The sequence below is a fragment of the Phalacrocorax aristotelis genome, chromosome 10 (genome assembly GCF_949628215.1).
Source record: "Phalacrocorax aristotelis chromosome 10, bGulAri2.1, whole genome shotgun sequence".
In the NCBI taxonomy this organism is placed as follows: domain Eukaryota; kingdom Metazoa; phylum Chordata; class Aves; order Suliformes; family Phalacrocoracidae; genus Phalacrocorax; species Phalacrocorax aristotelis.
Genome location: NC_134285.1, coordinates 25,291,840 through 25,543,481, shown reverse-complemented (window position 1 = coordinate 25,543,481; position 251,642 = coordinate 25,291,840). Strand labels below are relative to the sequence as shown.

The 251,642-nt window shown below is 51.7% G+C and overlaps 11 protein-coding genes across 36 annotated transcripts in view; 9 read left to right on the top strand and 2 right to left on the bottom strand.

Moving 5' to 3' along the window:
- Positions 1-8,254: 8,254 nt before the first annotated feature.
- On the bottom strand, positions 8,255-25,280 carry SBK1 (SH3 domain binding kinase 1). Of its 3 annotated transcripts, XM_075106001.1 has the most exons (5): positions 25,193-25,280; positions 15,810-15,815; positions 11,895-12,121; positions 11,581-11,783; positions 8,255-10,964 (listed from the first exon to the last, which is right to left on the bottom strand). In XM_075106001.1, exons 1-5 carry the CDS (start codon positions 25,252-25,254, stop codon positions 10,182-10,184), a joined length of 1,281 nt encoding a protein of 426 aa, XP_074962102.1. In that variant the 5' UTR covers positions 25,255-25,280; the 3' UTR covers positions 8,255-10,181. The 3 variants fall into 3 exon arrangements, with proteins under 3 accessions (XP_074962102.1, XP_074962101.1, XP_074962100.1); XM_075106000.1 differs by lacking the exons at positions 15,810-15,815; positions 25,193-25,280 and adding an exon at positions 19,160-19,296 and having other exon boundaries at positions 8,257-10,964; positions 11,895-12,097; XM_075105999.1 differs by lacking the exons at positions 15,810-15,815; positions 25,193-25,280 and having other exon boundaries at positions 8,257-10,964; positions 11,895-12,219.
- A 7,104-nt stretch (positions 25,281-32,384) lies between these two features.
- XPO6 (exportin 6) lies at positions 32,385-89,217 on the top strand. Of its 5 annotated transcripts, none has more exons than XM_075105979.1 (25): positions 32,385-32,836; positions 49,591-49,681; positions 51,015-51,127; positions 53,839-54,036; positions 56,715-56,874; positions 57,273-57,350; positions 62,539-62,992; positions 63,103-63,132; positions 66,494-66,620; positions 67,393-67,502; positions 69,798-69,906; positions 70,681-70,770; positions 73,019-73,088; positions 74,808-74,967; positions 76,152-76,244; positions 78,377-78,521; positions 78,972-79,118; positions 79,896-80,085; positions 81,248-81,403; positions 82,740-82,854; positions 83,346-83,517; positions 83,956-84,117; positions 86,139-86,237; positions 87,281-87,511; positions 88,492-89,217. In XM_075105979.1, the coding sequence occupies exons 1-25, from the start codon at positions 32,834-32,836 to the stop codon at positions 88,591-88,593; spliced, it is 3,405 nt and encodes a 1,134-aa protein (XP_074962080.1). In that variant the 5' UTR covers positions 32,385-32,833; the 3' UTR covers positions 88,594-89,217. The 5 variants fall into 5 exon arrangements, with proteins under 5 accessions (XP_074962080.1, XP_074962078.1, XP_074962082.1 ...); XM_075105977.1 differs by having other exon boundaries at positions 70,678-70,770; XM_075105982.1 differs by lacking the exon at positions 32,385-32,836 and adding an exon at positions 47,267-47,382 and having other exon boundaries at positions 70,678-70,770.
- Positions 89,218-92,623: 3,406 nt separating this feature from the next.
- Positions 92,624-94,938, top strand: NME4 (NME/NM23 nucleoside diphosphate kinase 4). 2 transcript variants are annotated; one of them, XM_075105997.1, is made up of 5 exons: positions 92,624-92,775; positions 94,127-94,257; positions 94,402-94,503; positions 94,576-94,688; positions 94,741-94,938. In XM_075105997.1, exons 1-5 carry the CDS (start codon positions 92,685-92,687, stop codon positions 94,778-94,780), a joined length of 477 nt encoding a protein of 158 aa, XP_074962098.1. In that variant the 5' UTR covers positions 92,624-92,684; the 3' UTR covers positions 94,781-94,938. The 2 variants fall into 2 exon arrangements, with proteins under 2 accessions (XP_074962098.1, XP_074962097.1); XM_075105996.1 differs by having other exon boundaries at positions 92,626-92,775; positions 94,763-94,938.
- Positions 94,939-95,479: 541 nt separating this feature from the next.
- Positions 95,480-103,629, top strand: DECR2 (2,4-dienoyl-CoA reductase 2). Of its 4 annotated transcripts, none has more exons than XM_075105983.1 (10): positions 95,480-96,317; positions 96,476-96,544; positions 97,589-97,640; positions 97,919-97,939; positions 99,158-99,293; positions 99,712-99,836; positions 100,422-100,515; positions 100,797-100,901; positions 101,506-101,694; positions 102,534-103,629. In XM_075105983.1, the coding sequence occupies exons 1-10, from the start codon at positions 95,734-95,736 to the stop codon at positions 102,566-102,568; spliced, it is 1,410 nt and encodes a 469-aa protein (XP_074962084.1). In that variant the 5' UTR covers positions 95,480-95,733; the 3' UTR covers positions 102,569-103,629. The 4 variants fall into 4 exon arrangements, with proteins under 4 accessions (XP_074962084.1, XP_074962085.1, XP_074962086.1 ...); XM_075105984.1 differs by having other exon boundaries at positions 101,506-101,723; XM_075105985.1 differs by lacking the exon at positions 97,919-97,939.
- Positions 103,630-105,907: 2,278 nt separating this feature from the next.
- RAB11FIP3 (RAB11 family interacting protein 3) lies at positions 105,908-187,222 on the top strand. Of its 4 annotated transcripts, XM_075105963.1 has the most exons (15): positions 105,908-106,619; positions 129,315-129,408; positions 147,399-147,490; positions 160,877-161,064; positions 164,212-164,385; positions 168,484-168,618; positions 171,847-171,882; positions 174,600-174,693; positions 176,413-176,516; positions 178,557-178,697; positions 179,697-179,778; positions 181,791-181,928; positions 182,795-182,950; positions 183,373-183,513; positions 184,573-187,222. In XM_075105963.1, exons 1-15 carry the CDS (start codon positions 106,296-106,298, stop codon positions 184,684-184,686), a joined length of 2,013 nt encoding a protein of 670 aa, XP_074962064.1. In that variant the 5' UTR covers positions 105,908-106,295; the 3' UTR covers positions 184,687-187,222. The 4 variants fall into 4 exon arrangements, with proteins under 4 accessions (XP_074962064.1, XP_074962065.1, XP_074962067.1 ...); XM_075105964.1 differs by lacking the exon at positions 168,484-168,618 and having other exon boundaries at positions 105,910-106,619; XM_075105966.1 differs by lacking the exons at positions 105,908-106,619; positions 129,315-129,408; positions 147,399-147,490 and adding an exon at positions 153,958-154,083.
- Positions 187,223-190,753: 3,531 nt separating this feature from the next.
- SEPTIN12 (septin 12) lies at positions 190,754-202,366 on the top strand. 5 transcript variants are annotated; one of them, XM_075105951.1, is made up of 11 exons: positions 190,754-190,966; positions 193,516-194,589; positions 199,778-199,966; positions 200,399-200,527; positions 200,675-200,756; positions 200,853-200,990; positions 201,075-201,192; positions 201,271-201,366; positions 201,484-201,580; positions 201,832-201,883; positions 201,985-202,366. In XM_075105951.1, the coding sequence occupies exons 1-11, from the start codon at positions 190,912-190,914 to the stop codon at positions 202,127-202,129; spliced, it is 2,175 nt and encodes a 724-aa protein (XP_074962052.1). In that variant the 5' UTR covers positions 190,754-190,911; the 3' UTR covers positions 202,130-202,366. The 5 variants fall into 5 exon arrangements, with proteins under 5 accessions (XP_074962052.1, XP_074962051.1, XP_074962055.1 ...); XM_075105950.1 differs by having other exon boundaries at positions 201,481-201,580; XM_075105954.1 differs by lacking the exons at positions 190,754-190,966; positions 193,516-194,589 and adding an exon at positions 196,326-196,762 and having other exon boundaries at positions 201,481-201,580.
- Positions 202,367-202,568: 202 nt separating this feature from the next.
- Positions 202,569-204,446, top strand: MYADM (myeloid associated differentiation marker). Its single transcript, XM_075105956.1, has one exon. It carries the CDS (start codon positions 203,284-203,286, stop codon positions 204,163-204,165), a length of 882 nt encoding a protein of 293 aa, XP_074962057.1. The 5' UTR covers positions 202,569-203,283; the 3' UTR covers positions 204,166-204,446.
- A 1,825-nt stretch (positions 204,447-206,271) lies between these two features.
- Positions 206,272-213,988, top strand: LOC142062857 (cytoplasmic phosphatidylinositol transfer protein 1-like). Of its 2 annotated transcripts, none has more exons than XM_075105976.1 (10): positions 206,272-206,406; positions 207,804-207,922; positions 209,206-209,354; positions 210,893-210,981; positions 211,183-211,190; positions 211,472-211,543; positions 211,636-211,731; positions 211,827-211,982; positions 212,061-212,124; positions 213,072-213,988. In XM_075105976.1, the coding sequence occupies exons 2-10, from the start codon at positions 207,875-207,877 to the stop codon at positions 213,335-213,337; spliced, it is 948 nt and encodes a 315-aa protein (XP_074962077.1). In that variant the 5' UTR covers positions 206,272-206,406; positions 207,804-207,874; the 3' UTR covers positions 213,338-213,988. The 2 variants fall into 2 exon arrangements, with proteins under 2 accessions (XP_074962077.1, XP_074962076.1); XM_075105975.1 differs by having other exon boundaries at positions 206,296-206,406; positions 207,825-207,922.
- A 7-nt stretch (positions 213,989-213,995) lies between these two features.
- On the bottom strand, positions 213,996-217,848 carry MSS51 (MSS51 mitochondrial translational activator). Of its 4 annotated transcripts, XM_075105973.1 has the most exons (7): positions 217,734-217,848; positions 216,883-217,078; positions 216,462-216,617; positions 216,106-216,230; positions 215,327-215,890; positions 214,736-214,829; positions 213,996-214,658 (listed from the first exon to the last, which is right to left on the bottom strand). In XM_075105973.1, the coding sequence occupies exons 1-7, from the start codon at positions 217,750-217,752 to the stop codon at positions 214,382-214,384; spliced, it is 1,431 nt and encodes a 476-aa protein (XP_074962074.1). In that variant the 5' UTR covers positions 217,753-217,848; the 3' UTR covers positions 213,996-214,381. The 4 variants fall into 4 exon arrangements, with proteins under 4 accessions (XP_074962074.1, XP_074962073.1, XP_074962072.1 ...); XM_075105972.1 differs by having other exon boundaries at positions 216,883-217,823; XM_075105971.1 differs by having other exon boundaries at positions 213,996-214,630; positions 216,883-217,823.
- CFAP70 (cilia and flagella associated protein 70) lies at positions 217,804-242,910 on the top strand. 2 transcript variants are annotated; one of them, XM_075105961.1, is made up of 28 exons: positions 217,804-217,968; positions 218,672-218,805; positions 220,849-221,035; positions 221,363-221,458; positions 221,696-221,775; positions 222,814-222,990; positions 223,361-223,543; positions 223,984-224,075; positions 225,159-225,258; positions 226,218-226,352; positions 227,873-228,040; positions 228,278-228,358; positions 228,852-228,943; positions 231,270-231,330; positions 232,907-233,098; positions 233,596-233,727; positions 234,381-234,506; positions 235,066-235,199; positions 235,298-235,413; positions 235,573-235,764; positions 236,731-236,838; positions 237,556-237,644; positions 239,332-239,484; positions 240,192-240,353; positions 240,788-240,877; positions 241,903-242,004; positions 242,304-242,351; positions 242,728-242,910. In XM_075105961.1, exons 1-28 carry the CDS (start codon positions 217,845-217,847, stop codon positions 242,806-242,808), a joined length of 3,435 nt encoding a protein of 1,144 aa, XP_074962062.1. In that variant the 5' UTR covers positions 217,804-217,844; the 3' UTR covers positions 242,809-242,910. The 2 variants fall into 2 exon arrangements, with proteins under 2 accessions (XP_074962062.1, XP_074962063.1); XM_075105962.1 differs by lacking the exon at positions 236,731-236,838 and having other exon boundaries at positions 217,806-217,968; positions 242,728-242,909.
- A 105-nt stretch (positions 242,911-243,015) lies between these two features.
- The window catches only part of WDR90 (WD repeat domain 90), a 30,443-nt gene continuing 21,816 nt past the window's right edge, over positions 243,016-251,642 (top strand). For 2 of the 4 annotated variants that reach the window (XM_075105957.1, XM_075105960.1), the window contains exons 1-14: positions 243,039-243,114; positions 243,460-243,551; positions 243,667-243,843; positions 244,134-244,272; positions 244,741-244,911; positions 245,842-245,965; positions 246,728-246,795; positions 246,890-246,999; positions 247,925-248,155; positions 248,619-248,687; positions 249,350-249,460; positions 249,556-249,701; positions 250,007-250,064; positions 251,614-251,642. The exon at positions 251,614-251,642 is cut by the window's right edge and continues 90 nt beyond it. In XM_075105957.1, the coding sequence (XP_074962058.1) occupies positions 243,105-243,114; positions 243,460-243,551; positions 243,667-243,843; positions 244,134-244,272; positions 244,741-244,911; positions 245,842-245,965; positions 246,728-246,795; positions 246,890-246,999; positions 247,925-248,155; positions 248,619-248,687; positions 249,350-249,460; positions 249,556-249,701; positions 250,007-250,064; positions 251,614-251,642 (1,535 nt within the window). In that variant the 5' untranslated portion in view covers positions 243,039-243,104. Of the gene's footprint in view, positions 243,115-243,459; positions 243,552-243,666; positions 243,844-244,133; positions 244,273-244,307; positions 244,621-244,740; positions 244,912-245,841; positions 245,966-246,727; positions 246,796-246,889; positions 247,000-247,924; positions 248,156-248,618; positions 248,688-249,349; positions 249,461-249,555; positions 249,702-250,006; positions 250,065-251,613 lie in introns of those variants that run through there. The other 2 variants (XM_075105958.1, XM_075105959.1) reach the window with 2 other exon arrangements.

Genomic DNA, 251,642 nt, shown 5'->3' with positions numbered 1-251,642 from the left:
CCCCACTCCTCTCCAGAGAGCTGACAAACAGGAGCACCACGGACCCTGCAGAAATCAATCCCGTCACCCCACTGCCAGCTCCAGCTCTGTCAAAAGGAGCTGCAGCTCACATACTGTTCTGCCCTGCAAACTGCCACAAGGCAGCCAGGATTAGCTAATCAAAGCTGAGGAGCAAATTAATGATTGCCAGAACTAGGAGAAAGGCAGATTTGATCAGAGATTGCCAGCTTTGCAGCTGGCTCCTACTTGCAAACAATTCATTTAGATTATGAAAGCAAGAAATTGAGTACAAAACCCCCTAGATTGTTTGCTTCCTAGAGAAAAAAAAGAAAAGAAATGGAATTTAGATTTAAAATTATGCAGAATAGTATTAATTCCCCACCCTCTTGTGCCTCCCCTCTTGCTGGAAAACCAGAGCTAATCAGAGTTTAGCATTGTTCTGCTGCCAGTGTCAGAGCTGCCTCAATGGAGGAGAGATAAAATACAGTAGGTGGCATTTTGTGTTAACTCGTTAGGCTCCTGTGATAAGAAAGATGGGAGCGCAGCGCCTGGTGCCAATCTCCCATTTTCCTGGTGTGCTCTGGCCTGATCATCACCTCCCTTCAACAGGCAAGCGCCCCGGGGTGCAGAGCAGCTCCTCACCCCATGCAGAGCTCATTGCTGAACCCAGCACCATCGGGTGTGGGCACCTTGCATTTATTTGCTGCACGGTGGGCTTGGTAGCTCTCACATGAGCCCTTCACTCCGCCTTACAGCAAATCAGTGTCCCAAAGGATGCAGAGGTGCTGGGTGCTCTTCCCTCTCACAAGCACAGGCAGTGGAGAGCTGCTTTCATGCCGTAGCTTTCTAGCTCACTGCGTTCCCCTTTGTGCCAAGGACAGATTTAACTAATTATCAGTTAGGCCTAGAAATCGCTACCTGGCTGCCAGCAGCAGCCCTGGGACACAGATGCCAAGTCAGGTGAGCGGAGGAGGGCCATAACGGTTCCCTTATCAGCTCTATCTAAGCAAGGTGCATGCATGTGACCATGCAATTCAGTGGTGGAGGAGCAAAACTGGCAGCCGCTCCGCTCTGCCGGGGAGCAGAGCTCAACCCCGGTGAGTGTGCACCAGCTGTGCCCTTCTCCAGGCACCCCTGGGCCAGGGTCGTCATCCAGCCGCTGCCAGGAGAGGTGGGTGGCATGTCTCTGCTAAGCCTCTTTCAGCCACCAGTGCAGACTCAGCAGCTGCTCAGAGGTTTTGCAATCTGGCCAAACAGACTCTTCCACTCCCCCCCTTCCCCAAATTAAGGAAAACCCCAAAATAAAATTAATCATCAAGCAAAACTTGTGGGTATTTCACTTTTATGTCCCACAGCAACCTTAGTTCTGCTGTATTAAGCAAGTTTGAAAACAAGCAACACCTGGAATTGAAACAACCCCCTAACACTAACATGTGGATTTGATTTGGGCCAGAATAATTCTTATTCTTTTTTTTTTTTTCTTAACACTTACATTCACTCAGAAAAATTGTTTCTGCTCTAGCTCTATGCACATAAGCCCTGCTTGAGCACCAGGGATGTCTCACCTCACCGCTCAGACCTGTCAGCCTGAAAATCACTGCATGGCAAACAGGATTTACTGCCCTCCCTATGAACTGCATAGACACGGCCTAGAAATTGGGCGTGGAGGCCCATGGCTGGCTCGGGAAGCAGAAGGAGCTGATGGACCTGCTGGAGCTGTTGCTGGATTGGCCATCCTCGCCGGGCTGGATGACCTTGGTCCGCACAGATCCCATGCCCACAGATATTTGCCTGGCTTTAGCTGGCATAGCCGTGAGCACCTCCCTCTTGGCCGAGAGCTGCTACTGTTGGATTTCCAGGTGTCTCTGGATCTAGAGGGCTTGGTGGACCACTGCACCACTGGCCATGTCAGAGAGCTGAAATGTTTTTGGGAATTAGTGAGGCCAGTGACCGGGATGTGGGTATGGCAGGGGTGGTGGCTGGTCCTTGCCAGGTGAAGCGTGTGCCTCCCCATCACCTTCCTGGGGCTGGATCAGGACCCAGGCTCTAGTCCCAGCCCTGTCCCATCAGGCAGGCAGTGGCCCCTCTCTGTTCCTTGATTTCTATCTTCCTGGGGCACCATCTCCCAGGCCCCTCACAGCAGGAGCTGCTGATTAATTGGTGCTTGGCAATTCCCCATCAACAAGGGCTGGAGGAGGACAAAGGGCAGTTTGTCTGCAAGGCTGCAAGCTTTGATAAAGCAGGGCTGGGGATGACTCAGATGTGGGTAATTAAACTGGTTGGAACAGGGGATGGCTCAGGCAGAAACACCAGCCTGGTGCACTGGGAGCTCTTTGAACTGCTCTAAGTGGGTCATGCAGGAGACCGGCGCTGGCAATGCCTTCTGAGGCTTCACCTGGCCCGGGTGTGGCCATGACCCAACAGCAACACAGCTCCCTGTCCCAAAAAGTGGATGGGTTTGCTCTGTTACAGCAGGGCAGAGGCTCTGTCTGGATGGTTTCATGTGGCCCAGGGTTAAGCTGGGGGCTGCTGGTGCTGCAAGAGTTCCTGGGGAGCTCAGCAGAGGGGCTGCAGGGTTGGTCGGTGTGTCTATCTTCATCCATCTTCACTCCAGCATGTAAAGCCATCACACCCCCAGGTCCCACAGGAGAGGTCCCCACATCTGTTTGGGCTGGGCCTGGCTGCTTTGCCAGGTGAATATATGAGATTAACTCTTGAACTGACCCCCTGGAGTCCTCCTCCTTGAAGACCTGTGTGATGTTTGCCATTTTCCAGACATCAGGAGCCTCCTGAGGTCTTTGTGAGCTTTCAGAGATGATTTTGAAGATGAAAGATCTTGTCTCCAGCTAGATCACCAATTTGCCACAGCTGATCGGGACCCTCAGGTGGCTCCAGTGGACCTGCTTGTGACCAGTTTACCCAAGACCTCCCTCCGCTGTGGGTGATGCTCCACGTATGCTGACTCTGGACTGAAGCAACCTGTGCAGTCTGCATACCCTCTTATGCTGCTAGTGCTGATCCAACAGAGATCTCTGTGCTGCAGTGTCCTGGCTGACCTGTCTGGGGCTGAATTATGGGAGACTTCTTAAACTGACTTAGAGAGGGAAGGATGGAGCAGGGCAGGGCAGAATGGATGTCCCTGCCCCTCTGCCTCAGCTGCATGTTAGCCCTCAGCTGGCAGCCATTGCCTGGAGCATGAAGAATGCATTTAGCTCATGCCACACAGCTGCAGGCACTCACACGGCTGTGAAGCTCTTACTGCAAGATAGATTTGTTTCTATGCTCTGAGTAGTGACTTTGCATGTGGGACTCATCCTTTCCAGAGCTCTGGTAGAAGATCCTGAGCTGTTTGTGGCTGTGCACTGAGATGCTGATGCTCTCCCAAAGCAGGCTGGTGAGTGAATGTCAACATGAGAGCTGTGGAGCGGCTGTTTGGACCTGCAGATCTGGTCTGCAGTGGACTGGGCTTACTCCATGGTAGAGCAGAGAACACTTTGGCATGAACAAGTGGCTCCCAAAAATGGCTGTGGGTTGTCTCCAGTTGAAAGCTGGGTAATGACTAAGAGCTGGATACTTCATGCTGCAAGGAGTTCGCTGGAAGGCTAATGTGACTGTTCTGCTGGTTCCAGTCTCTGACTCCATGCCTGTCCTTCCACAAGATCCAGCATCCCTTGGGAAGCCTGGAAGCCGGCCAAGATGTTCAGTTCCTGACCCTGCAAGCAGAGAATCCTGGTCTGCTTCAAGCAGCTAGAGCCAATGCCAATCAAAGTGTCCCTGAGTACTGCAGAGCTGCTCCTCTCCACCAAGGGGAGATATCCAAACACATGGACCTGAGCATACTGAACAGTAGCTCTAGGAAGCAAATTAAAGACCACTAGACTACCACTGTCTTCTGGATATCTGTTACTGAACTTCTCAGACAAGCACAGACCATATCCTGATGCCCAGCCTCCAAAGCCTCAGCTTTGGCAGCCTCAGCACGTCTGGCAGCCTCCAAATATTGAAGGCCACTTGGATTTGAAGCCAAGCGAGTGTCCCAGGCATCTTTGTGGGTCAGCCAGTCAGTCCTGCTATGTACAAGTTATCCTGGCCAGCCTTGGCAAGCAATGCCCATGAGGGCAGATGTGGCCGAGGAGCTCTGCAGAGCAGTACACCGTGGTGCCCTGTCTGGAGGAAACAAGGCTTTGAAAGTAGGCCTTGGTCCTTGGGACAGGGTCCTTGCAGTGCTCCTCAACCAGGCTGGGGAAGGGTCAGTCCCTTGAGTGACTGCACACATATCACAAGCTGGAGTGAGTCCAGCAGAGACTGAGGGAGCTGGACCTTCTTCAGTCTGGAGAAGAGGAGGTTGAGGGACTGTAAATTAAACCCTCTCTCAAGAAGCTGGAGGGATGAGGCAGTCTTCCTGTCTCACTTGCAATCTTTTATGCTAAAGTTTCTTTCCAATGCGGTGTCTTCAGAGCTACAAGGTGTTTAACGTCCATTTTAAGCATGTTCCAGACATGTTCTGGATGGCTTTAAGCCCCTGAGGTGTTACAGATGGCTTACAAGTTGGGCTCCATTAGCAGTTGATTCACTGTTTGTTAAAGCCTCTATTAATCTTGTATTAATGCTTTTCAAATGAGACCTTTCTGGAGGTGTAGCAGCCTCTGGGGTGAGGAGCTTAATTTCTCCCCAGCCCAGTGCTACCGATGTCAGTGAGGGTTTAGCTCAGGATCTCATCAGTCTGAGAGCTGAGGTCTTGCGAGGCTGCCAAGAGCAAGAGCCACCCATGATGATGCTCTAATTAGCATGGGGTAACGCTGGTCCCAAAGATTCTGGTGGCTTCTCTGCCTCAAAAGCTGGAGTGACTGGGGGAGAAGGGATCCAGGAGCTCACGACCCACCCTGTTCCCCCCAGGGAGGACAGGAGGGGTTTGGGGGAAGCCTGGGGACGTTGTGTCTAGCAGAAGGATGCTCTGTGGGCTGGGACCCGGCAAGCCAGAGCAGGCAGGAGCTTTGCAGCCAGGCGGCTGGGGAGAAACCTGCCTGCAGCGGTGCAAGTTGTGTGTCAGCTCGGGTATAGCACACGCTGCTTGGCTGCAGAGGGTGTTTGAGTGGGCAGATCCTCACGTGAGAAACAAAAGCTTCTCGTGGCGCCACCAGCCCTGTGGCTTTCAGAGGAATGTGAAGGAAGGCCTAAATCAGGAGGTCCGTGGACTAGCACCTAGGAGCCACTGTAAATAGAACCTTATGCTCAGCCGTGGGCTTGGGGTGCTGCCCGTGGCACCCTGAGCTGGCAGCTGGGCCTGAGGGCAGAGGTGCTTCCTCTGCCTGTGCTGGCATCCTGAGCCATGTCTGGGCAAAGCAGTGGTGGGGACGGCAGAGATCTCCCATCCTTGCTGAGGCTGGGATGCTGCGGTTGTCATGGCAACGTGGGAGGCCTGCGGAGCCAGAGCCTTAATTCCCAACCATTCGGGTGGCGGGGGGGTGTGCAGGGCTGGGTGTGCTCCTTGTCACCTCCCCGGGCCCTGGCACCTCGCTGTACCCAAGAATTGCAATCAGAAAGCTGACAAACCCACCCATTTTTCAGCAAAAACACCCTGGTGAAAAACACTGGGTTTTCCACAGGAAGAAACACCTTTGGGTGAAAAAATGTGTCCAAACCTGCTGCAGGGAGCACACAGCCAAGTTGGAGATGCTGGCAGCTTCCTGCCTTCCTCTACCCTGTGCCAGAATCTTCCCAGCCAGCTAAGGCTGGAGTAAAGGCAGTTGACACCTGGCAGAGTTTGGCCCAGATCCGTTCCCTGGGGGATGCTCATGGGGCTGTTTCCACCAAGAAGGGACCTGCCCAGGAGAGGGGATGGGATGGGAGGTGCAGCCAGCTCTGCTCTTCCTTTGTCCAAAGGGGGCTGGATCTGCCACACAAGGTCACCTCTCCCTTCTGCCACTAGCCATGGCCCTGCTGAACCATCCCACGTGGCATGGGGCTGCATTCTTCCCCACCTCAGGACAGCTTTTGCTGCCTGGCTCTGGCAGCTTGTACCCGCAGGGGCCCTCTCAAGCCATCAGGCTTTGACTGACATCTGTCCGTCATCTCTCTGGCAGCTGTAAACGCAGGCAGTGGAGGGGCCCTGTGGAGAGGACAGGCAGGGGACAAGCACAAGCTGCACCCCCTCTGTAGGCAGCTCTGCAGCTGCCGGAAAGGGCATCAGGATGCCCTCGTGTGTCCTAAAGCAGACGCCATTGTCGGCAGCATCCCTGAGCAGCGGCTCAAGCTCTCACTCAGGTGGCTCGTTTTGTGCAGCGGCCTCCAGCTCGTCCGATTTTGCTCAGGCGCTGGGTAGCACATGAGTCACATTTCCTTCCAACGCCCAGCTCAGCTCGGTGTTGTTGCTATTTTTGGAAACTCTTGAAAGCGGATCAGCCCTAAGAAGCACATTTAATGAATACTCTTGCCACATCGGGCTCGCGTCCCCCTGATGTCTCCGTGCAGCAGATGGGGAAGCCGCCGGCAGCCCAGACCCTGCGCTCCTCTCCTGGCTCAGGATGCATGGGAATACCTGCAGTGGGCCTCATCCTGCAGCCCCTCCTGAATCATCAGGGTGCTAAGGCAGCATCTTGGTGGCAAAATGCTTCCTTTTAAAGGGCTTGTTTGGGGTTGGGGTTTTTTTTGGCAGTGCTGGCTTGTCATTGATTGCTTGTGATCCAAACAAGCAGATCATTCACAGTTATTTTTACTCTCAACCTCCAGTATTTTAGCTGGGGCTGCAGTGGTTCACTCAGCATCTCTAAGCAAAAGTGGGCAAAATTCAGGTCCAGGAATTAAGAGCCGGATGAAATTGGAGGTGGGCAGGTTTTGCTGAGTATTACGGCCAGGGCCTCCTGGCCTTCCCAGCTTGGGAAGGATCTGGTTTTATGGGGCCCTGGTGGGGATGGACCTGCCGCACCCATCCCGCATCCAGCACTGACACTGCTTTCCCACCTGGCACCCTGTGCCTCTTCCCTCGGGCCTTGTGGCTGGCTCAAAGATCTGCACAAATCTATTAGTTCTTTTCTTTCAGAACAGTGCCTGTGCTGCTTGTCCATCTCTCGGGGACTGCGCAAGGTCAGCAGCCGCAGCACTGGTGTGGCCGCCTTCCCGGCCAAAGCCGGTACCAAACTCAGAGGGGACGTGAGCAGGTGATGGCTTTGCTGAGCCACTGCTTTTGCCGTGATTTTTTGGGTCTGAAGGTTTCACCTGGAGACAAGCAGCCCCCACCCTCCCGGCACTGACGGGCTCTCAGCATCCCCAACCTTGCTGGGATAAAATTAGCCATTTCACTTTGAATTAAAGACAGTTCAGCTGAAAGCAACCCAAGCGGTTCATTTCAAAGATGTCAAATGGCAGTGTTTCCTTTTTTGTCTGCGATCAGGGAGGGGAGGGTCCTTCCAGCCAGTGCCTGGTGACAATGACATTGATTTCCTAGACCTTTTCACATGGCCAAATCTGTATTTTTAGCTGGAGGAAGAAAAAAAAAAATCATGCGATAAAGAAATGCTTTCCCTGCCCTGATGAGAAGGGAAAGGAGATGAAAGCCTTCGCTGCTGAAGTCAGCAGCTGAACAAGGCTTGCTGCCTGCTGCCCTCATCCCTGGAGTGAGGACAGAGATGCACTGGAGGAGCTGCTGCTGCATCTTCCTGGGGTCCATCCCAGGTCCTGCCCCCAGCCACACCGCACGCCAGTCCCACGCAGCCCCCTGCCTCTGGGCTGGGCACCCTGTGCCCTCCTACCATGGGGGACGACGGCAGGGAGCAGGCAGGACCCCGCTCCCAAGGAATGGGTTGCCAGCCCATTGGCATCCCCTGCAGCCATTTATCTTCCAGGGCAGGTGCTGCCTTCATCTCTCCTTCCCTGCCTCTTCCTCCTCGTTCCTCTCCCCCACCCTGTTCTCATTTCCCCAAGAATACTTTAATGAAATCCGCCCTTAATTAAATCCACATTCATTTGCATAATTACCAGGAAATTGAAATTAGCCTGCGGATGTGGCTGGAATACATTTGGCATCAGGCAGCCCTGCCTGTTTAGAGGGGGCTGCACGGACTGGGGTTTTGTTCCCCCCACCCATGGGTGCTGCTCCACGCTCCCCTTCCCTCCTACCCTGGGGTGCCACAGCAGCCAGGCATCGAGGGATGGTGTGAAAGTGGGGGGAGAGGGAGCCCCAAGGCCATGGCGCAGCAAAGGCAGTGCCCCCCACCCACCCGTGGCTGCACAAGCAGCATCACATTTATTTTATTAAAAAAAAAGTCTTTGCCATTGAGATTTTTTTTGTTGCTTTTATAACTATGTATTTTGTAATTTTTTTACGGTTTTAGGGTTTGGGATTTTTTTATGATTTTCAACAGTGACAAACTGAGGTAACATCTGTGACACTACAGCTTCTCCTACGGGAAGAAGGTCCGAAACCCAACAGCCAAGGGAACTGGAAATAAAAACCCAACAACCTACCGACACAGCAACCTTGACGGGAACAGAAATCACACCCAGGCACCCCGCTGCGTGACAGACTGCCTGGAGAGGTACAACCAAGCCCTCCTGGGGGCAGTCGGGATCCCTTATCTACATTATTGCACGAAAGATTGAGGACATTGAGGGACCTAAGGCAAAAAGGAGAAAAAACCACGCCTAGCATCTCTACATCGGGGCAATGCTACTTCTAAAACCAGCCCTCGGCCCTGGCATGGCGGGCGGGCAGCGGGCAGGGGTGGGTGCCACGGGGACGGGGGGGCAGCGGCGGTGGCGGGGGGTCCAGCCGGGTGCCCGCCTCCTGTGTAAACTGCTGCTGCTGCTGCTGAAATAGCGTTATAGCCCTTTGTGGAGGAATTGTGGGGACAAGGGGGGTCCCCACGGTGCCCACCCAATGGGAGGGAAGCCCAAACCGTGCCAGGGCTTGGGTGCTGCTGCCTTGGGGTGTCCCCCAGCCTCCCCAACCCAGCAGTGGGGTGAACCCCTGCTGCCCTGGGTGCCAAAACCAGGAGGGGGGGTTGTGACCCCCCCCAGCCCATGACCTTGTCACTAAGGGGCCACCAGCGGCTCCTGCCACCACCACCACCCCCCCTCGCTGCAGCCAGCCCCGGGGCGATTTACCCCACTGCCTCCTCCCCGCCACCCCCAGGCAAGAGGAACCAGGGTTTGGGGAAGGAGTGACAGCAAGGAGGGTGATGGGGCCAGCACAGAGAGCCATGGGGACCTTCAGGAGGCCACTTGAAGACCCCTCACCTGCTCCTCAGGTCCTGCCCTGGAGATGTGCCACCACCAACTTTTCCAGTCCCTGGGTAAAAAAGTCGGCAGAGGGGACATGGGGACGCCACAATGGCAAAGCCAGCCCGTCCCCGAGCTTCCAACCCATTCGATAGCTGGCACTGCGACCACCAGCCCGAGCCTGGAGCACAGCTCCCGGCTGGGAGGAGACCAGTCCCTCCAGCCAGGGGTCTGGGGCTGGTACACAGCTGCCCAGCAGAGCAGGGCAGGGGGACGGGGGCTGCCAGTGGCAGGGACGCACAATGACACACAGACAGGGACACTTGCTACATCGATGGCTGCCAGCACCTCCCGCAGCAGGGAGGCAGGGGTCCTGGGCTGCTGGCGACCCCCTGGCTCTCCATCACTGGCCCAGCACCCGTCTCCCCATCCCCTCCCAGTCCCCACCAGCAGGGCAGGGACCTGTGGAAGGGGGCAAATCACCTCCCATGCAAATCTCTTCAAAGGCCTCCTCCACGGTGCGGGGTCATCGGCCTTCCCTCGCCCCGGTGGCCCCTACCCACACAGCTCCCCCAGGCTCTTCCTCCCTGTATTGTGAGACTCCTCTTCATGCCACCATGGTGGGAGCCTTGGAGGGAGCAGCATGGCCGTGGCAGGGGCCGGGGGCACCATGGCCGTGGCAGGGGCCGGGGGCACCAACATCCTCCCTGGCAGCAAGTGGTGCCCTTGGCCGGGCTCCTGCCTCGGGCCTCGCCCAGCCGGGTTGGGGGGATCAGCATCCTTGGTGCTACAGAGCGCAACCAGTTTTGTCCTTTTCCTCTTCGTTTTTGTTTCTTCTCTATTTTTTGCTTTGGGAGACCTGGAGCCTGGTCCTGGCTCGCAGCACCACCAGGAGCAACCCCTCCCCCGCCCAAGTCCTGTCTCCGAGGCAGGGGGACAGGCCACCACGTGCCACCCTGACGCCGTCAGACGCAGATCTCTATTGCTGTGGCCAGGACCATCTGCCCTTTGCCTTTGTCCTGCCGTCCATCTGTCCTGCTCGCCGTCCCCGGGGGGGCCACGCTTGGCTCAGAGCCGTGGGATCCGCTCCCTTCAGTCAGAACAGTCCTCTTGAGCGGGGCAGGGGTGCAGGAGCCGGCTGCCTCGTGGCGATGGGGACCGGCCGGGAGCTTGTCCCCGGCGTGCTTGCGGGAGCGGTAGGAGGGTCGGCGTCGCACCTCGGCCATCAGGTCACACTTGATGAAGTAGAAGACCTCCTTGACAGGACAGCGCTTCTCGGGGTCGAGGGCCAGCAAGCGCTGGAACATGCGCAGGGCGCTGTCCGTGAAGCGCCGCCACTGCGAGGGCAGCCCCCCCAGCCGCCCCTTCTGCCACCGTACAAACTCCTCAAAGAAGGCGTCGGAAGCTGCCGCGGCCTCCCAGGGGAAGTTACCGGTGAGGACACAGAAGATGAGCACCCCAAAAGCCCAGACATCGATGCTGGTGTCCACAGTGAAGCCCTCTGCCCGGCCGGCTTGGCAGACCTCGGGCGCCGTGTAGGGGATGGTACCGCTGATGCGCTTGACCCGGCAGCCCACCTTGCGGGTCATGCCAAAGTCAGCCAGTTTGACGCGGCGGCAGTCACGGTCGAAGAGCAGGACGTTCTCCGGTTTGATGTCCCGGTGCACCAGGCTCTTGCTGTGCATGTAGTCAAGGGCCAGGCCCAGCTGCTGCACACAGCGCTTCACCAGATCCTCGGGGAGCCCCACCTGTGGGCGTGGGGACACAGCATCAGCCACCCGCCACCAAACCCTGTGGTAATCCCACCCAGCTTGGGAACCACCATATCTGTAGGTCATTACACATCCGACACAGTTGCGGCTGCTTTCATCTAGGGTGCTCTCTGTGGCAGGGAGATAGGTGGTGGGTGATGGGTCTTAGGACCTCCAGGGGATAGATGATGGGTCCAAGGCCACCCAAGGGATAGGCGATGGGTCTCAGGCCATCCAAGGGACAGGTGATATGTCCCAGGTCATCCTAGGGATGGATGATGACTCTCGGGCCATCCAAGGGACAGGTGATGTGTCCCAGGTCATCCTAGGGATGGATAATGACTCTCAGGCCACCCAGGGGATGGCTGATGGGTCCCAGGTCATCCTAGGGATGGCTGATGACTCTTAGGCCACCCAGGGGATGGCTGATGGGTCCCATACTTGCTTGTAGGTTCTTTTGGTGGGGGATTAGTCATACAGGGATACCCTGTCCCAGCACATGGGGCCTCTTCCCACATGGCCACCTTAGCACAGCGGCAGTGCCCTGGGAATAATGAGTCCCCAGACCCCCACAGCCCAAAAAGGCTCCCATGAGAGGTGTGGGGGCTCCCACCTGTGGCGGAATGATGTCAAAGAGGTCCCCGCCAGGGGCATACTCCTGAGCGAAGACATAGCAGTCCTCAGTCTCGAAGACCACGTCAAAGACCTTGATGATGAAGGGGCTGGAGGAAAGTGTGTTGGTGATGCTGAACTCCCGCAGGAAGTTCTTCAGCTTTGTCTTGCTCTTGTTGACGAACTTCAGGGCCATCTTGGTGCCTGCGGGGGGCAGGGGATAGGCGTGAGCCTGGGGCACAGCTGGGATGTGCCAGGCACCCTGCTCCCAGCACAGCTGCGTCCCCTGCCCCCCCCCCCCCCAGCTCCCCTCACCTGTGCTTTTGTGGGACACCAGGTCCACCTTGCCATAGGTGCCCTTGCCAAGCTCACGGATGAGGTCGTAGTGCTTGCTGATGTCGGTGCCTGAGAGGGTGCGGATGGCCAGGGACTGCATGTCCTCAGTGATGAGGGGCACCCCGCAGCAGGCCAGCTTGCGCGATGGCTCTTGCTCAATCGAACCCGCGCTCATGGCTGCACTGCAAGGCAGAGGCATGTCACCGCTTTCGGTGGCTGCTGCAAAGCCACCGCACCCTGTCCCATCCCATCCCATCCCTGGGGCTGGGAGCCACGGGGCCTTGCAAAGGTGCACTGGGCTGCTCAGGGCGGTGCTGAGCAACACCTGCTGCATGCCACCCCTCTGTCCCCAGGGGCCACCGACCCTGACTCTGGAGAGGGTGCTCCAGCCTCCAGAGGGGCTGCAGCCATGTGGGGCAGGGCCAGAGGTTCAGTGGCCCCTGCACCTCCGGCATTGGGGGGTGTCTGGGGGCAAAGTGAGGGCTTGGGGCATGGCAGAACCAGGAGAGCAGGGATGTGGAGACACAAACACACACACAAACACACATTTCCTCAGTCCTGGTGTGTTCACAGCCACCACACAGGACAGGATCCGAGGCACTTTGGGGCTCCCCATGGCTGCTGCAGTTCCCTGTGGGGACCCCAGGACCTAGCCCTGTCTCCTCCACCCTCCCACCTTTGCAGAACACTGGAGCCTCCTCCAGAACCAAGTCTGCCTGCAATCCAGCGATGGTCTGGAGCAGGGCTAGGGCCATGCCGCTAGCACTGAGTGGCACACAATGGCTCTGCAACAAATCACTCCGCCATATGCCTCTGATCATCCATCGGCACCAACTCTCGGCTTTCCCCTACCAGGGCACAGGACTATCCGGTGGAGAGCCTGGCCAGTGGTGCACAGATGACAGCACTGATGTTCCTCATTCCCAACAAACCGGCGGCAGTTTTTCCTCACCCCTGCCATCCCCGCAATGAGAGCCGAGCTTGGACTCACCCGCCACACCACCACGGCAGCAAAACCACCCCAGGATCTCTTCTGATGTCTTCACGGCACTGCATCACCCTCCATCATCCCCCAAGAGGACAAACCTGGTGCCTTGCTGAGCCACCCCATGCTGCAAGCACAGCACGACCGCCCTGTGCAAAGCAAGCCCCAGCTGGGGACATGGGCCCCCCAGGGCTGGTGGGACCTCAGTAGATAAATCTGGCTGCTTTTGATTTTGTAGCAGATTGACAAAAATCATGGGACAGCAGCCGAGCGAGCGCTGGTTTATATTTAGATTTCTAATGCAGCGTCTCACCGGGGGAGGGGGGGAACTCCTGCTCAAAATGAATCCCACTTGCCTCCAGGACCAATGGCACCCGGGGGTCTGATCAGTGCCGGGACAGAGCCGGGAGCACAGACGGCTTGGGAAATGGTGCAGGAGCTCAGTGGCTGCAGCCGTGGGCTCGCCACCTGCGAAACACACTGTACGGGTGTTTTGCAGGCGGTGAGCCCACGGCTGCGAAAGATGGAGGCTGAGAGCGGCTGTGCCGGAGGACGTGCACCAGGCGACACCCATGGGCTGAGCCCCATGCCACGGCTATGGAAGGGCTATAACAGCCACCACAAATGGTGCTGGACACCCCACAGGGACCCACCAAGCACCCACACCACCCTAGAGTCAGAATCCTGCCCAACGCACGAGGATCCTTCCAGTCCATTCCCAACAAGGCTGAGCCTGATCTCCAACCTCTCCCTCCTTTCTTCCCACCGCCATGCTGCCTCTCATCCCAAAGCAGAGCTCAGCTTCTTCATTTTTTTCCCCCCCTTGGAAGTTGGGCAAAAAATAGAAAAGGAACTTCACCATCATGATGTTCCAAAAATGTAACGGCTTGACTCATACGATCTCCAAAGCAGCTCATCTCCATAGTGTTTTATTGGCCTCCTGGAAGAGGAGCACCATTTCAGCGTCTGGGTGCTGGAGGTGGAGGTGGATCAGTGCAGCAGCTCGATGGATGCATGACTAAAAACAGCTCCCAGCATCCTGCAAGAATTCTGTCTACACTTGAATTTACAATCATGCTCATCAATGTCTCTTAATTAACCAGTGTTGAAATGCAATTATTCAAGTCAGCAAAGTTGGGGTTTGAAGAAAAAAAACTGCTGGTGGGATGGGATAGAGGAGACAAAGAACTGACAGCTGCTTAAAAGGGCTCTCCAAGTCAAAGGCTATTTGCTTTTCCTCTTGGCTAAACCTGTTGGGTTTTCCAGGCAGCTCCTTTCCGACCAGCAACTGAGAAACGCCCATCAGAAATGGGTGTCGCAGCACATGACATCCCCTGCCTGCTGCATGCCTGTCTGCCTGCTGCATGCCAGGCTTCTGCAGTCACCCCAGGGCTGTGGCTGCTGCATTTGCGGTGCTTTATGGAGCAGGCAAACCTGCTGTGGTGTGGGTTGGCAGGGCAGGTGCGGGGCCGTGTTGCCAGGGATGCTGCCAGGGACGCACTGCCGGGATCCTGCTGCAGTGCCGCCATTCCTGCCGGCTCAGTGTGACGCATCCCATGAAGGCTAACAGGAGCACAGAGCCAATGCCAATGCCAGGGAAAACCAAACAGCGAGATGGCCAAAATACCAGCGCACTGAGGCCAAAAACAGCATAAATGCAGAAGTATTCCTTAAAAATTGAAATGCTTTTAAAAACAGGTTCGTTTTGATGTAAGCAGCGAAGCAGGGTGGCAGTGGGGAGAGGGAGCAAGGGCTTGTTTCCAGCTGGTTCTGGACGCTCATGGGGATGGGGGGGACAGTGGGACATAGTGGGGGACAGTGCCAACACAGTAAGAGACGCTGCCAGCCTGGCATGGCCGGGGTCGAGGTCCTGTGTCCTTGGCTGCCTTCTGTGCCTATGCCAGTCATGCTGACGCAACTGCCTGTGCAGCCATGTGCCAGATCAGGTCAAACCAGAGCAGAAATGGGGCCTTTTCCTGGCACACCAGCTCCTCTCCCGCCTTCCTGGCACAGCCCCAGAGCACCCAGGGAGAGGAGCCAGCGCTGCGCCCAAAGGAAGCCCAAACTGCCCTCCCAGTGCACGGTCCCCCAGCTCAGTTGTTTCAGGTGTTCTTGAAGAAGGAGCTTTTAGAGGCATGGAGGAACAACACACATCCTGGCTGAGTCCCGGCGAAGGCCCCCACAGCACGAGACCCCAGGCAACGGCAAAGGGGCAGGAAAGATGCTGCCAAGCAGCACCAGGACCCCGCCGCTCACCACAGGCAGTTTGTGCCATCATCTCCGCATCCTGAACCATTTCTCCTACTATTCAGACTAAAATTGTTCTGTGTTTAAGCTTCAGAACCATTTATCTCATTGAGTGAGGAGGATAATCCACCCACCTCTTCCTTGCTCCCTGGCAGGTATTTATAGGCAGCCACTCGTCTCCCATCAGCAATTGCCGCTCCTCTCCCCAAACCTCCCTGGCTCCATCCCTAACACCGCAGAGCAGCTCCTGGGAGGACGGCATCCCATATCCAGAGCCCAGCATCTCACCGGGTACCACCAACCTGCTCCCACCCCAACACTGCTCCCTGCAAGGGGATGCTTTCTCCTGTTCCACATGCTGCTCCACTACACAGCCAGCCCTGGGCACATCGGCTCTGCCAACAAGTAATTGCAAACTCATCAAGAGCTCATCAAGAGGAGCAGAGGCTGCCCAGGAGAGCTGCCCCAGGCACCCAGCAGAGGAGGCTGCTTGAAAATTAAGAGGGAAAAGGGGAAAAAAAACCCTCTGGCCACATCAGAGACAGGTCAGGAAAACAACCAGGTTATTGAGCAGTGTCAAAGGAAAAGGGTTTCAGCCCAACACAGGGGTCTCTGCGGCGAGGCAGCATGCTGGAAGCCTGGCAAGGGACCAGGACTTGCACTGTGGGCTGCTCTGAGGCAAGGAATTGGGAAGATGAAGGGAAAAACCATGTGGGGCAGGGTTAGGGTCTCTACAAGACTCATATTTCTCTTTAGAGAGGGGAGAAATGAGAAATACCTGGCAGCAGGGCAGGCACAGGGACATGCTGCTCTGCCGCTGTGGATGCCCTGGCTGCACCATGTGTATTTTGCAGAGCTTTGATTTCCCCCCATCCCCAAACTCTCCCGCCGCGGCAACGTTCTCTAAGACAGCAGCATGCTCGTTAATTATGATGTAATTGGCTTTAGTTATTAGCGGGTAACACTGACTCAGCCCCAGCCCAGCAGGCTGGAGACCAGGGCACCCAGAGCTCACTCCCTCTGCACTCCAGCCGGCTCCCACACCTCCTCTATTTTCTCCAAACCACCTGCTGAGCCAGCAAAGTAATTTCCAAGCAAGTGCTTGGCCCTGCTGGGACCACCCCTGCTCCCAGTCCCCCACCTCCCGCACCACCCTGGTGCTGCCTGCGTGGCGGTCAGTGAGGGGGGCAAGCGGTGCCTCAGCCGTGCCCTGCACCAAGCCACTGCCTCCTAGAGCCCCGCTCATTTCCAGGCTCCGCCACCCCTGTTCCTGCATGACCCCATTCCAGGGACATCCTCTCATCTCCTCTGTGCCGCTGGGACCAGAGCACTGGTGCAAGGCATTATTAGCTGCACTTCCCAGGGGCAGCAGCATGCCAGCATCCAGGGATGGCTCGCAAAGGCACCTTCGCCTAATGAGGCCAACGTCTCTATGGGCACGGGATGGAAACAGGCGTCTCATGGGGGCTCAGAGCCATCGGTACCCGCCGCATCCCGACATCCTCAGGCTGGGCATGGGGGCTGCCTGCAGGCAGCACCGCCCTCCACTGGGGCCAGCAGCCACCTCCCACCCACCCAAGAGCAGTAAAATATGGATGGGGAGAGGGTCCCTTCACCCATGCGCTGCCCCAGGGGCATCCAAAGCTGCTCAAGACAAGCTGAGCCCATCCATGAGGTGGCTGGTCATGCCATCTGCACATGCACAGCACAGGAAAACCAGCCAGCAGCTGCAGGCAGGGAGCATTTTGGGAATGGTCCCTCTGCCAGCATCCCACAGCCCAGGAGAAGCGGCCATCCTCCACAGAGGCAATGGATGGGTCACATCTCCACATCCTCTCGCCCCTTGCTGGCTCTGTGGCGGTGCGAATGCACTGGGAAGTGCTTGTGTGCCGCTTGCTCATCGAACCTGAACCAGCACCAAATCCCCACGGAAGCACCCGCAGCAACAGTGGCTTCCCAGTGCTCCCAGTTTGGGACACTTCTCCGCACGATGGCACTGAATTCCCAGTTATCCAGAGTTTCTCATATCACCTCCTTGCCTGGACCAGCGCAGAATGCCCAGCACCAGGATCAGCTTTGGCAAAGCCGGCAAACACCCAGAAGGACATGGTGTCCCAGCAGGCAGGAGCTGCTCTCCTGGTGGGGACGTCTCAGCCGCGGGGCAGGGTCAGGCCCCGTCACACCCATCTGTATCTGGAACCATCTCCCATCCCAGCCACAGGCCCATGACAAGCTTCTTCAGCCTTTGGTCCCAGGATTCAGGTTTGACAGACAGCCTCCGCAAGAAAAATTTGGGAAGAGCAGATAAAGCAGCACCTAGGTTCTCTCCTCCAACAGCCCTTGCTGTCCTCCCAAGGGACGGGCGGTGCCACTCCACAGGGAGCTGCTGCTCTCCCCTCCCGCCACCATCCTCCATGCCCTCTGCACTGCTCTCCCGGAGCTGCCAGCAGGATTTTCCCTGCTCTCGTCTGCACCGCACTGCCTCTGTCCATTGGCCCCCGATGGCAGGACCTTGGCTGAATTTCAGCACTTCAGCCTCCCGGGGTTTTTCTTGACAAGCGGGATGGCTTCGTTAGGACCTCAGCTGCTCCAGCCTCCAGCTCCTCCCGCCTTCGCCGCTGGCACCGGGGTTTTATGATTACTTCATTGTTTGATTGGTTTCATCAACCTGTCATCATCTCCCTCCCAAAACTCTTCCACCAGCGCCGGCAGCATCGCACGTTTGGGATCTGCAAAGACAAACGCCCCGAGCGGCACCTGCCCATCGCCCGCCCATTCCCCGCAGGCAGGGCCAGCCAGACCCTCGGCCCCTCTCGATTGCTCTTGGGGGGCAGCGGGGCACGTCACCCCGCTGCAAAAACCAGCCCCATCTCTGCACCAAGGGCTTCGCGGCCTTTACATGCGGTGGGGTTGCTGTAAACCCGCAGCACGGGCATCGCCCCGGTGGCCCCCGGCTCCCACCGCGGGGCATGCTCCCGCCTCTCCCCTGCGCGCCTTTGCCCCCTAGCCCCCCGGGCAGCCTCCTCCCGCGGCATCCTGGGCAGGGTACAGAAACACGCCGCGGTCACGCCGAGCGCCAGGCGGGTCAGGGGCTCGGCACCCGGGCACGCAGCTCCGAGGCTTCGCCTCCCAGCAGACGACACCCCAGCGCCAGACCCAGCTCCGAGGGGCGCCGAGACCAAACGGCCCCGGCCCCCCACGCCGCTCACCCGTCCCCAAGCTGCGGCAGGACTCCCGGCTGGCGTCGCCTGCCCGCGGCCACGGCGCCAGCGAGGCCGGACCTGGAGGAAAGTGGGTCACGCTCCCCCTTCCCGAGCTGCAGCCGGCGAGAGGCTGGTGCGGGCTGGAGGCCGGCTCCCGCTCCCGCACCGCGCCGGCGGCGAGGGGAGACGGTATGGGGAGATGGCCTGAGCTGCCCCCGAGGCCACCTCTGGCCCGCTCTCCCTTCCCTGCTCCCCTTCCCCGGCATCCAGCCGCCCTCCATCTCAGCGCATCCTTCCAGATCCCCCACCCAAAATTCACCGGGACCCCTTTCTCCTTCTGAAACCGGCCCCGCCTGCGGCTCCGGAGCAAGTGGAAGGCAGAGGGCCCCCCAGGCGCCTCCCCAGCCCCCGGCTCCAGCCCCGCTCCGGCACAAAACTCCTTTCAACTGTGACTCACGCCGCTTCCCTCCGCGGCCCCGAGTTTGTCCCCGCAGCCGCAGGGCCGGGGCGCAGGTGACAGTGGCCGGGGGAGGGACCCCGCGCTCCTCCCGGGAAGGGGGCCGAGCCCCCCGGGGGGGTAGCACCCCCATCCCCCGCTGATCCCCCCCCCGGCTCTGCGGGGGGCGGCGGGAGGCGAACCCCCCCGCCCTCAAATCACCCGGTTGTACCGTACTGGCTATTGTGGCGGGCGGGGACCCACCGCCACCGCCCCGCTCCCTGCGGGCAGACAAAGGGCGGCCCCGCCACAAAGGAGCAGGTTGGTACCGGCGCCCCCCCCCGCCCCCTCCCCGCCGCCCCCCGCCCCTTACCGGTAGGACGAGCGGCCGCGCCCCGTCCTCGGGGAGACAGAGGAGCCGCCGCCCGCCCCCTGTGCGGGGCCGCGCCGCGCAGCTCGCCTCCCGCACCGCCGGGCTCATGCCGCGGCCCCACCGCCGCCGCTACCGGAGGAGCGGAGCGGAGGGCGGCCCCCCTGCATCCCCCTCCTCTCCCCGGAACCCCCCGTGCAGGCGGCACCGCCCCCCCGCCCCGCCCCGCGCCCCGCCCCGCAGCCCCCGGGGAGCGGGATGCGGTGGGGGCTCCGTCCGCCGCCGTTCCCCCCGGCGCTGCGGGGGTGCGGAGCGCTCCCCATCCGCGCCGCTCCCACGCTCCCCACCCTACAACCGCACCCCTCCAGCCCAGGAGCTCAGGCCCACGCGGGGGTTGCGGGGGGTGGGGTTTGTGTCGGGTGGAACCGGGGATGCTCGGTGCGGGAAGCAGCGGGCTGTCCCGGGGCAGGAGGCAGGGGCCCCCCGGAGCTCCGAACCCTACAGGGTTCAGCCCGGCAGAACCACCCCACGGGCAGGGCATGCAGGTGAGCAGAGGCTGGGACAGGTACCTCTTCGGTTACCCATGCATGGACCATGTCAGCCACCCCACTTGTCCTTGTGTGCAGCAAGAAAGATGCCCGGAGCACCCAGGGTCCACCGGCACCACGCCTTGGAAGCATCCTTATGCAGGGCCACATCCCGCTGTTGGCACTTTCCCTGGCTCCTGCCCTCCCTGAGCCTTCCAAGACTTTGTATTTCTTCGCCTCTGGCATGGGTGATGCCCACCCGCCCCTCTGAAGCGCCACTCCTAAACACGTGCAAGACGTGTGGCTTCCCCACACACACTCACGAATGGTGGGACCATTTGGGCCGAGCCAGGGAAAGCTGGCAGAGGCAGACATGCCACGTGGGCTTCCTTTCAGCCTCGTTAAAGTTTGGCAACACGTTCAGCAAGCAATGCCAGAGCCCGGCACCAGGAGGGCCCCGGCACCTGCAGCCCAGGGGACAGTGGCAGCTCTCCTGGAGGAAGGCGAAGGGGAGGCACCATGCTCCTCCTCGGAGCATCCCTGTGCATATCTAGTCTTTCTGGATTTCCTTTTGCGCTCACCGGGGCTGAGGAGGGACATTTTAGCACAGGTCATGGTCTGCTTTGGGGCTCCCTTGCCTCTTAGCTGGGCGCCAGGTCCCTTTGTTCCTGCGATGCTGCTTTGAGCTGACCCACAGCCGTGGGGTTGCCCCGCGCTCCAAGGGGTGATGGCGGGTTGTTCCCACTCACTGCGTGGGCTGTGCAAGCCAGCTGTGCCTGCTCCAGCGGGACTGGGGCCGTCCTGCTGCTACCAGAGCCCCCGCCACCAGGGAGCTGTCACCACTGACTCACTGGCGGCTCTAATCCGCTTCCAGTTTAGAGCGCAGAGCAATTAGTCTTTTTATGAATGACTTTAAAGCAAAAGGCTGAATCACATTCCAACACTTCTCTTTTATTCGGTGCCAGGCGCTGCTGTGACTTTGCCACCCTTCTCACAGCTGGCAGCCATGCGGGGCACGACCGGCCTCAGGTCTGGGCAGCAGGAGAGGCAGCTGTGGCTCACAAGCGCTTGCCAGTCCCCTCAATCCCCTCTCCACTCACCTGTCCCTGCCACAGCTCATGGCTCGGATGCTCTAAGTATGGATGATCCCCAGTGGGATGGGTGCATCTGCATGCCACAAGAGGAGAAATGCTGTCCCCTGCATCACCAGAGCCCAGGGACCCAGCAAGCTGGGGCATGCTGGATGGGTGCTGGATGGGTGCTGGTTGGGTGCTCAGACCAGCTGCTGTGGGGCTGGGAAAGGGGAGGCAGAGGGCAGGAGACTATCTTAGGGGTAATGGTGCTGGGAATGGGCACAGTATGGGAGACAGGGCGGAGCTGGGGTGCTTCCTGTGCTGCCACGCAAGCAGGACATGGGCTGGTAAAAGCCACCGCAGCCTTCCTTGCATGCACTTCTCCATTGGCCCCTGGGGGTGGAGCAGGCCCAGCCTTGTCCCTCCCCATAGCACCCACAAAAGGCACCTGTCCCTCCCTTTCCCCTGCCTGCCCTTGCCGTGCCACCTCCGGCTGCAGCTCCCTGGCTCCTGCAGCCTCCTGCTTGTGGCATTTTGAGCTGCGCCTCTGAGCTCTCCTTTGGTTCACCCTATTTATAGCTCTGGGCTGTTTCTAGGTCAGGCGTGAAGCGCCAGTGCCCAGGGAGCCTGCACGGGGGCCGTAGGGGGCTGCAGGGACGATGTCCACACCCCACACATGGCTTGGCTCCTGGTGTCACCACCCCAGTGCTGGAGGATGGGGCTATGCTGTGCCCCAGGTACACAGAGGCTGAGCTCTCGGTGAGGGACAAGCTGGGCTGCAGCAGGGCTCCATGGGGCTTGGTGGGGCTCAGCAGGGCTCCATGGGGCTCCGTGGCGCTTGGTGGGGCTCCATGGGGTTTCATGGGGCTCAGCATGGCTCCATGGGGCTCTGCGGGGCTCAGCGGGGCTCCATGGAGCTCAGAAGGACTCCGTGGGCCTCCATGGGGCTCAGTAGGGCTCTGTGGGGTTCCATGGGTCTTGGCAGGGCTCCATGGGGCTCAGTGGCTCATCTGTGACCACCAGGCTGAAGACCAGCACATCACCAGCACGTGGGTCACACACAGATTGAATGATAGTAACACCAATAGCACCAAATAGTGTTTGCATTGTGCTCATGGTCTTCAAAGCACTTAAAGAATATTAATAGCTATTTAAGATTAGCAAGATGAAAAGAGCCGGATCAAACATGTTTATCACCTAGCTTGATACCAAACTATGTGATGAGCCCACGGCTCCGCAAGGGACCATGAATGCCCCCAGGATTTCTGCTCAGAAAGGGAATATCCCAGCTCGTGCCATGGGGGATGTGCTTGGACAGGGAGGGAGGCAGGGAAATGACCTGAAAAGCCCAAAATATTTCTAGCAAGCCTGATCCCCTCCAAATTCACTGAGAAGGTCACTCGTCCCTTCGCCGTTGCTTGATCCCCACTGGCAGGATGGGAGCAAAGGGGCCGTGCTCTGCATAGCACATGGGCCGGGGTGCCATGGCCATCCACAGCCCATCACGCTCTGGTGACATGAGCTAAAACCTGCCTTAAGATGCTGGCAGGGATGCTGGGAAGGAGCAGGCGGGGAGAGAAGGAGGGAGTGTGACGCGGGAGCAGAGCACGCTGGGAGCCGCAGCGCTAGCGGAGGGGACGCGCTCTGCCTGGGGAGCTGCCAGTGGCGTCCCCCAGCTGCATTTGGATGTTACCCCACCACGACCCCATAGCATCCACCAAGCTCCAAAACCTCCTGCTCTACTACTACACTCGGGCTGGCCCTTCACTCTGCCTCACCACTCGGTGCAGGCACTGGCATGACCTTCGCTGCCCGTTGTCCGTCTCCTGAAGCCAGGGCTGCTTGCCCAGCACCCCTCTGCACAACCAGCCTGGGGTGCACGACCCATGCTGGGGCACTGGGTGTCCCCTCGGTCCCTGGGGACCGCGCCCGGCCTGGGATTTCACAGGGAAAGGGGGCTGGTGGGAGCTGATTCCTGGAGCACTGGGGTGGGAGGTTAAGCGTCCCCCACCTTGGTGGTCCCCCCACGCAGTGTGCTGCCATCCCCTGCTGTGGCTGCAGGGACAAGATTCCCGCAGCTGCTCTCAAGGTCAGGGAGGAGACACAGCCCAGGCACCGTGGGGCACAACCTGCAGCTCAGCTGTGTGGTGGGGATGCGCCGAGCTGCTGCCAGCAGCTGTTAGGGTGCTGTCTCCCCTCCCGCAGCCCCCCTAGGCCCCGTCCCTTGCTCCTGGGGGGCATAGGATGGACCCGATCCAGCCAGGTGGGGGGCACAGCGTCCTCCGTGCTGGCCCCCCCAGCACAGGGGGTCAGGACCTACAGCACCATCTGCCTGCAGCCACTTGCAGGGGACTTGCCAAGTGGTGTTGATTCTGGAGCATAATGATGACTATCCAGCTACTGGGTTGAAAGGAAAAAGAAAGGTTTTCTTTGAATGGATTTCTTCTGAAAAGAAGCTCAACTGCTTTATTCATGGGGGAGGTGAGATTTGGGGGTGTAATGGAGTCATGGCACTGGCCCACTCCCATCCCCCATCCAGGTCTGCAGCCGCAGACGGTGGCTGAATCAGTGCCTGGGGCCATGGCACAGCTGTGCCCGCAGCTCCTGCTTGCAGCATTTCCCATCCTGTCACCAACCGAGCCGAAGCAGCAAGCTGGACTGAACTGGGAGCACGGGGAGAGCCATGGGCCCTGCCCCGGCACCCTGGCTGGCTTGGCACCGCACACCCGCTGTCTGCCTCCGCTCGCAGCTCGTTCTCCTGGCACCATCTAGCGAGGCTGCGGGGATAGGCACGCTGCCTCCAGCACCCACATGCGTGGGCCCACGCAACCCCCCTGGCTCAGGGTGACGGGCCCAGGGCTGGATGGTGGGTCAGTGGCAGAGGGGGAGCACCCGGTGGGTCCCTCTGCCGGCACCCCAAGGCAAAAGCCCGGGGCAGCCCACCCCAGTAGGTGCTGTGCCAACGGTGGCAGGCAGTGACAGCCCTGTCCCCATGGGCTGGAGGCAGGCCCAGGGAAAGGCTGGTGGGGACAGGCTTGTTGACAAATAGGGGAGTGTTTGGGGATGGGGAGCCCCACCCACCACAGCCCCCTTTGAAGCAGGTCAGGACTGGGAGAGGTCCCTGGTGACAAGGTATCTGTCCCCCCACGCAGGGAGGGGTCGTCCCCATGGCCACCACACAGGACCTCGGGCCACCACACTGCTACTCTGGGAGCTCCCCTCTCTGGCTGAGAACGCCAAACTCGTGCCACCTGTGGTGCAGCACAGGCTGGGTGCCTCTGGTCGGGCTGTAAGATGGGAGCCCGAGGGATGCTCCGCACCCCTCTCCAACCAGCAGCACCCGCACCCAAGGCCCGTCTTCCATCCCTGGGATCCTGGTCCCCCCCTCCATCTCCCAGCACCTTCCCAACCAGCACTAAGTTCGTGGGCAACAACTCACGGGAACTGAGGCCCCAAAAAATATGATTTACACCAAAACAAATCCTATGGCTTCTTGCACATTCATGAGGAAGGACAGACTGCCTGGACTGGCACATGCCCACAGCCCAGCTGATAGCCCTGCCTAGCTGCCAGCCCAGCACCACCACTGACATGGCACCGCCGCCCCCCAGGTCCTCACCATGGTCAGCCAGTGCTTGTGGGGGGCTCCCAGCCATGGCGGGGCAGCTGCTTTGCTCCAAGGATGGTGGTGTGGGACAGAAGACGGCAGTGGCTCGGTGCCACAGAGGAGCAGTTGGGCATGACATGTGCTGGCGTTCACACCTTGCATCCCTGCCGGCTGCCTGGCTAATTCCGGCACCGACACATTTGCCTTGGCTGCCACTCAGCAGTGTGGATGGGAGACGAGCTTTCGGGGAAGGGGGAGGCAAGTGGTGGTGCCACTGCTGAGAGGGGTTGGCCTTGGGGAGCCATGGGTCCTCCTTGGGGACCCCCCAACAGCCCTGGCCCCTGTCTTTCCAGCCAGCCCCTGGCCCAGGGGCAGCAGCAAGGCCCTGGAGCAGCATTCGTCCAGGGACCCCGCTCAGGTGAGCAGGAGTGGGCAGGATGGCTCCAGGATGCCAACAGCCCTATTCCCATGGGCACACTGGCACCACTCGGCATGGCACGGCACAGCATGGCATGGGATGCCCAGCCCCGTGCCCTGGAGAGCTGCTGCTGGGGAAGCACATGCTGTCTGTGCCCATGTGCTGTGCACACAGCCCCTCACCAGCGTGGCCTGGCATGGCATGGCATGGCACAGTGCTGGGTCCTGCTCTCCTCCAGCCAGGAGAGGATGCACCTGCTCCAAGGCAAACTTTGGCACAGCCAAGTCAGGCGGCTTTCATGCCAGGCATTGTTCCCCAGCTCAGCTCAGTGCCATGCTCCCATGCCCTTCATGGGTTTGCAGCGTGTCCCCACCAGTGGCGTGCCACCCAGCCGGGCATTGCAGCACTGACCTGTGCAGGTGCAGGGGTTGCAGCTCCTCTTTCTGGAAGCAGACGAAGCAGAAGGAATCCATCGCTCAGCTCTGGCAGCAACTGTGCCCAGGCGAAGGGGACCGCAGGCCAAGCAGCACCAGAGTGGTGTTGTCATCTTCCTTCCCCTCGCCAGTGCTGTCGGCAGCTGGAGGCTCACGCTTGCCCACACAGGGCCATGGCATTGGGGAGCCCTCCACGCAGCCAGTGCCAGAGCTGGCTGCTCACCACGCGTGGAGGCAGCCAGCGCAGGGCTGTGCAGCATCCTGTGTCACCCTTGCTCCAGGGCAAGCAATGCCCAATGCCACCCCAGCACCCATCACGCAGCCCGGCTGGAGGCAGTACCATTCCTCAGGGGACGTGGGCAGGGGACTGGGGTGGCATTGCCTGGGCCGAGGGGTCCAGCAGGGCAGGATGAGGCCCCAGCCAAGCCCTGCAGTGCTTCAGATGCTGGGGGAAGCGGCTGCCCCTCTCTGGTGCCCAGTGCCCATGTAGCACTGGACTGGCAGGCGCAGAGGACGGTGCCCGCGGTGCTGCCACGGGAAGTGTCCCCAGCTCAGGTGCTTGCAGCAGGTGGGTTCTGGCAGGGTCTGGCAGGATCCAGCAGGGTCTGGCAGGGTCCAGCAAGCAGGCGGCCAGGCCGGGAGCCCTGCACGCTCATGGAGAAAAGTTGTGTCGTCGGCGAGCTGTGGCTCCGCGGGGCTGTCTCACTGGCAGAGCAGCCGCTCGCTCTGACAGCTAAACCAGCATGCGAGTATTAATAGCTCCAGATTCATGCGGCGAGGCTGGGAAGTTAACTCCTCAGCTGCCGCCTCCAGCCCTGCCCAGGCTCCAGCCACCCTCTCCTGGCTCCGGGCTGCTGCCTCGAGGCTCACCAGCACTGCAGCTGAGACCTGGCAAACTCAGCCCACCCGCCTGGCATACAAGGTGTCACCGAGAGACTCGTGCTCTGTCCCCTGGTGCCCCATCCTTCCCCTTCGCTGGGCTGTACCCTGGCCAGCCCTTGGCACAGGGCATATGGCACAACCAGGGAAAGGATTTGTCTTAGCCTGCATGTCCATGAGTGCCTGTGGGTGCCCAGCGCCCTGCTGATGGTGGAGAAGGTGGCCTGGGAGACATTCCGGGGGGGCTGCTCCCCGCTGCATGGCCAGGTATGGTGGGGCATGGCAGGGCTCAGCATGCCAGTCATGGCTGGGCACAGCTGGAGCATCATGGTGCCTTGTGAGGGGTGTCCCTGCCCCATAACATGTGTCCCTGCCCCACAAGCAGCATCTTTGCCCCATGATGGGTGTCCCTGCGCCACAAGGGGTGGATCTGCATCATCGCTGCAAGCCAGGGCAGCTGTGCCAGTGATGCCTGGCTACTCCTGGGGGGCAAGCTGGGCCACCTTGGGGGCAGCATGCAGTGTCAGGAGCCCCCTTGCCCATGTGGCCACATGCCCTCACTGAGCAACTCTGGAGTCTTGCTGTTCCCCATCTGTTGGGACCAGCTCAGGGACCAGTGCAGGCTCCTGAGGTCCCTGAGACAGAGCGTTGCACAGGTCCCTCACCCCAGCCCACATCCAACACCCTGGGGCAGAAGCAAAGGCCACATCCTTGGGAGTCAGCAGCAGGAGGACGTGGAGAGGCTTCCCCAGCCTGGCCATGGGCTTTGTCATCTCTCGCCGTGAATTATTCAGTGTGTGGCTCTGCTTGCAACGCATCTACTCCAGCCACACCCCTTCTAATGGCAAAAATCAATGGCTTTTTCATTTCTCATGGCCAGAAAGCTCCCAGCCATGCTGCTTGAGCGTCCCAGCCTTGCTGCAGAGCTGCCCCAGGAGAGAGGGGACTGAACCTGTAAGGTGGTTTATCCCAAACTCATTTCCATCACCACCTTCTGTGCATCCAGAAGAGTGCTGGGCTAGATGGTCCCACACACGAGGCTGCAAGGTGCCTGCACTTCACAGCTCTGATGGGATTCAGCATCCCCGTGATCGTTCTGATTGGGGATGGGGGCCGGGGCTCAGCAGAGACCCCAGCCCCACAGCCAAGTCTTTGGACCTGCCTCCAGTGCCTGTGGCTGCCTGGGATGGGGCAGACATGTCCCCTGGGGGTGCACGGGAAGGAAGCCCAGCGCCTGTGCTCTCTTGCCATGATGTGGGTGTGCTTACACGCGGGGCTGGCTGGAGTTGGGGTACACCTGCACATGTGCGTGGCTGTGCTCAGTGCATGCCCAGCTCCGCTCAGTGTGTTGGCACATGAATAGCTGAGCTCCATGTACACGCGTGTGCAAAGCCAGGAGCAGCAGGAGCTTCGTGACTCAGAGCAGGACTTGTCCTCCAGCCATCCAATTCCATCAGCTATTTCAAGCCTGAGGATTTCTCTTGCCATTAAGTGGAGTCTGTTATCCCAAGGCACTTCAAGGACGCATGTTATCCTTGGACCTGCCCATGGCGACTGGAGCTCACCCTGCGAGACGCTTGCTGGAGACCTATGGCAAAGAGGGGCTGGGGGACAGCTTGTGCTGCAGGGTGGGGAAAGCGAGTGCCCTTTGCATGCTCCTTGGGGTGGTTTGCACCAAGGGCAGCAAAAATCCCCTCGGTAGCAGTGAAAACCACCTCAGGAGCAGCAGCCATGGGCTGTGCCTGCGACCAATGCTTGCCGTTTACAGGTTTCCTACCTACACAGAGCGTTTTGCAAGGGCTGGGGGCATCAGCAGGGGCAGGGGGTGAAGCTGGTGGGAAGCTGGGGTCAGGGACTGCTACTGCAGGTCACAGGGAATTGCAGGGCTGGAAAATAGGATGGTTGCCCATCCCAGAGGTGATGTCGAGCAGGCAGGGTTGCAGGCAGCATCACCTGAGGCTGGCCGTGCTGTGGGTGCTTGCCTGGCTGGCCTGGCTCGTTGGGCTGATGTGGGGGTGGTGCTGTCTTGTCACCCCCTTCCAAGGTGGGAAGCTTGCAGGGATGTCTGTCCAGGACGATGGGGCTGTGCAGTGTGTTTGCAGGGGTGCTGCTGCCCTGCTGGTCCTTAGGAGCTGGGAGAAGCATCAGCATCCCACAGGTGTCCAGCACAGAGGAAGACCCTCTCCAGCCCGCGGGGTGCAGGCGGGTACCCCCCACCACAGCCAGGCTCCCATAGTCCCACAGGCCCCCTGGGTGTGGCGCCAGGGCCTTGGCACCTACCCAGGCACCCACTCATCAGGAACACACTGCAAGGAGCAACAAAAAATGTTAAAATTTAATGCCTCGGCTAATGGGCCAAGCGGAGAGGAGCAGAAACCCAGAGAAAAGGGATGGTCTGACATGTAAGGGAAGAGACGAGTGTGCCCAGCCCCAGGGAGCCCCTAATGGCTTCTGGCTTCGCAGCCCACTCCACCCCACGCTTCCTGGAAGAAGGGGAGACCATGCCGGTCCACGGCGGCGCCTGGCTGATGGGACCCCGCTCCCCCCTCACCTATAAAAAAACATTAGCTGCCTTCCAGTGCCCACAAAAGTGTGGGACCGAGCATCTGGTCACCAATCCATGCAACTCCTGGCAGATGCCCCACAGGAGCTTGTGGTGATGGACCCCTCAAGGTGGGACCTTGCCCATGGGAGCCCAAACTCCAGCACCCTCCTCCACCTGCACCTCTGCCGGTCCTCTTCCAAAACTGTGGGAGGCTGAGAACAGGGAGAGATGCATTGCCTGTGTGATTTTCTCAGGTCTGGGAAGATGGCAGGGACAAACTCTGAGCTTTGTGTAGGTTTAAAAAAAGCCACAGCCCGAAACTAGTCCTTCCTCCTTCACCTGTGAAGAAGAGAGAGTGAGCTGCCTTGGCTGCCCACTGCCCCTCTCCCACCCTGCTCCTCCGGGTCTGAGGCTGTTGGAAGGGGTGGTTTGGACACTGGGAAGCCATTCCCAGTGACAGCCGGTGGAGGAGGAAGGACACTCATCATGGGAAGAGGTGTCTCAGGAGAATCCCCTCCCCGGAGCAGTGGGCTGCAGTGAGATTTTTTAATTAATTATGCATATCTGTACTTTCCACAGGTATTTGTACTCAGAGCCTTTACATGCTGTATTTTTTATAGCTTGCTAAACAAGCAAACTTACTGCCAAGCCACTTGCAAGACACAGGGAGTGGTTGGGGTTTGCTGCAGAAAACTTGCCCTTGCATTTCGAAGTTGCTTTACTGTACTTATAAAATATGGTTTAACCCTTTTCATCAAATTACTTTATATTAGGTGGCAGGGCAGCAAGATTTTAATTTATACATCGCATTCAGAATGAGTCACAGCTCAGTTTGTTGCAGAAACAATAAAAGGAGATGGAAACAGACACGCGGCTGGATGCAAAGTGAAGCGTTGCCAGCTGCTGGGTTGGGGTTAGGCTCAGACTAACCCTGGAGGCAAAACCCAAACTCTGCAAAACTGGAATAAAGCAATTAAATGTGGTGAATATTTGAATGTGTGATTGAACGGGCTGGAATCAAGGCTGGAGCTGTGCAAGAAGCTTTGATAAAAGGGCTTCAAATCATGTTCTAGTGCATTTCTGTGTGTGTTTACACGAAAAGCTGAGGGATAAAGCATGCAGTAACAAATGATTTTCACAGATTCTGTTCCCTTGGTCTCCCAGTGGTGCTGTTCAACTCTATGGTATCTCCCTTCCTTCTGTTTTTTTCAAACATAAAGTTAGGGGGAGAAAAAAGGTTGATGGCTTCTCCCATGTTGGGGCTGATAGTCTGAGCCTTGCTGCCTCCTTCGTTAGGAAACAGATGGAAGAGCCCCAAATTAAAACAAAAGGGCTGCAGACAGTGAGTGGTTAGGGTGGCTATTTGTTGTCTTTAACAAACAGCCCTGCCAGCAATAAGCAGAGCCCCAGAAAGGGGATAAAGGAGTCAGGGGGTCTGGCACAGCAGCATTCCCAGGCATGCTCCCCCTTATGCTCCAGTGGTGCTGGTGGCAGCTGCGGTCCTCGCACCCAGTTTTTTCCCAGATCAGCAACAACTCGAGGTCGCAGCCAGGACTGTGTGAGACCCATTGTTTCCACAGCAATACGAGGCATAAGGACGTCTTCCTTTGCCTTGGGGAAGATGTTTCTAAAGCAGGGCTGAAGCCTTGCAAAGCACAGAGCTCGCTCTCAGCCCCAAATGCTGTGCTAAAAGGTGTTGCATCCCCTTGGGTTTTGCAGGAGAACTAGGAATAGAGGCGAAAAGCTCCCTGTAAAGATCCAGCACTTTGGTGGAAGGTTCCTCTTCTGTATTTTGGTCCCCACCAGCTTGCCCTGTGTCCACAGCATGCCAGATCCCTCCCACCCCAGCCCAGGGAGCTGGAGTTGCTTCAGTTTTGGAGAGCAAAGAGAAAAATAAACCCCAAAAATGCAGAAGCAGCCGAAGCATCTCTCCATGGCTTTGGAGGCAAGGTGTGCATGGCTCAACCGGTCCATGTCTGGCAGCTGGTTCTCCCTGTCCGGCAATTTGCACCTCAGAGCACGTGTCAACAAACAATCCCGTTGGAATAACAAATGGCAATAATAAGATTATCTTTTTAATAGTCACCATGGTAACCTGCCCTCTGCCAGCGCAGCTGCAGTTTCTTGATGTAACCATCGCTGAGGTGGCGTCTCAAGGCAGTTCCAGCCTCTGTTGAACACACTGGCAGGCATGGCACATAGCTCAGCTCAGCCTGGCATTTTGGAGGTGCCAGAGGGGTTTGGGAGGTGCTGGGCAGGGTTTGGAGTTGTTGGGGAGATTTTGGAGGTGTTGGAAGGGTTTTGGAGGTGTAGAGGGGTTTTGGAAAGGCTGAAGAGGTTTTGGAAAGGTTGGAGAGGTTTTGGAGATGTTGGGGAGATTTTAGAGGTGGTAGAGGGGTTTTGGAGGTGTTGGAGAGGTTTTGGAGATGCTGGAGAGGTAAGTTTGGAGATAGTGCTCTGCCTGAGGATGCATACAGTAATTCACCACATGTAACAGACGTATCCCCTATACACCCAGGCAGCATCTGCTCAGCTGCAAGCTGCACATCTCCCTCTTGGTGAGTTTTTATCAGCCTGCATGGCTCAGGAACAGCATTTCCATCCACATGGAAAGCCTGATCGGGGTGAACTGCTCTGCAGAAAGTGTGGAAGAAAATCTGCCATGGAAAAGACAAGGGACTGCTCAATCATCATCTTCTTGTTGAGCCTCATGGTTAGTTACACCCCCATGGAGGGTTTATTTTCCTCCCTCTCTTGTTCAATCCTCTAATGTAACTGCAAGCATTTGCAATATCCCCATACGTATATTGTCCCCTCTAAAGCCTATTAAGCTACTGGTTTCAGCAATCTCTTGTAACAGCAAATGCCATGGGAGAGTTTGGGAACCATAAGAAGTGTTTTGATCTGTATTAACTTCATCGGTTTGGGGCTCCAGTTGGTTCCAGCTTCTTAATTTTGTCAGGCAGCAATTAGGGGCTGGATTTCCTGTGTTTAAATTCACACGCTGTTCTGGATCTCTCCATTAACATCATCTCTCCTGGCCGCACCAGGCGTCAGAAAACTGAGGGCCACAAAGAGCCCCAGGTTTGGTTAAAACTGGGTATGGAAATGGGTGTTTAGGGACCGTTTTCTACGTGATGTAGCTTTGCTATTGTTACTGACGAGGACTTGCAGCGTTGGGGGTTCCCCCTTCCCAGTTCATTTTAATTGTTTAGTTAGTTACACGGGCACAAAGCCAGTAACCACAGGTAGTGTCCTTGTAACTCTCTTGGGAGGTTGAGAGGAGCCGAGAGGCAGCACAGTCCTCCCTGAGGGTCGAGGTGAGGGCCAAGGCGTGGGCCTAGGTCCAGGCCTACGCCTAGGCTGCCCCATCGCGTTGCTAGACAACGCGTGCCCCTCTCCCGTGGGCGGAGGCTGGCAACGGGGAGCGCCCAAGCCCCGCCTTTCGGGAGGCGGGGACAAGAGGAGCCCCGCCTCCAGAGGGCGTTTCCCCCCACCGACACGCGCGGGCACGTACCCTACCCCGGCCGCCGCTCCCTGCCGGGCGGGAAGAGCCTCTCGCGCATGCGCAGACGCGCTGGGGTGGGGCGACGCGCACCTCCGGGCCTGCACCTGCCCTCCCCCCTCCCCGCACCGTGAGGCACCGCGCCCTTCTCCAAGATGGCGTCTGGGGGCTTATCCGCGGCGCGCTGCGCATGAGCATGCACCACCGCCTCGCCTCTGGTTGGCAGCGGGTGCCCGGCGACAGCTTCCGGCGGGAGGGCGGGGCGGGACCGGCGGAGCCGCCTCCCCGGTGCGCGGCAGGATGCGCCTGGCGTAGGCACCGCTGCACCGATAGCCGCCGCGCCGGGCCGGACCGAACCCCGCTGGGCCGCGCTCCGCTCCCTCTTCTTCACTCCCGTCCCGGCCCTTCCGCCGGCCAACGCCGCGCCCTCCCGCCCCGCGAGGGCCTGCCCTCCGTCGGTCCTTCTCATCGCCCCGGGGCTCCCCGTCCCCGCCGGCCGGGGGAGGCCCGGGGGCTGGGAGGCGGCGGCTCTCCTGGCGTGGGGCCGCCAGCGGTGCTCGGGGGCTCTGCGGCCGGCGGGGGCTCGCCGGTGCATGGGCGGGGAGGCCCCACCGCCGGCAGCCGCCGGCCGTGAGATGAGCGGAGCGCGGGGCCCTGCCTAGAGCTGCTCCCGGGAGCCGCCGGCAGCCATGGTGAGTGCGGGCGGGGAGTGGGGCCGCCACCGGGCCCGGGGGCGAGGGGTGGGCTGCGGCCTGCCCCGGGCCCGCCAACTCTCGGGGCCTGCCCTCGACAGCGGGCGGCCGGGGCCTGCTGCGGGGAGCCGCCGGGGCAGCGGCCCGGCCTCTGGGGCCCCGAGGGGCCTGCGGGTGCTAAGGGCGGCCCTCGCCCTCTTGAGCCGCCGTGGTGACAAATTTTAACAAGATGTGGAGGCAGAAATTCAGCCTGGGAGCATTAGTGCCAGGGGGTGCTGAGAGTCCCGGTTTATTTCCAATTCCAGCCGTGAGCATGCCTGCTTTGCCTCCGGTTTAGCCTTGGAGAAGCTGCAGAGATGACCCGGGTTCCTTTCCATGCAGAGTATTATTTAATTTTGCCATAGATACTGGTCTTCAGCTGCCTTCCAGCAGTGGCAGTCGCAGCTATGTACAATCCTACCGAGAGATGGGGAGCTGAGATATAGCATGCTTTGATTTGCACAATCTTTTTTTCTTTTGATAACAAGCAAGAGGAGACATCTTCAGTCCATTGGGTGCACGCAGTCAGGCTTGCAGGGCTGGTAGGTGGAAACCTGTCTTCAGGGGATCGTGATGTTGCTCACTGTCACCATACTGAGCACCGGCAGCAGTATGCTAAGTAACAGCTGCTGTTCCTATTTTTGCCTTGTTTTACCTGCAGGGAAACATTACATCCCAAATTTGCTGGATTGATAAAGGAAAGCCACAAGCATGTACTTTGTAGTTGATCAGTAAGGAGATGTGTTCAGCAGCCCTGGATCTGCTCACGGAAAACTGTCTCCTGCCCCGTCTCACCCAGAGAGTCCCACTGGGCAAAAGCAGTAGTTACTGATCTAGTTTTCAACCACGTTCTAGCTTAAGCTGTCTTAGATAAATTAGGCTAAGGCCTTGCACCCCTTCAGGAAATTGGGACTTTGGTTTGCAGTTGTGAATTTCTTCACCCAAGAGCCAAAATAGTCACATCTGCATGTTGTTTGCTGTGTTCCTGGTACCATCTATTGCTAGTTTATTGAAACCTTGCTCTCTGGAGCCTATTTAAGTTGAATTTCATTAGTCCCTTTGAGAAGCTTTGCTACTCCATACAGCGTCTGCGGGGGTGGAATATGATCATCTCCCCAATAAATACAAGTACAGCCTGGTACCGCTGGGTCTGCATGCACCTTGATCAGTCAGACATGTACTTGCCTGCTCAGGATGGACTGCTGACTCGTCTGCCAAATGTCACCGGCCTTTCTGAATTTAGCTTCAGCTGAAGCTGGAACAAAGGGTGATATTTTTGAGGTGGATTCTTTTTAGTGAATACCCCTGGTTCACAGACATGAATAAATACTGTGGTTAAGTTCAGATAATTCAGTAGGTCAGTTGTATCTAACAAACTGTAGCTTTGCGTGTGGAAAGAGGTTAGTGCGCACTCTGAAGCACAACACTCTAATAATTGCATGTGGCTGAAGGGCTTCTTGGTTTTTCCCTTGCTTTCATGCAGAAATGAACATTTAGCCTCCTGAATTATGCCTTGTTTTCTTTTTTTCCTTGAACATCCAATATTTAGTTCAGCTACAAACAGAGTACTGGCTTTGGAAGTTGAGAAGCCATCTTTGGGCTATACCGCAGAATTTACTGTTGTAATTCAGCATATGATTACTGTGCAAGATTTTCCTTATGTTCCCATTACCTTGGAGCTTACAGATGGGCATGTTCTGCGGCTAGTGTACCCTCCTTCCTGGAAACGGTGGGAAAGTGTGAAGATGAGATGCTGTAAGGCATACTGGGGGCAAATAGAACATAATTAAACTCTGCTGTCAGAAATACAGACTCATGGAAGCAGATTTTTAGTTGAAGTTGAATTGGGTTGATATGGAAGAGTAAGCAATGGGAGCTATAATGAGTTAGAGCTTGATTAACTGGGAAGGAATATTGGAAACAGCAAGTTGTAAAGTCAGAGCACCCAGCAAGGCAGGAGGGGAAACCAGTGATTTGAACAGTTTCTGAGCACATTATGCGTCATAGAACAGGTGCCAGTTATGTGTGCTGAGATGGTGCTAATGGCTCAGAGATCTTAAGCCATCATTAAAAAGCTATTTAGTTACACAGGAAGCTTGAATCACTCTTCTGCTTGCTGAGGCATTCGTAAGGAGCAGCCCTACTCTGTCAAAGTTTCTGGTTGTCGTATCATGTGTGGTAGTACATGCTTGTGGCATGTCAGACTATCGGTGCATGCTGCATGTCTGCAAAATACTTCTCATACAGCACCCAGTTTGTGGTTTTCGGTGAAAAAGATGTGTCAATGTTGATGATGTCGTGATATCTTTGTAAAGAAAACAGAGTATTGTAAAATGCTCTTGCAAAATCTGCTGCTCAAGCGGACTTCTGTGGAGTCAAGTTAACCTCTAAACACTCTTCAAGCTTTTCTCTACTAAAGTAGAGCAGAAAGTATTAATATTGTTTCCTAGCCAACTTTAGGGATCCTTCTAGATGATTTTAGTGAACAGCTTCAAAATAAATACTGTTTGTAGAGCTAGTCCTTGAATGCATTTGCATTTTGCATCCAAATAAGCTATGCATTTGTCTCATCACTCATTCTTTCACCTTATTTCTGCTTCCACTAGCAAGCATGAGCCACCTTTGAAGCCATCAGAGCTCATTTATGATCTCCTGAGCCATATCAGTCACCTGGCAAGTGCATTGGTAACTCCCATGTGATGTTGGAAGACAGGTGATTACCTCCTAGCAAATGGATTCTTTGATCATCTGGGATTTGTATCCTGCCAGCAACTAGAAGAACAGCTTAGGAAAAGGGACTACTTCTAGGAAATGCTGTTGTGTTAGGTAGCAGATTTAAAGGCGAAGTCAACCCTTCAGTCAGAATGGCAAACAGGCTTCTCAAACATGTTGGCTTGAGTTACAAAACAAGTCACTCTTCTTTCATATTATCAGTAGGCCTCAAAACATGTAGCAAAGTGGGAAGCAGACAATAGAAGTAGCAGCAGCAGATCCAAAGAAGCTTCTGTCCCTGTTCTGCATGAAGCAAATATAGCTTGCAAAAATGGAAGTAGGCAGCGGGTGTGTGTAGCTTGGATCTTTCTAAGTTTTCCACAGCAGCTTCCTAGATTTTCTTTTATAACCCATATTATCACCCTCCAATTTTTTAAACTTTTTTTAGCAGTAAGTGCTGTCATTTTCTTGTGCTTAAAGCTTCCTTTGGAGACCTGACAATGGTTTAAGCCTTCTGTTTGCTAAGGAATAAAGTATGTCTCTGGACTGCAACATATCTAGCCAGGTACTTAGTGACCTGTGTGGTTGACATGGGGCGGGCAGTGGACACTGTCTACCGGGACTTCTCCAAGGCCTTTGATACAGTCCCCCACAGCTTCCTCCTGGAGAAATTAATGTGTTATGGCCTAGGCAAGTGCTCTGTGCAGTGGGTGGGGAACTGGCTGGCAGGCCGCACCCAGAGGGTGGTGGTAAATAGCTCTTTTTCAAAGTGGCAGCCTGTCACAAGTGGGGTCCCCCAGGGATTGATATTGGGCCCGATATTATTAAACATCTTTAAGTGGTCTGGATATTGGGATCAAGTGTAGCCTGATGAAGTTTGCTGATGACACCAAGCTGAGTGGGGAAGTAGACACTCCCAGAAGGGAGAGCTGGTCAGCAGCAAGATCTGGATAGGCTGGAAGAGGGGGCCAGCAAGAACCTTATGAAGTTCAACAAGGGGAAGTCTGATGTCTTGCACCTGGGAAAACATAATCCAGGAGTGCAGCACAGACTGGGATCCACCTGGCTGGAGAGCAGCTCTGTCAAAATGGACCTGGAGGTCCTGGTGGACAGGAAGCTCAACATGAGCAAACAGTGTGCTGCTGCGGCCAAAAAGCCCAATAGGATGCTGGGTTGCATCAAAAAGGGCATCACCAGCAGAGATAAAGAAGTCATTACCCCGTTCTACTCAGCGCTTGTCAGGCCACACCTGGAGTACTGTGTACAGTTCTGGTCCCCACTATAAAAAAAAAATGTAGACAGGCTGGAAGGGGTCCAGAGAAGGGCCACCAAGGTGAACAAAGGACTGGGAAGCTGCCATATGAGGATAGGCTGGGAGAACTGGGGTTGTTCAGCCTTGAGAAAAGGAGGCTCAGAGGGGATCTCATCACCATGTACCAGTACTTAAGGGGTAGCTACAAAGAAGACGGAGACTCCCTTTTTACACAGAGTCACTTGGATAGGACAAGGGGGAATGGACACAAGTTGCTTTTCCGATTGGACAGGAAAGGGAAATTTTTCACAGTGAGGACAGTCACCATTGGAATAACCTCCCCAGGGAAGTGGTTGACTCTGCCATGTTGGAAACTCAAGATTCTGCTGCACAGGGTGCTGGGCCATCTTGTCTAGACTGTGCTCTTCCTAGAAAGGTTGGACTAGAGGATCCCTGAGGTCCCTTCCAACCTGTGATTCTATATTGCTGGTGAGCCATAGGTTATTCTGGCACCCTTGGTTACCAAGGAGCTTGCTGCTGAATTACTGAAATAGCTCACGTTTAATATGTATGTCAGTGTAGCTGAGCTGGTGACCCTAAAGCTGGATTGAATCTGTGGGCTGTGAACTAGCCTGTGTTTGTGGCCCACTCCTGATGTCCACTGTGCAGGTGGCTGAGGACATCGTTGTGGCAGGAGGCAGAAGCAGCTTCTTGCTTTTGCAAAAACCCTCTGCCTGGCTGTCCCGTTGCACCAGAGACGCTTAAATCCTGTTTGGGCTGCTGCTGCCTGGTCCTGAAGCAGGAGAGTTGTGGGGATGTCTTCCTACAACAAGAGACGGAAAAGATTGTAAAGCTTGCTGTCACTGAGCATACTGCCTGTGCTGTGGCAGGCAGGAAGCGCTTGCGCATGGTGAAGTGGCCTCTGCTTGACTGGAGGTTTTTGAGACCAAGAGGGAGCTGGAGCGTATCATACCCGCCCCCAGGCAGCGCCTGCTCTGATGCTGCTGGCTGATGTGCAGCATCAAAACTAGACTGCTCTGTTGTAGTAGTGTGAAGTTCTGTCAGCTTTCTGTATTTCTTCTTAAAGTACATAGTTTAAAAATAAAAGTAAACCCTTTTAAAAACCATTCTGACTTGCTCTTCTGAGTAGAGAAACAAGAGAATAGGAACTTTGAAGTTCTAGCCTCGGCTCCAACATCTGGCTTCCGTTTTTGGCCTTCAAATAATGTCGTAACTTTCTGTGCCCCGGTATTATCCCGGCTTTATTAAATCAAGAAAAGGGGCCTGACACTTCATGCTGGTGAACTGTGTCATATATTTACTAGTTCTGCTCAAAGCCTGCGTAGCTGCAGAGCACAGCATGGTGCAGCGCCTGGCTGGGTGGGCAGCTCTGCCTGGTGTGACTGCCCCAGCAGTAGCGTCTGTCTGTGCTGGCCCTGTCTGAAGGCTGAACCTGTGCGTCGCTTTTGGTGAAGTTAGAAGAAAGGGGAATTAGAACCGAGTTTGTAGCAGGAAAGCTGATCTCAGGTGTGGCTGTTAAGGATGCTTCTCCCAGAATGAAAGCTTTTTCTCTGAAGAAAATAAATAATTTAGCGGAATGTTTATACATACTACATTTCAGGATCTATAACTAAAGTCTGTGTGCCATATTTCAAAGACCCAAACAGCTAAATGTAGGCTGCACTGTCTCCTGACAGACAGCTATTAAGACAAAATCGTTGAGCTTCAAGGTTTATGAAACTAGCTCTAAAGGCCTCTTTCTGCTAGACGGTGATCATGGCAATCAGCTGATATTGGTTGTTGGGATTATTTTAGTAGAAAAGCATTAAAATCTGGTATGTATTGCTAAGTTCATGCAGTGGGGTTTGGTGCTGCAAAAAGATTGCTCAGAGTGCAGGTGCCTAAAAGCACAGAGGAGTCTGGTTATTTTAATGCACATTATTAGGTGTTGCCATTTAGATCAGGGAGAAGGAGCTGCTATTATTACATTTCTTAAAGGATGCTGATATATGCAAAATAATAATAATAAAAAAACTTTAAAGTGTGTAGACTGATACCTGCTTGGTAGAATAATGTGTCCTAAGATCCTTACAAATCATTATCCTTTATCGGTCAGCAGATATTTCCTGTTAGTAACTATATTTGTATTTGGGTCACTGCTGCATCCCAGGTGTTAACATGGCAATATTCTGCTTCTGGATAAAAAAAAATGTTTTCAAAATAAAATGCCCAGAATACCATTTATTAGAGGTAAAGTGCATAGCAATTGGCTTTTCCCCCTGCTGATTGTGACATTTCAAGATGTTGCTGACTCATCCAGGCAGCCTCTGAGGTTTCTTGAGGAACCTGGGTCCTCTGGAAGGTGTGGCTTGTCTGAGCCTGGGCTCAGCAGCACCTCACGTTTGTAGAAGGTGTTTCTGCAGTGAAATAACCTTTCTCCACCCGTACCCCCTACACACACATCCTTATGTCCTTTTACTGCTTTCTTTATCTAGTGTCTTGTTTTCTATTTAAATCAGGATAGGAAACTGTCACTCTACCTGAAGTGTTTCAGGCTCTTTTAGCAACTTCACAAATGCCCTGATTTCTGCCCCCCAATCTTCCCTGATCCCTCTCCTATGGGGATCATGCCCAGAATTACATTTGTTTTACCTTTTCCCAGCTCCTTGCATTCATGTCCCAAATTATCTTTTATTTGTTTCAGCATCTCCTAGTTTGTGGCTGAGTCTGCAAGTGTGTGTGTATTTTTAGCAGTTTGACTTAATATTGTATTACGGCTTTAATTGCACCGTGAATTTCTTCCCAAGAGGGATTGTCATGATTTCTTTTTGTTCCTGCTTTTGAGACAGGAGCGTACTCATCTGTTTTGTATACTGGCTTGTCAGGATGCCAAAGTCAGCAATAAAGGCAGGGGATGCAGCCTTCTAGAGGAAAGAGTGGCATGTTTATCTTGCTGAAAAATCTGTGTTCTGCTTGGTTGATTCTCTCCTACTTCAATGCGTAAAAACAGAACAGATTTCTTCTGCATTGCAATACCGCTAGTTCTTTTCTTTGGGATTGAGGGCAGTTTCTTCCACTGAAGTTTGTCTCAGTGGTTGTTTTCCTGGAGTAGTAGCTGGTGTCAAAGAACAGTGTTTAAAGTCAAGGTCTGGAAGGGATACAGTAGAGAGCTGCTCTGTAGTGGTTAGATTTTTGTCGTCTCCCCCCTCTCCCCACCCCATACCATTGCCCATTTCCTTTGCTTCTGGAGAGAGGCCTAAATTTTCTACAGTTCCTTGGCTTGCTTTTTGCAAACATAGAGGGGAAAAAAAAAGGAGGAGGATGATGCGATCCATAGTTGTAATCTCTGTGCAAGTGTGAGGTGGGTGCTCAGCAGCAAGGCTGTTCCTGCTTCCATCCGTGTCCAAGGGCTGCACCAGCTGCTCTTCTGCTCCTGCCAGCAACCCTGGAGACCAGGAGAAATAGGTTGTGGTGGGGAAAGGCGGAGGAGGAAAAGTCTGCTTTGCAGCAGCTTGCAGCAGAGTTTCAGCTGCTTTTTCTTGTTTCCTGCTGGTGCGTGATGAAGTGGGTCAGGTCGTGTTGACCAAAGTCTAATTGTGTGTCAGGCCATCAGAGCCCCCCGGTCCCGGGGAGGGATAGCCCTGTGTCAGCCTGTCAGAGCCCCCTGGTCCCAGGGAGGATAGCCTTTCCCAGACGGTTGCCCCAGAGCTGCAGGAGATGCAAGGGTGAGAAGCAGGCTGCTGTTGTGAAATATTCCAAAGTGCAGAAGCATTGCAGATACCAACATCTTGTTTTTTCTTTAAGTGGACTCGATGTTCTTCCTGCATGTGCTGTCCTTTGGAAACATTTACAATTAAAAAAGAAATGGTCTTGCAGAGTTATTCCCATGGTGTTGTCCCTGATAGCTTCATTATACACTTTTAAATGCCCAAAACAAGTTTTAATGGTCTTGCCAGTAAGTAAAATTGCAACATCAGTCTTCTTTTCTCCTCTTTGATGGGGATGAGGGTCTTATATTGTATTTTTGTATATTGTAATCATACCTCCCTGGAAATCAGGTCTGGCCAGTGTAATATGTTGGGTAAGGTATAAGTCTTCTCCCGAGTTTACTATAAACCTTGCACTGATGTCACTTTGCGTGGTCTGGTGTTGGGAGTTTTTCCCCAAGCTAATGGGCTTAATCCTGCCAGGCAGAAGTGGATGTTGGAGAACCACCTGGAAAATGAGCAGTTGGGATGTGTCAGTGCAGTTGAAAACTCGGCGGGGATTTGCCTTTCTGTAGATGGAGCTGCATCTGAATAGAAGTGCTGCTTTAAGAAATATGCTGAATAATTGTTTTCTTCTTATATTCACTTTCTTTTTTGCTTGTCCTAGTGTTTTCCATTTCCAGCTCTGCATATGTGCATACTTTCAGAGACTCCTTGAGTTAGGACTGCAAACAACTGCAATTCAGAGTGTTTGTCTGGGTATTATTGTGAGTTACCTGTAGGTTGAGATAAATAAGTGCTTATTTGTGGCTTTGCAGACAGTAAGGTGTTTGAGAAGCGTTTTTAAGAATCTGTTAATGCATCTTGGACAGCTTAGTGCTGATATGCAAGCATGCCAGGTTTACGACTTCTATCACGCATTTTTTTTCTAGTTTCCTCTGGTCAAAGGTGTGCCACATCCAAACAAGTGGTGAGAAGCAAGGTTTTTAGCATTTTTAAATGTCAAATATCCATCTGTAAAAGCAGTAACAGTGTTCTTTGTAGGAAGACTGGGTTAAAACTTGAGGATAGGTGTGGGTTTTTTTAAAACTGACTTCAACTAAAAAGGCCATACTTTGTACCTTTCTTACATACGTTTTACATTTTCTCATCTGTTGATTCTTCTGGACCACTTGAGTAAGAAGATGCAAGCGTTTTTCTTAAGGCTTTTTATTTTTACAGATTTTATAAGGAGTTTTTTATTTCTTCCACAAATACATACACACCCCCGACATACTTGCGTCCAAAATAGTATGGTCTTGGGATCCTTTTCCCATCTGCCTTTTTAAAACTCGTGTTACTTCATCTAAAATGGCAGGGGAAGTGTTACCTCAAAGTGAGTTAAGCTGCGTGCATTTGTGTGGGCCAGTCCTGGGGTCCTGTTTGTGCAAGCCTAGATTTGCTTATGCAGAGAAAAGGGAAGTGATTTGTACCCTGTGACTGAGGTCCCAGAGCTCCTGCATAAGCATCACCTTACAAGAAGGGACGGGACATCCCTCCAAGGTGTCACAGGCTCCTTTGAAGCGTGGCACATCCTGGGGAACCTGGCAAAGGGAGGGGGTGAGGTGAAATGCTGAGATTGCAAAACTGTTCCCTTTAGAGATGAGTTTCTAGACTTCATTGGATGAGAGTTCAAGTTGCTTCTGTACTCTGGGAGAGTACCAGAGTCACAGCCAGCAAGAGTGTGGCTTGTAATGGCGCCATGTCTAAACCTTACTTTGTGTATGCCAGCTTGCTATGACTATTTTATTCCTTCAGTGGGTTTCTTAGAGAATTTCTAGGTGTTGAATTTTAATGCCCTATGCTTGCAGTGTTTCAGTGTAATGACTGTCATTTGTAAACAGCAGAGCAAATGTGAAATGCTTGAGGGAGAACAGGCTGGGTACTGGACTTGATTATGTCAATTAAGAGTTACTGGTTTAGAAAGAATCACACTCAGACACTTGAGCCTATTAGTCAAAGTTCAACCTTAAAACCTGAAGTCTGGTTAGCTGAACCTGCCTGTACAAGAAGATTTAAGAAATAAGATACTTAAGGGATTCAAAAAGGTGCCTGACTACTTGTGTAGCAGGCACTGTTTACAGGTAAGATGATCTCTTTATCCCGTTCGAGAAATCAGATTATCATTGCTGGCTCTCCATAGCCTGTTCCATGCAGTAGTGTTCAGCCTGTGGTCATTTTTAGTCCTTAGCTGATGCTTAAATAAAATGTTTCCTGAAGGGTAGCCTGGAGTGATGAGTTGTACAGGTGGAAGAGCCTTGAGCAGCTCTGGTGCTGCACAGCAGGGAGATGGAGAGTAGCGTAGTGCCTTTATTCCTCCATCAATTGCCTTGAGGTAAACTTTTATAGTAGATTTTTTGCTTAAGTTGTGGTATAACAGAAGTGAGTTTGCAAAATTTGCACCTCATTAGTGAACTGCTGAAGTTGGGGCTCTTGAAACAAATGAACCATGTAAGCAGGCTGTATTCTGTAGCCAGGCGATCTCTTGAAATGGCACCAGGAGCCTGAACTGTTCTCAAAGCACAGAGTGAAGCAGAGTCTAGTTTCGGTTCATTAAACCACAAAAACATCTCTGAAATGCAACAAGGAAACTCAGAATAAAGGCTGAGGTGTGTCTTGATACCATCAGCAGTATACTGCCGGGGAGCACGTATGTTGCAGGGTCTGTGTGCTGTCTCCTAATTTAAGACCTCTGTGTGAGATACTGGGAATAAGTGTGAAACCCCAGACTTCTAAAATCATTAGCTGGAAGTGGTTAAATGTAGTAAGTAATGCTGTCTTTAAGCCACACAGTTCTGCTTCTTGGTAGGGTGCATTCATCCTTTCTAGAGGATGTGTTCGGTATCATACAACTCTTTAAAACACTTCATAATTCTGCTTTTGTTGCTAAAAATAATACCGTGCTTCAGTTCTTTCATGAACTTCATTGCATTGAGTGACCCATGGCTGTTCCAGGGGTTCACTGAAGTGGTGAAAATATCTGTGCTTTGACAGCTACAAAAGGAGGGTTTTTGTGACCCACGCAAGGAAGATCGAAATGACCCAACATCTTTCTGAGAGCATAATTACTAATTTACGTGTTCATTATCATGTTATGTTAGGGCTTCGGCAGGGAGGGGCTCTGAAAGACACCCTAGTAGGTAGTAAATTGCTACCTTAGTACATGGCATGTTAGGTATATGTATTATTAAATTAGCCATGGCTGACTTTCCTTAAAAATCATCTATATCACTAAAAAAAATATAATCGAAGGAAGAAAATTCAGCAGCTAAAGTGTGGTGGTTTGTGTCTAACTGTACTGTTAACGAACTGCACAAAGCTGGAAGCAGACGGCTTTGAGGTGGAAGAGGATGGAGCAGTGTAATTTAGCGAAGGCAGGGCGATGATGAGTTATTTTATGCTAGCAGCTACCATTGTGCTGTCTGCATGATTTTTCTTTTCTCTTCTTAACACTATACACAAGCTTTGTGGTGGCATTATAGCAATTCCTACTGGGAATCCTTCAAACAAGGGCATTTCACATTGTGTGGTCTCCTGCAGTCCCGCTCCTGGAGGAGTTGCTGGTTAAGAGCACAAGCTGGTAGATGTAGTGGCTACTCATTTTAGCAGAGCTGAGTAAAATGTGATAAGATCCAAATCTTGATAACCAGGAGGACACTGAATTGTGCTGGGCTGTGTGTCTTGCACTGGCGATGGCAGGAGACGTGGTGGGTAGGAAGGGGATGTAGAAGCAGGCTCAAAAAAATTAAAGTCAGGGCTGCGCTGGAAAAATACATTTGCTATTAATATGTGGTGTAGGGAGGCTTTATGGGCTGGTAGGTGTTGATACAGTGTGAAAAGTGCTTCAACAGTGCAAGTGTTGAAGGGAGGGATGGAACAAGAATGGGCGTCTGAATTAAAAACACGATGGTGTGCAGAGGGGTGGTGACTAACAGCTTCCTAATGGAGGGAGATCCCATCTTCTGTATATAAGAGTAGAGATGTTGAAGGGGGTTTAGATCTGCACTGAAGACTTCTGGGGTTCAGCAGACCAAGTGTTTTCCCTACCTGCTGCTGAAAGAGGTGTTTTTAAGGTTCAGCTTTTGTGGTGTAAAATCCATTCTTCCATGTCTGAGGAGGGTGTTCCAGTGCTGCCTGAAGGATGGTTGGAGTCACTTCTGTAACACTGCAACTGCAATTAACATCTTACTAAAAAAAGCTTTGTAAAGGGATTACCTTAATTTTGTCTTGGAGTATATCCATTTCCAAACACATTAGAAAAAAATCAACAGACATAACCTTGCTCTTACAGTTGTCCTCCGCCTGAGTTGCCATATTTAGAGCATCGTTTGTATGATCGATACTCTACTGAGCTGTTAATAGCAAACATTAAAAGGTTAACGGTATATTTTTATGGCAAAGCATTAGAGAAGAGCTTTCCTCTAAAATAAACAATTGCTTTAGAGAATGTAAAATGAAGTAAAAAGATACGAAGTGAACTCTGAAAGCACTTCTGGAGAAAATTGAGAGTGTTTTATAAAGAACTTATCTTCCAGAATGATCAGGTAGGTACTTTTTTAAGGGGAGGATGTTGTTTGGTTATATGCAAACTAAAATTAGTGTTGTATCTTCTATTAAAGTAAATGTGCAATGTCTAATTTGCAATCCAGAAATCATTCTTTTGTTTCTCACCAGAGGTGGATGAGTAACTCATCGTACCTGAATGCCTTAGTCATAGGCTACAGGCTAAACCGAACTTGTTATGGAATCCTGTTTTAAGCAGCAAGGTACAAAGATTTTGCTTTTCTAGAGCCTTATTGAGGTGTGGTGAACTAGAGCTTGAACAGCCTAAAATGCAGGTTAGCAGCTATTAATATTTTTCATTAATCAACAGAAATCAGTTAATGGCTTATACATCTTAATATGTAATTGAACCTGAAAATGAACCTGTAATTGAACCAGCCCTGAAATCAACTGGTACATCCAGGTTTTGTAGATCTTTCTTTTGGTACTTTGGTGGATGGAGAATGTCTTTGTGTAAGTTCTTGGTAGCTAATCTCATAATATCTGTCAAGAGAGGAAGCTGTAGTCTCAGCAAAGAATCTGTAATTTTTCTGGTTCTATGACACTGCTATTAAAGGTTGGAGCTCATAGATAAAGGGTATGAGTAAGCAGCTAAACACCTCTGGTTTGATGACTGTTAATGAAACACCTCTAGCAAACTTAATAAGGCAAAAATGGGGATGATAAGGATGTAGATTGACAGTGGTTTTCTCCCTGGCATGCTCAGATCAGGCAGGGCAATTCCAGGAACACCAGACTTGGACTCGGGGCAGACCTGATGCCTGCCCAGTCCATGCAGCATGGACCCAATGTAGCACAGCAGCAGTTAATGGCACCTATTTTGGGGAGAATCAGCTATGACATATGTCTCCAAGATAGTATCTTGGAGAGAAGTTCTAGGCCAAAGGATGGATGCCCTACTGCAACACAGGAATCTGTAGCTGTCAGTGCACTAGCATTTAGACCCCCTTGCTTACTTTCTTGTATTGCTAACTTGTTCACCTAACCAAGCTGTGACTGAGGACATCACCTTTGGCTGGACGATCTCCTGAATCTGGCATCTGAGATCCTCCCTGTAGCAGCCTGGAGGTTGGAGCTCAACCGTAGCATTTGGGCACTCAGAAGCAGTGGAGCTAGTGTGGATGGTGGCGTGTGAAATCTTACCTTGACTGTTTTTAGTGAATTGCAAAGGTTTTCATGGTAAAAAGCTCACATTAGCTGCTCTGCAAATGGGATTCATAGAATTGAGTATTTATTTTTTTTTCTTAAATGGTTGACAGAAGAGAGCAAACAGCATTTCCTAGTAGTTTGATCCAGCCCTGAGTAGCCTGAGACATCACGGGTGGAAGGGTCAGATTTTACAGCTCATGAAAATGACTCAGAAGTATTTCTGGTTTAATAGTTGAATATTTTGTAATGCCTCATGAAGGTGAGGCAAATGGCCAAGCCCTTACCCAGAAAGTCTGTACAAATTCTGCTAATGATGATCAAGACTTCATGACTTTCCTTGAAAACCTCTAAAAATGAAATTTGCAGATTGAAATTAAATCAGCCAAGTGGCTGAATTTCATAGCGAAGTGAGTGCTGCTGGTTCTGACTGCTCATGGGGTTTGATCTTGCCTTGACTGTGCAGTACTGAGGCAGTGATTGAAGTCCACGCACTGCTGCTCGGTGTCAGGATTAATAGGCATTTCTTTTGGCAGACCCTGGTGATACTTTCCTGTTCTTTTCTTTGGTGCAGAATAATCACTGAGCCCTAGAATAAAGCAAACTGCATATTAACATGAACAGTGCTACTGGGGTGCAGCTGGAAATGTTAGACAGGTACAGCCACAGGTCCTACCAACAGCTCTACTTTTATTATAGCCTCACAAGATCATCTGCTTTCTGAGTGTCTGGATATAGGTACAGTAAATTTCCTCTGCAGCACTCCAACAGCATGTGTCCTCTTTATCTCGTTGACCTGGTTATCAGAGCCTTTGAAAGGTGAGCGATTGCCTCATGCTCCAGGAATGGTTAACTTGAGGAATACCCAAAGGCATGAGCAAATGCAGAATGCTGCTCTCTAACTTTTTAAGTCCTGCCAGTAGCTAGAAGGGGGTGTGCTTGGTGTGGCCAACAGATAGCGCCTGGGGGGAAGACCTTGGGAGGCTCTCCTGATTGCAGAGCCCGTCCTGGGCTGAGTTTTGATTAATTCAGTTTGTGCAACTCCACCTTCCTTTGGCCAAACCTCCATAACACCTGGGAGAAGTCAGGTAGGAGAAGAAAACCATCTCGGAGGTCATGCTGTTTCTTTCTGCCCAAGTTGGCCTTGGATTTTGGCCAGCCTGGGCTTTTAACACAAAATGCTTGCATTGTGCTCTTTGCCTTTTTTGTTTTTGACACGTTGAACATCATGAACACCACGATGGTGGTGTTTTTATAGAAAAGATTAAGTGTTCATAAGAGTAGGTTCTGTCAGCTTCAAAATCTCAGTGCCAAGGCAGTTTGAAATCAGTGGAGGACACATCAGGTGTTCAAGATTTCTGAGAACTCTGCAATTTATTTCTAAAAGTAGGAAATAAATCTTGACTCTTGGAAAAAATTTACTTACCTCTACTACTCTTCCTAAAGGAGGATTGAATTAACTATCTGAAAACGATTGAGCCCTGCTGTTCCTGTGTGATGAGCTAACACTTCTTTGAATTGAGGTGATCTTGATCTTGGTCGGTGGAAGGGTGGAGTGGGGAGAACCGGTGCTTCAGAATGTCTGGATCTAGTGGGGAGGAACTTGCAACAATGTCCAATGACCCAGAAAGAAATGCATAGAAATGGCAGTGTGGCTGTATCCTAATGTCATTAAGGACTCCACTTAATTTTTTTTGTAAAGTGAGGCTTTTATCAACAGTGTTGCTGTTATCTGGAAAATGGTGTCTGGCAGGAGGGAGACTGGTGGGTGGCTGAAGGGCTGGCTTCAAGGGGAAGTTTACAGTGCAAGACACTTCGCAGAGACTGTGTATAAATGGATTAAAGAGGTGATAATAGATGCTTGATCTTGCTTAAGCTGGCAAAATGGCTTTCATTTGATTGTGGCTTTGATTTGATTTTAAGCCAATTTCCCCCAACAATGTTTCTTGCTAAAATAGTCCTTGCTTCCTAGAGCAGGTCTTTAAAAAGAATTAAAAAAAGGAAAAGGGGGAAGGAATAGGGAAGGTAGAATGAAATTCGGTGTTCCTTTGCTAAGTAATTGAGAATGCATGGTGTTCATTTGCAGTTGTTTGGAGAATAGAGCTGAATTTGTGTTCTCATGCTGTTGTGTTGAGTTGTGGGATCCCCTGCAGGGTTAATCCAACCCTGGGCTGTTTGAGGAGGGTGGTCTGCTGCATGGCCCTGGGGAGGGTTGAGTAGGGTGGTCCTTGGGGAAACTGCTGTACATGGAAATGGGAACCAGCAGAAGCCCATAGTGTATCTGCAAGTTCTCTCGCTTGTTTCTTTGCAGAAGACTGCCAGTCATGGTTTTTATTTTTTTTGAGGCAGAAATTTCAGTTTAGTTTAATGGTTTACTTTGTTTCTGTGCAGAGGAAGGTCGGGCTTGAATCCTGATGCATTTGTTATTGATAGCATGCGTTGAAGACATTAGAGGAATGACTAATAGCATGGGCTGTACCGCTATCCATTATCAGGCTTTCAGACCATAAGGGAAGTGCGGCGCAGCTACAGAGGCGAAGCTCAGTGGTGAGCTGTTACTAGAATAAAATCATCCCAAGTCCAGAAAGTTGCAAAACTATAGTGACCTTGCAGGGGCTGTACACTAATTCTGGTAATTTTTTTTTTTTAGGACTTACAAACACTGAACTGTAACTGATGAATTCCAATAATAAAGGCTAAATTTGGGGCTGGGGTGGGGGGGATGTTCTTCATGAATCAAATTGCTGAATACTTGTATATTGCTCTTCAAAGTACTGGAAGTTCTTTAATCTTTCAAACTGCTGCTTCCTGAGCACCATCAGTGTTGTTGCAGGTGGCAGCGTGGCACAGTGTGGTGCCAAGGCAAAGACAGGAATAGGTGTCAGGAGTCCTCTCAAAGTCCATGTTCCCCATGCTATCACTGTATTTGTTACCTCTAAACATCTGAAATAATCTTTGCTTGACCTTGCTGCTTTGTAAGAATTATTTGACAAGGGCAAGATAACTTAAAATTACTAAATGCCACCAAGAAAAGAGAGATACTTCTTGCATTGTTTTCGTTAGTTAATGCCTCTAAGGAAATAGTTCTTCATGTCTAAAGCTTTCACTTGCAGTGGATAAATCTTGTTGCTACTTGACACCAATGAGCGGTTTAAATTCCAGATTACTTTGCCTTCCACCTGGACTTCGCGCTCTTGGTGGTTTTTAGGTGAATCTGATATGAATGACACCAACCTCCTGAGTGTAAGTCAGAGTGCAAGTTAGTTTTAACTCTTTCATTTAAATGTCATTCCCAGGCATCTGAAGAGGCCTCGCTACGGGCTTTGGAGAGTCTAATGACAGAGTTCTTCCACAATTGCACAACAAATGAGCGGAAACGTGAGATAGGTGAGTACGTGCCACTTCTAAAGGATGGTCCCCTTTGCTTTCTGCTGTCTACAGACCTCAGCAGGGATGCCTTGGTCTGAGCTCAACCTGGTCTATCTGATACCAAACTGGCATCTAGCCTCTCCTGCTTATTTATGAACTTGAAGTAAAGGCTTACATAGTGTGGGTTTCGGAGGTCTCAGGGCAGGACAGTTGGTAACTGTCCTGTGACATGCTATGAGCATGGAGATGTAGTTTTTGTCAAGGGTAGGAAGTCGGTTAGGGTAGGGAAAGGGTGTTATGTTTTTCTCTGCCTATACATTGTTGAATTGGTGTCCTGGAAAACCTCTATGTTCTGCCTATACATGGAACATGGACTTCAGATTTGTTTGGCATTAAGAAGGGAAAGCAGAAGGCTGTCCTAGTTAATGTGAAATGACAAGTGGGAATAAACAGTGAGGTCTCATTTTTGGCTGGTATTATTAAATATGTCCTTCTGAAAACCAGAAGAGACCTTACAGGTGCTCTAGATTAGCTTCTTGCATCCATAGTTAATGGGCATAAATGGGCCGTTAGTTTTTATTCTCAAAATTCTGTCATCTCTGTAACTGCAGTGCCAAAAGTATGATAAGCAGGAAAGACATCTCCCAGAAATCTGGTAAAATACAGAATAAGCAACTAGGCAAGTTGTGTGTGGTATGTTTTTTCCTGTTGTGATCTGCTGGGTAAAAGCCTTCAGCATCCCCCATTTTCTTGCTTAAGTTGCAGGAAAGAAACCAATTAAGGCTTAATTTCGATTAGCCTATAAAACAGCTCTTGCAGCTCTTCTCTTTGCCACGTTTGCCATGTTGTCATTTGATGTGAGATGACCAAATCCTGCACCTGAGTGTTTGGAGAGGTGTTTGATATGTTGACCTACAACAAAGTCTGTGGCTGCTGGAGCAATTGCATTAAAACAAGGGTGTATTATAACGCTGTGTGCTATCTGAAGTGCTCCTGGTCTTTCACAGTGACCTGGTATCGCAATATTTAGCTTTTATAGATAAAATGGTAATGCTGGTAATTTAATTTTTGTGTGATTTGTTTTAATATTCAGCTATTAGTTTGGTGTAGTATTTATGTCAAAACTGTATTGTAAAATGACATACCTATTTTGTTTTCATTAAAGCCTATTATTAGATTGCTTTAAATATTTTGGAGTGTGACTTTATTTTTTCCCCTCCTCCAGGGTGTTTGAGGCATTCCCTGAACATGGGTTTCTTCCATGCTCAGTGTGTTATTGAGCTATCAGTATACATTGTTATGGATTTGTTTAAGAATTTTAATGTAATTTTTGAATACTTTATTTTTTCAGAGGAGCTTTTAAATAACTTTGCCCAGCAGATAGGAGCCTGGAGATTCTGCCTCTATTTCCTGTCAAGTACAAGAAATGACTATGTAATGATGTACAGTTTGACTGTGTTTGAGGTAAGATGTGCACTGTTGCCTGCTTAGTGCATTTTCTGTCTAGTGCAGTTTTTTATGGCAATCGATTTTATTTGAAAATGTTTGTCTAAAATGGCAGTCCTAGTAAGTATGGTGATAAAAGATGCTTTTATTGCTTTCTCCTAGAGAGACTGCTTAATGGCAGGCTAAGAGTAGGAGAACATGAATCTTTGTACAGAAACTGAAGAATTAAGTTCCTGGCATCTCTAAGTACAAATTGCCTACAAGTTCAGAGGCTGCTTGAGTTTTCTGCACAATGCTTCTAAGAGTTGTTATTGCTTTTATATTCTCTTTGTGGTCAGAAATATGTGCATGATTACCTGCTACTAGCTACTGTAAACTTTAATGCTAATAAAAAGTTGCTTTTATTTTTCTGACATCTTTGTAGTTGTGGTTGATGCTCTTGCATCATCCTGCAAGCTTATGTGCCAGTTGTAGAAGTGTAAGGTCTCTTTTAGAAGACCACTTCCCACTCTTTACCTATTTATAAAAGAACAAAGTTATGGTTAAAAGCCTAAATATTGATATATACTGGAAGAAACAAAAGTATTCTGTGAACAGCTTTGTTTTATCAACTGGTTTCTCAGTGAGCAGTGCAGTGGCTTTCCCTAATGGTAATTCTGGGACTTGGTCAATGTCACGCCTCACCCTGGTCCATTTGTGGCCTCTGCATTTTGTTCTTGGCTGGGTTGGCAGTCTGAGCTGTGCTCCTCAGAGGGGTTTTCTACCCTTTGCAGTGGGCCACTTTTTAGGTAGAGCAAACAGCTCTGTTCTTAAGAGTTGTTTTGTTAGGACAAATCATCAATGTTATTGTTGTTGGCTTCTTCACTTAAAATGTTCACTTTATTTATCTGGGGTTGCATAGGGAGTCTGGACTTGGTCTGCAAACTGAACCTGGTTTGCCTTCCTCTCAAAAAGGGGTAGTCATGACAAATGGTAAGGGAGTTGTTCCCTGCTTTGGGGATGGATGTCACACAGCAGCAGCCTGCAATGGATCTCTCCATTGAGGAGCTTGAATTTCCAAAGTTAACTACTGTAGAGCTGTGCATTCAACTAGTCCTCATAACCATAGTCTGTCATACTCTGCAACTCATTAGTCTTCAACTGTCTTGTACTGAATGTCTGTATAAGCATGTGTATAAACACAAGGATCATTCCCGAAACTTCCTGAGAATGTTGTGTTTTCTAGAATGTCTAGGAAGTTAGAAGTATATCTGGAATACAAATCCTCATGGCCCCTTTCCAGATGAACCATTTTCACTTCTTGGTTTTGGAAAAGATAACACCTTCCCAAAAACATTTCACAGGTGGAGAAAGCTGCCACTTTCAGGTCAAATGAGTAGGACAAAACTTAGCAGGCACTAAAGCATGAATATTAAAGCTAAAGCAACTTCCAGTTTTATTGGGGCCTCTGAAACTTGTTCTGGATTTGCATCGAGGAACTCTCGGTTGGGTCACCATTGTTTTTAAGCAACACTTATGGATCTTCTCTGTGAAAAACCCAAAAAGCAACCTCTTTGAGGCACTTCATGCATAAATATACCTCTGTACCTCTACACTGTGAACTGGTACCTCTGTACAGTACATGTGTACTGTGAATCAGATCTGCTTTAACCACAAATAATCTTCCATTTTCTGCAACAAGCCACTTCACTTTTGGGTGCCCTGTCACTGCAAGGCAATCACTCAGGTGACCTTCCAGCTTAGCCTCGGGAGACCCAGGTGGCATCAGTGTCATCTAAAACTAAACTTTGTTACCATCTTTTTTTTGTTTCTGCTTCGTACAAGCCTATGCTTCCCCTTTAAAGGGGAAAATCTAGATGTCCAGGGTTAAAAGGTAGTGGAAATATTTTGTATGCGCACCAACTAGTTCTGCCTGACCCAAAACCAGTTGAGATGATAACATGCTGGTCACTTGTCAGTTAACAGAAATGCTGGTGTGTTCAAAGAGTTATTGGTAGCAATTTCTGGGGCATTGAAACTCCATCTTTTGTGAAACTAATGTTGGAGGGCTTCTACAAATCTGATGTGGTGGGAGTGGGTTTTGGGTTTTTGTTAGAGCTCATCCCTATACACTGTGTGGCTTGTAAGAGACAAGCTTGCAGAATTTTGTTCAACAGCTTGAGCCATCACTGTCTTCAGTTGCCTGAGTACCCCATTAGGTAGTAAAGCTTATTCCAAGTTAGTTACTGGTGCATGGTTTGCCCTCTAAGCTGCTCTTGTTCTGCCTAGTCTAGTTTGCACACACTCACCTCTACATGTTGTTAAAGGTGTTGGGGTTGGTGCTGGACTGCTGAGCAGGTAAAGCATCTTAAATTTCAGCTCTTCACCCAGTGAGCCTATATCAGAGCTCTAAAAAGAGAAACATCATATATTTAGCCTGCTAATAACTGCTTGTTTCCTTATCTACAGGTCTGCCCATGGTAGCAGAAAAGGTTGAACTACATCAAATGTAGATGCCTAAGTTTTTAACTGATTATGTTAAAACCCACCATGTCAGTGGGAGGCCTGGACAGATTTGGAAACTACAGGATTTTCCCTGCCTGTGCGTTGTTGCGTCAGACAGGGCAACCCTGGGGCTTAAGATGCAACAGTTTTGCCTGGTGCTCTGTCATGTGTCTGTTCTCTCGCTGTTTAACTTCAGTGAAGCATGACTAAGATGAGCTCATTTGGGAGGTCTGTTTCTTTTCCAGAATCTAATCAATAAGATGTGGCTTGGGGTCCCATCTCAAGACAAAATGGAGATCCGCAGCTGCCTGCCCAAGCTCCTTCTAGCTCACCATAAAACTCTGCCTTACTTCATCAGAAACAAACTCTGCAAAGTCATTGTGGATATTGGCCGGCAAGACTGGCCAATGTTCTACCATGATTTTTTCACTAACATCTTGCAGGTAAGAAGTTTCTAAAGGGAAAACTTGGTTTCATTCACACGGAGAGATGTTATTTTGTTTACTTGAGTAGTGACTTCCCTTGACGAAGGTTAACGTGAAAAACAAAGTTCCTTTTTAAATTCCTTTTCCTTTAACTTTGCAAATAACTCCTAGCTTCCTACATGTTACATTTCTTTCTAATGTTATAAGGTTTTTTTGACAAAGGAACAATACTGTGCAACAAGTATAACTGCACTTTGAATTTTAAATATTTAGGAGTAGTTGTTGAAAATGTGGGTTGTGGGTTGTTCTTTAAGGAAAAAAGACAGTTTGGATGCACCACTGGATGATTCTTAAAAGCAAAGTTTCAGAATGTAGCTGTTGGAGACTTTTCAGTTAATGTACCAAAGATTTTAGGGTATCTTTGCCTCTCATCATGTAAAGTCACTAATGGAATGTTGTTGGGGTGTTGAAGGGGGCTCTTGCAGGAAGCAGGAAGACTAGAGCATGCATTTGAGGATCCTGGCTGAGACAGAGCCATTAGTTTGAATGTTGGTTGTAATTCAGTATCTTCACAGTGAAGCCTGAGCCAGGCTAACAGCCCGCTGCTGCTGGTGCCAGAATAGGCTAGTACAAACCTCCTTTTCTGGTTTGAGTACTTTGCTTCTGGTTGTCCTAAAAATGTTCATAATTGGCTTAGAGGCTGAGTGTAAACTCAAGTGCTACATAGTCTCTTTCTGCTGACATAATTACATGATTTGAATGCAGCTGTGCCCACAGACAAGCCACGAGGCAGTTATTTAAATAAATCAAAGTTCTGGAGAGTCAGGAGTTTATTTGTTAAGACAAAGAGATTTAGTATTAATCGCAAAATTAAAAAAAAACTAACTTGGCCTACAGAGCTTGTTCCTAACTGGTGTAATGTCTTTTCAAATAGCTTTCTGTAGTCATGTAGTGTGATATGCTGCAGTTTTTTCCTGAATTATCAGTTTGACAGTAAGTACTCTGAGAACTGTCCACACTTACAGTTTTGGCTTTCACTTCACCTGGATCTGAACTGAAGTGCTTTCTGAGCTTCTACTTGCTTTTCTAGCACTTGGGAGGTTATCTTAAGTGACTGCAGAGCCTACTTTGGGTATCTGTTTTTGCTTAAGCCTCTCCTTGTGCACTCAGCTGTGGAGGGAAATACTCCCATAAATTAATTTCTATAGCGGACACCTTCCAAAAATGTTAAGAGAAGGTGGAAGAAAAATGCTGATCCTGAACTCCAAGACCTCAAAATAATGAAGAGTAGCGTAGGAGCACAATGACTTGTTTTTAGAGTTGCAGATTACTTTCTTCTGAGATAATTTGAAGCAACTGTTTGATTCTTTGTCACTAAATTGTATCCCAGTACTTTAAGTTGTCTCTAAAACTTTTACTGAACCATTGGAGGGGTGGAGAAGAAGAGTAATTTGGACTGTTCTAGTGTCATTATGCAAAACCAGTAATTCTACATAGAAAGTGCTACTTACTTAGAGGTATAAAATTTGTTTAACACAATTGAAGTGCCAGTGCATGGTATTGCTAAACTTCCTGGTACTGTCAGAAAATATTCTGAGAAAAGTTGTCCAGTCTCTTCGCAACTTACTAAAAAATTGTGTATTTCACTTAATTCTTTAGCTGTCTGCTTCTGTGTCATCGTGCTTCCTTTCCGAAAGCCAAGCTCACATACTTCTAGACTAAAAGCTTTTAGATGGGCTTCCCCGCCCCCCCCACCCCACCACCCCCCACCCCCCCCCCGCCCCAGTATTTCACCAAACTGTGTAGCCTTAGCGGCGTTAAGTCAGCCTGTCTCTGGTTTGGAGGGTCAGGGAGATTAGGGCTGAAGTCAGCGTGTATTACAGAATTTATGACTTCAAGGTTTAGTTGTAGTAATTGTGATTGGCCTTAGACTTTTTTCCTTCCAGAGGGAGTAGTGCATAAATCATGTTGATGTTCCAGATCAACAGAGAAGAACAGTGTTGTCTTTCAGCTGAGAATAAAACTTTGTCCCACTTAAATGTGTCTTTAATATCCCAGTGACTAATGAAGGCAAAAATCATTGCTTTCTCCAGTCCTATTCCTGCATGAGGTGGAAGTTACTCTTCTAGGGCAAATGTGATTCGCAGTTTGAGATGCAATGCAGCTGCAAGGAGAGATCGGATCCCTTAGCTGTGTTCTGGTGTCATCTGATATTGGCTGCAGCTTTTTGTCTGTGTGGGGAGGGATGGGCTTTTTAATTGGAAACTGCGTGGCTCATGATGCAGGCTTCTGACCTGAGCGTGGCTGCAGCAGCAGCCCTGTTACGTGGTGACACTGCTGGTGCTGAGGCAATTTTGAGAAGTGATGATGTCAGCAGAAAGCAGTAAACAGAAGGAACAAACTGTTACTGGTAAACATGCTGGAACAGAGAACGTGTGCAATGACATTATGAAAGCTCTCTTGAAACTCTGAGGATTCCCATGGTACTTGAACTGTTGCAACACCATAGATTAATGTCTCAAGAAATCGAATATTTGCAGTTCTCTCGATGTCCAGCACTGCAAACTGTGGGAACTGATACTCCCTCAGTCTTGAAGCACTTGTAAACCACTAATAGTGTTGGTAATCCCATTTGTCAGCTGATAGTTTTGCAGAATGTTACCATCACATGTTGCATTCATGTGTTTTCTTCTCAGTTAATTCAGTCTCCTGTGACCACTCCTCTGGGACTGATCATGTTGAAAACTACTTCGGAAGAACTGGCATGTCCGCGGGAAGATCTTAGCGTAGCCCGGAAAGAAGAGCTACGCAAGCTGCTCCTAGACCAGGTGCAAACAGTGCTTGGGCTCCTCACAGGTATGAGTTACGGCACTTCCAGCATTAAAGCAAATGTCCTCCTTCACCATCCCTAAGACACTAGCAAGCTTGCATGTTCTGCCTTCAGTGAAGCAATGTGTGGGCGACGTAGTGGCTGCTTCTGCAGTTTGAACATTCCACTCTGCCCTTAGGCCCTTGAGGCAGCTTACTATAAAACAAGCTTGTGTAGCAGAGCAGCTGGATAGCTACATATGTCCCCTCTTTGTGAAGAGGAATTGAGATTGTGCATATGAGCACTTGGGCTCACTAAGAGAAGGCAAAGTTCTTTCTCAGCACTAAAAAGTTGTCCTACCAGGTATCTCCTGCAGTCTCCAGTATGTTTGTTAGATCAATCTGTCTTTTTAGCAGGCTGTTCTGAAAAATATCTCTCTGGCCAGGTATTTTGGAGAGCATCTGGGACAAACACAGTGTTACTGCTGCCACTCCACCACCATCCCCAACTTCAGGAGAAAGTGGTAAGGATGGGTAAAGCTGCAAGATACTATTTCCATGCACTTAAACTTGCAATATCAGGCATAGATTCCTTCCTTTACTGCCTAACCTCTTGTAATAACCCTTTCCTAGAGCTTTTCATAGGCCAACAAATTTCTGGTTAGAAAGACAAATCTTACATGAAGAAGCAATTTCCACTGCAGGGGATGCCCCACTGAAAAAGCCACCTCATTGAAAAGTGCACACATGGCTTCTTGTCCTCAGACAGCAAAAAGCTTTCTGAAGTGTCAATGCAAAATGCTCTAACATCAGTAAGTTGGTATTGTTATCTATGAATTTCAGCTGTAAGCACATCAAAAGCCAGAATGGGGCAAAGCTGAAGCCCTAACTAAAACAAAAAAGCAAAGTCGACTTGCATATATATTGCGAAAGTTTTCTACCTATTCCTGTTAGTCTTTTCTGTGGGTGTTTATCTGATCTAAACTCATTTACGTATATATTTCTTAGTTACCTTCAAAATAGAGAGTATATTTCTGTGTCCTTTTTCCTCCTTAGCCTGTTAAGGCTGAATAGGGATACATGCATCACCCTAGGCATAAAGCTGATCTTGATGGCTACCAGTTTATCATGTGCCTTTGATGTACCATGGGTCATTGTTATGTTCAGCTCACACAAGCGTGGCCCAGCAGATTGTGGTGCCTTTGTTCTTGCTTCTTGGAAAACAAAGCAAGAAGAAATACCATGAGGCAGTGAAATCAATATGTTGTCTGAGCTTGGCTCTGCTTTTAACAAGGAAAAAGAAAGGCTTAGGCTCTGGAAACCTATAACAGTCGGTTGTGCATAGGGAGAAGGTGAAACACTTGTGGATCCAATATTTCTTTTTCCAGCATCGTACTGTACTGAGTTGTGCTTGGTTCAGTGAGTTAACACAGTTGTATCGTGTACTTTTGTCTCACTTGTCTTTTGGGACCTTAAACAGTTAATTGAGAGTTGCAAATCACTTCCTTGTGGCCAGATTGCACTAGTCAGCTTAAGACAGCTGGTTGTGATAAGCTTTTGCTAATGTTTCGGTTAGTGCTAAAACTTTCATGTTTAAGTTTTGAGTTGGAGCAGAATTTCAAATGCTGATCTCCTGTAGGAGAGCTTAAGACACTCTTATATTTATATACAAAACAAACTTAAATGGGAAGAAATATTTTGTTGGGTTTTGGGTGGGGAGTGGGTTTTGCTGTAGCTAGCAAAACTTTGAAAAATGAAGATTATGTTAACAGAAAAGAACTAAACTTATAGTATCAGTTGGCAGGAGTGAATATGCTACTTGGAGAGGGCAGGAGTGCCAGCTTCACCCACCCTGGCAGCAAGAGCCTCAGTTCTCTGGTGTGATGTTGGGTAAGATTGGGGTCTTCCATAGTAAAAAGCTGACTTATGTTAGTATCAACACCCTTGGTAGCAAGTGCCTCAGTGGCCAAGAATGACATTGTGTTTGTACAAAACAGCTTGAACTTCTCAGTGAGCTAGCAAGTGTTGGTTAATGCGGGCACATCTAAGGCTGTGCTTGCAGGAGCAGGTACCGCACTATGAACAGCAGGTTCCAGAATTATCTTGGAAAAAAATTAACACTGGTTTGTTCTGAGGTGATAATAACTTAAACTGATACAACCCAGAAAATCTCTGTTTTGTTGTCTAGGGTTGTAATACAAAAAAAAAAAAAAGCAGTGAAACAAATTCTGGGCTGGTTGTCAGTAGAAGCCTGAGATGTCCTCAGTTCCTTGGTGAGTCCAAGGCAGCTTTTCATCTGCCTGCATATTCACTTTGTGACTTAAGATCATATTTCTCAAAGAGAAAATATGCTGCATTTCTGTTCTGGGTCCTTTCTTTCTTTTTCAGGGAAAACAAACAAACCTCTTAACATATTTTCAGGATAATTGCTAATAACTGAGACTATGGTGACAGTTCCTTTAGAAGTTCAGGCTTAATTTCATTGGGTCCTGCCTGTGCAAACTTGTTCTTTTTTTTTTTTTTCCGTGCTCTGCCTTTACTCTATGTTAAAACTGGTTGTGGTTCAAGTTCTTGAAGTCCAATAGGAAGAGCACAGAGTGCTTTGCGCTTGACCACTGCTTGCTCACTTTCTGTATTTTGTGAAGGTCTCTTTTCTTTAACCAAATGTCCCTTGGGTCATTATTCGATGATACAATCAGTCAGAAGATTGAGTGGAGTAAGAGCACCAATGGAGTTGCTAACATGGAGAACCTACTTAAAGCTGGACACACAAGTCAGTAGCAGTGAGTGGCAGTCTACTGGTATTTATTTGCAGACTGATGTGAATGCATGATTGGAAGGTGAACTGTGGGGCAAAAATGGGTTTAGTGAAACTCTGCCATTAAGTACTGCACTGGAGATGTTAATTGCTTCTCTGTTCTTAAAATCTGAAATCTGTAAGCTGACCATTGTTATATTTGTCTCATTCGTGCAGCAAAGTATTCCTGTTTACTGGTGACACTTAAACTTTTTTTTATTGCTTAGATGAGGCCACCACCTTTTTCTCTTTAGGTGAAATTGAAAGTGTTCCAAAAGGCAAAATAAGCTTCAGAGTCCCTATAAATGTTTCATGTCTTTTGTAAGAACCAAAATCTCTTTAGGAACTTGGAAAACCTATGCTTCCTTTTTTTTGCACAGGGAAGCAGAGTGAAATGGTTACTTGCAAGTCTTGCATAGTTTTTAAATAGCACTTGAAGACAATGTTAAACTCATTTCTCGTGCCACTTAAGCAAAGGAACTCTAATGTCCTATGTTGGAAAACATTTGAGTTATTGTATCAGTATAGAACTTACTCAGCAATAATCTCTCGGCCTCCAAATGTCGTCTTTGCATGATTTATATAGCTCTTTACTTGATGAATCCCCTCCTTTAGCATATTCACCCATGTATGGTAAACAAACGAGTAACTGAAATATTTGCTGATGCTTACTTCTGCAGAACTAGCCTGATCCCAGCCCCTCCCCAAGAGTTTTCTCCTTGTGCGTGAATGTAGTTGATCCTGTAAATTTATCACCTGTTTGCAAAGACACAAAATATAACTTAGAATCCCTTAAACTCTGAGCTTCAGTAGCTTAGTTGGGTGCAAAGCTCTCAGACCAACTGCTGGGAGTTACAGGGACCTAATCCAGAGTTTCTGGTGTTGATGGACTAAGAGATGAGAATCAAAGATTCTAATTGATTTGTTTGTGGAGTTTGCTGGACTGGACACTTGAAAGAAGCGTGTCTCTTTTGTAACAGCACAATGCAAGCAGCTCTTGCACTGTAGCACATGTATAGTTGTGAATGTTACCATGGGACCTGCTTTAATATTAAGACTAAGTGCTGGGTTATCTAATTCAGCTGAAGTAACATGATGCCTTAAATGGAGTGGAGGAGAAAGAAACAATGATAAGGTATGACAGGGAGTTATGAGTTTAGTGATGTAAGACATTGATCTTGATGAAAAATGGGGATTTAAGAGGAATCTGTTAATCATGCATGCTTTTAAGTACTTTGGAAATAGCTCAGTAAATCACATCTATTATTTTTGTATTCCTAGTATGTTAGGTTGTTTCACTTCCGGAAAAAAAAAAAATCACTCAGACTTTCTGGGGACATCTTTAAATTCTGTAACTTAGCAAGTGCCTGTGAATTTCTAAAGGTGAAAAGATTATTTGTACTCAAGAAAGAGAAGGGTATTGAATAACCTGGGGAAGTTGAATAGGTTTTCAGCATGTGGTCTGTGGAAGCCTGCGAGTTAGTGGGTAGCTTCCGTGGGGAAGGGCAGCCTCCCTGGATTTCCATAAAGCTTTCAAGAAGGCTTCTAGCTAAAAGCTTTTGAGAAAGCGAAGACCCTAAGGGGATTCTTTGCATTCTTGAAAAAATGGTTAGAAGGTAGGAGTTAAACAGTAAGTGGAAACGGTCCCTTCTTGCCATGAGGCGGGTGGTCACCTGTGGAGTACTGCTTGGGACTGTGCTCATGGACATGCTTGTTAAGAGACATCAGAAAAGGGCGCAGTAAAGAGACAAGGACGCTCGCTGATGGAGCCAAGATAGTCAGAATAGTGAAAAGGAGGTATGACTGAAGACTTGCAGGAAGATCTTGCATGTCTCTTGGCAAATGGGAGAAGAAATGCAATGCAGATGAGTATAACCTGTGTTTGGGCAGGGAGAGCAATACTCACCTCATGCCAAACTCACCTTCAGCATGCAGGATTAACTTCTGAGTCTTAGGCCAGTTCATTCTATAAGATCTTTGATAGGTATTGGTCAAAACCAGGTAATTGCTATGGTGCTGGATGGAATTAAGGTTCATCTACACCTGAGTAGTGGCTGCGGTCCTGGTCTTCCTGTATCGACAGGTGTAGAGTAGAAACAAAAGCTTTGTTGAAAAGCAGTAAAGGTGGTTGAGGGTATTGGATGGTCATTGTCTCAAAGAAATTGAGAGCAAGGAGCTGCAATAGAAAGCTATTGAGTGACATGTAGAAGGTGAATGGAAAGATTTGTTTTCCCTGTTTGGGTACAGGAGGTAGGAAATGAAACTAGCAGCTGCCGGTCCCCAAACAAAAACCGTCTTTACACAATGTATAGTTAAGCTGTGGAACTCTGTCACAGGATGTTGCAAATATTAAGTTTATGTGGCTTTAGTTGGAGACCGGATAAATTCACAGAAGAGAAATCCTGAGGCTGTGCAGAATTCTTCAATCCCCACCTGGCTCAGGAATCCTTTGTAATTCGAGTGGTTAGTGGCTGAGGAATGTGATCTGTACCTGCTTTTGGTCACTGAGAAAAGGTACTGTACTAAGTAGGCTTTTTGGTCTGACTCAGAAAATCTGCTCTTACCTCATCCACAAGCTGTCACATGCAAGTAGAAGCAACTCTGCTGAAGTTCAGTGTAACATGGATATGCCAGAGAATTTGTGCAGGCTACATCAAGGATGCTCGACCTTGTGAGGAGAGTGAATTTTATAATAAATTCCAAAAATACACCCCATGGCATATCTATTTTCATTTGAACAGAAGTTCAAAAAATTCCAGAATACAACAATCGCTAGTTCATCTTGGAGAAATCTTTAGGCTAACTTGCTGAGTGCCAGAGGCTCTAATGGCTTTTGCTTTATAGCTAGGCTGGCAGTTGCAGCATTTGAAGGTAATTGCCCTGATTTATAATGCAGGTATGTGCTTTTTTCCTAGGTGACCTGTTAAGCAGCCTGTTGCAGAGTCCCAGTGCAGCCAAATTATTGAACCAGCCAATCCCCATCCTTGATACGGAAAGTGAATATATATGTTCCCTGGCACTGGAGTGCCTGGCACACCTCTTCAGCTGGATCCCTTTGTCTACCAGTATAACCCCATCACTCCTCACCACCATTTTCCACTTTGCTCGCTTTGGCTGTGACACCCGCGTTCGGAAGATGTCTTCTGTCAATGGCAGCAGCCAGAACTCGGTGTTGGGACAGGAGCGTGGCCGACTTGGCGTCTTGGCTATGTCTTGCATCAATGAACTGATGTCTAAGAACTGCGTGCCTATGGAGTTCGAAGAGTATTTGCTACGGATGTTCCAGCAAACTTTCTACCTCCTGCAGAAGATTACCAAGGAGAACAATGCCCATACAGTGAAGAGCCGGCTAGAGGAACTAGATGAAAGGTAAGAGCAACTAAACAGCTAAGTAGCTGTGCTAGGCCTTTTTGCTTTCTAAAGGACTGTCTTTATTATTTTGTGGTCATGCATGGTGTGTCTAATCACCTTTTTTTCAGAGTACTGTGCTGGAGGAGACAGGCAGAAAGGTAGGTGCCTACAGGTAAGGTTCTGGTAAGGGGCTGAGTTTGCTAAGGGACCGTGGTGGCACAGGTTTGTATTCTTTCCTGTCCTCTTCCTCCCCTTTCCCCCGTTCGTTACTGTTTGACTGCAGGTCTGAGGTGGCACAAGAGCTGAACCTGCCCTTCATTCAGTTGTAACAGAAAACAGAAGAGGCTCAGTGAGGTAAAGGCATTGCAGTATTCCCTTTCCTGGTCGGTATCTGCCTTCTCTGCTTAAACTCAAACATACAAAGAGTGGGTAGATATTCTGTGAGTCATGACTTGAAAGAAAATAGAAGTAGTTTCCTACCTTTCGTTGAGATGTGATGATTTCTGATTGCTTTTTTTATTTTTACTTTTTTATTTTTAAACTCCACCAAAAACTGAAAGACAGCTTGGGGAACTGCATTCACAGCAGTGGTGAATGCCTCCACTGCAGATGCTGTCTGGCATGCTTGACTGGAGGCAGCAGGAAAGTGGCAGCATCTTGGGAGGCTGTGTATTGTCATTTTCCAGAAAGTTACTATCATCCTTGTTGCCTAAAACAGCTCGACTCTTTCATGTTGGATATTCCTACCTGTAGGGGCGAAAGTGAGACTTGTCTTGCTGTTGTGTTGAGTGGTTGCACCATGTGCTGGCAGGGTGGTGGAAGAGGTGACAACTTGATGCTGCCTCTCGTTGCAGGCCCGCTGTGCGAGTGTGTGCCATGGGAAGGTGGGCGGACTCATGCTAACATTGGCAAATAGGTTGCAACTGGGCAAACATGCTCAGTATCTTGCTACGGGTACTTGATGATGGAAATAATTTTCTGGTGCTGCTGTATAAAATGTTTCTACTCCCAGATGCAGCAGCAAGACTTTTGAGCTTTTTTGGGTTGTTGTTTTTCTTTCTTTGATATAAACTTGGGAGAAAAAAGAAATTTAGGAGAAAAGTGTGGGTCCATTTGTAGAGATGACTTGCATGTTTCTTCTGGAAATTTCCCTTTTTCCATATCTTTAGATACATGTTTAACTTTAGGATAGTAAATCTAGATTAATTATGACTTCTGTTTAACAGTGAATTCTACTTGCTCGTTTTTTGACTAACTCACTCTGACTTCAGTATTGCTCATTTCCTAGAAATAAGACATGTTCTAGGGCAGTAGACATCTGCCACCTTTGCATAGAAGATACATGCACAGAGACCCAGGGGTAACGCTCTGGATTTCAGAAAAAACTCTCTTGGAAGCTCACATCCCTTTTTAAAAACTTTGTTCTTTCTTTTACGGAAGACGTCAGCAAGCAGCCTTCACTGGCAAGGCTGTGGAAGGTCTGTAGTTGCGCTGGCCTTCACAGAGATGGTATTTGCCATATCATGTTCTGCTCCTTAGATGTGTTATCCACAGAGATTGTTGGTGTCTGTAACTGTGAGACCCCTCTTTGTTCACTGCTAAGGTCTGAAATAAGGATGTAAACAAGATGTTCTGGAGACTGGAAAAATCTAGCTGGCTTCTGGAGGAGTAGAGCTTTCTGAGCTGACTCTGTCCTCTCCATGGAAAAGGATGCAAGGATTTTCCTGTTGTCACTTAAGGGCATAAGTAGACTTTTATGTCCAAAACTAAAGAACTTACCTCATGAAAACGTTGTCCTGGCTTGGACTAACAAAATCCTGAACAAAACTGGCACTGAAGAAACTACCTTCAATAGATTGCCATCTTCAGAACCTGTTTGCCCTGGGTCTGTCCCCTCCCTCCTCTCGTGGTGCTGGTTATTTTTTTGTTTTGTTACAAAACCAGTGTGGTTTTGAATGGTTGGTACTGCCAAACTAGTCCGGAAAGAGTTAAGCTTAAACTATCTTTTGCTTCATTTGTTTGGCTTTAACTTGAAGATAGCAAAATATGGGAAATGGCTAGTAAGGGCACAAGCAACGGTGCAGTGGTTGCAGAAGGGGCTTGGAGGCTGGCAGAGCAGGGGCCAAGTAAGAATTTCACAGGTCTCGAGTCAGAGCCTCTTTAGAAAATAAAAATTTAAAAAATTGAAGGCAGTGTTTGGGCCTGGGCTCTCTTTTTTGCTAGCTTTACTTTTGAAGCGTTTGGTCAGTGATCAGGTGTGTTTAGTGATGTCTTGTCAAGTAGGCAGTGCCAAATAAAAAGGAAATGTAATCCTTTTTTGCATATTCAAAGTATTGTGTGGTTTTTGTAGGTTTGTGTTAACCAACAGTGCTGCAGCTCTTTGTTAGCTGGAAATGCTTCTGGTCTTGAGTGAGTTTTCGTTAGAAAGTGGGGGGCTTCCCCACCCCCCCCAAAAAAAAAAAAATCAAGAGTTTGCAGAGGGGGAGAGCAAGGCAGCATGGTAAAAACAGACTATTCAAGTGTGTCTCAAACTTTGCTAAGCCTAACTTTTTATTTAAAAGAAAAACTTGAAGTTCTCTTGCACTTTAGAGCTGTTGCCATATGGGAAGGATGGAGTTCTCTGCACGCGCACCCCCTTGTCACGGGATCTCCAGAGCTCTTGCTGTCTGTGTATGATGTTGGAATGTATGGGTCCTGTATACTGATGGAGTATTTAACACTTTTCTGTGTAGAGATGAAAATGATTTCTAACCTTGATGAAGCTCATGTTGTGCAGGGAGTGATCTTATGCCATAAAAAAAGCTTACTCCACTGCAGTCTTCGTAATTTTTCCCCACTCGCATACTCAGGGACCCACCAGTGCTTACACCAAGGTCGTGCTCTTGCTGGACTCCCTGAAATTTTGGTAGTAGGCTCCTTTTTGGATCTTCACTTCATACAGTCCCAAGTGTTGAGTAGTCCCATGCTTCAGAGGAAGATTTGTCTTTATAGTCTAATTCAGTCACAAATGCCTGGGCTCTGTTCAGAAACTTTTAGATAGTTGATCTGCACTGCAGAAGAAACAGTCCTTTCCAGCTCTCAACCCCTTGGCTCTCCCACCACCTCATGTAAACTTTTAACATGTGTATTGCTAACTCCTGCATTAACTTCTTGCTTCCAGCTGAATTCCTCAGTGGTACTGTTTATTTCACTAATCCTGTCTACATCAGTAAGATGACCCTTGCTGTCAAATACTTATTTCTCTAGGGTGGAGGGGATTGTGCTTATTGGCAGGCCTGATTGAATGAATATTAAAGTTGCTTTTGACTAGACTGTCTTTTCTGCTGTTTCAGGTATTAATGGAATGAAGGGTTGCCCGTCCTGTAGGTAATTGTTGTAGGGCTTTATTTTAATTGTTCTACTAGCTGTTAATTTTAACTTTCTTCTTAATGAAAGGATTTTTAGTGAATTTTATCACTATTTCAATGAAATAGCTTTCCTCCATGTTTTCTTAGTTGTGTTTTCTTCTTTCCCTTGTAGCTACATTGAGAAGTTTACGGACTTTCTCCGCCTCTTCGTGAGTGTCCACCTACGAAGAATTGAATCCTACTCCCAGTTCCCCGTGGTTGAATTTCTGGCACTGTTGTTCAAATACACTTTTCATCAGGTACAGCCCTGTGACATCATTTTTTCCTTGGCCTGTTCTCTGTTCTGTTGTCTTGTACAAAAGGGGTAGCTTCTTTTCCCCAGTGAGGTTGATATCTAAAGTTAGCCCAGAAAAAACCAATTAACTCATCTTACTGGCACTTCCCTGGTAGTGCTAGGGACTTGGAAATAGCTTAATGTGCTCTTGGATTTAGTTGGAGACAGTGGTCATATGTAGTTACTTTGCAAGAACAACTTGTCTGGTGTTTAACTTTGCTTCTACTTTTTTTTTGCACTAGACTTTGAAAGGGACAACATTATCTGGAAAAATGTCACTAGCTTGTTTTGTGTTTGGAGATGTTTTTTTTTCTCCTGATTCTGCTTTTACTGTATCGGAGGCTTTCCTTGTAACTTGCAGTTTTAGTGTTAAAAAAACAACCCTGTAGCTTTTGGTAGTGTTACCTTGCTGTAGAAGCTGCAATGTAACTCAGCCCTATTTGCCACCATATGTGAATGATGACAAGGAAGCAGATATACAAGATGCTAGAAGCAGCAAGCCATGAGACAGGTTAATGCTGAGACCAGCCTTGTAATCCCTGGGTTCCCACACTTGTGCTAAAGCTCTTGTTCATCTTTTAACAGCTACAAATCTCTTCAGTGACCTCCTAGAAATTTTCCATAAAGCAAGAAATGCTTCTCGTGGATTGAAGTGCATGCTGACTCATATTTTCATTGTTTTGAAAACAATCTTACTGTAGCTCACAATATTCATTATGAATTTTGGTGTATTTCAGCCTACCCATGAAGGTTACTTTTCTTGCTTAGACATCTGGACTCTCTTCTTGGACTATCTGACTAGCAAAATTAAAAGTCGTCTGGCAGACAAAGAAGCAGTACTCAACAGGTAAGCAGTCAGGAAGCTGTCAGGATATGACAGCTGCAAAGAGACTTCATGTTCACCACAGAAAGACTGTGAGAAATAAGCTATTGCTTACTGCAACTTCACATGTGGTTGAGTCCTTTCTTTTTCTAAAATTGTAAACGATAAAAAGCGTGAACTTTAGTGTTTCACACTCATTCAAAAATTCAAAGCAATTATGAGCAAGTTAGCTGTAGAATAACTGTCACTTACAGATATTGTGGGTGAACCTTGCAGCCAGAGGAGGAAAGCTTTGCAGTCTAAAATAGAACTGTAACACATTTTAGCGACTTTTAGATCACATATTAGAGGAGGACACCACAGAGTAAGTTGCATAGTGTTTCATACAGCTTATACTACTAATTAATGAATTAGGAAAAAATTATTAGGATTTTTAAAATCCTGTTTAAATGGAGGATGTGTTTCTGAGAAATATTGATGAGTCTGTTTAGAAGTTAAAAGTTCCACTTGCTTACCTCTGGTGCTAGTTTTTTGTATTGGTTGCAAGAGTGGTTGGCAGCTCTTCCTTTGTAGGTGCTGTACCCTGAAATGGGCGGCTCTCTTTTGGTAAAAGACCTTTTGCTGCCATTTTAAAAATCTGGTGAATATACTGGTATCTTGTTCAGGTATTGGAGGCTTAAAAGTGCCATGGTTTGTGCCATATTATGTTCTGCTAAGTGCAGAAGGAAGCTTCTTTCCCTTGAGCACACTAAATATAAGTGGTTGGTTTTTGAAAGACAGCCTTGTATCATAACCGCAAAGAACAAATGTGGAACTAGCTTACCAGACAGCCATCTTCCTTTCAGCATGGGAACTGTGTTGTTTTTTTCATTTCTCAAGTTGTAGATATTTGCATTTGAACTTTCATTATAATTTGTTCCTAATTGCTGCTCTCTGCCTAATGCTGTTGAACTCTGCCTTGGTGTTGTGCTCTTCCTCTTCATCTGGCAAATGTGTGTGTAATGTGTGTTTGTGTCAAATAGTTTGTTACGGGGAAAATTGAAAGAAACAATAGCTGTCTTTCTAGGAGATATGTCAGACTATAAACAAACAAAAGAATTAGGTAAGTGGTTGAAGCTTGTACTGTTTTCAGAACTACCTATCCTTAGTGACAACTTCTATAGCTACAACTTCCTGCATGCTCTCAGATGTGTAAATGCTGCAGTTTGACAGTCTGGGAGTGGTTACACCACAGGAGCACAGATGAAGTTTCCTGTTCTGTGGTTTGTAAACTTTGCATTTCATACATGTTTTACTACTGGATAAATTGCTAAATCCAGAGTTATGTCATGTGGTTACAGAAAAGATGGTAATTCAGCCACCTTGCACAGACAGCTTTCAGCTGTTCCACTAGTGACACAGCTTACTAGTCTGACACTTGGATTGCATCATGCTCTGAATCTCTGTTAGTGTATTCTAATGCCTAATTTTCCAACCCGATCTCACCTAGAAAAGAGCATGACTCTTAGCATTGGTCCCCAGCTGTTTTGAAAAAGGAGGTTTTAAAAACAAGAAATCAAACCAAACCCCCTCAAAATCCCCAAACTTTGGTGTTGTGTCACCAGGAATGACAGGATGCACAGGTGGCTCTGATTTTGCAGCTTGGCTTTATTCTTAGGTGATGAATAAGAAGTAGGATCTGCGCTCTAATAGCTGCGTAGCTCCTGAGGGGTGAAAAGATATCGTTCAGTGACATGCTTTTAGTGTCACAGTGTAAGTGGGAAAAGTACTGGCTTTGTTTCAGAGGACAAGGGCCTGAATTCATTCACCAGCAGCATAGGGAAAGAGGGTAGCAAAACAAATAGCCTTAGGGGAGGTCCTCTTTTGAGGTAGGCAGCAATAACTTTGCCCTGTTTCATCTGTTCCTCATTTGCTGCCCAAAAAGCAGAGCACTGGACAGGCTGCTGAGGAGCAGTTTAGCAGCCAAGAGGCTGTTGATACCTCCTGTTAGCATACATCTGCTATTATTCCTGGCAAGCCACTCCTCCCTTTCCTGCTTTGAACTCTCAGGCTGCTTCTATTGTGGTAGAGCGATATCAGATATTACCAAGGCTCGCTCCTTGCAGGTAGCTTGTGACCTGAAATGACATGATACTCTTAATCCCAGGATCATCTTGGTGTTTCCTCAACAAACCTGTAAAGCTGTGCTGCAGGCTGCTTGCAGTGGCTTGCTTTAAACTGTCATCTGTTTCACATATCTTTGCCAGAAGGGCTGTGGGCACAGCAATCTCTGCAGAATTGTTTTATCAAACTCTTGCTCTGTTTTCTCCTTGGTCATAGGTACGAGGATGCCTTGGTTCTGTTGCTGACAGAGGTGTTGAATCGAATCCAGTTCAGGTATAACCAGGCGCAGCTGGAGGAGCTGGATGACGAGACACTGGATGATGATGTAAGGAGCAGAGTTGAACAAGAACTGCAGGTCCAGATAGTAACTGTTGCACTGGTAACATCTAGAATGTCTTTCTCAGAGCTTGTATGTTGGAGTACAAGCTAGACAGCTGCTTCTCCATTCTATGCTGGGTTTGAGGTTTAAAGCAGCATGAAATGCTTTTAACTTAGTCACACTGAAAGGATATGACCTTTGTTTTTAACTTGGGTCTTCTGGGGAAAAAATATAGATACTTATGTTCTGATAATCAGAGGCATTAGGTGTCCATGTCTGGTTGCTTTGGAATTTAAATGCTGAAGTACCTCTGAGACAAAAGCTTTAAGCTGTTTGTATTGTTGGTGCTGTCATTTAAGCTTATTTCTCTTGATCAGTACTGGTAAACATCATCTCAGTACCGATAAATGTAAAATGGAGTAGGTGGCCAAAATGGATGGGGCCAGAGCACTGGCAGAGCAGGTTGTTCTGTGTAATGGATGCTTGTCATCTGAGCAGTAACTGTGCTTTAGGAGTGAATGCTTATGGTTTATCACTCCAGGGAAACATGCGTGCATGCTCAAAACAGGCGTTGGTAAAATTATCCTCCATCAGGTGTCTGGCAGCATATGAGAATCATAAGAGCAGTATCTCTTCAGTCTCCATCTGTCTGCAAAAGCCAAGCTCTGGAAAGGAGCTGGCTAGCCCCAAGCATCAATTTAAGACCCTACTAGTCTACAAAAAGCCATCTGTTTCCCTCTGGAAGTGCTGTACTTACCTTGGTGTTTCTTCCTGCAGCAGCAGACCGAGTGGCAGCGGTACTTGCGCCAGAGCTTGGAAGTGGTTGCAAAAGTCATGGAGCTCTTGCCAACTCATGCGTTCTCCACATTAGTAAGTAGTTATCCAGACCAAAAGTGCAATGTGAAATGAGCACCGACTGCTGGAGTTTGTTACCAGCTGTTTGATAGATGCCACAGTGCAAAACAAATAGGGAGATTTGGTTTTGGATGCAAAAACTTGGCAAGGAGGGGACCAGAAATTGAAGGAAAAACCTTGGGTTTTTTGGTTTTGTCGCATTTCTTGGTGTGTTTTAAAGAGAGTACTTCAGTGAGCATCTGAGTCCTACTTGCTGGACACTAAGCTCTTTAGAAATTCCCATCTTGCAAAGTGTAAATATTTGGCAGCAATCCTTCACTGCTGTTGATCTTGGCCTTTATATTAGTGCTGTGAATTGGGCGGATGAGTGTGTCATTATTAGGGTTTTAAGGAGAGTGAAGACTTGTTTAAATGAAAGGGTAGATACAGAGGCTGTGAAGAGTGCCTCGGACAATTGGGAGTTATATCTGATAAACACAGATAAGTGCTTCTCTCCAGCTAGTGCCATTGCTGTTGCTGGAATCAGTGTTGTAAAAGTTGCCTGGATTTGTAGCACTGTCATGGATTTTGAAGAGGAGATCTTGAGGCTGTAAGCCAGTGGAGCCCAAAATTGAGCAGTTGGTGCCTTTTCTCTGGGTGAGAAGAAAGCAAAAGTGTAGCAGTGGGATCTCAAAGCATGTCTTGTTGTTCTGCTGGAGATACTGCATTCCTCTGAACCATATTCCCAAGAAGCAGAGAAAATTGAGCTGCTGCAGAGGCAGAAGATGCCTGACCTGAACAGCTTTTCAAAATTGGTATTTTTATTTAAGAAACATTGTGGCTGAGCTAAATACTAGAAACTCTGTAGTGAGTAAAATAGTCCTTGTACGAAAGTAGTAGTTCCTCTGCAGCATGGTGGCATGGCATGAGTCAGCAAGAGGCAAACAAATGGAGCAGCTGTTTCAGTGAGCATATGGGTCATATGGTGAAGAGCATGTGGCTTCCTTGAAGTAACACATTAACATGAGGAAGACTATTTGGGTTTGGGTTTTTTTGTTAATTAGTTCTCCTGCAGTTATACAAAGGTGCTCAACTGTCAGTTGGGCGCAGCCTGTTAGAAGCTTGATAGTGAGTGCTTTTGTTGAGCCCTGTGTTCATTTTCTTACACTGGATAATCTGGGAGATGGTCAAGCAGTTTCATTTGCTTTTCACAGCAGTCTGCAGTGTTGTTGAATGCAGTGGCTAGTCTGTCAGTAGCAAATAATGAAAACAGTGTACAGCAGCTGCCATCACTCTGTCCCATGTGGGAAAATGAAAGGCTGCAGTTCCCTGTGCTGGTGGATGAACAAACTCTCATAAAACCAACGGCTTCAAATGTGGTGACTTTGCCAATAGAAATCAAGTAGAACTATGCCAGGGTTGGAAATATTCTTTCAGGTGGGATAGCTGCAAAGAAAAGGTCAGTGTGCAGTTTTATCCTGTATGGATACAAAAGCATTCAGGCAGAAGGTAAATAACCCCCTAACAGATACCACTGAGGTACCTTGGCTGGCTGAATGCTGCTTAGAAGGCTTTCTGGTCTCAGCTTATAACATACTCCCTGATGGTAGTGTAACCTGTTGCTCAGGTGAAAGATCACCAGGATCAGGTATGTTTGCTCTAAGTCCTGAATGATGGATTTAGGCTGGCAGTCTGTTCCCAGACCGGGATGCATGATGAGTGTGGTGTTTGTTCCCTTGGCTTCAGCTGTTCCTGATGCAGCCTGCAGCTTGCCAGCAGAGTGCTACAGCACTTCCCTCTGTGCTGTGTTACAAGGGCACTGAACTCAACGTCTTTGGTTGAATGATGTTTTCATAGCTGCATTTTGAGGAGCTGATACTTAGGGTGAGGTAGATGCAGCACAGGCTTCCTGTGCTCCAGGCTCTGCCTTTCCCCTGCTCTGTTTGGTCTGGGTTTTGCATCCATCTTCACATTCATACTGGTGGCATGCTGTGCTTACATTTGTAAGACTGCTGTCTTGTTAGGCTGATTGCTGGTATTTGGGGGGAAAAAGAGAGCTACCACAGAGAAGTGCCTTCAGGGTGGTGATCTTTGTTTTCGTGACGGCTATCAAGACATAAGAAGCTGTGGCATGCAAGATCAACCCAGAGCCCAGCAACTTGTCTTTTCTCCAAATGTCTTCTTGAAGACGCCAGGGAGAAATAAGAAAACTAACAGAGGAATTAGTAGTTGGCTGTTAAGTCTGCCAAGCCCCAAAATCATGCTCATTTCTTGTCTCTTCTAGTTCCCAGTTCTGCAGGATAACTTGGAAGTATATCTGGGACTCCAGCAGTTTGTGGTCACTTCAGGGACAGGTAATAACCACTGCCCAGCACTGCAGTCTCACTCTTTGAATAGCTGACTGCAAAAACACTCTAGACCTGCTTTGGTGTGGCAGCTTCTGTGTTCCATTGAGTCTCTGAGCACGTGTATGGTGTCTAATGGCTCAATAGTGAAACTCCAATAGCAGGCAAAAATTTAATAATGTGATTTTTTTTTATTAGTATGGTTCTTCCCTTGTTCTGGTACTTGAAGATATATGTTTTAACAACAAGTATGCAGCATCAAAGTCTACAGCAACGTGGAGGGGTAACGGTTACTTTTTTCCCTCCCAGTAAAACTTCTTTCAAGAAAGATTGTGCTCCTGTTTGCTTTGGGCTCAAATCTGGTGTGAAGTTGTCCATCATAGGAGCATTTTTATTCAGGCTTGAGTTAAAACCATTGTGAGTCAATGAGAAGATGAGGTATTTAAGATGTAGTAATAGTTTCTGAAGACTTATCTAGCTGGCATTTTGGGAGCTTTCATGTGTAAAGTAGTTTACAAAGATACTATTGCTCTTAACTGAATAAAAGCATGAGCATAGCTGCTTTGCTCCTTCCTGAGAAATAAGGAAAGTAGTAGTAGTGAGATCTGTATGAGGGAAGTTTTCATATTTAAGTTTTCTGGTATGACCAGTAGAGGAATCTGTTACCTCTTCAATACTACTCTATCACGGCAGAACGGCCATTGTTCTATAGACAGTTCGGGGAAAAATAATTCCAACTTTAGGATCATTTCAGACCTAGGATAAGCAATGTGTAGGTTTTTAATGCTGTAGCTACAGCTTGTGTTACAAGCTGTCATGTGGACTGGCTGTTTAGGCAATGTGTCAGAAGTAGCAGCTCAGGTGCAACTGGAGATTCAGAACTGGATGAAAGTATGGTGGTGCCAGTGGTACAAAATGGCAAGCTTGTTGATGAAAACTTAATCTGAGATTAAATACAGGCAGTGAAAAGAAAAGCAGAGTTTGCGGAACACTTTTGCTTTTTTTAGTAAAAGGTCTGGAATGTTTGGAGACCAGGTATACACAGCCAAGTGGTAGGACAATTGCACAGGTAATAAGACTGGCAAATCTAGGTCTTGGTATGTTTCTTGTATCTGAGAAATACGAAAGTAAATAACCACACTTCATATCAAAAGCAAATATGCTCTTGTTCCAAACATGCTTCTGCTGCTGGAACACCTACTGCACTGTAGCCAGCAGAGGGAGTCTGGATAATGACCACCTCTGCAGAGCTGGGGTTGCTTTTTGATGTCAACAGATAACCAGAAAGGCTCCTGTTTATGTAGCTGTTAGTACCAAACAGAAGAAAATAAATGTGTAAAAGGCTGAAATAGTTGGTAACATCCGTTTCAGCCTTTAAAGAGGAATTTGAAGAGTGGCAGTTGGAACAGTTGAACATGTCTTGCTCAGTTTGAGTATTTCAGCCACTTGGACAGTGCTCTGATTTGAACTGTGACCCACTGCCAAGCTTATTTAAGAAGAATGCTTGTAATGTAATTGGAATAAACTTTGCGTTTCCGGTAGCTTTATAATTAGGCTTCCCATCCCAAAGAGCTGTATTTATTAGTCACAAGGTTACGTGTTTTTTTCTTGCACAATGTTTTTAAAGCATGAGTTTTCAGAGTGCTAGGGTCTTAGTGGCTGTTAGCATAAGTGATTTTTTACAATTAAGTCTTTTGGCTTCATTGCTAATGAACCATGTCATTTCAGGTCACAGGCTGAACATCACTGCAGAGAATGATTGTCGCCGTTTGCACTGCTCCTTGAGGGACCTGAGCTCCTTGCTGCAGGCTGTTGGTCGTTTAGCAGAATACTTCATTGGTGACGTGTTTGCTGCCAGGTTCAATGATGCTCTTACAGTGGTGGAGAGGTAGGTGGGGGGGGGGGGCGAGTTTGCTGTCCCTTCACCAGTACGAGGAGCAGTTGTCACCACTACAGTGAGTGTGAAAACCGAGGTTTCTTTCTGCCTCCCCATGTTATGATTAAATTGAGATATAAAGAACTTACTGGGTAGTACCTTAAGTGTACTTTCATCAGTGTTGAGTTTCTGAGGTGGCTTTCTAAATCCTTAACCAAAGAAAAAACTAACAGGAGGGATTAAATAAAATCAGTCACTTGAAAAGATTGAGGTACTTGTTTTCCAGTGTCTGTGTGTGATGCAAGAAAATGGGGTGTAGAGTTTGATTACTTCAGAATTGTATCTCTCAAAGCTAAATCACCAAAATATCCTTTCTTAAATTAAAAGCTCTGAAAACTGAAAGGCAGAAGTCATTTTTCTTCTTCACCTCCAAGAAACTTAGTTACCACGTAGCACAGAATTTCAGGGCTTTACATAGCTGCATTGGTTATGTGGTTTTTTTATTTCCGTGCAGGATCATTGTACCTGTTCCATTTTATCACAATGAAATAGATTCTAAATTATTTTCAGCCTGGAGTACTGTGTACAGTTCTGGTCCCCGCTATACAAAAAGGATGTAGACAGGCTGGAAGGGGTCCAGAGAAGGGCCACCAAGATGATCAGAGGATTGGGAAGCTGCCATACGAGGGTAGGCTGGGAGAGCTGGGGTTGTTCAGCCTTGAGAAAAGGAGGCTCAGAGGGGATCTCATCACCATGTACCAGTACTTAAGGGGTAGCTACAAAGAAGATGGAGATTCCCTTTTTACACGGAGTCACATGGAGAGGACAAGGGGGAATGGACGCAAGTTGCTTTTCCGATTAAATAGGAAAGGGAAAATTTTCACAGTGAGGACAGTCACCATTGGAATAATCTCCCCAGGGAAGTGGTTGACTCTGCCATGTTGGACACTCAAGATTCTGCTGCACAGGGTGCTGGGCCATCTTGTCTAGACTGTGCTCTTCATAGAAAGGTTGGACTAGATGATCCCTGAGGTCCCTTCCAACCTGTGATTCTGTGAAATTTTGTCTGCATATTAGCTAAATATTGACACAGACTTGCCAAGAGCTGCATTCAGATAAGATGTTCAAGTGGATTTGTACATGTGTATATCCACCATACAGTCCCTTTATACTACCATGTATGTATTCACTTCCAGGTTGGTAAAAGTAACGCTATATGGATCACAGATTAAACTGTACAACATCGAAACTGCAGTACCATCTGTATTGAAACCTGACCTTATTGATGTGTGAGTATGAGATAGATATAGATATAGATATACACTGCAAATGACTGTATCCAGATTCGGTACCTACACGGGGTGGCAGAAGCATTAGAACTAGATCTGGTCCTCTAACCACTTGCTTGGCAAATGTTCTGAAAAGCACGTCTCTCTGGTGATTGCTGGCTAACCAGGAGGACTCTTAACTGTTGAAGGTCAAGGCTGCTGCCAGCATTTTGGACCACTGTTTCATCAGACTGATTTACTGAGGTTATTTAAAGAAAAAAAAACCTCTGCTGACAAGTCAAAATGCTAATAAAAGCAAACTGTTATTTTGTTATTTTGCCCTGTACTAATGGCTGGAAAAGCTTAGTTCTTCTGCAGTGTTATTAAGTGGTAAAATAAGTGTTACAATAGCAGTATTTTAAGAAATGGATCCACTGTCAGTATGTAGTTCCAGTTTATGGATTTTTTGCTACCAAAGTCAGATCTATGGCGCAGGTAAAAGATATTTTTCCTAGTCTTGATGCTGCTAGTAATAGAACACAGCTCTGTGACAGCCTTTTAGACATCTTCCATTCTTAATGGTTGTGTAGTACAAACCTGTTTGCTGCCAGCTGGCATTCTGTGAGCAGAATTTAAGGCTATCCTTTTGAAAGCATCAAGTTCTTCTAGTTTGTGATTGCATGTGTAGCAGCTCCTTGAAAACCCACACTAGATTTCATCGTATAGGTCCCTTGACCCTCCTAATATAGGGTCCCTGGTCCCTCCTAATAATCCCAAGTTACAAGCCCTGAGTTTTGTGTAGATGATGTTCTTTTAATGGTCTCTTTCCTTCTCTGGTTTAAAATAACTTTAGAGGCTTTTTCCATGAACTGTTACTGAGGGGTTTTTATCCTTTTCTCTGTCCCATGTCCCTGAAGAAACTCATGATCTATTTCCTAATGCTAGCATAACAAAGGTACAGTGTCAAACATTTGGAGGACACCCATCTGTGTGATCCCAAAGAAATATCCTGGCTCAAAAATCTTGATACAGTGCTGTGCCAAAAGTATAAATATAAAGCATGATATAATCAACTGGTAGGTTGACTAAAAATTTGACCTTATGAGTTTATACCTTTGAATGAATACTGTTGCTTAATAAATGAGTCCGGCTGCAGCACACCTTTAAATGTGCCTCAAATGTAGAGGATCCAGGAAAAAGAAAAAAAAACTGTAGGCCATGTAGCTCATATAATCACAAGGAATGCGCTTGTTCTCATTTAATAGAAGAGTGGGAAAGAGTTTAGGCAGTAAATATACTAAGATAATATACTAAGAATATACAAGATATGAAGGCAAAGGGTTGATTCAAAAAAAAACACCAAACTTCAACCTGCTGTTCAAGGTAAGATTTTTTTTTTTAAATAGACTTCCTTATTTTCCCCCACTGTGCATAAACCCCCTGGACTTGCTGACAGAAACAGAGGTGTTCAGGAAGTGGTTGATACAGAGCTGGGAGTTGCCTGCTATAGTCACGGAGATCTTAAATGCAGTCTCTATGGTGGGGTCATGTGTATGTGGCAGAACCTTTATTTTTGGAGGGAATATCAGTGTTCACAGACTACTCTTTTCAATAAAATCTGCAGGATAGGGATTGGTTAGATAGAGTCCTTGTGATTGGGCAATGTGTTTTGTAGACTGACAAATCTGTGTGACTAGATGCCAAAAGATTTCTATAAGGCAATTAACTGCTGTCCCCCATCAGAATACTGCTATGTGTTCCTTTGAGCTTTAATAATGGCACAAGACTTTAAGTCTAAACAGAGATCCCAGACATCTTCAGGTGCTTAAATACAATGTCAGAGAGTTCTGAAAAGAACTAGCGATGCTGTTTTGCAGGCTTTACCTAATGCTTACTGGCATAACAGTCCTCTCAAGCTAGTGTAGTATGACTTTAAAACTATCATCACTGCCAGTGAAACTTGGGTTATGATAAAGTTAAACTACAAAATCATTTTTAAAATAAAAACTGCCAGCTTTATCTGAGAACAACAGCATACTGGGAAAAAACCACTGGTAAAACTACTCACCATGCTCAGGACCCTTCTGCAGCTGTCCTGCTTGTTTATCTTTTGTCCTGTGTATGCATCTTACCCTTGCTCTGCTCCTCTGCAGCCACGCTCAGTCCCTGGCAGCGCTGCAAGCCTACGCGCACTGGCTCGCACAGTTCTACAGCGAAGTTCACCGGCAGAACCCGGACCAGTTCATCTCTCTTGTCTCCACAGCTCTGGAGGCTATCACACCACTCATCAGCTCTAAGGTACCTTTGTCAGTGCTGGGCTTCCACCTAGAGCAGGAGACTGCTGTTGTGTTCAGGTGTTTAATCGTCTGCTCTAGACCACACTGTGGCTCCTGATGTGAACCAGTCTGTGAGAGCTGGATGTCTGTCTTCCAGAGCCACAGCACATGTCTCATGTAAGGTGAGACCAAGAGCAATTCTAAATAATATCACTGTAGGGCAAGCTAATATGAAAGTAAGCAATTATAGGCACATAAATGCAGTCTAATGGCTTGAAAGTGGGGAAACTTCTCTGTTCCACAGTATTAAGAGAACTGACCTGTGTTCTGACTGACAAGCGAATACTACAAACTGTCTTGCTTGCAAAAACCTGGTAGTGGCAGCTTGCTGTGCTGACACCAGTGTTGCTCCGTATGGTTCTGTGTGGTGGTGTTACTGGGCAGCCTGACCGCGTGCCCCCTCCCATTCCAGGTGCAGGAGAAGCTGCTGCTGTCTGCATGCCACCTGCTAGTCTCTCTAGCCACGACAGTGCGACCAGTGTTCTTGATCAGCATCCCAGCAGTACAGAAGGTATTCAACAGGATCACGGACACTTCTGCTCAGCGGCTTCCTGATAAGGTGATTTGTCTCCAACATGAAAAATGTAGATTAGATGGCTGGGAAGCTGTGCCTCAGTTCTTACTGTAGTGAGGTATAACCGCAAAAAAAAAGGGGGGGAGGGGGGTGTCAAGTGGGGGGCAGCAGTTATCTCTGTACTATGGATACCCAGGAATCCTAGTGATACAGTTTGTCATAATGATCTATTTGAAGCAAGAGCATAAGGGGAAAAAAAACAAGACTACAACTTTTAGGTTTTATTCTTTTCTCATTTGCTGACATGGCCCGTGACTGTGTGTTGTCTTTACTGGCATGTTGATTCTGACATACAGAAAGAGTTTTCAGTTAAACTGATGTTAGCATTCCACATACCTCAATCCAAGCTAGTGTTTATATTGCAGAAGTACTGAAAAGCCACAGTGGAGGTTTGTGATACAGTTCTGTTGTGTGCTGGCACGGAGGCATAAAGTGCTGTACAAGTATAGAAGCTTAGTGTGTAAACCAGGCAAGGAGTACTGAAAGCAGCATCATCTTTGTTTTACAAAGAACAGACTTACCGCTGCAGGGAAGGGCCAACAGAGCTAGGAGCTGGTTCCAGCCCTTAAGCTATGGAGCTTTGCTTCTCTCTTACCTTGCAGAGCTGCTAGTCTTTGCTTGGGCTCAAGTTCTGCTCTTGAAACAGCAAACACTGCTGGATGTCTTGCACAGCTGTAAAAAGTCACTCCAGGGTTGTGCTGTAAAGTGAACAACAAACATGGTAAAACTTTGTCTCTTTGCTTAATGTCTTGTTGCTCCTAGGCCCAGGTGTTGGTGTGCAGAGCACTGTCAAATGTATTGTTGCTCCCCTGGCCAAATCTTCCAGAGAGTGAACAGCAGTGGGCAGTTCGCTCCACCAACCATGCCAGCCTAATCTCTGCCCTCACGAGAGAATACCGTCAATTAAAATCCAGTGCCATCTTGCCACAAAGGAAAGTGCAGCTGGAGGACAGTAAGTACCAAGTTTCTTGGTGTCTGCTATCTTCTGACAGCTGCAGTGATAACTGCTGATAGGTAGCATTAAGCTGATTTTTCCAATAATTATTTTGGCTGAGAAACTGTATTTAGTGTATGGGAGGACAGGAAAGGAGCAATTTTATTTTCTTTCTTTTTTTAGAGACCCTTCAGTGTAAAGGTGTATAAAGGGCACTCTCACCCCAGGTTGCCTGTGAACTCTTCCATCAAAGTACTGTATTCCTCAGCTCTGTGGGGAAGATGGAATCAAGCTTGTGATAAAACTTTGAACAGCAGTGATTGCATTAGGAATACTTAACAGCCTATTGCTGGAACACTATAGTATTAGAAACATTGACTGGAAGCAGTGTTAATGAAGATTATGGTTATAAAAACTTAAGGGGAAAATAAGAATTTTTTCTGGACTTGGGAAATACTGTAGAGGGTTTATGTATGTCGGAGAGCCCTGAACTGATGGGGTCCAGGTACCTTTGGAAGTTTCTCTGTGTGTTTTGTATGTTTTGGGACTGCTTTTGGGTGTGTCTTTTTTTTTTTTTGTCTTTTGGAGAATCACTTTAAAAATTGTTTAGAAGTATGCAGTGTCACAGCTTCTGACAAACCTGCCATGCTAGTCAGCTGTGTGCAGGCAGGCAGCATGGGAGAGGGTGGTTTGCTCCTCATGAGAATATCATCAGACTGCTCACATGGGTTGAACTGAGCTAGCTAGGTTCCCCCAGCATTTGGGTTAGCTTATATACTGATTGTGTATCACTCCACTTTCATAAATAGAAAACTGCAGTACATTTTTCTGTCATAATGTGCTGCTTTTTTCTTGGCTAGTCTTTAGCATTACCGTATTGTGAATAATATTGTTTAAAGCTCACCTCAGCCTCTGCACCTGAATAGTTGAGCAGTGGATGCATCTGTAAGGCAGTAAACCTGTATAATTTAAGTCTGTAGCAATAGTGACCTAATTGAACCTGTTTGTGTTTAAAATGTGAACACACACTTGGGAACATTTCTAACTCTAGGTTTGGAGTTAGATGCCACCTTGTACATTGTTTTAGTTACTCTGTGTATGAACTTGACTTCTCTTCATTTCTTGCCTCTGATTAGTAGTTTTGACACATGCAGGAAGTATCACCTCTCTTATTTTGCAGCCAAGGTGATCATCCATCAGACACTCAGCGTTTTAGAAGATATTGTAGAAAGTATCTCTGGAGAATCCACCAAGTCTCGACAGATCTGTTATCAGTCACTGCAAGAATCCGTGCAGGTCTCACTAGCCCTCTTCCCAGCTTTCATTCATCAGTCAGGTATAACCATAGGACAGGCTTTAATGCTGTGAGTAGCTTTATGACCTACTGATAACATCCAAAGTCCATCAGCATAGAATCATGGTGGTGTTCATGTGAAGTGTGGGGGTTTGCTGTGCCTAAGTATAATGTGCATCTGCGCTTCTGGGTGGGCTGGGCTGAATCAGAACAGGAAAGGGAGATCTCTGCCATCTAGATACAGGCACAAAGGTTTGTCACACTTCCAGAAGAGATGCCTTGTATTGTGTTCAGCAGTGAAACAAGAATGGAGCTGATCCTGAGCACAGGAAAAAAAAAAAAAAAGCTTTAAAATACCCTGTCTCACTGGTTGCCATTTACATTCTTTCCAGAAGCTTGAAGACAAAGAGAAGTAGGTCTCATCAGATTAGGTGAAACTATGTGGCTGGGGGTTCCCCTGTAAAGGAAAGGCTCCTGAGGTATAACCAGGACTGTTGCTTGGCAATCTTGTGGCCAGCGACTTATATTTTGTATCGTGTCAGGGTAGGTCGAATGCCCAGGGCTACAGCAGCTTCTGTCGAGAAGAGCAAAGTGTTCCAGGAAAACTTTGGGACCTAGGTGGGATTTTGTCATTGAAACAGGCATGGGGGAAAACAAAACAAAGTTGAAATGCAAAAAGGATCCAAGCTGATGCTGTGACTCAGTGAACTGTTGTCTTCAGAACTGGCTAGCAGCCTTGTGCAATTGTCGTGCAATTGCTATTTTTTGGTTATAAAAGCCTGTATGAAAGAGGAGTTGAGCAGCTTCACCTTCCCATGATTATTCAATAAGGCATGTTAGGACTGATGAAGAATTAGCTGTAGTGCTGATCAGCTAACTGCACAGCCACGTGCTGAAAATGACTTCTGAAGTCAGAAAGGTCTCTTCCGTTCCTGTCCAAAAAAAAAAAAAAGCTGGATTCTGTCTCCTAGTCACCCCATGCTATGTAGCTGTTCTGGATTTCCTTGTATTTCCTGTTAACCCTCTACGAGCAGTGAACAACTGGAGATCAGCCAGACCATTGCCAGAGCCTTCTCTAAGCACTCTGTGTAGGCAAACCATACTAAGGGCCTTGCTGACAGAACTGTATTTGTTCTGAGTTATTTGGTGCTGCCTGTACTTGTCATCCCTGGCGGCATTCAGAAATGGATGAATATTTTTTTTTTAAGCCCTGTAGTACCAGCTGTTGGTTTCCGATTCTAATGGCAACCCTGCTGCTAAATTTCTGAGAGTAAATAGGGTTACCTGTACAGAAGGAGCAAATATCACATCAAAGGCTTCCTGATGCATTTGAACGTTACCTTAACATGTTCTGTTGGCTTTTCTGTTCTTGTCTTAGATGTGACAGATGAGATGCTGAGCTTCTTCCTCACTCTGTTTCAAGGACTGAGGGTGCAGATGGGAGTGCCTTTCACAGAGCAGATCATACAGACCTTCCTAAACATGTTCACCAGGTATTGTCCCCTGTTGGTCACTTCTTTCTTATCCCTCAGGATGATTTATCTTGGTGAGCTGCTCACACATCGGGTCCCTGCCCCTAAAGAGTGTAATGTTTTCCACCCCTTTGAGTCTAGACTTTTGTCACATCCCAGAGCTAAATCTAAGGAAAATGCTTCCAGGTCTGAAGTCACCCAGCCCATGCTCATCAATCATACAGGCTATTGTGCTGTTTCAGCTCTCCCATGGGCTTTCTGGAAGTATGTGATACTGAATTGGAGTCTCACGTTGACTGTTAGCTCCTACCCAAGATCTTAGGGTACCCCAACAATCGCTGAAGCTTTTGACAGACCCCCTTCCCCAACAAAACCTAGCTCCTTCTTTGGCTTAATGTACTTGGTCTGTATTAGGTGAGCAAGTTTAGAGGCACTCCCTGCTTTCCTTTAAATTAGGTTAGCATGCAGATCCCTGGGAAGGTTCCTATGCAATGACTTTGTTTTTGTTGTAGGGAGCAGTTGGCAGAGAGCATCCTCCATGAGGGCAGCACTGGCTGTCGGGTGGTGGAGAAGTTCCTGAAAATACTGCAAGTGGTGGTACAAGAGCCAGGCCAAGTATTCAAGCCTTTTCTGCCCAGCGTCATCTCTCTGTGCATGGAGCAGGTCTACCCAATCATTGCAGAGGTAGGGCTGCTGTCACACGAGGTGAAGGAAGGAGATGGGAAGGGAAGGTATTGCTGGGTGTGTGGGAGCAATGAAGCTTTTTGCTTTCCAAGAGCTGTAAATGTCAGTCCCTGGTCAGGGAAAGCTGGGTAACTAGGCAGTGGGAATTAGAAGCAATGTGGGTGGAGGATTTTGTCAGGAATTATCAGAGGCTAAAATTACAGATGTGCCCAAAGCAGGAGGTAGAACACAAAACTTGATGTGTTCTTAGCGCCATCCAACAGATGCTGAGTTTGATGCCTTCCTTAGGAGGAAATACTTGGATGCTCTTGTACCTTGGCTGCAAGGTGCTGCCCTGGGTGGCCACCTGGCAGGGTGCTGCTAGATTGGTATCCAGGGGATGAGTGGGATTCCAGCACAGGAGCCTGCTTTGAGATGTTCGTTCCACTCTCTTCCCAGCGCTCATCTCCTGATGTGAAAGCAGAGTTATTCGAGCTGCTATTCCGGATCCTCCACCATAATTGGCGGTACTTCTTCAAATCTAGTGTGTTGGCTAGTGTTCAAAGAGGAGTAGCAGAAGAGCAGATGGAGAACGAAGCACAGTTCAGTGCCATTATGCAGGTAACTCAGCTACTCCGGTGGTTGTCCAGAACCTTTTCAGCAAAGGAGCATTCGCTCCTTGTGGCAGTGCATCAAACGTGTGGCTGATGGGGATTAGACCATGTCTTGAGTGAGGTGTTGCCTTCAGGAACTGCTGAAAGTCACAGTGCTTGTGGAGTGGTCTTGCCGATGTGCTTGCAAGGCACACCACCTCACTGCGTGGGGAGGCGAGCAGTGAGGAAGGAATGTTAATTTCTTTCCATGCCTTATTCTGTATCGGGGCCTAAAAATATATTACTGATGCTGACCTGTTTACTTCTGTTACAAGTCTTGTGGTTAGCACTAGGACAGATTGTTCATGCCGGAAGGTTTTCCTGAGACCAAGATGCCTTTTGGTTTATGTGGACTTGTTCTATGCTGCACTATTGGACAGAGAAGGGTCAGTGGGGTAACATCCTATAGGCTTTGGCCATGGGCATAGAGAAGACAGAGGCAGCGTGCCAGCATGTACACAGAGCCAGCACCAATCTTCTCAGAGTGGGGAATTTGAATTTTTTAAGAATAACAGACTATTCCACATGTTACTTAGGTCAGAGCTGGCCAAGTGAGTTTCTAGATGTAAGAACTGTCCCCCAAAACAAGTAGTGCAACTTAAAGTAAAAGCAGAAAAAAAAAAAAACCCTCTCCTAATCTGTTAGAGTACCTGGTGTGGGGCCCTTCACCTCCAGCCCACATCAGTGTAAACAGAAGTACGCTTGCACCATGTTCTGCAACCTCAGAGCAGGGCTTGCTCCTGCGAGGGCAGTGAACGCTGGAGCAGAGGGCCATGTGCTTAGGCTTCAGGTGGGAGTCCTTTTTGCAGAGCTGCCCCATCATGGAATGCTTCTGGAGGCTGGGTCCCTTCTGATGCATGAGTGAAGAGGGAGCTGTTACACTAGCATGAACTCTATTGATATTTCTCTCTGGGCATTCCTTATCTTGGCATCTTTTGATGTGGATGAGGCCTAAGCTGGTCCCTATGCAGGGCTGTCCAAGCCTCCCTCTTTCACCTGCAGTGGTGTAACACTTCCAAACTCACCCAAGTGCCTTGTTTTGGAAGATATTTACATGGTAATCTCAGTATTAACTTCAGGGTGATTGACAATACTGAGCTACTTGTTTTAGTACCTGTCTCCTGCTGATTCGGTACAAAACTCTTAAATTTTCTGTAAATGTTCTCCACACAGCCAGTGGTTTGTGTTGAAATATTAATTGTTTGTGTGCTGGTTTCCACTAAGATCAGAGTCCAGAACCGCCTCAGTCTTAGAGGGACTTGGGCCATTTTTGTCTCTTTAACAATAAATAGCTGGTATGGTGGAACAAACTCTTCTGTTTGTGATGCATTGAAGCAGCAGCTGCCTATATCATCTGTACAGTATTTCAGAGGAGCAAAAGGTGTAAAAGATGTTTTATCACAGAGCCTGTGCAGACCTACCAGGCTAGTTCATCAGGGTCCAGCAAATTTTGTTCCTAGGCTCTTTACTGCTTCTGTAATGCCCAGGTCGGCCTCCCAGCTCCCATCACTAACTTATTTCTAATATAGTACAGTAGCATGTTAAACACATCTGCCAGTCACCTTGGTCTTTTGACTTGCAATGAGAATAAAACCTCTCTGTGTGTGTTCTGTTTTTCTTCATGCTTACCATGCTACCTTAGGTAGCGTCCCTGAGAAACAGTCAAATCCTTCATGAGCAAACTGCCTGCCAAGGGAGCTCTGTGTTCCTCTTCAAGCTTGGCCCACATGTTCCCAACAGACCCAGCTTAGCAACTCTTCTGCAAGGATATGACCATGTTTCCACTAAAATTTCTTCATTCCCATTGGTCTGGCAGCAGCACGGTTGACTTAAACAACTGTCTGTCTTATTGGTTTGCTGCACTGAGAAGTAACAGAGGCTCCCAGTGGTTTGTTCTGGTGTCAGGGCGAAGAAAATGTTGTTCTGCCTGGCAGGTCTAATATTTATTGTAATGTCAGTCCCCTTCCTTCAATTCTGCTTCGTTCGTAGGCATTTGGCCAGTCCTTCCTGCAACCTGACATTCACCTGTTCAAGCAGAATCTCTTCTACTTGGAGACGCTGAACACCAAGCAGAAGCTGTACCACAAGGTAGGTCCTAGATGACTGTTGTGTGCACTGTGTGTAGTAATAGGTGGGTGCTGTTTGAAGACTTGTTTGAAATGGCTCAGAAACTGAAGGTCAGGATTTAGGGGCTTGTATCCTGCAGCCTTTGGTTCGTTGCCATGATCCTGATGGATACAGTGCTGGTCAGAGTGGCCTTACTGCCTCCCTGATACTGCTGCAGTGGGCACAGGAGGGATCCGAACTCCAGTCAGTCAAAGCAAAGCCTCGATGCGTTCCCTCCTGTGACAATGGGGGAAAGCAAAGCGCACACACAGTGACGGTGCAGTTTGTCTGAGGAAGTAGAAACTGGGATCATGAGTGGGACAGTGGCAGAGTTCCTCTATCAATTCTCATCTGGGTCAGCCACAGGATATCTAGTATTTACAGTCAGTCTCTGCCTGGTGGTTGCCTCCATTGCTGTCATGCAGGACCCATCCTTCAGACCCTCTAATTTAGACCTGTTAGCTGCCGTCATGAAGGATTAAAGTTGGAATGCAGGGTCCTGCCCTTCCAGTTAGCCTGTGAAAGCAGAGCTTTCAGGTTCACATCTGTGGTCACAACTCAAGGACAGCCCGTCATGTTAACAGCTGCCTGTTGCAGACTTTCAGGCAGCTAGCCAGATTCCCTGGCTTTCAGGAGCACTGTGCAGGGCTAAAAGTGGCTGGGGTTTGAATGGGACTTGATGCTGTTTGCTTAAATGCCAGTGCTTAAAACTTGGGTCAGATGTACAAGGTAAGCATTAACAAAATTCACTGTTAAGCTAGATTAGTATCAGCTTTAAACTTATTGTAACCGTTTGTGATCTTGGCTTGGCTTGGAAACTTCTCTGTGCTCACAAGAGTTAGCAGACCCTGCTGATAGCTCAGAAGCTGCTGATGTTGAAGCAGCCCTGTGCAGCCATGCTCACTTGCCTGATGTGACCTCGATGACTTTGTACTTCCAAAGCGATGTGCTGGATGCTGTGGTCACTGTCATGTGAGGATTTCTGGTGTGAAGACACCTAACTGTGCGCTTCTCTCACTGTGCAGAAGATCTTCCGGACAACCATGCTGTTCCAGTTCGTGAACGTGCTACTTCAGGTGCTTGTCCACAAGTCGCATGACCTGTTGCAGGAGGAGATTGGCATTGCCACCTACAATATGGCCTCAGTGGACTTTGATGGCTTCTACTCAGCCTTTCTCCCTGAGTTCCTGGCTAATTGTGATGGTGTGGACTCCAACCAGAAAAACGTGCTGGGAAGGAATTTCAAAATGGACAGGGTAAGAAGGGCAAACGCTGCAGCAGAGCCCCAGTATTCCTAGGATGCACAAAGTTTTTCTCCTAAAACACACTGGCAGGCAGCCGTGAGCTTCTCAGGGCAGTGTTCTGAAGCAGTACCTTTTGTTCCAAACGCTTCCATACTCAGCAACGCCTAGCGAAGGATTTCTCACTGTAGGTAGCAGAACTGCCATTTCATCTCTTGGACTACTGAATGCTGTGGGAGTTAAGGAATATGTTTCCTGGAGGAAGTTTTCATAGGGGTAGACTGACATTATCTAGAGTGGGACACTCAGATCCTTGCCAAAATCTCACTCCAGCTGCTGGCCAGATGTTCGAGGGTTACAGTGAAGACAATAGCAGAGTAGCTGCAAGGGCTTACAATTCTTTCAAACCCCTCGTATGCATGTGAAGCAAATGGGGTTCTAAACCTCCCTGTGGGATATCATGGAAGTGCAGCAGGTTGCGGCATCCATCTGCTGAAGCTTGCTTGTCTGTTGAGTGCTTCCTCTCTGTGGGAGATGATGGGGATTTGAGACTAAGTGTGAGGGTAGAAAAGGAGCCTTGACAGAATCACTGGTCTCTAGAAGGCAATTGTTCTTCAGGAAAATCAGCCCTTGTTAAGGGGTACGTGGCACCCAGGAGCCTTGGCAGGAATGCAGTGAGCAGTTGCCGCTGCAGGTAGCCACATCGTGACCGTTTCTGTAGTGCCTGTCTGCACACTGAGAAGCTGGTGCTGTGAATGGAGCCCAGATCTTGGTAGTCAGCTCTCTGCATGGAGCAGCTCTGGAGCTGTCTCTGCTCCCTGTACGTGGGCTGCAGAAACTCAGCTCTCCTGGGCTCAGACTCTGGAGTTCTCACATATGAAAATACACAAGGGTGTTTGTCCCTCTTGGTTCCTTTCTTTCTGTTCTCTGCTGTAAGACGCTACTTGTACGTATTATTCTGTTTGCAGTACAATGTGTTGTTTGATCTTTTCCAGGATCTGCCATCATTTACCCAGAATGTGCACAGACTGGTGAATGACCTGCGTTACTACAGACTCTGCAATGACAGTTTGCCCCCTGGAACTGTGAAACTATAGTTACTGCACTGGACTCGTGTTTTGATCACTGTAGAGAACGGATCCATGTTTCATTTTGCCACCACCTTCTCTCCTCCCTGGTTTTGTCAGTACTGCAGGACGCAGTGTCTTGCACATGGGCACATCTTCTTGGATTCATGCACCACGCTTCCTTTTTTTCCTCTCCCAACCCAAAGGCCCCCAGCTGGAGTCAGCACTGTCCGCAGGATGTGTCTTAACACCCAACCGCAGGGCATATCAACTGTACGGAACATCCTCTCAATGGGGTGTTGTTCTACTAACGTAGCACTTTGTTGCATCCTGAGGTTTCTGTGGAGTTGTCTTGAGAGATCGTGTACGTATCAAACGTGAGGCAGAAGCGCCAAAGACTACTTCGGACATTCATACCTTCGTGTCATTCCACCTTCCTGCCCCTGCCCAGCTCTCAGAGGAGGAGTCTCGTGATGTTGGGACTGTTTTGGCACTTCTGTCACTCCCTTTGTTTTTAAATTGCCTTGAAAACCTCCCTGCTGTTTGTGGGGAATAGAGACTTCTTGAGTTTTTTTAAACGTTTTCTCATCATTCCATTGTGATACTAAAACAACATGCTTAATGGAAATAAAGTGCTTACTTCTGTTGTTTTAAGTAACTTGTTTTAGTTTCCTTGTAGGCCTGTCCGTCACCAAGCTGTCCTGCTAGATGAAAATGCATTTTGTGCTGCATGCAGCTGTCCGCAACCTTTCCCAATGATCAGAGAAGACGACAGGCAGCAGGTGTCTGCACTGCCTGACCTGCGCCCTGGGTGCAGAAACGCCTCGTCCGGGTTTCCTGCATGCCAGGTGGTGCTCTGGAGCACTCCAGCAGCTCTTGAAAGGTGCTGTACTGAACAAGTGCAGATCGGTGGTGACTTTTTTCTCCACTCTACACTCATTGTGTTTACCACCTGTGTTCCCTAATGTTTTCTGTTAGCTGTTGTACTGATCTGTTTATTCTGTGCAGCAGACTGTTGCCTGAATTTATTGAGAGCTGCCTAGCACTGATGGTGTTGCATCATATAAGATGAGAGCTGAAGGCCAGCCACTGGCTGGAATGACCCAATAGTGGCATGTTGAGCATAAGGTTAAAATCCTAGTCAGACAGGACCAGATTTTGTGGGTCTTGTGAATCTCTCTGATCGTGCAGCTGGGAAGGACTTCTTTTTTCCCCTGAAGTCTCTAGTGAGGTTGCTGGTGTACAGCATTAAATCAGTGGACAGAATCTGTGCATTTACGACGGTAGCTGCAGAAAGGGCTGCGTGGTGGGAACAGGACCTGTTGCTGTGACGGGAGCAAGCTTGGAGGAGGTGTTAAACATTTGTAGACCTGGACTTATAGAATAATGGAATCATTAAGGTTGGAAAAGACCTCTAGGATCATCAGGTCCAACCATCGCCCCAACACCCCCATGCCTCCTAAACCATGCCCTGAAGTGCTACATGTTTTTTCAACACGTCCAGGGATGGCGACTACACCATCTCTCTGGGCAGCCTGTTCCAATGCCTGACCACTCTTTCAGGAAAGACTTTTTTTTCTACTCTCCAATCTAAACCTCCCCTGATGCAGCTTGAGGGTGTTTCCTCTTGACCTATTGCTTGTTACTTGGGAGAAGAGACCAACACCCACCTCGCTACAACCTCCTTTCTGGTTGCTGTAGAGAGTGGTAAGGTCTCCCCTCAGCCTCCTCTTCTCCAGGCTAAACACCCCCAGCTCCCTCAGCCACTCCTCACTTGAAATGAGATGGCTGTGTGTGGACAGCTGGGAGGTATCAGGGGTGAGGTAGAGTGTAAGGAGCACTTGCTCCACAGTTCCTTTAGCTACAGTTTTATTAAACAACATCCTGCTGTTTGGAGATAATGTATGCTGTTTGGATAACCTATGTACAGAGCCTGCCTTGCATCTAGGCTGTCTGAACTGGGACCAGTTTGATGTTTAGGCTTCATACCCTGCCATGAGCATCTTGAGTTGAAAGTTGCACATGAACCAGAGCCCAGCCTGCAGAGGACGTGCCTTGCCAGGTACAGCCCTTGCAGCTGAGGGCTGTGAACCACTGTCTGCAGAGGTCATAGCTGTGTGAAGACCAGGATGAAGGTGGGTGATGATCTGGCACCAGACTGCAGAGCTCCAGCCTCCCTTGAGAGTGAAAGCGACAGAGCTCCCTGTAAGCCAGAACCTGCGCTGGGAGCACGTGGTTCAGAGCAGCTAGCTCTGCAGTAACTTGGTGTCACTGTGCACTCGAAACCTTGAGTCCTTGGTTTTCCTGGTGGTTATTAGGTGTATGACAGTGTGGTGCAGGGCCCAACCTCTCCACAGAGCCTCTCCCTGCCACCCTAGTACCTCACAGCAGTTACTCAAGCCACAGTGGGGGATAATGGTAGCTGTCTGCTGCCGCCTCCACCATGCACCCTGGCTGCAGCTTCCTTCGGTGATGGGCTAAGGCAACTTAATCCAAGCTTAATCCATGCACACTCCCCTCCTGGCATGGCGCTCTGGGTTGGTGGTGCTTCTGCTTCTTGCAAAACCTTTGGTTGACAGAGGGTTGAAAGGGTATGTTTTTCCCTTGATCAAGGGTAGCAGCTGGAAGGTGGCCAAAGCACAGGCTGGAAAAGCTCTTGTGTAAAGTGCTTTCTCCTTTGCCAGCCATCACCTGAAGCAGGGCTGGCCCTAGTACCCTGGCTCACTGAAGAAATATCAAAGGGCACCTCATTTCTGTGTGTGTGACTGCCTTAATCTTCCCTAAAGAAACCCCCTTCCTCTGTACCATCACCCCTGGCACAGTAGACAGGGGCGAGTGGCCTTTTACCCCCTTGAGCCCCTGTTTGGGTGAGTGGCACCAGCTGCTGGCCAGCAAAAAGTCTGTTTTGCAAGAGCTGGTGATCTCTGCCCCTGGGGAAGCCATGTCAGATGTTTTTGCAGCCATGCTGAGCACAGCAGGCCCTAGAATCCCCCACATGCCCCCCTGGCTATTGAGAGCCCTGGTACCCCACTCCCTGCACTTTGGGGAGTCAGGAAGGAAATGGGAAAGGAGATGGGGATCTAGAAGCTCAAGTCCATCCTCCCCTGGGGCCCTATTAATCGCGTTGAGCTGCTGTGTGTTGGGTGTGCTCCTCAATGTTGTTCGCGTTATCGCAGGTTTAGAAAATAGGTTTGAAGCAACCAAGATTTTCCATTAACTTGCAGATATTTTAATAGTGATATTTGTGTCAAGCTGCCCTCCTGAGAGGTGTTTTAGGAGTTTGGGATGTATGGGAAGCTCAATAAAGAGTGAGTTCCCAGCATGGGGTCTGGGAGGAGGCTGTCTGTATAAACCAGACCCCAAAGAACTGTGGCCCCACAGGGTGCCCTGTGGGATTTGGAGCAATGCTGTGAAAGAGGAGCATCCCACTGTTGCTGCTTTGTATTTTGTGCCTCCTTTGGCACAGGCTGGGGCAAAGGAAGGGGCCCTGGTGCCTCTATCACCTCTGCGTGTTGTAGGCCTCATCCCCCTCCCTTTTTCCCCCACAGCCTTCAGTGATGCTTTAAAGCAAAGGGGCTCCCACCAGGGTAGGGCTGCAGGGCGGGGTCACCCCTGGGCCTTGCACCCCTTTCCCAGCACCCGCTATGTGCCCAGGGCAGCCCTGTGTCCCGTGGGGAGAGCAGCAGCCTGAGTGCTCCCTGCTGTGACACTTCAACGGGGCTGGGGGGCTCCCTTACACCCCAACTCGGGCTAGCATGGCTAAACTGGGGTCTCTCCTCGCCTGGACCATTGGGGCAAAGCATGAAGTAGGTCTGGTTTTTGGCAGGGGCTGGGTCCCTCCCCATTCCCCCGGGTCACCCACAGGTTGGGTGCGGGTTCTGCTCCCCCCGCGGCAGGGCTTGGGCCTCAGCCCCGCCAAGGAAAAGGCTCGCTCCGTACCAGGGGCGTCCCGTACCGGGAAGATGCCCCGTACGGGGATGCTTGGTGCGGGCGCGGCGGCCACCCGGTCCCGGCGGTTTCTTTAAGGGGAGGGACGGAAACCTGACCCGTCCCCGGGCCCTTAAAGCCTCCGCGGGACGGCCGAGCCCCGCCGCGGCCAGGTCCGACCCGCCGGCCCCGTCATGGGCTCCCTGGGGCGCTGCCTGGCCCGGGGCCTGCTGCGGGGACAGCCGGGCTTGAGCCGCCCCCCCAGGCCCCGCTGCTACGGCTCCGGTGAGACACGGTCCCGTCCTGCTCCCCCTGCCCCGACCCGTCCCTGGGGACCCTGTACCCGTCACTGCCCTGTCCCTGGGAACACTGTCCCCATCCCCAAGCTGCCTTCAGCCCCTTCCCTGTCCTGCCCCCGGGGACCCAGTCCCCATCCCTGTTCCGCTCCCGGGCACCCTGTCCCCATCCTCCAAGCTGCCCCTGGGTCCTGTCCCCAGACCCGTTCCCAGTCCTCTCCCCATCCTGCCCCTCAGGGCTCCTGTCCCCATCCTACCCCATCCCCTCCCAGTCCCCCAGCGCCACAGGGGAAGCCCCCCGGGCAGAGGGTCCGGCTCATGGGGTCCTTTGCTTCTCTGTGGTGTGGGTCAGTGCCGGGGTCTCATTGCATGTGTCAGGATGGGGCAAAGGCTGGAGCTGGTATCTTCCTGGGCATCATCCTGTGAGTCTCGAGAGGTTTCATGTCTCCAGGGCCGGGATGGGGCAAGCCCTAATCTGTCCCGGGGTGGGAGCCACGCAAAGCCAGGCCACATCCAACAACACCCAGAAAAGTGGGTGAAACCATGGGGTCTCCCTTGCAGCCCCGGGCAGCACCCTGAAGCCTGGGGCTGGCAGTGAAGTGCCCTGGCTTGGCATCCTCTCTCTCTCTGCCTTCCTCTCTTTCCTGTCCCCTTTCTCCAGTGGATGGGATGCACTGTCCCTTGGGGGGCTTCTGTCCCCTCCTGCCGGTGTGGCTCCAGCAGGGCCAGCAGTAGGGTGAGGGGGATGGTGGCAATGTCAGACCCTGCCATCCCACGGTGCCATGGATGACAGTGACGCCGGACCCTGCCATCCCACGGTGCTCGACTTTGCTCTCCACCAGTGGAAAGCTGTGACCAGGGACGTGCTTTGTGCCAGGGCTGGTGCCCAGCTTCCTCTGGGCAGGGGGAAGCACCCGAGGCCAGGCAGAAGCGGTGGCACACAGGCTGACACCCACAGCCATGGCACTGGCATGCGGCAGTGTGGCGCATTCGGCCGAAACCAGAGCCAGCCTGTCCCACACTGGGTTAAAGGGTGTTCCCTGGCCACGGACATGTTCCCAACACCCATCAGGGCTTTGCAGTGCATCCCTTGGGTCCCTGCTGGGACCCTGCCAGCCTGCAAGGCACAGCTTGGCCAGGGGGTCATGGCCCTGGGATGGGGACAGGGGTGGGGAGGGGTTCACCCAGCAGCAGCCACTGCCCACCTGGACCAAACAGCAACACATGGTGCCCTAGTTGCAGCTTGGGGTCCTGCTGCCGCTACCTGTGCCCATGTCCCACGTCTGGTGGTGACCTGTGTCACATGTGGGGGTGACGCTGGCCCCTCCGTCCCTGTACAGCCCCCCCGGAGCTGCAGGAGAAGACGCTGGTGCTGGTGAAGCCAGACGCGGTGCAGCGGCGGCTGGTGGGGGACGTCATCCAGCGCTTTGAGCGACGTGGCTTCAAGCTGGTGGCCATGAAACTGCTCCAGGTACCCAACCCCACCAAGCTGCCACCCATCTCCCAGGGGACCCTGCTCCCCATGCCCCACAGCCAGCTCAGGGGCCTGCTGGGAGGGGGTGCCAGCAGGGGGCACTGGCTGGGTGTCCCTGCCATCACCCTGTGCTGCCATCAGGCGGACCGGGGTCTCCTGGACAAGCATTACCAGCAGCTGCAGCAGAAGCCCTTCTACCCCGCACTCCTCGCCTACATGACCTCAGGGCCGCTGGTGGCCATGGTGAGAGGCCAGGATGGGGGTTTTGGGGGTCCCAGGGGTGTCCAGAGGGCTCAGGTGTCCCCTGTCCCACAGGTGTGGGAGGGCTACAATGTGGTCAGGTCCACGCGGGCGATGGTGGGGGACACTGACTCAGCAACAGCAGCGGCGGGCACCATCCGGGGAGACTTCAGCATGCATGTCAGCAGGTAGGGGTGCAGGGTGGGCGGCGGAGCTGGTGGCAGGACCCCATGGCCACAGCACCGTCCCCATCCCCACACAGGAACGTGGTCCACGCTAGTGACTCAGTGGAGACAGCTCAGCAGGAGATTGGCTTCTGGTTCCAGCGGGACGAGCTGGTGGCCTGGGAGAGCGGAGACCGGGACTACACCTACGGGCCATAGGGTGGCCTCTGGCTAGAGCAGCTCCCCAGCCCTCCAATAAACCCCAGTGCCTCCAGCTGTGGTGCCAGTCTCCATCAGATGTCACCAGCAAGTGCTGGAGGCCCTGGGGGGCACTGGGATGTCCCCAGGGCCACTGGAGTGGTACTGGGAAACTCGTGAAGGCATTGGGATGTCACCGTGAAGTGCTGGGATGTCCTCAGGGGATACTGAAGCAGTACTGGGAAACACTGGGAGGCACTAGGGTTTCCCAAGAAGGCACTGGGCAATACTGGGAAGCTCTGTGAAGCACTGGGATGTCCCTGGGGGACACTGAGGCCATTCTGGGAAGCGCTGGGAAAGACTGGGATGCCCCTGGGGGCACTGGGGCAATACTGGAAAGATCTAAGAGGCATGAGATGTCTCTAGGATGTCCCTGGGGGGCACTGGTGTGGTACTGGGAAGTTCTGGGAGGCACTGGGATGTCCCTGGGCGGGACTGGTGTGGTACTGGGAAGTTCTGGGAGGCACTGGGATGTCCCTGGGGGGCACTGGTGTGGTACTGGGAAGTTCTGGGAGGCACTCGGATGTATCCAGGGGTACACCAAGGTTGTACTGGGAGGCACTAGGGTAGCCCTGGGGAGCACTGGTGTGGTACTGGGAAGTTCTGGGAGGCACTGGGATGTCCCCAGAAGCACTGGTGTGTACTGGGAAACTGGGAGACACTGAGATGTCCCCAGGGACACTGGTGCAGTAGTGGGAAGCTCTGGGAGGCACTGGGATGACCCTGGGAGACACCAAGGTGGTACTGGGAGGCACTGGGCTGACCCCGGGGGGCACTGGAGCAGTACTGGGAAATTCTTGGAGGCACTGGAATGTCCCCAGGAGCGCTGGTGTGGTACTGGGAAGCTCTGGGAGGCACTGGGATGACCCTGGGGGACACCGAGGTGGTACTAGGAAGCCATGGGATGCACTGGAATGTCCCCAGAAGCACTGGGGTGGTACTGGGAAATTCTGGGAGGCACTGGGATGTCCCCAGGGGACACTGGAGCGGAAGTGGGAAGATCTGGGAGGCACTGGGCTGTTCCTGCGGGCAGCAAGAGGCTCTGCAGGTCACAGGAAGAGACCGAGGAGGGGTCTGGGCCGGCAAGCGGTGCTCCGGGGGACACTGGGATCTCTCTGGGAAGCCATCACCGTCACACCAGCATGCCACTGGGGACACCGGGCGGCACTGCGGGCCGCTCCTCCGGCCCGGCGCCGTTGCCAGGCAACGCCCGCGACGCCAGCGCAGGCGCAGTGCGGGGGCGCGGTGGCCCCGCCCGCAGCTCCCGGCAGGCCGCGCGCGTCCCGCCGCACCGGCCATGGCGGAGGCGACCGCCGCCTCCCGACTGCCGCCGGACGTGGGCACCGACGACTGCCTCCGCGAGTACCGCCACCTCTTCAGCCCCGACATCCTGGCGTGAGTGCGGGGCGCTGGGGGCTCCGGCCCCCGACCCGGGCGCCAGGTGGAGGGCGGCGGCCTGCGGGCACGGCCTCCCCCTCGCCCGGGGCTCGGGGCCGCCGGGGCTGGGCGCTGCGCCTGGCGCTCGACTCTGACCGTCCCTTTGCTCCCCCCAGGGGACAGGTGGCGTTCATCACCGGCGGCGGCTCGGGCATCGGCTTCCGCATCGCCGAGATCTTCATGAGGTGGGGGAGCGCGGCGGGGCCGGGGAGGCTTGTCCGGCCTCCCGGGGTGCTGGGGGCGGAGGAGTAGGAGCCTCCTTTCCCTTAAGGCAGTAGTGGTAACAAGGGCCTGGAAGGGGTGGGGTGCGAGGCCGAGGGCAGCACAGCCCTCGTGAGAGCTGCGGGCAGGGGATTATAGAATCATGGAATCTTAAGGTCGGAAAAGACCTCTAGGATCATCAAGTCCAACCATCGCCCCAACACCCCCATGGCCTCCTAAACCATGTCCCCAAGTGCCACGTCTGCACATTTTTTGAACATGTCCAGGGATGGTGACTCCAATACTTCTCTGGGCAGCCTGTTCCAGTGCCTGACCGCTCTTTCAGAAAAGACATTTTTCCTGATCTCCAATCTAAACCTCCCCTGGCACAGCTTGAGGGTGTTTCCTCTTGACCTATTGCTTGTTACCTGGGAGAAGAGACCGACACCCACCTCACTACAACCTCCTGTCAGGTAGCTGTAGAGAGCGATACGGTCTCCCCTCAGCCTCCTCTTCTCCAGGCTAAACACCCCCAGCTCCCTCAGCTGTTCCTCATCAGACTTGTTCTCCAGACCCTTCCCCAGCTTCAGGCCCTTCTCTGGACACGCTCCAGCACCTCAATGTCCCTCTTGTAGTGAGGGACCCAAAACTGAACACAGGATTTGAGGTGCGGCCTCACCAGTGCCGAGTACAGGGCCATGATCACTGCCCTATTCCTGATACAAACCAGGATGCTGTTGGCCTTCTTGGTCACCTGGGCACACTGCTGGTGTGCTGATGTGGGCAGCCCTGCCTGCTGGAGGCTCTGATCATTCATAGGGGTGTGGGAGGCAGCCCTGACACAGGGCACTGTGACTCTCCCCTTCTTTGAGTCCCGCAAGGCTGGAGGAGCAGCAATTCCTTCTCTCCAGGGGTGTTGTGCCACCTTCCACCACTCACCAAACAAACTTCTCGAAATCCCCAGAGGTCTGAGATGACTGTGAGGAGCTGGTGCTTTGTGGGCCTTCTCACCAGCTCCTTCTTTGCAGGCACGGCTGCCGGACGGTCATCGCAAGCCGGAACCTGCAGCGAGTGTTGGAGGTGAGTCCGTGGGCTCCAGCAGCACAGGCAGCAGTAGGGAGAGCTGTGAACACCTGGAAATCCATCTGCCCTCTCCTCTGGATGGAGCTGGGAGCCTTGGGAGTAGTGCCACAGGAGAAACAGCTCACCCGGGTTACCCTGTCTTCTCCCAGCTCTCAGTGCTCCAGCACCAGCAGGAAGCAGGGATGGGTAGGATGGGTGTGGGTTTAGGGTGGGCTGCACCTACCACACCTCACAGCAAGGCTCAGTTAATTGTGGAAATACCTTCCCCCCCCCGGCTTTGGAAGCATCTGTTCCAGGTACCACATTCCCTTTTTGTTGATGAGACAAAGAAAGACAAACTGTGGCCTCAAGCAAGGCAAGTCCCCCCTTGTCAAGGGTTACATGGGTTGAGGTGGGTATGCTGAACCCCAAAATCTCAGCTATATTGCATCTTGAGAGATGCAGGTCTGGAGAGCAGTGACTGAAGAAGCTGTATTAAACTGTAGCTACCCTGTGGATGGCTGGGTAGAGCAAACACCCACCCCTTCGTGTCTGACCCTGGGCTGGAGTTTGGCTGATCACAGGTTCCGTTCCTCACCATGGCTTGTGCCACAGTCTGAGGCTGAAAGCGGCAGAGAGGGAGCTTTGAGGAGGCTGTGTGTGTTCACTGAAATACAGTAAAGATCAAAATCGACACTTCGGAGTGAGCTGGCATGACCCAGCTGCGTCTGGAGGGGGTTATAGCTGTCATTTCACATTCCCTTGTGCTCATGTGCCAGAAAACAAGCTGCAAAGCTCAGCAGCTTTTTAATCCTCAGGGGCTGGGGTCTTCTGAGTGTACAGGGACTGATTTCCCAGGCTCTTGATGCTCAATGTATGTGCGTGCTGGTCGGGGCTCAAAGCTTCTCACAGAAGGGCCCAATGAGCCTGAGCAGGAACATGGAGTGTCACTGGGTGTTGTGAAGGGTTGCTGCTGAGTTTTCAGGTCCCCTGTGCTTAATTTGCTGAGGGGAGTCCTGTTCTTAACAAGTGCCTCAGGGGTGATTTGTGGCAGATGCTGAGCTGCAAAGCTGGCCCACTCTGCCTCACAGGCAGAGACAGCTGTTCTGCATTTACCCTTTTGTGTGCTGATGTTTTTTTGGATCTAAAGGTTAATTATGTCTGTGCTTATGCCAAAAATGCCTTGTTGGGGTCCAACCTTTGTGCTTGCCCTGCAGAGATGTTGCTTGGGATGTGCTGTGTCGATGACAGGTCACGGAGGTAACTGGGCTTAGCTAGTTGTGGCTAGTTGGGATACGACTCGCAGGAGCTTTCTCTGGCTACCCCAGGGCCTTAGCTCTGCATGGCGCAGCTGGACTGAAGCCGGCCGTGGTTAGGTAGGTCCCTCCCCTGCCCACAGTGTTTGCTGTGTGCCGATGGGGATGTGGTTCCTGCATGACTTCTTGCTCGCCTGTTACAAGGTCTGGGACTAACCCTTTCTGAAGGAGGGAGCCCCAGAAAGAATCTCGCCTCTCTTTTTTTTTTTTTTTTTGCAGGCCTCTAAAAAGCTGGTGGCAGCCACTGGCCAGCAGTGCCTGCCTCTGTCCATAGATGTCAGGCAGCCCCAAACAATTGTGGCAGCAGTGGATGAAGCATTGAAAGAGTTCAAGCGGATTGACATCCTTGTTAATGGTGAGCTGCCAGAGTGGGCAGAGAGATTTGGCACAGACTCGCTGCTAGGAAGGGCATTTTTCTTCATGGGGGTTGTGTTTGCCTAGTGTCTTGTTTATGCTTCCCTGGTCTGGGAGTATCTTGGCAGCCCATGAGAGCACAGAGGGGACGGGCTCAGAGGAAGCAATGTCCCATTCTTAATGCATGGCCATCCAATCATCCCTGTTCTCACTGCACCAGCACCCTCCCACCCTCAGGCTGGCCATGCTGCTGGGCACCAAGAGCCACAGGGTATTTATGCCTTTATCAGGACTGTTTCCATGTGCTCTCCTGTCTACCCAAACCATATTGCTCACCATCCCTCTCGCAGAAGTGCCCTGACCCTGCCTAATCTCTCCTGGCCCAGTCCTGACTGTGCTCCTGGCTGCTTGTTCTTCAGGTGCTGCGGGAAACTTTCTGTGCCCAGCCAGTGCCCTGTCCTTCAATGCCTTCAAGACAGTGATAGATATCGACACCATTGGCACCTTCAACACCTCCAAAGTCCTCTTTGAGAAGTATTTCCGGGTAAGTGGAACCAGGGCCAGAGGACTTGGTGGAGAGGCTCCCAGTAGGCAGGGGTTAGTGTGAAACAAACCACACTTTGCTCCTGAGAAATTCTGGGAAGAGTGGAGGACAGAAGAGAGCACAGCACCTGTGTGCCCAGGGCTGTGCTGCTGGGCCTCTGCCACTCACTCTGCTCAGATCCAGTCTGTTCCCTCCCAGGGCTGGCAGCCCCTGTGCAGGAATTGGGAGTCCTGTCTGTCCCTAACCCTGGGGCTTTTAACTGTTGTGGCACCTTTCCATGCTCTGCTACCTGCCAGGGAAGAAGCTGTGATCTGCTGCTCCTTTTCCAGCTCCTCTGCTTTCCCTTGGCCTTTGCTTGTCTCATGCACCTCCCACCTCTCTGGATGGGCCCCGCTGGCTGCTCTGGCTCAGTGAGGCTGGGTGGGCAGCGCTGCCACAGTGATGGGTTAGCAACACAGAGGTGGGTGGCCGTGTGGTGCCCGTGGGTGACCGTCCCTCCTAGCCCAGCTCTCTTGTCCCTCCATTCCCCTGCATGACCCCTTGCACTGCTCTCTGCCTAATGCCTTGTCTCCTTTCCTTCCCCAGGACCACGGTGGGGTCATTGTTAACATTACAGCAACCCTGAGCTACCGAGGCCAGGCCCTCCAGGTGCATGCTGGTGCTGCCAAGGCTGCCATAGGTACCTAAAGGCTCCTTGCTGGGGCTCTGAGCTGTGTGGGGCCAGTAAGGAAGCTGGTTCTTCCTGAATATTGGGATGGGAATATGTCCTTGGGAGAGGTGAATATGAATGGGTGTGATTACTACATGCCTGGGTTTGGGACGAGGCTCTTCTCTCCCCCAGGGCTCTTCTAGGGCCCTTTGGTCTTGGCCAGAGTCTCCTATAGCTTTTTGCCCCCCCCTTAAAAGTTACTGGAATAGCTCTGCTCTCCATTTCTCATTCCTGTTGTGATCCCTTCCCAGATGCCATGACCCGTCACCTCGCTGTGGAATGGGGACCCAACAACATCCGGGTGAACAGCTTGGCGCCAGGCCCCATTACAGGCACCGAGGGCTACCGGCGGCTGGGTAAGGCAACCTGGGGTGCCAGTCTGCCTTGGTGGTGGCTTGCTCTTGTCTTGTCTGGGAGGGGACTGTGGGGTCCACCATGCAGCTCATAGGGTATGTGATGTGGCCAGGGCTGTTGCTGCTGGTCACGGCTGTCCTGTGACTCAGGTGGCAAGTCTTTCAGTGAGCAGCCCTTCCCCGTCCTCGGTACCTCGCAGGGCGCTGATTTTTTCTGTTGAGTGGCAGCTTTTTGTGCTCTCTCATGCCATGATGTAACATGCTCCCACAAAGCTCAACCTGGCCAGCTGCCTTGCCTATGGTGTAGCTCTTGCTGTCCGTCAGCAGAGTGCTGGTTCAGCCCTGGAGGATGGGAAAGCTCTCTGAGGTCCTGTCTTGAACTCACTGTTGCAGTACAAATCCCACTGCTGGGCTTGAGCTCCCCTTCTTCAACTCTCTTCTCAGGCCTTTGTCCCTGGACTGTCCTTGGGACTGGGCCAGGACCTCATCCAGGCTCCCTGGGGCTCTCGGCAAGCCCCGTGCAAGCAGCACTGCAGTGTCTGGCAGGCAGTGGTGGTGGGCAGGTGGTCCCATGGGCCCAGCTGACTCTTTCTTCTACCACTCTTAGGTGGGAAATTTGCCAAGGAAGCAAGCCTGTTCGATGTGATCCCCCTCCAGCGTGCAGGGAACAAGACGGAGATCGCCCACAGCACACTGTACCTGGCGAGCCCCCTCTCATCCTACGTGACAGGCACCACTCTGGTTGTGGATGGTGGGAGCTGGCTGACCTCTGCCAACAACTTCCCTGCCTTGCTGGGTATTGCTTCATCCTCTGCTAAACTCTAGGTGATGTGCATTTCCCCCTCAGTGGGATCAGAGCAGGGCTCATGTCAGAAACCCTGTTCCCCCATGGTATAGAGGCATGGCTGCCATAGCAGTGGGTATGGCATTACCTTCTTCAAGTGCCTTGGTCGGTTTGTAACCAGTACCAGGCGCTGTCCCTCCTGAGGCAGCTCTGTGGCACATACTGTGTCAGGGAATCATGCTGGGTGTCAGGGTCTCTGGGTGAGTGTGAGCCCACATCTCGACTTGGCAGCACTTGTTCTCAAACCTTCCTCTGCTTTTGGGAGGGTGGAGCAGGGTCACCCCCCATGCCATAGTCAGAGCAGGCACAGAGCAAGATGGGCAATGTCACTGGGTCCTTGTGGACAGTCTGACTTGAGAAGGGCAGGAGAACTTGCTGGGTTTTTCTTCTGTGCCTGTGGTTGGCATGGTATCTCTTGTCATGGCTGTTGGAGGATGCTTGTGTGGGGACACCTCTGAGTGTCCCCTGAAGCAACATGATGCCCCTTTTCTGTGCCCCACTAGCAGGACTGGGCACAGAGAGTCCCGACAGCCTCTGCCTCCCCATTCTTCCTTACATGAGTTACTGCAGCGTGTCTTGTCTTGTGATTGAGTTGCACACAGGTCTCGTGTTGGCTGCATATGTCTGCAGAGGTGGGAAGGGAGCTGGCGCCTGGTTACTGGGGCTTGGCGTTTTCTGGGAGAGGGGTCTCCTTTCTCCCCCTCACCCACTGCTCGGGTCCTGCCTGGTAGCCTCTGTGAGCAGGGCAGGCCCAGGCAGGACTGTGTACCCACCTCCATGCTGTCTTGCAGATTTCTGGGCTGCAGGGGCAAACAAAAATCAGTGACAGCCTGGGATTGACTGATGGACAGAAATGTGACCGAACACTGCTGCTCTGGGACATCTTGGGGTGACGTCCCCCAGAGTTGGAGCCAATAGCTGTTTCCTCTGATCAGCGACTGGTGGCGGTGGTGACACTGCCAATCCTGCATCCACCGGGGCTGCTGGGTGAGGAGCAAGCCCACCCCCCATTCCATGCTGTTACTTTCTTCTGAGCTGACATGGCTGAGGGTGCAGGGACAGTGGCGGGGGTGCAGGCTCTGATGTTCGCTATCTGTTTTTGTCTCCCTCTGAGTTGCTTTCCTGGCCTTTCGCAAGTCCCAGGCAGTGCTGCCCATGGATATCTGTCCTCCTCCTCCCCTCTCCCCCCCCACCTCAGCCCGATACCCCCAGCAGCAGCTCCTTTTTGGGAGAGGGGAGTAGTTTAACCTGTCTAGGGTTGAGATCAGCCCTTGTCATGGGGGCAGGTCTGGCTTGGCAGCTCTTGGAGGGGAAACAAGGACCGAGCTGGGCCCTGGCAGGGGGAATTGGCCCCGTCCCCTCTGGGGGGGGCCTGGATGGGGCAGTGGTCCCTGGAGGCTGATGCAGCTGCAGCTGGGCTGTCCCTCTCCCAGGAGCAGAGGTGGTGTGAGGTCACATCCCACCAGAGCTGGCTCTGTACTGCTGTGGATCATAGCACTGTATCCATCGGGAGCCTGAGATGTCCAGTTGTCTGCCTGGCACCCATCTGCCTGTCATTCCAGTCTCATGCTGTCTCCTTTCTTCATACAGACACTAGAGCTGAGAGTAAATCAAGGGCTAGCTGAAATTGTCATTTCCGAGCAGGGTGCTGAGCTGATGAGCTGCAGCATCTGCATGGGGCTGCTGGAGCCAAACATGCCCCTGGTGCCAGTGCCTCAGGGGACACACACTGCTTACGTCCAGCGGCCTACTGCTGGCAGCAATTTTTAAGCTTATCCTGAATTCCATGAAGCTTGTTTTCCTACTTGATTGTGTTTCCTACTTGATGGTAGGCTTGCCAGGTGTTGCTGTTTCCTCTAGGCCACAAATAAAGAACTTCCACCCTGACCTGTGGCGCTTTTCATCTGTTTGCCTGCACAGGGGGTTGATCCTGCAACCTTTGACTGCTGGGAGCTCAGGGAGGTTTGCTTGTGCTCCTTGTCCTCTTGTGAGCCGGTAGTGGCAGGGGCTGGAGGAGGCTAACGCACATCTTTGGTCAGAGCACCACTGCAGTAGCTCACTGCTGCATGAGCAAAGCCAAAGACTGTGCCCTGCCGTGCTGACTGATCCTGGTGGTCCAAATTGGGCCCTGAGGGAGGATGGAAAACCACTGTTCCCGTTAGCAGAGCTTTGTGTGGCCCCAGTGCTTGGTGGCTCTTGTGTCTCAGCGCTCCAGGCCAGCGGTGCTTGGGGTCCCGGCACCTCCTCAGCCTCAGCGGGCTCTGTGGAGGTGGTTCCAGCAGCCGTTGGGTCCATCAGCAGTGGAATTGGGGAGGTCTGAGGGACTCAGTGAGACACACACCGACCCCTCCAGAGGGGATGGGGGTGTGGTGCTTGGACTGAGGTTATCCTTTGCCCGGGTCTCTCCTGGGGTTTGCCTCCAGCTACAACATCCCACTTCCCAGACATCAAGACAAGTATTTTCTCCTGGAGAAGGTACTTGTGTGATGTCTGTGGGTGACCTCTGTGGTGGCTACAGCCCCAGGGGAGGCTGGTGGTGTCAGAAGCAGGGAGAGCTCCTGCTCAGGGGCTCGGGGCTGTCCTGGCTTGGTGGCCACCCAGGGAATGGGGAACGCTGCAGGGTGGCAGCCTGGCTGTGTGCCACTGGTGCCAGGGGAAGGAAAGAGCTCTGAGCATGGCCTTGGTTGTGTCCAGCCTTGATCATGGCCTGGAGCTGCAGAAAACTATGGAGGGGTGCAGAGCCACAGCATCAGGCTTGCCACTCCAGTCCTGCGGGCACTTTTTCCCCCTGCCCAGCCTGGGTGGCAGCAAGTGCAGGCAGGAAACCTGGTCACCTGAGCTGGAAACCAGGAGAATTATAGTGCCAAGGGGATTTTGCAGGGGATGGTTTAGGCAGTTGTCACCTGGGGATGGCAGCCAGTGCAGCCGTGAGCTTTGCTCCTGTGGGACTGCCAAACCAGCCCCCTTCCGCCCCAGTGAGCTTTAGGGGTGGCTACAATGAGTAAAAGGATTTGGAGCAGAGGTTTCAATCCTTCCCAGATCCACTATGATCACATGGGTTTTCTTTTTTCCTCCTTCCAAGGCAGGGATGCTGCTGAACCCCAGCTTTTTTGGCTGAATATGCCAGAGCTCCCTGGGTTTGGGAAAGCTATGCTGGGGAACACATTGTTACCCAGCCAGGCTTGTCCTGAGACAGATGCAGGCGTGAGCACAGGAGAACACTGTGGCTGCTGGGCACAGGCAGCCCAGGAACCTGCTGTCACCCCTGCACAGGAGATGGAAGTGCAAACGCCAACAGGGCCCCACTGGCACATGCACACGTGTGTGGAACTTGTTGGTGCACCAAGCCTGCAGGCTGTAAGCCCCTAAACTTGTTAATTAATTAATAGGACAACAAGCAGGTGGTGGTTTGTGCAGGCAGAGCAAGGGGTGTGCATGCACCGCGGACCCTCACCGGCAGCCTGAACCCTTGGCCTGCTCCTCCCCCATGTTGTGCTGCGGCTGTTTCTACAGTGCTGGTGATGGCCGGGTGTGCCGCAGCGGCTGAGGCTGGGCACAACTGCTGTTCTGTGATGCCAAAACCCCGTAATGGGCTGGAAACTTCAACAGCCACGTTGATAAAATGTGCAGGTTTGTGCCCTTTACTGGCAGCCAAGGGGGAGCAGGGGTGGTAGCTCCCCCAGGGCAGGGGTCCAAGGGGCAGCTCAGCAGGGTGGCTGGTGCTGGGATGGTGTGGGGCTGAGGGGTGCGAGAGGCCTGGGGAGGCCAGCAGGGCGCATGGGGTAGGGTGGTGGTGATGGACTGTGCAGGGCCTGGCATACGGTGACACCCCGGTGGGGTGCATGGGCCCGGGTCATGGGGGTCCTCCACTGCATGGTTACCCCTTGGTGGGGTGCACGGTCCTGGTGCATGGTTACCCCCCTCCAGAGGGGTGTGCAGTCCCGGTGCACGGTGCCCCTCTGCCCCGGAGAGGTGCGTGGCTCCCGGTGCACAGCGACCCCCGGTGCACGGTGCCTCCCCGGAGGGGGTCGCGGGCGGCACGTGGTCGCGCGCCGCGTGACCCTCCCCCGTCCCGCCCCGCGCACGAGCCGGGGCGGGGAAAGGGGCGGGACCTCCGCATGGGCCTCGCGCCGCGTCGGGGCGGGGCCCGCCCTGGCAGACGACTGACGTCACCGCCCCGGCTACTGCGGCGGCTACCGGGTTGGATCTGGCGGTTCGGGGCCGGCTGCCCCGGAGCGCCGGCGGCGCGGGCGGGCGGGCGGGGTTGTTTCTCGTCGCCGCCGCCGCCTTCTCCTCTCCCCCCCGCCAAAACCGCGTCGCCCGGCGCTCGGAGCCGCCGGTCGCGGGCGGGCGGGGCTGGTGCCGCCTCGCACAAAGCCGTGTTGCCCGGGCGTGGGGGTGGAGCTATCGCTGGTATCGCACCGGTCTCGCCGCGCTGGTACTGGCACCGCCCTGCCGGGCGGGCGCGATGTGAGGGGGGCGATGGCCGCGGGGCATGGCTGCCGGGCCGCGGTGGGGCGGGCGGCGGCGGGCGCTGAGCGCCGCCGGTGAAAATGGAGCCGCATCCGCCGGCGGCCGTGCCCGAGCCCCCGCTACCCCGGGGGCCGCGGCGGGACGGGCCGGGACCAGAGCCGGCACTGGGGCTGGAGCCGGGCCCTTGGGCACCTGAGGCCGTCGAACTCGCCCCGGGGCCACCGCCGTGGTCCCTGCTGGAGGGGGGGGGCTGCCCGGCCCTGGAGGGTCCCGCTGAGCCCCTGGTCCAACCGGAGGAGGAGCCGCGCCTTCGCTCTGTCTTCGACGCCTTGGACCGAGATGGCGACGGCTTCGTGCGTGTGGAGGAGTTTGTCCAGTTCGCCACGGCCTACGGGGCCGAGCAGGTGAGGCCGGGGCCTGCCGCAGCCCCCTGGGGCCTGCCACAGCTCCCTGGGCCCTGTCAGGCCAGGGCCTCCCCTCACACTCTCCTGCCGTTCCAGCGGGACTCCGAGCTCCCCTGGGAAGGAGCCTTGGGCCCTGGGTGCAAGGCGAGGTGGTGGTTCCCGTGGTTGGCATCACTGGGCTGGGAGCCACCATGCGGGGCTGTCTGTGATCCCCTGTGTGATGAGGATGAATGAAGGTGGCTGGTGTCGGCAGTGGCATCCCTGGGAAGGGCCCTTGATGTGAGCGAGGGCAGCATCTGCATTGCCAGTCTCTGGGTCATCCGTTGTGAAGGGCACACGTGGGTTTAAATGGATGCAGGAGGTTTGGAGGGAGCCAGGTGATGCTGGAGCTGATGTTTTCCAGGTCCTGATCCACTGGAAACAGAGCATTTCTGGAGCGCTGCTGGGAGCCCGCATCCTTTCTTTGTTCTCCATCAGTAACATGTTTTGGTTTGTCTGAGCAGCTCCCGTGCTTAAGGGACCAGCAGTGAGATCCCAGGAGCTTGGGCTGCTCCTTGCTCCTGTCGCTGCCCAGGGGCCCTGCTCAGTGGGCACAGTGGCACCGCACTGAGTGTGAAGTAGCTCGCTTATCACAGGCTTGACAATCCTGAAGATGTTGGTTTTTTTTTTTTCTTCTCCTTTCTGCTGCTTTGTGCTACGGTGAGATTGTGTTTCCTTGCAGCAGATCAGATGCAATGTAATTTGAAGCTGCCCACTATGACCCAAAATGGAGAGAGCTCTAGCAGCATATCTGGGATGGAAATGAATTTGTTGACACTTTGTACATTGGCCTGTGCTGGTGTTGCTACAAGCAAAAAGATTTATTTTTTAAGGCCTGCAGGTATTGTTACAGAGTGTCTATGTGCTCACCCTGGAGATCTGCTTTAATGCTGCAGCTGCTGTGTGTGTATTAAAGTGGCATGACAAAGCAAATCACCATGTGTGAAGGAGTGTTTTGGTGGAGGAGGGTTTTTCATCTCTGTCTTCGTGGTAGAAGCACCTCTTACAGATAAAATAGAGGCATTTCTTTTAGAAAATACCTCTATAAAGTGGAGATACGTAACTTCTTTGTCAGATCATTGCTGGTAAGGGACACTGTGCAGATGGTATTGCTTATTGCCTCATTGTGTGATTAACCAGGTAGTGCCATGGCACCGGGGGGAGTTACTAGATCATCTTACCCGCCGAGTGAGAAGCTTTATTCAATGTAAAGCATCTGACTTGCATCTTCTAGCTGTGGTCCGGGCACTCCGTGTGCCACTGTGCATCTTCCTGCCACTGCTGTTGCCTGCAGGGAAAACAGAAACAGCCAGTCCGTTCACATTGGTATTCAAGTTGCTCCTTGGAGGCTCACAGCCCCTAAGCATGAAGGCCATCATTTCGGGGCATAGTGGGAGCTTACTGGGTGACCGTTTGCCTTAGCCCTGCACGTTTAGTATGAAGCAGCTCAAGTTCATAGGAAATAAGGGCAGACAGACCATGTGCATGTGGTGGGGACATGGCAGGTGGGTCTGGCATTTGTTAGCGCTGGCAGTGTGTGCAGCTCGGCCCCAACCTGCTGCTCCAGCGCCGTGCAGTGCCTGTGCCTTGATTCTGACATGGGGTTTGTGCCAGAGCTTCAAGGGTGCGACAATAAGCCTGTAAAGTCCTTTGAGATCTTGGCCTGAGGAGTGGTTGTGAACAGTTGGGGTCTCTCCTAAACTGAAGCAGGATGTCCAGGGAGGTTTTGTGCCACTAAAAGCTGTCTGTTCGTATGGACCCAGCTTCTAAGTGGCTGTCTGCAGGCTTCTTGCCTTGGCTGTTCCTTTAAAGTAGCTTGTTCCTTCCCACTGACCACAGCTACAAGTAATGCTGTCCATGCTGAAATACATTATGCTTTTTAGCTATGTTTATCGTCAGCACAAGACACGTATAGCTAGCTCTTGGTGTGCAGAGCAACTGTCTCTCGGTTCAGCAATTGCTGAACACCCTGGTGAGGTTGATGGGGCAATGCCGGAGCCAACAGGTTACAGTTGCCCCAGGGGATGCAGCCTGGTATCTTCTGCAGAGGTGTGCCAGAAGAGGAAAAGTCATGTTCATGATGCCCCTGTGTGCATTATTACTAGCCTACAGCTTGGAAAAGCAAGAAAGTGCACTGAGTGTCAAGGAGGGGTTGGTGACGGGGTCTGTAAGCTCCTAGCAGGTGTGCAGAGTACTAAAGGGAGGAGTTCTGGGGAAGTTTCTTGACCTACTTTTGTTTTAAGCAGGTGTAACTTTAGGGTCTTTTGAAAAATGGAAATCCAGCTCAGGTGGAAGTTAAAGGACAGGAACATCACCAGGTGGATAAAATGTGTTAAGATGACTAAAAGGATGTAAACAGAGGTGGTACTACGACTGGGACTGGGAAGCTTGCAAGGGAGGTGCAGGGGTTTGATGGCTCATAAAGGTGGCAATCAGCAGGGAGTTAAGGAGGAGCAAATTCCAGTCCTCTTACTATCCCTCTTGCCCAGTGAGAGCCAGAGGTACCTGCTTCCTTTTCTTCCCTCCTTCCTCCTGGTTTCTGCCCACACAGTGGGTGTGTGGAAGCTATGCATGGGGTGGTGGTGGAACAAACTGCTAAATTTAAGCACAGCAAGTCACTGCAGCCAGCTGATTCATCTGAGGGCTGAAGGGTTAAGGAAAGCATGTGTGTGTGTAACCACATGTACCGGGGAGCAGCAAGTGTTGTCTTTAGCATTCAGTAAAACACCAGAGTCGTTTACGATCTACTGAGCTCAGTGCTGTCAGATTATTTGGCTGAAACAGTTATTAGCTAAATGTCAAAGGAAAGAGACCAACTGGCATTTAGTCCATAAAAATGGCATGACTGTGGATCTCTGTTTTTCTCTACACAATGAAAACCTGCATGGGTAGGAAAACTGGGGAGTCAGGGGGTCGGGTTGGTTTTTGCTTAAGTAGTTTGGGTTCTTGAAAGACTGCCTTAAAGAGCCTCATGGTTGTGGTATTGGCAGTAAAGTGCTGGTATGGACTTGAAGAGACCAAATCATGGAAATATAAAGACAGTTTGTTCTCTGAAATGATAGAAGTTGGTAGGGATTGAGGCTATTACCAGTACCTTCCTGGTAAAAGGTGCATGGAAAGGATGGCGCTGAGGTCCCAGCAGCTAGGGATGACAACCCTAGATAGGGGTAGCCTGGAGCAGAGAAGATGCAGCCATATGACAGTCCCCCAGCAATCTGTAACAGGTGGCTGTTTTCAAGTGCCACAATAGCCCATGTTTGACAAAACTCGCTAGGACCTGTTATATCCTCTGTGGAGTTGTAAGCAAGATGCAGGGGAGAACGGTCTTGAGGATGCCTTGGCTTTCCATGCAAAACCTCTGGTCCACTCACCGGTAGCATGTGAGGCAGTTTATACCAGCATTGTATTACTGTCCCCTTTCCCTCCCCTTTATCACTGGATGGGTGGATGCTCCCTTGGAGTTGCTGTGCACGCCATGGCAGCAAAAGGGCTCCCTGCTGGCTTGTACCAAAGACCGCAGTAAGGTTGGTTTAGATGGTGAATCAGGAGGTAGAGGCACATTTTATCTAACTTATGTCACCTTGTAAAGTGAGGGGGGGTTGTATCTTGCAGTTCTGTGGGTTATATGGAATCTAAGGCCATTGTGCAATATTTTTAGAACAGCAAAAACATAACTTTCTTGCCTCTTTTGCAGCTGCATTCTGTCTGTCTGATTGCAGTGACAGAGGCCAAGATGGATTTGTTACTAGCTAGAAAGGCATGATTGCGCTAGGGCAGAGGAGAACTGAGTGTTTGTAAGGCATGAGGAGAAGCCATCCTGCTGGCATTTTGGTTTCTTTTTTTTTCCTTTCTTGTTTTGATCTAGAAGACAACTGGAGGTGGAAAAGCCTCTTGCACCACATGATCTTGCTGCCTCTGCTCAATTAAGAGAAGTCCCAGAGTTTGTCTAACCTATTTTCAAACGTTCCAAGCTTTATGGCATCTCTGCCCTCCATGCTGACAGATTTTATGCCTTTTTGATTCTCTTGATGATCAGTTTAAGCTTCATTTCAATGTGCTTTGTTTTGCTTTCTTTAACGTTTGCATCCTTCAAGTGTCTGTCCCTGGGTACCAGCCTGCCTTTGCCCCCAAGTCAGCGATCCTCAGCTGAGCTCCCCATATTCAGCTTTTAACTTCTCCTTGCGTGATTATTTCTGAAGCTTTTTATCAGGTTTGTTGTGCTTTTCTGACCTCCCACCACCTTTTCAGCCTCTTGTAATGAGGTGCCCAGCCTGAGCTGAGTGCTGCAGAAGAAATCACATTTTGGGGGTAGCAGGTGTTACTCCAGATGGTGGCTGTGGAGAATTGTGGGGTTTATTCTTAAGCAGAACAATCCACAAGATTTGGCAATTACTTTCTGGAATGAAGTCTGGATAGTGTCAAACTATAGCTTCTCAGTGGCTCCCCCCGGTGAATCCAGGCTTGCTTTTCCCGCTCACCTCTGATGGATCCCTTGGGAACTGTGCACAGACCTGGATCAAATGCTTCCTCCCTCTGGCGTAGTCCTCTCTTGGAGTTGCGACATTGCATCTGATCTTGGATGCCTTCCCTATTCCCCTTAGTGTTCTCCCACTTCCCTGTGAAATCTAATAGTTTGGATCACTGTCATGTGGAAACCTCAGTTGTGTGTGGTATTTTTTTGTGGGTGTTTTTGTGTGTTTTTTTTTTTAATTTTCTGAGGGTTCTTACACCCTTTGAGCAGTGGGAATGCTAGCTTTGCTTGTAAAGAGATTTCTAAAATTATCTTGCATGGATTTGCAGGCCACGTAACTGTAAGTGAAGCTTAAATTGCTTCCAACGGCCTTGCCACTGCTGTACCTTTTGGAGGTTTTAATTGCTATTTAACTTCGGTGTCAGCTATTGAGAGCGGAGCTGGGGCTGCAGCAAGGGTGATGCTGTGTCTAATAGGTTTGAGCATGCCTGTGGAGACGCTCACGTGGATGTGTGTTTTGGAAGAGGAGCAGATCTGAAATATTTTGCTTGCTTTGACCAAGGGCCCAGTTTTCACCATAGAAATTCATGGCAAAGCTCCTGTTTGTTTTGCTGGTTCAGGCGTGAGCCCTTCCTCACCTCAAATACCAGGCTGGCTTGGCTGGGAGCAGACCACAGCACTCAGTCTGCCTCTCCCTTCAAAGGATGTTTTATCTGCAGAAGCTCAAAGATGGGAGGGTTTTTTTCCTTCCTCTGAGAGGAAAATGCTTCCAAGCCAACATATTTCATGAATGTATTTTGGGTGAGGTGGTTGCTGCTTAGCTGAAAATGGAATTTACAAAGAAGTTTATTCATTCGTAAATGTCCCAAAGACTCCAATAAAAAGATTATTTCTGTGCCTCTTTTTTTTTTTCTTCTCATAAGTTTTGGCTTTAAGCTTCTTGAAGGCATCCCTTCTTGGAGCGGCTGGGCAGGGTTAGGAGTGTATCATACCACAAACAGATCTTTTTGGTGATATATTTCATACTTATATTTGTGACCGTAATCGGATTGATGGCTTATCTGGGCTGGATCAAGTCTGGTAGGACTGTGAATACTCAAAGGCATGGTTTGTCTGCGTGGGCTGGGAGGAAGGCAGCAATGGTAATTTTATCCCAGCTACCAGTTTATTTAAGAAACCTTTTTATTCTTCCTTTCTCCTTCAGATTGAGAATACAGCTATTGCTGAGCAGGGTGTTGATTTATTTTAATTACAAAGTTTGATAAAAGTTTGACATGTTCCTCTGGAATTTGAGATCGTTTCTGCAAAGAAAGAAATGTTCTGTCCTCCACTTCTCAGCAGAACGAAGAACATCAGTGCCACCTTTGTAGAGCTGGAAAATGCTGTGGGCAAAGGAGGCAAAGGCGGGATTTCCAGGGAAGGGGGGTGTGGATGCAGTACCCAGGAATCCCCAGCTGTGAGGCCAGTTTGTACTAGGTGAGTGCTGCTGAAGGCTGGGTCAGGAGCCTAAGCAGGTAAATAGGACCCCACCTAAAGGTTTTGAGTGTGGGGTTTTTTTAATTATTCATTAAAAATGCTTGCAAGGGCTTTTTCCTGGGTGGTTTCTTTTAAAAACTTCCAAAGTTTTGCTTTATGTTTTCCACACAGCGTGGGGCATCTCTCTATAAGATAAGATTCACCAGAGGCTTTCTCCCTTCTCGGGGGCAGGATATTTTCTAAGGCTGTGACTAATAAAAACTGGATTGGGTCATCTCATAATTAACTGACTGGAATATGATACTTCACCACAACATGGTGGTTCGGCGCGTTCAGAGTCATTTTTGGCCTGGTACTACTTATAACTGAACACTCTCAAAGCATTTCGGAGTTGCCTATAGCATTATGTAATTCAATACAGCCAGTAATTGACAGTCATTACAACAATTGCCTACATAATTTCTCTCAATTTTATTCTTGTTTTGAATTTTTTTGCTGCTTGTTGTCAGATGAGATCCACTTTGAACCCAGTAGCTTTCCTTTTTTTTTTTTCTGACATTTGATTTTTTTGCAGAACTTCCCATTAGCTGCAGCCTGTGGCCCTGCTTGGGCAGGGTGATCTGCTTCGGCTGCGCTACCCTCAGCTTCCTCACTCCCCTGGGACCATCAGGTTCCCAGCACTAGAAAGCTGCTTGTAAGGTCCCCATGGGAGCAGGCAATGGGATGGGAGTGGACAATGGCTTGCTTTTCCTTATTTCTCCTGCCTGGCTCCATCCTTCCAAAATACTGCTTGGGCTTCTGGTGTAAGACACAGGACTGGTTCCTCCATGTGAGCCTGGAGTGAGCAACACCAGCCTTTCCTTCTGCTTGTTTGCTTAAATTCAAACACCTGTGGAAGATGTGGATACAACACTGCCAGGCTGGTTCTGGTGAGCTTCTCCTTGGAAGCAGCGGTGCTTCTCTGGAAGCATGTTTTATCTGGCATGCTGTGGTCAGGGGCGTGAGGTGCTAGTTAGGGACGCAGCAGAAAGAGCTCCAGCAACTTGAAGCTTAAAATGCCATCTGACTCATCAGGTCCGAGCTGATGGTTTGGCAGGAAGGCATGCTCATGGGGATGAATAGGATTAGGTAGTGATATGAGATCTTGCTACTGTGTTCGCATTGTGAAATGTGCCTGCTGACACAGATAGTGAATTTGTCCTTGGGGAATTGTGCATTTTGTACTTTCAGTGACTATTGCGCTCCCACATGCCAAAAGCATTTCCACCTCCTCTTGGACTACAATGCGTGTTCTTGGTGCTGTTTTAAGCTGCCCAGAGCTGCTCTTCTGATGGTGCTTTTTGTGAGATCTGCCGTACAGCTGTTTGCTTAACTAGCCAAACCAAGTCTGCAAGATAGTCATGCTTCTCTAGTTGTTCAAGTCTGGCAGACCCTCCAAAGCTTCTCTCAGCCTTCATTGAAAGCTTTGCACTTTGCACTTTCCACTTTGAAAGCATTGCATCTTTCATCCCCCTTTCAAATTTCCCCATAATCCAAGGGGAAACGGTTAGCAACCTGCTATACCAAGACACACACAAGTCTTCTCAGGCCAGATGGGGTACACTCAAGGGTACTGAAGGAGCTGGCAGAAGTGCTCACCAAGCCACTTTCAATCCTTTACCAGCAGTCGTGGCTATCTGGGGAGATCTCGGCTGACTGGAGGTTAGCAAATGTGATGCCTATCTACAAGAAGGGCAGGAAGGAGGATCTGGGAACTACAGGCCTGTCAGCCTGACCTTGGTGCTGTGGAAGGTCATGGAGCAGATGATCTTGAGTGCCATCATGTAGCATGTACAGGACAACCAGCCCACTCAGCATGGGTTTATGAAAGTCAGGTCCTGCTTGACTAACCTGATCTCCTTCTGTGACAATGTTGCCCACTTAGTAGGTAAGGGAAAGGCCGTGGATATTGTCTACCTGGACTTCAGTAAAGCTTTTGACACAATTTTCCACAGCATTCTCCTGGAGAAAATGGCTGCTTATGGCTTGGACAGGTCTGCTTTTCTCTGGGTAAAAAACTGCCTGGATGGCCAGGCCCAAAGAGTTGTGGTGAATGGAGTTTTAAATCCAGTTGGCGGCTGGTCATGAGTGGTGTCCCCAGGGCTCAGTGTTGGGGCCAGATGCATTTAATATCTTTATCAATTATCTGGATGAGGGGATCAAGTGCACCCTCAGTAAGTTTGCAGATGACACCAAGCTGGGTGGGAGTGTTGATCTGCAGGAGGGAAGGAAGGCTCTGCAGAGGAATCTGGAGAGGCTGGATCAATGGGCCGAGGCCAAATGTATTCGGGTTCAACAAGGCTCAGGGCCGGGTCCTGCATTTGGTCACAACAACCCCATGCAACGCTACAGGCTTGGGGAAGAGTGGCTGGGAAGCTGCCCAGTGGAGAAGAACCCTGTGGGTGCTGGCTGACAGCCGGCTGAACATGAGCCAGCAGTGTGCCCAGGTGGCCAAGGAGGCCACAGCATCCTGGATTTTATCAGAAATAGTGTGGCCAGCAGGAGCAGGGCAGTGATTGTGCCCCTGTACTTGGCACTGGTGAGGCCGCACCTTGAATCCCGTGTTCAGTTTTGGGCCCCTCGGTACAAAGGACGTTGAGTTGCTGGAACGTGACCAGAGAAGGGCAACGAAGCTGGGGAAGGGTCTGGAGAGCAGGTCTGATGAGGAGCAGCTGAGGGAGCTGGGGGTGTTTAGCCTGGAGAAGAGGAGGCTGAGGGGAGACCTTACTGCTCTCTACAGCTACCTGAAAGGAGGTTGTAGCGAGGTGGGTGTTGGTCTCTTCTCCCTAGTAACAAGTGATGGGATGAGAGGAAATGGCCTCAAGTTGCATCAGGGGAGGTTTAGATTGGAGATCGGGAAATACTACTTCACTGAAAGAGTTGTCAGGGATTGGAACAGGCTACCCAGGGAAGTGGCTGAGTCATCCTTCTTGGGGATGTTTAAAAGACAAATAGATGTGGTGCTTAAGGACATGGTTTATTGGTGGACTCGGCAGTGTTAGGTTTATGGTTGGACTCAATGATCTTAAGGGTCTTTTCCAACCTAAACAATTCTATGATTCTATAAATTGATCTTTAACAGGATGCCTCTACCTAGTGGAGCTCTGAGCTGAGCCATACTGTAGCATTGCTGGTGGCAGCAGGGCTGCAATGGCCCGTGCATCGCTGGTGATGCAGGTAGAGACAGGTCCACACGTGGCTGGGTTGTGTGATGATGGTGAAGCATGCATGAGATGCTACTAAAGGTTAATGCTTGCCACTGGAGCTGCTGAGCTGTAGGTCTGGGTCTGAGAATTCCCAGTGTAGACAGAACTTTAACTGAACACAGTGGGAGAGTTGTCATGGATTTCATAAGGCATAAAAATCACTGTTTCTTAATATCTTTGTGCGTTTCTGTTTGATAGTAGGAAGACATTGGGATACGTACAGGCTCAAAGGGAGTTCATCATCCATACACATGAACCTTGTTTTGGGAACCCAAAACATCCAAGCACAAAGAATAGCCCTGAAGATGTAATGGAGTAGTGGAAATGCCGGCTTGGGCTTTCGGCATTACTCTGAGTTGGACAGAAATTGTCTCCTTTTCCCAAAATTGGGTTTGTGATGAGGCTTCCCCTTCTCCATAGAATCTCTGCTGGTGTTGGTATAGGACAGAGTACATTTAGTAATGGCCTTGCAGGTTGTGGGAGTGGAGAGAAGAGGAGGAAATATGATGAAGGGCAGCCTTGGGGACAGTGTCTTTGCAGACTGCTGGTATCACCAAGCTCCAGTGGATGGCGTTTGCTCTGCAAGGGGAAAGCAGGCTGATGGTGAGTTTAAGCAGAACTCAAATCAATGTAAGTGGTCGTAGGTACTTCAGCAGTATGCTGCTGTTGTGGTTTTGGGGCTGGGCTGGGTTTTTTCCTTAACGGAGGTGAGGAAGTGAGAGCCCTGGCGAGCTGCAGGTCTGGGGCAGGGCTCCACTGCTGCAGGCGTGAGGTTTCCTTATGGTTGTGAATGTCCTGGGGACGATGCCTGTTTTAGCCCTGGTTTTGGTCAGGGTCTTTCCCCTTCTCTAGGGACAAAACTGCTCTTAAAGCAGAGAGATGCATGGAGGCTGCCTGGGAGAAGGGGTCTGGGCTGCCTGGTGCTCAGTGTGCTCCGAGCACTGCTTCATCCTGGCCAACTCCTTACGCTGTAACAGCAAAAAAACCCTTGTAATAGGAAGAAATAGTGGCAATGCCAAACTGCTGAAGTTGCTTGCTGAATGTTATCGTATTTGAGGCAACTAATCTAGCTGAAACAAGCAATTGGGTGGCAGTGGTATTTGATGCAAATTTGAGTTCTTGCTTAAATGACACCAATTCTGGTGTTCCCTGCATGGGTCCTGGCTCTGGAGTGTCCCCAGCACTGCAGAGGCCACCAGGATCCTGGCATGAGACAGTGACAGCTCTCAGGATGTCCCATGGTACTGTATGGGGAGAGCAGCGCTGCTGACTGTTACAAGGGCTGGTTGCAGCCAGGGTTTGTTTGCAGGCTGAATGTGCCCCTTTTAGGTAACGTTGTGCACAGCCTAGCAGTCTTCTGATTTTTTTTTTTTAATAATGCATTGTAGTTCTTCAGTAAAAAGAGCTACTGTTCCCTCTGCTACAATATCCCCTGGTGAAATACCAGTAGCATTACACTGAGTTTGTCATCGCTATTTCTGAGGAGTAAAACCGAAGGGAGAGGACTTGGTGCCGGGAACCGCATCCCCTGGCAAGACTCATCAGAACTAAGTGCCAATATCCCTGTGGAAAATCCGTTTGCCAGAGTCCAGTGGGAAACTGGGCTTGAGCAAAATGTGCAGGAGGTAAAAGGAGCCCAAACTAACAGTTTTTTAGAGGACAGAGGCTGTCAAGGGCAGGAAACGGGGAGTGTGTGCTGCAGTGGGGCACAGGGCACGGTGCCAGACCGGGATCCACATGGCTCCTCTCTGGTCCTGAGCAAATGCAGCATGAAATGGAGGGCTGCTTGAGGGGCCCTTCTGCTAGGGGAAAGTATAACAATGTTGTAAGTGAAACTCTTTTAATGGAAAAATAATGTTCAGTTCCACTTTGGCTTTAAAAGCTGATCAGGACCTCATGGCTTTTGCTGCTGCCTTTGGCTGCAGAGGATTAAAAGGCATTTGTTGCCTCCCTTTTGCATGGCCACATGCCTTGTTTTTCCAGGGGGGTGGCAGTTCTTCATCCTACTCACTGTGTTGCATGAGGAGATTACTGCTGGGGGGAAATAAAATGTGGATAGCCTTGCTGATTTCCCCCCCCGCCCCATGCCTCCTAAATGGTTGCAGCAGCTAGCTAATCCTCTCCTGGCTACTTGGAGCTCTAGGACTACTGTGCTGGCAGGAGCACAGCAAAAGGATGCAGAAAGCAGGAACAAGCCTTGTGGGAAGCTATTTACCCTGAAAGTTCCAAGGGAGATGCTGGAGACCTTGGTGTGCAACAGGGAACTTACTCTTGGACTTCTGTTGCATGTCTCCAGGCTCTGTGGAGCATCCATCCACTGGTGGTGTTGTGGGGGCAGGCTGGCAGTGCCAGTGGTGTGGCAGAGGTGTAGCGGATGAAGGAGGGATTCCAGCAGGAGAGGTAGGACTGAAAGCGCAGAGCACAGAGGCAGGTCCCTCGTGAAGGGCAGGTGACTTGGTTGCCAGCATGGCAGAGACCTGCAAAGCTTGGTGGAGCGCGAGAAGCAAATTCCAGACCTCTTTCTGCTCCTTTGCTTGGAGGGCCTGATGTGTGCTGGGCATAGTGAGATAGCTGAGCATGCAGTGGCCGCTGGAGAAGCATTAATGTTGTCCTGGGTGTTTTTGTGGTGTTGTGGTGAGACTTGTAAGCCCAGTGCTTACAATCACACCCTGAAGTCCTGGCCTTCCCAAGCTATGCATGGCATCTCAGTCTCTTCTCCCATCTTCTGAGAATCTACATCTCAGCCAATAAACCATTCCAGGCTTTTTTTTCTGCCCCCTCTGAAACATCTGCTTTGTGTACTTGCGTCTGCACAAACAGCCCTTTCTGAAGGCCGCGTGAAGGGTACCAGAAGGAGGGAAATAATTTGAAGCAGTTCTAAAAAAGAAATTAGTCTTTATGCTTTGTTGCTCTCTGGATCACCCTTGCTTGTATTACAGTAAACTTAGTTTTGATAGTGTGGTAGGTTCAGTCTGGCTAGAAAGGTGAGTTAGTTGTCTCATGCTTCATTCTCTAGTATTTAGTTGCCTGGTCAGGGACGGGCTTGTGTCTTATGCTCACCTGGACTTCACCTCTGCAGCCTGAGAGGCTTCTTGTGTTCACCAAATTCCCAGGGTTTGCAAGTTGAGAGATGCAACTGTCTGTCCCCTGCTTTTGTAGTTTGCTTGTTTGTGCATTGGCAGTAATAGGCTTCTTCTGTTTCTGGTTATTATAATCTTGTTTTAGAGATTATAGCATGTACATTGTATTTGGAGAGGTTGGGTTAGTAAAAGCAAGTCCTGAGCTAGTGAGAGGATTTATTCTGGGATGTGCCATGGGGTTTTTGTGCTGCTTTCTAACCCAGTTGGGAAGAAAGGGAAGCAGAATCTGCAGCCCTGGATTTATAAGCCCAGATGGTCTGTTTGGTAACTAAACAGCCCCCATCACAGAAGTACCTGGACTTGTTGCAGAGGACTCCACGTGAAACTGCACCAGGCACTGCAAAATGTTCAGTATCTTAAAATGCCTAGCCCTTAGTATGTGACCTTCTGCCATGTTTTATGGAGTTACTTGTTGTCAGTTCAGATCGGCTCTGAAATCCTGCATAGGCTTTCTGCCCCAGTTCCGCACCTGGCCAGGATGCAGCCATCCCACCTCGAGCCCGGGGTAACTTCGGTTGTGGCGCTTGGACCTTCCCCCAAGGGCGGCTCCAGCCTACGTTAAAGTGTTCTATGTAAGAAGTAACCTAGCAACCTAGCACTAAACTTTTTTTTGGCTCCAATAGTCTCCTGCTTCTGGGCTGCGTGTTTGGAAGGGTGAGAACAGGTTTCCCATGTCATTAGAGGAACAAAAGCTAGAAACAAAGCCTTCGATGTTTTGGAGGGTGGAGGAGGAACACTCAGTCAAGTATCATTAAACAAATGAGTATGTTTGTAGTAGAGAGTCACTGCTGAAGCCTTTGAGCTCTTAGGTGCGACAGGAAATCTGGAACACTTGAGACAAATGCAATTAAATTTGAATAAAACCATTTCAGTGTGACTTATGTTCATGTTACTGTTTCCAAGCCAACCTTGAAGTTGTTGCTTTCAATATGTTTTTACGCTTTAGTGACAACAATTAATGGACCATTTGGAAATAGGCATACCTGATATTTTGAGAATACATGTAGAAATACCGCAAAGCAAGGCTCCTGAAGCCATGGTGAGCATAGAGTTATTACAGCTGTGTGTAGATAAGCCTTGGAGCTGGTAGGGTTAGTCCAAAAGGGTCCTGTACTCACACCTGTTATGTGGTACAGACCAGAGGAATTTCTACCACTGGTAAAAAACCTAAAACTGCTGAATATGAGTGATCTGAGCTGGCAAAGACATCCTGCAGTTTGGCTCCACACTATGCACCAAGGGTCTGGCTGGATGGACTGATTTGTTCTGGTTTCTTGTGAGGGTGGGTAGGGAAGGTCAGGGTCCTCAGGCTTTTCTGGCTGCCAGCTCTTTAAAACAAATTCTGGCTTCTTTCTTCTTCCTGTTGAATTTTGAGTGTTGGAAGGAAAGTTTTTTTTTTTTTTTTTCCTTTGCACGCTCCCTATGCCTGTGGCCCTCAGTGGCTTTTGGAATGAAACACAGGAGACTTGCTCCTCTACATCAACTTTGGGTTTCTTCTCGGTTCACAGTTGATTTGGAGACTTCCTCCTTCTCCTTCCAAAAAGGGAAAGTAATGGTTTGCTGGGGAGGGAATTCTCTCCTGCTTGTTATATATTCACATCTCTCACCTGTGGTGTTTCCTGCACCTGCAGAAAGATCCTGCTGACCCTGGGAGAGGGCGTCCAAAGTTGGCTGGGTGCAAGATTGGTGTAGACACCACCCAAAATAGGTGACATGCATCAAAAGTCAATGCCATGCAGAGCAGCTTTTCTTTTGGTTAAATAGCGGTAGGAGGATTTGTTAGGTAAGTGGATTTGTTAAATGGGGAGGATATTGTCATCTTAGGAACATAGGAGAAGAGGGGAGCTTGTGCCCATTGGGGAACTTGCTGGGTTCGTTTCAAGGAAACAATTGAACTGCTGGGGCTTCTCTTGCTTGGTTTGTGGGTGATCCCTCTCCTGTTCCAGTTCTTCAAATATGTGCAGGCTGATGGAGAACCATGGGAGGCTTATTCCCCTTTTGCCTTACATAGTAGGTTTGACTGTTTCTGCTGTACCAGGAAGAGATGAGAAAAAATCATGCTGAATCTTTTTCTTCATCTCCTTCTCAGAAAGATGTCTTGATTCTTGCTGTCATACTAAACTGATAGCAGCAGACCCTGCAGTGTTTGAAGACTCTGGGACTGAAAGGACAAGTGAACTAATATAAGTCAATCATTGGAATAATCTCCCCAGGGAAGTGGTTGACTCGGCCATGTTGGACACCTTCAAGAGTTGTCTGGACAGGGTGCCGGGCCATCTTGTTTAGACTGCGCTCTTCCTAGAAAGGTTGGACTAGATGATCCCTGAGGTCCCTTCCAACCTGCGGTTCTGTGATTCTGTGAAGTGCAAGATCAGGGATGCATGTTGCCGAAAGCATCTGCACAGAGTGTTTGGTGGACCTTTAAACAGAGACTTGACCGGCCACAGACTGCCTGCTGATCTCCTCCTGGAGCTTCTGAAAAGGCTCAGAGGGCAACATGCTCACAGCAGCCCTGGATAAGTGCTGCCACTTGAGAAATAAATAATGCAGTTCTTGTGCTGCTTACTCACAATTGACCATTGCTTCTCCCTGTAATGAGATCTGCCCCCCTGAGGGTATTTTAAAGGTTAGTTAATTAGGTGTAATTGCAGCAGAATAAAAACCTGCTCTGGGGTTCTGCCTGCTTTCTGTAGTGCCAGCTCCCTTAACAAAGTAGGGTTGGTTCCTATAAACATTGCTGGAGCCAGTGTAATCTCAAGTTATCAGCCTTCCGCTCAGACTGCTTGCTTACACTGTTGGAGCTGCAGGAGCAAAGTGCTGGAGAGGGTGTTCCTGGCTTTGGGATCGGTATGACTGTGGTTTGGATCACAGCAGCATTCTGGGAAATACGTTGCATGAAGCAACATTAAGTTATGTTCACATTGTCAGCATGTTGACTTTCTCTCAGCCCCCAGCACAGGGGGGATAGATGTGGTCTTAGCCCAGACAAATGCTGCATTAACAGGGATCAATTCATTTCAGCTGATCACGTTGCAACCCATTGATTTGGTGACAGTCTGATCTAAAGAGAACGGCTGTATAGCGGCAGCTAGGTCTTTGGCAGGTTGTACAGCTGCTCTTGTATTTGGCTGCAGGAGGCTCAGCAGTTCCAGCATGTCTGCACGTATTCCCAAAGATTAAAAAGTACAACTACTCTAACTTCTGTAATTAGCATTTAAATAGATAATTCTTTTTTTTCTTGAAAGGATCCGTTTAGCCTTAGAGACAAAGTGTGTTTTTTACAAACAAATGAGTACATTGGCTCATACCCCATGATTAACTGGGGAGGGTAGAGGTGCTGCATCTACCTTTGCATAACCATGAGGGATTTTTATGTTGCTTGTGCTTGCTCTGTTAAATTCCCATGTACCGCTTCAGGCCAAAGATCTGGCTAAATCTAAAGAGGAGGGCATCTGGCATGAGACATCTCCTGCACTTCAGAGTATTGCTAGCTAAAAATCCCCTCTATCTGGCAGTTACGCCAGTGTGGCACTTGGCTTCCTCTCTGCCTGAGTTCAAGGATTGTGTGACTTAGAATACTGTTTTCCCCCCTGAAGATAAAAGATGTTCAGAGCAGATTTGGGCTTCTTGCAAACCAAAGAGACTAGTTGGAGCTACGTGAGAGATGCCTGGATTTTCGTGTCCTGTCTCAGTCAAGCAGGCTTTGTGGGCCCGTGCATACCCAGAATTGGTCTGGACCTGGTTATTTGATGTAAACAAGTTTCCTGTGTTTAAAACTCCAAGATCCACTGGATTTTAGGACATTTTTTGGTCCTCTGTTTTGCTTGAAACTCCCCAAGTTGTAAATGGGTAGAGAAAGTGTGCTGGCACATGCAGTGGCTGCTGGCTGGCAGGGGTCTGCTCCTGCCATCCCGTGTGTTGTCGCTTCTTGAGACCCTTCTTACTGGCAGTGCAAAGTAGGCAAACCAATACTGCTGGACATGGCAAGGTGTCTGCAAACAGGTCCTTGTAAACCAGACCCTGCTACAGTCTGGGAGACTTTGAATGAGGAGAGGTGGTTTAAGCTTAAAGGCCAAACAGAAGATAAAGGCTGGCTTTGGGCATGTCTAATATAGTGTGGAGCCTTGCACCAAGCCCAGCAGAGATCCAAGCAGCAGAGTGTGCGGGCAGCAAAGGGGAGCGCGGTCCGGCTGGAGAAAATTAGAAGTATAGAGGCTGATAGAAAAACCTCAGCGTTGGATTAAAAGTGAAGTTTTATTTTCTGTTTGTAATACTTCAGCATCCATGTCCAAGCTGAAGATTCAGATGCGTGGGAAACAATGTCTGCATACACTGTGCTTAATCATGCAAAGCTGCTTAACAAATTACATAAATGTTTTGGAAACCTTTCTGGCCTGTTACCAGAGATGGTGAAAGGCTGCCTTCCCCTTCTGCGTACCTGGGGTCCTTGCATATTGAAGGGGTGGCTGCTTTCCTTCCTTATGCTTTCCTCAAAGGCACCGGGTAGAAAAACTGACCCTTGGAAGCTGATGCTGAAGCTGCAGCTTACCTAGCGTGGACCCTGCTTCCTTGCCTAGTCCTGCCTCTCTGTGTAGTTAAATTTGACCTCAAAGACTCCCATTTCTTCTGGAGGGGAAGAGACAAGGATAGGGTCCTTAAACCTATTAGTTTCCTGTAATATTCCATTCAGGAGAGAGAAATTTCCTATTGATAAGTCGTTTGGGAAGAGGTGGTGGTAAGTAGTACCTGGGACTGGTGTGCGTTTGTAGGACAGGGCTGTGTAGGTGTCAGGAGCCCAAGGAGTCTCTGCTCTTGTTTCATCCCTCCACAGAAGAGCTCTACTCCTTTTGAGCCATGCAGTGGGATGTTCTTTCCCTGCCTTTCAGCCTGTGACAGCTCCACATTCATGTGAAGGGAGCTTTGTGTGCACAGCCCGGCTTGCTGAGCCCAGCAGTCAGTGACAGAGGGGCTGGGAACTGGAGCTGGCCAGGATGTACTTTTGAAACCACGTATTTTCTCTGCCCACCACAACCTTGTAGCTGGAATGCCTGTCTGAGGTGGGGGTACCCAACCCACCCTTGGGCTCAGCAGTTGCTTTCAAAGCTCTGGCTTGAGTGCCTCAGTGCTCACTTTTTAGACTAAACCTTCGCCATTCTGCAGAAATACTTCTTAATAAATGAAATGTGAATGTGTTTTGAACCGCTCACAGGTGGCGGCTGCTTTTTGCAACAGTCCCTAGCCAGCGCTGGCTGCTGCCATCAGGGCAAAGCATGCAGCAAGTTCCCTGGTGAAAGTCTTCCTCTGGTGGTTGTGTTTAAGTTTCATCTGCTGTTTTGGGCTAAAATCAAGGCCCAGCCAGCAATAAGCATGCTGTGTCACCCAGTCAAAATCTGGACTGGGCTTACTGATTTTGTCGACTCTTTCCTGGATGGGCTGGTCTGTCCCTGTTGATGGCTCAAGTGGCCAAAGCATGCCAAGCCAGACACCCAGTTCAACCAGACTCTTGGTAAGTCTCCAGCATGTTGTTCCTTATCTGGACAGGTCTCCTGGTGTCTTTCTAACAGCTCTCTGGGTTCTCTAGGTTCTTTTTGCACGTAGTCCATGTGATTGGTCACTTAGGGGGCCTGAGAGTAGAAGTCATCTGTTAAGCCGAGCAGATCTTCACCCTCGCTCAGTTTCCCGAGACTTATCTTGGCGCTTGTCGTATTACTCAGAAGACTGAGACCACACATCAAAACCTTTCTGAGGAAAGGTGGGAGTAACTTCAAGGCAAAATCATCTGTCTTTGCTTATCGCAGCATGGATGAGACTGCAGGTGCACAACTTCTTGGTGGGAACTGCAGCCTACTTGCTGGCCTGCCTCAAGTATTTGGGGGTGTTTATCAGGAATATGTCAGTATTGATTTTTGTGTCTTTGGCTCCTTTGGATTTGCTTCCAGAGTCTGTGTAGAGTCAAGCAGTACTGAAATATTGACTTATTTGATGATACCATAGTGAGAGTAATAAGTAACTAGCTTATGCGGCATGGAGGACAAGATGTGGCCCTGATTTTGGCTAGGCTGGGAGCATGTGAGATACCATAGGACTGTAGGAGCTGAGCTCTGCCAGCTCTTCCTTGTGGGGTGCCTGACTGCTGTGGCCACTAGAAACCTCCCACATTCATTTCACCCCTCAAAAGAATTTATTTTTGGAAGCTGATTCAGCCCCAGTCTCTGCCAGAATATGAAGGAAAACTTCTGGCAGGCTCAGGGTGGTTGGGTGGCCAGTGCAGTCCTTGCTGCGTTCGGAGATAAACACTTGAAACAAGGGCAGTGGATATCTTGTTCTGCTGAATCCATCTGCTATGTGGTGGTGACATGGAGCATCCATAAGGTAAACAGAAAAGGCCTGGAGCTTTCCTTTCCTTTTCCTCCAGCCTGCTTCACAGGGCCACTCACAGCTGGGGAATCCCTCACCTCCCTGGAAAACTTTCATTGTGTGGCTGCCAAGCCTTTGTGTTTATTTGAATTTGGAGTTGTCAGTGTTGGCTTAGTTGAGGCTTGAAATCACTGATTTCACTGCATCGAAGCAAGGAGCTATTTTTGTGCCCTGCATGGGGCACTGTAACAGCCAGTACAGCAGTATGGCATGGTGCTGGCATACAAGCTTGGAGGTGGCTTGGTCAGAGCGGCTGTTGGATATGGGTGTTGGTTGGCAGCAAATCTTGTTGGTTTTGGAAGATGAAACACCCTGCCAGTGTGCAGAGCTCTTTAGTACAGAAGAAAACGTAGTAGTGTGGTTGGTACAATGAGCAGTTCTTGTTCTGTTGTTGAGATGCCAGATGACCTCCCTCTTCCTCCCCAATCTGCTTCCCCCTCTGTGTCCCTAAACATGAGAAATCCCTTACAGACTTGTGCCAGGAGCTCGTTCCAGCTTCAGTCCAGGCTGTGCCTTGTCCCCTGCACAGGGGCCAGCAGGGCCCCACAGGCAGTTCTCACCACCAGTTCTGCTTCTGCAGGCTCTTGTCTGTACTCAGCTTAAGGTAGATTGACTTAAAGTAGGTTAAATCTCTCACTTTCCACCAGGGTTTAAATCAGCTATTTAAACCACATCATCCTCTTTGACTTTCTAATGCTCTGTATTTCTAGCTGCTCTTTCTTTTGAGATGAGTTTGTAACCAGCTACAAACACACACGCTAAGCAAAACCTTTATTTTGAACATTTCTTGCTGGCCAAAAGAAGGTACCTGTCTGTGACTGTGGCTTGTATCTGCCTGTTTTTAGGTTAACGTTGCAGTTTGGCAGAGTGTTAAGTTTTGTTTTCATGCTAATAGGAGTGTGGTTTTAACCACTGCACTCTTGCAGATTAGTTTTCGGCTAAAAAACCAAACAGATCTGTGACTTTAGAACTGCTAAAACGGTTTGAGGACCTCTGTTTGGCACCGTTCAAGATGTTAATGTGTATTGTCTTGAACAGTGTGTGTGGTTCTGGCCCTTATCTTCAAAAAGGATGGGGGGGCTGGAAAGGATGCAGGATACATGATTAAAATGGCCAAGGGGCTGGAGTAGGTGCCTTGCAAGGGGTGGGTGGACAGGCTGGGACACATCAGGGAGGAGAGTATGGACGTGAGCAGTCACACTTACACCTTACCACATGCTGCAGAGGTGCAGAGAGTTAAAAAAAGTCACTCCTGTGCAGAGCAAGTAGTGAGCTTCTGGAGCTTGCAGCACCAGAGGTGATTGAGGCAGGTTCAAGCTCTCATGGGCTCTAAAGGGCTAGGGCAGAGATATCCTTACCAGCATCTGTGGCTCTGTCAACTGTGGAGATGCTGGGTGCTGGCCTGCAAGACACAGCCTCTGCTCTCCCTGGGTAGCTTCTCGCAGGGGCTGGAGGGACCAGGCAGGTACTGATGTTTTGGTCCTCTATGTGTTGTCAACTCCTCTGAGTGTCAGCAGCCGCACACACTCAGTCTGGTGACAGGAGCATTGTCTTAATCAGTTATTTATTGATCAGAGTTCCTTTTAGGCCTGGACAGCAAATACAGGTGGATTTGGATCAGCACAGATATACTTCCATGGGCTTGAGCTTCATCAGCTGCATGGCTTTTGTTTGTTTGCCTCGGTAATGTCCGGGTTGTGAAGCTTTAAGAAACATTCCACTGATGAACATGAGCAGCAGTGCCCAGGTAGCCAAGGAGACCAACAGCATCCTGGCTTGTATCAGAAATAGTGTGGCCAGCAGGAGCAGGGCAGTCATCGTGCCCCTGTACTCAGCACTGGTGAGGCCGCACCTTGAATCCTGTGTTCAGTTTTGGGCCCCTCGGTACAAGAAGGACATTGAGTTGCTGGAGCGTGTCCAGAGAAGGGCAACGAAGCTAGTGAAGGGTCTGGAGAACAAGTCTGAGGAGGAGAGAGTGGCTGAGGGAGCTGGGGGCAGCCTTGCCTGGCATGTTCCATGTGCCTGGATCTATGGATCCTGGATCCATGGCTGGATCTTTACAGAAACTGTACTTCAGAGTGTGACATAATAATCACTTACAAGCTTATCAATTCTGATTAAATGTCACTTGCATTTCTGTTATCTATATATACAGATAACAAATTAAGCTACAGCTTTTGAACTGAAAGAAGCTGCCGGATGCATTAACTAGAACAGACACATTCCTGAGAGTTGCGTTTGTTAGTCTAAAATACCTTTGTTTAACATACAAGAAGCCTGACTCATCCAAGTCAGCGTGCCATGTGAGTTCAGCAGTTTTGATATCTGTCTACCAAAAAAGTTCCCCAGACAACTAGAAAAGATGCTTGTGTTTAGTCCCTGTTCATGGTGAAGTAAGCTGGCCTGTGGGCAAGCCTGTGCCATGCTGGGGCTTGGGGGTTTGTCCTGTGGCAGCCCTGGAGAGGCACAGACTAATGGATTTTTTTAATGGTCTCAGTCTTGTAGTTTCCTCTGTGCCGGCAGCGTGCTCACCACTTCTGTGGGGAGGTGGGGTGTCAAAAGCAGATACTTCTCCTGCCTCCCCAAAATGTGTTAGAAACCACACAGACACATGGGTAAACAGCTCTGAGTGTGTCGCAGATGTGATTTTTCCTGTATAAACACAAACCTGCATTTAAGAAAAACAAAGAAAGCAAACACCACCACCACTCCTGCTGACGCATAATGAGTCAGGCAGCTCTGAGCACCAGGGGTGGGTCTTCCACACCATCAGCTGTTAAGTATCCTTTTAGATGCAAGATTTCTCTCCCTGGAAGGGAGTTTTGCCATCTTCTTCCTCAAGAACAAACCAAATCTAAGAGATTGCTCGAGTAAGTCAAAAGACAACTGGTTGTGGTCATGAGAGCTGAACAAATCTAGCACTGCAGACTGCCTGAAGAATTCCTCCTCTGTGTCCGTTCTAAAGAAGGAGGAGAGGTTGATGTGCTTGGCAGGGCAAGGGCAGCGGTGCCAGCAGCTTTTGAGTACGGAGCTGACTGTGCAATTCCTTCTTTCACTTCTTAAATGCTGCTTGCTCCTGGGCTGGTTTCTTAGCTGAAGGTTGTAGCTCTAAAATATACAAAGGTGCCGTGCCTCTATGTCTTAAAATGAGGGTTTGCTTTTTTATTAAAGCAGAAAAAATGTCTGATTGTCTCAGCTTGAGAATCATTAGTGGTATAAAGGGGTTTCAGAAGGGCAGGCTTGTGGCAGCCTGGAAGGAAGGAACCAAATGCACCTTTTCAAAGGCTTTCACTGGACCGTGAGGAATGACTGCAGTTTTGCCCTCAAACTGTAGCCTGTTCTGTCTGAAGTGCCCAGATCATCCTCACCAGGTCTCACAAGTGTCCCTCGCTCCATGCGCGTGCCTGCTCCGGCACCTGCATCCTAATCCTCACTAGGTGATGTGATTCCTTCCCCCTTGGGCATTGTCTAATTGCGAAAATGTTTCAATTATGTGGCCTAAATTTGTAACATGGAGCAGTTCATTATCACTGAATCCTCTTAATTGGGCCCTCCTACTGGGCAGCCTATTACTAAGTTTTCCCAGTTAAGACAGGACCTCTTTAAAAAACATAAACAAATCCCTGGCCGAGAAGGACCATGTTGCAAGAAATACTGCCCTAACCTATGTTTCAAAACTAAGCAATAGTTTCAGTACCAGCCAAGTACTAGTTAACCCTTCTGTACTGATTACTTATGTTCCCTTCAAGGAGAACAGCCACAGTTTGGTGTCAGTTTAAGAAATTCACTGCTGTTAGCTCAAATCCTTTTCTTGTGAGGAGTTAAAATTTGTCACAAGGTGCTCCTCTGATGGAAGATACTATCTCCCCAAAGGGCTCTATGGGTAATACTGCTTTTGTGTTTGCAGGTAAAGGACCTGACAAAGTACCTCGATCCAAGTGGACTTGGAGTCATCAGCTTCGAAGATTTCCATCGGGGGATCAGAGCTATCAAAAATGGAGGTGAGATTGCTGCTGTGCTGTGAGGGAGACACCAAATTTAATGCCATGGGTTAACTGGGCTGAGAAGTTGCTTGGTGAAAACAAACTGGGTTTGGTTTTCTTGAAAGTCACTATTCTGTTGGTTGGAGACGGATGGGGAGAGATTGGGTGCATGTAATAATAGAGGTGAAAAAGGGCGTACAGCAGTTGTGGTGGTGGCTGCATGTTTTCCTATTTATCAGGAAAGTTCCCTCCTGAATATACATTGGAAACAGAAAAGCCACCGAGGGAGAAATCCCTTCTTGTTTGGTGTATGCTCTCACCTATGGTTTTGTGGGGGTTTGCTGCTCTGGCAGAGTGTCTCTTGGCTGACATGCTGCTGGAGATGTCTGTCTGTCTGCTGCAGAGTGTAACATCTTCCAAACACTGGGCAGTAATGCATTTGCCTTCACTCTATTTGGAGGATCAATGTGCTCAGCTAATTTCTAGCAAGAAGCATACTGAACAAGAGCTTTGGATTCTCAGACGGGTAGGTATTCTTTAAACAGGCCTGTGACAATCCCCACATTGCTCTTGATGGGCTCGTTGTGAGTACTCCCAGAGCAGTAGCTTGGCAAAATTAGAGTATCCTTCTGGCTGGTTGGCATTTGACCTTCTTTGCTGAAGAGAAGATGTTGTGTTTTCAATTTGGGATTCATCTCTAATGTAAGTGTTAGAGGGTCATTTTGGAGCGAGTGTGTTGTGAAGGCAGGGTGTGAAAAATATTGAAAGCCTCCTGCTGAGCAGATGTAATTTTAAATGTGTAAATCTGAATTATCATACTTGCACGTCAATCAATTCCGTGCACAGCAATGCTTATCTTAAACTTCAGCGTTGCTTTCACACAGTGATGAACATGCACCATGTTGTTAGCCCTGCACAGTGAGCATGCTTTTGAGCGCTGATACAAGCAAAGACGTGAAAAGTCCGATGATTCCTATTCAAATCATGTTTCATGAGTAGAAAACCCTCAAAGTAGAAGTAACTTCTGTTTTTCTGTCAGTTGTCCATCCCTCCTGCTCCCCCCTCCCAACCCCAGCTTATTTGCGCTCAGGATTGTAGTGTTTCCCAAGTTTTTGCATCTGGTGTGGCTTGATAGTGCAGCTGATTCCCAGTTCTCATGATGCAGGAGGAAATGTGGCACGCTATTAATTTGTAATAAATTGTTATTGCAGTAGGCTGTGAAAGTTGTCTTGTATTTCTCTTCAATAATTTGTTGCTCTGCTATTGTGTTATATTTAATTGAATGGAAAAAGCAGATCCAGACAAAGCTTTTAGGATCCCTATTTACTAAACTTGAAAGAGATTGGTTTGTGTTTATTACAGTCGCTAAGAAAGGCAGAGCTCTCTAACGTTGCACAGCATTAAACAGCTATAAAGGAAACTTAGGGGTGTAGGGTACAGAGAGAGTTCTTTGAGTCTCACCAGCTGAGCAGTTGCTGATGTTGAAGGGATCTTGAGGATTTGCTGTTACTGCTGAGACAGTCAATATTGATCATCCCTTTGTAAAGAAAGCTTATGCTTGCTGCTGGGTGTCCCTTTCAACAAGGTTTTGTTAATTAGCTCGGCCTATTTTTAGCCAGAGATGGTTCTGTTGCATTTCCTGGTACTCTGTAGTTCTTTTGGTCAGTTGCTGAAGTGAGACCTGATGTAAGCGTGTATCTTGCAATGTCTGCCTTAATGTAGGTAAGGGTTTATTTCTGAAGATGCTCCTCTTTTCTCTCCCTCCCCGCCCCGAGACCTTCTGTGGAGAATAGCTGTGATTTTTACGCAAGCTCCTGTGGTCTAGCTTGGCAAACTGAAGGTGCAGTTACAGAACTAGAAACGCTTGCATACTCAGCTGCTTTCTTTACAACTGCTTTCGCGTTCAACTGGCCTTTGTGTCCAGGGAGATTACTAAACTCCTTGGTCCTATTCCTGTGCCAGCTGTTTGAAGTATGTTCCTACTGGCCAAGGAACACGCTGATCTAGGACTACTCAAACTTGCCTCAACTTTCAGCGCAGAGCAAAGCACTGTTTAACCACTCAGACAGCAGTGAAAGACATAATGCCACCTCTCTGCTGCCATGAAACAACTCTGTCGCTGCCACTGTAACCTTCTGTCTGGACAGGTAATGTTGACTGGGGGGGGGGAAAGAGCAAAGTGACTTTCATGCTGCAGAAGCTGGATTTGAGACTGTAATGAGTCTTCAGCCTGTTGTAGCTGCCTTACCCTCTACCCTTCCCAAAGAGGAGACTTAAGATGAAAACGTGGTCATTGTGTATATATATCTATGCCTGCTGCATGTATATATGATTGCCATTAGAATGCTATGTTGGTGGAGTCTGGAGGGCCCTGGGGTCTCTCCTCTGCAGGAGATGGTGAGCCCATGGCTCTTGGGCTCCATTCTCGGGCCCAGCTCCAAGTGCTCATCAGGACCAGGCTAGCATGGGGATCGCAGGGGACTGCCCGGGCTTGGGCATGGGGAGGCAGGCTCGGAGGCACCACTGGGGCAGCTTCAGCTCCTCGCAGCCTGCTGTGTTCCAGCCCTTCTTGCTCATGGGGTGGTGTGGCTGCTGGGACACCCTTGTCCTCCCCCGGCTCCCTAAAGCATGTGGTTTGCCTGCTTTTAAAGTTTTTGTGAATGTTGCCTGGGCAACTGGCCTGTCCTGCAACATGTAAATAGAAAAGCAGAAGGGGAAACTGGAACAAACATTGGCAGTGAGTCAGGGATGATAAATAACTCTGAAAAGTAGAATTTTAGGGCCTTGTGTTGTAAAACTTGGAGCTGGTAATGTAGTGGAGGTGGTAATGGTACTGATTTGAAGGAGGAGGATATGTTATAGAGCATGCTTAAAGAAGCCAGAGATGGTGTGTACTGCCTGAGGAATCCACAGCCAGAGGGAGAAGCTGGTGCACCTGGCTACCATCAGTGGGATCCAATGGGACATCTTTCAAGTCTGCAGGGGAAAAGAACTTGGGAGCTAGTGTGACTGCTGCATTCATCGTGCTTAGAAGCTACAGCTCATGGGGCGTCTTCTCTCTAAGAAACAGGTATGAGGGATTGTATGCAAGCCACGTAGAAAACACAGACCAGGAGTAAGGTCTCTGTCTACCTGTATGGTGAGGAGCCGACCATGGGACAGGGGGTAGTGAGATGGTGTCTATAATTTGAAGCCAAGGTGCCTGGAACAAAGAGCAACTCTAGTCTGCTGCATGTTGGATGCAGGAACTGCTGGAGGGGGTGTTAGCTGGCAAACATGAAATCTGGGTAGTATCAGACACAGCTGGATGCAAACAAACAACAAGGGTTGTGCTCACAGGCAGACTCCTTTCTTTGTGAGGGTATTTAAGAACCTTTTAAGCTTCAGACACCTGTTTTTTCTAGAGGCCTCTCTGTATCCTGAGCACATATTTAATGTCTCCTCTTCGTAGCAGACCAATGCTCTTACTCAAATTCAAAACCAGTAATGAAGTCACGTAATGCATGCCCATTCTCTGAACTGAAACATCTGTAAGATTTGTCTTCCAAAATAAAGCCTGCTGGGAATGGGCTCTGTGCAGGTACCCTCCTGCATGCAGGGGGATTGCTGTTGGTGTCAGTTCAAGTAAGTGCTGTGTCAGGCAGGGGAAGGTGCGTCCCTGGAGCTCAAAGCCTTGTCTGTCCCTTCTGCCTTGGCTTCTGATCCCTGAACAAAGGGGCCCCTGTGCATCAAGAGCAGACAGTGCATCCACTGAGAAATAGATGTGTTCTTGAGCTCAGGGTGGGGCCTGAGGACGGAAATAGTCAAATCTTTTTCAAATGCTTCAACTAAAAGCTCTTTGGATTTGGGAAGATGGAAAATCCAGCTCCAGAGCCAACACCCAAACCTGGAAGCTATAACTGAGTTCCTGTTTGCAGGGATGGTGGGCTTGCTGGCAGGCATGAGCCGGGGACCTTGACTGGGGGAGACCCTTCGCAGTGCCTGCTTCAGGGGGTAGCTGGTTCAGGAGTCAGCCGCTGTGCCAAGCGAACGAGCTGCAGCTCAGTAGAGAAACCCCTGTGGGGTTGAATAAGAGGCATTCAGCTGGATGACTGCGTTCAGCTTACCAAAGGCATTTGAGAGGTTTCCAAATGACAGGCTGGAAGGGAAAAGTGTGGAGCTGCAGAGAGAGGCAGGGCAGGGTGTTGAACAGCAAATAAAGGGCTGCCCAGTGGTCAGGCTTTGGCTGGGCTGGCTGGCTTGCTTTGGCAGTGCACAGGCAGGCTGCTGCAAAGAGCCTGTGTGAAAGTGCTGCGTTGCTGCTAATTGGAACTGGCAGCAGCATGAACTCGAGTCAGTTGGAGTCTTTGTGGGGCTGCATCACTCAGTTCCCAAGAGCAGCCCTGGGAAGGTTTCAGTGGGTGTATCCTCAGAGCAGAGGTGGCTGTTTCTGCAGCTGGCATTTCATGTCCTAAAATAGTTGCTGTGCTCCGGGTAGCTGAATGCCAGTTGGGAATTTCCTGAAAGAAAAGCACATATCCAGCCCTCCCCTGGGATGAAGGCTGTGAGCATCAAGAGAGGGCACTGCACATCAGCTCTCAAAAACAGATCTGAGTAATGATCCCAATGTTGCTCATCCCACATGCAGGTTGTGCTCCGCAGCCTTGCTGCCAACAGAGCAGCAATGTTCCCCACTTCCACGGCTGCACTGCTTACTTGCTGATCCGGCATCTTGGTGATGCCTCTGGATCTGATAGTGCTTAGAAGACATCTCTGAGATCATGGCTCTGGGTGCACACGAACCACTTAGTGCTTGTAGAGTCTGCTAGGTAGCAGGCGGTGGCTCTGAATTAACTTCCAGAATGGATGCTGGCTGCTGCCCTGGTGACACAGACCTGCTCTGACTCCACAGAGTGTTTGAAGGTGCAGAACATGTTGGATATCTGGCTCTGTCTGGTAACGTAAACTACTGTTTGGTTTGTGTGTAGGTTTCTTCCCCCCCCCCCCCCCCCCGTAGGATCTGCATTGCAGATGGCTTTTGCTACGCAAAGTGAAACCTTTCCTTGCATGGGGATAGTTCCAGAAGCCAAAGCTTATGTTCCCTTACACACTCCCAATCCAGTGATTATTCCTGAGGCTGTTTGTGTGCATCTTCAGTGGTCTCTCCTCTTCCAGACTGATGCTGGAAATCTGGTAGTATTTGCAGCAGGCTGCTGCTGACATCTAAGCATGCTTTCTCTGTGGGGGTACCCAGGCCCAATTTAATATTCAAGGTGTTTGATTTCTAAAAGGAAAGGCTTCACTGAAGCTTAGCAGATGGAAGGGAGAGCTTGTGTGTGCGTTTTGACTAAACTCGGTGAGTATCTGGCACTGGTATGAGCACTTCCTACGTTCTCATCAGATCTGCTGATCTCTTTATTCATGCAGCATTGGTGCAGTGAAGACGTTCCCACTGATGTTGCCTGTTCCTAACCCTGGTTAAACTATCATCGATTAGGGAGGCAGTTGATTTGATGGCTGAAGGTAGGAAAGATGCCTTTTTGTGTACAGCTGTCATTCAGGGAACGGGCTGCGATGAATGGGAAATCAAGATTGATTCATGAGCAAGAATAAAATCAAAATTGCTCTGATTATGTTTTTTGCTTTTTTTTTGCATTGCATCTTGCTCTTCTCTGGCATGCATATATATATATGTATGTACTATGTGTACTGCTTGTTGGGATAAGGAATTTGTGAAGATGAGTGTTAATTCTGGACCTGAAAGGACTGAAGAATTAAATTTGATTTTGAAGTTTATATGTATACTAGAAAGAAAAAAACCCCCCATTGTTCTTTGTAGATCAGAGTTCTCCTCATCCATGTAGTACAGAGGGATGCTCGTAGCACTGTTCCTGTGCTAGTTAAGTTTGGAGTCCATGTGCTTATCGTCTGTGACCCCTTCTGCTAGGGGCAGAAGCAGCCAAGCCCTTCTGGGAAGTACTGAACTTGCATGGTTGTTATTTTTGCTGTTGGTTTTTTTTCTTTTTACCTTGAAATAGTGGCACTTAAGTACTTGTCTTGGAAACCACTGAGCCTGCCCATGAAAATGTGTGAGGGTTGTCCATTGAGTCTATGTAACTCTCCCTGCTCTCAGGGGATGGGGAATTAGGAGTGTACACGCTAGTCTGTGATGGAGATGAGCTGCTTTGGTGGTATCCTGTGGTCAAAATGGCCTGAGGTCAGTCTCTATCCCTCTCCTGCAAAGGCATCTCTAACAGGAGAGGGTCAGGGGTATCTGGGGGCACAGAGGCACTCGCCTTGGAAAGGCTGGGGCTCAGAGCATGTGGGCAATGGGGTGGGACAGAGGTCCTCTTTGTGAAGGCACAAACAGATGAAGAACTGAGCAGGTGTGAGTCCAGCCCAACTTTCATCCCTAGAGGCTGTTCCGAAGTGAGGGGCGGATACAGGAGAAAGCCTCAGGGCAGGTGGCACTGAGGTGTTTGCTCTCTTCCTCCAGCCCACATCATACGGTTGTCCTTGGAGATGAAAAGTCAATCTTCCACTCCCAGGATCTCCAAAAGTCAGTTTTCTGTTCCCAGGAGCCCCAAAAGTTGTGCAGTGTAGGCAGCTGCTAGCCCTGCCTCAAAGGGCTTCATGCTTTCTGGGATTTCTGTTCCCAGATCCTCTTGAAACAAGGGGACAGCTGTACCACTGAGATACATACCTTTGCAAATGTAGCTTTTTTCTCCATGCATGTCCTTAATAGCTGCTTGTACCCCCACCATAGCTCCTGTATTGCTTCTGCTGAGTGAACTGCAGGCTGTGTGGCTGGAGGGCAAGGATGCTCTCGGCTTGCCCGCAGCCGGTGTGGGGCAGGGAGCAGCTCTGCTTCCTCTGTGATAGCAGCAGAGATGTGGGAGGTGAGCGCATGGCACTCCTGATGCACACACTTGTCCTCTGTTTTGGAATACTTTCACACTGAAAAGGATAACTCCAAGCCATCTCAACTGGGAGGAAGGATATTTTCTTCTTAAAAGCAAACCAGGAACAAAAACACCACCTGGAAAACTATTTATCTCCAGCTGTGCAGCTGCCAGGATTCAGCAAGGTTAAGTCTGACTACAAACTTAACCCGTGCTAGCCTAAGCAGGGAGATTTGGTTGAGCGTGGCTAACTGCTTGTTCCCCTTCAAAGCAGGAGCAGTGCCTGGGAAGGCAGGGAGTGAGGGAGATGCTCCTCGGCTGTGAAACCTGTCCTGCTGCTGAGCTTGGGAGCAGTGGTGAGCCAAACCGTACAGCCTATGACACCCTCAAGCTCTTTTAAATCACTATTTATTTCTGCCATAATATGCTAGGGAAAGGACTCAGATGCTGATGAAGGTGACAACATTTCTGGCTCACCATGGCTTTTAGTGATTTGCATTTTTCTTTTAATTTACGTAAACAATTGGGCTTACTATTTTTTTTTTTAACTTGGCAGCTGAGTGAAGGGTTACATCAGGGATGAGGCTGGCCTGCTTGATGTGCTCCCTGCTCAGGCATGGTGCACGTCTTCCCAAAAACAGCCTGGCAGATGACATACTGCATTGACCTACTTTCGGGAAAAGCACAGAAGTGTTGTAGAAATTGTGTCCGTAGGCCTCCTTGCAGCTCAGGGATGAGAACGGCAGGGAGTTACTCAAACATGCTGCCGTAAAACTGCCGCCTCAGCTCAGCAGCCCTCGGGGTCCCAGGGAATGGAAGATTGGCACAAGCAGCTCTCCCATTTTGAGAATTCTTTCTTTATGAATGTTTTGAGGCATGTGCCAGAGAAATTTTGCTGCATCCCATCACTGTCATGGAGTGTAACAGGCTGCAGGTCCAAAATACACAGAGTCAGAGAAAAACCTAGTTCATTACAAAGCTGCCCCTCGCTTACTGTGGCAAGCAGCTGACCTGGGATTAAATGCCCACAACATCACCACTTGCACACAGCTCCTTGTGAGGGGAAAGTGATACTGTCTAGCCAGATTTCTTGCATATTGCAGTAAATTAGAGCGAAGGGGCTGACCGGGGGCTTCCCTGTGCCCTCATGAAGTACCAGTAAAGGAAACTGGTGGTGGCTGCTTAGACCCTCAGATCATGACCCAAGCCTGAAAAAGGCAAGCTGGGGTGAGTTTAAACTGCAAATGAAAGGCCTAAGTTTGGTGCCCAAAAGAAAATTAATTTCGCTGGCAAATAAGAAGAAAAAGCACTGTAGGGACTACCTGTTTTCTTGGTGAGATGGTTAATACAAAAATAGGGAGCAGTGTTTCATTAGAGCCTCGGAGTGATTCTTAGCGTCCCCTCTTCTATGGAGGTAATGACTAAAAAGGAAACAAAGGCAAGTTCTCTTAGAAAATAGCCATTTCTCATCATCCCTCTGCTGTCTCAGTATTTCTCCATCATATGTTTCATTTTCTGACCGGAGTATGCTGTTCCATTCCACATCTATTGCTACTAATTCTGGGAGACTGGGCTAGCCCACGGTTTGGGGAGTGCGTGGGAGGAGGCTGGGCTGGGCTGGTGGCTCCAGATGGGTGGTGGTGGTTTCGGTCCTGCCTGTTTTGATTTCTCAGGTTTGGATGTTAGCTCCAGAATGAGGGATTGTTAATGCTTGACCCAACCCAGGAGGCTGGGGCATGTCTCCTCTGTCCTCACCAGAAATGTCTGGCCAGGGATCAGGTAGGGTTGGCTTCCCAAGCTTAGGTAAAGGAAAGTAAGTAGCCCATCATCCTGCCTCTGCACCAAACAGCAAGCCAGAGCTGTCAGACCATTTCTCTTCAGGAATCCAGTCAATCTGGTGTTATTCACAAAGGGATAATTACTCACCTACGACTTTGCTCCTCTGAGAGCTCTGCTCAGCTCTGTCACAGCCTGGAGGCTTGTGACTATGTGGTGAGCGTACCCTTGTGACATCTTTACAGACTGATGTGGCAGAAGCTTGTTTCTTCTGAGTGTTTCCTGGTCTTGCTCAACAGGAGAGGCTGTGTGTGATGTGGCTTTGCTGGGAAATTGGTCCTAATTGTGGAGCCACTGGGTTGGGCTGTGACGGGTGAGCAGCAGGTGGGCTGGCTCTGGTGGGCAGCATATCCCCCGCACTGAGAGACACTTTTCCCTGGTGCTCTAACCACGGTTTGCTGCTGCATCGCCATTCTGTCCTACCTGTATCAAGCCATGCCTCCTCCTGGGTTGGGGTGTGTGTGTGTGTCCGTCCCTCAAATGCCTCTCTCCTTGATGATCATCTTTTCCATGTGCATACATTCTGATTGCTCCTGTAAACCTGTTTAGCCAGTGGGCAGCTTATTTCTCCTTCAGATAGAAAAGACTCCTGCTAATGAGGTGACCAGTGCTGAATTTGCTGATCAGAGATTCACAGGACAACTGTCACCCATTGCAGCCCAACACGTGCATGGCAGAGCAGCTTTGCTCCCATGCTGCTCTTGTGACTTTGACAGTGGAGCTATACCAAGTCAGCGACTCATGTTCTCCCATTGCTTCTCCACTTGCTTGGTTTTGAAGCCTGTTTTGGTTTGCACGTAGTTTTATTAATGCAGTCAATACTTATAGAGAGGTCAGTAGAGAAAATGCAACGACTTCTAATAAAAATGCTCCTGCTGAGGCGGTAGGAACTAGGCAACATCATGTTTGTAACCTCTTGGCCCCTTGGTTCCCTTCTCAAAGATCTCGTACTCTGGACTGAAAAGGTCTAACGCTTCTGATAGTAGTGTTCCTCAACTGTCCTCCTTCTACTTGCAAGAGTGGTCATGCACAAATAATGTTGTTGGATTCTCTTCCAGCCAACAAAATGTTACCAAAACCTTTGAAAACTGTCCAAATGAGGTTTATTAAAAGTTTATTTCCCTAGTAATTAAACTAGCTTTGATTGAAGCACTGATGATCCCTGCTGGTGTCTGCATTGTGTAGTTTGTGGTTTCTGAGTGCTGCATTAAGTCCCTTGTTTATGTGTGTTGTCTTGGTAACAGCAGGAAGGAAGGGCTGTCAACCTGTGCGATGCCTCTTAACACCATCCTCCTTGCTTTGGGGAACCTTATGATGGAAAAAGGATTAAAACCCAAGTTTATAGGACCCTCCTCTCTTACTTTTTCCTGGGCAGTGTTTTATTTTACAGAAGCCAGTTTGAGCAAAAGTACTTTAAAAAGTACAGCTACCCTCTTCTTCAGTGATGTGTGGGACACAGTTTGGCTCGTTTTAGAAGGGAATTTTTGGCAATGTTGAGAGTTGTGAGGAGAAAAAGGGCAGGGTATTCAAGCATGTGAGCCTTAAGGAGCATTTTCCTTTTAATCTGCATAACTTTCAAGGGACTTTGGAGGACACTCACTGTACTTGACACTCACTGTAACAGACAGGACATCTTTAAGCAACACAACCATCACTTCTAAGAGATGGTTCAGAACTGTGAAATGCCACATTGGGAAGAATTTTCCCTGCAAGTATAGTTTAATGCCTCTTCTTCTCTTATGTATTGTATTTCCCCCCAAACTTAGGCTGAGTTCTGGTCAGGACCTAGCCTCTGATCTCAGACTCTCCGACTTTATAAATAACTTACTAATGGTTTTGCAACTTACCTTTTGAAGTCAGGTCCTTGGCTGAAGTAGAAGGTGTCTGTACAGTTGTTGGACAGTCTTGCAGATGGCACATAGATCCATGTGTTGCCTAAAGGCAGATGAGTGGTTCTGATACAAATCACTTGCCAGCACTCGGGTATTGCTTTGAAAGGGCTTTTAGCATCAGCTTTGCATTAGCTGTCCTTAGCTTGTGGTATGGCAGAAATGGAAGGTAGGACCTGCGAGTGCTGAATGCCAAATACCAATGCCTGCATGTTATGATTTTCAAGTGCTGTAGGTGTTGAAGGGACTTCTTTTAATGCTTGCATCCAGGCCATGGGTTCTTCTGCAGGCAAGCTGTGCCTAGATTCATACAGGCATTGCATTCATAATTATATTTAGCTGTGCTTGAAGGTAAGTACATTGCGGACATTTCTCAGGCAGAGGATTGGAAGCTCTGAGCTGCGGAGGACTGAACACCAGTTATGTGTTATCTTGATCTCTCTGTGTGGGAGCTTTGAGCTGGAGCCAGTGTGGAAGGCTGAAGTGCTTCATGGTGGGACAGTGCTGTCTAGCCTCTGCCCCAGCTAACGCAAGGGGCCTCCGAGTGGGTCAAGAAACAGCTTTGTTTCTGCCGGTGTTATCTGGTATGTCAAAAGCTTTGGTGCATCTGGGCTCCTGAGCCAGGGTTCTCTATTTTGCTGGCAGGGCCATCTTATTTAAGCAGTGCCACTTGTCTTCTGTGTACTTCTGCCCGAATCAGGTTGGATGTGGAGCATCTAGAAGAGTTTCTACTTCAGTGTACTCAAAAGCTTGACAAGAGATGAACTGCTGGGTGTCCCAAAGGTTGCATCTACATTGAGTGTGCTCTGGGAAGATAAGTTAGGATATTCTGTTGTTTGCATAGTTGCATGCACTCTTTCAAGAGGTCTTGCCTCATTCTCTTCACAGAACAGGAAATAAAGCTGTTGGCTGCAAAATCTATCTTTGTTTCCTGAAATGTAGAGTTCTTGAAAGTAGAAGCTAGAGTGAAGGAGACAGAGGACATCAGGAGGTCTCCTCACCAGGGCAGCCTGTGCTATTTTGGAGACTCAGTCTCTTGGCCTTTTCTGCTGGTACGTCACAAAGTGGCTCTGAACCACTTGGCGGTGGCCACAAACCTGCTCCTTATTTTCCACACCTCCAGCAGTGAGCCTTTGTTCCAGGCTGACACAAATCTGGAGGCATTTGTCATCAAGCCAGCTCAAGCACACCCTGAAAACACAGTTCAAATTGCTGAGAATTAAAAACGAGGACCCATATGTTAAACTCAATACCAAATCCTATATGTGTTAGCGGTGACTTCCAGTCTCTGGTCCATCACTGCAAGAGGCATCAATGCTCACCTGGTCTCTGAAATGAAGTGAAGGCAGCTAGATTTACGCTTCCAAAGCACTTGGATACCATGAAGTTAACTCTTTTTATTATGCCATAGGTGGTATGTCTAAACAAAGCTTGAGGGTCTGCACTGTATGAAGAGGATCAAAAGGAATGTGATAAGTACCAATCCATAAGCAATGATATTCAGGAAATGGAGGACTGCTAAAGTGTGTTAGTTGAGAGGGGCTCGGATGAGGGTTGTGTAAGCAGCCTTAATTCTGATACCGTCTCCTTGGGAGCCTGAGTTTGCCACTTGGTTATTCTGTTGTGTAATTTTTGGTTGTAAAATAATATTCTTCAGTAAGTGCTCCTGTCCCATTGTCTCATCTCTGGAGGAGTCAGCACGTTGAGCTACAGAAAAAGCAGGTAGCAGAAAGCAGCTCTTTCCAGCTCTGATCAGTGCTACCGCTTTGTATTTAAGCATCAAATTATAAATGTACTCCTGGATCAGTTATGGAAAGCAAAAGGGTGGATGGTTGGTCTGATGTTAGCTTTAGCCTGCAGGGACTAACAACACATGGGTGCTTGAGCTTCGGTGAAAGCACAAGACCCTGAGCTGTCTCTGGAAATACTGGACAGTGGCTTTCCCTCTGTCTCTTTGCTCTGTGTGCAAGATCCTCCTAAATGCCTGTAACTTTTTAATGCTTGGCTCTGTCTCTCTCGCCACCTTGTTTTCAAGCAGCATGCCCAGTAAGGGAGTTTGATTTAGATCAGTTGTCTTCTCTTAAGCCAACCGTAACTTCATCTTGCCTTTTCTGGGGTCTGTTTTTGTTTTGTGCCATTCATGCAGGTTCCTAGCCTTACTCCTATGTTGAATAATTCAGGTTTGTTAGCTGTGCATAATCCATACTGTTTAAATCACTTTGAGTTTGTAGTTCTGTGGCTTGCAGCAGTGTGTGTTGGCAGATGACTTGAATACTTCTGAAAGGCTCTGTTTTTCTAGGTCATTCCTATATGAAGCCAATAAAACTGGCTCTGTTTCTGACCTGCGTGTCACTATTGTACCCACAGCTCTTCACTCAAGGTGCCTTTTCACTGAAATCCTGTCTTCTGAAAGCAGTTTTTAGAATCTATTTCAGGAGTCTCCTGTTCCCTGGGACTTCTGTTTCTGTAACTCTATGTTCTGCTGTGTTTCTTGAAAAGCCTGGGTCACTATTGCACATCCGAGCCCTTTTGAAGCACAATGATTCTCCTGTCAGCACAACGAGATGGCGAAGGGTGCACCTCTGGCCACTGCACTCATTCACCCCCACGAAGAGCCCAGGACCTTGTTCTCCAGCTGCGTGTATGCCATACATCCAGGAGAGATCTCTGTGCAGCTGGCTGTGTCTCTGCTGTTGGCAGTGCTGCTCCTCGGAGTTGGACAGTTGCTCTAGAGACTTGACGGATACTAGGCAGAGGTTGCCCTTGGCTTGCAGCTGGCATAAAAGATGAGAGCGAATACTTCATCAGTGGAAGGCCATGCGGATGTGTTCGGACAGAGATGGTCCTTGTCAGAAGCTTTACATAGCAGTGTTTGGACAATTTTTTTTTTAACCAGTGGGAGGAACAAGGGCATCTTAAGAGGGAGATGCAGGATTTAGTGCAGAGGCATAACCCAGCAAGAAACAGGGCAGCACTGGGGAACACAGAAAATGAAGGGGCGGGGGGGGGGGGGGGGGGGGAAGAAAGTGCTGTGGCTGACTGGTCAGAGCTGGACTCATGGCAAAAATTATATGGCGGCAAATCTCCATCTCCCAAGTGGGTGGTGTAGTCAATGTGGTGGGCTTGGGAGGTGGTGATCTCAGTGGGGTTGGATGAGCGCTTGCTAGGCAACAGGAAGCTTCAAGGCAGGAATAGGAAAAGATGTCCACAGGATGCTGCTGCAGGTACCTCATAGTAGACTTAATTGGCTTTCTACATCTTTTTAAAGTTTCTTTCAAAATCACCTTAGCTTCACTGGATGATACAGTACACATGCCTGGTCTTACTGGTTATAATTACTTCTGTAAATTCTACACCAGCCACATTACGCTCATAAAACAGTGCTGCCACAATAATTGAACTAAAGCTTTATCCAGATGCCTGGTACCCTGCCCACGTATTCCAGTCAAATTAATGCAATTAATTTGGGAAAAAGACCTAGCATATAGCTTATAGCCTCTTTGCAGGGAGATTGTTGGGCAGTGAGGTTCCCTGTAGGGTCTCTTGGAGGCTGATTTTTTAGCTTTGAGATTTTTGGCTGTGCACTGATGTAACAGGACCAGCAGTGGAAGTGATGGATAGAGCTGAAACCCCAAGGGAAGCTGGTCACCGACACCCAGGTGTGAGGAATGAGTGCAGACAATCTTGCCTTGGGAGGGGACAGCAGTCCCTAATGACATCTGCATCCTGGGGCAAATTCTGTGATTTTGAGTGGCGTTGGAAAGAGGCAACTCCAAGTGTGCTGACCACATTGACCATCAAAGAGGAGAAGGAAGATGTCAGGTGAAATCAGGGATGGGTGTAAGAAATGAAAGTGTTCTTTATGGTGTGAGGGACATGGAGAAGGGGATGTGAAGAAGAATAGGATGTCAGCTGGGATTTGGCTTTGAGGCCCAAGGGGGAGAGCAGAGGGGACTTTGAGCACTTGTGCTCAGAAAGTGCCGCTGGAGCAAGGCTGTGCGGTGCTACTGCTGGTGGCCCACAGCCATCCTGTGCCGCTCATGGTGCGGTGGGGGAAAACAGGTAGCAGAGCCCTCCAGCTCTCCCCTCATGCCTCTTTCTGTACCTGGAGGATGGTGCTTTTCACGTAGGGAGTGCCAGTGAGCAGGAGAGGTCTCTTGAGTGTTTTTGGCTCTTTTGGACTGGAATTTGAAAGCTTAATGCAGCCTATTGTGCTGGAAGACTTGCAGGCAAGCTCTCCATGGCAACTCTCCCTATACACAAAGCACCATATGGCTTTTTCGGAGAGGGAGGGAATGACTCGAACAGAAAAGTCAACCTTTGTTTATGGTGGTGTTTGTCTTTGCTCTCTGACATGAAGCATGGGAGGTGGAAACAGCGTGCTGTCTCCTGGGCATGGCTTCTGCTGGCCATGCCACCAGCAAGGGTGCAGGTGACCTCTCAAATGTGTTTTCCTTGCTTTTTACAGTGGAGCTTGCAGTAAAAATAAACCCTGCCTGCACAAAGGTCCCCTCTTTGGGCTGTGTGCTCTGCAGACAGATGGAGCAACCAGTCTCGTGTTTGCCCCTACTTCAAGAAACGTTCAAAAGGTGGGAAAGCTCCAGGAGCACTCGGTTTGGGCAAGAGCTGTACAGGAGGCAGCTGATGTCAGGGAGCTGTTTGTGTGTCGTCTGCCCATGCTTTATAGCCCTGCTTCTGAAGGGAACTGGAAGCCTTCACTTGACTGTAAATTCTCCCTTTTCAAGTCCCTTTGGAAGGAATGAGTGGAATAAATATCTTTATCTGTGTCTGTAGAGAAGCAGGAAGCTTTTGTGTGTCCACTTGGAGGAGGAGGAAAAGGGATGATATAGGAGCAGAAGGGAGCAGCCTGTGCCTGGCTCTGCCACCTTTCATGGTGCTCTGCTGTTCCTGGGGCTGCTGTGGAGTGCCAACAACAGCACTGGAGATGGCTTTGCAGGGTGGGCACCAGTAAGGCCAGCTGGGTTGCCCAGCCGTGTCCAGCAGAGGTGTGAGATCAGGTAGCTGGAAGCACTGGCAGCTGCCCAGCACCCAGCCGTTTGGCTGGAGTCCTGCTGCTCTTGGCTTGGGGATTCAGGCATGCTGCAGACGAAGCATTTGCACTGTCCTGGGGCATGCTTGAAGGCTGTGGAGAGCAGAGCTGTCACCGGGGCTCACAGTGGGACATGCCACAGAGCAGAGCCCTGGCCAGGCGCAGGACCAGGGCGCTGTGCCTGCAGCCTGTGTCCCAGTGAGCTGATCTGCTCTTTGGATGCTCCCATGCGCATCACATCCACCTCTCTGGAGGTAGCCATTGCTTGTGTGCTGCGGCCTGTAGTTGGCAAGAGATGTGGCTTGCTGTCCCCTCTGTTTTGAAGTGACGTGTGTTGCCTTTCAGGAGCACTGTTTGGTTTTCCCAAAAGTGGGCAGAAGCTCCTCTTGGTGAGACCTGCTCTCAGGTGCTCCCATGGCTTTGCAGCATGCAGACCACTGTCCCCATACCCTTGGTCCTCCCTACTGTCAGCAAGGAGGCACGCAAATTTTGGAATAAGGACAGGGATAACTATTGGGAAGACTCCTCCCAGTTGTAGGCTCAGACCTACGGGCAGAGCTGTGCAGGTGGGGACAGGGTAACATTTGAGGAGTGGGAGAATACTGTCTTCGGATACTTCAGTGCTAAACCCATTGGTGAGGGTAAGAGGTGCCCTTGCCTTGGGCATTGTGCTTAGGCAGCAGTGTCTTCACATGCATCTCAGTGCCTTGCTCAGGGTTACACATGGGAACGCCGGCAGCTGGAAGCACAGCGCATAGCAGCACTGCTGCCCGGAGCTGTGAATGGGGAGAGCAGTAGGGATATTGAAGTCATAAATTGTGAACAAGAGCACCTTTCATGTGATGAAGCTGCGACCCTGCTGTGTGCTTACTGCAGAGCACAGCATTGTATGCTGGTTTCTGGAAAAGCAATTTGGCTTATTCCTGGTTTTGATTTACAGTCTAACCCCTGGGAGCCCCAGACCCAGGTTAGGGGAGGGCTTGTTTCTCAGTGCTGTGTGCTCAGCTTCTCCCACCCCCATGGGCTGCCAGTACCTATCCGGTCAGCAGCTCCAGTATCTCCTGGAGCCCAGACTATGTTTGCATTTAATGGTCAGCTGAAAGAAGCACTGGGGAGGGCATTAGGATGGGAGGGTTATTGCTTCAACCCAGACTCTGAACTCTGTCCCGTGCCCTGATCCCTTGACTTCATACTAGCCATACAGACCCTCAATGAAAAATGGCCCTTCTTGATATCTGGAGATGGACCTAAAGCAGGAGCCCTGGCTGTGACCATATAAGGGATACACCCTTTTGAGGGAGGCTGCGTATGATCCCGTCGTACAAACATCATGCAACTTATATGCCCCTTTGGTTTGGACTCGAGCCTGGGAGCTCGAATTGCCTGCGTTGCCAACCTGCTGGAAAGCCACCAGCATGAAGGATGCAGAAAGCAGACCCTGCTTTGTAGCTCTTCTCTCATTGTCTACCTCAAGTAACTGGAAAAGGAAAGCCTGTCCCTCCCCAAATCTGGGTGAATGCCGAGCTCTCCTAGGAGCACTGATATAATGACTCTCTGCCCAGCCAAGTTTATCAACATCAGACAAACCTACTGCCGCAATGTTTGCAGCTCCAAGGCATGTGGTTTTGAGCCTGCTATTTATTTTGGGACTGCAGCATCTGATCTTGATTTGGTGTTTCCAGCTTGGGATCTAGGTTGTGTGCTGGATCAGGCGTTAGCTGTTGCTTGAGGGAGCATGGGGAATTTACGCTCCCTTCCTCAATCGAAGGGCTTGGAGAAATGCTGATCCGCTGTGCTGCAGATGGGTGTTTGGGGGTGGGAGGAGTAACTTTTTTTAGAAATCTCCTTGAAAACCTCCTATTTTCCTGTTCCCCTGTGAGGATGGCTCCTGATGTAGCTAGCCACAGGAGGAGCAGTAGATGATAAAAGCTTTGGTGCAGCCTCCTTTCTCTGCAGTTCCCATGGTAGTTGGCTCTCGCACATAGATCTAATGTTTTCCCTGCCCATAGCAGGATTAAAGCCTTCTGGGAGAAGAAGATGATGTAAGAAACAGAGATAGGGATGAAACCAGGAAAAGGAATGGAGACCATGGTGGGGTAGGAATGAATCCAGGTCCCCCATTGGAGCAGGCAAGGGGCCTCGTAGGACCTCTGCCAGGGAGCAGCTATCCCAATTGCCTTCTACCCATGGTGGCAGTAGGATGCCTGGAAGCAGAGGTCCTTTCTGAAAGCTGAAGGCACAGGTGTGTGCAAGAGGAAGTTCTTGTTCTTCTGCTGTCATGACTCCCAAAGCTGTCCTTCACTTGAGGGTGTGTGTTTCCTTTTGGTGATTCTCTTTTATTTTTCTCTGCAGATCCTGACAGCCAGTTGTATGATATGGGATATACCCCTGAGGAGGAAGCTCCGGCCTGTCCTGATGAGTTTGATGACTTCGTCACGTTTGAGGCAAGTAGAGTGCTGTTAAATCCCACAAATGTCAGTTGTATACAGTGCAAGACTTGAGTACACGGGGTTTGGCTAGGGCAGAAGATCATTTGCTGTGGTAGGGCTCAGAGGTGCTTAACATGTAGTAGAGACAGATCCTCTAATCTGTGGGTGACTGGCCCAGAGAATGTGCACCAAGCATGTGGTGCTGTTAAAATTGGTGTTCAAGCAAAAACCCACAGCTAGTGCTGTTTTAGCTCACAGAATACCAGAGCATGGTGCCCTGGGTGAAAGAGGGAGATCTTTTTTGTGGTGAAACACAAGCAATGTGGGAAGGGTGCCTGCTGCTGTTGTGTTTGCCTCATTGCTGGAGCTTCTGAGGTTAGAGAACCTGAGCCTGATCTTGAGACGTACCAGCCAGGTGCCTACCTGAGAGGCAGGGCAGAGCAGTTGCATGTTGGCACTCGGTGCTGTTTGACCAGTAAAAAGCAGAGCAGAAGACAAAATTTAGATTTTTCTCTCTATTCTTGGGCTTGAACAAAGATGCTTAACTGACATGTTTGGGTTTTCTTTTTCCTTTCATTAAAGTTATGGCCTCTATCCCTCAGTTCCCTTCTGGCTTCCTTAGCACAGGAGGATGCTGCAGTAACATCCTGTATCCGCTTTCCCCAGCTAGAAAGGAGGAGGCTGTTACAGTGACCTGTTGGTCTGTGTTCTTGGGCTTTGCTTGGTAGGCTTCTTCCATTCCTGCTCTGCCTTCCAGCCTGGAGCAGAAGGTGCTGCAGGTGCCTTCAGAGCAAAGGGTCTGGCTGGCTCCCTAGTCCACGTGGGGACTGACTAGCTTCCTTCTGCTTTCCCTTTTCCAAACTTCCCTCTTCAGGTTTTTGTGTCTTGGAACTGTGGATGTTTTTATCACACAAATTGTTACTTGCAAAAGGGACTCCCAGCCTCCTTTATATTTGCATGCAAATATATACGTCTTTGCTTTGTATAGTCTGTAACATGTTGTTTTGGCCTTGTAACCTCTTAAAAGCCTCAAGCTATTGTTTTGCGTTTCCTAATGATAAACTGGATGTTGGGCAACCAGTCTGACCCATGTTAGTGAGAAGCACAGGTCTGTCACTTAAGATGGGTTGAAGCTCACACTTCAACAATTTATGCTTGACAGTCAACCAGGTCATCATCCCATTTCCTAGCCAGGCATGGGTTTTCTCTTGAACCAGTACGCTGACTCCTCTTCTTGATCAAGGCAACTGACCTGCACTGTCACCCTGCGCAAGTTACTTTTTACCTTAGGACTGCTTGGATGAAGACAGCCTGAAGGGCTGGAGAACCTGGGTTCTTCCCCCAGAAGGCTTTCAAGGGCATGTTGAATATTAGATTATTTTTCCTTTTTGAAAGATAGTTACAAAAGTGAGTGATACCTGTGTAGAAGGGGGACAGGAAGGCAGATGGGTTTTCATATTCTTCCTCTATCTGGTACAAGGTCACAAATGTGCTTTTTAACTGCTGGACTGAGTGGTTTAGAGGCTCTGACAGTCTGCGTTGCAGTGCTCGTGCAGGCAAGGGCTTTTGCTTTTTGCTCCTCCGACCTGCATCAAGGGATGATCTTCTCTGAGATTCAGAGCAGGGATGTTTTCTAAAGGCTAATTTGATATAGATGAGCTCTGTCAGTGCTGCAAGCTATTCTGGGCAGGAATACCAACAAGCTGGGTGTGTGCCCCACTGGGATGGAATACTTCTGGTGCTGGGCCATCGTTTCCTTGAAATGAAAAGGTGACCCAAAGGAAGAAGGTGACAAATCCTGAAATCTCCCTTTCAGAAAGATGTAAATGAATTCTTATGCTGAATTCAGGGTAATCATCTAAAATTCAGAGCTCTGTTGGTGTCTACATTTAATACGCTGGGGAAGAATTACCCTTGTTGTCTTGGATACATGATTCAAAATAATTTCCAGCCTGCAAGGACGTTGTAGAGGTTCAGCAAATGAGAACAAGATAGAGAAATACTGCTCAGCATTGTGAGTGTAAAAATAAATTGGTGTCTTGGGTACGTGTTTTTTTGTTCTGGTTTAGCTGAGCCGTGAGCTCCCAACCTGTGTTTTATTCCACATGTCCTGTAGCGCTGTACCTTGGAAAGCCTGAGCTGTTTCAGGGAGGGGGGAAGAGAGAAGCCGTTGTGCGAAGCAACCTGCTGGGAGCAGCAAATGAGTATTTTTCACTGGAGCACAGTGCTGCCCTCCCTGGCAGAGCTGTCTGCTGGTGGGAGGGCTTTGTCAGGTGCTTCTTCATTAGGTGCAGCAGACAGCTGCTCTGGAAATTCTAAGACAGAAAACAGAATAAATGGCCTTTCCCAATATGTATTTTACCTTGTTTGGATTCATCCAGAAGAGAGGAGGGGGAGAAAGCACCATTCCAAAAGCGAGTGCATTGCCTTTCCTCCGACTAGACTTTCCACACCATCAAAGAGCAGTTTGTATTTTCAAACGTCCCCGTTTCACACATGGGAAGACGGTGCACAGCAAAGATGCAGCTCTAAAATTTGCCACTATGTGGGACCACCAAGCAGCTAAACAGCTTCTTTCTCAGCCACCAAAACGCAACTGGTGGACTTCAGACTATGGCTGAGCCCCTCTTGCTTTGGCAGGGCTGTGGGACAAGGGAGCGCAGCTAGCTTTTCTCCTCTCAAGTCACACCAGAGGGCGTTTGAAAGGTGAGCTGAAGAAGTGGTGCTGTGTTTGCTGTGCTATAGTGCTGAGAGCAATTGTGGTGGTTGGATTTGGAGTATCAGCTCTGCTCCCCCTTAAACAGCACAAAATCACAGTGGCTTGAGTGCTTGGCTCTTACAAGTGTTGGGGCCTCGACAGAGCTTTTCTTCTTAACGTTTGTCCAAACAAGCGTAAACAAGTGCTTTAAGCAGTCTAAATGAAAGTGTCTCTGTTAATAAAGTTGTTCTTGGTGACTCATCCCCTCTTCTGGTGGCTTTCAGCAGAGAGCTGAAGATCTGTGGAAAACCCTGAGTACCCAGTATTGGTGTCTTTCAGTGAGCATTTGCTCTACAGAGAGAAGAACCAACACTTGGCGTTTTCCAGTAGGGGCGTAAAAGCCTCTTGAAGGGAGCAAGGTCTGCACTCCAACACTTCATGCAGGGACCTTTGTGATGTCAGATACTTCCACAACTTAGTTACTGGCATGGCTCCTGATGTGCTGTGCAGCTTCTGGCTCTCATAGTACCTTGCCAGGTCTGTCCCAGCAGACAGGTCTATCTGTTAAACTGTTTTCAAATAGGATTTCTGGTTGCATGGCTCCACTGAGACAGTGGCTCGCATGGGATTGGAAACGCAGGAGAAAGTGTGGTGGTTGCAGGGCAGCTGGGCGACAAGCTTACTGCTTTCTCCTCCTGCAGGGAAACATCACCAAAAAATAATCACAGCGCTTTCGACTATCCTGCTTTGTAAAAGCTATGTAAAAGGAGCTTGGAGTCTATCTGTCCAGATGCCTGAGTCCTCTCCTGTTTTCCCCTAGGCTGGGCTAGTGCAGCTTTGCTGCTGACTAACTGGAAGGGAGGAGTTATCCTCGCCTCCCTTGCAAGCTCCCATGAAGCTTGTGACTCAGTTCTGAGGTACAGGGATTCGTTTGCAATGTCCTGTGCGGGGGGAGAGGTGAATTTGGAGTTAGCTTTCTTTGCCTGCTGTGCCTTGCCCTGTGAGAAGCGCTCTCTGTCCCTTCAGCTCTGACTGCTGTGGGTGGACGAGCCCACTTGAGCAATGCAGATCGGGAAGGCAGACTCTCTCAAAATGAAAGTAAGCCACAAAAATTTGGTGTGCTGCCAGAGTTACACTGGAATTGGGTATGGAAATGCGTAATCTTAGGTGGGCTGGAGGAGAGGCAGAGCCAGCGCAAAGTTATACTCAGTAAAGGCTGGTCGGGAGCATGATAAACAGCACACATGCCTATTTTAGCCTGGGAACCTGGGCCAGCAAGGTCATATAAAGGACCTTTTTAAGATCTGAAAAGCAAGGCAGCCAAAATTCCTGAGAGTGAGGAGTGCGGGGGCGGTGGGGCAGGCAGGGAGGTGCAGCGTTGTGCAGTGGTGTGCACCCTGCGCAGGGCTGTTGCCATCTGCTGGGCAGCCGCTGTGGCTTCTCAGTAACAGCCAGGAAAATGCATTGCCCTGAGCCGTGTAGAGCCTCGAGAGGACTATTTTGGTTTCTCAGAACAGCAGCGCTAATCAGGCATGCAGCAAGGCTAACCAGGCGTACAGGTGGGCACCCTGCAAGCCTTACTCTCCCCAGGCACGTACCCTCTGGCCAAACATTCAGTAACAAGTTGTACAGCACAGTAGGAAAGGATCTGGGGAGTAAAATGGTCCTTGGTGAGCTCCCTCATCTAGTTCTGTGCATTCTGGGAGGAGAGGCTAGTCCTGGCTCTCTCCAGCCTGCCTGTCCAGAGGCTACAGCTGCTGAAAGAACTGCTGCTTCTGTTAAAACTGGAGTTTCTCTTCATGGGGAGCAATTGAATATAATGCTTCTTGACGAGCAAAAAAATCAGAGTGAGGCAATTTATATCCACGTAGCTGGATTTCTTCAGCTGCTCAGAGTTTCTGCAAAGGGGACCAAAGTTTGTAGGATTCCAGCTGTGCACTGGTAACAGAGAAGCTGTTGCTGAAAGTGCATGGGGTACCACAACTGGAGTGGGCAGGAGCTGTTCCTGGAGGCATCAACTATCATTCCTCGTGGCTTATGTTTTGCAGTGAGCCCACATGTATTGGTTGTACGAGCCTGCTGTAGACTTGCTGTCTCTCTTCCTGGTAGCCCAGTGGGTCTTTTGAGCCCTTCTTTCGTATTACAGGCTACCCGGGAAGTAATTTGCCCTCCCCTAAGGCAGAGAGAGCTGTGCTGTGTGAGCAGAGAGAGTATTTGGAGCATGTGTTCTTCAGCAGTGGACCTGCCTTGCAGTTGTCATCAGTTTATGTGAGGTTTTTCCTTCTCTGCCTCTCCATACCACTCTTACCAGTGGATGCATGTCTGATATAAAGGCCAGACAGTCTGAAAAGACAGGGTTAAGCTTTCCAGCCTTCAAAGGCAACCTGCCTCTGAGCTGGAGGGGCTCACAATGCCAGGGCAGACCTGGGGTTCAGCTTACCAGCTCTGCTGGGGACCCTGTAGGCTGTTCCCTTGCTATCCTAATGCAGGTATAAGGGTCTGCGGATCCTTTGCCATGCTAGCACTGCTGTACCACTGCGGTGGGGATGGGAAGATGGAGATGAGACAGCAGTGTGTGAAGGCTGCAAGTCTTTAGCCCTTGGCTCAGCTGTTCTTTACCAGTGCCGTTCCCGTGTCTCAAAGGTCTGCCCTCAACAGGCTTCTCTTCACAGCATTGACCCAGAAGCATCATTGTGGCCCAACAAAAATAAATCACAGATCCCTCTCCAAGGCGGCTGCTGGAGTTGGTGTTAATTTTGTCATAAACAACTGCTGCACTTAAAAACTTGTAGGTGGCCATAACTGCAGGGCTGTGAAACATGATGGATATAGTTTTACGTCTGTTCCTCTGTCCCCTTGAGGACACAGAGCCCTGAGCAATGTCCCCACTGTCCCCAAAGCCTCTCTGCTCTGCTGCACAGAGAGGCAAAGGGAGCTGCCCATCTCTTTCACGTGTGCAGAGCGCACTTGCTCTGCATGTATGAATGTGACAGTGCTGTCATTCACAGCAAACAAGTGGACGGTCTATTATCTCTGTATTGATTAGGCACAAGAAAATACAGTAATCAAATCACTGAAATTGCTGGAACAAACTCCAAAATCAGTCCATGATGACAATTTGGTAACAAGCCTGAAAATACCAAGGAAATTTAATATATTGTGTAGACTCAGTACTGGTTAGAGGAAAGGATGGGAGTATAAATTGAGCACGAATGTCCCTGAAGGCAGGACTCCAGTTCAAGGTTATGGTGAGAAATTTCTTTGCTGGGCAGAAAAGATCCTAATTGGAGTGTTTGCCTTGCACAAAATAGGTTGGAAGAAGTTTGGAAAACAGAGACCTTGAAGCCTTATCGTGAACAGCAAGTGTAGTTCATGAGACTGAGAAACGTGGGAGTTGGACTGCAGCATACCGGGCAGGCTGGGGCGTGGGGTAACAGCAGCATCAGGAAGCTGTGAGCAGGCCAAGCAGCATTGGAAGCAAAGGTGCCTCAGTAAGAGCTTGAAAAGTGAAACTAGTGGTGATTGGGGTTTCCTAATTAGCTTTACTGTAGGTGCATCTGACTTTAGGCTCCTTGCAGTGGTGCTAGACCTTCCCTGAAGTCTTGCAGCACACACAGAGAAGCTGGGAGAGCAAAAGGGCTGTGACCTGCTTAGTTGAGTGGCAGTCTGGACAGGGCCAGGAAGACAGCTCGGGTTAAAGCATAACTCCCCTGCTGCCATGCTTGTTAACAGGAGTCCTTGCTTTTTTTGGACTCGGCACAGAAGGTCAACTGGTTATCAAGGTGCAAGATTCTTCCAGTCAGTGTTGCTGAGTAGTAGGTCCTGGTCAGGGCACTGTGCTTCAGGAAGGATGTGGCCCAGAGGAGAGCAAGCATAACCTGGAGAAGATGAGAAAATATGATTTCTGAAGGTAATGGAAGGAAGGAAGGAAGTTTGTTTATACTGGACAGGCAGGACTAAGGGAGACTGAGGTTTGAAGTATGTGAAGTTTCTGTAGAGAGGAAACAGGAAAACAGATAAAACCCTCAAAACTTCTGGGTTTGAGTGGCACATTACAAACTGTGTGCTGTTGAGTATTTTGTCTCTGTACGCCAGCGGCCTGTGGATCAGGTCACCCTGTGGTGCCGGCTCTGATGGGGCTCCTGTGTTTGCAGAAAGCAGCTCCTTCATGAGGGCAATGCAGAGCTGGGGCAGTGGTGGGGCAGGTGTGTTTGTAAACTCAGTTATCGCCAACAGCCGAAGCACCAGCCCTTCTTTGAGGGCAATATTGTCATTGCGTATCATAAATTGCTATTTGAGTCACCTGAATGGTGATTGTGATTGCTAATCAGCAGTAAAGTGCTCCTGATGTTCCCCCAGTAAGCAAGGCAAGCTTTATTCGCTTTCTGTTTGTGGGTATAAGGAAGGAATTTGTTATTTAGTGCTTAAATATTCACCAGAAATATCGGGAGGGATGAGATGAGCCCTGGAAGCCTCTATAGGTCCTCTTCAAAACTAACATTTTTAACTGGTGATTGTTTCATGGGAAAAGAAGGCACACGCACCTGGAGCGGGGCAGGCTGTTGCATGGAGCTTCGAAGGCGTGCTTTTATTTTGGTATTCACGTAACCAGGAGGGCTGCGGTCACACGGCAGGGAAGTGAGCCTTAGCTCGCCTCTCCTTATCACAGAGTCCAGGAGGTTGGGAACAAAAAGCGCTCTGTTCAGGACTGGCGCTGAGTCGGTAAGCCTTGCACCCAGCGTCTCCTGGACTTTGCTTCCCTCCTGCCTTGCAGAAGCAGCCGGCAGCTCCTGGTGGTGTGTGCTCCTGCAGCTGGATTTAACTTGGGTGAGGAGGTGATGTTTCTGCAGGTGGGTTTTGAGTGCTAACGTGAAATTAGGAAGGATTGGGTTTCTAGAAGGAGGCAGGTCTCCAGCCCTTGGACTGTTCTCAGCCCAGAGGTGCTAAGAAGAGTGAGGTTGGGCATCCATCTGACTCCATACAGCATATTTAGGAACAGCCTTTCTTCCCTATAGTCCATGGGGTGTGTGTATATGATGGTATCTTCTTAGTCCTTTCTGCCTGGGTCTCCTGGGGGGGAGCTGGACCGGGAGGGATGGGGGCTGCAGGCTTTCAGGGCACTGAGGACAGCCTACAAGATCTGGTGTCTTCCAAGTTGTTCTTTTGATTTGGGGTTGATTGTTGTTCTGGTTTTGGGGTTGGTTTGTTTGTTTTTGTTTGGTGGGTGTTTTCGGCTTGCTCTGACAGATTGCAGCATGGTTCTCTTGCCCAGCCTCAAGGGGTACTACTGAGCGCAGCATCCTTGAAACCCAGTTTCAGGGGCTGTGTTGCGAACAAGGAGCAGTTGCCTTCGCCCTAGGGTGAGCGTGGGCTCCCTGGCTTCTCTGAAAAGCAGACATTGCCCAAATACGCAGGGAGAGGCAAATACTGTAGCCAAGAGGTTGGTGTCTTGCTACCGGTGGCAGCCTCCGATGTGGGATCACTTGGTGGCATGATGGGTTTCTGGCTGCCAGCACTCAGAGGCTGAGCTGCTGTGGGGTGTTTCAGGGTTTTGGGGGTGGTTGTATTAATGTAGACTCAGGTGGGACCATAAACACAACTTACCTCCCTTCTCCCTGCCTTTAGGTTCGTTTAAAGCCAATTTAAGTACAGGTTGCCTGCTGCAGGACTGGGCAGGTGCGTGTCCTTGGCAGGCTGATGCCACAGTGCCAATAGCCACGCTGGGGTCGGCATCACCGGCCAGGCTATGTCTACGGGGTGCTCTTCTCACCCCTTCTCCTTTTGGATGGAGCCTGTCCCACAGCTATGGTGTGCAGGTCTCCAGGCATTTGCAGGGCCAGTGTGATCTTGGCTTCAGACAGGGCAGCATTTCCAGACTGGCACTGGCACAGGGGGCCTGGCTGCAGTCAGCAGGCGAGGGTGTCCTTGAAGGGCGGTTCTTGTAGTCAGTCCATCTCTCCCTGTCTGTCCTGTGTGCAGTTAGAGCTGGTGTTCATCATAAATAGGCTCATGCTTGCTGGGAAAACAGAGTTCTTTCTCCTTTTCCTCTTCCTCTGCTTCCCTTCCTGAGCTTCCGAGTGTTTGTGAACAAGGACAGCAGAGCTTTGGGATGCCAGGATGGCACCGGGCACAAGCCCAGCGGAAAATGCCTGGGAGCCAGACTTTGCTTGTCTCTCCAAGGCAGCAGCTTACCAAAACTTGTGCTAAAGCTTCTGTCCATCACAGATCAAAGCTTAACTTGTCCCTGCCTGGACCTTGCAGGGACTCCCAATAGCCGTGTTTTCTCTCCTCATGCTCCAGTGGCTTTTTTTTTTAATCAATGTGGGTTTTATAGCACTTAACAAGGTTTAATCAAATGGTCTTTACTGCAATGTGTGATCAAAAGCCTGGAATGGGTGAACTGCTGCTGGAGAAGTCTCCTAAAGGTGCTTCATTGTCTCACCTGTTTTATCAGGGCACATTACATCACCCCAATGCTGACTTCATCCATTTATTTCCTTTTAGAAGCAGGAGGGCTCACTGCCAGGCTTTCAGATCACTAGTGTTTTGCCGAACACCTTTGAACAGGCAGAGATATGGCCGATGTCATGCTCAGCCAGGGCAAACAGGTCTGGCGCTGGGGGAAATACCTCAAGGAGGAGTTAGAGTTGAGGGTGGGAACTTGAGCTGAACCATGATTCTGTTTCAGTTTGGGTGCTCTGTGTGTGCATGTGTCCCAGTTTTAAGGTCTGAGGTTTACCTGAAGCACCTAAGGATACACTTTATTTAATAAAATACACTGATGCTGGTGACACCAACCCCATTCTGAATATGGTGGGGACATTCCTGGCAAGTGCTCCAGGGCAACTGTAGCCAAGCCTGGCTGTCCCAAGCCCACGGATGTCTTTAAGTATATTGTGTTGGGGTTTTTTGGTTTTTTAGGTTGGTTTTTGGTTTGTTTTTTTTTTTTTTAAATCTGGAAAATGTGCTTACTTTCTGCCTGCTCACAGAAATGCAAACTTGGCTGAATGAGAGATGTGGCAGAGGGATTTAAAGGGTCAGCACACAAACCAGCTGCTCATGAGGCCATAAAAAATGGCTTTCTGTGACCTGCAGCTGCACTTTTGCCCAGGGCACAGATGCTGGGTTTTGCTTTGCTTTATCAGGCATCTGGTAATACCTTACCTGAGTCCCCTTGTTGGCCTCGTTCTTCCTTGTGGCTTTTCTTGAGGTTTAGTTACTTAATCTGTGATGAAATGTAAAGCAAAGTTCTCCACGCTAATGCTCAGGAGAAGGACTTTGCTTACACTTTCAGCTGCCTCTTAACTCATTGACTGTGTAGGTTTAATTTTAATAGGGCACTTGTGTTTGAAATCGTATCTAGGCTAGTGTTTTAAGAGACACATTATTCTTTGCTAAATACAAAGAAAGTTTACAAATTGTGTTACAGGTCACCTTTTTTTGAATAAATAAAATAAATTGCTGCATATCTTCAGTGTGGCTGAAGGAGGATGCTTAATGTACTGTTGTGGTGGCTACTTCTGGCTCTAAAGGGTTGATCCCTCATGCAGCCTGTCTGTACTGGTATTTCCTGTCTATAAGATGTTTTGTAACAGTTTGATAGATAAACATCTAACTAAGGGCACTGAGATGTTCTGATGCCCTGAGCTGCTCAGCTCCTGGTTATGGTCCATATTGAGAGGGCCAGCAGTGGTAACCATGACAGGGTGTTTCTTAATTTACTTGTGGGTTGGGATTCTTTGGGGTTTTTTGGGTGGTTTTTTTTGTTTTGTTTTTTTTTGTAATAGCTGTCTTTGGTTTGTGCTCATTATAATACTTCAATGTATACTTAAATTTAAGCATCTAAAAAGGGGGTGGGGGAAAAACCCCAGCAGCATTCACTTTGGAGTCTGCAAGCGAAGTTATTTCCAGTCTGGCATTAAATCTTTTCAAACACGCAAAAAGCATCCCTTTGAAGCATGCAGGTAAATCTGCAGATGTGGATGGCTGCTGTCATCTTTCAGGCCCTCTGCTGCATGGGATCCCTGCTGCTTCCCTCCCAGCCAGAGCCATATCAGTCCAGCACAAAGTGCTGATGTTGCTGCAAGCGCTGGGGACGTGCGGTGCAGGCTGGAGATGGGAGTGTTTTTCCCCCAAAGCAAAACACAACCAGCGTTGCAACACAACATTGTTCAATACGCTGAAGCCTGACCTCTCCTAAACTTGGTGTATGATGCAGATAGCCTGGAAAAATACTCGAACTGCCCAAGCACACCTTCCTCTGGAGGATGGGGAGCTTATGGGCTCGACTCAGGGATGGTGCAATGTCCTCGTGACTGTAAGCCAGCTGGGAGGCCAAGCCTCCTCTTCTAAACCTCCTCTTCCAAACCTCCTTTGTTCTCCTGCTCCAGCATTAAGAACCTGACTGGTGTTTCTAGGAAGTGCAGCATAAATTCAGTAAAGCACTTAAGCAAGTCCCCAGCTTCAGGTATATAAGTAGTCTTGCTGGATTTATGCTTTTTTAAAGTGGGTGGGGGTTTTGGGAGGCTTTTGTTTTTATCTTGAAGGCTAGTGAAAGCTGCCTTCTCCCATGCTAGGGATGATGTTTACTGCAGCACCCTCTCTTCTGTTTAAATCAAGGTCACTTGAACAACCCTATCTTCTCCTGTACTGACTTTAGATTCCAGTTCTGTGAAGGTTTATGTCATGTTTAACTTCACGGTGGTGTCCATAGGTCAAGCCTGGGTCCATGAAAGCTGAGCCAGGCTTATAAGTGGGGCTCCTGTCTGTCTCCATCATCCAGCTGAGTCTGCTCAGTTGGCACAGGGGCTAATGAGAGCACTCAGCAGGGGTAAAGAAGGGGTGTTGACTTAGTCATTTTTTCTGCTCCCCAGTGTCCGTGTAGAATAGGAATGGCTGTTGAGCAGTTCTCCATCCATCCCTTCAAGGTTTTCAGAGCATCTGTACAAGTTCTTGCTATCCCTTTTTGGCTTTGCATGTGTTGAGGCAGCCTGGGAATCTGTGGGTGAAACTAAATGAGGTGTTAGTTGTGTCTTGAGCCACTTTGCACCAGTGAAAGCTGCAGAAGTTCTTTGGGCTGTGGACTATCTACCCAAAACAGGAGAATCAGGCCAGCAAGAGCAGCGCTTGCAATGCCTAGGCAACATGATGGCAGCAGGGTGTTTGTCCCTCTTAGTCTGGTGCTCTTCTGCTGTACAAATACAGCAGGTGCCCTAAATAGCTGCTCTTCTACTGAAGGGCAATGTCTGCAGCAATAAGCAGGACTCTTCCATCCTGCCGTGTATGTACCCTGCTCTGAATGAACAGCTCTAACATAATTTTTCATTCTGCTGTTGCAAGGACAGTAGTATGTTCGTGTATTTTCTTTCCAGCTGCTGTAATACAGGGCTCTGAGAAATCTCATTTTCTTGAAAATCCTTGGAAAAAGCACTGAAAGCTGCTCTGTGTGCTCTCTGGCAGAGGAAGAGAGGTTTTCTTCAACATTGGTGCCTGTGTTCAAAATGCTGCTGCTCTGCCCTGCTGTAGTGCTGGAGGGGGTGCAGCCAGCAGCTGAGCGTGTTTGATCCCGTTGGCTGAAATTCCCATGGAGCAAATGGCTTTTCATGAGCATCTTTTTTTCTTGAGGCCAGGCAGGAGGGCTCCCATCCCTCTGCCCAATGCCTCCAGTGACAGGATCAGCTGGAATTCAGCACCAACACTGGCAGATCCCACCACGACTGAGATCCCAGAGCCAAAAATGATTTGATATGTTCTGAGGTGTGCTGGGGAAATCCCATAAGTGCTGGGAAATGAGCTGGCACTTTGATGCATAATGAGCTTTTTGCTTTAGGAGGGTGTTTCTTCTAGTGCTTTCCTCCAAATGGCAGTTCCAGGCTCAGCACTGTGTGTGTCCAGGGAGGGCCATCCCTGCCCCTGTGTATGAGCAAGTGGGCAGGACTGAAGATGAATGCCTGCCTAAGGGGCGAAACTGGGAGGAAAACCCAGCCTTCCATGCTCGTAGCGTGGTGCCTTAAAAACCAAATCATGCTTCTTTCTTAGAGCCTGCTGCAGGTAACAGATGTGGTGAAATAGTGCAATATATTCAAGTTGCTGTTCCAGCTGAAGTGCAGAGATTTGAGTGTCCTGCTGATGCAGTCCCTGCAAATGAGATGCTGTACAGAAGATGTTTATAAACCAGCTTATTCTCTGTTGAGGGATGGAAGGTGCCCTTGTATTACTAGACAGGGGGAACAAGCACTTTAAGGGCTAACTTGTAGTTTTGAATGGTGGGGTTTCTGCAGAGAATTCAGATTATTAATGTGCCCTCTTAAATTGGGTGAAAGCAAAGGTCATCAGAACTGCTGAGTATGCAGTGGGTAATCCCTCCTGGACTTGAGAAATTATACTTGCTCACAACAAAATCTCCCTCCAACTCTTTTTTACTATGTATTTCCATAATCTGCTTTCCAGACACTGCTGTTGCAAAGCATGCGTGGCCTGAAGGCCATGGTACACCCTGGGGCAGCGCTCCATCCTGGGACCTGGAGACAGAGCAGCACCTGGATGCGGGATATGGCTCATGCTGCTTTAGGAGGCTGGATTTCTGTGCTTAGAAATGCAATGCAGCACTAATCAGCTGCCCCATACATGCGTTGTCCTGCTCTGCAATGGAACTGCATAGCTGTATACTATCTTATTTTTTTTCCTCTTGTGTTTTTTAACAGGCAAATGAGGTGACTGACAGTGCTTACATGGGCTCAGAGAGCACATACAGTGAGTGTGAAACCTTTACGGATGAAGACACCAGCACACTAGTACATCACGAGATGCACGATGAAGTAGAAACGGACAGTGCCATTGACTCCACCGTGCACTCGGAGTTCACGGATCCTATTGAGGAGCCAGAGCATGGGTGAGTGGGAGCAGTGAGCAGCAAAACTCACTGTGCGGGGCAGGAAACTGTGGCAAACGGGGAGCAGATGAGGACCGAGGGAGGCACAGCCTGAGGATTTAAAATAAAGCGGGCTGAGTCTGTCTTGCTGAAACTGGTTGGTTTGTTCTTTGTATTTGTAACTTCTTGTGATACCAAAATAGCTCTTCTTTAACAATAATAATAATAATTAGACTGCGCCATGTGTAGGCTGTTTTGGAGCTCAGCCTAGCAATCTCTTTGAGTTAATTGGTGCTTGCCTTGGGAGAACTTCTGTACCCTCATTAGCATTTTTAACCTCTAAAATAAGTTCTCAGATGATCCAAACACCTGAAATACCTGCAGTTTTTAATCTACCACTTAAGCCAGAAATGCAACATATAATTTTCAAGTCAGGAGGGGAACTCATCGTGTTCTTGTTTTTCCTAAACATGCATGTGCCCTTTGATGTGCAACCCCCTCCTGTAGTAACTAGTTTTAAACTTGTGCCTGAAGCACAGAAGTATGAGCTAAGATCTCTGTAGTGTGTCTGAACTGCTGCTGGCAAAACTGCTCCTGGGCCCGCTGCACTTCCTAGATTTTGCAGGAAAAATTGCTTTTTTGGGGCTGAAACTGGGATGCTGGGAAGGCAGGACGGGAGGGAGTAACTCCTTTAATAGTGACCCAAGAGCACCGGTCTGTGCTGAAACCTCTGGAACCGTCAGTGGTTAAGGTCTGTGAATGCACAGGATTTTTTTGGCCAAAACCACACCACCTAGGCCTGGTGCTTTGGTGAGTACTTACAGTTCCCATTGCTTTTAGAAAGCACCAGCCTTCCATTCCACCCCAACATCACATCTGGGGCCATCAGAGAGGCAGTGAGCAATCAGTACTGCTGGGCACTCAGTGCCGGGACTGAAAGGGTGCTGTGAATTAGAGAAGAAATGAGATTAGCTGGCTAGGCTCTCCTTGCCCGAGTGCGCTCAGCTCAGTGACAGTTAAATCGGGATATAATCAGTTGCTGAGCTCCCCTACCGGTCTCTGGATGGGCCATGGCAGCCTGCGTGCGCTCTCATCCTCTGGAGAAAATGACATGCCTCCGATTCACCTGCCTGTAGGTACAAAATACTTTGCTTGGGAATTTTTTTAATATTAGGTTGCTCTTGAGGCTTCCCTGCTACTCCCAGTGTGGGCCTGGGCAGGTCAGGTGTCCTTTGGGTGTTCTGTCTAGGCGCAGTGTGCCCAAATTCCAGGTAGCCAAAAAGTCAAGGAAAAAGTTCACTTGGCTTAAAGATTGGGAAGGCTTGAGACAGAAACCTCTGCAAATCTATTCCCCAGTTGTTATGGGCTGGTTTTGGTGCCATGAAACCCCAGGCAGGACAATAGTTCTACACTTCTAGTGCCCAGAGCTCTTCCAGGGGACAGTCAGTAAGTACAATCCAACCAACGCAGCTGGTGGATTGAACATTGCTTTTCAATAGCTGTTAAAGCTCAACATACCTTAGATGGCTTGAGATTAAGTAGTTATTTAGGCTGTGTATAGTAAAGATTAGTTGAACCTTGGATCTCAAAACTGCTAGAGCCCCCAGCAGGTGTATATGAAATACTCATACTATTTATTGCCCGAAGCATCCCTGGCTAAGGGTTTCCAGATGCCCGATCAGATCTGCTTCTGTATGGTGCTCACCAAACCATGCTGCTAGGGATCTGGGGTTAGATTTTGCTTGTGAGTTAAAAATTCCTCCCCCTGCCTTCTATTCCTGGAGAGATTTCCAATGCTTTTAGTGATGGTCTGCTGGGTGCAGTGCCTGACTCACCACTGGGGAGGACGGGTTTCTGATGGATCCTGCTATGGGATTAACGGTGCTTCTCAGGGAAGGCGTGCAGGTGCCCACAGACTGGTCTGGACTTGTCTGCAATTAGTGATCTGCTGCTGTTTTGGCTGGACATGTTTTTATTAGTGGGATAAGGGCAAATCCTTCAGACAGTGCAGGTTTTTTTATAAATGGCTTATCTGTAATCTTTTTTCTTTCTGATATAGTACAGCAATCTAGTCATACCCCCATTTACCCCCTCCTAGCAAGTGGATGAAGATGGGGGCATAGCCTGAGATATCAGTCTTTATAATAATGCAATCTTTTCTTTTTTTTTTTTAAGCATTTAATTTTGGAGAGGAGAGCGGTCCTAATTGCCCCCAAAACACATACCTGTGGCTTACAAACACGTGGGGTGCTTTCACAGCCTGGTTCTTGCAAATCCCCCCTGCCTTTTCCCCCCAGTTTAAAATTAAACCTCTGCAGTCCTGGGCAGGAAAGTCCTCTGAGAGTGGGCTCATACTGCCATGGTGGCTTGACTTCATACAACACTGCGCGTGTGAAAAGATGTTTACAGAAATGATGACTTCCGTGCTGAGCTGTGTCCCCTCTGAAGCAAGGGATGTCCCAGGACCTGTGCTGGGTGTGCTCAGGGTTTAGGCTGAGGCTTAATGCACTACAGCCTTCTGGATCCAGTGTTTAAAAACACATGAAACAGCATTCCCCCCGCCAAGACTGTCACGAGCATGTACAGCTTTTTTCCCAGCAGAAGCCAGGGAAAGGGCTGCTTTGCCTTCCCAAAGGGTCTGTCACTGCTGCGTTTGGCAGCTGCCTGTAAACCACTAGGGTTTGTGTCATGGGGAGGTTACAGTGTTAAACCCTGGTGCTCGGCTCTTGATAGGATTATACAGCAATAAGCGAGCGTGAGCCGGGCACATAGGCTAACGATGTAACTCAAAACATATTTAGGGTGTGTTTGGGACATGCCAAGCTTTTTCTCTGCTGTGCTTTTGGTTGTGCCCATGCAGTGCAAGGGCTTGCCACCAACCCTGGGTACTGTCTTGCAAGTCTGACTGCCCCCAGATCTGATGTTGCCGCTGCCAGAGAAACTTGTTTGAAAAAGCATTGAATTTTTTGTGAAAAAAGTTGCTGCAAACTTCCCAGTGGTGCTTGGGCTGCCCCTTCAGTGGTCAAGGCACACGGTGACTTGCACTGTAAGGAAGAGCAAGCCTGGCCTACAGAAAGGGGAGATGTGACTTGGAAAGCAGATATATTGGATACAATTGGAAAGGCTGCTGTGGTGGCCACCCTCTAATGTCTTCCTCTCTTCCCACAGATCCCATCCACATGACCTGCCCCTGGGCTCAGATCTCAGCCACTCCATTGTTACAGTCATTAGCGGAGAGGAGCATTTTGAGGATTATGGAGAAGGGAATGAAGCAGATTTGTTCTCGGACAGCTTGTGTAATGGCGAAAGCAGCTTTAATAGTTCCTCGTTCCTCTCTCCCAGGTAATGCTTGGCACAGTGCTGGCCATGTTTTAACTGGTTTCATTTGCTTAGTGTCTTTGCTTAGGCTTTATGTGTGACAGAGTAGTTTCCTTTGGGTTTGCACACCAGTTGGCCTTGCAAGAGGGGGTTCCTGGCAAACTTTGGATGCAACAGGATAATTGGCTCAAAAGTGGACGAGTAGTTGCCTTCCTCAGTCTTTCCTTTTCCTGAACAGTGCCTACCCTCCCATCCAGAGGCAGTAATGCCTGGCAGCAAGTGGAAGAGCAGTCTGCATTTCATTTACATCCAGGACAGTGTCATGTTCCCACTCCTTTGAGGGATGTGGCTCCTTGTTGAACCTTCTGGTAGAGTAAACTTACCACCGTCCTGTTGGATGACAATTTTTTTCTTTCTGTCCTGTGCTTGTATTTTTGGCTTTAATACAATACTTGGTTGGATTCACACAAGCTGCAGCAACCTTCCTTCTCTAGGCAACCTAAGGGATATGTGGAGCAAGAAGCAGGCTGTAGCGTTTTCCTGTGCTCCTTACAATAGGGTCTGAAACCAGGCAAGTGTTGGTTTTCCACCCTGTTCAGGGTGAACTGAAGAGCTGGTGTGACAGTACAAAACCCATCAATACTTACTTTCGGGGGTGAGAGAAGTAAAAGTTGGAATGGTCAACCACTGCTGCAGCCCACAATGTCTGTGATGACCAATAACACTGGGAATGTGTTCATCTGTCAGACAGTGCATCTCTGCACAAGGTGGGTGTTGTCCCTGCCAGCCACATGCTTGTGTTGAAGACAAAACATACTTTTTTGCTTTTGGGATGATACATGTTTGATGTTTCTGCAGCAGTATAAACATGATATAACTTTTTTCTGTCCACCTGTTTTCTACTAGCTTCCCAAAGCCCTTTATAGAGTTTGGGTTATTCTGGTTGTACAGGGCTGTCAGGGAAGAACTGCTGTCAAATCTCCACACGTGTGCTTTGCTGCAGGTCAGGGCTGACTTTCTCTTTTGGTGGTGCAGCAGCAACAATTTTGAAGATGTTAACTAAATCTGCAATAGGAGAGTGTTGCTGTAAAACATGCTCAACCCATTACTTCAGGAAACCAGTGTTCCTGTGCTTGATGTGATGGGTAGGCTGCAGTGGAAGGGACATGTCACTCCTGCACGCTTGTCCTTTGCACTGTGCAGAAATGCTGAGTATGGCTGTCTGTACTGGTGCTGCGGTATAGGAAGGGCTCTCAGACAAAAACAAGCCTGGGTGTTCATTTTGAGTTTGAGTGTGGGCCTCCAACCTACTCTGGAAGGCTTCTGGCAAGAAAATACTCAGCTAAAGAAGCTTTGCAATCAGTTAAACTTTTTCTTTAATATCAGTCTGGAGCTCCCAGGTTGCCTATGCTCCCAGTGTTCAAATCTTGCTCTGTCAGGGCACAGTCTCCCCTGTGCTGCTCTGTCTGTTTGGATCTTATCCACAAGATTATGCTCTGTGGAATCTTTCCTCTGCCGGGAGGGCCTTGCTCAGCATGTGGCCGCGCAGTCCGTGGTGGTTATGCTGGAGACTCGATGCTGGGGCTTGCCATGGAAGCAGGCTGCAGATAAACCCTGCAAAACCTCCAGAGTATAGAATGCGGTTTTGTTTGAAACAGAGGATTTCATCATGCCTTTCAGGTCTAGCCCTTACCTTGAATCACTGTTGTGTGTATGAAGGTCCTTAGCTGATCATTCTCTGAGATTGTGCTGTTTTTCTGGACACAGCTCTGCCTTCCCAGTGCACTTAAATGTAGTGAAACCTTAAAGAACTACAGGATCTCTCTGGTTCAGGCTGAACTTTTTTTTTTGCTGTGGTTTGAATATGAAGAACAGTATCACTTGTAAACAGAAACACTGCCATGCATCCTTTCTATCTTATGAGTCTCCAAGCGGGAATAATTTTGACAAGTTTTCCTGCCACAGCTCCAGATCTTCATCAGAGGACTAATGCAAGAACCAAGAGCCTTTAGGGAACATATCGGGTATTTTATTTTCCCAATTAGTTCCTGTGTGCGTGTTTGCGATCCCTTCCCTTGGGTTGCCACCTCTTCCTCGGCACATCCATCCGGCACATCCCTCTGCAATACTTGGTTGGAAATGAATGGCAACTGAAAGGAAAAGCTCCTTGCACCACCCATTTTGTGCTGTGTCAGGAAGCACCGATGACCTGTGGAAGGCAAACATTACTCTGCGAGATGTTGGAAGGAGGCTGGAAGGCTGTATATGGCGCAGAGGGTGGCAGCTTGCCACGAGGGATAGGTGGAGACGCCCTGAGGTGCAGTGCAGTTGAGCTCTCACCCACTCAATGGGCAAGCAACCAACACAGCCAGAGGAAAAGGATATCTGGATGTACCTGAAGAGTTGCCAGGCTGGCCTGTGGGTTCTCCTCTCTGCTTCTTTTCCTATTTTGATTAATGCTTGTTAGGATTCGGGTTGATGCCTCACCCAGGGATGCATCCAGCCAGGTGAGCTGTTTCTGATCCCCAGCAGGGGTGAGGAGGACTTGCTAAACGGGGCTCATGTGCAGCTAGGTGCAGAGGCAGAGCCCAGAAAAGGGCACATCTCTTCTTCCAGGTGCCACAAAGCTTCTGTCACCTCTTACCCTGCAGAAAGCCAGAGCAACTGAACTGAGTGCTGGTGGATAGTGATTATCCTGGGTCGAGACCTGCTCTAGAGGGTAGAAGGAATATTTTTCAACTTGTTTTTTTTTTTTCCAGGAATGGGAAGAGATGAGCAATTCAGTGTTTACCGTTGTCCAGTTGCCTGTTCTAAGGGGCTCAGAAATACTGTACAGACAGCACAAACTCAGAGGCCTGACCCTGGGGCGGCTGGGCTGCTGACACCCCACTGCCACCAAAAATGTCAGAGGGTTTATGCAAAGGTGCTGAGCCAGGGGACCCCTCCTTGAGGTGTCCTGCACACTCCGCACCTCCCTGGCCAGCACTTGCCAGCGTGGATCTGTATCAGGGGGTTGACTAGCCCTCTCAGATGCCTCTGGGTTTTAAGCCTGCTTGTGTTTGCTCACACCTTTACCTATCTTACTTATTGAACTGCTTTGTTTTTTCACTATTAACCTTTCTTTGATTAAAGTCCCTGGCTTCCAGAAGCATGTTTTCCTGCAGAAAGTATTTGTGGTATATATTTGGCCCCAAAGTAACACAAACTCTTTATTGTTCAGGATCCCTTGGCCAAACTCTGTCCTGCCCATGTCATGTCAGGTGGGGAAAATGGCTCCCTGGTTTGCCAAGTGTCGGTGAACGCCTCAGCAGCTTATGTTCCACATCAGCAGCTGAAAATGAAACACCAGTCAGACCCATTAGCTCCCCAGTCCTGTAGACCCCCATGTCCCCTGGCCAAATGATGTTCTCTACAACAAGGCAAAGCTACTGCTTCAGATTCTGTGTGCTTCGTGTTATAGGAGACAGCAGTTGAATCACAACCACCTGTTTGAGTTTAGCTTAAAAGGGTACTTAAAAGAGCTCTTTGCAATGAAAATCTAACTCTGCATTACTAATGGAGGGTCTGCAGCAGCACAGATGCTCTATTTTTAAAGCATTGTGTTGGAAAACAGTGTGACTGACCAAAGGATTTGGCTCTTGCTAATGGCACCCAGTCCTGTGGTATGTGAGTTCTGTCTGCGATTACCAAGGCGAACCATGACCATGGCTAGAGCCTCCTGAGACAGGTTGCTTGGAAAATCATGCCAGGAAATAACATTTGTAGTTGTGTAGGTTTGTGAAAAGCATGTACCTTGCCTTCTCTGGGCTCTCAGGGGGGTCCCCCCCCAAGACTAGCTTGACACAGAAGGTTGAAATATTAGCCAAGCCCAGCTGCTGTAAGTTTCTGGGATGAGGGTGGTAGAAGTCCTGCTAATTTATAGCAACTCCATATTGGCTGCAATTTGGCTTCTAAAATCAAGGGAGAAGGTGACCCAATCTGCCCTGAAGTTTTTGATTGCAAGTCTCGTATCTCACACCAAAAGCTCCCCTGCTGCAATGTACCCTCAGCTTGTGGAAGCCATGGACGAAAATCAGCCCTGTCTGTTCTGTCCTATTAAAATGACCCTTGTGATTTCTCTAGCACCAATCCGCTCGCTGCGAAACTGCACAGCATTATTGCAGATGAAGCGTTTGAGTTTTACTGTAGCCAGTGCCACAAACAAATCAACCGTCTCGAGGATCTTTCTGCTCGCCTGAATGATCTTGAAATGAATAGGTAATTGGGCTTGTGTATGGCCATTTCAGTGTTGGGAATGATGTTCTTGAAGGGTAGACTCTCCTTGTCTTGCACAGCTTTCCTTTGTTGGTGTGTTGCTTGATTCCTGGTTGTGAAAGGGGATGAATTTCACCAAACAAGGTGAGCTTCTCCAGGTGGTAAAGGCTGTAATAACATTATGGATACTGAGCAGAAATTTCCTTTGATCTGAGCCACAGGGGCTGGCAGACAATGAGAGTCTTCCTGTCTGCCCTGGGCAGCCTCTTTGCATGTCCTGCTGAGTGGTGGGTGCTTCTCCATGCTCTGAGTAACTTAGTCCTTGCATTGGGACTTGAAGGTGTAAACTGATCATGTACAGTATTACTGTCGCTGAGGAAGAGACTGCCAAGTCTTCTGGCTGATAATGCCCAGCATGAAGGCATGTTGCTGGAACGGCAGGTACAGCCTGTCTTCCTGCTGCAGCAGTAACCCAAAAAGATCAGCTTGCTGTCTGTGGCTTGGGACCTCTCCTGTAGACACTTGCTTTGCAGTAGTAAAATCATGTTTCACCCGGCTTCGCCAGCTGCCTGCCTGCCTATGTGCCACCACTGGCCGGGTAGATGTGATGAACGCCGGGGCCATTGCATAGGAGCTTCATGAGCTTTTGAATGTAATGTTTAAGGTCTACCAGCCAGCGGCTGGACTTGCTGGTTTGACAAGTGGGGAGGGATTTCTGTTTGTTTGGTTTTTTCAGACTTGTTTACAGTCCACTGATTAGAAGGATGGCGGCATTAATGATAACCATTCTGCTCACATCTGGTGTGCTATTTCAAGCCTCGGTTTTGGTCGTGCTCTTGGTCTCTGCCTGTCCTCTACGGGGCAATGTGATGTGGGAGCTCTCCTGGCCTATATAGCTATAGGAGGAGAACTGGAAAACAAATAGGAGCTTGACTTTTTTTTTGGTTAGTGGAAAAAGTCTCCCTCTGTCTTTCTCAGGCAAATAGCTGCCTTTGTGTTTGGAGCCCTAGAAGGTCACTGATGGGTCTCGGGTTATGCAGTTATTAAGGAAAACGCTGGACTTCACTGGATGCACCAGTAGCCACACTGCATTTCAGGCATTCTCCAACAAATTTACCTGCAAAGCTGAATGAATGCTTCTGAGCCTCCTGTGATGGATGGGATTTCCAGAGGAGGCGTCCCCATCCCATGGTGTTGCGGTGGGAATTCCATAGTCCCTTTGGGCTCAGGGCGAGTAGGTAGGGTTTCTCCATCTGTGTTCAGGGTTTCCTGTGCACAAATTTGCTGGAAACTTGTTCCAAGTGCCTCTGTGCACCAACCCAATGGAAGGGGCATCACCCTCCCTTCCTGCTGTGAGGATGTGAGAGGCGTCCCTGTGCAGCACAGGGGATGTGGCAGGACCTGTTTGCTCCCAGCAACGTGAAGCCCTCGGTGTGAGGGACAAGTAGGTGAAGAGAGCACCAGAAACTGGACCAAAATCTGGACCAAGCAGTCTCATACCGTGCCTGGCACACAAAGCCTGAAGACATCCACTCAGAGGATGTTAGCAGCTGGGGTGAAGCCCAAGCTGCCCTGACAGAGCCTCACTCTGAAAGGCTGTGAGTGTATATGCAGCATTTTACACTTGGAATAAGGTGGGGAGCCTGGTCCCAGCACTGGGGCACCGCTGCCCAAACCTGTGGCATGGGAAAGCAGAGAAGAAATCCACTGGGAACTTGGGATGAACCAGTTCTGTGAAAGTACGTTTTGTTTTAGTGACCTTGAAGCAGCAGTGGTGTGTCTCATTCCTTCCAGAGACCCCCACAGGTGCCAGCACTGCTTTCTGACAAGCTGTTTAAAGAGAAAAATATTTTTTCTCCCTCCGGTGCTGGGGACATGACCTCTTCCCCTCGGGCGGGTGCTGAGCGTCCTTGAAGCCCAGCCAGCAGTGGCTCTTGCAGTCCTTGGAAGTCTGCGGTTTGAGGATGCACATTTGACACGAGGGCTGGTAACCCTGATGACAACTGCTGGTCTTTTTTTTTTTTCTTTTTTAAAGAAAATTGTCCTGAGCTATCTTTAATTTCTCCTAAGAACTAATGTAATTGTTGCAACTCAAGGCAGGAATGGACTCCCAGATTATTTTATAATTTTTTTTCCCCCCTCATACTAAGCTAAGCACCAGGGAATGCAATTGCTGCTGCTCTGCTCGGGCTAGAGCTGTGTTTGCTGTCGTCATTCAGTGATGATTTGGTATCAGTGATGTGTCCCAGTGGCATCTGTTTGACAACAGTGTGTGTTTGGGTGGAAGATGAGGAGTGAGATCCAAGCCCCTGTTTGCTTCACTAGCATACAGCTGCATCGATTATGGCCAAAGGACTAGGAGTATACTAGCAAGTAGCTGTTTCTGAAAAAGGCTTTTTTTTTTTTCTCAGCGAGAAGAGCCCACAGCCCTGTCCTGAGGGGCAGGTTAATGCAGACCTTGGCTGTTTGTACCATGGGTAGTGCGGAGCACTAGCTAAACCCTGACCGCTGTGGTATGGTGGCAGTTGGCTTGGGACTATATAGAGCCAGGGTGTGTGATCTGTCAGTTATCTGCGCAAAGGAGAGCTTGTACCCGTCCCCAGCAATTACAGCAGTGCCCACGCTTAAAATCTAGAAAGGGACATCATCAACAGCTCTTAAAATCTCTGAGCTACACATAGGCAGCAATTATCTTGTGATCCAGAGCCAAACAGTGAGAATAATCTTTGTGAGAAGTGCAAATCAGTGTGCAGAGGGATAGAAGTGCCTGTTTGAAGGCAGGAGGTGTGCCCTGTCCCCCAGCTGCAAGGCAGGGAGCTCCCGATGGCACAGAAGGGGAGGGAGGGCTGGGGTGCTGCGGGGTGCAGGAGACACAGCTTGGTCTGCCATTGGCACCAGGTTGAGGCCCACCAAACTCACTGCTATTATTAGCACTTGGGGATCACCTTTCAGGACAGGGATCAGCCAGTGAGAGGACACCATTGCTGGAGGTGGTGAGGTTTTCTGCGGCGTTATTCCATTTGGTTCATTATCAACAGGTTGTTAAATATATGAGCGTTTCATCGTCTGCCTTTTTACCAGGGGTGGCCAGGTTGTGCGGGTGGTGCATGCCGCATGGGCGCTCCCCTGCCATAGCAAAGGATATGCCCCAGAGTGCTTGTAGTTTCCTGTTTCCCTTGCTCTCCACTGTCAGCTTTTCTAACTCTTTCCTGTTTTTTCTTCATTTTGCAGTCCAAATAAAAGACTCTCAAGCAAGAAGGTGGCAAGGTAAGCTCATACTCCTATTACTGCTTGGTGAGAGGGGTGGCCATACTAGCTGCCGGGCCTGTAGAAGGAAGGCTGTCAAAATAAGTTTGCAGTGTCGTGCTTCTGGATGTATTGCATAGTTCTGGGGAAAAACGGGTTTAATTCTGGTATAGTTTGCAATAGCTGTTTTTCTGAAATGGGGATTTCTTGCTTGTGTGTGCAGCTGGAGGCTGGTGTCAACCTGATTTCTTCCAGGAGAAAAGTAGGGTGCTTTCTACCCCTCCATCCTGCCAGTGCCCTAGCAGGGGGCATGTGGAGCAGGGAAGGAGTGTCTAGAAGGGCACGTCTTTCTGGACTGCTTGACTGGGCTGTCTCCTCCCCAGTGTCACCATGGTGGGTCTCTAGAGTCTCTAGAAGACCAGACCAGTCAGTATACCTGCTCAGAGGGATTTCTTCAGCACCCAGAAAAGCTAGTCATCTTAGGTGACTCCTTGGCACTTCACTTTGCTGGAGCAGCCCTCCCAGCTCAGTCAGGGGCTTTGGGGAGTTCCCAGGGGGGTGACTGCAGGCAACCCCACCCTGAGGTTTAATGCTGTGCTGCTTCTGTCCTGTGGGACCGTCTCATGTGATGCCAGTAACCCTTTCTTTGTGGGCATTTTTGTCCCTGCCTGCACAGGAAAATCTGCGGAGTTTGCTCTGAAACGCTGGGGCAGAGGGTCCATCCCCTTTCAACGTTCACCTTTCCTGTCCCAGCTTCCCCATCCCTCCTGTGTCAGCTTTTAAGAATATGCTGAGGCTTACCGTAGCTGTCCTGCCTGCCTCTGCTCTGCTTGGGTGGGAGATTGCCCTCTGCAGTCCTTGGCTTTCTCTTTACTTGTTTCCAAGCAGGGTAGGGATGCTGCAGAGGAATAGGCAGCCTGATTTGGGTGATGCTTATACCCCCATGCCCTGGCATTCAATCTGTTCCCTGTGCTGACCCGAGCAGCTCCTGTATGCCTCTCGTTCCCAGCTGTGCTCTCACACCTTTCCCTTCTCCATTTTTCCTGCCGTCAGCAAGTCTCCCCTGGCATGATTTCCCCTCCTGGCAAGGAAGTGGGTCCTTGATATAACATTTCCTAGTTCCGGTCATCTTACTTTCTAGATCTTTGTTAAAAAACACTGGCAGGAAAGAAGGTTGAAGGGAGTAGCCTGTCCCCAGGTTTCCTGTTTTAGGTCTAGTTTTTGTCCCGTGTTTGGCAGAACAAATTTGGGGAGGATTTGAGATAAACTTTTGGGAATGGCGATGCCCTGTCTACAGGGGATGGAGCTGTCTTGGCCTTTAGTATTTGTAAGATGCTTTTCTGAGGCTGGGACTTGTGGACTTAAGTAAATATTGGTTAATCCAAGAGCAGTCAAGTTTAGTTTGTGATAATGATGGGGATAACAGAGTTTTGCTGCAGAGTAGATCCAAATCCTTAAGACTGGCCCAAAGAAAGTCCTTTGTTGCACATACTGTAATTACTGAATAATACAAAAACATTTGCTCCTAGGAAAATTATTTTATTCTGGTAAGGGCTCTTTCCTGACTTCTGTTATCCAGGTTCTGCTTGTGCCAAGAAATCTCAGCTGCTTAGGCTCTGTTGTACTTGGCATGATTTAAATGACAAATGTGCCCGAGACTTCAGCACATATACTCAGGATGTGGATTCAAAATAAGGCTGGTACTCAGCTGTGGTCTCGTCCGTAAATGCCAGTTATGCTTCATGAATATTTACATGAGCATATTGTGTAGCAGGATGAATTTGAGAGCCTGCATTAAAAATTCCTCAAAAAATTGAGGTTCAGAGAGACCTCTGGTTTTTGTCATTCACCTTCTGCTCTGAGCAGTGCTGTCTTCAAAGGTAGCTCAGGCTGCTCATCATTTGTGTTGCAGTGGGAGAGCAGAGTGCTTTTCTCTAGCAGCATCTGCCTGGGGTTCACAGAGCTGGAGTACAACCACCCCTCCCCGTGGCAATAGTGGTTTCTTGTGCCACGAGACGATGGAGCTGATCTGCAGTGAACATGAGGATTAAGTGCAGATCAGCCCCTCCATGGGGTGTCCTTTAGACCCCACAGCAAAGCTGTGGACACCGATGTCACAAGGCCTTGCTAATGATTAGCTCGCTCTCGGGTGTCGTGGCGGTGCAGGGAGGTAGGCTGGAGTGCTTCACAGCGGGTTCAGGGCACTTTCTCCCCTCTTTACCCTTACACCCCCACTTCTTATTAACCTTATCAGTGGCTAGAGCGAGTACTCTGTCCTTTGCTGGATAATACATGGCCTTGGTATGTTGGTAAAGAAAGTGAAAAGAGAGGGCTCTTATCTCTTCCCATTCCAAAGAGCAAGAGTAAATGATCATGGTATGAAGTCCCAGCACCATGTGTCCACGTCTGCATTTGCCTCATGGGGTGCATTCATTCAGCTGGTAAGCAGCCACACGCTCAGCCTTTTTATCTGGGCACACTGAGGTAGTGAGCTTCATTGCCCGTTAGAGCTTGCAGTGGTGAGAAGGACCTGGCCCACGCTGTCCTTGGCTGTAAATCCTGCAGCCCAAGAAGGAGCAATGCTGTTAAATCCCCTTGGAAAAGGAGGTGGCAGCTGAGGAGGGGGGAGAGGGGACTGTATCCTGCAAGAGTGGTTGTCATCTGAAATTGCTGTGTCCTGTGATGTTCGCTCTAATGTTCGTGTTGCTCTGGGTTGGGGTGGTTTGTCTCTGTTATAGACAGTTGCATCAGACGAGTGCGTTGTCTGTGGGGGTGATGGAGGGATCTTACCGGGATACGCTGGAGTGTACAGAAGAGGACATCACGGACAAGGTAAGAGTAGCGCTGTCTGCTTTATCCTGGAGCATGTAGTGGTTTCAATGCTCTGCAATCCCCAGGCAGGAGTTAGGCTGAAGCTTCTCTTACTGTGCAGCTGGTGCTGGGTAGATCAGTGCAGGTGGGACATACAAAGCCCTCCACATTGAGGGGATGGAGAATAAGAATTGCAGAGGTCCTGTGTTGAGTCAGGAGGTTGCGCTGGTGCCTTCTCCCAGGGGTGGAGGTGTGTTGCTCCACCTGCAGTGCAGGTGGCTTCCCTCCAGCTCACCGGGAGGAAGAGGTAGCTGTCTGCAGGCTGTATTTTCACTTCTGCTTCACATACTATGTTCTCAAATTCTGCTTTTCTGAGATGGACAAAGTCACCTGATGCAAAACAAGGACTTCCTTTCCTCGGCACACTCTTGCTGCTGCTCCTTGTGCCATGAGGATATAAAGCTGATTTTTGCTGGTCCTGTTGAGTTTTGGTGAGGTATTATGAGGAAAGGATCATAGGACAAGATAGAAGCGGGCAGGAGCACAAGAAAGCTTTTATCTGGGCAGGCCTAGCTAAAAGTAGCTAAGGAAAAACAGGAAAATTAAAGATGGGTGAGTTGTGGCTCATGTAAGCACATGCTACAGTCCTGAAACTCCTTGAAAATGGCTTTTTAATTCTGGAATCACAAATGGCTGCATGGAACAGCATGTGAAAGAGATACATATCTGTGTGGCTGAACTCTGCTATAATTATAATGCGTAGAAGACCTTTAAATTTTTTTTAAAAAATCAATGTTTTTCCAGGTTTGAAAGTTGAATAAAACACTCATGTTCCTGAAGGCGTCTGGCTTGAGAAACCATGGATGTACTTCTGGGAAGGGCCTTATGTCTCTGCATGTTGCTTTTATTAATATGCTTGCTTGTCGCTTGCCCTTCTCCCCAGCGTGGTGGCTCAGGTTTTGCAGACACGCTCCTAATTGCCTCTCTTTCATGATTAGTCTTGTATGGGTATAAATGGGATTTTTGGGATCACTAACTCTGTCCTGTGGTTCCCCACCCACCCACATTCCTGCTTGGGTGGGCAGTAGAGGAGCACTCCCACCCCCTTTTGGTCTTCAATCTGTGATCCTTTTCCACTAGCTAGCCTTGTTTCCTCCTGTGTGACTTTATTGACATACAGATGTGAACCCAGGGTCTTTCCGTCCTGTTTCAGGTAGCATGTGGTTATCCCCAGCCTCAGGGTTGCACTTGGATGCCACAGAGCTCTGATGATCCAGCTGGGATCTTTCCCTTTAGACCTCTATGTAGGATATCATCATGAAGGGCATGAAGAAAGGGAAGAGTGAAGCGTTTGGTCCTGCATTGGTACATGGGAGACACAAAAATCTGAGAAACCAGGGTGTAAAAGGATGCTTTAAAAGAATGCTTTAAATCAAAGCATGGCTAACCGACTCCAGTGGCAACCATCCATTCTTAAGTAGCTTCCCCAGGAGCAAACCCCAAGGATGGCTTCTGCAGCTCAGGCTGCTTTGTGCAGTGAAGAGTGGGACGCAAGTAATGCCAGGAGCTATGTCAGGGTGACTGGCTCTGAATCAGTGCCACAAACCGAGGCAGCCCTAAAGCAAGCAGGGAGCACCTGCACAGTGTGCTGGAGGTGGTGGGAGTTGCTCCGGCACTTGGTGCCACTTTGGCAGTGGGTTTAAGCATGGGTGGCTGATCCTCCCCTCTCCCCTTATGTAGGTGGTCTTTCTGGAGAAGCGGGTGACAGAGCTGGAGAAGGACACGGCTGCTAATGGCGAGCAGCAGAGCCGCCTCAAGCAGGAAAACCTACAGCTCGTGCACAGGTAAGGGAACCTGGCTTGTGACATGGCTAAAATGCAGCTTAGCATCACCTGTGCTGCCTTTTCTTTTCCACCTCCACATACTGCAGCACCCTGTGCCTTCCCTGCGGGCCAGCTGCCTGCCAGCACGCAGGCAGGAGAGCTGCTCAGGTGGTGCCGGAGCATGTGGCAAAAGGAGGCAGCAGGAGAGGAAGGAGATGGACAGGAAAGCTTCTCAGCGTTGCCCTCAACAATCCAATCCCACCCTGTCAGAGGGTAGCTGTGGTTAAATCCAACCAGGGTTCAGGCTGCCCTCACTGCTTGAGTGCCGTGTAAGGAATTGCAGCATCCCGCACATGCTTCTCTGGGTCTCTAGCAAATTCCCAGGAGTGCAGCAAATGGTTTGCAGCTCAGCTGGGACAAATGACAAATCTTTCCTTTGCAGTATTCTGCTCAGATGCATGTAACTCTAACAGTGTTTTTTAGATCTGGGGGTTTTTTAATACCTTTATGTGCTTCCGCATGCCACGTGTCCATCCTGAAAGATCTCTGTGGAGTTCTGGAGCTCCAGGGGTTGGCTCAGAAGACTGCAGGGAGGGGTCATGCTTCATGGAAGGCTTCCCATTCAGAGAGGGTGTATACTTCATACTTGCTCTGTATGGACTCTTTCTAGCCCTTATTTCACCCATTAGGTCTGGGTAGAAGGTACAGCAGGGTCCCTACTACCCATCTCTACCCTCCCCACAGCCAGCCTTGATCCTGTTGCTTTCAGATCCTGGCTGGGGTATAGCCCTTTGAATCCCATTTAATGTAATCACTGTCTTTACTAATCTAGCGGGCTTCTCTCTTCCAGCAGCATATTTGCCCTTGGCAGATAAGCCCGGCAGGAGTTCATCTATAGGGCTGTAAGGCTGTTAAGTAACAATTATGTCAGGGAACTGAGCGATTCAAAGGTTTCTCTAAGCCCTGATAAACTCTGCAGCAAGGAAAATGTTTTCACTCTAGCGGCTAGGCCCAGAAGTGTCAGTCAGCTTTTAATCAAGTAAAGCCCCAAGTATACTCGTTGCTGGTAGAAGAGGAGGTTCATCTGGCAAAAGCCTTCCCCACTCGCCTATGCAAAGTGATTACGTAAACTCCAGCACACCAGCCTCCTAGCGAACCTCAGCTCTCAGACCACTGCTGGGGTTGGGTGATTTAATGCAGCACAGGGGCAAGGGCTACCTCTACCTGCTCCAGAGGGCAGGTAGGCATGCTTGCAAATACCTCTGCCCTGTCTGGGCAAACACAGCCACTGCCTGCATTGTCATGGTGTCAGGACCACACAGAAATCTCTGTATGTCAGCATAACAGCAAAGGTTCACCTGTGGATCCTGTATTTTTTGTTGGGGACACGAGAGTGCGAAAGGAGGAGGTCTGGGGCTGCTGTCTTCTCTTTGTCTTGGCAACAAGACTGCTTTAGGGCAGAGTAAAGGAGCCCAAAATGCTAGAAGTGGCTGAAGGAGGATTTCTCTGCCATGGCCACTACAGGTGAAACAGCCCTGGGATTTACAGTTGGACTTGATGATCTTAATGGTCTTTTCCAACCTAAATAATTCTATGATTCTACAAGATTCTGATGAAGTAGCTTGCTCATGGTGATGGTGTGACTGTGACCCACAGGCTGTGGGTTATAAAATGACTACTGTGCTTTCACTCTCGCTTCCCCCTTAAAAAGGGGTTTGATGCAGCCTGGAGACTTAAACCAGACAGAAACAATACCAGCACGTACCACCTGGCTTATTTTATTTGGCTGTCATGTTGGTCAGCAGTTCTGTCCTTGGGGGTTTCATGGACTGTGGTGCTTTCTCACTGCATCTGCTGGGATGAAGTGAAGCCTTCCTGTACTTGCTGCTTGAGATGGTGATGAGCCTACTTGAAAGCTCACTCTTTTACAGTCTGCTTCTCCCAGCTCTCCTATGTGGTGGGAGAAAGGCTGGGAAGACAGTCTGATCTCTCCCTTGGGATGGCAGTGTGCTGGGGGTGAGCCATCAGGAAGTGTTAATCCTCTCTCTCTCCTCTCCGCAGAGCAAATGCTCTCGAGGAACAGCTGAAGGAGCAGGAGCTGAGAGCTGACCAAACACTCCTGGAGGAGATCAAGAAGCAGAGGGAGCTGCTGAGCAAAATGGAGAGGGAGAAGAGCATTGAGATTGAGAACCTGCAGGCCAGGTGGGGCTGGGGCAGGGCTGGGTGGTGGCAGTCTCCTGGACCTGCACGTACATGCTGGAATACGTGTACAGGCTGCTGCCTTGCAACTGCAGCCTTTGGGGAGACAAAGTGTGGTAGACAGTGAGTTTAACTTGGTTAAAGGTGTAACTTAAGTCATTAGAAACCCTGAATTTTGGCTACTTCTACCTTTGTTCCAAAATCAAGCCTTTCCGTGAACTTAGTCTTTATTTGAATTTTCCTGATGCGGTTTAAATTTAGCTTACATTCTCTATCCATGCACCTGCCCCGGAGTGTGTGAATGAAGAGGTGGTTTGTTAGTGCTTATTCCCATGAACAACCCATGGAAGTACATTTGATACTCAGATATTTTCTACCTTCATGGAAACAGGCAAATATTTGGGAAGGAGGAGTTATCCAACACATACATACCTCAGTATGCTTCATGTCATCTGCTGGTTTCCAAAGGAAAAAATGGTGTGGGAGAGGTCTCACTTATTTGGCAGGTTTTTTGCTGCTTTTCCAGAATGTGTTTTGCTATGGTTCAACCTTTGCAGTAAATGAAGGCAGTGGGGTTTTTTAGCAGGCTTGTAGTAGGAAAGTTACCATGACAAATGGGTGTTACTTTATCTGGAGAATGCAAAGCTGAAGCCCTCTCTGAACCACTGCTCTGACTCTGCCAGGGCGATGTGTCTGCTTTTTGGTGCCTAGTGCTGAGGCTTGTCCACGGACTGATAAAGCCCTTGGCGTAAAGAATAGCATTGGACCTGATTGAGACGGACATGGCACTGGACAGCAGACTTGCCAGAAGTCTTGTGGATGCCCTACTTTTTCCTCTGGGAGTAGAAATAATGGAATTCTCAGGGTTTGCTTTGAAAAGATAAATCCCTGCTGGCTTTCCTTCAGCAGGTCCTGGTTTAATATTCCTAGTGATGTTTCAACCAAGCCTCCTGCACTTGGGATGCTTGGGTGAGTTTATTACACATCTCTTTACTGTTGCAGGCTGCAGCAACTGGATGATGAGAACAGCGAGCTGAGATCCTGTGTCCCTTGTTTAAAAGCTAACATTGAAAGACTAGAGGAGGTGAGGACTGTGTGTGCTTGGGGCACTCAAGCTGGAGCTGTGTTTCTGGGTTCCCACCTGCTGCCTCACATGGCTGGAGCAGAAATTTTCACTTACATGAGGGGCCTGTGTGAGATCCATTTAATGTAACGAGCAAATTGGCTGCTTCTGCCTTCCAGTCCCTGCAGACCTTGCCTTGGACCACAGCTATCCCATACTGCTATCCGTGCAGGTTCCCAGTGTTTGGCTTGGAAGCTGGGATTAACAAACCCCTAATAAATCATTCTGTGACAGTGCAGCCTGCATGAAGCCAGGGTGTGCAGCGGTGGCAGCCCTGTCCTGGCTTGGTTAGGAGGGGACTCATGCCCTCTTGTGGAAGCTTGTCCCCATCCGCGTGGCTGCAGCCCAGAGCAGGGCAGCCTCCTGCAAGGTAGGAAGAGGAGTAGGCATGCTTCATCTCCACGTCCTGCCAGGGCAGATATGCCCTTGCTGAGATTTGCAAGTTGAGTCTTCAAAGCAATGTGTGATCTCCCAGATCCTTTCCCGTGCTCAGGGTTCAAAGCCATGCAGCTGCTGATGGGGCTGGGCTGGGAGGATAGCCGAGGTGCCACAGTCTCCATGGGATGGACAAGATCCTCATTTTTGGAGAGAATGTGGGTTACAGATGTAACATCTAGTACAAAGGCTGCCTTTCGTTCTGTTCAAGCTTGTGGCAGATGTAAGATTAAGTAAAACCAAACCTCTCTGCCCAGTTGAAGGTCCTCAAGCATTTCATCCACCTACAGTCTCTGAGCCTGTGGGAGGGCACTGCAGCTTCATCTCTACCTGACATGACCATGGTGAAGTTGTCTTTGACTGCCAAGACCTTGTAAGCACAGTGCATTGAGACTGGGGGTAGGAAAACCACTGTGGATCTGAGGATAAATTTCCTGCCAAGGTGTGTTGCAGCCGTGCAAAGTTGGTTTGGTCCTTAATCTCTGCAGAGCAGTGCTGCTTTTCCCCACAGTTAATGGGATTAACGGAGTGAGAGGTGCAATTGCTGCCCCTCCCTGCCAAGGAGAGAAGCCCTGCTGATGGACTGCTGTCTTGTCCAGAGTCCAAAATCAGGATTTCGTTGTCAGCGTTGTTTCCTGCTAGTGTGGTGCTTTTGGTACTCTGCTCCATGGACCAGGACACCCTAGACCTGGCAGCTGGAGCTCCCCCTTGGAGCTGCTCCTCACCTTTTTATGGCATTGGCCATCCAGCACCAGTGTTGGCTGGGGTCTTGTGGCATTTTTGGCTTTCTGAAAGCCAAAACCTCCCTCACAGGGAGAGCCAGGCTGGAAGCTGCAAGCCTGGGGAGGGGGTGAATCAGTCATAGGCAGAATGGTGCTGCTGTACAGGGAAGTGGCTTGCACAGGGCTGTTATTGTCACCCAGTGATAAGCTTTACCTGCCATCTCAAACATTCAGCCAAGGCTTTGAGTATAAGAAGGGGACAGAGTGGGAGAGTTGGGCCATATGTTTTACATCCTGTCTTGAACTGGTCATATTTCTTCTTGGGTCAGTCCTCAATTAAATTCTTTCATATCTGATACTGAGAATGAACATACCTAGAGTAGCTTAAGGTCTTGGATTCATGGCTTTTCTGAAATTCAGACCTAAGGAACCTCAATGTCTCGTGCTTGGCCTGTAGCCCTCGTGCTGGGCCCAGTCCCACGCAAGCTGTGTCTCACACCAGCACTGCGCTGCCCAGAAAGCTGCACAAGTGCAGATATTTGCCTGTGTGCATTTATTCTTGAGTCATTTCTTCTTAGCTCTCTCTTAGCAGTGCTATTTTGGTGTGTGGCTCCTCTTGCTGCTGCCAAAGCACTTGGGCTCTGAAGCCCTCAGACAGCAAATGAAATCCCAGCAGGCAGAGCATCTGAATACGTCAGCAAGAAGAGCCTTCCCCGCAGTGCTCAGCATGTGCCATGTCCTTGAGCAAGTGGGAAGAGCCCTTGCAGCGCCGAATGAAGACAGGCCCTGTGACTATTGCCTTTCATGTCGTTACAGGAGAAGCAGAAGCTGCTGGATGAGATCGAAGACCTCACTGTGCAGCTCACAGAGGAGCAGGAGAAAAAGAGGAAGATGTCAGACAAGCTGAGTCAGGAGAGGCACCAGTTTCAGAAGGAGAAGGAGTCAACACAGGAGGTAAGTAACAGTCGGGGCTGTCTGCCACAGCCCTGTCCTGCTAGTCCCCCAAATTTAGGGCTATGTGAGGAAGCTGGCCTTGGCAGCGTTTCCAAAAATAGGTATAACTGGAGCATTTGATACAGCAGCTTAACTGTCTAACATCTGTCACTTTTTTGCGTGCATTAAAATTCAGCTGAGTGTATCTGCATCTGCAAGCCCAATGAGGCTGTGCCACCCTGGCCCATTCCTGTGGGGCTCATTTCCCTCTGCATCGAAGGAGCAGTGGCAGAAGCACAGTGACGCTGGCATGTGGAGCCAGCAGGTGGGAGGAGAGGCGTGTGAGGCTGCTTGGGCCAGAGGGCCACCTCCTGTGTGCTTGGGGGCAGAAACAAAGACCCCCTTGCCCCTTTCAGGTGTCTGTGTGGTTGGTAATTCCAGCTGGAGGCTCAAGCAGGGCTTGCTGTTGTGGTAGAAAAGGAGCTTTGGGCCTCAAAGTGGAATTTATTGTCATTTTGGTAATGCTGAGAGTACTCAGGTAAGATGGGGATTCACAGCGCCGTGGCAGGAGGGAGTTACCCACATCACTGGGGTGGGGGAGGTCTGTCTGCTGCTACAGACCTGGAGCCAGCATCTCTGGTGCTCCAGCAAAGTCCTTCCAGGGCTGCTTTCATGTGTTTAAGTAACTCCCCCTCTCCTGTTCGTTATAGGCATGGGGAAAGACAGGGAAGCCATGTGCACACCCAGAAAGGGTCTGTTAATCCTGCAGTCAATGGGGTTGCTCCCAGCTGGGGGACAGCCCATCTGTCACACCAGCCATGACCAGCACGAGCTTTTGGACTTGCAGGGGATGCGGCACTCAGTTGTCCCCTTCCCTTGTGTTGCAGCTCATTGAGGACCTCAGGAAGCAGCTTGAGCACTTGCAACTCTTCAAACTGGAAGCTGAGCAGCGAAGAGGCAGAAGCAGCAGCATGGGGCTCCAGGAGTACAACAGCAGGACGCGAGAGACGGAGCTGGAGCAAGAGATCAAGCAGCTCAAGCAGGTATGCAGGGAGGAAAGCATCTTAGCTACTCAGCCTGCAAAAGGGGATGCTAATTCCCTGACACCAAGGAGTGGTCAGCAGAGACGCGGGGCCTCCCGCCTGAGGAGCTGACCATGGATCTGGCAGCCCACTGCTTTCTTGCTCTCCTGTCCCTGAGACAGGAGAGGTTGGCTCCTTCCTCTGAAGGACAGCATGTACACTCAAGAGCCCCTCTCTCTGCTGTGTCCCCTGGATCTCTCCAGCACATTGTGTGTTTCCAGAGGTTCTCCAGGCTTTGTCAAATTGGAGTCAGGAGATGAAGTACTGTTCCCAGTGCTGCATGAGCTGCTGGTTAGGCCTAAAGCCACTACCTTCTCTCGGTGTCCTCAGAGCAGAACCAGCAAGTGCTTCAGCACTGTCTGATGTTTGTCTGTTGTGACCAGGATAACAGGAACCTGAAGGAGCAGAACGATGAACTGAATGGGCAGATCATTAACTTGAGCATCCAGGGAGCCAAGAACCTCTTCTCAGCCTCCTTCTCTGAATCCCTGGCAGCAGAGATAAACTCAGTCTCCAGAGATGAGGTATGTGCCATGGGGTACTGCTTACCTCAAACGGCATCTTCCCAGGGTGCCTGGTGCATGTCCTCTTCCCTCAGCCAACCGAGGACCTGGGAGGAGCTGATGTGGCCCCGTTTGTGGTACAGCTCACTCCCAAAATTCACTTGAAAGCTTTCGTGAGCAAAGAAATACCGAAGCAACTATTTGAAGAGCTTGCAGGACTTACCCTGCCTGCTAGCCCTCCTTCCTGGGAATAGAGGAAGCTGCTCCCTTCCAATTTGCTGATACCGGCAGCTCCTCTGTGCCTGCCCTGTAACCGCCTTCCTCTTCCTGGGACAGACCAGTGAGCATGGGGTGTGTCTGCCTGTAGCTGTCTTAAAACAGATCTTAAAAAAGATCTCTGGCACACACTTTCCCAGCACCATGGCTGTAACCCAGATACCGGTGTGGAAGCCCATGTAAGTGTCAACTATATCTTTCAGAGTCTGAGAAATGTAATGGGAAAACACTTGTGTTATGGAGCCCAAAGGGAGATGCGATCCTCCCTGCTTTCCCTAGGGTCCCATCTGGCTGAGAAATTGAGGAAGGACAGGAGTGAGCACAGCCAGCAGCTGAGGGCATCTCCTCATCTTGGGCCAGAGCCTGCTTAAGGAGGGAGAAAGGCCAGGGGACCCCCAGAGATATTCCTCTGTATATTCCTCTAGCAGTTGGGCACCCAGGAGACAGGCTCAGCCTGCCATGCCTGTGCTCCCCACTTGGGGCTCTGGCTTCTGTGGCCAAGCACCCACTTGCATAGCGTGCAGATCTGGGGATGCAGGAGCATCTCTCAGGGGAGACATAATGGGGGTAAGGACATCCTACAGGGCAGGAGCTGGGTGTTACAGAGCCTGCAGGAGTCACTGGTGAACCGTCTGGTCCCTGCCAGTCACACCATGAAATACTCGTATGCGGCCAGGAACAGCCCAAGCCAGAATGAAGAAGCAGGGAAACCTCCATGGGCGCGCAGAGCCACGAGAAGCCCCTCTTCTGTCCCTGGGCAGTCGCAGGCGGTGGCAGCTCACTCCCTTTCTCCCTCCCTTACAGCTCATGGAAGCAATTCAGAAGCAAGAGGAGATCAACTTCCGCCTGCAGGATTACATTGACAGGATCATCGTGGCCATCATGGAGACAAATCCTTCCATCCTGGAAGTAAAGTAATGGCAGCCAAGAGCCACCGGCTGTGCGCTCATTATGGGGTGTGGATTTGGTGCTCTGAGAGGATAAAGAGGGACTCGAAACGTCTTTGCTTTTGATGACGGCACAAGGAAGCATCTCGTCAGGTCAGTGGGTGAATTAGCCAGCAGACCAGGGAAAAAGAAAACCAGCAGCAAGGCTTTGTTGTCTGACTCTGTTATTTTGAAGCCCTTCTGGTTCTGAGGGGTGAAAGGGAACCTGGAGAAGAAACACAAGCAACAGACAGCTGGAGGAAGGACCTGTTTAGGCCCTGCTACCCATGAAGCTGGGAACTGTCCTGACAGCAGCATCAGACCCTCTGGTATGCAGGGTGCAAACAGGAGCTGGAAGGAGAGGGTTTCTCTGAACTGTGCGATAACAGGACAGAGAAGGAAGCGACGGAGCTGACGTTTTCCCTTGCTGCCCTGTCCAGCCCAAGTATCTGCTTTGCCAAATTGTCACCGACACACTCACCGGGGCAGATCTGGGAAAGAGGGAAACATCCCAGACTTGTAGAGGTGGTTGGTTTTTCTTTTCTTTAATTAACTTAATGCAAATGTCCTCATTCAGCTGGTGCAGTTAATCCTTGCCCAGCTGCCTCTGCGTGGTAAGGGGTTGCGTGCAGAGAGCTAGCTGGCTCCTCTCGCTCACCAGTGGCAGAAAGAGGCAGGGGAGCGGCTGTTTTCAGGACAGGGCGTAAGCACACTTTGTCACCTGCCTCCTTATTTATTTTTGCTGTCTGTGGCTCGCTACCATTGGCATGCCTTGGCATTCACAGCTCCGCTACCCTCCTCCCCACTCCTGGCTCTTCCACTGTGGTCTGTGGGTATCTGTTGAGCCGGGCTGGCTCCGGGAGGAGAGGTCCTGTTGGCCCCAGCTGCAGACACACAGGTGCTGTCTGTCCAGCCTGCAGGGAATGGGGGAAAGGCTGTGACTCTTCAACTTGCACTGGAGGCTGGTCCTGGCTGCCTCTCCCCCTCCCAGCCTGGCTCGCCTGGCCTGGCACAGGGGCATGCAGTGGCTGAGTGTGGTTGGGTTCAGGTCTGGACCCCCAATGGGAGCTCCATCAGAGAGGGCTGAGCTCTTCAAATTGCCTTCCAAGGTCCCTGGCTTGGGGACAGTGGCCTGTGCCATTCCCACCCAAAGCAGGGCTCTGCTGGTGATAGCTGAGATCCTGGAGGGATAGCCTGCTCCCACAGCCCTTCCCTGCTGATTCCCTGTGCTGTGACAGGGGATGGATCTGCTGCTCTCATTTCTTAGCCCCTGGCATCAGCCTGGGCTGAAATCTCTATGCCATTGGGGAGAGGAGACCAGAGAATACCACAGCAGCTCCCTGGGAAACAAAAGCCATGTTTACATCAGACAGCTTTTGGCTTGCTGGCACAAGCGGCCGTGGTGTAGTATGACCCCAGGGAGCAGCCATTTTAACCGACCTGCTCCTGTCTGGCTCCTGTGAGGAGACAGCCAGTGGCCTCCCAAGGATCTGGCTTCACTGAATACGTCGGGCCCTAAAATGCAGTTCTCCTTCCTGCTTGTCAGGTTTTAGAAATGCCAGAGTGGTCTGAAAGCAGAAGCCACAGCAATCCATTGGCCACTGGTAGGGGGGTGCCTGCTCCTCCCCAAAACACTTCCACACACGTGGTACATCTCTCTTCCCATGCTGGGGCGGTGGCAGAGCAGCCAGCTCGCCGTTTGCCCTTGGAGGGTGCCGCTGGCTGGGAGCGGTGGCAGCTGCTGCAGCCTTAGCCCCTCCTGGGGTGTTCCCTGTGCCGCCAGCCTCGGGAATCAGCCGAGACCCGGAGCCAGCCAAGCCACTGGCGCCATGACCCTCCCTCTTCAATGCATTGCCTCTGGGTGCTCAACCCCCCGTGGCCTTGTGTGAGGTGCAGCGGGGTGGGGGCGAGCCCCCAAAAACTTTGGGCAAGGGGGGCACCCATGCTCCCGAACACCCAGCTCTCCCCGGCATCCACTCCCCTCCCTGTCCCAAGTCCGTGGGAAGAAGCCACGTAAATGTACATTTCCAGAGAAGCTTTGGGTGTAAATCAGTGTATACTTGGAGAGGGAAAATTTTTTCTATCTTGTAGAGTAGGTATTTTTATAGAATGAAGGTTGATCATTTTTTTAATACTTTAAAGAAGAGAGAAATGTATCTGTGTATACACAAAAGCATATATATATATGTATAAATATAAATATTGGAGATCTGCCTTTCTCGACTTGGGATCATGGATCCCCAGTTCAAACAATTGTCTTTTTTTGTGTTGCTCACAAAGAGGTACTGTAACTGTAAATAAGCACCGGGAAAAAGTTTTAAGCAAACAAAGCACTGACTTGCACATTCACCATGCTTTAAAGTCCCTATGGAAAAAGAAAAGGAAAAAGAAAAACTGTACTTCCCAAAAATGTTCCTCTTTCCCTACCGGTATGTGAAGGAAGTCCCAAAAAAGAGGTAAAAACAGTATTGTCTTAAATGATGTATCAATTCTTGTCAGATTAAAAGCTGTTACTATTCCTGCCCTGAGATCTTGTTTCTGCAGGGATGGCTCTGAGCATCGGAGCCTCTGAGCACTGGCTGCCAAGCAGGGCTGGAGGGGAGTAGAAGTGCCCCTGCCCTGAAGAGTGCCCTGCATTTGGTGGGATGAGGATGGGAAAGGCTGGACCCAGCTGGCTCTGGAGGGGCCAAAGTCAAAGGGAGACAAAACCTCCCCTCCAGCCAAGTGGGGACTTGTCCTTCACTGTCCAGGCAGGGTGAGGGACCTTTGGAGGTGGCTTTGTCCCTCCCAGCGTGGCCTGGTGCTCCGGAGGGTTTGGGGAGGCTGGGACAGGACCAATCTGTTGACTCGGTGCTTGGGGTCTTCTCCAGGTGAGGCCATGGAGACTTTCCCTTTTGTATACTGTGCTAAACGCCTCGGAGCACTCAGCTGCTCTGAACCACCCAAAAAAATCCCTTAAATGCTCTAAGCCACCCTTCTAAGCTGTTCCACGTCCCTTTAAGCTTCCCTCCACCTCCTCCCAGCCCCTGTAAGCTGCCCCAAAGGGCTCTAACCTCCATAATACCCTCTCAGCTCCTGGAGTACCTCCAGATGACTCCAGACTGCTCTAAACTCCTCCGAGCAGCCTTGGAGCACCCAGAGCTGCTGCAAAGAGCTCTCTGAGTGCTTCGGCATGCTGGGAAATGCCTCTAACGTGCTCAGAGCTCTCAAAACACCCCAAATTATTTCTAACTGCTCCATGTTCCTCTCAACTGCTCTGAATGGCACTGAGCTACTCTAAAACATCTCTGAGCATCTCTAAAAACCCTCCATAGTGCTCTACACCCCTCTAAGCAACTAGTGTGCACCAGAATTTCTCTGAATGCCTCTAAAAAATCCATTACAAATTCTTCTGAAAAGCTCAACCTCCAACAGCATGAAGCTGCTCTAGAAATTGGGTAAGTAAACAGCTCGGGGAGCATCGGTGCGGTGCTGGGTCGCTTCAAGGAGCTGTAAATTGCCTCTGAGCAGCTCAGAGCTCTGGAAGGACAGATCTTTGGGCAGCACTGAAGCACCTGAATTGCTCAAATAACTCTCTGGCTCCTCAAGTCAGCCTTAAAAGGCACTAAGATGATAAAACTGCTTGGAGGGGCTTGAAGTAGCTCTTAAAGTTCTCTAAACTCTTCTAAAACTCCTTGAAATAGCTCAAAATGGATCATAAAAAAGATCTTGTAGAAGCTCTGAGGCACTCTAAGCCTCTTCTGCGTGGCTGTGAAACGCCTCGAGTGCTCTAATGCCCTCTGAAAGGCCCCTGGAATTCCTCCGGCCCTTTCTACTGTAGCTCTCAACAGCACTAAAACTTTTCAGTAATGTCTCTAAACTTCTCCAAACAGTTCAAAGCCACCCTAAACCCCCTCCAGATGATACCGGAGAGCTCTAAGCAATCCTGAAACAGCTCCATGCTGCTCCAAAGCTGCTCTAAAACTCATTAAAAAAATCTTTGTAGCTGCTCAGAAGCACTCAAGCTATTCTGCACGTCCACTGAAAAGGTCTCTAAATGTCTTGAAACCTCTGCAGCCTCTTTGAAGCTGCTCCAGAAAAGCCCTAACGATCTGAAGATCTCCGCATCCTTCAGAACAGCTCTAGAGCTGCTCCGAACTGCTCTTCCACAGTGTGGTGGGGGCTTGGCACCGTGTTAGCAAGCCTCTGAGCAGCTGCAGGCAGCTCTGAGTTATTATTTATTATAAAAAATTAAATGCATTTAAATAAACATATTTGTAATAGGGTTAGAGATTTGTGGAGCTTCCATAGCTCCAAAACTCCTCAGGGAAGCTGAGCTGTTTCTGAAGTGGTGCTCTAACCACTGAAGAGCTCCAGCTTCTCCCTTTCATTATAGCAGGATGCTCTGGCTGTCAGTGGGGGAAACTAGCAGGCGCCGAGCATGGATGGGGTCCAGGGTCCAACCGTGGGGATCCAGCTGTGCTGCTCCTGCGTGCTCCCCCTCTCCCTTTTTTTGGGTCAGGCCAGCTTGGCTGGACAAGGCAGCACCATAAATCACCCCGACTTCATTGAATACAACAGTTCCGGAGTCTGGCAGCTCCGGATCTGGCTTGGCCATGCATGACACCCGCCTGGCTCCAGCTGGGGTAGGTGCTTTGCAGGAAGGGTGATGATCCCAAGATGCCCTCCAGTCATCACACGTGGCCCTGGTGCCTCCCTGCTGCTCTCAGCCTTGGCAGCAGGAGTGTGGTGCTCAGTGCTTGCAGCCCAAGTGCTCTGTTGGTACAGGCAGGGTGCTAGGGGCAGGCAGGGCTGCCATGAGCACCCAGCCCAGCTCCCTGCCACCCAGCTCCGTGGGCTTGTCACTGCTGGCATGAGCCACAAAGAGACAAAGCTGTGGGGAAAGCAGAGCCACTCCTTCCCAGCCCAGCTTGCCTTGGATCAGGCCCTTGCCCAGCGTAACCCCGGGGACAGCAGCACTCTCCCATCCCAGCAACCTGGCACCCAAAAAGCCACAGGGTGACTGGTGAGAGCCCATCCAGCCCCTTCCCCAGGGAGCCAGTGGGCACCTTCAAACACCCCCAAGACCTAGGCACAAGCAGGGTCACCGCGGCTGCGTCCCACATCGACCAGCAAGGACGACCAGGGCAACCACGACTGCATCCCCAGGCAATGATGCTGCAGGAGATCCGGCTGCACCCCCAGCCCGGGCCCAATGGAGGAATGTGCTCCAGCCACGGGGTGTTTAGTTGCGGCCGGTGGCTGGAGGGTGTCGAAGAGCAGAGCTCTCGCTGCGGGACCCCTGGTGGGAGAAGGGATTTCCAGCTCCTTCCCCTTCCACATCTGCTGCCAATCCTGCGATGGTGTTAACCCTTAGCAGCCGGGGTGTGAGGGGGATGGATGACACCCCCCCCCGCCCTGAGCATCCCGTAGGGCTAAGGGGGGCAGCCCTGGTGCGGACCCTCACCCTGAGGTGCTGCCTGCATCGCCTCGTGGCACTTGCCGTGGGCAGGCCCACTCGGGATACTCACAGGGAGCGCGATCCCCAGCAGCTGGTCCCCAGGGATGCTCCAGGAGCTCAGGCATGGGGCATGACCCCCGGCAGGGACGGACACACCAGGGAACAGTAACACCCAGCAAACACCCCACAGCTGGGAGGCCACCACAGGCAGCACCAGTGCATCTTCCTCCTCTTTCTCCAAGCTGGAAAGCCTGGGGAGGGGCAAGGCCTGTGGTGCACAGCCCGATCGGGACCCCCAGCCTGGCCATGGCCCCCCAGCCTGTCGGGACCCGCCCCCCCCAGCGACAGTGGGGGCACAGGCAGCACCCACAGCGAGCAGGGCCGAGGCAGAGGCTGGGTGCACCCCTGGAGGGGGGGGATGGGGGGAGGGACAGGCAGGCGAGCCCCCGTCGCTCGCCCGGCATGGGGTCCGCGGAGCCCAGCTTGGGGTCCCCAGCCCCGGCCGTCGCTGCCAGCCTCTGCAGGGCTGCGTGGGCGTGGGGGGTTAAGGGAGGGGGGCATCCTCTGCCCACTCGCGGGCAGCACCTTCTCCTCCCCTTCCTCCCACCCCTCCCCCCGCCCCGCTCCCCTCCTCTTTCCCCTCCCCGCCGAGGGCAGCCGGCGCCGTCCCGTCCCGTCCCGGGACTCAGCGGCTCCGCTCCGCCCGCCGCGGCCGCCCCCTCCCCATGCGGGTGTCCCGGGTGGGCGGCAGCCGCCGGCTCTCCCCCCCGCCCCGGCATGGCCCGGCTCTCTGTCAAGGAGCACCTAGACGGGATCCTCTCCGACTTCGAAGGTGCGAGACCCCCCCACTCGGGGCTGGGTATCGGAGGGGGGGGATGATGGGGAATGCTGGGGCTGTGCGTCTTGGCAGGATGGGATGACCCCCCCGGGCTGAGCATCGTGAGGGTGCTGCGCTTCCCCCCACTCCGTGGGCTGGGTGGCGTGGGGGGATGCACTCCCCTCATAGGGGGCTGCGCATCGTGGGGGGTGATGGCCCACGGGGGCCGCGCGTCGTGGGGGGCTGCGCATGGGGAGGGGGCTGGGACGCCCCCCAAAGGACCGGGTATCGTGGGGGGCTGCGCAAGTTGGGATGCGCCCCGCGGCGCGGGGAGCTGGAATGTACCCGACGGGGCGCATCCTTGGGGAGCCCGGCGGGGTGTGCCCGGGGCGTGGGTGCACCGCCGGGGGGGTGCCCCGTGGAGTGGGGGGTGCGGGGCGGGGAGCTGCAGAACGCTCAGGGAGGGGGGTGGGGGGTGGGGGGGATGGGGTGCTTGTGTGCACTCCCCCTCCCCGTGTTCGTGCTTGTGCGTGTGCGCCCTCTCCGCATGTGCGTGCTCCCACCCGACCCGCGGGGGCTGTGGGGTCGGGGCCGGGAGCCCCCCCGGGGCGGCCCGGCCGTGGGAGGCAGCGGGGCGGGTTTGTCTTTCTCTTGGCCGCGATTATCCCCGGCCGCTTCCCGGAGGCCGCGGCGGGAGGGGCCGGGGCCGGGATCCGGGGCCGGGGGCGGGCGGGGAGGGGCGGGCGGGCGGCGAAACCCGACCCCGGGGCTGCTGCTGCCCTCGCCGGGGAGGAATGTGTGCACCTACCCTGGGCACCTTAACCCCGCCGCTGCCGGGCCGCCTCCACCCCCTGTCACCCCACACACACACACCCTGCCACCCCCCTCAATCCCTGCCATCCCCACACACACCCTGCCATGCCCCCACCCCCCACTATCCCCCCTAAACCTTCTGCTACCCCCCCCACCTCTCCCTGCATCCCTCCCAAACCTTCTGCCATTCTCCCACCCTCCTATCCCCCCCCAAACCCCTTGCCACCCCTCCCCCTCCATCTGCCCACTGCTGCCCCCCTCTGCTCTGCCCATCACTCCGGACATGGGTTGGGACAGCCAAAGGGATGGATGAGGCCATGACCTGTCACCAGGGGCAGGTTTGGGGTGATGGGAGGCATTTTGGCATGCCCCCGGTGGTGCCAAAACAAGAGATGGATGTGGTATGGGGGATGCCATCTCGGTGGCCCCATGGCCCCCGGCACCATGGCCAGCTGGAGGGGGGCAGGACCGGTCAGGGAGAGCTGTTATTAGCAGCGCCCAGGCCCCTGACCCCTGCCCAGCCCCAGGCACAGAGGTGAGTTGGGGAGGGGTTGGGGACGAGACCCCTGCTGCCCCACTGCCCCTGGCACTGATGGCCAAGCCGGGGCAGTGGCCATGGGGCCAAGGAAGAGGGGGGTGAGGGCAGCCTCATGCTGGTGTGTGCAGTGCCAGGGCAGGCTGGCACACGTGCCAGGATGAAGGGGAGCGGCGTGGGCCGTCCCCCGCAGCCTCCCCACCAGAGGCAGCCACCCGCAGCTTGGCAGCGGGGTGCAGCGGGGGCGAGGAAGGCTGCCCGGCGGGGGCCTGGGCCCCACACGCTCTCCCCGGGGCCAAGGAACTGGCTGCCAGTACCAAACGGAGCCACTTTGGCAGATCTGGCAGGAGCGTGGCTCCTGGCAGGGGCTGTGCTGCGGTGGGAGGGAGGGGGCAGCCACCCAGTGAAGGCACTTCCTGGTCGTGGGGGCTTCACCGGGGTCCTGGCAGCTCAGACCTGCCATGGTGGTGCCCAGCCATGGTGCCCAGGGGAGAGGGCCCCCCACCGCTGGCAAGCGCACGGCGGCTGCTCCAGCGAGAGGCTTTGCACCAGAGCCAGGTGCTGCGATGCCCATGGGGTGGTGGTGGGGGCCGTGTGGGGGCACATTCGCGCCAACAGCAGCCCTGGGGCTGCAGCGTGGGCTCGTGGTTGCCGTCACTGCTGCAAAGACATGTGGGAGGCAGGGCTGCAGCCTCCTGCATGGACTCTAACATTAATGCTGTGCGAGGCCTCATCATCAGTAGGCTTCAGGGTTAATGCCCTGTAAGGGGGCAGGAATCTCTCCAAGAATGGCGGTTTGTATGGATGTAGGGGGAGAGGGTCGGCCGGGGGGATCCGGTTACTCGGGGATGGATCCCTTACAGGGGGGAATAAAGCAGGCAGTGTGCTGTGGTGGGAGCCAGTGGCACTGGCTGGCCAGGTACATATAAACTGTGGTGAAAATGATAAAAACCGGGGTGAACAATGCAGCAGGGCCATGGGGCTGCTGGTGCTGAGCTGGTTTCCCATGCAGGACGAGCTCACAAACAGCCCTTTGGCACCAGGCTGCCTGGGGGGTGCCTCTGGGTGCTGGCACGGTGCAGCATGGCACAGCACAGCTGGGGGTCCGTGCACGGGGGGGTCAGCTGGGGAGGGGACAGAGCCTGGTGGGTGCCCTGCTGCAGGTGCCATCAGGTGCCACTCTCATGCCACCATCTCTCTCTCTCTCTGTCCCTAGCGCTCAAGAAGTCGTTTGAGGTGGATGGGGATGAGGCACCCGGCTCCCCACCCGTGTCCCTGCTGCCCTCAGGCACCGGCGAGTGCCGCCGGCCGCTGCAGCCGGGCCACCCACCCTGCTCTGGCACTGCTGCTGGCCCCAGCCCAGTTCCCAGCCCCGTGCTGTGCAGCCGGCTCAACACCAGTCTCTCCACTGGCCGAGCCAACGGCACAACCAGCACTGCCGTCACCTGTGTTACCTCCTTCCAGACTCACCGGGGCTTTGCCACAGGGCCAGGCAGCGACGGCGAGAGCCTCCGCAGCTCATCCTCCAGCCTGGAGAGCCCTGCACCCCCCCAGCCGCCAGGCAGCCCCCTGGCCACTGGCACCTACCTGAAGAAGGTCCCATCCCACAGCAGTGTCTTCCCAGCAGAGCTGGAGCGTCCTCTCCATGGGGCCACCACCAGCTGTGGCTCGCTGCCGGCACTGGACCTGCACATTGCTGAGGAGCCAGGGACGGGGACGTCCCCACCAGACCCCCAGCCATGGAGCACCCGGAGCCCTGCAACCCAGCCCCACACCCACCAGCCTCCCTCCTCCACCCTGGCCCCGTGTGATGGCACTGGGCTGGCCCCAGGGCTGCCCACGCTCCCCAAGGGGCCAGGGGAGTGGCTGCCACAGAGGTGGGATGTGGCCACCTGCACGCTGCCTCGGCCGCAGCTGAGGGTCAGCCTCAGCGCCAGCCCTGGCCCAGCCCACCGGCCCCCACCGCTCCCCCAGGGCCAGGGGGAGGCAGGCCCAGCCCCCACCACCCCGTCCCTGGGGAGGGCTGAGGGGCTGCCACCACCACCACCAGCGCCCCAAGCTGCCCCCTTCAAGCTGGTGTCCCAGCCACAGACGGTGCAAGTGAGCTCCCAGCCTGCCTTCCTCGGGGGACTGGTGCTGGTGCCGGCCCTGGGAACCCCAGCAGCACCCAGTGGAGCTGGGGCAACCCCCTCCAGTGCCAGGCTGGTGGGGCCGCGGGGACCCTGCACGGCGGTGGTGGCTCCCAACGAGGCTGCAGACAGTGGCTGGGCTGCGGTGACGCCAGAGTACGGTAGGACTCGCTCTTGTCCCCTCTCCCCACCAGGACACCCTTGCTGGGCATGGCATTGCCACAACCTCCCAGTGAGCTCCGCTGCCTCCAGCCACTCCAGCGCTGCTGATGCTGGGGAGGGTGGTGATGCAGGGCTGTGGGCATGGGGATGTGATGTGATGTGATGCTGGGGACATGGCCAGGATGATGCCCGCTGGTGCCCTCCTCCCCACCAGTGCTGGGGCTGGCGGGGCACATTGGATGCCGCTCAGCACAGTGTGGCGCGTAGCGGTGGGGAGGGCCACACGGCACAGAGTCCAGCACACCTCTGGCAGGGCTCCCATACCGCCTGGCTCCCAGGTGCCTGGCGAGCTTCCCGTGCTGCCTAGCACTAATCGTTTTCCCGGCGCGGGCAGACAGGTCGGGACACATGTGCCCCATTGGCAGCAGCACTGAGCACCGTGGCCCCACGCGTGCCAGCTATCGCTGTGATCTTGTTCCGCATCCAGCACTTTCTCCCCTTTTAAGCCTTGCCTTGACATGGGGATGGATCCTGTTCCTCCCTTCCCGCGGAGGCGGAGGAGGTGGCTGGGGGCCAAGGTGTGCTCAGGCGTGCTTGGCGCGTGCCTTGTGCTGGCGGGAGGATACAGTGCTTCCCGGCACAGCCATGCCCCCAGCTCCCACCGCACCAGCTTGTGTCTGTTCCTCAAGCATGGGGCAGGGGACACCCAGTGTTCCTCCTTCCCCACAGCTGCTCCAGGGAAGGCTGGAGAGCACCAGGGTGACCAGGAGATGGCTGCTGCCACTGGTGCTCCATGTTTAGGAGCTTGGGGCTCATTGTGCGTCTCGCTGGGGTGTCATGAGAGCCACCATCACTGGGCTCTTAAGTACTGACGCTGTCAAAGGCATCCATACATCTGCTCCGGGCTGGGGTGAATCATCCCCCAACAATGCCTGTGGCCGTGCTGCCCAGCCAGCCTGGCTGCCCTGCTGACCCGCCACTGCCCATGGCACTGGCTGGGGCGGAGGGGACAGTGCTCAGGGCCAAACTGGGGAGATGGGATGATGGGGACATGGGGGGGCAGTGCTCGGGGCTGAGCCGGGATGATGGGGATATGGGGGGGCAGTGCTCAGGGCTGAGCTGGGGTGATGGGGTGATGGGGGGGCAGTGCTCAGGGCTGAGCTGGGGTGATGGGGACATGGGAGGGCAGTGCTCAGGGCTGAGCTGGGGTGATGGGGACATGGGGGGGCAGTGCTCAGGGCTGAGTTGGGGTGATGGGGACATGGGGGGGCAGTGCTCAGGGCTGAGCTGGGGTGATGGGGACATGGGGGGGCAGTGCTCAGGGCTGAGCTGGGGTGATGGGGACATGGGAGGGCAGTGCTCAGGGCTGAGCTGGGGTGATGGGGACATGGGGGGGCAGTGCTCAGGGCTGAGCTGGGGTGATGGGGACATGGGGGGGCAGTGCTCAGGGCTGAGCTGGGGAGATGGGGACGTGGGTGGGCAGTGCTCAGGGCTGAGCTGGGGTGATGGGGACGTGGGAGGGCAGTGCTCAGGGCTGAGCTGGGGTGATGGGGACATGGGGGGGCAGTGCTCAGGGCTGAGCCGGGGAGATGGGGACATGGGGGGGCAATGCTCAGGGCTGAGCTGGGGTGATGGGGACATGGGGGGGCAGTGCTCAGGGCTGAGCCGGGGTGATGGGGACATGGGGGGAGGTTGCTCAGGACCAAGCTGGAGTTTGGCAGGGTGGCTGAGTGTGGTGTGCTGAGGCTGCGGAGTGGGGCGCAAGATGGTGGGCAGCATGCGGGCACCGGCTGCCCTTCAGACGACATGGGACTGGCGTGCGCTGCTCAGGCACAGTGGTTTCTGTGTCAGGAATAGGTGGGGATGCTCTTTCTCCTCTCCTGGGAGGCCACCATGGCCCCATGGTGGTGATGGCACCCACAGGTGGCTGTGAGGCAGTGTGGCACTCTCATTCCCACACCCTGTGGGTGGAAGCACCAAGCGAGCTGGCGGCCGCCGCGTTTCACTTCCACGCTGATGGGTCGCCCACGCAGGGCCCCGGGCGAGGAAGAGGAGGAGCAGAGGAGGAGCCGTGGGCTGCAGCCGCCCTCCCCATCTTGCACCCCAGGAGCCATTTGGCCCTGGTGACCAGCTCTCAGAAGCAGCAGCCCCGGCTCCGGCCAGCTTGCCCAGGTAGGGATGAACGTGGTGGCACCGGGCAGGGTGGCGTGCGGGCAGGGGGTTGCTGCTGCTGGGGCAGGGTGAGCCCTCCCATGCTCCAGCAGGCAGGCAGTGCTGCAGGGCGCAGGATTTTGCCCAGTGGTTCACTTCTGCTTCTGCTCACTGCCGGTCCCCAGCCCTGTGCTGCAGCTCCCGCCTATGCCACAGCCAGCCAAGCTGCAGATGGGTTTGTCACCACTGTCCCCTTGGGTCGTGCTGGGTGCTGGAAAAGACACCGGCATTTCTGGGTCATGCTCGGTCAGGCGGGTAGAGCTGTGGTGAGGTCCTCTCTGGTGTGGTGGGCTCCTCTCCCTCCACATCCCCAAAATCATCCCTTTGCCGGAGGGGCTGGCTCCCTCGTGCCCACCCACCCTCAAGCCTTTGGGACTCAGCGCTGTGCTCTCCCCATCCAGCTGTGCTTCAGCCGAGGTGATGCCAAATTCAGCACAGTGGCAAGCAGCTGGGCCAGGAGCTCCAATCCAGGCTCATCCTCTCCCAGCACCCTCCACTCCCAGAGCCTTATTACAGGCTTCCCTGGGGAACTGGCCAATTAGCCCCGCATCCGTAATTAAATCCATGGAGGAGACCACAGACCCGGGATTACTTGACTTGCCTGGAAAATAAGAGCATCTTTAATAAGTCCTCGAACAGGTCTGGCTGCAGGAGCCATTAGCCCTGGAGGTGCGTGATGATGCCAAAGAGCTTCCTTGTGGCTGCCCGGCTGCCAGCCATTGCTGCTGGGTCTTTATGGCAGTGAGGGCCAGGACACAGGGGGCTCTGGCCCTGTGGGAGAGGCGGTTGTGGGTGCAGCACCCAGCGCTGCCACGTGCCCCGCAGCTCTGCCCGACACTCCCTCTGGCTGTTTGTGTCTGCTTGGTGCTGTCGCCAGCATGGCACGGCATGAGGCAGCAGAAAACAGCCGAGCACCTGCATGGGTGCTGCATCCTGGGCAGCTGGGAGGGGTGCAAGCACCCATCCTGCCTGCACTCTGCCTGCGGTGACCGGCCACCCTGGGTGGCTCCAGGCAGCAGCTGCATCACTTGGTTCTGGAGCTGGCCTGGCAACAGCCAGGGTCTGGCAGGGACTGGGGTGGGGGGTGTAGGGCAGGCGGTGTCCGTGGGAGCAGTGGTGTGTCCAGGTGAGCATTGGGGGGGGTTCCCATCTCGCTGCCTGCCTGCAGAGCACCCCAGCTCTGCTGCAGGCAGCACCCTGCCTGCCCCAGGCAGCACCCCACCTGCCCCCAGACCCCCCCGCTGGGTGGCACCGCTATCACCAGGAAGTCCCTGGCTGTTTTGCCACTTCCGAGGAACACCCCGACCCACAGGGGCGCAGGGGGAGCTGGGACACGTGGTGCTGCTGTCCCCAACCCTGCCACCTTCCAGGGAATCGCTGCCCGGCTGTGCTCTTCCATCACTCCGGCCAGGCAGTGGGTTTGCACCCACCAGTGGGCACAAGGTGCTGGGTGCCCCCCCCCCAGCCCCCTGGCCAGGATTCTTTTACAGAAGCAACAGGCATGTTTGGCTGCATCATCTGGTACCCTTGGGCTGGACCCTGCCCATGTGCTTGTTGTCCCCAGGCTGCATGGCACATGGCTGCAGCCTCAGCAGGGCAGCTCAGCTCTCTCGGCAGCCTCGGCTGTCAGCAAGCTGCCGCTGAAGCCTCGCCGACGCCAAGAACCGGCTGGCACATATGTGGCTGGTGGGGAGGCTGCGGTGCGGGGGGATGCAGGCGCCATGGGGCACTGCGGCAGTGGGGCAGGTGGCAGGGCCACAACCCCTCACCTCGCCCCACCGTGTCTGTGCCACAACTGGGCATGGGTGCTGCTTGGGGAGCATGGTGCAGGGTGGTCCCTGGTGCCAGGGAGCCAGTGGGTGCCAGTGGGGATGGTACCCACAGCTGATATCTCCTGCTCCCCTTCAGTATCACTGCAGCCTCCCATGGGGGTGGTAGGTGCCACGGTGTGGGGAGCATCGCTGTGCTGGGGTCCCCATCTGCGCCGGCTTGGCTGGAGGCCAGCAGTGCCATGTGCTGGGCGGGCACATGCGGGCGGGCGCCTTCCCCACCCTGCCGGGCAACCAGCAAACTCGGCACAGGGGCTTGGCTGTGGCAGGGAGGGGGATGCGGGTGGGGAAGGGAGGGAGGGAGGGATGTTGCTGTGCTGGTCATGTGTGGGAGCGGCAGTCTCGCCGGAGCCAGGTTCTGTGCCAGCCAGGGGCTGGTGGAGGGGAGGGTGCCGGGCTGCGGCATTGATGGAGATGGGGACACTGATGGCGCCTGGGAGACCGCCCCAACCCTAGTGGGGTGCTGAGCGAGGGCACTGCGGCACTGAGGTAGGACACGAACAATGGCTGTGCTGGGGAGGAGGAGGAGGAGGAAGAAAGGGCTCTGGGGCCCCCCAGGCTGCCACACAAAGGGCTGGGGCACGCTCTGGACATGGTTCCCTGGGCAAACTCTGCATGTCCGTGGGGCTCAGGGTTGCGCCGGTGCCTGTGCTGGCCCTCCTCAGCCCCCAGGACTGCAGGCAGGTGCCCCTTGCTGTGGCAGGGGCCCGATGCCTGGGTACAATGTGGGGTCACACGTCCTGCCCCATGCCCGGTACACCAGGGCTGGAGAGGGTGCTGCAGGGGATGGCCTCGGCGTGGGTGACGATGTGGGATGGGCAAAGAGTGCCAGCAGCAGCTGTGGTGCCTGATGTAACCACCTCACAGAGCAACCGATGGCATTGCAGGGGATGGGCAGGGCTGCCTGGTGGCATGGCCACCCCGAGGATGTCATTACGGCACCTCCCTATCCCTCTCTGCCCACAGGGTGCCAGGGGGTGGGGGCGGTGTGCCCCGTTGCCATGCTGAGACTTACTGGCTGCCAGGAATGTGCTGGCGCTGCGTGCCTGCCAGGGCGGCTGCTGCTGGGGCAACAGTACTGGTGGAAGCGCAGGCACTGGGGAGGGGGGAGCAGTCTGGGCTCACCCGCCTTTGCCCATCCATGCAGGGAGCAGCCTGGAGCCCGAGGAGCACAGCATGGAGCCACCTGCTGTGCCAGAGGAGGAGATGCCCCTCACTGTGGCACCTGGCCCGGCGGGTTGCCAGCTCTTCGGTTACGTGGGAATCGAAGCCGTGCTCGACCAGATGAAAATCAAAACCATGAAGACGGGCTTTGAGTTCAACATCATGGTTGTGGGTGAGCACTGGACATGGGGTTTGCTCCTGGTTGTGGCGGGAGCCCTGGTTCCAATGCTGCCATGGGGGGGAGGACATTGTGCTTTTAAGGGATTTTAAGGGATTTAACCAGCAATAAATTGAAGAGGAGCAACATCCCATTCCTGATTATATAGTGATGCTGATGGGTGAGCTCATGCCAGCCACTGGGGTGCTTCCAAATGGGTACCGAGGTATTATTACTTCGGGGAATAAATGTACTGGAGACACAAACCAGAGCTATCTCAGCCTCTGGGAAGCTGCCAAATGGGTACCAAGCTGCTGTCATCCTGGAGAATAAATGTATTGGGTGGATAAACATCTGGGAAGTTCCCAAATGGGTACCAAGGTGTAATCGCCCTGGGGGAATTAATTTATCGGGGGGAACAAACCTGAGCTGCTGGCATCCCTGCAGGGCAGAGCGGGCTGGGGAAGTCAACGATGGTGAACACCCTCTTCAAGTCCAAGGTGAGCCGCAAAGCATCACAGCCTGGCCAGGAGGAACGCATCCCCAAGACCGTGCAGCTGCAGTCCATCACCCATGGTAAGGTCACCACCATGGGGTTGTGTCCTACCAACCCTCGGGAGAAGCAGGGGACCAGGGGGGTGGGTGTGGCCTCAGACCCCACTTTCCTGGTCCCCTGCTTCTCCCCAATGCTTGGTCCCCCTGATCCACTTCTCTGCCCCATAGTCATCCAGGAGAAGGGTGTGAAGATGAAGCTGACGGTGACGGACACACCAGGGTTTGGGGACCAGATCAACAACGAGAACTGGTAGGACACAACAGGGTGCAGCATCCCAGCTTCGTGGGTGGCAATTTGGGGTAAGGGTTTGAGCTCAGATGCCGTCCCCCAACCCCTCATCCCCAGCTGGGAACCCATCATCAAATACATCAATGAGCAGTACGAGAGGTACCTACACGAGGAGATCCTCATCACCCGCAAGAGGAAGATCCCAGACACCCGGATCCATGCATGTGTCTACTTCATCCCCCCCACGGGTCACTGGTGAGTCCCCAGTCACAGCACCCATGGGTGCTCCCTGCTTGGTGGTAGGGCTAGCCCAGGGTGATCCCAGGTGGTCCCTGGCAGGCTGCGCCCACTGGACCTGGAGTTCATGCAGCGGCTCAGTAAGATCGTCAACGTGGTGCCAGTGATCGCCAAAGCTGACACGCTTACCCTGGAAGAACGGGCAGAATTCAAGCAACGGGTGAGGGCAGGTCCCTGAGGGGCTCCCGGGGTGCCCTGTGTTGACCCCCAGCCCCAGCTCAAGCCCTGTATCCTGCAGATCCAGGAGGACCTGAAGACCCACGCCATCAGCATGTACCCGCAGGAGGACTTTGACCAGGACCCAGATGACAGGGCGCTGAATGACAGGATTCGGGTGAGTGACAGGAACTGGGATTGGGGATGCTGGCCCCTGGGGACCATGGTGGGGGAAAGACATCCCCAGGGGAGCCCAGCAGCACCCTGGGGCAAGGGCGCTTCTCTGTGCCAGCAGGAGAAGATCCCCTTTGCCGTGGTGGGGGCGGACCAGGAGCACCAGGTGAATGGCAAGCGGGTGCTGGGCCGCAAGACCAAGTGGGGCATCATTGAAGGTGAGGAGAACCCCTTGCATCCCCAGCCCTCCCCATGTATGGGGGGGGGGGGCACTGGGGGTGCGGAGACCAGCACCCATGGGTGCATCCCTGCCCTGGGAGGTGCTAAGTCTGGGGAGGGGGTGTGGGGTGGAGCTGTGCTGATGCTGTGGTGGTACCTGGAGCCTGCTGGGATGTGCTGCCCAGGAATACCCCCTGCCCTCCTGCCTGCACCCTGCCAGCCCCACTGCCTGCTCTCCCTTGCTTTGCAGTGGAGAACCCGGCGCACTGCGAGTTCCCCCTCCTGCGGGACCTGCTGATCCGGTGAGTGGGGGACAGGGCAGGGGGTGCCGGCATCCTGCGGGGGGGGATAGCAGGGTGGGGAGACAGTGACTTGATACTCTTCCCGCTGCTGCCCTGGGCAGGTCACACCTGCAGGACCTGAAAGACGTCACCCACAATGTCCATTATGAGAGCTACCGTGTGCAGCGGCTGAACGAGAGCAACCAGCCAGTGCTGAGCCCTCTCGATGGGCCACCCAGCAAGGGCGAGGGTGGCAGCAACCTCTGAGCCACCACGTCCCCCCCAAAGCTGCCACTGGACCCCCGTGGCAGTGCCCATCCCCTGCCCACCAGTGGTTGTGCCTGGACCCTGCCTGGAGTGAGAAGCCCATGCCAGTTTGGGGTGAGGAGCCCCACAAGAGTGCCTGGCTGCCCCGGGTTGGGTCCCCAGGTCTCTCGTCCCCAAGCTCCGCCATGGGCACAGGCCCTCTAGACCCTGTGCAGCATTAAAGGTCAACCTGGAGCCCTTCAGCCTTCGCCATCATCATCCTCCTGTTGGACCCCACCTTCTAACATGCCACCACCTTCCTGTACTTCTCCAGCCACAGGGACCATGGGGCGAGACCTCCCCCCCACCCAAGGGCTGCTGGGGTGCCCAGTGCCAGCACCAGATGGGCACCCTGGGGGAGCGGCGGTGCTGCCGGTGGGGTGCTGGTGGTGCCATGGATGGTCGGGGTGGGCAGGGTGCGGGTCCCCTCCTCATCGTCACCCCACCCACCCTGCCCAGTGACGGCAGCTGGTAAAGCCGGACTTTGAGCCACTTATCGGGTGGCAAAGGTGCCAGGAGGTGAGTGGAGTTGCTGGAAGAGGAGGTGCTGCACGGAGGAGTGGGGTGGGCCTACACCTGGCTGCTCCCCCCCGTGGTACTCCCCTGCTAGGGGCACTTGGCACTGGGTGCAGCCCCCCCAAACCCTCAGGCAGACCCTGCGGGTGCTGCCCCACTGGCTGCTGGCCCCGGCACAGCGTGGGAATAGGGGTGCTGGGGTGGACCCTTCAGTGCTCTGGGGGTGTGTGAAAGGCCCTTTGTGCCTCCCGCTGTGGTGCCAGGACAGTAGCATGCAGCAGCTCCCTGCCCCCCCTACCCCAGCCCTGCCGCAGGGCTTGGCATTGCCACAAGTGCCAGCACCCTTTGCCTGGCCCCACGTTAATAATCCACCCACACACACCACTACTGCCACCAGCCCCCAGCAGCTGCCCCGGTGAGCCGTGCCTGACAGCGGTGGCAGTGGCAGCAGAGCTGGGGGTCCTTGGCACAGGTGGCTCAGGGGGCTGGCAGCTCCCTGCTCTTTGCCCCACCCCTCCATCCCAGCACCCAGATAAGAGTGGCTGCCGGCAGCACCCGTTTCGTGACGCACAGTGTGGGTGGGAGAGCTGGCCGGGACCATGGCTGTGGTGACAGTGAACCTCCGCACTGTGACCTCCCGGGTGGGCATTGCCCGACTCTTTGCTGTTGTGCTGTCCTGCATTGCCTTCAGCTTGGTGGCTTCCACAAGGCATTTCCAGGGTCCCTATGGGACGTGGTGCATGTTCACCTGGTGCTTCTGCTTTGCTGTGACGCTGCTGGTGCTGGTGCTGGAGCTGCTGGGGCTCTACCCCAGGCTACCACTCTCCTGGGACGACTTCACCTCGGCTTTCTCCGTGCTGGCAGCATTGATGGTCTTCACCACCTCGGTGGTCTTCCCCTCCACCTTCATCAGCAGCCCCTGCAACAACAGCACGTGTGCCCTGCAGGCCGTGGCCACCGCTGCCTCCTGCCTCTGCTTCCTTGCCTACGCCCTCGAGGTGGGACTCACCCGCACCAAGCCAGGGGACATCAGCAGTTTCCTCTCCACCGTGCCTGGGCTCTTCAAGGTATTTGAAGCCTATGTGGCCTGCCTCATCTTCTCCTTGCTGGATATGTCCATGCTGGCTACCCATGATACAAAAGCTGGCCTGCAGTGGTGCGTGGCCGTCTACTCCATCTGTTTCATCATCACCCTGATCATCATCATCTTCACCATTGGCCGGTGCCTCGCCTACATGCCCTGCCCGCTGGAGAAGATGCTGGTGGGCTACAATGCCCTGGCCCTGGTGATGTACACCACCGCCACCGTCCTCTGGCCCCTCTACAGCTTCAGGCAGACATCTCGCCCCAACCTCTGCGGCACAGACTGCTGGTGGAACAAGCACCTGGGGGTCACCTTCCTCACCATCTTCAACCTCATCGCCTACTTGGTGGACCTGGTCTACTCCACCAGGATGGTCTTCATCAGGGCACCTCCCTAAGGGCTCTGGGTAACCCTAGTGGGGTAAGGGGTGGTGGGACGCAGCTGGATGCTGGTGTCGGTGTGGGGCTGCCAGTGGAGCTGAGGAAGAGGCCAGATGCCTCGGAAAGCTCCTTCTCCCCATGCCGGAGCACAGAGCTGCAGGGCGCTCCAGGAGGTGTGCTCAGGCCTGTGCCCCACAGGCTGCTTGGCCAGGGGGCTGGGCTGGGGGGGAACAGGGTGCTCCTGAAACCCTGGAGATGGGGAGGGAGGGGTGTTTGGGATTAAATTGGGTCATTTTTCACTTGCTTTTGCCTCCTCTTTCTTCCGCTTCCCGGCTTTCTGAAGGATCCTCCCCAGTGGCATGGGAGGCTCAGGGGTGAGAAACTGGGGGCCACCAGCAGCATTGGGGGGATACTGGCAGTGGCACAGAGGGGCAGTGGACTTCAGCAAATCCCCTTTTCTCCTCCTTGTTGACTCAGCATGGGAGTGAAGCAGGGCATGACCAGGAAAAAACCCAACCCGGATGCCTTTGCCTTGGCACCTGCACAAGACCCTGCCAAACGGGTTCGGGAGGAATGTGACTGCTGGGGGGGCTGAGCCCGCCAGGCTGTCATCACCAGCACCACCTGGTCCTCATCACCACCTCTGTCACCCCAGCAGGACCCCTGCTGGGTTTGGTCCTGGCCATGCTGGCAAGAGCCCCATGCCTGCTGTTTTACCCTTTGGGGGCTGCCAAGGAGTCCCCTGTCTGGGGGGACGCAAGGCAGGGGGGGTGTGTCACCTGCTGCCACCAGAGCTTGGGGTGCTGAGACATGTTAATGGGATGACAGTGGCACCACAGGCCAGTATTCAGGAAGAAGGTAGCAGAGTGGTGCAGGCAGGGGAAGGTGTGCCCAGCAGGCAGAGCTCTTGGCACAGTGCTCTCAGATGTAGGGCGGGTGCCCTGTGGGGCACCCCAGTGGCTTTTGGGGCTACTGTCCCCAGCCCACACTGCTCTTGCCTTGGCACTAGCCACAGCCTAGGGCCATCCCCGCCACCCCAGGGCTGCTGGGTCCAAGAGCCCAGCCAGGCACAGCCATGGGGCCATCCCCACCACGTCAGGGCTAACTGGGGGCCACAGAGCGGGATCCCGATCACGAGATGGTGCAGACCAGCTGCCACAGTGGTTGCACTGGCAGAAGGGGGCAAAAGAGCCTGGACACAGCCTTGGACACTGCACGGCACCCATGGGTGCCACAGTGCCTGGGCAAGTGGGACCTCTGTGCCCTGTGCTGGGGCCACCACGGTGGCAGGTCCCAGCACTGCTGGTGATGGCAATGCCAAGGGCCACTGGGCAACCTTGTGGGTGTCTCCTTCGCTTGGTCCATGTCCCCACAGTGGCTGTCACCCCATGACCGTGGCACCCTGGCACCCAGTGGGCAGCTCCCCTGCACCCCAGGCAGTGAGGCCAGAGTGTGCCGTGGTGCAACACTGGCATCGAGCAGCATGGCTCAATCTTCACCCTCCGGGCAGTGTCATGGGAGCCACTCGCAGCCTCCGGCAGAATTTTTGGAGCAAATAAAGGGAAAGCCGCAGGAGCCGGGTGCATTCCTGCCCAGCACTGGAGCGCGGCTATTTTTAGTGTCCAGGTTGATTGAAATTCATGGAGAAAAGAGGCAGGGGAAGTGCAGTGACGGTGGCAGCTGTCGCCAGTTATGAGTTGTGGCGCGTCATGCTGGTAACGTGTTCCGCCCCGGATGGCATACAAGCAGTGCTGGCACATGGGATGCGGTGAGGTTGGGGTGCAGGAGGCCGGGCAGGCAACGGGGTGCAGCATGGGAGTGGGTGGGTGCAGGAGTGGGGGTGCAGAAGGAGGTCTGAGGGGCTCCCAGCTCCCTGCAGCCGGCTGTGGGGGGAACAACCCAGCGGGAGAGCCTGTGCCTGGGGGTCCCATCGGGGGTCTGCGCCTGGGGGACACGCTGGGACATCTCCGAGCCGGGGCACACGGCGGCTGCCGAGCCCCCAGTGCCGGGCTGTACCGTGCCGGGGGAGCCCCGGTGCCGGTGCGGTATCGGTGGGGTGCAACGCCGATGCCTCTGCCGGTGCGGTGGGGTGCCGGTGCTGATGCCGATGCCGCTGCATTCCTCCCCCTAGGGGTCGGTGTGTCGAGGCGGTGCGGGAGGCGGTGCGGGAGGCCGCCCGCTCCTGCGCATGGCCAGGGGCTGCCGGGGCACGGCGGTCGGCGGCGGGGAGCGGGCACCGGGCACTGCCGCGGGCCCGGGTGAGTGCGGCCGGGGCGGGGGGCGGCGGGCGGCGGGAACCCCGGCCCCGGCCCCGCGGGGGATGCGGCGGAGCGGGGCGGGCGGCGGGGACCGGGCGAGTGGGGAGCGGGCGGCGCAGCCCGGGCCGGGGGGACCCCGCCGCTCTTCGGATAACGCCCGCTTGTCCCGGTAGCACGGATTCCCGCCCCGGGCAGCCCCGGAGCCCACCCCCGCCCCGAACGGGCCGTGTCCCCTCTGCCCCCGGGGCAGCCCCGGACCCCCCGGGCCGGTGTGAGGTGCCCCGGTACCGGGATGGGACAGGACACGGGGTGCCCTGGCTGTCCCCCGGGTGTCCCCTCCCTCACCGCGCCCTTCCGCGTGCCGGGGCTGCCTCTGCCCCCCGGCCCGGGGCGGTGGGGTCGCGGGGCTGGGTGAGGAGCCCCCCGAGTGGGCTTACGGCTACCTGGCACCAGCACCCAGTCCTCTTCCCTGTCAGCAGGGTGCTCCTGCGTCCCCCAGAGTTGCTCCTGTGTCCCCCAGTGCCCCCAGGGATGCCCCTGTGTCCCCCAATGCCTCTGTGCCCCCAGGGGTGCCCCTGTGTCCCCAGCTGGACAAGCTGCTCCCAGACAAGACCCCCCCCCATCTGCCCCTTCCAAGGCCTGATCCTTTGTTCAGGATGACTGCTTGGAGGGCTCACACCTCCTTTCTGCCCCGTGCGACTGGGGGCCACGGCCAGAAGCCCCCTGAGCTGCTCCGTTACTCACCCTGAGCATCCCCAGCTCCAGCTGGAGCAGGGGCCAGGAGGACGAACAGCAGTGCTGCTAGCTGGGATGGGTGCTGGGCTGCAGCCCCAGGGTGGGTGCTGGCCAGGCTGGGTGCTTGGAGGCAACCCTGGGGGAGAGGGGGGCTCCAGCTCCAGCCCAGGGAAGGGATGTCCCACACCAGAGATGTGACCATGGGTGTTCCCTGAGAGCAGCCCCCTGGGGCAGGCCAGAGCATGGGTGCCCAGGGGTGGATCCCTGTGAGCATCAGCAGGTCGGATCCCATCCCAGCACCCCTGCAACCCTCTCGCTGCACTGGCCACCATGGTTGGGTGTGGAGGTGGCACCCCAAAGGGATGACACTCTCTTTGGGGGGGATGTGTGCTCCAAGACAGCTGGCTAGGAGTGTGGGTGTCTGTCTGGCAGGGAAGGGGTTAACGCCATGGGGGTTTCGGGATGCCAGGGTGTCCCCAGCCGGGTACACCCAGGCTACTCCGCACACTGGTGACCTCACGCCACTGCCATGGCAACGGCTCATGAAGTCACTGGTCCTGAGAGCAGGGCAGCTGCCTCAAGTGTGAGGTGATGGAATGGGAGTGTGGGAGGCTGCCAAGCACCGTTCCCCCGCTCTCACTGCAGCCCCCGGGTTCCCCCAGAATAAGCTGTGCCCCCGCCAGCGCCGACACCTCCACCTGACCCCTGCCCTGCCTGCCCTGCCTGTACCACCATGCTCATCAAGGAGTACCGCATCTGCATGCCGCTCACTACCGAGGAGGTGAGTGGGGGACAGTGGGGCACTGGGGCTGCCTGTGCCCCCAGGGCTGGGCAGAAAAGGGAGGTGTCAGTTGGGAAGAGGGGTGCAGAGGTGGGGGGATCCCTGAGACCCCATCCATGGGTGCTAGGGACAGCTTGGCTGCAGGGGACCCACCGATGGAGGGGGCTGTGGGTACAGGACCTGTACCCACAGCAGTGGAGCGCCCAGGGACAAGGTTCCTGCCCAGAGAGGGGCTGGGGGACACTGCAGCCCCCTTTGCTCTCCCCTCATGGCATGGCTTGTGGCAGGGACTGTCTGCCTTGGCTGGGCCACCGAGGTGTGCTTTGGCCACAGCTGTTGGGCTTGGGATGCTCCATGCGAGTGCTGAGCCATGTTTTGGGGCACAGGCAGGCCGACATCCCATCCCTGGGCATGGTGACCTTGGGGCACAAAGCCCAACAGCAACACCAGGGGCTGCTCAGGGGCAGCCCAGTCCCAGAACCACAGGATGAGCCGGCAGGCGAAGGGCACTTGGGGTTTGGGTGCCCGTGGCACCGCAGCGCTCGGGGCAGCGGCTCTGATGGGGAGCACAGGCTCAATCCCTGCTCCAGCAGGGAGCCCAAATCCCCGTCGGCAAACAGCAGCAATAGGCGGCAGCTGGCAGCATCCCTGGCCGAAGGTCACTTGTGAGCGCCTGCTGCCAACGGGGCCATTTCAGGGAGCAGGGAGCTGTGGCCATGGTGTCCACACCAGGCAGCACCAGCCCTCCCCAGGCACCAGTTTTATGTTTGCACCTGGGGAAGGTTTTCAGTTAGGCAGAGAGGAGCGATAAGATCATGCTGGTGGTTAGGGTGATGAATGGGATCTTCAGCAGAACGCTAAAACACTTATTGCGTGGCCACATCATCGAATACACACACATCCATATACATCTCTCTCTATATATGTAAGTTTTCCCAGGCTTCCAGGTCACTTGCTGAGCAGAAAGCATCCAGGCACTCTGAAAGGCACTCAGATCCCAGGGAAGAGCAGGGAGGGAAGGATCCAGCCCTTGCCCAGGTGCTGGAGCTGCCCAGGGGCAGGGGGGTTGAAACAGGGTGCCTCAGGAGACCCTTGCCTGCTGCATGACTTGGAGTCTGTCACCCCTTTGCTCCATGCATCAGTTTCTCCTCTCGGTGGTGCAGCTGGAAACCTGTTAGCCCAGCAAAGAGGAGCCCATCCTGGCGCTGCACTGGCAGCCAGCTCAGCTGGGAGGGTGTCAGGGCAGGGGATGGCAGCACTGAGGCCAGGCGCTATGGTTGCAGTACCGCGTGGGGCAGCTTTACACCATCAGCAAGCACAGTCACCAGGAGAGCGAGAAGGGCGAGGGCGTGGAGGTGGTGAAGAACGAGCCCCATGAGGACCCCGTCCACGGCCCTGGCCAGTTCACTGAGAAGCGTGTTCACCTCTCCAGGTGAGGCTGTGGCTCTGGCAAGGGGTGCTGGGTGGGGAGGGCACCCCGGCTCCTGGCAGGCTCTGTGGGGCAGCACCGTGGGGGTGCGCATTGGGGTGGCCCCATCCATCCCTCCAGAATTCCTAGGGCGCATCCTTTCTAGGTCCTTGACATCCTGCAGTGTGGCTGCACCCATCTCCCAGGGGTACATCCATCTTTGGGGGCTGCACCTGTCTCCCAGGGGTGCACCCATCTTTGGGGGCTGCACCCAACTTTGGGGGCTGCATTTACCTCTCAGGGTGTACCCATTTCCTGTGGTACACTTACCTTGGGGGGCTGCACCCATCTCCTGGGGTGCATCCACCTCCCAGGCATACACCCATCTTCAGGGGCTGCCTCCCAGAGTGCACCCACCTTCCTAGGGGTGCAACTCTCTCCAGGGGCTGCACTCATCTCCTGGGGTGCATCCGTCTTCAGGGCATGCACCCATCTTGCAGGGGTGCACCCACCCCTGAAGGTTGCAACCCTTTCTGGGGGCTGCACCCCCCTCCCAGTGGGCACCCCATTTCTGCGTACCAGTGGGTGCCTCAGTGTGGGGCTGGGTGGGGATGCCCAGGCTGCTGCTCAGCCCATCCCTGGGGATGTCCCCGCTTCCCCACGCACAGCCCCAGGTGCCCGTTGGGCATCAGCTGGCACCTGGTGCTGCTGTTGCCGCGTCCCTGCTGCCAGCTGTGGCACGCACTGGCACAGGCATAGGCTGCTCCCCCGCTGGGGTGTCGCTGGCGTGAGATGGGCTATTTTTAGCTGTGGCGCTCCCGATTCCCCTCTCAGGGATGGTATTTATAATGACTGCAAATTAATCAAAACCCACCTCCTGTCTCCCCTGGGGGCCTGATCCTGCTCTCAGGGCGTGGGCAGCCACAGGGTGCTGGGCAGGGGAGCCTGGGGGCAGTGGGGTCACCATGAGGCCCTGGTCCTGGAGAGTTGGGGAGTCCTGGGGAAGGGGTGGGGGTCCCTGGGGAGGTGGTAGGGGACCCTCGGAAAGGGGTTAGAGAGTGCCTGGGGAGGAAGTGAGGGTCCTGGGGAGAGGATGGAGGCACTGGGGTAGAGGTGAAGGTCCTGGGGAGGTAGCAGGGGTGTCTGGGGGTGTCCTGGGGTGCAGGTGATGGTCCTGGGATGCAGATGAGTGTTCTGGGGAGGTGGCGGGGTGCCTGGGGTGTGCTGAAGTACAGATGAGGGTCCCTAGGAGGTGGCAGGGGCGCTTGGGGGAGTGCTGGTGTGCAGATGAGGGTCCTGGGGAGGTGGCAGGGCTGCCTGGGGGGTGCTGAGGTGCAGATGAGGGTCCTGAGGAGGTGGCAGAGGTGCATGGGGGGTTACTGGGGTGGACGTGAGGGTCCTGGGGAGCAGGTCCCTGGGGTGGGGATGGGGGTCCCAGAGCCAGGGCCATGCTGTGGGGGTCGGCATTCAGTGGAGCAGGGCTGGGTGGCACTGGGCAGGGCTGCGCCTACCGGCTGTATCCTGCCCTGAGTGGAGCCCCCTGCCGCTGCGGTCCCCCACAGCAAACTGCCGAGCTGGGCGCGGGCAGTGACCCCCCGCATCTTCTACATCACGGAAAAGGCCTGGAACTACTACCCCTACACCATCACTGGTGAGCCCCGGGCAGGGCGTGGGGACAGGCACCCAGGCACTGCCAGGCACCCTGCCCCTCTCCAGTGGCAGTGGTGGCAGCGGTGCGCTGCCGGGAGAGCCTGGCCGTGGCTGCTTCCTGGTCTCACAGCTCCCTCTCTCCCCCTTGATGCCACCTGGTGATGCCACCCTGTGACACTGACGTGCCATGGTGTCCCTGCAGAGTACACGGTAAGGAGGTTGCATGGGGGGACTGGGCCACTTCCCCAGCACCTGGTGTGGCTGGGGACAGAGCAGTGGGGTGGGTGTCCCCTGGGGGTGGGTGTCTCTTGGGATCAGCATCTTTAGGGTGGGCATCCCTCAGAGTGAGTGTCCTTGGGGATGGGCATCCATTGGGGATCAGTGTCCTTGGGGCAGGGTGTCTTTTGGGTCCTTTGGGGTGGTCATCCTTGGGAGTGGGCATCCCTTGGGACAGGCATCCCTCAGGGCCAGCTGATGGCCGCTCCCTGCAGTGCTCCTTCCTGCCCAAGTTCTCCATCTACATCGAGACCAAGTACGAGGACAACTGCGGGGACAGTGAGAATGTGAGTTTGTGCTGCAGCTGAGACCTGGCAAACTCATTGGGGGGGGGCACACGTGTGTGGCTGGTGCCTCTCACACTCCCTCCCCTCCCCAGATCTTCCACAGCGATAAAATCCTGGGCAACCACGAGGTCTCCTTCCTGGACATTGCCTTTGACGAGATCCCTGAGCGTTACTACCGCAGCCTGGAGGTAGCACGGGTGGGGATATGGGGGAAGCTCCCCAGGTTAATCCCTTGTGCCCCATCCCCGGGGGGGTTCACAGCCCTGCTCTGCCCCCACCCCAGGACCCCCGTTTCTTCAGCTCGGCCAAGACAGGCCGGGGACCACTGCGGGAGGGCTGGCGCCAGCACACCAAGCCCATCATGTGTTCCTACAAGCTGGTGAGCGTCAAGTTCGAGGTATGGGGGCTGCAGACGCGGGTGGAACAGTTTGTGCACAAGGTGAGGGGGGTGCCAAGGCCTGCGGGGGGAAGACTCTGGGGGCAGTGGCAGGATGCTGACCCCCACGGTGCTTTGCAGGTGATCCGGGACATCCTGCTGATCGGGCACCGGCAGGCTTTCGCCTGGGTAGACGAGTGGTGCGGTGAGTCCACGGGGCCACCCTGGCACCACTTGTGAAGGGGGGACATGGTCCCTGAGGTGGCCCCAGACTCCCAGGGTGGGACGGGGCTGCGGGTTTAACTGCCGATGCCACTAACCCCCCAGGCAGCATCCTCTCTTCCTCCAGCTCCCCTGCAACCTGCTGCCTGTGCTCGCTCCCCCTTCCCTCATGCCTACCTGCGCTCCTGCATGCTACCCGCTCAACTGCATGCCTGGGGAAGGCTTGGCTGACGCATGGGGTGGGGGAAAAGAGTCCCAGCACCCCCTGCCTGCACTCCCGGTCTGGCAGGGAGACAAACTGCAGGTGGCTGCTGCATGCGGACACGGGGATGGGAACCGGAACCCCGGGTGTGGTGATGGCCAGCAGTGGGTGCCAGCAGCAGGCGCGGGGCCATCCCGGTGAGTGGCTCTCTGCCTTCCAGACATGTCCCTGGAAGAGGTCCGGGCCTTCGAGACTCAGATGCAAGTGGCCACAAACCAAAAGCTGGGGAGCCAGCACCCCTAATCCCTGCTGCAGGGTCAGCCTTGCCACATGTTGCCTGCAGGGGACGGAGACCCCAGACCCCGCCACGCTACCTGCAGGCGGGTGCAGGCAGCGGGGCTTGTACTTGGTGCATGCCAAGCCCCCCCTGCACCCCATGGCAGAGGGTGCCCCCGCCCAGCTGCCCTCCCCATGCATTCCCTGCCTGCACTGCCTGGGCTGTCTGTCCATCCCTTCCCTGCTGCTGGCTGGGCTGGTGCCGGGGCAGGGGGCTGGCTGCACTGCCCAGTGTCCTCTTCCCTGCCCGTCCCCTTTTCCCCAGCCCCGTCCCCTTCCCAGCACCCGGCTTGGCAGGGGGGAAGTCAGTCAAAGGGCACACACTGCCCCGGGATGACAGGGTGCAGGACACGGCCATGCCGAGCAGCCCCAAGCCCGGCTGTGCTCGGCAGGGATGACAATGGAGGAGGTGCGGTGCTATGAGCGGAAGACGCAGGAGGCCACCAACGAGCTTATCGGCCTGGTGGCACCCACCATCTCAGTCAGCGAGGTGGGGCAGCCCACAGCCACGCATTCGGCCCCTGCCAGCGCTCCCTCCACCCCACTCAGCGACGAGGCCCCCGATTTCCTCGCTCCCCCCAAGACTCGCCCACGCAAGAAGTCAGCACCGGAGACCCTGACGCTGCCTGTGCTGCGGGAACGCGCCAGCGCTGAGTGATGCTGGCAGAGCCATGCCGTGCCACCACCCCAGCTGGACCGTGCCCACCCCACCGCCCACCACAGCCCTTCCAACAGGTGCTGACCCCAGGGAGGGACCCGCCATCAGGGCACAGGGAGCCCCCAGGGAGGTACTGGCCTCCCCAAGCCATTGCGGGTACCCACATGGGACATTGCCACCATCGCTCTGCCAGACCTGCTGGCTGCACGGGCAGGGGACGCCAGGCCTGTATGTGCTCCCGGCAGCGTCAGGCGATGCTGCAAGGGCCAGTTTGCCCAGCACTGCCCACCCCGGTTTCTGCAGGGGCTGCCAAGGCTGGTGAGCAGTGGGGCGGCAGCAGCCAGCCAGTGCCCACGTGCCACAGCCGGGCTGGGCACCAGTGCCAGGCTGAGCAGCTGCGGGGCTTGTCGAGCAATGCTGAAGCACCAATGGCACAGGGACACAGTGCGTGTGACAGCCAGGTGCCCGGGCTGGGGGTCCCCGCAGGACCCCAAGGGCTGCACAGCCCTGTGCATGGCAGGTCCCACAGTCGGGGTCCCCTTTGCCATCCCTCTGGGGGCCGTGGCTGCCCTAGTGGGGCTGGGGCAGGCTCAGCCCTCCGTTCTCTTTAGGAAAACAAAGGCCTTTTCAGAAATAAAAGCACGAGACCTGGCTGCTGGCGGTGGTTTATTCAGCTCCAAGGAGGGGTGCCATGCCTATGCCATCCCTGTGCCAGGGCGCTGCATCCCTCGGGACTATGTGTGGCAAGGGATGGCCGGATTGCTGATCCTTTTACTGTGAGGGTGACAGAGCAGTGGAACAGGCTGCCCAGAGAGGTTGTAGAGTCTCCTTCTCTGGAGATATTCAAAACCTGCCTGGACGCAGTCCTGTGTCCCTGCTCAAGCAGGGGGGTTGGACAAGATGATCTCTAGAGGTCCCTTCCAACCCCTGCCACTCTGTGATTCTGTGATCCTGGGATGGGAGATAGGGTTCTGGGATGGGGCAGTGGGGGGCTGAGGGTCAGCTTGGCAGGGCAGGCAGGACAACACTGGCTGTAGGGGGGGGTCAGCCCAGCCCTGGGACGATGTCCCCAGCTGCACTGGTGGCACTGGGCTCCCCTCCCTGCCAGCCCTCGCCGCCTTCCAGCTCCTCAGCACCCGGCACAGCTGATGCTGCCGGCCCCAGCAGGGCAATGTAGTAGGAGCTGCAGTAGACTGGTGCCTTGTTGGGGCTGGAGTAGACCTGCTCAGGCCGGAGCGAGGCAAAGGGGTTGGCAGCATAGCCAATGATGTGTGTCTCGAGCTCCACCAGGATCTGCAGGGAGGACTTCAGCTCCTGCTCGCTGCCAGGAAAGGGGGAGGATGGCCCTGTTACTGGCCAGCTCTGCTGGCACACTGAGGGGAGCGGGACCACGCTCACCTGTAGACGGTGAAGAGGACAGGCAGGCGGTAGTCCCGCAGCAGCAGCAGTGTGGGCAGCCAGCCTGCCAGCAGGTCCGGGCAGGCATGGAAACCTATGGGGACACAGTGGTGAGGGTCCCACCTCCTTCCCATCTCATCCCAGCCCCAGGGAAATCCAGCTCTAGCAGCACCCATTCTGTGCTGGAGACCCCCATGGGGTGTGATGACATTGGCAGTGGGGCTTGGCTGCCCTTAGCAAGGTGGGTCCCATGTCCCCACCAGCATGGGGGGCACCACTGGCTCTGGGTCCTAGGCTGAGCCACTGCACCAAGACCTGAAGGCAAGGACCCCCTTTGGGTCAGGTGGGTGACACAGGCAGGACACTGAGTGCCTGGGAGGGGGATGAGGCAGCTGAGCCCCAGGGGGTCACCCTGGCTGCATGGGGTGGCTCATTGCAGCTTGGTGCATGGCCACGGCAAGGCCTGGGCACATCCTGAGCACACACCGGTGCCAGGGCACTTGAGATTTGCCCTGTACCCTGCTGGGGACATCCCACTCCAGGCAGTGGGGCTGGTGAGGGTCTAGGCCCCTCCACAGCATAGGCACTCACCTGGGTGAAAGCCCACCACCAGATCAGGGCGGGTGGCCAGCTTGGTCTCCACATGGCTTTCCCAGAAGTCGTGGTACAGCCCCTTGTAGCTGCTGAGATAGACCCTTCCCTGGGGTGCTGGCACAGCCAGGGGTGGCCTCATGATGGGTCCATCCACCACATCCACCCCCACCATCACCACCTCCACGCCCCAGTGCCCCGGGAACATCCGTGTCAGCTCGTCGTAGTCCGTCAGCCGGGCATTGAGGGTCTCAACATGGGATGCCCCCACCACGTGCACAGTGAGGGCCTTGGCGAGGGGGTCAATACCGAAAAGCCGCAGCCCCAAGCCAATGGTAAGCGGCCGCGAGTGGAAGTCAGTGACCAACCGCCGGACGGATTCACGCAGCTCCTCATCCTCCGGCCGAGGCTTCCCCGCATTGGCCCAGAGGAGGGTCATGTACCGCCCAGCCAGGATAGTGCCCAGCTTCTCCTCCAGCTGCCCCTGCATGGAGAACCAGTCCTCCCAGCCCTTCACATCCCGGGTGGGTTTTGTCCAGGTCTCTGTGGGGAAGGGGATGTCTCCTGGGGGGGCGTAAAGAGAAGTGTTGGGGGTCACAGAGGCCCCACAGCCCAGGCTGCCCATCCCACCCAAGCTGCGGGGATACTGGACCCAGCTGGCAGGGGCTGGAACCAGGAGGAGTGACCCCACATCATGGGTCCAATGCAGCGCAGGATGGGGGGTCAGGCAGGCTTGTGGGGAGGGACACACAGGGTGGGAGCAGCGTCCCCTTCCCCACCTGTGAAGATGAGCCACTCCACCAGCCGATCCAGGGCCACTAGCTTCAGCTTCTTGCAGAACTTCTTGTGCAGCGGCCAGTTGGCACGCTGGCACGCCAAGCCGCAGTAGTACACGTTCTGGCACCTGGGGAGAGGGGCAGCGTGCCCAGCTGCAGGCTTGGGGGGGCAGGAGCCAGCCTGCTGAGCCTGGCTCCCTGCCACTACCCCCCAGGGCTGCGTTGCTGTTTCAGGGGTGCCCTGCAGCTGGAGGTGGGCATCGGGACCAGACACCCCCGGCTGCACTCAGCCTCTGGGCTGGAACTAAGGGGATGGATTAAGCCCCTTGCCATGAGACCACCTCCCCATTCCACCATACCTCTTGCATCGCCGGAGGCTTTTGGGGTCAGGGAGGGCATCAGGGAGCTTCTTGCACTCAGCGCAAAACTTGAAGGTGTCCTCCATCTTCTGGAACATGTCGAAGTAAGTCCGGATGCCAAAATCGCTGCCACTCTTCCTCCCATCCATAGCAGACCTGGAGACGTCGGGGGGGTGAGCAGTATCCAGCCCATGCTGCCCTGCTGCCTCAGCGAGGCTGACGGCCTCCCTCCAAGGCTGCCAGGATTTTAGCTCCAGCCAAGAGCACCCAGGAGCCCCGTCACAGCACCCCCACCTGCGGGCTGAGCCAGGGGGATGGGATGAGTCAGGGGGATCCTCTGGCTTCGGGGACACGCGGGATGCTCTGGCTGCGGGCAGGGGGAGACGCACCCCTGTGGCAGCACCCATGGGTGCTCACTCACTTGTAGTCCTCGTAGCTCTTCATGTTGAGCTTCTGGAGGATGACGTGGGACAGCCCTGGCACGTTGCGGTCCATGGCCTGGAAGCCCAGCGAGTCCACGTCGGGGCCCTTTGCTGCTGGTTCCTCCACAGGCTTTTTGGGGTGGCTGGTTTTGGGGGCAGCACCTCTGTTTCTCTGGGCCATGGCAGCTGTGGCAGCTGTGGGAGAGAGGGGTGTGGGCAAGGGGGATGGCTCATGGGTCCCCGGGTGCTGTCGAGGTCCCCCGCGCCGCCCACTGCCCCGGCGCTGCCTCCCGCCTGCCATCCTGCCGCTCGTCCCCAGCCGTGCCGGTGGGAGGACGGAGGAGCTGGTGGTGCCGGGTGGCCCCAGCGCACGTCCTGGGGAGGGAGGGCTGGGCTCAAATGTCAGCCCCGAGAAGATAGCAGCAGAGGAGAGTGGCTACGGCCTTTCTGGCAGGAATCGGATAGCAGAGCTATTCTGGTCATCCCCTCCGAGGGAACGGGCCAACCCCCTCTGGGGGTCCAGCACCCTCCCCGAAAGCTGGCAGCAGTGGTGGGGTTCCCCAGAATGCTTTCACCCTGGAGCTGCACCCCCCCCTTACACCCTGGGGCAGGCAGCGGTTGCTGACCCCCACCCCAAGGCCCTCATCCCTCTCCCTTCCATCCCCAAGGGGCCTGCCAGCCCCGCACTATGAGACCCCTGCCCTGGCCCAGTCTGCGGGGACCCCCCTTATTCCCCAGCGCTCTCAGTGGGGTGCTGGTGAGCAGCTGGGTGGGCACCACAGCCTCCGCCAGGAGGGGGACAGCGGCCAGGAGCGGGGCTGGGCAGCAGCTGGGCTCCCCAGGGGCACACCAGGCTGCAGGGAGGACATGGCGCCCCTGCAGCACCACCCCAGTCCGGCCGGAGGGGGGCGGGGGGAGCCCCCACCCCACGGGGGCCTGGGGAGGACTGCCCACACCCATCATGGCGGCCGCGGCGGGGGCTACACGGACACGCCCCCCCCGAACACGTGGTGCAGAGCTGTCGGACCTCGCGGGAGCAGCGCCGTCGCCATGGTTACGCGACGCGAACCCCTCCCCTGAGGCAGGTAAGACCGCGGTTCGCGTCCTGCCGCGGCCGGACCTGGCTCCTGCCGCCCCGCACCCCCGGGGGACGGTGAGGGGCGAGGGGTTGCAGGCTGCACCCTGAGGCCTGAGGGTCCCCCGGGCCCCGCAGGAGGCCATGCTGAGGGGGCTGCCAGCCTCGGGGCGGCCGCTGGCACCCCCTGGCTGGGGGAGCTGGAGGCACCAGTGGGGTCACAGGGGTGTCCTTGGCCCAGCCATGACTCCAGGGGGATTTCATGCCCACCGGGACCAAGCTGCTTCAGACAAACCTGTGGTGATGGATGGAGCCAGGTCCCCTGGGCGTGCGTGGGAGCCCTGCGGGGATGGGCTGGCAGCTGCAGGCCTTGGGCCACCATTTAAGCTAACAATGAATCAACAGGGAGCCCCAGGGCTGTCTCCTGCCCTGGGGAGAGCCCTGCAGAGACAAGCCTGTCACACTGAGCCCTTCCCCTGTGCACGGAAGGGCTGAAAGCTGTAGCTGGGCTAAACTGTCACGTTACATCTCTCCCTGTCCTCTCCCTGCTCCTCACAGAGTTTCATCACTGACAAAGTCCTGTGCTTTCAACGGTGTTTTGACAGCCAAGCCCCAAATAACGCTAGCAGCCACGGCTGCTGCGTCCTGCAGATGTTTCTGGGAGAGGAACAGAGCAGGTTCATATTCCTTTCCTCCTTCTTTTTCCCGCAAAGCCATGGAGGTCCCTGCAGGGCTATCTGCTGGAGAGGATTCCTCTGCCTTGCCCGCTGCTGCAGCTCTTCCTAGCGAGCTGCAACTGACACCAACAAAACCAGTACAGATCACGGTACTGAAGGCGCAGGACCTGGTAAAGTTCTTCTGACAATGTTTCTGCTGGTTTAATAAAGGAAGCCAGAGTGATTCTGTGTGCTGTGATCCCAGTCGAGACCAGATGTGAGGTGATAAGGCTATAGGTGGTGAGAACATCGGAGGCTCAGAGATGCCACGCTGTGGCTTCCTCCTCCTCACCAAGGGCTTGTTCGCGCAGAGTAAAGGCTTGTGATTCACGTAGATTGGGGGATGCACCTCCTCAGCAGCAGTCCAGAGATGCTGTGTTGAAATGCACCTCTCTGCTTTCTCTGCCTAACTGTATGTAAATGGCAGCCTTTCTAAACAAAACACAGTGAAAATGTGTATCACCGAGACAAATGCCTCTAAAAAGATCCAACCTTGGATATAAAGCCAGATTTTCATCCTACCTACAGTGATTTAAGTTGTATTGAAACCGATAGGGTGGCTTTAGTTTTATAAAGGCAATGTTTCCAGTGCAGTTACAGGGCAAGTCTATGAGCTGGTTCCGATCAAACCACGACTACTGTGTTTTCCATGTGCTGTGTGATACACCCAGCTGTCCTTAAAGTCTCTGGAAGAACTGGCATTTAGGAGGGAATGCGGAGAAGAAATGCAGTTATTGCTGCAAGCAGAAAAATGCAAATCCCTGCTTCTGTCATAGCAGCAGGCAAAAAAAAAAAAAAAAAAAAGAAGTAAACCAGAAACACCTGCCTGGGTCTTTTTTAGGTTTTTATGTTGTAGTGTTTCAGCACCTCTCAAACCAACAGATTCAGCAATCAGCATCTTAGGCGAGAAGTATACGGTAAGAGCAGGGAAAACAATGCTGAAAATAATAGACCAGTGGACTGATTGCATCTGCAATATCGCTTTGTGGTTCTGATTGCTCCAGCTTAGAAAAGGCTATGGTAGAAAAGGCTATGGCAGGGTTATGAAAGTGCAATAGTAAGAACAACAATATGAAAAAAATTCCAGCTATGAGAAGCGTGGAATCTGTTTAATTAGAGGTGTTGTAGAGAAGGATGAGAGAGGAGTCTGGGATAATTAATGGTACAGAGAAAGGTTAATTGGATTCTTCTGTTTAGCCATTTATAGAATATATGCTCAAGGAGACAGAAGGACTGAAAATTAAAAACAACTGAATGAAATGTCTTTTTGTGCAAGAGCCAACATGGAACTAATTACTCCAGTGGCATGGGCAGAGAGAGCTGAGGGGGAGGTCTGTGGCGGTTAGGCATCCCTGTGGCTCGGGACTAAAGAAAATCTGAGTTTGGGTACAACGGTCCTTGTGTTCAGGGCAGCAGCCACACTTCCCTGGACAGAGAAGTAAACTGTGTTCCTCCTGCAGTGATGCTCTTTGATAACTGCCTGTCTCAGCACTTCTTGTGCTACTGTGGCGGGGCCTGGTGCTGCCCACTTGGCCAGGGCTGCCCGGGCACACAGATCCCGCTGCCATGTGCTGTGCTCTTACCATCCCTGTTCACCCATGTTTAAGCCCATCTGCGGAGACATTTAAAAATTTGAATCTCTGCTTAAAGCAAGTGGGATGAAGGTGGTGTAACAACAAATTGCAGAGCTCCCCAAAGATCTTGCTGGAGCCCTTCTTTGATTTCAGGGCATTCTGCAGCCACACGATATACAAAAGTGTCCTGTGAGGTCAGCCACATAGCTCAGGAGCTACTTTCTTAGGAGATGGCAAAAGTCTCAGGCTTCCTGGAAGCACAGAAATATCAATGGAGTATTTTGGGATTTCCTTTAGATGTGTCTTTCATTGCCTTTCCTGGGGTGAAGCCTGGACCTCTCCATCTCCCCTGCCACACCTCTTGATAATCCTTGGGGCATCACAGCGTGGTGGAGCAAGAACTTTCCTAATGACAGGGAAGGGTGAGGTCTCAGCATGGCTGAGCTCTGCCCCTCTTCCCCACTCCTGTAGGGGAACAGGCAAAGACTCCCACCAGTGAACCCAGTCCTGGGCGCTGAACTGAGCTGCCTGCCAGAGGCAAATTTGATCCTGGGCCTGTTGCTGCAGAGCCAACTGCTTAATGTGCTGTTTGTTTGACAGAAAACTATCAAAAGTGACGTGTCAGTTACTTTGGTGCGTGTGGAGTACAACGGAGCACTCTTGGGAGACTCTTCCAAAGCTGATGTCTTGCCAAACGGGACAGCAAACTATAATTTCTTGACCAGCTTTGAGTGCAGCCCCAATGGGCCCAACTCTCTGGATGACATTGCACAAAAGCCTGTGCTCTGTAAGTACCTGACACTGAATCTCCCTCCTTGGAGGTGGGTGCTGTCAGCTGCTCTGCTCTGCCTGCCTGCCACAGGAGTCACTCGGTCAAGAATAGCACTTCAGCAGCAGTGGTGGGAGGGTCTCAGCACTTCTATTCCCATCTCTGCCAGCTGGAAGAATCCCCTTTCATGTTGGCCTCTGCTCCTTGGCTTCACTGCTTTTGTCAGCCTCGGGAGATGAAGTAGAATTGTGTGCCAGAGCTGACACAGACCCTTTGCAGCCCCTGAACTGCTCATCTGAAGCCATCTGAGAAACTCTGCCAACTCTTCCCTTTTTATCTCTCTAGTGACAGTGATAGAAGTGTTGCAAAAGGAGAAGAGACAAAAGGAGAAGACTGTGCCTCTTGGCCAAGCTGTGGTGGACCTTCTACCTCTGCTGCAAGGTACAACATTGACCTCCACAGCCTCTGTAACCACTTCTTACTCTCTGGCACTTTTCGATCGGTGCTTATGGACCCCTGACTATAACTTACCTCCTTTTGACAAAATGCACTTCGTAGCGTCAGTAGAAAGCTGGGTCTGGGGGAAGAGGGGGTGACATCAGTAGCTCAGTGTTAGGAGTTAGGCCATGATTTCTCTGCAGAGGGTCTCACTTTATGCTGTTCTCATTCCTGTTTCAGGACAATGTTCATTTAAGGTCTCGGCTCCTTTGTATGCAGTGCCTATCTCTCCATTAGAGAGCCTTCAGCCAGAGGCCAAGGTATGTGGAATTTGGAACTGTTCCTTCACTCATTCGTCTCTCTGCCGCTTTTTAATGTGAAGGCGAGCATGACTCAGCTGCCTAGCTCATTGCAGATATGTTATGGCCCTATATGTTACAAGCTCGGAGGCCTTCCCTACTCCCATTGACGTCTGTCCTTAGTTGCCTATGATAGGTGAGGTCATGCAAGGAAATGTTAATGTGTTCAGCTACCAAATTGCTCTGGAAAAAATATTCAAGATGGAAAGCATAGTGCTGAAAAACCAGAGAAAGACAAAGGCAGGATTACCTGCCCAGCTTTACTAGTCTTCCCTTCTGTGGATAAAATGTCTGAGAGTCCGTTATTGTACAAGCTCTGACTGCCTTTCCTGCAAGGTTCAGCCAGTTGAAAAGTACCCAGTGAATAAAGCAGGGAATGAAGTATAAGACTCGGAAAATGTGTCTAATTTTGCTCCTGAGTCTGCCTGCGGTTAGCACTGTGAGTGAATTGGAGGGGTGGATATCGCATTAACTTTTTGGTATTTAAGAGGTGTTAAACAGTAAGCAAGGCAGGGGGATGCCCATCAGGGAGGAGAGATAGTAAATGCTGACCAGCTGGTTTTTCATTGCACAGCATCCATCCCGGAGTGGGACAGGTAATTAAAGACTGCACACAGCATATGGAGATAGGACAGAGTCAAAATGGGGCCCTAGCTTGGCATGCTCTGAATTAGCAGGGGAAAATCATTATTTTCCATCCCTGATGTTCTTTCTCTGTGGCTTGTTTTATGAGACCCTGACTCTTTCTCCCTGGCTCGTTTTATGAGACCCTTGGGGCATATGCTGTATCTCAAACTCAATTTAAACAAACAAATATCACAATTCAGACAAATTGATCATGCAATTCCTTTCCTGTGCTGGTCTGTTTTCTCTTACATCTGAGGTGAGGAATAAGATAATGTTATACATTCTGGCCTTGGGTTTCTGCTTGCTTCTCCCTCAAGAGCAGGAGAGTTATAATTGTCTAGTTACTGGCTCTACTTTATCCTTGCCTCACAGGGTGGCCTTGAAGTGACAGTGTGCACCAAAGAGCCCCTGCTTTCTGCAATGGAGCTTTCAAATGGTAACCTCCTGAGTGTCACACTGGAGGCAGCTTATTCTGTCCCTGAAGCATTTGCTCCCACTGGACCCCTGCAAAACTACATGGCTTGCTTGCAAGTACCAGCAGTTGGGGAGGTGAGCATTAGTCCAGGAATGGTAAGAGGGGTTTTGGCTGTTACAGAGTGGATTGTTCTCCCACACTATGCGCCGTGGAACAAGTGTCCAGGCCCGTGGCGTGTATAGCTCCTGTGCTTTTGCAACAGCAGCGGTTTTTGCGAGTGCTCAGGGTTTCTGTGGCATGACGTGTTTTTAACACAAACAAAGCAAGATTGGGATTGAAACTAGCAGGTTTTTTTTCCATTCTTTGTGTGAGTGTGGTGGAGTGTGTTTTCTAAGCCAGGCCCCTGCACTGCTGCTCTGCTTTGTTAGACCCAGCTCAGAGCAGCTGGCACTTGCTCTGGCTCATGTCGGAAATGCAAGTCCTTTTATTTTCATGTCTCTCTAGAATGAATTCCCCTTGCTCTTCAAGAATGGCATCCTGAAGCTTGCTGGTGAAAAAGAGCCATTACCCCGACCCAAAATATGGCCCCTTGCTAACTTCATGGCCCCTGGTGCTATGAGCATACCCAACTCCTTCATTGTTGGTGGTCCCTATGAGGATGAGGATGGAGAGCTCAACAAAAGAGAGGTGAGGAAGGACTGGCAGTATCACGGCTAAAAGAGGACCAGCAGGTCTCACCAAAGGGACTGACAATGACTTGCAGAGACTTGTTATGGGAGGAAGGTGGGCAGTCAGTCCTCTTGCACAGTGTCCAGTCATGGAGATGGTTCCCCTGGGACAGCAGGAGAGTTCTTTGGGGTGCATGTCGTAGGTCTGGTCCCCAGGAAGCCACCTACTCCTGAGCTGCGGGGCTGGGAGTTGTATGATCACCTTGTGAGCCAGGCTCTAAATACTAATGGGCTGTGGTGTCTGCTTACTCACTCTGCTAGGATGGCCTGGGTATGGTGAGTTGCACACCTCTGTCTGACTCACATTCTCTCCCAGGGAACATTTTTGGCGTTGATTTGGGGATGATGTAGGCTGTGGAGGTTGCTGTCCTGGCTCTGACCATGCACTGATTATTACAGGACAGGGAATTTAGGATCCAAGCAGAAAGCACGAAGAGAATCGTATGGGACATGGAAAGACGTTGTTACCTGGATCCTGCTGCAGTAGTCGTGTAAGGGACCTGAGAACCTCCCTTCCAGCATGGAGCAGTGGGGAGAAACCACTCCAGAACTTAGCTGAGTGACCTAAGGCAGAGAGCAGCAACACGCAGGTGCCCTCAGACCTTTTATGTGGTCAAACCGTGGCTCTGCCTCACCTTCCGTGGCTCCTATGGCTGTCTGTTGGCCAACAGTGTTCACACGAGCAAGGGAGCAGCTAACTGCTTTTAATTCCTGGCAGCAGCTTAGTTCTGCTATAGTGGGAGAAGATGAACTGGCTGGAGTTGCTGCCTCCAGGCTGTAAATGTTTGCTCCTATTGCCGGCAACTGGAGCCGGTGACTGTCCCTTCTGCAGTGTGAAGGGAGGGGCAACAGAGTTATGGTGAGCAGACACGGAGTAGGGTGGCCCACACAGCTCTCCTCTGAGCTGCTAATTAAGTTTTGCTGAATGCCCAATACACTAAAATCCTTTCACTCCATGTGGGCACTCCATTTGTTTTTTTTGACTGAGTAAACATTACCTTTAGCAGCTTCAGATATGCTCAAGATCATAAGTATCCCATTTCTCTTTGAATCCTGTTATATTCTTGGCCTCAGCGGCACCATGGCTGTGAATTTCACAGCCAAATTACTCCTCGTGTGGAAATACTCCCTTCTGTCTGATTTGATTTTTAATGGGTTTTTTTCCCACTTACGTTTCCATCAGCCTGCCTGCTGGTTTCAGAGTTAGCGGGCACATTGAATGGGAGTGAAGGGTCCCCTTGCTCTGTGCAGTTCAGGATTTATACCAGTTAATCATGTTCCTTCTTATTTGTTTCATTTCTGAAGTAACCGAGAGAGAGAAGACCTAGTGTGTCACTCTTACAATTGTTTTATAGCTGATTGTGCCATAAATGCACGCAGCAATGGATGGAGAAGAAAATGTACCAAACCTGCCCCTAGGCACTCATGTTCTAGTGGCCTGAGGGTGCTTGCTGCGGGGGTGGGTTGAAGCAAACCCAAGGGGGGATGCTTCGGGGCTGCTGGGGCAGAAAGGAGGGCAGTGTGGCTCTCCAGCTTGGTTTCTGCATCTTCTCAATGCCCTCCTTTGTGTTCAGCCTGCAGAAGCGCATTGCAGAGTGCCAGTACTGGCCTGTGGAGGTCTGCGGGATGTCTGTGGCCTCACCCAGCAAAGGGAAAACTAGCAAAGCTGACAAGGTAAAAGTGAGGAGGGATATATTGTTCTGGCTTGTGGAGCAGCACTGCATTATCGAGCATTTTCTTTTCAATGCCTTTGTAATACCAAAACCAGCACTGAACTAGCCAAAGCGAGTCAGAGAGCTAGAGGCTTTGTAAAGGGATTAATCAGCCTTATAGTGCTGTTAAGTGGACAAAGGATAATATTTTTCCCTTGTAGCACACAGAGCCCTCACTGACAGTCTGTGGTAGCTCGGTGGAAAGGAGTCAGGGAGAGGGTGCTTTTCGAGAACTGAGGTAATTCACTGAGCTTATCTTCGGCCAATGGGTTTTTGGAGCATCTTGAAGAAATTTATGCCTTCTTTCTTGGAGTTTAAATAAGTTATGTTTTTGCACATAAATGGGGTGGTTTAACCAAGAAACCGCTCCTTAGCTAATCATTCCATTTCTGGCGGCTGATTGTGTGAGAGCTTCTAATCTGTTCCAGGGCAAAGTCATACAATTTGGTATAAATCTCTTTCCGGACTCATACATGCCAGAATTTTGCAGCTTTGATGGAGATCCTCCTCCCTCACTCTCACCAGTCTGCTGCTAGCCCAGTCTCTCAGACCTCCTTAGCTACCTGATTTCTGTCAAACCTGAGATGCCCAGCTCTGGTAGGGTGGCTTGGATTTCTAACCACATGGTTGGTAATTTTGCAGCTGTATCTCAAAAAGACCATTCTGAGGAACGGCATATTGTGGGCATCAGAGAGGAAAGCTGCCCTGCAGGGATTGGGATAAAATTTATATTCTACATATCAAATGACTCCAGTGTTTTTGTCCTGGTTGTCTCAGCTGCATGCCAGCGACAGAGCGCTACTGGCTCGTCAGGTGCATCCATTTGCTGTGTGGCCTCTTCTTAATGGGATCAGTGACCTTGTTTCCTTACAGAGAATAACAGTCCGTTCAGTATCTCAGTCCCTTGTTCTGTGTTTCCAGGGAGATGAGGACAAGCAGATTTTCTTCCATGGTGTGGCATATGTCAACATGGTGCCTTTGCTTTGCCCCGGCGTGAAGCAGATCCGAGGCGCATTTCGTGTCTTCACCTACCAAGACAGTGAGGTGTTTGAGAAGGTGAGAGAAGGCCAGAGAGCCAGCCTCTGCTCCAGCTTTGCAGCTGTGGTTGCGCAGCACGGTGTTTGGGAGCAGGCAGCACAGGTGGCATAGTACTCACAGGCTAGCTCTGAAACTTCACTGCCCTTCTGGTGATGGAGAAAAACAACAAGACAAGCTTTTAGGTGCAGACTTCTCAAAGGCAGGGGATTTGTGGGCATGTGGGAACAGGTTTGGGGGCTGGGAGAGGCTCTGAATCTCACTCCACTTCCTTCTGTGCCAGCAGCTGAGCAGGGAGTGCTGTAAGAACGCTCCTCTCCCCTGTCTGGAACATGAACAAATGAACTGCATTGCTGAGAAGAGCAAACAGTGTCTCTAAACAATGTTATCCCAGGCAACGACCAAAAAAGCTGTCACTGGAGCTTTTCCAGCTGTAGCTCATGGAGGTTTATTTGTCTTTGCATTTCCCCCCTCTCTGTTACTAAGAGTGACCGTTACATCTGCATTTTCCCACAGTACTCTCAGAACAGACCTGAGTTTGTTTTAGGACAAGGAGCACAGCCTGGTTTTTCTGCTCACAGCCCTGTAGCACTGCTGTCCAGGCCACAGGAGCCAGGTGAATTACAGCCCTTCTCGCTGCCTCCATGCTGCCACTGGCTGTTGCAGAGCAGGGCTAGGGACCCAGCTGTTTGCTGGTCTCTGCTTTGCAGCCATGTTTAATGGCCTCTTTGCTGTGTGGTACTCCTTGTCCTGTAGCATTTATCTATTGCAAGTGAAGTGACACGTTCTTTTTGTCATTCTCATTCTCTGGTTTTGTGGATGCTTCGGGTTGCTCCTTGGCCTTGGTCTGGACCAAGCTGCTCCATCCTTTCCCCAGCATCCCCTCAGTTCTTGCTAGCCCATATAACAGTGATGACTGGGAGGGAACGACCTGTCTAGGGGGTCAAGCAGTGTGTAAATAGACAATCTGAAAAACCTTGCAATTCACTGTCATGTGTCAGGGAAGCTGCTCCACACCTGAAGGTGAGCCAGGAGCTGAGAGTCACTGCAGAGTAGGTGGGGGCACCCAAAAAATTGCAGAGCAGACCTAGTGAGGATAGCGAGATTCATCTAACAGTCCACATCACCAGACAAGACCATAACCATGAGGCAGGTCCAGCATCAAGCCAGGAATTCAGGCCAGCGGGTCAGGACTGGGGCAGTACAGGGCTGGGCTCCAGCAAATCTACCACATAGCTCAAGCAAGAATCAAGGGCCAGCACCTCCGTGAAAATACAGCTCTTGAGAGAAGTCAGAGAGACACCACTGAGGCTTTCTCAGGCAGCTCTTTTCATAGCAGTCTAACATGAGGCTACGCAGCTACAAGGTATCAGAGCTGGCCTTGAGTACCAGCAGCTGAACTCCTGGGGGGCGGTTGTGGTTGTGGAGCTTCTTGATGCATTTAGGACCCTGACAACGTGTTTTGCCATGTGAGAGGTTAAGCAAAGGGGTGGGGAAGCCTAGTTCGTCCCTTGATTCCCTCTGTTCCCTCTTTTTTTCAGACTAGAATTCAGCACAGTGTTTTCCGGGATCTCAGGTCGCAGCTCAGTCTGACTAAGGAAAGGCCATGTACACCAGGAATCACTACTCCCCTTTCCAGAGCTGTTCCCAGCAAGACTCAGAAGGAAGACAAAGAGAAAATCACCAAAGATAAGGATTCCAACAGAAGGGTAAGGTTTAGAGAGGCATGCTGCAACACGGTTGCTTCATTTCCACATCAGCGGTAGTTGGGGCATGCAGAAACCAGGGACTGATGCCGTGTTGCATCAGCCAACTGAGGGATGCTCATTATCCTGAAATTTTGGTACAGGCTGCCTGAACAAATGTACCACTCACATCCTGAATTTGCAAAGGTGTGAGGTTTATTCAATCTGAAACGAGAGACATCTTGTCTTTTTCGTCAATAGATGTCCAATGCGCCCAAAATCCAGTTGTCAGATGCCACTGCAGAAGCTGAAAATGTCACATACCTCAGCCTTGACAGACAGGTAACTAAGTATCTCCAAAAAGAAGGAAGGACTACTAGAACATCCCTGCACCAATGTCTCACACCTTTCATGCAATTAAGTTCTTCAAGTGAGTTAGACAAAGGATGTTTTACATAGATGCTGTCCTGGAGTTCTTCCTGTGACGTCCAGCTGGAGGACAGTCTAGCATTGGGCTAGAAGCATTGGGATGTAAATAATCAGGCATTTATTCAGAAGTGTTCTTTTATATTTTGGCTTATTCCTCAAAACATCTAGAATACATATTCATTCTGCAAGCAGATTGATTATCTGGGCTTTGTCCTTCTCCTAGGCTGGTTTCCTGAGCTGAATTTTGCTGCTGTAAATCATTCTGAGGGCAGGTTATAAAACAAGCTATATCTCTGCTGTTTGAAGAGGTTTTGCTGAAGATCTGTAGCTATATGCTCAGTCTTTCATCATGCCAGTAATGGCTATAGACAGCACGACATTGAGAGAGCCATGTTTATCTTCACAGCAATACATTGAAGCCGGAATGTTCCTGGTGATGGAGATAAAGTTGGACAAGGCCTTGGTACCAAAGCGATTGCGAGAGGAGCTCACCAGTCGGTGTGTAAAGATATGCTGTAACTCTGGGAATCTCATTTCTGCAGGATAGAAACAGGGCTGTACAGCGAGCCACCCCCTTGGAGTTCTCTGCAAAGACCAGCTGAGGGCCTGAGCCAAAGCCCACTGGAATCAAGGGGGAGGATTGGCCAGACTGCTTAAGAGATGGCATCTGGTGTGTTGGGAAAACGCTCGTGTTCATCCAAGCTGCCATCTCCCTGCTGTTCCTCTCAAGAAGAGAGACACCAGAGCAGCACAATAGTGTCTGCGTTCCCATCTGGGCTTTGTTTCCCTTTAATTCCCGTGGGCTTACCTCTTGCACGTGATGATCAGCTGCTTGGTCAGAACTGGCCACCAGCATGGACTGCCCTGAATAGCGCTGCTGTGACTTCAGCATAGCATTCTGTAGTTTTTTTTCCCTTTTCAGAAGGTTTTCACCATCTTCTATCCATTCTGCAGCTCTTACATTAGTTTTCACATTGTATCGCTGTAGAGCTGCTCTCTCTTTGCTGCTTCGAGTCTTTCACTGTCTGTTTTGATTTGAGGCAGTTGCTTCCTGTCCAGTGGTATCCCTGCTGTGTTATAGTCTAGGAAAGGCCTAGCATGTATAATTTATTGACTAAAAAAGAGAAAATGCAGCAAATGAATGAAGTATAACATGCAGAGGTGGTATGTCTCTCTCCAACAGAAATAAGAGCAGCAGTCGTTCTCTGAAGGGAAAGTATGTGTGTTGTCTCCTCTCTGCAGTCTTCTAGGAAGAAGAGGTTGAGGAAGGTGAACCCCCCCTTACCATAGTCCTTCTCCTTGCCCTTTTTATACTATTCCTACTCTACTGCAACTTGTGTGAATTCAGTGTAGTTCCTCCTCATTCACCTGCCATGTGCAGCTGCAGATGTCAGGCCTGAAAATTCAGCCCTCCTGAGTCATAGGAAGGGCCCTGTCTTGGGGGGCTCCAGCTGATGCTGCATGCGTGTGTCCTAGCAGACGAGATCAACAGTGGATCTTTTTCTGGAAGGATCTTTGAATACATATCTTAGTAGAAAACCATAGCCCTCTTTCTTGAGCTCCATCCAAAATTCTCTGTCAGCTTCTGCCTGGCCCTCATCACTCACTTGCTTCCCCCAGGTTGTTGGTTTTTTTCTCATCTGAAAGTAAAGCAGTTTGGTTTTCATCTGTACCACTGGCGGAGGTAACATGTCAGTGGTGTGTGCTGTTCTGAGGGTGGGACTGTGAGTGTGGGAGCTGCACTACTCACTTGTTCAGGCTTTGTGGCTTCCCAAGGAGAGGTGACAGGTCTCTGCAGAGCAAGGGGACCGCTCAGGGCCATGGCACTTGACTGCACAGCACAGAGGGTTTTGTGTGGGAGAAGTGGCCAGGGCTCGGGACCTGAAGAAGGCAGCAGCTGGTCAGGGGTCTGTAAGCTGGCAGAACAGTTACAGGAGTGGTTTATATTTGGTGGGGAATAAGCAATTTGCTTTGCTAATTGGGTAGGAGCCACCACAGGGATGTGACACCTCTGCTTGAAGGGCTGGATTTTGTTCTAAGTGTGCTTTGGTACCAATAAGCAGGAAATCTTGATAAAAATCCTAGTGAATGTAGGCTGGTTTGACACCAAGGACTTTACTAAAATCTTAATAAAATTGATGGTAATCTTAACAGTTTTTTATCCTTATTTGAAAGGTCATTGTAACCCTAGCAGTGGTACAAACAGGGTTGGTATGGTGTTTAGGAGCCAGTGCATGGCCAAGGGTGAGGTGCCACAGCTGCACTGTGGGCTGTCAGGAACCAGTTACAGTTCCTGTAAACCTGGGGATTACATTAATAAAATTCTTCAGAGCTGTCCTCAGGTTGATACCTTTCCTACAGCTGTTCCAGCAGACACAGGAGATTGTGAGTTAAAGGAATAGCAGCTTGATAAGAAGATCTGCTTCTCTAGGACAGTGCTTTTGATTGCTAGTAACAAATATTAACCTTAGCTTCTGGGCTGAGCTTCTACGATAGTTTTTGTGTGATGGATCAGTCAAACCCAGTGAAAATAACAACTAAATAAATCTTATTTATTCTCCATGGAGTGTAATCAGCAGCAGGGAGTGAGGCAGCAGCTAGTTGCCCCAAGATATTATGATGAGCTACTAGCATCAAATGGCCTGGTCTTTACTGTTCCTTCTTGGTCTGAGACTTCAGTTTCCCCTCTCCCCAGGTCCCTGTGAGCTGTCTCAAGGATATGATGACAGGCTGGAGCCCTTGCACTACAGGCTGCCTGCGCCCAAGACAAGCCAGTGTTGCTGGCAGTGTGTCTGGCTGATGTCTTCTGTCCTCTCATTGGCAGGGTCAAGCAGATGATTCCTCCTCGCCCTCCGCTGCCTCGCCAGACTGCAGGAGCCAAGAAGGTACGTGCAAGAGCCTGTGGCCTTGACATCACTCTGACACCTCATCCTGCCCTCATCCCTCTCACACAGGAGAATCTTCATTCTCAATCTCAGCCCTGCAGCAACATGTGGATGAGGTTTGAAGGGAAATACACAGGAAAAAAAAAACTTATGGATGTGTTATCTTCACAGTACTATGCCTTGGGAAATCATTCCTGGGCTGCGTCACTAGTTTGCAGCCTATATGAAGGGGAGAGATGTAGCAAAGGCAGGGAAGGCAGCAGTGTGGGGATGTTTGGAAGGAAACAGAATGCTGGGGAAGGAGGTTACCAGAACCTTATGTTTACCCTGGGCAGACCCAACAGTTTAGTGTCTCAGATAGCCCATGTGCTTTATTGGACCCAGACAAATGTGAAAAGAATCAGCCCTGATCGCTCTTGGGTCACCCAGATTTTTTGAGGATTTTTGTGTGTGATATCTTCAGGAAATGGTCTGAGAGCACTGGCTCATCTTCTGTGGGTACAGAGCAGCTGTCGAAGGAGAATGTCCTCAGGTGGCCTCTGGCCTCTGGTAAACTCAAAGCAGCTGTGAGGGAAGAAGCAGGACTTCAATAACTGACCCCCGTACTGCTGCAGAATTGATTTGTGCTGGACTGTCTGGAGTGCAGAGAGTGATACGTTTTGATTATTGCAGCACACGGAAGCTTCTGCCACTGAAGAGGGCTGAAGAGGGCTGGCCCATGGGTTTATGGGCAAATGAGCCCATAATGAGCTATATAATAGCTCATTTGCTCATCCAGCAAATGATATAGGATCATTCAATGCTTTGGGTTGGAAGGGACCTTTAAAGGCCATCTAGTCCAACCCTCCTGCAGTGAGCAGGGACATCTTCAACTAGATCAGGTTGCTCAGAGCCCTGTCCAACCTGACCTTGAAAGTGTCCTGGGATGGGGCATCTACCACCTCTCCTAAATCTAGGCTGAATCTGCCCTCTTTTAGTTTAAAACCATCACCCCTTCTTCTATTGCTACAGGCCCTACTAAAAAGTCTGTCCCCACCTTTCTTGTAACCCCTCTTTAAGCACTGAAAGGCCACAATAAGGTCTCCCCGCAGCCTTCCCTTCTCTCCAGGCTGAACAACCCCAACCCTCTCACCCTGCCCTCACAGCAGAGGTGTTCCACCCTCTGATCATTTTTGTGGCCTCCTCTGGACCTGCTCCAACAGGTCCATGTCTGTCCTGTGCTGAGGACCCCAGAGCTGGATGCAGTGCTGCAGGAGGGGGGTCTCACCAGATCGGAGTCGATATATTTTACTTACAGCCAATTATACCGCTATAGAAAAGACAACAGTGACTGAAATACTAGGTTCTGACTGAAAAATATAGCAGGAGCAATATCTAATTATGAAGGAGCTCTTTTGTATTTACATGTAGATATTTTTGCAGCCCCAAGGTGTGGACAGGAAAGGATGCGTGACAGACTAATTGAGACTTGGGTCAGGTGGAATTTATGGGAGGCGTGGGCTCTGGCAAATAAAATATTTTTCAAGGTTGATGGCACAAGTGGCTTGTGAAGTTTGATTATTTATTTATTTCCTAGGCCATGGAAGATTATCACAACTGTGTCACAAGCATTGCTGTTGCCATCCTAAGTGAATACCATGAGCTCTTTGGGAAGCGGCTGTCTGACCAGGGAGTGATAGACCACCAAACCCTGGAGGAACAGAAGCGTCAGCTCAACTTCGAGCTCAATAGCTCTGGGAAATATTTTGCTTTTAAGGAACAGCTAAAGGTAGAGTCCATCATGCTTTTCCCTTCCCTACTTGTTTTGTCCTGGCAGTTTCTCAATGAGGAACTGCTGCTCCATGGTGGTAATTTAGGGTGATGTGTTGCTCCAGAATCCCTTCCTGCCACTCAGGGCTGTTGCAGTGAGCAGGGGAGGGACATGTTTTTTCCTCTAACGGTGCAGGCACTGAGCTACTTTGCTGGCAGGAAGACGGGGTTCCCCTCTCTCAGCTGCCTGGAGACTCCCTTGCTGTGCTGAGGGGACCCTCCCTCCCACATGTTGTCCCTAAAGGGGCACTGGCATGTCAGGGGGAGCGTGGGCTGGGAGGTGGGAAAGGAATTCACCCCTGCTTGCTTTTTTTTCTTTATCGGTGCTGGGCTGGATTTCTTCCTCAGAACTAAGTTGGAGCTTCAGCGTATTCTGGCTCCAGATTATTACACTTGTGGAGCTGGAGGGGGTGCAGGTGGGGACCTGCCTTGTCCAACAGTTGCATGACTCCACAGTACACTGTAGTGAAGATTGTGAGGGAGAAATACTTGAAGACCACAGCATTTGAGACCCAGGAGGAGTTCCAGGCGTTTCTCAGTGAGCTCTATGTGTACCTCGTGGACCAGATGCATGTTGCCCTGAACCAGGTAGGGAGAAACCCTAACATGGGTCCAGTCAGCTGGGATGGGGGACTTGGGACACAGCTTCACTATGGATCCAGGGCTTGACACCACATCTAGTGAAGGTGGGGACACTTTTGCCTTCAAGGTGGAAGCAGGCTTGTGCTTTCCTTTACTGCAGTTATCACACGTGGGCCCCAAGGCACACTCAGAGGCAAGATCTGGTGCATCTGTATCCTACTGCTATGAAATCCTGATGATGGGATATGTGCGAGATGCCACTCGTAAAAGCTGCTGTAGCTGGCTTGTGGCAAGGGTGGCTGGGTCTGTGCCATCTGCCACTCACCCAGCCAGAGCACAGACCTTCCAGCATGAGCTGGGGTCACCAGTGACACCACAGGGGAAGTTTGAAATGGTGTTGACCTAGGGGATACTTTTACTTGTCACAACTGCAAATAATGGATATTGCCCCATCCCTGTGTGGCAGAGGTACCTGTGAATGACAGGAGTGTGTCCCACCACAAGCAGCAGCCAGGACAGCCTGCCTTTCTGACCTGTGCAGCCCCAGCCATGCCAGGCTGTACTCAGCTCACTGTCAGACTGGAGGCTGCTGCTGTACTGAGATCACATGAACCATTCTTACCCTCCTGGAGCTAATGCTGTGTCTCACTTCTTACCAGCTACTGTCTGAGGAAGCTGCTTCCCCTGCCCCTCTGTCCCACACGATTAAGGAGCAGCTCTGGCTCTTTGCTCGCGAAGCTGAAGTCAACAAGGACTACAAGCTGGCATCTCTCTACCACCAGCAGGTAAAGGAGCCGCTGTTCTTTCCTGCCCATCTCCCGTGTGTCTGAGCTGGCAGCCAGCACGGCAGTGTGGGGTCTGTGTTGCTGAAGCTCAGCCAGCCCTGACTGTTGTGTAGGGAGGAAGGAGGTGAATGTGACCAGGATACTCAGGCTGAACACGTGAGGGATTTTCTAGGGAGATGCTGCTCTCTGGAGGTTGTGAGATAAAGGCTGGCCAGGTCACTGAGGACTTCAGCCTCCAGGCCAGGGGAAATGGGATGAGCTGGTCCAAAAGGCATGCTGGGTCAGCACTGGGGACACTGGGCCCTCTAACAGGAGGCTAGGAGGAGGTCAGATGAAGCTGGAGGACATGTGTTAGGTGAAGGAGGCTTCCAGGAAGGCCATCATATCCCAGTTAAGGGAAACCCTAGTACGTGATAGACAAGGGTTTGATTGTTGCTAAACTGGGCTGGGGTGGCCAGAGGAAAAACCATGGTCACTCCAGAGATGTCTCCCCAGTCCGCTGTGTGTGCTGAGTGTAGTTGCAGCAGTCCTTGCTCCAGTAATGATCTCTTGTGTCTAGAGGGTAGCTCAGGACCAGAGCAACATCCAGTACTGGCTGGACTATGGGGCATTCTGCCTCCTACTTGAGGAAACAACCAAAGCCCAGGAGTGCTTCCAACAGGCTCTTTCTCTGGACCCCCATCACATCCAAAGGTGCTGCGTGCTCCCAGTGGGTGGGTGGGAGGGTGGGGGGTGTCCCCCACACCGCTGCCCAGGGCCTGCAAGGCTAACCTGTCTGGCCCTGTCCCCAGCCTGCTGCTCTGTGGGGTTGTGGCTGTCATTCTGCAGCACTATGAAGAGGCAGAGATTTTCTTTGAGGATGCCTGTTGCTTGGAGCCATCCAGCATCATAGCCTGGACACTTTCAGGTACAAAAGCAAGCCAGCCTATGTGCTCAAGGTGTTCCTGTAGCGCCAAGCATTGCTTCTGCTCCTGCTCCTCTTCTTCCTGCTCTAATCTGAGGGCTAGGGGAAGGATATTGCTAAGGGTCAGATGTCTGCTTATGCTGCTCTTTCTGTCTCACATAGGTTTGTTTTATGAGCTGCAGAATAATAATATTCAGGCAGAAATGGCCTTCCGTGAGGCTAAGAAGCTACTGCAAGCACAGCTCGCCAAGGAGAGGAGCATCTCTGATGCTGCTGAGCAAGAAGAAGGGAAAAAGCACATTTCTGCTGCATGTGTGAGGTCTCCCAACCCGGGCCCAGAAGAGTGCTTGCCAGGTAACGATGGTCATAACCAGGAGGTGCCCTAGCACTGGCAAGGAGGGGGCTTGGAACAGTGTGGGAGGTGGTGAACAGTGGAAGGAGAGGAGAAATTTCTAAGGATTTCTCAGAGGAGAAATACAAAGTTGTAAAGGAAGATGATGTGGACTGTGAGCTAGAATAGGCAGACTACAAACTGTGCCAGCAAGAGACAACAGCTGCAAGCATGCTGCTTTAAATGATGAAGCTTTCTGGAAGCAGCACAGCCAATGCCTTGTGTTACCTGCAACCCAGCAGAGGGACAATTCTTTGCATTTATTTTTCAGCCCCTGCCCAGTGCCACCAACATACCGATGTGTGGGCAGTGGCCAGGGCAGCTGGAGGAAGCGAGCATACTTTTTGAGGCTTTGGGAGGGCAGAACTGCCTCTGTGGCAGTTGTACATTAGGGTCATCCAGGTTTAGCCTTCATGAAAGCTGTGGCTGTGACCTCCCAACACAGCTTGGAAAGCACTGCCTCACCAATTCAAAGAGCAAACCAGCTGCTTGGTGGTGACCCTGAACCAAAGGCTTCCTTTGGAGCCTTGCTGAATCCAGCCTCACCATGAGCCAAGACTTTCTGTCCCAAGTCCCAGATATCTGGCCGGGCTGCTGGAAATGTCGGCTGGCTTTATTTTTAACATTATCACCACTTCATGCAAAGTGCCTCAGAGAGCCAAGCCACATGTCCTATGCCTTTTTTTGCCCCTTATGATTATGAGCTAAAGGATATTGTATTATTTATACCTGTTTCTAGCTTCACCTCGTAATCTTGTACTCAAAACCCCAGGCACAGGTATTGCTGACTGCAAAGAAATTTCTTCCCAGTTCTGAAAATCTGATCTTTTATATTTTCTGTCTTCCCCATTTCTGCGGAAGCACGCTCCAAACTGGGCAGTTTATGGCAAACTCTTTGCATCTAATGGTTGTTGGGGGTTTCATTCCAGAGAGGGTTCCAGATGGCTCAGCTGACAAAGTGCCAGAGGCAGCAGAGCCTGCCTTGGCCTGCGTGGCACCCAGGGAAGAGACTACTGCACTGGACACAGCCCCAAAAGGTTAGGGGACGGGGGCCTGGTGTGTCCCAGTGCTGGGAGATGGCCTCGTGAGATCCGTGGGGAGGGGAGTAACTTCAGAGCACTGAGCTGTGGCCATCCTGATGGCAAGGCAAAACATCAAGCTTGCTCTCTCTCTCCCTAGCTGGGGAATCTCCCGGAAAAGCAGGTTCATCCCAATTTTCAGAGCAGCACATCTCAGGATGGCCAGCCAGTGGGTGAATGCAGCTCTCTCCCTACATGTCACTGAACCCAGCTGCTCGGATGTCTCCCTCCTGAGACGTCAGCTCTTAAACTGTCCCTACGGATCTCCTCTGGTCATGTGTTGTGTGATCTGCCTCCTCTTGAGCCGCACTCTCCAATGGGTGGCAAAGAAATGGCCGTTCTGGGTGCTTCAGGCCCCGCTGGGTTGCTCTGGGGAGGCAGGGGCCTCACTGTGGTTAACAAGCTTCAACCATAAATTCCTACCTTTTCTTTCCCTGAGTTTGGACAGGAAAATTAGTGGGTCAAGAGCATTGTTTCTTTTCACATCTTTTACAAAAACTTAAGCCCTTCAGAAAGAAATGCTGAGTTAATCTCTGCTTCAGCCTCCTCTGCCACGTTCTGGATTTTACACCATGTTGCTGAGGTTCCTCTGTCCCTGCCAGGGTCTCAGCCCCTGCTCTTGCTTCAGAAACAAAACCCCAACTTTGAGACTGATGGAAACACATTTTCTTGCAGCACCATCCCCTGTTTCAGGACGTAGCCTACCTCCCTGCACAATCTTCATGAAGGCAGTGGAATTCCTGATGAAAGTCAATGCCATCCAGGTCAGCTCAATGTGGAATGGAGGAGCGGGAAGGGAGGTTTGGTCTTCTTCCCTGGATTATTACCAAAGAGCTGGTGGCAAGCTCCAGCAAGCCCCCTTCTCGGGCTCAGAGAACAAGCTGGGACCACCCCAGATGCCGAGTGCAAGAGGGAGCAAAACCACCACTGCCCAGAGATGTAAAACTGTGGCCAGGCAGAGCACTCAGACCAAAATGCTGGTTGGGGACGCAGCCATCTCAGGCAGGCGAGGTTCTTGGGGTGCCTCAGCTCAGCACTGCTTGCTGCCGAGGGAACAGCCAAGTCAGAAACCGTGCAGATGTGCTCCTCTCTGTACATTCGGAGATGAGATGCATTATTGTGACACTTCCAAGGCGCCAGTACTCCTTTCTTGTTTCAGACACTTGTGTATGTCAGAGTAATTTTTGTGTCACCTGTGGAATGTTCCTGTCCCACAGTTGTCTCTGTGGGATCTCTCTGACTGCCACATTATGTGCCTGCCTTAATTTTACATGGCAAAAGGAGTTGCTTAAAGCAAAACAGAACTAGAAGTAATGGAGGTAAATATTCAAAGTGGGGGGAATCTCCTGTTTTCTGTTCACAGAATCACAGAGTGGCAGGGGTTGGAAGGGACCTCTGGAGATCATCTTGTCCAACCCCCTGCTTGAGCAGGCACACCTAGAGCAGGGGGCACAGGAAAACATCCATGCAGGGTTTGAATGTGTCCAGGGAAGGAGACTCCACAACCTCTCTGGGCAGCCTGTGCCACTGCTCTGTCACCCTCACAGTAAAGAAGGTTTTTCTCATATTGAGGTGGAACGTCCTGTGTTCCAGCTTGTGCCCGTTGCCCCTTGTCCTGTCATTGGGCACAAATGAAAAGAGCCTAGTCCCATCATCCTGACACCCACCCTTTAAATATTTATAGGTATTTATGAAATGCCCCCTTAGTCTTCTCCAGGCTAAACAAACCCAAGCCTCTCAGCCTTTCCTCATATGGCAGATGCTCCAGTCCCCTGATCATCTTCGTAGCTCTCCGCTGAACTTGCTCAAGGAGTTCCACATCCTTTTTCAACTAGGGGGCCCAAAACTGGACACAGTACCCCAAATGTGGTCTCACTAGGGCTGAGTAGAGGGGGAGGATAACCTCTCTCGATCTGCTGCCCACACTCCTTTTAATGCACCCCAGGATACCACTGGCCTTCTTGGCCACAAGGGCACAGTGCTGGCTCATGGTCAGCTTGCTGCCCACCAGCACTCCCAGGCCCTTCTCAACAGAGCTGCTTTCCAGTAGTTCAGCCCCCAGCCTGTGCTGGTGTGTGGGGTTGCTCCTTCCCAGGTGCAGGACCTTGCACTTGCTCTTGTTGAATTTCATGAGGTTCCCCTTGGCCCAGCTCTCCAGCCTGTCCAGGTCTCTCTGGATGGCAGCACAGCCTTCTGGTGTATCAGCCACTCCTCCCAGCTTGGTATCATCAGCGAACTTGCTGAGGTTACACTCTAGCCCATCATCCAGGTCATTGATGAATATATTGAACAGGACTGGACCCAGCACAGACCCCTGGGGAATACCGCTAGTGACAGGCCTCCATCCTGGAGGTGAAATTAGGTGTGAGTCAGTCCTCCTGCTGTGTGCTTCTGGGGGTGCCCGTGGTTTACCTGCTCCCCTAACCGCACTGGCGTGCCATTTCTCTACAGTTTGTTCACATGGCACTTGCCCACGAGCTGCTGAGCCTTCAGGGAGGTCCCTCCTGTGCATACTACCTAGTGCTGGCCCAGACTTACTTGCTGAAGGAAGATTTCTCCAAATGTGAAGAATGTCTCTGTGAGGCTGTTAGGATCGACTACATGGTAATTCTCTGCCTGTTCCCGGGGTGCAGCACGGTGTCCTGAAGCAGGACGCTGGCCAGACACTGCATCAGACTCTGCCTGTGTTGTTGCTGCATGTGAACCTAGAGCCCATGCTTTATTTCCACTTCAGCAATTCTAATGCTAGTCTGTAGCGATTTCTGCAGGGGAGGACAATGAGCTGGTGAATGACACCAGGCTGTAGCTGCAGCATTGCTCTTCTCATTACCCTGTTTATTACGTGCAGGACGGCATTTCTGAGTGAGGAAAGGCAGTGTCTGCCTTTCTTTTCCCTTTGACTGTGTATATCCTGATCCTCTTTCCCTCTGTGGGTGATTCAGGCTCTGTTTCATGACAAACAAGGTTGCTATTCAGCAGAGGGAAGGTGGCTTTGGAGAGTCAGATTGAATGGAAGGCAGAGAGGGCTGTGAAGCTGACACCTCCGAATGCTGTTGACATATGATACCTGGGGAGCCTTGCATGGGCCAGGACACCGTGCAAGAAAAGGCTGGAGGGGGCTCCCACTGCTGGTGTTATGCAGGCACCCCACTGACTCAATTTTAACTCTGTATTATGTAAAACCTGTCCTGCTGTAATCAAACACAGGCCAACTTTTCCTTTCTGCTGATTACAGGGGTCCCTGCTCCTCTCCTAGGTCTCTCTTTCTCCCATCTCCCAGCCGTGTCTCACTCCTGGTTTTGTGTGCATAGAATCCAAATGTCTGGGCTCAGAAAGGGCACTTGTGCTACCTGAAGAGGGACTTTGGCAAGGCAAAGGAGTGCTATGAGCGAACCATCAGTTTTGTGGAGGATGCTGAGGATATGCACTTCATCTACCTGCGCCTGGGCTCCATCTACCTGGAAGAGAAAGAGGTGAGGAGCTAGCCGGAGAGGTGGAAGGGAATTTGCCACAAAGCAGACAGCAGGAGGTTCCGGACCCCAGGTACGAGACACCATTAGCTGTCGCTACAGCCAAGATCTCACAACACAGCAAACCCTTCTGGAGTGCTCAACTCCTTGGAGTGTGGACCAGCCCTGTTCCTTTGTACCAGCTCCAAGTCCCAGTTGCAATGGCACAGGCTGCTGCTGACCTATTTCTCATCATCCTAGCTATGAGGGTGACTTCTGCCAGCACAGGGCCACTGCGCTGGGGGCAGCGGGCGGGCTCTCAGCTCCCCCAGCAGTGGTGGGGGACGGTGGGTGTCTGACCCCACCAGAGATGGGGTGTTCGGCAAATTGCTGAGGGGGGGGGCTGGCTGCGGAGCAATGCATTTGATGCAAAAACACGATGGTCTCTCTCCTGGCAGTATGGCCGGGCGAAGCAGACCTACCTGCTTGCCTGCAAGAACTCTGCATCCTGTCTCACCTGGCTGGGGGTGGGAATCGCCTGCTACAGGGTAAGTACAATTACTTTCAAGTCATCTGATCTTTAATTGGCTCTGTGGGACGGGATGCAGGGCTTGATTTTGCAAGATCCCCTTTAATTGAAGTAAAGCTTGGCTGCCTGTGGAACTAATGCTCCTGAAGGCCATTGCATGCCATGTGCTGTCACAGCCCCAGCGTGGCACCCTAGGCTGCTTGTATGGGAAATGTCAGGAGACAGCCACCCCCAGCAGCTGCTCTGGGAGCAGCAATCCTTCCCCCCTCATCCCACTGCCAGCACCTCCTTCCCCAGGATGTCATGGCAAGCACGTAATCTGGGCCTGGGCTTTGCTTCGAGCACCTGCCTGCACATGACCTGCATGTCACCACAGAGGAATTGAGCAGAATGTTAGCAGAGAGGAATCTCGGTGCTTTCCCTGCCCAAAGGAATCCAGTGCCTCTGAAGGGCTGCCAAGGACACCCAGCCACCAGCAGCATGGCGTCTCCCTTTGCAAGGTTCCTCCAAGGGAGCTTGGCTGAGGGATGCAAACAGGGAAGGAATTTGAACTTCTGTTTCCTCCTTGGCCAAGTGTACACCTCCTGGGAGGCTGCAGACTTGAGCCAGGGAAGTGAGTGGTGACCTGGGAGTTCAGACCAGCTACCCCTGCCTCCCAGGACCCACAGTGTAGCAGGAATAGGGATCAGGTCCAGAGTCACATTTCCTCGTGGAGCTGGACCACTCAGTTCCCAGACGCAGAGGTGGAGGCATTTGCGCTGCTTCCCTTTCAGCTGCGGGTTGATTTGGGAATACAGCATGTGCTCCCACAGAGGCTGGGAGTCAGCAGTGAGAGGCCCACCCTCCAGACCGGAGAGCAGGATGCCAGCACCGAGGATAACTGGTTTTCCGTGCCCTAAATCCTTTCCCTGCATCCCTGTCAGGGAAACCCTGCTGGGCGCTTTTGTTGCACTGATTTCTTTGGCTGTTAGAGCAAACACCCATTCGGTTCTGAAGGCCTTTCTGCCTGTTTGGCTTTTGTTCACACCTCTCCTCTCTCTCAAGCTGGATGAGTTGGTGGAAGCAGAGGATGCTCTCTCTGAAGCCAATGCCCTAAATAACACCAATGCTGAAGTGTGGGGATATCTCGCCCTCATCTGCCTGCAGGTGAGTGCCCAGCCAGCCAGCCATTCCCACTGCCAGCCTGACAGAGCAGGTGGATTTATCGACATCTGTTCATGAGCCTGAATAACATGTAGGTCTCAGCGGTAAAAATAGTTCGAGGACTGCGCTCGGATGGTGAAAGCAGCGCCCTTCCTCACTGCCTGTCATCGCCTGATGCTCATATTCCCCTGGGCCACATCCTTCATGCTGAGCTTTCTTACAACACTTTGTTTCACTGAGAACCTGCACATTCCCTGTGGGGGTGGTTTCCTCACTTGCGGCTCTCGTGTCATTTTCGGCAGGGAGGACGGCAGCTGGAGGCTGAGCAGTGCTACAAATACACCATCAAGGTTTGTGTCTCTGCACTGCTGCAGGGTCAGCAGGGCAGGATGCGGGCTGCCGGCGACCGGGAAGGGAGCCAGTCCAGCATGTTCCCACACTGCCGAGTGCTTGAACTTTTAACGTGCAAGTTGAATTTGATGATGTGGCACATTAAGATAGGACATATGGAGATGTGGCACAGGGAAAGCTGCCCTTTCTGAGCTCTTGCCTTTGGCCGCTGCCCTCGGGTCGGAGTCCCAACCCATCACTGATCCCGGCAGACCCGGGCGTCCCCGGGGCGGGGGGGGCGGTGGGAGGAGGATCGGTGGGGCACAGCCCCCAGCGCAGCAGCTGGGTCTGTGGGCGCCCTTGCATCTGCCTGACAACCCCGGCTCTTTCCTGCAGCTGGGCCTGAGGAACGACGCCTTGCTGCAAGAGATCCGAGCTGCCCAGCAGCGTCTCGGCTTCGGCAACCCAGCCCTTTGAACCCTCCGCCCGGTCCTCCGAACCCCGCCAGCCCCCAGCCCGCGCCCCCGGGGGCCGCTCACGCCGCGGCCCCGTCCCACATAAACTCCCCGCGTACCGAGGACTCCTCTCCGCCTCTACCTCGTACCCGTGACCGCGGCAGGAGGGGCACACCGGGACACCCACCCGGGGTCCCCACCCGGCCGAAGGGGGCGGGACGCGAGGGGTCACGTGACGCCCCCGCGTGGGCGTGGCGCCGGGCGGTGCGCGGGGATTGGCGGCGGCCGCGCGGGACGGTTGAGTCGGCGGCGCGCGCCATGGCGGCCGGTAGCGGCTGTGGGGTGCTCGGGGTTACCGGGGCTTGGGAGGGGTTACGGCGGGGGCCCTGGGGGAGCGGTGGCGACGCCGGGCATGGGGGTGACAGCGAAGCTGGGCGAGGGACTCGGGGCACGGGTGTACCGGGGGCATCGTCGGGGCTGGAGGGGCGTGGGCGTACCGGGGCCGTCACAGGGAGCGGAGGTAACGGGGGGAGTCATCGGGCTCGGGGTACGAGGGCCACACCGGGGCTGGGGGCGGTCGGGAGGGCACTGGCGGGGGCCCCGGTACGGGGGGAACGGGGGTTCGCCGGGCGGGGTGCCGCACGCCCACCCGTCCTGGTGCCGGTACCGGCAGCCTGGCAGCGGCCCTACCTGAACGTCTTCAAGCACTTCCGCGTGGAGGAGTGGAAGCGCTCGGCCAGGGAGGGGGACGTGACCGCGCTCACGGTAATGGGGGGCACCGGCATCACAGTAACGGAGTTGGGGGGCACCAGCCACGGGCAGGCAGTGCTGACACACCCCCCCTCCCCCCCAAAATCACCCCTTTCTGTGGTTTCGAAAGGACGCGAGGCTGAAGGGAACAGTCTACCGGATCCGGAGCTCCGTCCCCGCCAGCAGCTACCTGCAGCTGCCCCGGACGGGGACGCAGTCGCTGGGGCTGGTGGGACGCTACCTCTACCTACTCTTCCGGCCCATGCCCCACAAGCACTTTGTCGTCCACCTGGACGTTGCCACCGAGGTAGGTGACACAAGGCTAAGGACCACCGTCCTTAGCGTCATGGCCCGATTGAAGGGCCAGCGGGCAGCCGTGGTGGTTGTCTGCGCTTGGGGGTGCAGAATTTGTCTGGTCTTTGGTGTTGCTGGGGGGTTACCCCGGGCTGGAGATGGTTTCCATGCTTGTGGCATCTCTACTGGGGACAGGGGACATGGAGGGAACGGGGACACAGCCACATGCCTTCTCCACTGTGGCATTTCCCTGCCAAAACCACCAGGGTGACTAAAGCTCTGTGTGCATCTCTATCTTCTCAGGAAAACCAGGTGGTTCGCATCTCTTTCTCCAACCTCTTCAAGGAGTTCAAATCCACAGCCACCTGGCTGCAGTTCCCCTTTGTCTGCAGAGCAGCTGACGGCTCAGCATGCAACCGCACATCCAGGACGTCCAGGCGTGGTGAGGAGCGTGTGCAGTGCTGCTCCTCATGGCACAGTTGGGACTGGTCTGGCACATCACCACCAAAATAAATAGTCAGAAAATAACTTGAGTTCAGAGGTTGACTTGATGCACTGGAGGAGGGAGAAGAGTGGTGGTCCTGAGCAGGAGACCCTCGGCAGCTGGGAGGGAGGGATGTCCCCAACCCTATTCTCCTGAGCAGTCCCAGGCCGGGCACAAGCCCACAGGGGCAGTGGGGCTGCTTGTCTGTCCAACCCCACCCCTGTACCACAGTAGTGAGTTATGAGGCGCCTTTTCCAGTCTCCTGTCCTGGCAGAGACAAGCCAAGCCTGGTGGGAGTCTTGCGTGGTAAATACTTTTTACTTAAATGCGTTAATCTCACCTCTCCTGTTCTGCAAGGTCCACGGTCCAAGGCCTGTAGCATCTTTTCCCACCTTCCCTTTTGCCACCTGCGGCTCTCTTCCCCAGATCTCATGGGAGCAGCCCCTGCTGATGTGCGCTGGACCTGCCTGGTGCTTGATCTCCACTCCATCCTCTCTCTCTACGTCAACCGCTGTTACAGCCACCTGAAGAGCATTAAGCTCTGCTCCAACCTCTTGGTGAAAAACCTCTGCACGAGTGACTTGGTGTTCGACCCAGGTGAGGAGCTGAGACCTTGGGGTGGCCTCAGGGTTTCTTCTGGATGGAACCCATGCGGGTTTAAAGCTGCTTTTGCAGGTGCGATGCCAGAAGGGCTGTTAGCCCTGGAAGAGCATGAGGCTGCCGTGACTGTAGAGGTCAGAAAGGGTAAAATACTCAGTGCGATGTTAAGTTTCACGTGCGCTGGCGAACACGGTCTCCTGACCTCTGGACGAAAGCGTCCTCTCATTTTCCAGCTGTAAAGCTAAATTATAAGAGCAACGTTAAATATCTTACCAAGGTTAGAAACTTTTTTCAGAGGGAAAAAAACCCCAAAGTTATAATGAAACCTTGCTTCTCCAAGGGCTGTGCTTTTATCTGCCGGAAGAGCCTGTGGGGTTTTTTTTGTCTCTGAAATCATCCAACCTACTTAGCGTGGCAGAGATACTTCGGTCAAAACCTTTGTTTATGCTTCTCCTCTTTTGTGCTGGAAATCTGCCTGAACTGATTGGCCCGCTGGAAGCATCAGTGAGGAGGAAGTTATAGATGCTGCTTTTTGGATTCCTGAAATTTGTTATATCTAGAAGTCTTTCACAAATCTACAAACGCATGAAGGAAAGAAGACAAGAAAATGAGAACAGAGCCTTAACACAAATCACGTGAAGCTGCTGAATCTCTGAATAGAAAATAGCGTGAATCTTGGGCCTGGGGGATTTCTAACTCCATACCAAGGGTTTATGCTCTGGATTTTTTTTTTGGAGGTTGAGAGTTTCAGGAATATCCCTGTGCAAAGGTGTGTTAGTTTGTTACGGACCTTGGGGTTATAATCTTTGTTTTTCAGGTGTTCTCAAAGAGGGAAATGGTGTGTGCCCGTGCCCCATGGGAAACTCATGATCTCAGCCAGTTCCATGGGGCTTGGAGAACTTACTCTCTATATCTCCTTGCTGCCAGGTGTGACCTTCTCTGAGGCCCGGCAAGCCAACCTGGCCTGCCGTGGCGTCGCTCCCATGCCACGGGAAATGGCTTTCCCCGTGCCAAAGGGGGAGAAGTGGCACAACCTCTACGACTACATCAGGTATGACTGCTCCTGGCTGCGCTTGAACCCACCGCAGCGCTGAGACCTCCCCATTTCCCAGGGGAAGGCAGGATGGATAATGCCTCTTAAGGAATGACAGATCCGGACAAACCTGGGGCTTGAGTGGAGATATTTTGGTCATCTCAACTCCAGCATTTAGGCGTCATTAACACGCCTACCCTGCTCTAAGCTTAATTGCTGATCAGTGATGTTTTGGGGCAGGAAAAAGGCTGTAGAGCATTCCTGTGCCTGGCATTAACGCCAGTCCTGTATCTCAACAGTTTCTTGCTGGGATTGCTACTGTGGCTAATTTAGCATAATCCAAGCCTTTCTTCTGTGTGTGCTGCTCCTAGGGAGCACTTCAGCCTCCAGCTAAGTAAAAAGGTGGTCTGACAGGGGCTGCTGCGCTGTGATTGGCTGTAATGCCTTATCAGGGGGCAGACATAAGCACATCTTTGGTGCTGGGCTCCCGTCGGTGGTGAGGTTTTTGCAAGAGAACTCTGTTGGTTATAAGTTGCTGTTCATCGCAGTTGTCGGCTTAGTAGCATTGCCTGAAGCACGCAGCACCGAGCTAACCACTGGAGAGTAACGCTGTAGATCGGACCTGGGAGATGCTTTAGTATCCCCTATTTGGGACAAGAGGGGGAATCTTACAGGAGACAGCAAAAAGGCTTTTGTGCCAGGCAGTGAGTTATCACATGAGATTCCTGGGTGCTGGTGCAGCAGCCTGGTTACATGGCACCTTTCTCTGATTTTGCTCAGGTTCCCATCTGAGGGCTCCAAGCTGGCTTACGACTCCATCCAGAAGAGCTGTCCCGGTCCTGTGGCAGGTGGGAAGGCTGCGGATGGCAGCCCAGGCTGCACCGCCCCGGGTGGATGCCTTGGGTTTCTGAAAGAGCCCAACCCACTTCTTGTGTCACGCAGGTGGCCAAGTCTTGGAGGACCCTGTCCACCAGCTGCCCCAGCCGGTGACACTCACCAAAGCAGTCCGTGACCGACTGTCCCTCATCCATCAGATAACCAGTCCCAAAGCTGTAAGTGCACCATGGAGAAGGCTGCAACTTTTTCCTTTCTGTCCCCCATGGAGTTTTTTCCCCACATCTTGTCTCTGAGTTCCTTTATTTAGGACATAGAAGCTGCTGTTGTCCATTGCAGCTGATTTGGGCAGGTCAGACCCCTGATCTGGGGTCAGTTGACCACAGCCCTGCAGTTAATGACCAGGTGGTTCAGTCTGGCATAGTACAGAGCAGAGACAAGACAAACACCAAGTACCTCATTATCTCCAGACATCTATCCTCTGTCTCAGCTGAGGCAGCAAGTAGTTGTTGCCTTAAAATAACAGGTAGGAAATGAGGACTGGAGACTAAAGAACTTGATTGGTTGCCCTCAGGAAGCAGAGCAGCGTGTGTAGTCCAGATTGCTGGGACTGCAGACACCTGCCCTCACTGCTGATTTCTCCATCCCTGCTGGCAGTGCTGCAGGAGCTGGTGCTCAGATTGGTTTACCAGACAGCGTGGTGATAGGCTTTAGGAGAGGGACTGGGGGAAGCCATTCTTCTCATGCTGTGGAGAGGGAGGAAATGAGGAGCATGCTGTCCTAAACCAGGATAAGCCGAGCTGGCTGGCCAGGGGCTTTTAGCTTCCTCTGCTCACTGGAGAGAGGGCAGGTCTTCCAGAGACTGTTCAGGGCTGAATCTTTCTTGGGACTGTGGTTTGGTTCTGGAGGAGGTGAACTGTGCACAGACAATGCTAGGAGAGTAGGGAGAATGGCTGGTTAACATACCTGGCCAAGTCAGGTACCCACAGGGATGCACTCCATCTGTGTTGCTCTGTCCTTGTTTGTATCGCTGTAGAGTGTTGCTTGGGAGAGATGCAGGTGTCTCTCTGTCTCTGCCTTTGCAGTGGGTGGAAGGCACTGGGAGGAGGGCTGATCTCTGTCTGAGGCTTTGCTCTTCCTCAGATGCCACATCGGTGTCCTGTAATGACAGAAAGCATCCCTGAGGTTCACCTGGCAGCCCCAGGGCCTCTGAGAGCCGTGCCTGCTGGGGACAAGGAGCTAGAGAAGGACAAGAGACCGCACAGTGTGGGGGATGCTGGGCAGTCACCGGCAGTCAGTGATGGTGGCATCCACGTGTACGCTTACCAGAGGAGTGAACAAAGCATCCGAGGCATCCGCACTGGCTCACAGGAGGTGGGTGAAGTACTGAGGAGTCACAGCAGCCCAAGGGTGGCTTTGTGGGGCTTATGGCTGATGTTTGTGAGCCCAGCAGAAGCCGCAGAGGGAACACAAGCTTCAGACTGGAGTTTCAGTTAATCCTATGGAGTCCTTTTGCTGGCATGAGTTTTTCTGACTAGCAGTTCTTTCCACTAGTATTATACTTGCCTTGAAGGAGGCACGCTGGGAAGGGCTGGCTGTAACCCCCTAGCATGGGTGGGAGAGCTGCTTAACACTGGGAAATCCCAGCACCTCCTTCCTTCCAGATTTGACTTCTGCCAAGTTAAATGCTTTAAAGCCATCCCCTCTAACAGGAGAGAACTCAAAGCTGCCTCTGTGCTTTAGAGAGAAACGAGCAACAGGGACAGAGGGACCCTCTGGGTAGAGGACCTCAGTCTTGCTCTAACTGCGATGGTGCTGTCTGTTGGTTTTTTTTCAGGGGCTCCTACCAGATCCCATCCTGAAGCTGAGAACAATTATTGGCTTTGGAGGCTGCAGCACCAAATGGGTCAGTAGCTCGGATGGTTTGGGGAGTTCATGAGTAATCACATTGCTTTTTTTTTTTTTTAAAATTTATTTTTTTTTCCAAGGGCATGAAAGGCAGCAAGAAGTGCCACCCTTCCTGCACTTTTTGATGGGGAAAATGTCCCCAAAGCAGATGGGCACGAGCTTATGTTTGTGCATGAGTCTTCAGCTGTTATGATGGTGAATTAGAAATTATGGGAGCCTTCTAGATCTCATGACTTCTGTATTTTAACATGTTAAAATAAGAGCTGCTCTGTCAGGGTCTAGAAAGGAAGGGCTGTGTCCTGGATTGTTTCCATGGGGCACTGTGCCTTGCAGGAGCCCAGCTTGTGGTCTGTGTTAGGGTAAGGAAAGGGTTGTTTTGGTTAAGCCAGTTCAAGGCTCTGCCAACAACAGGATTTTCCCTGTATCTGCTGTTCATGTAGTAGAAATGATTGGTACGGCAAGTCCACTGAATTAAGTAGGATGTCAGCTGGGCTCTTGGTTTTCCTTTGTGAGTTAGAAGAGTACTTGTATGGAAGAGCATCCTCTCACCTGCACATGTGCAGCAGATCTCCTGTTGAAGAAATCTCTGCAGGTCCAGCCTAGGACCTGGGGCGCCTCTGGAGGACCTGCAGCCTTCGCATTCCTGTCTCTGTCCTGCAGGCACTGTGGACTCGGAACAACACTGCAGTGGTCTACCCCTGCCATGCTGTTATAGTGACCCTGCAGATCCAGACCAGAGAGCAGAGGTTCTTCATTGGACACACAGATAAAGTGAGCGTAACTCTTTACACAGCAACGCTGTGCTTGAACCCTATGTCCCCGGTCCCAGCTGTCATCAAAAACATCTTACCTTGTGCTTCCTGCAGGTGTCGGCGCTGGCCTTCAATGGGAACAGCACCTTGCTGGCTTCAGCACAGGCCGGTCCCCTGAGCGTTGTGCGCCTCTGGGACTTCCCGACCGGCAGCTGCCTCTCGGTGTTTAAAACCCATGTCCACTCCCTCTTGTCCCTGAGGTGGGTTTCAGCCTGCATGCAGGGGTGCGTTCGGGTGGGCTAAGTGTTGCAGCACAGCAGCTTTTCTGTGCCATTCTTGTGTGATAAACTGGGGGTGAATTATAGCTCTCCTTCAGCTGCCTGTGTTTATCACCAAGACCTGCCGGCAGTTGGTCTGGCACAGCTGGCACGCTGCCAGCTCCCTCCTGAGCTTATCCCTCAGGTCTTGCTGTCTCCCCGTACCTGAATTTGTCTCCTTGTATTCTCTGCTGAGATGCACTTGGGGTACAAGGAGCTGCATTTCACCAGGTGGCCTCTTCTTGCAGCTTTTCCTACAGCGGAGCCATTCTGTGTGGCGTTGGAAAGGATGGGCACGGCAAAACGGTGAGGACTGAAACTTGGTTTTGGAGCTTTCCCTGCCCTGCAGGGACATGAGATGGCTGTTTTCCCAGGTTATGTAGTTAGTTTGTAGACAAAACCTCTGCTCTGAGCTTTCCTAGATACGTTCTTCAGTGTAGCCGAGGGAGATCCCTTTCTCATTAGCTGCCTAGAAAATACTTCACTTCTAAATGATGCTTGTTAGTGTTTGTGTGCACAATTCTCCACTGCAAACAACCAAATCCTTTTGAAAGCAGCCTGAGGAGATGTGCTTGGATTGAGCTTTGGGGACATTTCTGTTCCTGGTGTGGTCCCAGCTAGGGGAGCAGCCAGGGCGATGAAGGCAGCTGTGTGATTCTGCCTGTACCTTGCAGGGATTGCTGCAGGCTTACACGCGGCATTGCCACCTGCCTCCACAGCCGTTCTGGCCCACCGGGCTGAGGGGCACACATGTTTGTGTGGTATTTTGAGCTGGAAGGCTTGTAAGCATGTAGTGGAGGAATGGGAATTGAAATGAGAGGTTCAGCACTGACTAGAACAAAAAAATCTTTTATAGCATTTAGGGCAAGATGCGAAGTTTAATTTTTCAGTTCTGAGCTTCGCAGTCATTGCTGCTGGAAGGGCTGCTGGGCACTGAAGCTGCCACCCACCAATGTAGCTAGGGAATGATGCAGATCCCACGTGTAGTGGTCAAAAATAAAACTGTTTTCAGGGACTGGGGGTTTTGCTTTATCAGTGGAACTGTTTTCATCCACTGATTGCTTATCGACAACCACCAGTAATTAGCTGTGCCATTGCTAACTGCATATTGCCTGCAGGAAAAACCAAACAGCGCTCCATTTTTTTTCCTGGCATGCGGCAGCAGTCTGTGATCCGGGTGGGAGCTGGCAAGCTGAAACTGGGGAGAGGGGATCAAAAGGGCGAAAGCACGATGGGAAAACGGGGAGTGCTGGGAACCTGGCCCAGACCACCTCTCCCAGGGTGATGCCTCAGCCGAGGGGCTGCTGGGTCTGTTTTTTAACACTTTTCTGAAATGCAGAGCATCAAATCACGTGCATTTCTTCACCCCTCTCCTCCTTTGGGGAAAGGGTCGGATTCTCTTGCCCTGCGTGATGGGCACCATGAGCACGCAAACCCGCATCAGAGCAAGGTGCTGCGAGAGCCAGTGCAGCTGGACACATGCTACCTTCAGCTCTCATGGACTGGCTCAGCCCTAGTACAGCTCTTATATCTCAGTAGGCAGAATTCCCACTCCTCTGTGGATTTTCTTTCCAAGTTTGAGCCCTGTTGCCAGGCAGCCCTAGAATTTAGAACGTATAATTATGGATGCCAGACAAGCATATTGCCATGAAGCTTTGCAAAGATGTTGGACTGTCCTAAACCCTCTGTGCAAAAGAATTTTTTTTTCCCCTACTTCAATTCTGTTATTGATATTCTGTGCCCAGCTCTGGAGCAGGCTTCTGTACGTGCAGCTGGTTAGCTTCTGTGATGAAAAGCTCTTTTGCTGCCAAGGTTTCCACATTTGAGCAGCTCTGCCAGTGTCGTCTTGTTTCAGACGGTGGTGGTATGGAACGCTGCTCAGGT

What these genes read in the sequence shown, in the direction of transcription:
- NME4 (XM_075105996.1), top strand. Translation starts at nt 92,685, where the DNA reads ATGGGCTCCCTGGGGCGCTGCCTGGCCCGGGGCCTGCTGCGGGGACAG. An exon ending in GCCCCGCTGCTACGGCTCCG is followed by an intron (nt 92,776 to 94,126) that starts GTGAGACACGGT and finishes GTCCCTGTACAG; the next exon opens with CCCCCCCGGAGCTGCAGGAG. An exon ending in CAGGGCCGCTGGTGGCCATG is followed by an intron (nt 94,504 to 94,575) that starts GTGAGAGGCCAG and finishes CCTGTCCCACAG; the next exon opens with GTGTGGGAGGGCTACAATGT.
- RAB11FIP3 (XM_075105963.1), top strand. Translation starts at nt 106,296, where the DNA reads ATGGAGCCGCATCCGCCGGCGGCCGTGCCCGAGCCCCCGCTACCCCGG. An exon ending in AAGAGGACATCACGGACAAG is followed by an intron (nt 174,694 to 176,412) that starts GTAAGAGTAGCG and finishes CCCCTTATGTAG; the next exon opens with GTGGTCTTTCTGGAGAAGCG. An exon ending in AGATCAAGCAGCTCAAGCAG is followed by an intron (nt 182,951 to 183,372) that starts GTATGCAGGGAG and finishes TGTTGTGACCAG; the next exon opens with GATAACAGGAACCTGAAGGA.
- LOC142062857 (XM_075105975.1), top strand. Translation starts at nt 206,337, where the DNA reads ATGGCCAGGGGCTGCCGGGGCACGGCGGTCGGCGGCGGGGAGCGGGCA. An exon ending in TGCCGCTCACTACCGAGGAG is followed by an intron (nt 207,923 to 209,205) that starts GTGAGTGGGGGA and finishes CTATGGTTGCAG; the next exon opens with TACCGCGTGGGGCAGCTTTA. An exon ending in TGGAACAGTTTGTGCACAAG is followed by an intron (nt 211,983 to 212,060) that starts GTGAGGGGGGTG and finishes GGTGCTTTGCAG; the next exon opens with GTGATCCGGGACATCCTGCT.
- CFAP70 (XM_075105961.1), top strand. Translation starts at nt 217,845, where the DNA reads ATGGCGGCCGCGGCGGGGGCTACACGGACACGCCCCCCCCGAACACGT. An exon ending in GAACCCCTCCCCTGAGGCAG is followed by an intron (nt 217,969 to 218,671) that starts GTAAGACCGCGG and finishes TTTCCCGCAAAG; the next exon opens with CCATGGAGGTCCCTGCAGGG. An exon ending in AAGTACCAGCAGTTGGGGAG is followed by an intron (nt 222,991 to 223,360) that starts GTGAGCATTAGT and finishes ATGTCTCTCTAG; the next exon opens with AATGAATTCCCCTTGCTCTT.
- MYADM (XM_075105956.1), top strand. Translation starts at nt 203,284, where the DNA reads ATGGCTGTGGTGACAGTGAACCTCCGCACTGTGACCTCCCGGGTGGGC.
- XPO6 (XM_075105977.1), top strand. An exon ending in TCAAATACACTTTTCATCAG is followed by an intron (nt 66,621 to 67,392) that starts GTACAGCCCTGT and finishes GGTGTATTTCAG; the next exon opens with CCTACCCATGAAGGTTACTT. An exon ending in CACCACTCATCAGCTCTAAG is followed by an intron (nt 78,522 to 78,971) that starts GTACCTTTGTCA and finishes CTCCCATTCCAG; the next exon opens with GTGCAGGAGAAGCTGCTGCT.
- SBK1 (XM_075106001.1), bottom strand. Translation starts at nt 25,254, where the DNA reads ATGGATTCCTTCTGCTTCGTCTGCTTCCAGAAAGAGGAGCTGCAACCC. An exon ending in GGTGTCCCACAAAAGCACAG is followed by an intron (nt 11,784 to 11,894) that starts GTGAGGGGAGCT and finishes TGCCCCCCGCAG; the next exon opens with GCACCAAGATGGCCCTGAAG. An exon ending in TTGACATCATTCCGCCACAG is followed by an intron (nt 10,965 to 11,580) that starts GTGGGAGCCCCC and finishes CCACGCCCACAG; the next exon opens with GTGGGGCTCCCCGAGGATCT.
- DECR2 (XM_075105983.1), top strand. Translation starts at nt 95,734, where the DNA reads ATGTCCCCAGGAGCGCTGGTGTGGTACTGGGAAGCTCTGGGAGGCACT. An exon ending in TTTGGAAGCATCTGTTCCAG is followed by an intron (nt 97,940 to 99,157) that starts GTACCACATTCC and finishes TTTTTTTTGCAG; the next exon opens with GCCTCTAAAAAGCTGGTGGC. An exon ending in CGAGGGCTACCGGCGGCTGG is followed by an intron (nt 100,902 to 101,505) that starts GTAAGGCAACCT and finishes TACCACTCTTAG; the next exon opens with GTGGGAAATTTGCCAAGGAA.
- SEPTIN12 (XM_075105950.1), top strand. Translation starts at nt 190,912, where the DNA reads ATGGCCCGGCTCTCTGTCAAGGAGCACCTAGACGGGATCCTCTCCGAC. An exon ending in CAGATCAACAACGAGAACTG is followed by an intron (nt 200,757 to 200,852) that starts GTAGGACACAAC and finishes CCTCATCCCCAG; the next exon opens with CTGGGAACCCATCATCAAAT. An exon ending in CGCTGAATGACAGGATTCGG is followed by an intron (nt 201,367 to 201,480) that starts GTGAGTGACAGG and finishes TCTCTGTGCCAG; the next exon opens with CAGGAGAAGATCCCCTTTGC.
- MSS51 (XM_075105971.1), bottom strand. Translation starts at nt 217,184, where the DNA reads ATGGCAGGCGGGAGGCAGCGCCGGGGCAGTGGGCGGCGCGGGGGACCT. An exon ending in GGAGTGGCTCATCTTCACAG is followed by an intron (nt 215,891 to 216,105) that starts GTGGGGAAGGGG and finishes ACGCCCCCCCAG; the next exon opens with GAGACATCCCCTTCCCCACA. An exon ending in GTCCTCTTCACCGTCTACAG is followed by an intron (nt 214,631 to 214,735) that starts GTGAGCGTGGTC and finishes TCCTCCCTGCAG; the next exon opens with ATCCTGGTGGAGCTCGAGAC.